Source organism: Stegodyphus dumicola, chromosome 4 (assembly GCF_044657685.1).
Source record: "Stegodyphus dumicola isolate Sdum_Otavi_A_Nest chromosome 4, ASM4465768v1".
In the NCBI taxonomy this organism is placed as follows: domain Eukaryota; kingdom Metazoa; phylum Arthropoda; class Arachnida; order Araneae; family Eresidae; genus Stegodyphus; species Stegodyphus dumicola.
In genome coordinates this window covers 36,734,218-36,997,114 of record NC_140771.1, presented here as the reverse complement: position 1 = coordinate 36,997,114, position 262,897 = coordinate 36,734,218, and the positions used below count along the sequence as shown (strand labels likewise).

Here is a 262,897-nt window from a genome sequence, read left to right as displayed (position 1 = left end):
TTTGTTTCATAATTATTACTTGTTTTATTATTGCTTTTGCATACGTATGTTTATTCCAAATCGTTGTAAGATAGCACTGGAATTCATTTATTGAACTCCTTTTGAATAACAAATGTATTATGGTAACGCCGTATTTATAAAGTTCTATAATTTTTCTGTGTATTCAGCTATTCATTTAAAATCTGTGTGATAAATAAGAAATGATATCATATTTTTAAAAAAGTCTTATTACTCATATATTATGCATTTTTTGTGACACTGATTAGTTTGTATAAATTCTGAAATAAGAGAATAAATAAATAACTTACTTTTTATATGAAATGTATAGTTATCTATCTTTAAATTGGGCTAAAATTACATTGATGTACACGCTTCATATAAATGTATCTTATAATGCTGAAAAAGAACTTAATTGCTTTGAAATAAATCTCGATTCTTATTTTCTAATTTATCTCAAAACATTCAAACAATTCAGGATAAAAATGACATATTTAATAAAGTATTTATCGAGGCATTAGTTGAAATTTCTAATTCAAAAGGCTTTAATAAAGAAGAAGCATGAAAAATAGACTATGGTTACCCATCATTATGGTATTTTCAGTTCGCAATTGAGTTAAATATTGAATACTCTGTTAAGTGATAATTGTAATGGAATTAGATCTCACTTTGCGCTGGCGCTTCTTTCCTACCCCCAGCTGTATTACATTTTTTTTTTTTTTTTTTTTTTTTGCTTATTACGTGTTCCGCCCTTAGGCTTTACATGGAAAGGGAGGAATGCCCCGGGGAGGTCTTTTTAAGGGAAACTGGCTCGTATCCACGTTACACAAGGGGAAAACAACGAAAATGCCCATGCAGCCAGTCCGTTCGCCGGGATGCGAACCCCGGACCGAACTACCAGTGTTCAGTGGCTTTTACAGCTGGTGGGAAGCTGTATTGCATTGTAAGTCATTCTGCTCAAAGCGAGTCCATTGTTGCATTATAAAAGAGATAAAGCTCCAAACAACCGAAAATATATTGTTTCTCATTAACTAAACTATGCCTAAATAAGATTTTAATGACTAAATTTAATACAAAAATTTATTTTTATATTAAATTAATACAAAAAAAAAATCTGAAATGTTTCAGATTTTAAATTACGTCCAAAGGGGCGTTTTTTAACATTTTGTGTGTTACCTTTCTTTATTAAATATCATGTTCCTCGCACTTAAACCATAAGATCCAGTGCAACAGCAATATCGCAAAATAGTTTTAAAACGAGCGTATCTTTAGAATTTCCGATACAGAGACTCACGCGCTGGAGATAAAAATGTTTTTTCTGCACAACGTTGCCATTGCTCGCTTTGAAATCCTTGAGTTTGTTAATCAAAAATTCGTCAAAGTTTTAAAAAATAGGAAATCGATCATAAAACAAATTTCAAATTTCAAATTTGGTCTTCCACATGCTCATATTCGTTGGAGGATTACGTTATTCAAAATTCGATGACTCTATGTACCGTTGTTTTATCACAATACGAGAAATATACATACATTTATGCAGATTTTTCATTATTTAATTTCTTCAAATATAATGCAGGACTCTAACATTTTGTGGCAACAGTTTGAAAAGTGAACCGACATTTATGAGTCCGACGCAAAATGCCAAAACGAAACTAATAGTCCTTCGGGATTCAAATCCCTTTGGACTAAAAATCTGTTAACTTTCAGATTTTATGTTACGCCCAAAAGAGAGTTTTTCCATTTCCATACACATATACGTTTCGAGAGCATTTGGGCTAATGTTCCTTTGCGCTAAAAATATTTAAAAGAGTCTATATTTAGAATTTCCGATAAATAGTCTCGTGTGCTAGAGATAAAAATGTATTTTTCTGTCCAGTGTTGCCATTCCTCGCTTTGAAATCGTTGAGTTTCTTAATAAAAAATTAGTTAAAATTAAAAAAAAAAAAAAAATATGAAACAGATAATAAAACAAATTCGAAAAACAAGGTTCAGACTTTCAGATGCCCATATCCGGGTGGAGGATTATGTTATTCAAAGTTTGATGGCTCTAGGTACCGAAGTTTCTTCACAATGCGATAAATATACATACATTCATGCACATTCCTCATTATTTAATTACTTTAATACAGGGCGATAATACCGACAATTTAAAAGTGATTCGCCGTTTATAGCAAAGCGTCACAAAATGATGTTTTGAGACTAATAGTCTTTATGGGCTACCGCTCCTTTGGGCTAATAATTAAATAGGACTAACTCAACTTATATAGAGCCACTACAAGATTCGCCTTTACTGGTTGCTAGATAGATGTAGCTGAAAATTATTCAGATGATGACTGGCCAGACCGAGTGGTATCTGTTGATGAATAGAAAGGCTGTTTATCACCTCTGCTTTCATAAAATGCAATGGGTCATACGAAGCTGCATAAAGATGTACCATTTTCCCTCAGAAAATCCTTCATGAAAGCATCCTTAGAAAGTTTTCATGCACTTTCCGTTTTCAATTAAACAAACAATAAAAAATAAGATATGTTCCACCTATTTTTCTTTGTTCTTCAGCGGAAAAATTACTGCTGCTTCAGTAATGTTAATTATCAAATTCATGATATCAGTTTAGTCACAGTTCTTCAATACACATTTTCTACCTAACTTAGAAAGCACTTCTTTGCTCTGTCAATCATCACATTAAAGAAAACTTCGCAGTCATAAGATTTTCTTCTCAAACTGTATTTAGATAGTTTATTAAAAAACTTTCCCTTACGCTGTATAAGTAATACGTTATACTCTGATACTTTAATTATTTTGGTTTCCAAAAAATAAGAAAAAATCCAAAAAAAAAAAAAAAATAGCGACAACTCATTCAAAAACAAGCCAATCCGTATAAAGTTTGAATATGTTGTTAAATAAGAATTGCTGAGTAAACTGCAGTTCGCAAATTAGTGGCGCTGCAATCGAAATACGTCATCTGCGAGAAGCTTAAAATAGCATGTTTTGGAGCAAGCCAGCAAATTTCGCTGTGGTACTGAGATAAGAAATCTGGGATAGCCAACTCCAGAACAATGACCTCCAGAAGAACTGTGATGGAGATCTGTTGGGAGACTAGAGGCAGGGCGAAGTCAGACAGAAGTGACCAGATGGCTAAATGTGAGTCCTTCTGTGGTTTATAGACTGGCAAAAATTTCTAACCATAGATGCGGCATCAAGGAGGTTCATCCAAGGACGGCCACCGCCACGACGAGCACTGATGACAGATAATGGTTGTATACGTACGAAGGAATAGAACCTCAACTCCGACTCAACTCAGATCCTCCCTTGCTGCAGCCACTGAAGATTGGTGTCAACATCAACCGCGCGTAGAAGGCTTCATGAATGAAGTATGCACGCGGGCGACCAGCCATCTGAGTGCCGCTTAGGTCATGCTATAGAAGGTGGGCACGTCAACATGTCCACTGGACAGCTGATCAATGGAGGCCTGTTCTCTTTACAGATGAGACCAGGTTTAGCCTCCAAAGATTTAAAATTCAATGTGCATACTATATATCCAACACGCATAAATTCGCATAAATTTCAATATCTGCGTATATTATTTGAAATAATTTACATAGAATCATTGAAAAAAAAACTGGAAGAAAAAACAAATTCAAAGTTTATATATGAAATAAAAGTACAGAAATAAAACCAACTATTACTTTTTCTATGAAAACATTTTTGTCGGTTATGCTGTTTAATTATGGAAAAGCATGCGAAGGCTGTCTGTCTAAGAGAAGGATGTCTTTGTGGAGAAAAATTCAAGGGGAACTTGTTCGTATTTACGTTGCGCATTATTCACCATGCAGGCCAATACGCCTTCAGTCCTGGATAATATTATCAATATTCAGTGGTCTTATTCACTTTGGTTGAGCATACTGTTTGCTATCACTGTGATATGTAATACAATCCATTTCATGGCTTTACTACAACGGCAATCAATGCTGAATCATATAAATCTTCATAACTGTATTGTTTGCTGAACATTTTTCCTTACGACGTTCATAAATATGTCTGGATATTTACTGAGAAATGCATTTTACAGTCAGAGAGAAAATTTCCAGAATACTTAATGTGTTATTTTACTGGACTATCACTACGGGAAGCAGACTTTCTTCTTCCCTAATATTCTATAACAGAGCATGAAACAAAATGAAATAAACGTATGCGCACATTATTCATCAGCAAGCTACCTGCAGTAGGTAAACTAAGGCCGAAAAAGAAATATCAGTCACTTACAACAACAAATACGCTTGTAACTTGTAATCATCATTCACAAGTGCACATCAGTATCGTCACTGAAGGAGGAGTTTCAAAAAATGGACCTGTTGCTCTTGTGACGCTGAAATCTTTGAAACTCTGCATATGAGCGCATGTTGTTGTTTGCATTTGCTTCGCAGTTATAAATGTATGTTGTATAAATGCTGCCTTTAGTAGAAAATCTCGTAGTGCTTTCATTTCATAAATTCATTTAATCGTCAGCATTTCGCTTTCGTGAAATTTATCGCACACTGATATTCGGATTAATGTTCCTGACATATTATCACTCTTTATATCGAGAAAATGACTCCTACAGTTAGCCTCGAATATTTATTAATATTTATGCATTTAACTAATACCAGTGGATTAAAAGAATTCAAGTGTATAATTTTTTATTGAGCTGAAAATAACTGGAAGTGTTACAATAAATCTTCTGTTTTCTTATTTCAATACTTGCATTCCTTTGATTTTAAAAGTGTAAGATTCAAAATATATATTGTAAATGATCTGATTATACATAATGTTAACATTAAAAGTTATATATAAATAAACTAAATATATTTGTTGTGAATAAGATAAATTCATTCTGTTTGAAGAGTATTTCTTGTGCAGGCAATACATTTATGAATGAACCGTTATTAATATGAAATTTAAGACACTAAATATGTAGGAACGCAAATAAGGAAAACTCACTTTGAACAAAACTGTGCATTGGCTGTTACTATAGAACATCTTTTTCATAGAGACTACAATAAAAAATGCTGATTTCTACTATTCACATATATAATTATGCTTATATTTGATTTAAGTTCGCACTGAAAATTTTCATAAGAAATCTCCCGATGCTTTAATTATTTTGCACAGGAAATTGCGTTGCAAAGAATTTTCAACCATCTTGCTTAAAGTGCGGCAAAGGTCATGTGAAATGACAGAAATATTAGTAGAGGCCCATTGGTTCATTTTAGGAGACACTCCTCTGTGGCAATATAGATGTGCACATAGGAAATATGCAACCCGTAATGCACACATTTCGGTTGCAAGTGAATTTTCCTCAACCCAGCGAACAAAGGCACAAAGTCATCATGTTATCAAAAATCCTCAGACAACTAGATTTCCACATCAAACTATCAACAAAGTTGAACAGACCACTGTTGATCAGAAGTGTGACTGACAACATAGAGTTAATTAATGTGTATTAGATACTATAATCTTACAATAAATTAATATTAAGGGGGGATATTACTGAAGAAATTACAAAAAAAAGTGCAATTGTTGTATTGTATTTTTTGATTCGTACTCTGTTAACAGTGCAGGATTTACGCATGAGCTACACAAGCTATAGCTTAGGGCCCCCGCTTTTTTTGGGGCCCCCAAAAAACCTTCTAGATATCCAAAAATCATATTTGGCACTAACATATAATATCTGGACTAATAAAGTATCTCAATTAGCTTAGGGTCTTATCTAGTCTAGCCCTGTCTGTTAACAAGGAGAATAATTTATTTATTAATATTTATGCTTGTTTATGCTTGTATTGTTATGGAACGCCGTACGTATTTATAATAGTAAAAGAAGAAACTGAATAGTTTTTAGAACACAGATATATCCAGCTTATAGTAGTAAATAATAATACAGTGAAACCACCTGTGATAGCTACTTCTCTTAGATGACTATCTCTGACAATTTTTACATATTTTTGAAAACATAAACAAATATTAGAGTTAAATATCACTACTTCAAAATGACCTCCTGCACAGAAAACAAAATTCTTCTGGAACCAAAGAGGGTTGTCTTAGAAGGAGTGCAGTTATTATTTTAGGCATTCTGCATATATCTAGTAGTTAAAGGCAAAGAATACTAATCAGACAAGAAAGCGTACTCGTAATTAATTAAAACCATTTTTAGATACTGAGCAGCTAAAATTATGTTAAATTCTCAGTTTGAAATTGCAGACTTGAATTGTCTGAAAAAGGCCCATGGTTTCAGATTATTGTTTGTGGTCATTGTTGAACGTATTCATCTTGTAGAAATTTAATACCGGAATACCGGTGTTTGTTTTTGTTCTTAAAAATAGTTGTCATTTTTAGAGGAAGTTGCTCGAAGAAGATTCATTATTCTATAATTTTGTTAGGGTTTGGCTTGTAATTTATGTGGAATAAAGACAAGTATTAAAAAAAATTCAGCCTGAAAAACAGAACCAGCTTTTGCCATCTCTTTAGTTTTGAGGAATTTGCTTTTTTTTTTTTCTTTCTTAAACATTTTATTTCATTTGTCTATTAATCTTTCTATTAATCTATTAATTTATTTAATTAATTAGTGAAATAAATTCGAAGGTAGTAATAACAGTTACAGGTAGTAAAAAATTTAATTTTCTAATCTAGAAATACAAATAAGTACCTTCGTTCGAACATAGATGGCACCACATGTGTACACTAGAAAAATTTGTAGGTAAATGGGATGTCCTTTGAATAACAGTATAGTTCTTTTTCGCGTAAAATACATACGGAAGAATAAAATTTTCATACATTTTTTAATAAACCTAGCATGCATACAAATAAAGAATATTCCTCCCTTTCTTTTTCATTAAGTATATCGTGTCCTGGCAAAATAAAATGTATTGACACTTAAGGGGGGGGGGGAAATATGTGCCTGAAAGATGTAGCGAAATAACTGTACATTTAACTCAGGAATAATTGAGTCTTTCTATTATTAAATAAAGGCGTAAGTCTTCTCGTAGCATTAATTTATTATAAATCAGAAATCTTATGTAGCAATTTTGCAGCTAATAATTTTGGCTTTCCCATTTTCAGCAATTACTTTTAATATAAGATTTTAATAGTTCCATAGTTTCAAAATCTGTCAACTAATTCTTAAATTATTAAGCCTATAGTAATTTAAAATTATTTCGGGTGTTAAAGCTGAAATCTGCATACTAAGATTAGACAGCGAATTTTTTTTAAGCTTACAATTTTTATTCTTTCTAAGCATTTAAAATTTTTTGGAGTGTTTAGTAGTTAAGTGTCTGAGTTAGTAGATTATAATCTGAAGTTTTCAGATAACAGTTTTATAATATTTTTATTATTTTCATGAACTCATACTTGATTTTGTAATTCCCATGCAAAATTTAATGATTATAATGATTGCATGCTATAATAATTTATTCTAATATCATATAATTTCGTCTGGATAATTTCCACAGCAAGAAGAACTAGTACTTTATTCTGTATGCATTTTAATGCAACACAACTTCCCATGAAATTTAATTGAAGTTGCAAATTAGGTTTGGTTTGTTTGAAAGGTATTCAACCTATGGGTCACGAAAATTTATAGTGAGAGTGCATAGTGGATAAAAATCCCAGAAAATCTGAATTAATAGTATATAACTAAGGGACGACTCTCGAAATTGTTTTGGAGGGTCGTTTGTGTTCTAAGGAGTCGCAGTGCTATAAAGCTTGAATACCACTGGTTTATTTGATTACAGCAATGCACGCGAGAACTATTTGCCCATGCGAAGTGACAGAGTTTCTAGAGGAAACTGACTCGTATCCAAAGTTGCACAAGGGAAAGACCACATAACACACATGTAGCTAGTCTCTTCCCTTATAATACAGCCCATGTCAAACTACTAGTATTCAGCTACTTTACCGCTCGGCTGCTGGTGGGCTGCAAATGTAAAAGACATGTCTCTTAGTTTTACTTTACTTTTTACTTCCTTCAGCACTGCAGTGCCGAAGGAAACTATTTTACTTCTTGAGCGAATGTATCTCTGAAGCTCTTTTATGAATTAACATCTCCAGAAAAATAACTTGTTTAAATAAATATTTCATACCATTTGACGTCCATATACCCATACAGTTTGCATTTAGGGATAGCTCAGTTCTTATTCCGAACTGATAACAACAACAATTTAGTTGACGGTTAAAATGAATAATTTGCACATCTATAATAAACTGTAAGATACTTCAAAGTTTTATACTAGTATACATTTTTCCTTTCACTCTGTTTGATGATATTCAACTAATGTATTTTAGCCGTTTCTTAGAAGGTAATTTTTCCATTGCGTCATAATTTCACTTTGGAAGCGATGGTGGTAGAATGCCAAAAAATTTTTAATCGGTGTAACATAAAACCATTTAAAAATTTAATCATCCTTTATCTTAAATATCAACATGTCAGGATAACATCTTTCCTGCAGATAATACATAATTTTTAAGCCTATTTACGCACTTATGGTAAATCCTGTTTTTCTAAAACGTTTAAGTAAAAGGGCGTAGGCCTTTTACCTATCACCTTATTGCCAGTTTCTGGAAACTTAGTGACTACACTTTTTCTTCTCATTCTTCTAAAAGTTATCAGTGCATTCCATTGCATGAGTAAACTGGATGTGTAAAACATTACTTTATATAGTTTTAAACGTTTTAACGCAAATATTAAATACCTGCTAACATTTTTATGAAATTTATTATCTTATTTTGTTCACTCTCCTATTCGCAGGTAACTCTTCTCTGGTTATTGCACTTTAAATCGTTCAGAAAATTTTATTCAGCAAGTATTTCTATAAATTATATCCAACTTCTTCATTTGAATTGTAACGATTTAAAACTGATAACAACATCTTGCAGACATACTTCAATAAAGAACATAGAATATTTTACTGTTAACTAGCAAAACATTTCTCAATCTTTTTTTTTTTAAATCTGAAATATCTTCATTACTTACTATGACTACTATTTATACATCAGCTATAAATTTATGCATCTTAGAAAAGCGTGATAATGCGTGAAAATTTAAATATTTTACGCTTTGCTGAACGATAACACACTTTAAAATATTTTAACTTGGGCAGTGGCAACAAATTTCTCTTAAATAGCCGATCTTGTTTAAATTCGAGACAAATTAATTTAATTATGTTTTCCCGAGTGGCAACACAATTTTTTTTTTTTTTTATATCGCCGAGTTTTTTGATTAAATGTGAAACGCTACCAAACATGGCGACGAAGCCTCACGGCCTGGAGGAAACAGCGTTCGCCAAAGTCCTCATCTCCTTTCTTCTTGCTTAAAAGCAAGATTGCTACAAGATAAATGTGAAACATAAGAGTAACAACGCAAAGCTTTTAAATCTCAGCGTTTTTAATCAAAAGTTCGTTAAATTAGCATAAAATATATGTATATAAAGTGCGCAGACGCCGTGGGCTGGTTTTTGTGAAATCTTATGTAGACAGTGATTTTCCTGTTGTTGTAAAGGTCGAGTGTGGCGAGTTTCACAAAGATCAGAATTAAACTGTAGATTTATATAAAAGACAAACAAACAAACATTCATTTTTATACAGAGAGATAGATTCAGTGCACTTGATCTTTTGATTTGGATCTTCCGGTTTATTGATCTTTTGGTTAAAATAACACTGGCCTGATTTATAATTTCTGAAGGCCTCATAGAGCTGTTTAACTATATGTTGGACATATCTGAGAAAGATCTTTTCCATGGTTATATCATGTATGAACACTACGGCAACTCAATTCATTGAAGGATCTTCATTTGCTGTAGCGATACAAGCAGATTCCAGGTAACGGTATCGATAATGAATGTTTCCGAAATATTAATATATTATCCGCACTTATTCTGCCGGTTCCATTTAGATAAATTTAGCGAAGGGGCGTCTTCATTTCGAGATTATTAATGAGGCAAACAATTACGTTAGTAATTTCCTTTTAAGGGTGTAGGGTTTATATTTATTTTAACTAACATTTATTTTAAGTTTAAACTATCTTTCCTGTCAAGCCTTACTTTCCCCTGGAACTGCCAATGCTAGAATATGTAAATTTGAGTAGAACGCGCAAGGATTCAAATTATCAGCGGAAGTATTCTGATTTAAATAGAAGGAAACGAGTTCGGAGAGATTCTCTTACTTAGCGAGCGCGGAGGTAGTTAGCGAGAATTGAAGAACCCCGCGTTGCGGCCTATGTGCTTGGCGGGAAGTAGTGGCAATTGTTCCAGTGAGCTTCAAGTCTGCTGAATTAGCAGCGGTATTGTAAAACGCGGTGAGTTAGTTATTTTAGAGAGCCTCGTAGTTAGAATCTTGTCTTTACTTTCTTTTCAGGTTATTATTTTTATTTTGACTGCCAAGTTGGCACAGTTTGTAAGCGTCAAGAGGACGCAATTGTAATTTATTACGTTGAATAAAAAGGGACTTAAACCCTTTACAAGACTCTGTCGTTTATACAAGCTTTCACAGTCACCCTTGGTTGCGTGCAAGTTGGAGGCGAGCAACGTTATATTGGCGCCCGAACACTTATCGAACTGAAATGGCCGAAAACTGGATGGAAGCCGCTGGACAACACCAAGAAATGACAACGCAGTTAGAAGGATTTGGATACCTGGTCCAGACTTTGAGAGCATCAATCAAGCCAAACGTCAATTTCGACGGAAAAAATTCGGTGTCCGTATTTTTAGAAGGTATAGAAAACCACTTTCAGCTGTACCCTGTGCCTGAAAGACAAAAAGTTGCCATCGCCACATCAGCACTAAGAGGACAGGCCGCGCTATGGTGGAAAAATATAGGCAAATTTCTTCTAGGTGAATTTGGAAGCCCGACGTATACATTTGAAAATTTCAAAAAATCGTTAGTAAAGGCCTTCCCCATAGTGAAAGATCGCGCACGGCTGGAAGCCGAACTATATAGTTTCTATCAACGGGATACAGCAGAATTGACGGACTTTATTTTACGAAAAATCAAACTAACGGATATGCTGTATGGGAATAAACCCGATGCGGAGATAATTGAAATAATATTACCAAGATTGTTACCCGCTGTCCAAGACTACTTTGAAATTAGAAACCCAAGAACATTGCAGGAACTTTTCGAATTGGCGGTGCAGTTTCAAAATCGCAGAATAGCGGAAAAAGCGAGAGGGGAAACATATTCTCAACATACCCGAAGGAAGGAGGAAACCAGAAATGGAAATCGCTCATATGGGGGAAAGAACTATCAAGCTAACGCATCGAAACTCGAAGGTCAAGGCCCAAAAAAGAAAATTTGAAAATAAACATCCGCGTACCCAGAAGACACAGATTGAAAGGAAAGCTTTAAACGACTAGAGGGGCCTGTGAAAGGGAGGGTCCAGACCCCGGAAGTTTTAGAAAAACCCTCAAATAGACATCTAAATACAGTCATCGTAAAAAACTCACAGCTACCAATTATACAAGTCCTGGTTGGCGATGTACCAGTAGAAGCCCTCATCGATACAGGAGCAGAAGGAAATTTCATGAGTGAAAAGTTCTTCAAAAAGAATTTTTATAGGATACGACTATTTAAAACCAGAAATACGGAAATTATAGCGGCGCAAGGAAAAACATGTCACTGCATCGGGAAACTATCATTAAACTTACAGGTAAAAGAGGAAAATCTCAAAGTATTAATTTTTGTGGTGAAACACCTGCAACAATCTCTTATTTTAGGTATGGACTTTTTAAGGGCCGCGAGGGCCAAATTAAATTTTCAAGATAGTTCCGTGGTATTGGAGATGGACCAGAGGGTGGTGGAACCTGTGGAGACACCTGAATTGGGCCTTAGCCATGTGAATGACCAGGAAAGTAAAGCACATTTGTTTTCAGAAAAACCAGGAAACTGTCAAATCGTGACTCACAAGATTCAATTAAATGCCGAAAAACCTTGTAGGACTAAACCGTATCGCTATGATAAACAAAAAGACTTAATCATCGAAGAACATATTCAGGAGATGTTAAAGAATAAAATAATAACGCCCATAAATAGTGAGTACGCGAGTCCAGTCGTACTATGTAGGAAAAAGAACGAGTTTCCTCCTTCGGATAAAAGGGCTTGGAGGTTTGCTATTGATTACAGAAAACTAAATAGTATCACTAAATTTCCAGTTTACCCTTTGCCGGTTATAGACGAGATCATTAGACAGATCAAATCGACAAGATATATGTCTACTTTGGACTTAACGTCTGGCTACTATCAAATAGCTATGAGACCCGAAGATATACACAAAACCGCGTTTATAACAAAATCGGGCACTTATGCATTTTTACGCATGCCCTTTGGGTTGTGTGGGGCCCCATCAACATTCCAGAGAGCTATGGACATTGTTCTAAAGCCTGTCCTAGGAAAATCAACTTTAATTTATCTGGATGATATAATTATAACGAGTAGTACGTTGGAACAACACATTAATGACCTCGAACAAGTTTTTAAATTATTAAAAGAGGCCGGTCTTACAATTAACGCCTCAAAATGCAAGTTCGCAACTAAAGAACTTAAATATCTCGGTTATAAAATTTCGCAAAAGGGTATAGAAACGCAAGATTCAAAAATAAAAGCTATTAAGAATTTCCCACCGCCCAACACCGCCAAGAAACTTTCATCTTTCCTTGGATTATGTTCTTACTATCGATCTTTCATAAAAGATTTCGCTAATATTGTTGAACCACTCTTAGTAATCAAAAGAAAAAAGAGTAAGTTTACGTGGACAGCGGAAGCTAACACAGCTTTTGAAAGATTAAAAGAAGCGCTTATTAATGCCCCTGTTTTAAAATTCCCTGAGGGGGACGAAAACCTGGAAATTGCGGCAGATGCGTCAGACTATGCGGTGGGGCGGTTCTTATGCAAAATAACCATCCGCTGGCATTTTTTAGTAAAACATTGAATCAGACACAAAGGAATTATACAGCTACAGAAAGAGAAACATTAGCCGTATTAATGGCTGTACACAAATTTCGAGTTTATTTCGGCAAATCGCCAGTAACAGTCTTTTCGGATCATGCGGCTGTTGGTAGACTTTACTCTGGAAAAAACCTAAAGCCCAGGTTAATAAGATGGGCTTTAAAACTCCAAGAATATAATATCACAATAAAATATAAACCGGGTAAGGAAAACAAGGTAGCTGACGCACTTTCTCGTATAAAACTGGACGACGAAGGAAATGAACTTAAATGCGCTGTGTTGACTTCAAAAATTTTAGATTCTAGAAATACGGTTATTACTGAACTGAAAGCTGATCCTGAATTTGGAAATATCTATGCTTATTTGAAAGACCCCCGAAAGCTTTGAGCACACAGATATCGATGCGATAAGGAATAGAGCAAAAAACTATGAAATAATAGATAATTTATTATTTTATACGAAAACAACAAACGAAAATCTTGAGTATAAGCCAGTCATCCCAGCCTCGCTTCGATTAAGTATTTTGAAGGAGTTGCACGAAAAAAAAACAGCGGGCCACCTCGGGGTCAGAAAGAATTTAAAAAGGGTACGCGAGGCTGTATATTTCCCGCAATTATACAAAATAGTAACGGCGTATGTCAGGTCCTGCAATCAATGTCAGTTAATAAATGATATTAATTACAGCCTGGCCGGGTACTTAAATAGCATTCGCGCTACATTTCCGAATGAAATTTTAGGTATAGATCTCCTTGGTCCCTTCCCCCAGAGCGAGTTAAATAAAAATCGTTTTCTTTTAGTAATAGTAGATCATTTTTCAAAATGGATAGAAATTGTTCCTCTTAAACGCGCGTCAGCCAAAACAGTCGCAGATGCATTCTTACACAGATACATTTTAAAATACGGTGCACCGATAAAAGTCATTAGCGATAACGGAAAACAATTCATTAGTCGAGTATTTGAAAACATATGCAATGGACTTGGCATACGCCATATCAAAATGGTTCCGTATAGACCACAGGCTAACATAGCAGAAAGAGTTAATAAAAACATAGTAAAAATAATTCGCAGTTACGTGAGCACACATCACAAGCGCTGGGATGGCTACATAAATGAATTAGCTTATGCTTTAAGAACGGCACATCATGATACTACGGGAAAAACTCCAGCAGAATTATTTTTAGGCAGAAAGTTAATTACGCCTTTAGATAAATTATTCTTTGTGCAACAAAGAGAGCAGGAGTTTAAACAACAAGATGTACAAAAGTTGATTGATCAGGCGCTTAAAACCTCGGATACGGCAAGAAATAGGCAGAAACTTTACTATGATAGAAAACGCCGTGAAGCAGATTTTAAAGTTGGGGATAAAGTATTGAAGCGGAAATTTTCCTTATCAAGTGCCCCAGACAATTTTATGGCAAAGCTAGCTCCAAAGTTTGAAGGCCCCTATGTAATTCAGGAAATCAAAGGGGTAGTATTATATCTTAAGAACGACAGAGGGGAAATCTGTAAAGCAAGTCCCGACCAGGTGAAAAAATACTATAATCCAAATGATTTTGAAATCCTTAAAAGTTTCTTGCAGGACTCAAGTCTAAACGAAATAGAAGGGCCAGAGACTACAACAACTATTCCACCACCCAAGAAACGGAGAAGTGAAGAGAGACCTAGCACTTCTACAACCCGGACGTCGGTATCAAAAAGAAAAAATGATTTTCAAACTCCGGCGTTTAAGAAAAACAAAAATACAGATGAACCGGGTAAAGAAACCGTGGTAAAGACGAAAACACCACCTACAAAGGATGGCAGGAGAAATTACACATCAAGGAGAACGCGCACACGGCCACAGAGTCAGGTGCCAGCAAGGCCGCCGTTCCGGAAACTGAAACGACAACAGGAGGCACAAAAATACGACGAACAGAAGAAATTCAAGAAGGACTCCAGACCGGAGGACGTCAAGACCAGCCGTCCCAGGCAGAAACGCAAAGGCCAACAACCAGACGATTACTCCGTCAAGAGGCCAGCATGTAGAGGACGCAAAAGAAAAAGCAACGGGGACGACACTCGGAGATCAATAAGGAGAAGATTGACATCCATGAAACCTCTAACTTGGGATCAATTCTGCCAAAAACGGATGACGGAATTTCAAGCATCGAAAACTCAAAGATAAGTTAAAACCTTCTATAATTTTTTTTCTCTTTTGTTCCGAAATGTTATGCATAAGTACGAAGTTCTATGTTTTGACGAAAGTCAATATGTCTCGGTTGAGACTTAGTTTTGTTTTACTTTATTTAGCTAAGGCAAAAGTATTATTTTCTTTAAGTGTAAAAGCTAAAAACAAGCATTTTCTGTTGGTCGAAAGACTAATTCTGTTATGTTAAAGCCAAAATTTGGCCGAAGACAAAAATAACTTCGTATTCTTGTATTAATAAGAATTTTACTTTCAGTGCCGCCAGCTTGGCGAAGAATGAGTAAAGTAAAAATTTATTTTCTCTTATTCATTTTATGGTAAATTGTAACAAGCATATGTATAAAATTTCGTAAATGTATGTAAATACTTGAAGGTTATGTAAAAGTAGAATTTAGTCTAGAAGCATAAAATTGTAGATGCTAAAAGTGAATGCTTAAAAGCAATGAAGTCAAAATTTAAGTAGTAAATTGTAGATAAAGTCATGCTTTAGAGCGAAAGCCTGCATGTTTAAAGATGAATGAGGGGGAAGTTAGAATGAATGTGTTTTGTAGGGTTCTCCACCTACATTTGAATTTTTAAGAATATTAAAGTAGCTCATGGAGTTGTAGAATATCGAGTAAGGTGTGTCAGTAGTATAAAAATGACAGTTCTGCGGCAGGAGGAGCTGAGGAGCTGAGGGCGTGGTCAATGACGTCACACAGAGGGCGGGGCCAAAGGCAACGTCATCACACTAGGAGGCGTGGTCACGAGTGGAGTTGAGGTGTTGGTAGATTGCTGATTGAGTTGTAGACCTCCTGCTTTTCATTTAAAGTTAGTTTTTTTTAAATTGGCAACGGTGTCATGGCGTCCTCTAGGGATGAAAAATGAAAATAATCAGCTTAGGAATTGCTCATGGCGTCCTCTACGGACGAAAAAAGAAAATAATTTATTTTAGAAATTTCTTTAAAAAAAATATTCTATTATTCAAAATATAGAATTGAACTCTCAAACAAAATATCTCACCAGCTTAGTAGTTTGAAGATTTTAGCCACTAAGCTGATGTGATACATTCAGATTCAGGTAAAAAAGCCTATTTAAGAAAATGGAATTTGAATCGACTCATCAGCTTAGTGGTTAAAATCTTCAAACTACTGAGCTGGTGAGATATTTTGTTTGAGAGTTCAATTCTATATTTTGAATAATAGAATATTTTTTAAAAGAAATTTCTAAAATAAATTATTTTCTTTTTTCGTCCGTAGAGGACGCCATGAGCAATTCCTAAACAGATTATTTTCATTTTTCATCCCTAGAGGACGCCATGACACCGTTGCCAATTTTAAAAAAACTAACTTTAAATGAAAAGCAGGAGGTCTACAGCTCAATCAGCAATCTACCAACACCTCAACTCCACTCGTGACCGCGCCTCCTAGTGTGATAACGTTGCCTTTGGCCCCGCCCTCTGTGTGACGTCATTGACCATGCCCTCAGCTCCTCAGCTCCTCCTGCCGCAGAACTGTCATTTTGTAGTAGTATAAAAATGTAGACCCTGTAGGGTATAAAAATGTAGACCCTGTAGACTTCACGTTATCATGATAACGTGCAGCGCTTATCAAAGGTCTTCCTTCACTTCTGTATGTATTGTCAAACTTGGAATAGCAACAACAACCTTAAGATAATACATTCTTTCGCGTATGATTATCAGAGTTTTAGAAATTTTCCATTACTCTATCATGATAAGTGGTTGATGCTTTTAAGATTCTCCTTATGCATATATGTAATATCGAGGTTCAGAATAACAACATTAGGTCACTATAACTCTTTCCCACTATCCTATCATGATTATTTTTACACATATGACGCCGGAAAGACTGGCTTCACAAACAAGACATGACAAGAATGTATTACGATAAGTGTTGATGAAATCATTTCGTTAATGTATGTTTTAGATAATTTTTGCTATTTAAGAATGCTACGTATTTCTATATCATTCAGAATTGTCGTTAGATTCAAAAGCGAATATGAGGAATATATGTGATACAGAGTTAAATGTGGAATTATACGAAGAATTTTATTCACGAAATGAAGCTGATATTTTGCTAGATGAACTATCAAATTATGATTTTAAAAATATTAGTTTTGAAATTAATGGGACTCAGTATGTTCCACGAAGAAAAGTACTCGGTTTTGGTGATGAAGGACTTAGTTACGAATTCTCTGGAACGAGCATTTGTGCAGAACCATGGACTCAAACTCTTCTAAATTTAAAAGATTATGTTGAAACGATAACTGGCAAAAAATATAATTTTGCTTTATTGAACTATTATCCTGACGGAGTGGCGAAAATTTCAACGCATAAAGACAATGAAACTTGTCTCGAACCTGAAAGTGATATACCTATCATCAGTTTAGGTGCAAAACGTCAAATGGTATTTATCAGGCGAAATTTCACATCTCGAAGGGTGGACTTAACTCATGGAACTCTCCTTGTAATGAAACCCCCAACGAATCAATTTTGGATGCACGGAATACCCTCTCAACCTAACGTTAAAGATCCTAGAATTAGTATCACATTCCGAAACATAAAAATTTCGAAAATTAAAAAACGACGCTTGGAAGATAATGAGGATGAACTTCCAGAGGATGACTGGTTTGCCCACTATGTGAAGTCTGTTCCTGAAAATATCTTCATGCCGAATAATCGAGAACAGAAAAAAGAAAGTTCGAAGTTGATTGCACAGTGGACTCTTGGTTGGGGATATTTTGTGTCCATAAATCAGTTTGAAAACAGAATGAACATTCATCTACGTGAATGTGTGGAACAAAATAAAATATTATACCCTACTACACGCGGTGTTGTTATAACTCCTGCAACATGGCAAGAATTTTCCTCAAAAATATATGAATTTAATCTTGTCTATACGAGTGCCAGCATCATTTGCAATAATGAGTTGGTAGTTTTCAACGAAGAAGGTGAGTGTATTTTTCAACAAGTTTTTAAACAAGATGAAAATTCTTTTAAACTAAAACCTACATACCTAAAAGTAAACTGTGATATTTTACAAAAATTGAAAGAAATTATTCCTGATGTATCTAATACTTTATATAAAAGTATTTTTGAAATTATTTTACCGTTGCAAATTAAATGTAAAAACAATTGTTCGGATATGGTAAGTGATGATGATGAACTTTTTAAAGAACTCATAAACTCTATCAAAACTGAATTAAATTCAGTGATAAAAAAGCTATATAAATGCGAAGGTTGCATTGTAAATCATCCTTCACAAACAAGACATGATTGCATTATAATAAGTGTTGAGGATAGAATTAAATATATTGGTGAAGATATATTTTTATGTATTAATTTTAAAAATATAAAAGATTCTTTAAGGCAGAAAAAAATGTTTCATTTATTTTGTAATAGGTTTTTTGAATCGAAATGTTATGAAGATTATAAAAATGCACTAATATAAGTACAGCTATTCTATTTAAATTTCTGTCTTTGGTTGATGTTATGAGTATTTTTTTTTCCTTATGTCTTTTTAATAGAAATATATTGAAATTTTAGTTTAATTTTAAAGCAAACATGTATATCAAATATCAGTAAATGGATATTGTTGTTAATTTGATATTAAAAGAAAATTCTAAGTATATTTTATGTATAATACAGAAATTTGTTCTTTGGAAATAAATAAATGTATTTAAATAGAAAAGCTTCTTGGTGAAATGAATGTATTTTTATTTTTTGTAACAATTTTTTTAAGTATTGTATGTTTACAGTGCAGTATATGCTTCAAGTGATTCACTCGTGTTGAAAATTTAAGAGTTTATGAAGCGATTATTCGCTGAACTTATGTGATATATTTGTAAGTTTTCTTGAATACGAGTAATCTGAAGAGATATTTGAAATCTCATGAAAGAAACATCAGATGTAGTATATGTCCTAAGAAATTTAAGTTTATAGTTTGAAAAGTCGCGAAGCTTCTCGTCTTAGAATTTTGTAGTGAATAATCACAAGTTCTTTTCATGTAAAAAGGATATGAAAACTTATAAAGTTACTTTTAAGAGTAAATCGTGATAAAAAATATTTAGTGAGCATAAGAATTTAAAACAATATGAATCTTTACATGGTATTGAATGTTCGGACATTTTTTCAAGTAAAACAGAATTTGAAGAAAATCTCACGAACCTTTTTTCTTTTTTTTTTTAATTTTGCTGGTGTCAAAAGAAACAGAAATATGATGATGTTTTGAAACAGCATGATACTTCTCTTCTTATAAATTGCATCCATTGTTTACAAGTGTTTAAAAGAAAAAGTGATCTCTTACACCACATTCGAATGCGACATGGTTTGATACGAATCTTACAAAAACGAAGAAACGTTGACATCGTTAATACATGCAAGTCTTCTAAAATCGCAAGTCTTAATAGTATGTTCGCAATTGAATCGATTTGCTAGAACATAGAAAATGATCATGTCTTAGATGTACTTCTTGAATATATAAAATTGTAGTTAGTAGGGAAAAAATGAGTTATGATGTAGTTTTACACTGAGTTATGATATCGGTGTTTGAAATGGTAATCAATAGTTACATTTAAAATGTGTCGTGAGTGTGAAAATGCAGAAATAAAAGAGCTTTGGCGAATTTAATAAACGTGGTTCAATGTGGTTGATGGAAAAATTTGTTCCATGTGAATTAAATAGTGTAAGATATGAACCTCTTTCTCTCAGTAGTTAATTATTCAATTGTAAGGCAATTAAACTTTAAATATATATGCATATAGTACATGTAATGATTAATGTAAATAACTGATGATATGTGTATTAACATAGTGAATGTTCGCTTTTATGAAGTTCTAAGCATTACTTTAAATACCATTCATAAAACTTTTATCTCATATATACAAACATGACAATATCTATTGAGTTTTCGTTTATTCTTTGGAATGTATGAAAGTTTAAATATTTTTTTTTTAATTTAATGTAGATTGGAGTAAAATATCTGTATCTTTCTTCATTTCAATCGGTAATATCTGTATGCTGGTAAAGGTACATATGTTCGTAAGAATTATACTGTGTCACATTTTTGACAATCTTCTTTCATTCATATTAGCTAATAAGAGCATTATTGAAGTTAGTAAAGTAATGAAAATCAACGTTATTGAAAGAAAACTCTAAAAGCATTTACATTTCCAGAAATATATCAAAGTTCCTTTTCTTAAAAACAGCAGGTGTATCGTAGTTTTTATTTCTATTTCATTAAAAGCTGAACTTCTAAAATAAAAATTTTCTATTAGTGTAAGGTAAACAAAAAGAAAATCAAGAGACAATCCGTATCATGAATGAAATTCAAGTCTTACATCGGATTTAAAAGAAATATTCTGAATCTAAATGTTTATGCCTATTTAGCACAAAATGCGTTTATTTGTGTTATAAATTTAACTAAAACCATTCTTATAACAGTATGTTGCCTTTAAACTGGGTAAAAGTGTTAAGTATATTTTCTGATGGTATTGATATACTTGTCAAAGAAGTTCTAGAAACCTCAAATGTCGAAAGAGCATATGATAAGAATCTCCTTTCCTATCGCTACGTCATTTACAGGTTAAGGGGTGGCTTGAATGGATAAAGGTAATGTTTGTGCAAAAATATAGTAGTTCTATTTTGAAATGAGAAATAATTCGCTTTTTGTCAATTAAGGAAACTTGTGGTATTATTAAACAGAATGTCAGTGAAAGACATTGCGTTTGCATAGTGTATTATGAAGGTACTGAAAGGTAGTAAAGAAGGTGAATGAAAGAATTAATTTGAACAAATAAGGTAAGGCTATCATTAAAAGAAAAAACTGTTTAAAAGATGTATGTTAGAATTAAAAGTAAGATGTTAAAATTTAAAAAGATGTAACAGAGTACAACCAAAGAATACTGGTAATTCCCATCTGGAAAACAGTAATTTGAGTACGATATTGAAAAAGTTGGTTTTAAGAATTTCTTTGTGCATGTGATGCAAAACAATTGCTAGTTTATCATGAGTGCTGACATAGATGCAATTAGTGCAGGAAAAATAGTAAAATTAGTATAGTTAGTGTCTCTAAAACATGAAAAAATAATAGTGTGAGCAGTGTAAATTCATTTGAAGTACTGAAATATGACATAGACTAAATATCAGAAAATGTAAGAAATATTTTGGTATGTGTGGATGAAACACTGAACGTGGTTGTAAAATTAGAAATGAAAATTATCAACACACTTAAAGGTAATCGGGATTTAAAACTAAACATGATGTTAGAAACTTTGAAGACCATAAAACTATGAGACCATAAAATTTCTGAGTAAAACCTGTAAATGATGTATTATGATCGAGGAATAAAACAAGTATTTTAAAAATTGCAAGGAAATATTTGAATATGGAGTAAATGAAAACAATCCATATCGTTAAAATGAATAAAAAGGGATAAAATGTTGGAATTACGAGTGATGAGACAGAAATAAAAACATTATAATAAATAAGTTAAGCTAGAATTAAGAAATATAAACACAGAAGGGAAATCATGAACGTAAGAAAAGCAATTAACAGTTATAGACTTAAGTTTTTTTAAAAAAAATATTCGGTAATGTAAGGAAGATATTGTTAAACACGTGAAAGAAAATAGAAATTCTGTAGAAAATTTAGTAAAAGAACTAAGATCATGAAAAATAAACGTTTCTTTTTGAATACAATTTCATACCACTAAGTTAAAGTGTGTATAGAATACTAGAATGGTTTAAAAAAAGTAACTGAAGTTAAAATTCAGAATATATTGAACATTATAACGTTAAATAAAGTGTGAAATTGCATCTAAATTAAGTAATGTAACAAATAAACAGCACGTGCGGGAACGTTTGTGAAATATAACGTATAAGTTAAAAATCAGGTATTCTGAAATTTATGAAAGGTATGAAAAAAAATAGTATGTGGTAATTAAATAAAATATTACAAATTAGAAACGTTAAGTATTAAAAAAATATGACAGTAAATGAATATGTTATAATGAAACAGAAAACCTGAGAAATAAGTTAAAGTTTCATGAAAAACTAGAAAGGATAAAATTATCAGAATAAATTGATGAGTCGATTCAAATTCCATTTTCTTAAATAGGCTTTTTTACCTGAATCTGAAGGTATCACATCAGCTTAGTGGTTAAAATCTTCAAACTACTGAGCTGGTGAGATATTTTGTTTGAGAGTTCAATTCTATATTTTGAATAATAGAATATTTTTTTTTAAAAGAAATTTCTAAAATAAATTATTTTCTTTTTTCGTCCGTAGAGGACGCCATGAGCAATTCCTAAACAGATTATTTTCATTTTTCATCCCTAGAGGACGCCATGACACCGTTGCCAATTTAAAAAAACTAACTTTAAATGAAAAGCAGGAGGTCTACAACTCAATCAGCAATCTACCAACACCTCAACTCCACTCGTGACCACGCCTCCTAGTGTGATGACGTTGCCTTTGGCCCCGCCCTCTGTGTGACGTCATTGACCACGCCCTCAGCTCCTCAGCTCCTCCTGCCGCAGAACTGTCATTTTTATACTACTTGTGTCTATTTGGTCGTTGAATTCTAACAAATCATGGTGGTTAGGGGAAGTGTTGTAAGACTAAAACACGAATATTCCCGTTTGACACCACACACGGTGGAGAGCCAGGGTAAAGTTAAATTAATGCTTGAAAAATTGAATGAATGTGAAGTAAGCAATAACTAAGAAAAACGAATCGTTAAAAACAAAAATTTATTGTGTCAAGAAAGTGTAAATTATAATGTATGTAGAAAGATACTGATACTTATTCCTTCCAGATGCTGGAAGGAAAGACCAAGATTGATTGATGAAGTCCAGGAAAAAGTTGCTGTAAGAAGAAAGCTTTGTAACGAGTAACAGAATTTTAATATATAATTGTTACATAAGATTTTTTTTTGTGTAAACGAGGTTCTCGCCAGTTAGTTCAGAATTAGATAAACTTACAACAGGTCGTTTGTAGGACCTGCTTCCAAGTTTTCCAAATTCTGGCAGCGGCAAATGTAGGGTTTATATTCATTTTAACTAACATTTATTTTAAGTTTAAACTATCTTTCCTGTCAAGCCTTACTTTCCCCTGGAACTGCCAATGCCAGAATATGTAAATTTGAGTAGAACGCGCAAGGATTCAAATTATCAGCGGAAGTATTCTGATTTAAATAGAAGGAAACGAGTTCGGAGAGATTCTCTTACTTAGCGAGCGCGGAGGTAGTTAGCGAGAATTGAAGAACCCCGCGTTGCGGCCTGTGTGCTTGGCGGGAAGTAGTGGCAATTGTTCCAGTGAGCTTCAAGTCTGCTGAATTAGCAGCGGTATTGTAAAACGCGGTGAGTTAGTTATTTTAGAGAGCCTCGTAGTTAGAATCTTGTCTTTACTTTCTTTTCAGGTTATTATTTTTATTTTGACTGCCAAGTTGGCACAGTTTGTAAGCGTCAAGAGGACGCAATTGTAATTTATTACGTTGAATAAAAAGGGACTTAAACCCTTTACAAGACTCTGTGGTTTATACAAGCTTTCACAGTCACCCTTGGTTGCGTGCAAGTTGGAGGCGCGCAACGTTATAAGGGATAAAAGAAGCGTTTCGGGTAGCTTAAGGATATATGGGTTACTCACATTTGATTGCAAATAAAAGCATGGAAGAAGATAGCCAACATGTATAGTTTTCAGTGATTCTGAGACATTCCTCAATTTACAAAACTAGTTATGTTATACAGGAATTTGACATCTTCAATAAACATTAATTTCTTGTTCCAGAGCAATCAGAGTACTCTTATTTTAGCTTATTTTAAGTTTTCTATCCCAGATTTCGAATTTGAGTATTAAACGGAGAGTTACTGTAAACAAAACTATGAGATCTAGCCGCCATTTTTCATTTAGGCTAAATCTGGCGACGCTTTTAAACATAAAACTCCAAATTGATTTATGTTTCTCGCTTCCTGCAACGGGCACGGCATCAAGCAGTGTTGTTTCCTGTCCCCACCTCGGTGATGAAGTAATAGGGGGTTCATTAAGGCCTTTTGGCCTCCTTGAGAGTCTTCACTTCTAATTGGAACCCCCTGGAGGAAATTTTTGTTAATCAGGGTCTCTTACTCACTTTCACGAGCGCCCACTTCCGATAACACCCGTACCTCTCCCTCTTCGAGGTGGTGAGAAAACTGTGGCTTCGCAGGCGCTTCCCATATTTGTAAATGCTGAATATTAATGATGGCCTCCAAGTGAGAACTCTCTCTCTCTCAGGCTGTGCGAGTGTCGACCAAGGTGTAGATTAATCCCAAAATTCGTGTTTTTCCGGGTTTTTCTTCAGTGTATAAATTGACTGATCATAAAAAGATGTTAGTAAAACTGAAATGTGATGATCTAATACAAAAATCTTTATTTATTTATTTTTTAACACTTCGAAGGAAATTTTATCATTAATGCCAAAAGCTTATTGAAAGATAGGCTCAGCCCTTTCTCTTCGCCTGGGATGAATTCTTGGACCTAAAATCAAATCAAGATTAATCACAACAAGAAAACTTTAAAAAATCTGATAGCTTTCAGGTTTTATATATTACGCTCAAGGGGGCTTTTTTTTTTTTTTGAAGTTTTGTGTCTGACTTTTATTTAATAAATATCATATTCTTCGCACTCAAACCACATAAAATTCCATTCAACAGCAGTATCACAAAATGTTTAAAAACAGCATATCTTTAGAATTTCTGTTACCCAGTCTCGCGCGTTGGAGACAATTTTTTTTTTCCTACGAACAGTGTTGCCATTACTCTCTTTGAAATCCTTGAGTTATTTAATCAAAAATTCGTTAAAATTTTATAAAATGTGAAATAAATAATAAAACAAATCCGAAATTCAAAATTCGAGCTTGTAAGAGCCCGGGTGGAGGATTACGTTATTCAAAATTTGATGGCTCTAGATACCGTCTTTTTTTTTCACAATGCGAGAAACATACATACATTCATGCAGGTTGTTCATTATTTTATTTCTTTAAATATAATACAAGGCGATGATAGTTGGTGGCAACAATTTAAAAAATGTTGCCACCAAATATAGTGTTGGCAACATTTTTAAATTGTTGCCACCGTTTATAGTGAACCGACGCAAAATGCCGTTTTGAGACTAAAAGTCTTTCTGGGCTAATGCTTCTTTTGGCTAGTAAAAATTGATAGCAATTCTTTTTCTATTTTCTCCCCCCCCCCTGCATTTGGTAGTTTTGCCATTTTGACCACCTCGTTTCCTATATCAGATTTTTACATTCCGCATCTTTAGTTTTTGGGTTAAATTTTAAAATTATTGTAATTTAGCTTTAAAATATATCAGATATTAAACTAAAATTTGCGTACCAAGATCAGCTAACAGTTTCATTTTAATCTTACGATTTTCTTTACTTGTTTAATGTTCAGTCAGTTTTTAAAATTTTTGTAATTTTCGGAATATTAATGGTAATTTGCTTAAAACTGGCACGCTATACTGAGAAAAAAACAACTCTAGTGTATTTTGTGAGAAGGAAACTTATATAGTCCTATTCTGCATTATTTATACAGACTTGATATTTTAAGCCTCTTTTTTGATTCATCAGTGAAGGGAAGAAAAAAATGTAGAAAAAAAAATTTACCCTTCTACTTCTTCTAAACTGGCTGAGAATAATTACTACTGAATATTTATTTTGGTAAAAAAAAAGTTTTAGATAACTGTCTATTATTTCCGACACATATTTTCTGACCTTAAAAAAAAAGTACTAAAAAACTATCTATTATTTCTGACACTTTAATAATCTATTTATTAAGACATCCTATTAAAATCATCCTTTTCAGTGTTTATTCCAATTTATTAACGGTGTGATATGTTCATTTTTATATGTTGGAACGATTTCGGGACTACAGTCAAAAGTCGTTAATTCGGACACCCATAATCCGGAATGATCTATAATCCGAACCTCAAAGCTAAAAACATTCTGCGCATGCGCCGCGTTGACACATGCGCATAGGCGTTTACGCGTGCGCGTAAGACCTTTACGCGCACGCTCATATGCGTGTGCGCAAGTGCAGAATACGTTTTCGCCTGCGCGTTTAATGTATAACGGACGGTGCAAGCTAAAATTATATAATTATCTATTTCAGTTAATGTTGATGATTGCGTTGTTTCTTAATCTTCGAATTGGATGCGGCTTATTATTTTTTGCAGACTGTAAGAGCAATTTTATGAAAGTAAACTTGAACTTTCGATTATGTCAATTTCCGATGCTGGAACTTCCAAAGGATCTACAAAACGAAAGTATGTTTCGATGTCCAACAAACAAAAAGTGGAATTGCTGCAAAAAATGGATAAAGACATGAAGAAGGTGACAGAGAGGTTAGTGAAAACGAAAAAATATCGATTGACAAGTTAGTCGGTATTCTCGGCACAGCAATTACGGGACTTGTAACTGAACAAGAAATCATGTCTGTTTATAGAATTAAAGAGAAAGTATTATCACATAAAACGAAACAACTTACATTGAAAGAAATGTTTAATAAAGTAAACAAATAAATATTAAGCTTCTTTTTTTGTAAATTTTGATACCCTTTAGATCATAATTGTTCTTTATTTTATAAATTACGGTTTCATATTTTTAATTTTAGAATTTGTGCATGCCATCTTACGAGATTTAAACTGATGATCTATAATCCGGAAAAATCGATAATCCGGAATCACCGAAGTCCCGACGAGTCCGGATTAACGACTTTTGACTGTATTTCTTTAACGTTTGAAATGTAAACAGTACTTTTTCAAATGCTCGATATTATAGCTCTTTTTTTTCTGCACTAGAAGTCTTCATAGTGGTTTCCATGGTTGAAGAACTTTTCGTAAAATTTCCAAGGGTATTGATTTCCATTCCTCTTCCACTACTTTCCAGAATCCATCAATCGTGGTGGGTTTGCGCTTGGAAAGAACTCTTTTCAAAACACCAGATGCACAATAATCCATAGGTGAAACGTCAAGGACTTTGCAGAAGTACGTTGAAAAAAGTTATATGGGCAATATCTATATCAGTATTCGTTTTTTCTAGGAATGCCAGTGAAGTTCCGGTCTTTGAAAGTTAGTGGGATAAAGAAATGGATTTTCCTCTGTTTTTCGTCCCATTACAAGAGAATCCTACTACAATCACAAACCACTTACTGAAACCTTTTTTTGGCAATGACAGAACCGGTTTGTAAATTTTTTCTCTTCATTTTCGATAATGAATAGACCTTTTTGTTGCAACCGTATAGATAAACCCATGCTTCATCAAGGGTCCAATGTTCTCGTATTTTCATTTTTCTCCTGCTAAATAATGTTCATATAGAGTTCTGTAAATTATTCCGGGTTGAGTCACACGCCTCAGCAAAAGCTGGTGAACATTTTGATTTTTAGTTTTTTTTTTTTTTTTTTTAGTTATAAATCTTGGTTTACTATTTTATTTATTGTTGGTACAGATATATTTAAAGACTTTGCAATCGATTTTTGCGTTGGCGGATTTCCTCTAGTTACCAATGATTTAACTTAGAAAAAAGAAAAAAGAAAAAAACATTAGAAAAGAGTATGTATCTTTTTCGGATCTTTGTTTTGGGATCTTCTTTCCGCATTGAAGTAGTGATTGACTCATTTTCACTTTCTGATTAAAAACTTTGCTTATTTGGACTTCAAAATTTTAATACCATGCATTCTCTTACGCTTTTGAGTTATGGAGTAGGAATATTTTTTTTCAGAAAAAGCAAAAACATATCCTTTAAACCACAGCCTGTTTACATGCGACATTTTGAAAAAAAAAAAAAAAAAAAAAGAATCTATTTAAAAGTAGCAGACGATCTTCCTCATTTCGAATAAGCTGCTGCAAGAAATTTTTATTCCAAAATATTTGATTTTCTTTGTTCTTTATCGAGATCGTTCTGAAGATGCCTAAACATCCTGTTCCAAACATTCCAAACAAATACCAAGGAATGATTGATCATTTTCAAAAATTTATTTATTCATTTATTTCATTTTCTCCCACAAAAATAAGTCTTTTATTCATGCTATTCATAATTTTCATTAATATTATTTAAATGTGTTTACAGATAATATACAGAAAAGGAAGAAATTTCAGCAATATATAACTAGCAAAGCAAGCTACCTCTACAGCTTTATTTCTCATAAACTTTTCTGTAAAGACTATGTTATGCTTCTCTATGGAGCGCTCAACTAACGTATAAACTAATCGGAGAGCTTGCATGCTATCTCCGGAAGCGACGCATTTTACTTTCGATCGTAGGATTTAATCTTACATTTCTCCAACTAGGTCTCCTACCCCTCCCCTCCGAAACTATGAAGGAACTGCAAAAATTGCACAGCAAAATACTTAAGGAAATTCCAAATGCTCTATTCTACATCAGAAACTACAACCTCCTCGGAGCTCTGAAGCCAAAATACATCAATCAGCTTCTTCATATTCTTGTGACACAGCAGTGAAACTTACAAATGAAAACGTTTAAGTCATCTTTAATTTTAAATTGTTAAGGAGCATTTCTACTTCATCAGTGATTAAACAAATGTGGATAAAAGCATCGTACTTTATTCTCCCTGAGAAAGTTAATTAGTACTTTTATTTGCTTATTTATGAGGTATATTTATATGACATGCATCATACGCTGCCTTTGCCAGTTTTCCTTAGAAAGTCCTCCACGAAGACATCCCTTCCTTTAGGCAGATAGTTCTCGATTGCTATACCATAATTAAATAAAACCAAACCATACTCCACCTTAGATGAACAAGGCATTCCTTATGTATTACGTCATATTCAAGAGTTTTCTTTAATACAGATTACTTATACGATTTCAATCCCTTTTTCAATTCAGTTCTCAAAAATTTAAAAGAGTTATCGAATTGATGAATAAGAAAATGAAATTAAACAATTTAGTGCTTTGATCCTTTATTTTAAAAAAGACAATTTGTTAGAAAAAAATTGTTTGTCTAAATCAACAATTTGTGTTTGGTTATTGAGTACGTTTAACTTAAAAAAGAAAATCAATTAAAACTCAGACATAAATTTATTTCACTGCTGCCTATTCCGCTCCTTTCGGTTCAGAGAACGAAACTAGAATATAGGTCCACCGAACGTTCCTAGATATTGCTAACTTTATACAAATTTCATAATTGATTTTATTTAGCTTTCACTTTTTTTTCTGATACTTTCTTTAGCATAGTCTTAAGTTTTCAAGTTTTAGTAATTTCATAACAAGGAGATTCTTTATGACTATAATTCTGGGTCATCTGTAGCAAGGAGATGCATTTCTATATATAGGGATGAAATTCTGAGCATCCGAATTTTAAGCCTAGGACACAAAACCTATAAGAAATAAAACAAATGCCAAACTACATATAATTCGAGCAAATAAATAAATAAATAATTCCAATGAATTCAGGGCCTCTTTTTGTAGCCAATAGATGTGTAAAACAGAAGCTTTTGAAGCGGGAATGAGGAACTCATAGAACTCTGTACGGGAATTCTGTGCGGAACTCTGTACGGGGCACAGAATCGACAAGGCAGCTCCAAGACTGGTTTCGGCTGTATGTTGGAGTCAGCTCTGTTCCAGTGTCTGTTCTATGGCGGTATCCATCCTATACAGATACCCAAAAAATACTCATTTAATCAAATTCTTTCTCTCTTGATTATATGGTGTTGCTAGTTATATTCTTTGGCTATATTCTGAAGATCTATTGCATGCCATTGTCTTTCTTACAGCTTTTCATGCTATGTCGATGTCAGACCAAAGCAGAGTCGATCGTGCAAAAACACAACATAATTACAGGCGAAAGGATGATGGGCGTTTACTTGGTTTTTCTCATGTGTAATGTGGATGCGAGCCAGTTTCCTTTAGAAAATTTCCATCAAAGAATCCCTTCCTTAGGCAGATAGCCCGGGCGTTCTTTGAAATAATCAAACAAACCAAACCTCTGATTAATATATCATTATCAGAGTTTCTTTTTATCGTGGCGATTGTATGCCGATAACTAATGTCGATTGTATGTGGGTGTTGATACCGCCCCGGTGTCAAATATAATTATGCTGTGTTAGTTCTACGCAGTGTTGATTCTAGGCAGTGCTGTTTTTACAGAGTACCGGTACTATAAATATAACCCTTTGTAACAGCTGTCAAGGTAGTACATGTGATGTCCTATGGATCATTGAATACCAGAGTGCCACAATACCTTTGTTGACCGCTGAAGAGCAATTGGCTTGTAATAATGCAATAAACTGATGTTTTATGTGAGCATAGGGATATCAAATTTCTCGTCAAAGATTCCAGTTGAGAGAACTATGTCGCACATGAACTGCCGGAACAGAAGCATAATTAAGGTGCCAACAGATGAATATCTTTCCTCTAGCGAAACCTACAAATCAAATTGGACTGCATTCACTGCGCAGCAGAAAGCGATAAGGGTGCTTAGGTGTGCAAGCCTATGTCCCGATTGGACAGTCATTCGCTTAATAAGGATTTTCCAAAAAAGCCATTACTCTGAATTTCTATGAGGTGAATGTTCCAACGAATTACAGATGGAAGAATACTAGAGACCTTTGTCTCGATGCAGTGATGACTTTGAGAGGTAATATTTCAAATATGCAAAGAGTTGTTTTTCTCAAACAGATCTAGTTTTATGGAGCCCAGACCTCGAATTATTGGGGGTGAAGCCGAGGTTAGATTGGAGAAGCCATAATGTTGGATGTACAAGTAGATTACGCACTATTAAAATTCTCTGATATTGATGGTATCTTGCTGCAAAGCAATTTTACATGCCATATGATTGAGATTTATCGTAAATAGTAACGAACGCAAGTGTAAATGCCTATTTTCAATTTGCCTAACTATTTTGGAATACGCAGTAACCATATAAAGTAGTCATATTTGAATTCCATAGAACATAGTATCATTTGAGTCTTAATGTATGGATTATTGACACAGAACTGTGCACAATTCGAAATAATGAGTTCTCTCCTACAGAGAGAAATCTAGCTTACTTACTTCAGAGTCTGCAACACCATGTAGGAACAAAAATGACTGTCTAAGAATCTATACTGGATATGAATATCTATTATTAGGTAGGTGTCTCATTATTCTAATAATATACTTAGGCTTTTGATCTATAATAAAAAATCAGAGCTTGGCATGAGTACATATGTGTCAAAATTTATTTCATAGCTAATTCTGTGCTTCTGTATGGATAATTTGTCTTATATCTCCAACCGAAAATCTTAATAGCTCAGTCTCTTCAGTCTGCTTTAGATTCGATCTCAGATTCCTTTATCTCATATACAGTAGAATTTTGATTATTTATATCTCTGTTATCAGAAACCTCGATTATCCGAGCTAAGCAAAGTAGGGAAAATTTTCTTTAACTACGAATTATTTCAAATGCTGTTTTGACACTAACTAAGCTTTTTGTGAAGATTTATCGAATTTGAGGGTTTAAAAACATGCTTCTGAGCAATTACAGCTGTTATATTATGCATTAGATTAAAGATTTCTCGAAGCTCTTGAGCGACATTTTTAAAAGGAAAGTAATACCTTCAAGTAGAATAATTTTTTTTGAAGTTTAAGAATTATGCATACATGCTCACCTAAGCTTAAGATGATATGGAACTAAATATTCTATGAAATGATTATAATAAAATATTAGCAAGGGCTTGTTTTATAAAGTCAGAAAAAATTGACCAATCACACTGCAGTCAGATAGTACCGGTCCAAATGGCTAAGCTTTCAATGTATGATGAAAATGACAGTACCAGTGAAATGAATGAAATCGACAATGATGATGAAAATGATTTCAAATGATTTTTCAATGATTTCAATGATTTCAAATGATTTTTCAATGAATTCAATTTTCAATAATTTCAAATGATTTTTCAATGAATTCAATTTTCAATAATTTCAATGATTTCAATGATTTCAAATGATTTTTCAATGAATTCAATTTTCAATAATTTCAATGATTTCAATGATTCAATTTCAAATGATGAAAATGACAGTATCATAAACTGAAGATGGAATTGTTAAAAGTATTATGACAAACCCTTACAAAGATGCCGGCTGCAATGAAGAAAGAATCCGACGACCATAACGCAATTAATTTCGTCTAATTCGGCGTCATATCATTCTGATGTTTGCAGTGTGTTTGAATTTAGTGGTGGGTAATTTAAGCTGAGAGTGATCCAAATAATTGTTTATTAAACAAATAGTCTATGATTTGGCATAATTCATTCAGCAAAATTCAAATAAAGAAATCTCTAAAACCACTTTAGTACTAACTGAACTCAAGCATTAAATTACCTACAATTATTTTTAATCATTTTTATAAAAGTTATATTTTCTCCCTCCCTTCTGCATGCCTTCGTTGGGTAACAGTTAGCACACTCGGCGAGTATTCGAGAGTCCCAGAAAAAGCATTGCTCATTTTTTGTCTCCTGCTTCAGCTTAACCTAATGACTTTACAACGGCGCCTGAACCAAAAGGTGGTAAATGATGATTCTTCACCACCAAGTCTTTTCTTTCTCCTTCCAGCATGCTTTCGTGGTGTAACGGTCAGCACATTTGGCGCATATTCGAGAGCTCTAGATTCGAGTCCCGGCAAGGGCACTGCTCTTTTTTCATCTTTCTTGCTTCAAAATAACCTAATGACTCTACAAAGTGATTAAAGAATGCGATTGGGTTCAAAATTTGTTTATTTTTAGGTTATAAAAGAAAAGCAAGTATTACCCCAATTAGTAAATGATTTATAAAATCGTTTATTGGAAACCTCAATTATTCTAAACAGCAGGAGTTTTAATTAGATCGAATAATTAAGTTTCTGCTGTAATTCGCATCTTCGCCCCCTAGAATTCAGTTTAAAACTAGTAATTTACTGAAGAACAAATTAAATTGTATTAAACCTAAACATTTAAAAAATTTGAAAGTTTTGATAATATCCTAAATAAAAGTGTAATTGTGATAATATCCTAAATTAATAAGACTAACATTTATATTACATTTTGCTTTGCATTTAAACTGATTTTTAGCCTCATAGTTTCTGTGGGAAGTAATAGAACGTAAAGGCTAATTAATTTGTTTTATTTTCTTTTTCCATTCATGTGGGCTATCTCTGAAACTTAATCTTCTGGTTTTTTGTCAAAGTAATAATCCTTCCAATCTTCTAACCAAAATCATAGAAGAGGACTGAAATTTCTTTGAAGTTCTATATGATTTTTCAAATTTGTATGTGCATAGTATTATAAGAATTTACTTTTATATCTCTTCGTCCTTTACCATTTGATACCCGATCATACTGAGGTTCAGTAATACTTGTTACTTCGAACCAATCTGCTTTTAAATTTTAATTTTATTTTCTAGACCCCTCCTGTGTTCGATCGATATATGGATTTGTTTGGAAGACGCAGTATGAAAATGAACACGACATAGATTGAACTTCTTGGCATTCTCCATCCCACATCATACCTGTCAGGGGTGAAAAAGGTGGAATCTTTGAACCTTATCTTCCCAACTAATCAGCCCAGCACTATTCAGCACTAATGATTTTCTATAACCCTTACTAATGCATGCTGCCTGTCACTTTTGCTAGTAAGGCTAAAACTTGACACCTAACCACGCCCCGGCACAAAAATGATAACTCTGACAGCCAATGAAATTTTATCTCATTTAAAGCAAAAACGTTGATCTTGATATCATAAGTTTTAATGCTGTCTACTTTATCATCTGAAATATACTGAAAACAAAACACAAATTGTTATAATTCAAGCCCCAGATCCTAAAGATAATTTCTCAAAATCTTGTGAAACATAAAAGCAAATGAACATAGATTAGTCAAACATAAATATGATACAAAATTTTCAAAACAAAGTAGCATTTTCTATTTTCACTTTATCTTCCTGTGCATTCTCGGGAATTGGATAAAGAATTATAATTAAATCTTTCTTAACAAAAGCAAATGTTATGCAAATTATGCATGAAAAAGAATTTTTTATATTAGACAGCTTTATATACAAGATAAACTACGTATACAATACTTAGTTTGATAAGAATGTTCTTCATGTAATATTTATTACAATAAATTATTTACTAAGTTCATGGTAAATAAATAATAGAATAAGACTTCGAACTTTATGCTAAGTCCCCTAAACCAGATTTTGTGACGTAGGACCAAAGAATATGTATTGTTAAGAAGGAAAGCTTCGCAGCAGCAGAAGTGGCTCCCTTCGAACGAAAAAGGGAAAAGCTGAGCATGCGTGAAATATCTGTCGCCAAAAAGCGCCAAAGCTCGAAGCTGATGTCGAAGTTCGAACAAGTTCGACGAACACGTTTATTAAGAGTTTAAAGCTGTGTGACTCCATTTTTTCCCTCCATATTGACGGATATAAAATCAGACATCAGACTGCGATGTGGATAATGCAAGTTCAACAGCCAGTGAAAGTGAAACTTCCACCTAATTTTCTTATTCATCTTAACCAGTGTTCCTCAATTTCCTGTACACGTCGCGGAGAAGGAAAATCTCGGCCAGGTCCGGTAATCACAGAGGGGGAAATTCTCGCCAACAGGTTCCGTCGCCAAATCCCTTGGCGAATTTTCCCTCTTCTTTCTAGCGGCGTAGAAGACAAACTGGTTTACATTACGTTTATGGAGCCTTTCCTTCTTTACATACACGTTCTTTGGTAGCACAGACTTTTTACCTGGCAACGCAGCTCGGCTTAAACCACTTATGCCCTTTAAACCACTTATGCCACTTATGCCGCTTTGTGTGAACGCAGGTTTAGTGGTGTACCCTTCCTTTGCATTTTAGGCATTGAATCGTGTTCCGCGGTCTTCCTCACAAATATTACAGAGAGGCGAACATGATGTGAAATAATATGGTAGACTATTGGGTAACTCGTTTGTTCAACTGGCGCAAGTGGCGTGATATTACGTCTAATATTTAAAAGGTACGACTTAAGCGGTGGTATGACTTGCGCAACCTTACCCTATTTAAAGATTAAATAGTATATTAGTAAAGGGGGTTTAAAATGAAAACTTTAACCTATGAGTAAAGAACGCTTTAAAATTTTAATTTATTTTCAATTCTGATTACATATATAGCTTATTATGTTTACTTATGCAAGCAGCATTGGTTCTGACTCTAAGATATTGAAAATTTTTTTCAACTTAAAAAAGCAAGTGTAAACATTAAGTGAAAGTCTTTAAGCTTTGTAATTTTATAAATGTAAAGTTATAGCTAATTTAACTTTCAAAGCCATTAAATTAACCAAATCTTTACAAATATAACTTTCAAGTTCACTTTCTCTTTTATTACTCAGTAGCCATGGCACAATTTAATTAAAATAATCTCATAAGTTTTGAAACCAAATATTTAAATTTTTTTTTATCTATTCTTATTTATAATCTCTGCCTGGATTTCAAAACTTACAACAGTGCTTACTGAAATTAACAATTTGCGGACACAAAAAGCGGCTTCTTGCAATTAATTACAGTATTCTCCTGGGCTTTATTAAACCCAAATGGATGTTCATTTTGGCTCATTAAAGATTCTAATTTCTGTGAAAACAACTTGCTTTTAAATCATATTGTCACTGCATGATTTAAAATCCCTTGCGAGTTCGTTGGTATCAAAATCCAACTACAGTCGGTATCAAATAAAAGACGTTTGCCCTTGTTTTAAGCTGATAGTTAACTCTCTGTTAGACCAATTAATTATTCTTTCATCTCTCCTTTGAAGCCTTATAATTCCCTTCTTTATTTAGATATTTCTGAAGTGAACGAGTGAAATCAGCAAAAGTAAGTAGAAAAATGAGAGAAATAAATTAATTTGTAAGGAAAATAATTAGCTAGTTGTTACAGCTTTTGTTTACATTCGCGCTTGAGTTACTCTTTTCAGGATATTCAGAAACTGATGCTAAGACTTGAAATTAAAAAGATTATTGGGGATAAAATTAAGAAGAAGTGGAAAATATGCCTAGTCTTAGTTGGAGAGGGATTTTTATATAGTACATATTAAAAAAACGAGTTTTATGTAAAACCAATAGAATGTATGGTTAGAATTTTATCTTGTTTTATTTCTAAAATTAAGAATATGTTTCTCTTCCATATATGTTACTCAGCTATTATTAAATCTCACAAAGTTTCCTGGATTTATGATGAAAACGCTGCACCAATAATCGATCGAGTGGTTTGTTGGTAGTTCGACCTGAATTTGAATCTAGGCGAACGGGCTGGCTACATGGTTGGTTTTCATAGTTTTTTGCATGTGTAATATGAGTACGAGCCAGTTTCCCTTAGAAAATTATTCATGAAGCCATCCTTCCTCTAAGTAGATAGACTTTGTGGGCTTTTCCATATTTATGTAATCGAACTTAAGATGAAAATTTTTATTCTGTTTTCTACTTCATTGTTGCTTTATTAGTTTAGATATGTTTTGTTTATGGACCTACTAATCATAATTATTACTTTTCCGCAATCATAAACATTTACAACTAAAATGAATTGCGCTTGTGCTACAAAATGTTGCATTACATCTTATTCAAAACTAACAGAAACTATTTGTACGAAACTAACAGAAATTATAAAATACCATATAATATTTAACTAACAGAAATTGTATAATTGAGTAATCTATACAGTCTTATGTTTAATTAAATGACTTTTTAATTTAATTCATGAATGCCCATTTTAGCTAATTTGGTCAATTGAATGCCTAAGTTATATTTTATTATAGTCCACGAACCATGTTCGCGTTTAATTTAGTACATGAATGATGCGCTGAGTAAATCTTCTCATCAAAAAATGAAACAATAGACAAAAAGTTAGCAACAATAATGTGAGAGAACAATCACAGAACATAAATTAGTACATTGCCAAATCTGCAAATAGCAGAAATCCTTCTGATGTTCACCACTGAAATAGCCTCACAAGTTCGTTTTTAGCAAGCTTTGAGCTATTTTAATTAATATTGCTATTCTATATCCGTTATTGCTTCAAAGCTCACTGTCTGTCAAAACAAAATATTCGATGCAATTCGCAAAGAACCCGTTTGCTTACTTAATATTGGCAATAAATCCGCTCCTTCTCCAGCTATATAAACACTTTCAGAGAAATCTCGCAATGTATACCAGGCACAAATCGCATTTCACGGAGACATCATAAAATCCGGTTCACAATAAGAAACCTACACAGTTTTTGTTGGAATTGCTTGGCTGGAGCATTTCCGATTGCCCCTTTCAGGGCATTCGGCAGATCAATTTGTTGGAAGTCTATAATATTGCCATCGCAGAGAAAACGGATAAACCATCAGAGCGTGAGCGTGGTGTAGCCTATTGTCGGACTGCATGCGGAGAGGTGTTGTTGTTCCATTGTTGATGTCAGAGGCGAGTGTTGGAGCCATTGAAATTGATAGAAAGGGATCTGGAGCAGAATGAATGCAAAAACATATGTTTCGCGACTTTGGTAGACAGATTGATATATATGCATACAGAAGTTTTTCCCCGACCTTTATTTTCACTGTAAATCTGAGTCATTTCTTTAAATATTAGGTTTAGGATCTCGGTTTTTGCAAAGGAATGTATGTTATGGCACTGTCGGTTACAAATCGAATTTTTTTTTCGTCTAATTTAGGGACTTGCAAATTACCAGAAAAGGATATTTTTGCTAAAAAAATACTTCATATTTTCGTAATGTGTTTATTGTAAAAACAGAAAATAAAAGTTTATATTAATAAAATTTTTTTTTATCATTTTATGCAATTTTTTCAATTAGATACTACTTATATATGTTACGGTGAAACACCGAAATCTGGAGAATGTCGACTTTAACCGGTGAATGTCAACATTCACATAGTCTCTTGGTGTATGTCCGAAATATTTTCCAAATACTCTTATTTCTGACTTACACCGGTCAATGTCGACATTCGCCATGTACTAATGGTGAATGTTGAACATATAACAATATTATATTTTCTTCTTCGTAATTCAGTCGCGAATATTAGGCACTTGAAACTTGAAATAAGAACTTGAGAACATGAGAACCTAAAACACACAATACATTCAAAATGAGAAAGGAAAATAATAAAACTTGAAACTTGAAATAAGAACTTGAGAACATGAGAACCTAAAACACACAATACATTCAAAATGAGAAAGGAAAATAATAAAACTTGAAACTTGAAATAAGAACTTGAGAACATGAGAACCTAAAACACACAATACATTCAAAATGAGAAAGGAAAATAATAGAAGTTAAAAACTTACTTAATTATACAGTATGTTCTAAATGAGAAAATAAAATAACAGTAATAAAAAACTTACTAAATTATGTGATTCAAATCTTATTTATTGCAACAACTTAAACTATTATGGCACTTTATGACGTCTCTTTTCGACTTACACCAGAGCATATCTGTGATTGTCGACATACACCGGTGAGGGTCCGAATATACAAAAATGTAGTGAAATATTCGGTCTTTCACCGACGTATTTGGTGAATGTTGATATTCTCCGGTGAAAGTCGACATTCTCCAATTTCGGTCTTTCACAGTAACATATACATCAGATACATTACACGGATATTATTCGCATTGAATTTGTCACTTTGAAAGCCTTTCATGAAGGTTTATTGAAGGCCTTCGTATAGTTCTCCTACCTATTGCAATATAATCAATTGCTTGTTTTCGTATTTTTATCAGATTTTGAATAAACTCATAGTTTCCTTTTTCGATTGGGCCTTTGCCAAATACTTAAATTTTCAGGACTATTAGTTAATAAAAGCTTATCTTCATTTACTCTACAGAATTTTTATACTGTGAAAATTATTAAAAATGATGGATGATATAATTTATTCTTTTCTCTAGTAGGTTGAGTTAAATAATGAGAGATTGACTGAAATTGTTACTTATATTGCTTAGTCTTGTTGTTGTTCTTCATTAACTAAGATTTAATTTCTAGCTGCTCAATCGGGATAGTGATTAGCGATGCTAAATGCTGTACCTAAGGGCCCGGGTTCCAATTCCGGAGAACGAATGGATGTTTGTGAATGTATAATGTATGTGCTGCATGGGGCACTCTAAATAAGGGGCAAACCGAAAGTCCTCTCGAGAGGTTGGGGGTAGGGGAAGAGGGGTGAGAGACCCTCCGATCCGTCTCCCCGGGCTGCTGTCCATCAAAACAAGCAAAGTCTGCAAAGTCATACTGCCACCTACATGGTGTTCAAGGCTCTTGCCAACGACGGTTGCAGTCTTGCGGTACTTGCCACGATGACTTTAGTGAGCTTGTTCCGATGCTGCTGTCAGACAAGTGAGATAAGTCCCGACAACAATAAGATAAATGAGATAAGTCTCCAATTTCTGACCAGTGATTATATTTACATTAGACTTTTGGAGGGGGGTTGAGAGTCTACCTGCTTTAAAGCAATAATTGACAATTAATTACTGTTTTATTATTATTAAAAAATAAATACTTGATTTTTATAATCAATCAATCTTTAGGAAAAGAAATTGAAATAGATAAAGGTATCTTCTTTCAAAACGCAATTTTCAATGTTTTTCCTCCATTTAAGAAAAAATAGCAAGTTTAGATTTTCTAATTTATTGAAATTTGTTGGTAATCTAACACTGAAACACTATTTAATATTTGGACTGTTACTAAAAATTTAGTTTATCTACTTTAAAGAGAGAAGATTGAGAAAATAAGAACAGTCCAAAATTTTAACCCTAAGATTTTGAATTTTCACGCTATCATTAAATAAATTTTAACACTATCATTGACAAGGACAGATTAGCCCATACTGGATTACTAAGAAATATGGTGACTATTTAAATAACCATTAGTGTCGTCTCAACTACGTAGACATCACTGAATTCTGCTAAATCTCAACAGGTCACCTTTTCCTTATAAACTGTGGTTGGGTTTGAAACTTTGAAACCAGAGCTACTGTGTTCAAAAATCCTTTGCTGGCTAAATGATATTAATTTTTCGTTTCATTTTTTGTGTTGTATTTAACGTAAGCTTTATATAAATCTTTGTGAGGCATTATTATTGATGTATGTAAGAACTCTTATCGCACAAACTGATTTTTTATTTTTTTACTTCCTTGAACGAAGTAAAGAATGTATTATAATTGAGGAAAACTTCGGGTATCGTATGTCAACGAGAATTTAACCGCTTTCGAATCCAATTAAATTAGGGATCTTTAATCTTTCACGCCCGAGAGCCACATCAATAAATTCACAAAGATCCGCGAGCCAAATCAAAAAACATACTGTCAAAAAACATAGCATTGTCAAAATATTTATATAAAAAAGGGAGGCTTGTTTTGCAAGACTACAATTGGTTCTGAGCGAAGAGGTAGTGTTACAGATTTGTATACACACACATATATATATATATTGGTTTCAAAAAGTCAACTGGAAATCGAATTAAATTGTTTTAAATCTTTTTTTAACTATGAAAAAAAGTATAAAGATGATTATACAGAACGATGTTATAAAATGCATTTGCAATTAAAAAAAAAAAAAAAAAAAAAAAAAAGAAAACTTACATTACTGGCAGGAGATGGTAGTTACTTTAGTTTTAATGTGAAATTTGACATTGTTTTTACTTGATAAAGCTTCAATATCCGGTTAAATCTGTATTGTTGCAATTCGTAAAGTTTCCTCTGTTTGTCTGTCAGCCGTGTTCTTGGTTTTGGTTTTAGGATTTTCATTTTACAAAAAAGCTGTTCGCATATGTAGGTACTGCCAAAGATAGAAGGCATGAAGAGTGCATGTTTACGAATTCCTGGATACGTGTCTTCGGTCACATACTTCGAATAAAAATCAATTAATGTAGAATTTTCATGAAACTTGCATTTTACTGCAGAGTCACACTGTAAATCTATAAATTCTAATTGGAGTTAGAACAATATTACATAAGAAAAAGTGAATTTTTTAAAAAATTCGTCATTTTCAGAAAATGTTATCTCAAATATCAGGCATGTCAATAAAATGTGTTAAATATCAAGAATAAGGGGAAAATTTATTTATTTTTTTTTACGGCAAAACGCTGACAAGGCAATTATTCTTAAAATCAAAATTTCTTTAAATTCTAATGTGGGGCTGCCAAAATACCTTCAGCGGGCCACGGGTTGAAAACTCCTAATTTAAATGATTTTTTGCGTGATATCTGACGTACGGACAGAATAAAGACTCTGTTTTCCAAAACGGATCGTAAAATAGATTTAAATTGGATTCAGAAAGTTTTTTTTTTTTTTTCTTTTGTGCGTGTGTGTGTGTGTGTATGTGTATTTATATATATATATATACAGGGTGTTTCAGTAAATCGGTTACAAACTTTCAGGAGAGATAGACTACACCTAGACGATGAAAAATCAAGTAGTCGCATAGTCTGAAACGCTTTGCTGGCGCGGCAGTGACGACACAAAACACAAGAAAAAAAGAACATGAGCAGGGTGAGAATAATGTTTATTATGCTTTAGTGAAGGGTAAACCAAGGAATAAGAACAAAAACAGACAATCGTCATCAAAGATGGTGTTTGAAATTACGACTCGGACCCATGATGTAGGAACCGTGCGTCATGGATCTTCCATGGGATATTCTATGCGCGGTGCAAATTTTCCATGCGACGAAGATATGAGGCCTGAGTTACGGTCCGTGTTCGTAATTTCGAACACCTTCTTTAATGACGATCGTTATTTGTTTTTGTTCTTATTTGTTGGTTTCTGCTGCACTAAACATAATTAAACATGTTTTGGCGCACTGTCCTTCCTTTTTTGTGTTTTTTATCTTCACCAGCGCTCTAAAAAAGCAATACCGACCATGTATAGCTATATGATTTTCCATCGTCTAGGTGTACTCTATCTCTCTTGAAAGTTTATAACCGATTTGCTGAAACACCCTGTATGTAAATACGACATGATATGAATGATTTGGAACTTGGTGGTGGCGTAATAGAAGCCTAGCGAAGAAGACGTTGACATAACTAAATTCGGGGAATCACCATCTTTATTTTTAGGCACATCAAAATAATTTTTTATAGGCAATATACTATTTGATCATAAGCAATAACAATAATTTCTAACATACACAGGTAAGATATATCAAAATACGATATACGTTTTAAGAAATGATTGGCGACCTCAAAATAACTACTCTAGATTTTATGTTCTCACCCCTAAAATAATCTGTTCTTTCGAATTCTAGATCTTCCCATGTTATACAACACTGCTTGAAAGTAAATAGCAACAGCAAATGTCAAAACAGTAAAACGAATGCAATCTGCCCTTGTATAGCCATGTAAATGCTCTTGTTAACATTCTAAAAAGCTCCCGAGGCGGCCTTTTGAGGCCTCAGGGAATTGTTCCTGGTTAGTGGAGGGCGCGAGACACATGTCTGTTTACCTCTGTTGGACATCAGGCGTCCCCGTCCTCCGTCACCAACCAACCAACCAACACTGCTTGAAAAAGGTAACTAAAACTAAAATTAACCAATTACAGCTTGGAGTACTTTCTGCGTATACTCGGTATAAATACAGCTCGCAAGTTATCTACGTCATCTTCCTTTCCTAGCTTCCGCCAGTGCCGAAATCCCCCCCTTCCCGCTGCTCTGCTCGATGTCGTCCTCTTTAACCTATGTATGTGAGAAATTATTGTAATTGTTTATGATCAAAAAATATATTGTCTACGAAGAATGATTCTAATGTGCCTAGATATAAAGATGGTAATTAGCTGAACTTGGATTGTGTTAACATCTTCTTCCTGCCTTTCCACACGACTATCGAAAGCTGTCAAAAGTTCCAGTGGCGTCTACGCACTTAAAACATTACATACGTATACATTACCAGCCTGTTACCCGACTCGATGAGCTTGTAAGAGCGTACCTTCTTAGCTAACATGTTAAAATGTTCTTACGAGAAACAAGTTAAAAGGATCTTACGAGACAACCTAGCGACTTCTCGCACAGGCGTAAAAGAACACCAGCACAGAAGAAACCTTTAATATTATTCGTCAAAATCTTAACGTAAAATGCACGCACTTTGTGTTTACAAAAACACCGACGACTTGCGGTGGAACTTGAGAAAAGTTCACAATAAATTCAAAGATAAACAGTAGTGCTGGACTAACAGTTTAGCTTAAGGCTAACGAGGTTGACTGATCACCCTACCCGGCGATGTACTTAAATGGCCAAAAAGACATGTCAGAGACTCAGCGTAACAGCAAAGACAAACCAGTAACGTACGCTAGCTAGCGAAATCACGCCCTGGACAAACTACAAGATTCGTCAGTTTAAATATTAACTTTAAATTTGCATCTTGGCGAGAAAATAAGAGGTTCAGGAAAGGTACGAAAACTTAAAATAATTTGTTATGGAAAATAAGGGAAACTCTCAGTATTTTTATTCTTATATGTTGGCAAATTGTGCATTTTTTTTTTTTTTTTTTTTTTTTTTTTGGCTTTAAAAGTGATTGGATTATGGTGTTATGTTTCGGTTAAGTTAATCTGCATAATAGCTGTAGAATTTTCAACATATTATAAGTTTCAGTGGTGCCAGATCTAATGAGACTGCCATTTGTTTACATTTAAACTCTTAGTAGAATAGTGAATTAAGTCAGTTTGTGCCTCAACTTTTGTGTCTTTTTGCTCAGTGGGCCCAAAAGTTAACTTTCACACCGAAAATTTGTCTTCCTATCCATTTGTCGAATTGCTTGTTTTTGCGTAGAAAGTAATTTTAATTATAATCTTTTTATCAGTTTTTAACTGTATTTGCTGATTTAGAATTTTTTTTAATGAAAATGTTTTGAGTTTTGATGTATTTTTGCCTTGCTGTGAAATGAGAACCGAATTGATTGAATGAGAAATATATCTCTTATGAAATTCGAGGAAATAAGTTTAAATGAAATGCAGCAAAAAATTTTGTATAATTTAATAGGCCGTACAAAGAAGTCATGAGATGCTCACATCAGATATTTTTAAAGAACTCATAAATAATTACGAATTTGTTCACAGAGGTATGCGGCTAATAAGCTTTAAGATCATAAGATTTTTAATAATATTTTAAGTTAATTTTCGCAATATTTTTAAGATTAATGTTTTTTGTATTACGACAAAACATTTTAGAACTGCCTTCCTTCAAAATGATATTTGCAACATTGCCTTCGTTATTCTTACGTGATTCTAAAACACTAGCATTGTTCAGTTAATGAATTCAACATTTTAAAGTAAACTATTAACAATTAGTTAATAGTTTACTTTAAAATACTATAAAGAATTAGTTAATTCCAGTTTTACTTCAACAGAAAAAATACTGTTAATAAGAAAAGTTTAAAAAAATCTTCATGTTATTTACAAATGCAATTTTAAAATCCAGAACTCTATTTCCAAAAATGTGTATTGTTAACATGATATCTATTATCTTGTACTTTTATTTAATATCGGGGAATATTTTGCAATTTTTAGGGATTATTTCCTGATAGATGCATGTAAAGAAATGAACTTATTTTTATTCCATTCTAAAGAATCTGTTTGCCTATTTGGGAGAATTCTTGCAAGTACTGCAATTACGATTCTTTTGTTGAAAGCAATGAGCAAAATGTCGTTGTTTCCTTATGAGTTGACAAGAAAAGACGTTTTCAAAACCAATTTTTAGAAAAACTAGTTATTATCTCTCCAATTCGGGTATAATGATGATAGATAAAGCCAGAAAAGTAAACAAACTGGTGATTGCTTTACTCTTACCGTGGCTTCTGCTGCAATTAAAATGTCCGAAACAGAACACGTTTATTCAACGCCTACCTTATTACTTGAATTAACGATGCCAAATATGCCATTAAAATCCACTTATAAAAGAATTTCTTTTTTTACCTCCAAGAGCAGAACAAAAGTTAAAAGAACATGTAAAATATTTATTGAGAAAACAAAGAAACAAGAAAGAAACAACACACACGATTTGTTTCTTTTGCTACAGATCCAAGGCAAACATTACCAAGCAATAAAACTCCATCGATAGTAAGAACAACGCTTTTCAGGCAATTATAAACCTGTCTCGGTGTGTTTGAACATTCGAAACGTGCTATTTGAATGGCGAATATCGAATTGTTCCTTGTCAGAAAGGTAAAACAAAAAGCTTTGAGTGAAACAACCTCTCGAATGAACGTGTTTTAGAAGTCACTGGTGTCAAATGCCTGCAATCATCTCGGCTTTCAGCACAGCTGGAAAAGCAAAATAAATGAATCCCTAGTCCAAATGTGATGTTCACCCTTGATAACAGAGTCTTTTTTACTTTATCTGCTTTTAATCATTCAAAGTAGAATGTTATTAAGGAAGGAAATTCTTAAAACACGCCCTACGTTTCATTTCTAACACACCATTTTTTAATTTCATTTTCTTTCGCTCTGTTCCTGTGGTGCTGTGTTTTATTTTGTGCTTCTTTCTTCTTTTTCTTTTGCAATGAATCGTTTTAAAGTTTTATCAGCCTTTCTTCATCAATTCGTCTCTTTTATTAATCATTTTTCTTCGCTTCCTTCATTTGTATAATTCGTTTAGAGATTATATTTTGTTTATTTCTGTAGTTCATCTTTACTATTACTTTATTAGTGTTAATATGTGTTTGATTTATTTTTCATTTTTGAGCCGTTTTACTTATTGTTATTTTATAAAAATTTTATCTTATTCTTTTCCTGTTTTCAAGTTTTATCTACTTCCGATTACCGTATATTTCCACTTTCAAAATGATAATTTTTAGAAAACTGTACACATCTGAAGCTTCAGAATCGGTTTACATTTAAGCACAAAGAGAAAATGATATTGCCCATTAAATAACGGAAAAAATTTTATTTTAATTTTATTTGATCTTAATATACATTTATACGATTTTTTAATATCGATGGGTGCGTAATCGGAATTTTCTAAAAATTTTCGGAGGTCTCTTTCTACTACAGAAGTAATTCCAAATGAATGCCATCGGCCTTCATTTGACAATTAACATCATCAACACACGTCTTGTCGAAAACCTCATCTTCAGTTCCAAATATAGCATTACTCAGTAAAAATGAAGTTTAAAACTAGCAGAACATGCATTCGTTTTTTGATCGGGTAGCTTTCATTAGATAGCAGAAATGTAGCAGCTTATATTACTGATAAAAGCAAAAGCTCATGTAAGGAGATGGGAAATTGTGACTACTTGACAATGGTTATATCACAAATGGCAATCAAAATAAAATTCACTAGGATACTCTCAAAGTGGGAAATGTTTCGCATGTTTTAGATTTGAGAGACTTGGGAAAGAGAAATTATTGGCACCTTAAAGGCGTGGTATTGTTCTTCAATGCTGTCATCTGTATTTTTCGAATGGCAGTTAGAAATGAACTAGCCCTCATCTTCAGCTTGTCTTATAGGTTTACCAAAGCTAAACAAACAATTATTTGCACTTTTGCTTTGGATGTAGCTGGATTTAGTGCACGAATTTAAATTCGGCTGGCACACGGTGTTTCAATTTTTGCTGCAAAATTTTATCTTTCTGCTTATACACATACCAGCTAATATTCAGAAATACATGGTTTTCTAAAATACTGGGGAAGAAAGGGGAAACATAATTTCTCTCTCTCTCTCTCTGAGTTTATTCGTTTACTTAGTTCATGTTCATATCATCATTTTCATATTATTTCTTCTTTATTTCATAGGCACTCAAAACAGCATAACCCATTTTCACATTTAACACATAACTTCGTAATTATCATAACTATAATTGTATGTAACTCGTGACGTCATAGCATCTTTACGTGTTTAACTCCTAACATCATAACTAAGTTTCATGTTCATAGACATTGATAACTCATTTTCATAATCTTTCTTTATTTCTCCAGCACACATGACATCATTCTTTTACTTTCATACTTATTTTTTATCGGTGGTTTACACGAAAAATATATGGTTGGAGTCATAGTAACTGCGCTAATGATTTTTAAACATTTTCTTCATCGAAAAATATAATATTCTCCACACAGGGCAATAAATTACTGTTTTTGAGCAGCATCAACTGATAACACTCATATAAGAAAATCAGTTTTCTTTTAAAATATATAAATTTGGTACAGACTGCACATAAGAGTAATTTCTACTCTGAATCACAATTTTAGGAGGCAGGACAAACAAATGAATAATGATAATAAAAATAACACGGAAAAGTCTGCGACGTATGCAAGTCCATAATACGCCAGTTTGTGAAACGTTGATCGTTACCTAGGCTACATTACCTACGCTGTTCATGCCTGCACTAGATTTTCGTGATATCATTTTTCAGCTTCTTGGCGAATAATAATGAATATAAGTTTCCGCAAAAATTAGAATGTTTCAAAATATATTGTTGCGGAAAATTACCTACGAGGTATTTAAAATCTATTTTATTTTGGAGTTTAGATAAAAAAATCTTTTAAAATATCAGACTATTTCCATAAATGAACCTTTCTACTAAACTCGAATTACTTCTTGAGTTAAAACTAATCTTTATAAGGATGTGGACACTTTTATGCTACGGCACCCTCGTGAAAGTTCCTATGTTTGTGAACAGTGTCCGTCTTACAGCTTTATTATGGAGAAATTTTGTAAAGGCTTTCTGAAGAGAAAATGGGCAATATTAAGAAAACTTCAGTATTTTTAAAAATAAACTCAAGCATTTGTTTAATTTTTCTGGAAGCATGCCAATCAACATTGCATGCATGTTGGTTCAAGTTAGATGTAAATAACATTATTTACCATGAAGCTGAAAAAAGACATCATGAAAATCTAGTACAGGCAGGGACAACGTAGGAAACGTAGACGTGGTGAAGATCTATGTTCGACGAACTGGCGTATTGAGGGCTTGCATACAGCATTTCTGCGTCGTATAGTTAACGTGGAAAAGCAAGCAATTCCTGCGCAAAGTTGGTTAATAATGTTTGAAACTGACTGTTTCCTCTAAAATGAAAGCTCCTGTGTAGAAAGTGGAAAACTGCAGCAAGAGTGCCACTGTTGAACACTAGCTGAGGACTTAACCAAAGTCCAACCCTTGAAATTAAAGACTGTTATCATGGTTCTTCTCTCTTGCAGTTATGGAATATTGTTAGCTGGATGGTATAAAGCCATAAACTTTCCTGTCTTATTTTTTATTATTCGTTGTTTTGTCCTGCATGTTAAAAGTGTGCCAAAATTTAAATATTTTAAAGAAAAATTTTATTTTCTTATACAAGTGTTGTCAGTTGATGTTGCTCAAAAATCTTAATTTTTTATATGTGTGGATGTTTAAAATAAACAACGCCGTTACTAAAACTGCAACAGTAGATATTTCGTGAAAACCACCGATAAAAGTAAGTATGAAAGTAAGAATATGATGTCATGAGTGCCGAGGAAATAAAGAAGGATTAGAGCGTTATAACGTTACATATGTATGCGTATAGCGTTCGTTTTTCATTTCAATAAAATTTAAATAATCAAATCATAAATATCCCTATGCAATTTTGGAACCAGGACGACGGCTTTGTAGTTGCAGTAAAATTCACTGATTCTAATAACCCACTTTTCCAACTTATGCTATTTCTTAAGCATTTTTAAATGGAAACGTGTCAAGAACATTTTGATTTGGTTTATTTAATTACGGCTAAGCACACGAGGGCTATTTGCCTACAAGAACATTCTAGTTTGTTATTAGCATTCATTCATTCATATCAATAAATTTGAAATTACTGAAGGTGATTTTATTCTAATAACCGATTTCAAAATATCTTAAATATGAAAATTTTCGGAAGAGTTTAAACTATTTGATACATTTGTAAGAAATAAACAAAATCTAAATAAGCCACAAATTAAAATTTCATAAAAAGTGGATATGAAGACCTTGTGTATATTATCAGTTATCCGATAATATTGGCTGCAGCAGAGGGAGATACTGATTTTGCTTTAGCATGTTTAGTTGAACGCGAATACTGTTCAATCCTAAATTTCTTTTGAAAAAAAAAGTGAAATAATCTAAATAAAAATCAGAACAGAAGTGAAACAAATTAGCAAAGCAACAATCTTGCGTCTAATGTAGATTTAGCCAAGAATTTAATCTATTTCGAAGGCAAACAGGTACAGGTCCTTCTTCATCAGGTTGGTCCTGATGAAGCGGGAACCTTTCTTGACTAAATATACTCCAGACACAAGTTGTTGCTTTGCAGATTTTGATCTAAATAGTTACGCGTGAAGATTAAAGCGTGATGCGGAAGAAATAAAGGCAAATGTAGACAAACTGCTAGCCTGAAACTTACATTAAAGCAAATAAAGTGGAATTTATTCCTGAATTTTAATAAACACTTCTAAAATTTTGAGTAATAGTTATTTTATTTTCATTATTTCCAATCTAAATTTAAAAGATTTAAATTCCAATCTAAAGATCTTCAATCTAAATTTGAAAGATTTAAATTCCAATCTAAAGATCTTCAATCTAAATTTGAAAGATTTAAATTATCCAATCTGAATTTAAAGGATTTAAATTTAGATTGGAGATTAAATTTTATTTTTTACATTTTATAATTTCTGTAAGACAGCGAATTTTCTCGAAACGACCCTGGGAAGAGGCAGAGAAAGAACTTAAAGGGGGACTGGGAGACAAAATGATCTTTCACTACGGATTTTAAATTTCTGTATTTATTCAAAATTTAAAATCTAGAATATTGAATCCATTGGATTCAATTTTTTATAAGTCCCCTAAAATGAAGATTTTTCATCATTCCAGGGGTGTCAAACTGGAGGTCTGCGGGCCGCATGGGGCACCCGAAGCAGTTCTATGCATGGAGACATTTCAGTTATGGTGTTGCAAAGATTTCAGGACTTAAATGGATTATTTGAAACCTCAGTGGGAATGTATTTATATGCAAACAGCTTTTTTTTCACAGCTGAAAATTAATAAGAAGAGAATGCGATTGACAGATGAGCATCCACAATCCGTGAAGATAATTTCCAGCAGTTTCTCTCCAAGGCAAATTTTTTCAGAATCGAAACGTTACTAAGTGTTAAGTCATAGTAAGAAATAAAGTATTCCATAATTATTTACATACATATTACATTATTTACGTATGTATTTTCATTTATGCTTCGAGGAAAAATTTAATAAGTGTCTGTGATGTTATTATTTTTTCTTAAGTTTTTCCCGCTTGGTAAATTTTCTGTGGAAGCAACTGAAACTCTTCTGAACTCTATGAAATTTTTCCAAATTTGCTCATTTTTACTTTAAAGTAAAGTAAGTTATTTAATGATTAATTAAACAAGTAAGAATTACATGAAAGAAATGTTTATCTAAGAATATAATATTTAGTTGTCAGTGTAATGAAATTGTCTTATGGGTACCAAACTTTAGCTTTCAGATAGAAAATAAATATAAATTCGAATTTTTCCTTGGCGATACTATTATTACCACTGTATGATAAATATTTTATAAGTTAAATTTAAGATTTATTTAAAAAAATTTTATATTTTGTGAATAAAATTTTTCACTTTGTTTTAAAAGAGAAAAGAAAAAGGAAAAGTTCCAGCCCGTGAACTATTTTCATCATCGTCCATTCGTCCCCATGTAGTTTGGGTTTTGCGTTACTGCTTTAGACGAAAGCAGTTTGAAAATAAAGATTATATTTTTAACACGATCCGTTAAAATCGACATATCCAAGTTATGGCGAAAGGAGTTTGATTTACATAATTTTGACAATTTTACTCATTCCGGGAACAGATTACCCCTCTCCCCCCAAAAAAAGGATTTGTAGTAAGATTTAAAAAATAACATATTAATTAGTTTTTTTTTGGGGGGGGTAGAGGTTCGTAGGGAAAATTTTAATGTATATTTACTACTTGCACATAAAAAATTATTAATTAATCAGTAAAACGGTTTTCCTTAAACTTTTAACTTCTTCTTGCCTGAAAAAACGATTGTAAAGATTCGTAGCTTTCACATTGGATCTGATGATATATTGCGAAATACTGAATATCATTATACTGCTTCTTTTCATTAAATGAATATAAAAAGCTCGCATATCATTGTTCATCACCACAGTCAAAATAGGCATTTGCCGAATTTTCCCCGTGCAGAGCCTAAAAATGTTACCACCACTGAACTCAATCGAAAGGTATTTTCCATAAAAAGAAAACGGCGAAAATTCCCCGTGAAGTCCCTTCTTTCCTCGAATCAGATGAGAGTTCGATGAAAGGGAGGGAAACACTGCATCCTTTTTAACACTGCGGCAATTAATCACAACTGCAGGAAAAAAAACAAAAACAAACAAACAAAGAAAAAAAATAACGCGATAGAAACAAAATGGTTATCGCGGACCTTCATACACCATTGGCAGCCAAGAAAAATGAAACAAACAAAAAAAAGACAGGTGATAAAAGTTACCACATCACGTGACCATTCCCATACCGCGGTGTGATAAATTGATGGTCTATATATAATAAGAGTAATAACAATAATGATAATATAATAAATATTCGAAGGGAAAAAATCTTCTTCGGATGGAAGGTTCGTGGGGGCCATTTCATTCGTAATGATTGCGAAATCGGGGCCCGGGCCCTATTCATCACTGTCATCGCCGTTTATATAAGGGTGGGCACATGCCCTGAAGCCACTTTTATGTGTGTTTAATCAAATCTTAAATGGCTACTTGATTCTCACGCCGCTTGGGCTTTAGATGAATTTAATTTTGGGGGTCATATATTAATCAAGGCTGTGCAAGAACTAAAACAGAATGAAGGTTTCGCAACTGACTTCAGTTATTCATTAAAATTGACAGAAGAATGGAGAGCAAGAATAGGTGGATGTGGGTTAATTAATTTTATCGGTTTTTCAATAATTAGGACCCAACCTCTATCTTTAATTCAAGGTCGTTCAATAGTTACCAGAATTTATGCCCAGATAGTTAAAAATTCATGCACGACTATAAGAAGTTTGTTACATTTATGAAATTTATTTTCTGATTATCAGCTAGAAAACTTCAAATAGTTTACTAACAGAATGGAATGTGACTATTGGAGTTATGAAGAAATTTTTGGACACTTAATTCATGCTTTTTAACATTAACACAGAGCTTAAATTGCGCCGGAGCCCACCGGAGCCGGGTTCCGATACTTCTTAGTTTATAGGATAAATTATAATTCTAGCCTGAGCGCACCGGAGCCTTAAATAAGAAGGCTCCGGTACTTCTTTTATGGAACTGAACAACAATTTCAGTAGAAATTTGATCTCGAAAATTTTATTTTTAGCAATAATATTATGTTAAAAATTACTTATTAGATTTATTAAAATTAGAGATAAATTAAAAAAAAAAAAAAAAAAAAAGGACAAAAAAGAAAATCTGAAAGGTTTCAGATTTTAAATTACGTCCAAAAGGGCGTTTTATTAACATTTTGTGTGTTACCTTTACTTATTTAATATCTTGTTCTTTGCACTTAAACCATAAAATGCAGTTCAAGATAAATATCGCAAAATAATTTTAAATTCAACATATCTTTAGTATTTCCGATACACAGTCTCACGCGCTGGAGATAAAAATGTTTTTTCCGTACAACATTGCCATCGCTCGCTTTGAAATCCCTGAGTTCGTTAATCAAAAATTCGTTAAAGTTTTACAAAATAGGAAATCGATAATGAAAAAAATTTCAAATTTGAGCTTTTAGATGCGTATATTCGCAGTAGGATTACGTCATTCAAAATTGGATGGCTCCAGGTACTGTTGTTTTATCACAATGCGAAAAACATACATACATTTATGCAGATTCTTCATTATTTAAATTCTTCAAATGTAATACAGGGCAATAATATTTGGTGGCAACAGTCTGAAAAGTGAAACGGACATTTAGAGTTATTCGGCGCAAAATCGCAAAACGAAAACAATAGTCCCTCAGAGACAAAGTCTCTTTAGGCTAATAATCTAATATATAATATATTTAATCTAATAAAAGAAATATTAGATTAAATTATATTTAAAATCACTAAAGAAATAAATTTTAATATATTTCTTTAATTATTAATCACTTTAATAATTAATTATTTTAATGATTAATGATTTCATTTATTTATTTATTCTTGTTCCTCTTTCCTGAGGGTCTACGGTACGGCTCCGACTCTTCTAATTTTAGAAATTAAGCCCTGCATTAACAATAAATTCATGCGAGATTTTGGATTGAGCTGCTGGTGACAGCAGTTTTATCCACTTGGTCCCTGGTGGACAAGTACATATAAAATTTAAGGGCTTAAAAAGTTATTCCTTATATTACTTAAGTAACATTTACAGGATTCATGAACTTTTAGAATAAAAGCTTTTATAAAGCTCCGTTCTTTTCAAAAATGTAAATAACACTTCAGTAATGTAAACCTTTGTTATTGACAGTCTGTATACTGTTTAAATGATTCAAGTTAAGAAATTGCCGATTTTGAAACTAATAACATTAAAAGAAATTATTTTGTTTAGTTAATGACTTTCATTCTAACCTAGTTCTTCGTAACCCTTTTAAAATACTATTCTATTAACTTTTTAATTTTCGCTACTATTTCTGCTGACAGATGGCGCTCCCTTCTTGTTCGCTTTACTCCTTTTGGGAATAAATACAACCGTGGCTTTTCTTTTGCTGAAGATTTCTTTGCTTCTGATGAAAACGGACTTGCATCCGGTTGCCTTCCAAATCCATAGAGCCTTGACTAAAATCTATGCCAAATACAAGTTTTTTGCTTTGATAATTTTTTAATTAAAGCATATTCCCTTATGTGCTTATATTTGTTTTTAGTAAGCCTTTTTTTAGATGTTAGCTTTTAGTCCAAAAGGGCAATTTGCCCAGAAGGACTATTTATTTCGTTTTGACATTTTGCGTCGATTCACGATAAGCGTGTTGTTTCACTTTTCAAACTGTTACCACCAAATATTATCGCCTTCTACTATATTTAAAGAAATTAAATAATTAAGAATCTGCATGAATGTATGTATGTTTCTCGCATTGTGATAAAACAACGGTACCTAGAGCCATCAAAATTTGAATAACGTTATCTTCCATAGAATATGCGCATGTGGAAGCCCTAATTTAAATTTGGAATTTGTTTTATTATCAATTTCATATTTTGTAATATTTCAACGAATTTTTTATTAACAAACTGAACAATTTTAAAGCGAGCGATGGCAACACTGTACCGGGGGGGGGACGTTTTTATCTCCAGCGCGAGAAACTCTGTTTCGGAAATTCTAAGGATATGCTCATTTTAAAATTATTTTGCGATATTGCTCTGGAATTAAATTTTATGGTTTAAGTGCGAAGAACATAATATTTAATAAATAAAAGTAATACACAAAATCTTAAAAAAACCGTCCCTTTGGACGTAATTTAAAATCTGAAACCTTTCAGATTTTATTTAATTTGATATTCTATTCCATTTTAATTTAACACTTTTTATTTACACTGATTAACCTAAATGTAAACCTGAAACTATTAAATTTGATACTAAAATATCTAGACAGAGATGTATTCACGTGTATCTTTCTGATCTTAGCTCTTATTGGTTTTCGAGACCTAAACTAGCATAATGAAATAAAATTTTGCGTTCACGGCTAAAACATTAAATAACAAAACGTTTAAGACATGATGTACAAATTTCAGAGTAAAGGGACTTATGATTGTTGCTGGTTTTTCATGTAAAGGCAAATTAAAAAATAAAGAGATTGGAGAAAAATGTTAAGATCAGCTTCACATATTATCAAGAACACATTTTATACCCAATATTCAAATATAAAATATCTTCTCCTGACGCACAGTACCATCGATCACCAGAACTGCATCAAGACAAAGTAAGCAGCCTCACCTCAAAACCCACTGGTAATATCCTGGAGGAAATGGAACAAGAAACAAGTATAAAAACCATGCCCTTTACTCATATCCCTACTAAATATCCTATACATCTCCCATGGATATCCTATATATCTCCCATATTGGGCTTTTGGACTTTAGAAAAGTAGATTGTCCAAACGTCGGACTACATACCTCCTTGGACTTTGGAAAGCTGTTCAAGAGGAATGGGATAAAATACCGAAACTAAAAATGGCTTGATTATCTTGGAAATAACGCTGCAGGGAAGAATTATCAAGTAGAACATTTAAAACATTAGTGAGTTATCAAGTAGATGGAATACGATAAAAACACGATGGAAACAAAATGGCCATCGCGGACCTTCATACACCATTACCAGCCAAGAAAAATGAAACAAACAAAAAAAGACAGGTGATAAAAGTTACCGCATCAACGTGACCATTCCTATATCGCGGTGTGATAAATTGATGGTCTATATACAATAAGCGTAATAACAATAATGATAATATAATAAATATTCGAAAGGGAAAAAATCTTCTAATTACTCACAATTATATCAAGTAGTTATCAAGTAGAACATTTAAAACTCAAAACTTTCGGGTAATATATGCTATATATACAATGAAAATCGTCTAAAAAATGTGAGAACAGCCTGTATACTGAGCAAATACTGGTACAAATAATGTATAAATAGTTTACTAAAATAAATAATTTATATGTTTTAACAGATTTCACAAACAAGCTTAATTTTATTAGGAAAAAGGCAGGTGCTTAAAACGCAGAGTGAAAAAGCAAAATAAAATCCACAGTTTAATATTGTTTATTTGGCATGGAAAATAGTTTACACTTAAACAATAAACATGAAATTAAGTGCGTCTACATCGCTAACTTTTATCATCACTTAAGTTTCACACAACTTTTTGTCCTGAAATTGAAACGCATATCTCAGTTTCCTTTTATAAGTCCTTTAAAAAAACAATAATCCTTAGCTATATAACATTTACAAAATTCGCGCACCAAAGACAAATTTTGCTTATTTCTGGACACTGATAAAATGATTCATATCGTCCATATTCATCATTTATAATCCTATAATTGTCCATCCTAATGTCCAGAAATTAAATTGCTATAAGGAAGAAATCATCGATATTAGTTCTGAGATAAAAGTATATTTGCAGTGATAAAAGTTAATGCATTTTAAAATTTGTATTCTGTTTCATTTGGCAGAGATAATTCTTATGGTAAGAATTTTATTTGGCAGTTATCTGCAATGTGTTTAAAAAATTCATAAACATTGTCTATTAGTTTTGAGGCAGAAAATTTCAAACAGGTTTGGAATACTGTCAAATAATTTAAGCTTATTTATGTTCAATTTATCATATTATTAATAATATATATTTGCTCAATAAATTGTTTGTAGTTCTTACTTTTAATCATAAGTTTTCTTGCCTTAGATGCAATACAATGTAATAAGCAACAACACGTATGAACTTAAAACGAGTTGTTTTGTTTCAGCCCATGATTTTTTTCAAGAATTGTCTAAAAAAAATCTTATGCAATTGAAAGTACTGTGGAAAAGGCTTTTAACCTATCCATATTGAACAAAATGTGTGTTTAAAGGTACTCGTTAAAATATGGGAAAGGAATTAATTTATTCATCAGCATTCTCTTTCAGACAGTTAATATTCTAATTCCGTAAAACCTAGAAATATCTAAAAAATTTGGCTACTTTTTTTTAATTAAACAAACAAATAAAGAAAGAGATATCTGTCTATATAACCCATTCTTGAGATATTCTGTACTTAACGTTAAATAATGATTAATGGAAAAAAATGTAGGATGTATGTCTAATATTGAAAAGTCCTTACTAAGGACTAAGTTTCCTGACTGCTAATTACTGTTGCTTATAAAACTGAATGCAATATTAAAAAAACAGGAATGAAGAATGCAACATATGGGAATATGAATTGTAGAATGCTATGTTGCATGGGAGTATGCATATGAAAATATGAATCGTGGAAGATAGCCAGAAAACTTTTTTATAAATTGTCGACATATTTGCCTTTTTATACATTTTAAGAAAATATTGAAGTAGTTTCCAGTTAATGTCCCTTATGGAATTAATACTTTTTATTTTATTTACTAATAAAAAGTGTTCGTCTGGAAAGTAGCCAATGTTTTATTTAAAATAAGACTTCGGACTTGAATAAAGAAACTGGAAGTAAAAAAATATAAATTGTGACATTGTTTCAGTAAGATTCATTAATAATTAACGTTACTGATTATACCCATGATGTCTTTTTCTTCAACCCTGTTTAAGTGTGTTTTCAAGCAGAAGTTTTTAAAGAAGTCGTCTGTGTGACCAAAGAATTTCTTAACTGAAAATAATTTCCATGGAAGAGAAATCTTGCAAACAGATGAATTCTTAAACAAGTAATCCTCTCCATACAGAAGAAATTCTCAGACTCTTTCCTTTAAAGTAAGAAACTAACTGAAAGTCATTTTCTGGCAGATAGGTGGAAGCCAGTTATTTCTAAGGAGAATTCGACGGTGCATTACTTCCAGACAGAAAGTTTCTTATAACCGGGAACCAACTCGAGCCATACAGACTCAACACTGGAAAAAAAAAAAAAAAATCAATGAACAGAGGTAGCAGTGAAATTTTGTTCTTCGTATTGCTTAATAATGTTGCTATGCTGCCTGGTAGTTTTTTCTTCGAGTTCTCCACTTATTCTTTCCCATAAATATCCCCTATCAATTCGAAATATCTGTATCAATGCAGCACAATGTAATTCATTTTGTCCAAATTTAAAACAGTCTCTAAGAATTGTCAAAATGTCCTTGTTTTTATATTAGTCTTTACAAAGTTATGAAACTGCAGGGATTATGAGAAATGTTTATTTAAATATGGCGGCGTTTCACGTCGATAGTGGCGCCATCTCGGGAGATTCCGGAGCACTTTCTATTTCCACCATAGATCCGTCATCCGAGATAGGTGAAGAGGGCGCATCTTCCCCGTTCTGCCAGTTATGCTTATTGGCATATTCGTGGCTTCCTGCAGAGTGCGAGTGATGGTGTTTTGATTCGCCTGATGATGCGGATGATGATGATTTCTCCGTCTGTCTGCTAGTCTGCTCCTCCTCTTGTTTCTGGCGCTTGTGCTTCGTACGTCGATTCTGGAACCAAACTTTCACCTAAAATGAAAAGGGAAATATGCTGTTGAAAAATACCAGTTTGAGTACCACATAAAAATTTCACATAAAACTGTATTACAAAATAATGACAGTCACGGTCACAGAGTACAGTAGTTACAGTAAAGTAATTTGTAATATAAAAATTTCTTAGCTAATTTTCAATTCCGATTTTGATAACATTTACCATATTTTTGTAAAGTGACAAGCATGAAAGTCATTTCCCCCCCCCCAGAGACCAAGCGTTAACACAGAAGGGCTATAAATTTCAAAACAGCATTTTGCGCCGATTCACTTTTCAAACTGTTGCCACCAAATATTATCGCCATCTATTATATTTAAAGAAACTAAATAATGAAGAATCTGCATCAATGCATGAATTTTTCTCGTATTATGAAAAAACAACGGTTCCTAAAGCCATCAAATTTTGAATGACATAATCCTTCAACTGAAAATGGGCACTTGGAAACCCGAAATTTTGAATTTCGATTTTGTTTTATCTATTTAAAAGTTTGTAAAAACGAATTTTTGATTAACAACCTCAACGATTTCAAAACGAGAAATGGCAACACTGTACGGAAAAGAAAAATTATCTCCAGCGCGCGAGACTGTATATCGGGAATGCTAAAGATATGCTATTTTTAAATATTTCGTGATATGGCTGTTGAATTGAGTTTTATGGTTTCAGTGCGAAAAACATGGCATTTAATAAATAAAGGTAATACACAAAACGTTTAAAAACTGCCCCTCTAGAAGTAATATGAAATATGAAAGTTTTAGTTTTTTTCCTTCTTAAAGGATACACGTCGAGAATTCATAGACCTTTCATGAAATATTTCTTTGAAATGTGCTTTTTTCGAGTTTGTTGTTAAACATCAACGAACCATGTCTTTCGTACATAAATTTTTAATTTAATGAAAATATCCTTATTTTAGGGAAATCTTGTTGAGCGGAGATGTGTTCAGATCTTTCAATTAAACAGCTGACGTCTTCTAAACATATTCTTTCAAAAATGCCTGTTCTGCCAAAAATGCCTTTGAGATAAATTTTGAAATGGATGCTTAAAGAATAGTTTTGAATGAGAATTGATTAAGATGTTGCATTTAAGCGTTGAACCATTTCTCGATATACCCAGAATTTAGCAGATTATGAAAAGCATTTCTAAAAGTGGATAAAAGGCAAGATGATTTCATTTTCTTCGAAGTTGGCAATCGAAAATTCCATACAATATAAAATTAGCTAATGATTATTTTAGCTAATTAACAACGGTATTGTCACATTACAGACTACAATCATCTAAGTTGATTTCTTGAGGTCTTTAATAGGCTACCATCATATCGACATAATTACAGAAATCATTCTACAATTTAATGGAAACCCAAATGAGTAATTATAACAGTTTCTGCGAATGAGTTGCTTCGTTTTACCGAGTGTGAGATAGATAATAAATACAATTTCCACTTAATATCTGAATTGATCCGATCTCGATGCATTCCTTTCCTTGCGGGCTGCAAAACTTGATACATTAGTTTGGTTTGTTTTGGGTTTCAGGGCCCAAAGTCCCATTTAGCATATCTTGCGCCGAATACAAGACAATATGTGAAAGCCCATACTTCATAATATCAATACTTCTGTGAATTAATTAGAATGCCGGTAATATATTTAGGAGGGAACAGCGTTTTCATCAGATTTAGCGTGATAATAAGCTGATTCTACTACATGTTTTGCAACAGCTATAATTTAGTGATTGAAACGATCACAAGTGTATACATTTATGAAAACGTCACTTTGGTGCAAGCTATAAATCTTAATGCCCTTGTACATTAAGATGTGCCCTTAAATGTGCGCAATTAAACTGAAAGTGTTTACAATCTGTTAGACGGCCAACCAACCGGGACAGTGGTTAGCGAAGTTGACTGCCGTACCTAAGGACCAGGGTTTGAATCCCGGAAAAGTCATGGATGTTTGTAAATGTATAGTATCTGTGTGACATGGGGGGCACTCTCGGGCCCGTCCCCCCGAATGTTCTCCATCAGAATTAGGGGCAGAACTGAGCAATGTCGTGCTATCACCTGTATGGTGCTCGAGGCTCTTGCCAATGGCAGGCGCAGTTTTTCACTCCTTACCATGATGAATTTCATGGGTTTATTCTGATGTTACTGTCAGACAAGTGATATCCTTGCCATGAGGAATTTCATGGGTTTATTCTGATGTTACTGTCAGAAAAGTGATATCTTTGCCATTAGGAATTTCATGGATTTATTCTGATGTTACTGTCAGACAAGTGATATCCTTGCCATGATGAATTTCATGGGTTTATTCTGATGTTACTGTCAGACAAGTGATATCCTTGCCATGAGGAATTTCATGGGTTTATTCTGATGTTACTGTCCGACAAGTGATATCTTTGCCATTAGGAATTTCATGGATTTATTCTGATGTTACTGTCAGACAAGTGATATCCTTGCCATGATGAATTTCATGGGTTTATTCTGATGTCACTGTCAGACAAGTGATATCCTGCCATGAGGAATTTCATGGGTTTATTCTGATGTTACTGTCCGACAAGTGATATCTTTGCCATTAGGAATTTCATGGATTGATTCTGATGTTACTGTCAGACAAGTGATATCCTGCCATGAGGAATTTCATGGGTTTATTCTGATGTTACTGTCCGACAAGTGATATCTTTGCCATTAGGAATTTCATGGATTTATTCTGATGTTACTGTCAGACAAGTGATATCCTTGCCATGATGAATTTCATGGGTTTATTCTGATGTTACTGTCAGACAAGTCATATTAGTCAGAACAACAACAACACAACATAATCTGTTAGGCAAAGGACTCGGCAAATTAAGCCAGAATGCTGCCATTCTCGTGTAAACTCAAACGGATTTTTTGCTGGTGATGACGAAAGAAGCAGAAATAATCCTAATCGGCAATAAAACGAAATGCCGTTTGTAGATGGATTGCAACAATAAAATTAAAGAGGTGATAACTGTGTCTTTTCCTTTTCGTACTGTTTTGTAGTTATTACTAAACTTTTCTGCTATGAAAGGACTACTTTTCATGAATTTCCTATTTCATACCTTTATTACTTACGCAAATAGCATGGGTGAGAAAAGCAATAAATGGCATAAAATAGTAATATTAAAGAGAAAATGCATCTGTTTGCAATGTGGAATGATATACTATACACGAAAAGATTTTCTGAAACTAGAAAAATTCAGATAATAAGGAAAAAATGGAAGGGGAATAGAAGAAGAACGAACTGCATTTGGAAAAATTCAGATTACAAATTTTAAAAAATTTAGCATTAAAATTTTGAAAATTTCCCCAAAAATGTTTAAAAAATCAAAAAGTATATAAAAAAAAATGGCTCAGCAGCGGCCGAGCGGTAAAATCGCTGAACGCTGGTTATTCTAATCTGGGTTCGAATCCAGGAGAACGGGCTGGCTGCATGGGCGTTTTCGTGGTTCTCCCCACGTGCGACGTTACACAAGCCAGTTTCCCTTAGAAAGTTCTCCATAAATGCATCCCTTCCCTCAGGCAGATATATTAAAAAGAAATTGCATCTTAATTTTGGCAGGCATCAGTTTAACACTTGAAGTAGTTATAAACTATGTCACTTTGATGGGTCTGATAGTTTAAGAATTCGCTGTCAGCTTAATTTTTCAATTAGTTGAACATATAAAATGGTAATCGTTTACTTAAAATGTGCTATTCAAACCAGCAAAGCTAAATGGTATGAAAATAATATGTTATGATATTATTTCATTATAAATTAACACCATGTGGAGACTTGTACATGTATTTAATAAAGAAGAGACTTCGTTCTTCAAGACGTAGCTTCGCATTGATTAACTGGATCCTTAGTGCATGAAGTTTGCAACAAAAATTTCTTTCAAATGGAAATATATATATATATATATATACATATTTTTCCAAAAAGCGAAATCCATAAACGCCTCGAAGAAGTGTTTAAAAATACTAACAATCGGTGCATAGTATCTTAACGTAACTTTTCCTTTGAAATGAATAGGACAAGAGGTGTAAAAAGTTCTCAAGTCATAGGCTATAAAAACGTTTTTAAAAACTTTAACTGATTTTCTCGCAATTAATAATCTTAGAATTCAGCTAATAAGACTTTTATTGTCAAAAAACCAATCTTTTTCATCTGTAACCTAAGAAAAAAATTCACAGAAATTTCAGAGATTCAAGAAGATTGTCTACATTAAATTTCATTTTATTTTTAATGTTAAAGGTTTGGCCTTGAATTTCATTTACTGGTTAAAAAACTGCGTTGTCAAAAACCTCATTTACAGTTGTTAATTATGCCTGTGTACGATATTATGCTCCTAAGGAGAATTTTTCGTGCTCAGTAATGTTCATATTTACTGCCAATATCTCACTGATTAGCAGAAATTTGGAAGGCAGCCATCAAAGTAACCATATCTGTTTGGAACTACATGGTCCTAAGAAGCAGCCGGACAATTCAATTCCATTCTATTCCGTTCCGTCCAAGCTCAATGACCCTTGAAACCACACCAGTACCGGTCGAAACCGGAACTGCATTAAGGAACTGGCCATAATGGCCAAGACGTCCCACTTTCAGGACTGCGTTTCCTGGAGTCCAAGACGAGGGGCAGAGAGTACATTTAAGAGGCTTCGGAAGTGGACAGCCGCGAAAGTATGGGGAAGGTTTAAGTTACGTTATCCAGTTACAACTTCATTACGAAAGGATGTGGGATGTTATGGTAACTGTAGATTTTAAGGGTTACTTTTTTTTCGACGGGCAGCAATTTTTCACAAACCTTTTTTTCTCCCCCCCCCGGTATGTGTATCTATGGCATCATTATTTGTTTCTTCGATGCAAGAGAGCTATTAAATTGATTTATTTGCCAGCTTGAAACGTCTTTTGGATGTGTTCCAACGAAAAGAACGACAAATACTGAATAAATGCATTTATATAGCACATAAGTAAAGCTTTTACGTAGAGATATAGCTCGTTTATTTAGGGGAAGGGCAGCAGCTTTTGCGTGTGATGTAATAACAAGTGAATGCTTAATAAATTGCTAATTTAATCCTCAATCGATTTATATATAAAACACCACTTTCGTAATGTGTAAATAAATGTCCTCCAAAGCAAAGCTTTATGATATCCTAAAAGCTGCTTGAATTTTTTTTTTACATAATTCTAATATTTACAAAGCTATTAAGTAATTATTACAAAGAAATTAATGTAATAATGCTTGTAATATTAATTAAAGCTATTAATTAATATTACAAAGAAATTAATTAATAAAGATGAAAAAATGCCCAGTTGGCTGAATTTGGGATTCAGCATTTAATTGCGTACACGTGAAGCTGTAAATTTTACATTATTTAAATTAATTAATTTACATTATTAATTTTACATTGTAACTGTACTGTAAATTACATTATTATTTTCGCTGTAAATTTGATATTATTTAAAAAATAATAAAATATTTAAAAAATTAAAAACTTTCTTGTAAGAATTAACTTTTAAACTTCTAAACTATCAAGCGGATAAGTCTACTGAGTACGGGGGTTTAAATCCCGGTGAATGGACTGCCTCGGTTTTGTTGATTTCCTAATGTTTTACATCTACAAGAGTTAGTTTTGTTGAAAAATCTCAGAGGAAAGTATCCTGAGGCAGATAGTCGTCTCGCGATCTTTTTTTTTTTTTTTTTATGGGATAACACAAGACAAAAAATTTCTTCAAAAATACAAATGCGGCAAAGTTGCCTGAATTAAATTAAACATATTATTATCTTGTAATACTATTCGTAGTTCAAAATAAGTATTGTAAATAAAAGATTTTTGAAACGTACCATTCGGTTTCATCCTTTGCTTATAGAAATAGACAAACCTGAGAGATATATTTCTTACGTTTAGAAAAATTTTACCACAGTCGCAATGAGTTGGGGGTCCAATAATGCTTTTTCGTTGGAAGTACCAAATCGACGCATGCTGCTCTCTAATGGAACACCCCCACCCCCCAATTGATCGAGCATACAAGTAAAAGAATTAATCCTTAGCTAATCACTTAACCTTTTAAATACTAGTAACTATATGAACTTTGGAAATTTCCTTACCATTGCCAATGAATTCATGCACATTTTTGTGCGTTATCATTTAGCATGTCGATGAACTGATGTTCAGTATTGAGGTTTGAATATAGACCATGCTTACATGCCTACACTTGGCAGAAAAGTAAAGGTTTTTTAGAAATCAAGGAAATGAAATCCAGATTCCATTCTCATGCACAGGTTTTACAAATTGCTTTAATTTCGAAAATATTTAAACAAGTAAAACTTTTTCGACGATTGTTAATCTAGTACAATTAATTTATCAGTGGAAAGTTCCAGCGGTTGAACAAAACGAACGGGCTGGCTACAGCTTGTTTTTCATGGTTTTCTCCGTGTTAAAGGGAATCAAAGTCTGTAAAAAAACCCTCCAGGAAGCATCCCCTCTATGAGACAAGATAGCTATTAAGTACTGTACTACGTTCGAATAATCTAACCTAACCGTTAGTGTCTCAAGGATTCAAATCCGTATGGAAAGAGTCTTTTTTTTTTAGTCCAAAGAAACAATTTGCCCAGAAGAACTATTAATTTCGTTTTGCCATTTCTGCGTTAGTTCACTATAAATGTCGGTTCACTTTTCAAATTGTTGCCACCAAATATTATCGCCTTCTATTAATTTAAAGAAATTAAATAATTAAGAATCTGTATGAATGTATGTATGTTTCTCGCATTGTGATAAAACAACGGTACCTAGAGCCATCAAAATTTGAATAACGTTATCTTCTATAGAATATGCACATGTGGAAGCCCTAATTTGAATTTGAAATTTGTTTTATTATCGATTTCCTATTTTATAACACTTTAACGGATTTTTTATTAACAAGCTAAACGATTTTAAAGCGAGCAATGGCAACATTTTACGGAAAGAAAAAAAAATTATCTCCAGCTCGCGACTGTGTATGCCAACTTAAATAAATATAAAAGTTAACTTCGACTCGCTGCTAGTTTCAAATGAAAAGATTCGTGTTTTTTAAACCAAAATTATGCCTTCATTTTTCTCATCGTTTACTATATCGAAATGAATCCAGCCTTTTCTTTTGATATCTATACCAATAAAAGACTATATTTTATTGGTAATTAAATTTAAGACTGAGTTGACAGGAATAAAAATTTGTGGGATTATGTTAGATTTGATTTAAGAAAGCTAAATAAAATGTGATCTGTACAAAGAAAAAGAAAGAATTGATGTACAACAACGACGACAAAAATAATAATAGTAAGAGGGAAATAATAATAATAGTTAGAGATCTTAAGCACACCCTTAGAGATAAACTAAATTACAGAAGTAATTATCGAAAAGATATCAATATTAGGCTAATTTTAATTGAGAAAGCATGACTCACGATTTTGGATTTATATTGACTATATATATATATAGAGAGAGAGAGAGAGAGAGCCAATACAAATCCAATAATATATATTATTTATATAACAATATAGCAAGCGTCGAATTTTGCTTAGGCTTACATTTGAAATCGATGTGACTTTTTTTATGTAGCATTTATTAAATTTCTCTTGTATGGCATAATACTACGAATTTTGTTGTTTAATAGGTTGGTAAACGATAATTTGTTGTAAATTTTAATGCTTTTTTGACTCGCGAAATCAGAATACAAGTTTATGTTCCTCCAATAAGAAATTTTTGTTCGGATTTGGAGAGTGACATGAAAGAAAAATCATTTGAAGCCAATGAATTAAATTGTATTTTACAGGACAAAGTCTATCAGCTAACCTTTAACTGTTATCTGCAAGTATACATTACAGATACGGTTATATCATAGATGTGCGCTGATGTGAATGCTACTAAGAATAGGAGATAGAATAAGGATCTTTATCCTGATGTAGTGACGACTCTGAGACGCAGTTCCAGGGATAATATTTCAAATATGCAAACATAAAACTATCGAAATAATAGGATGACAGAAGGGTAAACTGCCACACTAGTGAAAAACGAAATCAAGAAATTAAATCAAACTATGTACAACATGATTATGAAAAATCAAACTATAGAATTCTATACAGAGTTCTAAATTCTAAAAATTAAGAAACAGAGTTATGGTCAGCTAATGGATGAGTAGCGAATGGTCTAATAAACTTACCGTCTTCCAGTACTGCATAATTGACTAATGAGGACTAGAGCCTTAGCAAAGCAGTTTTCGTTCGTATTTCTAATTTAATATGATTAATTTAAAGGAAATAACTAAAAAAGTACATATGCAAAATAAAAATATATTTCAATGTTTTTGGTTATTGAATCAGAATATGCAAAATAAAAATACATTTCTATGTTTTTGATAATTAAATCAGAATGATCTAGTACCTACATGTATAATACTTCGTACAAAATTCTTCAGTGATCATTTTTCTTTAGCTATTGTCACGTTTATACTCTTTATATGTTTCTTTAATTTAGTTCTGATTATTATAATGAAAACTACCCATTGAAATATTTATGATTCACAAGAACATGTAGTCATTAGAGATAATGCGAAGCACCTTTTTAGGGGGGTATAATTTGCAGTTTATATCTTTCGGGGTAGCTGCTGCCCAGGCTGGGAAGGTATAGCATAGGATAGGCCTGATATTTATTAGATATAAAGCATAGAATGGGCCTGATATTTATAGATATAAAGTTCTTTTGCTCCTAAGGTCCAGATTTGATCTGAACCCAAGTAAGAATACGCACTATAGTCTTTTACCTCCTCTTTTGTGATATGGCTTCGCAAACTTCAAGGCTAGCAAGCAAATTTTTTCACCGAAAGAGCCAGCTTGGCACCATTCAGCGAACCTTCAGTGTCAAACAAGCAACCTAAAGTGTCGATAAGCTCCACCGTATAAACATCTTCAATAGCATCAATTTATTTTTCATCAAATCGCGTTAGGGACCCACCGCGCAACAGCCGTGCAAATCAATATAAAAATTATCCTAGGAAAAGGAGGGGGGAGATTATCCCTGCAACCAATAGCAGATCGAGATAATATTTAGAGAAGGATATGAAAGAACTGCCTCCTGATCCTGTGATCCCGAACCTCATTTCAATAAGCCATATGGTGTAGTGGTTCTGCCGCCTTTTTGTCTGAAACGATGTAAAAGTGGTGCGATGTAAATCTCGAAGGTGGTGGTGTTCATTGTCATCCCCTAGACCCCCCGAAAACATTCGACGTCGAACATCCTGATTCGAGGCCATGAATAGAAATTGAAGAGGGTGGCAACAATGAGTTTTTTCATTACTGTTATTTTTTTCGGGTTCCTTTGAAGGATACGATGTTTGAAAGAGATTTAGAAACACAGAAGGTTTCAATATTTGTATCGAGTTTCAATAACACGATTGGTAGTTACAGGAAAGGTTGCATATTGTGAAACATAATTAGAACTAACGGAATTTAGGCATTTAATACAATCTAGTTGTAAATTCTCCTCACCTGGTTAAGTATTTTAGCTTTGGAACATTTACTGATAAGCTCTTCTTTTCAGACAGTAGAAAAATATTGTACTACTAAGATAAAATAATTATTTTAAAAATCTGATCATAGGTCTTTGTTTTGGAGATTCTGTAAAATTACTTAATTAATTATGCTGAATTACTCCTATCGAAAATCGAAATCGTGTATGATTAATTTATCTCCGATCAAGAAAATGTGAAATTTTTCGAGCTTAAGTTATAAACTAAATTACAGAAGTAATTATCGTATTTACTTGTGTAGTTTAGATTATAATCTGTAATTTAGTAATTTATAATCTGTAATTCTGTAATCTGTAATTTAGTTTAATTATGTTAATTAAAAAAGTTTATCTTCAGAAATTTTTTTTAACCTTTATCTTTTTTCCCCCCCTAACAGTTTTATTTTTACGAATATTTTACTGAACATTTGTGGCAACAGTTAAACAAATAAAAAGCAAGCCTGACACCACGATCGCAGCCTCATATCAGACAACAGACTAGTTCTTCACAAATAAACAACATCACTGAAAAATCCTGAAAATGTATGCTATGCAATAAAAATATGAATACAGCTTTCCTTTATTTCTGTGTATGTGCGTATGTTTCATCTGATTCTCGTTAATTATCGAGTCACCTCTTACTATTTGAATTAAGCAAGGGTAGGCAAACGAAACAATGCGTATAACGAAAATACAGGGTAAAAATTAATATGCGAGTAAATAATCTCATTCTATTAAAAAGTAATTAAATAATCAATAATACATATTCCATGTAAGTAAATTGACAGAATAAAAAGTCGGAATTCAACACAGAAAAAAAATTAATGTTTTTACCTTCGTTATAAATGTAGAAAACATAAAATTTATAATTAACGGTGATGCAATGGTAAAACATTATTCTATTAAAGTAATTCATCTTAAATTAACTTAACAGTTGATATTTGCACTCATATTTGCAAAACATTATCGAATGTAGTTTCAGAGTTCCGTGTTGTCGGTTTGTGCGTTAGCATTCATCAAACAACTGATTATTAATTTTATGATAATCGGTTTATATAATTATTAAAAACAACATGAATAGCCTTTCAAAATAAGAACACTATAAGCATTTCGAAGGTTACCACCTTCGGTATAACCTCTTTTCGATAATAAAAATGCATCCTATATATACTAGGTGTAAAAGGGCAAATACCTGGGACTGACAGGTATGGTAATTAAAGATAATCATCGGGAAATTTAAAAAAAAAATCTGAAAGGTTTCAGATTTTAATTACGTCTAAAGGAGCGTTTATTTAACATTTTGTGTGTTACTTTTATTTATTAAATATCATATTCTTCGCCCTTAAACCATAAAATTCAGTTCAACAGCAATATAGCAAAATAATTTTAAAATGAGTATATCTTTAGAATTCCCGATACACAGTCTCGCGCGCTGGAGATAAAAAATGCTTTTCTGTACAACGTTGCCACTGCTCGCGTTGAAATCCTTCAGTTTGTTAATCAAAAATTCGTCAAAGTTTTATAAAATATGAAAGCGATAATGAAACAACTTCCAAATTTCAAATTTGGCTTCTCGAAGCAAATATTCGCAGGAGGTTTACGTTATTCACAATTTGATGATTCTAAGTACCGTTGTTTTATCATAATGAGACAAACATACGTACATTTATGCAGATTCTTAATTATTTAGTTTCTTTAAATATAATACAGGGCGATAATATTTGGTGGCAACAATTTGAAAAGTAAAACAACGCTTGTAGTGAATCAACGCAAAATGCCAAAACGCAATTAATAGTCCTTTTAGGCAAACTGCCTCTTTCGACTAAAAACAGACGATAAATATGAACCACGTAAAACGAAAGTTACAATCAAAAGTTTTGAAAGTTCCTTCCAAATCTTCTTGGGTGTACTTTTTTTTTTTTTTTTTTTTTTTTTTTTTTTGTGACGTTGATGTTCAGCAAAATATAGATTACTTACCCAGAATAGCCGAAATTCGTCCGTGAATGATATTTACCTAAATTCAGAAGATGGGATTTAAAAATGACTGACTGATATGATTTAAGATGCAAAAACTTTGATTGCAATATTTATTAAAATGTTAACCCTTGCTATTAATGGTCAAGTATGCAGTCATAAAAAAGATAAACGAAATAATAATCAGAGGATGTAAATATCAGAAAATAAATTTCACGCAGAAAATTGGTTAAGAGAACCAATAATTCGGTGGAAAAATTTTGCTTCATAAGGACCTCATGCATCTATTTATACAGGTTTTTAATTTATTTACTAAAACTGTATTAACAGAAAATGTTTCTGTAAAATAAATACAAATGTTATTATGACCATAATGAGATATATAATTAATTAATATAATAATTTAATTATTATATAATTAGAATATAATAGGATTGATTAGAATATACTTAACTAACCCAAATAAAAGAATGAAATAAGTAATTCAAATAAAGGCATCAATTATTTAAGCTTTCAGTGCTCAAAATTTATTTATTTTGGATTCTGCAGTTGAAGGATTGAAAGAACGTTGCGATGCTGACTCAGCAGACGATAAAAAGGCTCTAATATAGAGACCACCCCCGGTCTCTTTCACAGCAACATAATTTCTTCCCCCCCCCAACCCCCAAATCCGGTGCACATGGCTTGACTCCCAAACGTTCGTACGAATCGTTCAATCACGGGGACTAATAAGAAGCTAACGAAGCGCTAACGGTGCGGAACCACCGCCGACAAATCACCGTCGACCCCCGGGATTAGGGCCGACGCGAACGCTGGGTAGGATATGCGGTAATTGCGTCGTACGGCTTGGGAAAGAGGCCAAGTGAAAAATAGTACACATTGCTAACGAGAGATGGCGCTGCATGTTCCCAGAAAAAATTTTTTTCCTTGGAGTTTTTGTTCGCAAATGTAGTAAACGTAATTAAGAAAGCTCATTTAAAACAGATTATCTTTCCGCCCATTCCAGTCCCTCAAAAGGTAGCATTATATTTTATTACGCAGTTCTTTTAAAAACGATTGTTGATGCTGTAATAGCAAAAATATAATAAATTCAGAAAATTCAATGAGATTCAGAAAAAAGAAGCATTCTCTCAATTTCCATATCATATTAACTAATCTAAACAAGGTGTTCATATACCTCTTAGTAAACACTCTTACATGCTGAAAATATATATATTTTTTTAATTAAAAGAAAAATGTGTAAAAAAGAAATTCATGGTAGTCTTTGATTTGTATGAGAATAATAATACAATTGTATAATTTCTTTTTAACTCATGCTTAAAGGAATGCTGCATAGTAAGTTTAAAAAGTCGAAGTGTTTTGTCTCGTAACATAGATTAAAAGATGCAACTTCTTCACGCAAATTTGATTTTCGTCCTTTATTGATGAATGTCACCTTCGTTGGAGCGTTTTGTTTCTGGTTGTTATAATGCATCCTATTTTGGTACTTACGTATTATCGCAACCAGGTTGGCGCGATTTGTGAGTTTGAGTAAAAAAGTATGAATAGAAAGAAAATGTACATTTATTAATTACAGATAATTTTTAATACAGTTTTTTATATTATTTTGTTTACTCTACTTACGACAACCTTATGTTAATTTATTAAAGCGAGGTGTGCGTAATTCGTAGATTCGTTCATTGCCTACATTGTGCCATTCGTAGATGTTTTTTTAAGTTAAAACATGTCGCTGTGTACATGGATTCTTGTCAAATATTTTTGGTTAGAAACTTTACGTTTTTGTTATCTAAATTTTTTGTTTTTGTTTCGGATTTTTAGCTTAAACCGTGTGTTCAAAACGTAGTTTTTGCATGTGCGAAAACCGCGTTTTTGGAGACATTTTAGGCTTAAAGTTCGAAATTTAGGTGACATGTTTTAACTTAAAAAAAAATCTACGAATGGCACAATGTAGGCTACGAACTACGCACACCTCGCTTTAATAAATTAACATAAGGTTGCCGTAAGTATGGTCGCCAAATTTGGCGATTTATGCGAATTTTGGCCTGGTTGTGTTAATACGTAAGTACCCATATTTTATATATTTTTTACGAATCAGTGCTTTACAAATTTAAGAATTAAAAAATATAATTTGTTTGTTATTGAAATTTTAGAAATATCTTGTAAGTTACAAGTTTCTACAAACTTCAGCAAATACATTAAATTTTATATCAAGTACGATAGTAAAAAATGTTATCCAAATATGACTGAAAATGAGGAGACCATGACATAGTCAAGAATAATTAATTTGCATGCAAGTGGTTGGTTCTTCCTACACTCTAGTGCGGCTTTCCTAGTACTGAAATAATACTATATCTTGCTATGGATATAATTTGGTACTTACACGTATTATTGCAACCACCTTAGTAGAAGTCGCCAAATATGACTGAAAATGAGGAGACCATGACATAGTCAAGAATAATTAATTTGCATGCAAGTGGTTGGTTCTTCCTACACTCTAGTCCGGCTTTCCTAGTACTGAAATAATACTATATCTTGCTATGGATATAATTTGGTACTTACACGTATTATTGCAACCACCTTAGTAGAAGTCGCCAAGTTTCACCTTAGTAGAAGTCACCAGACTCTAGCAACCATGCGCCCCCCAGCGGCCGAGCGGTAAAGACGCTGAACACTGTTAGTTCGGTCCGAGGTTCGAATCCCGCGAACAGTCTGGCTGTATGGGCGTTTTCGTGGTTTTCCCCGTGCGTATATGAACCAGTTTCCCTTAGAAAGTCCTCCACGAAGGCATCCCTCCCTTTAGACAGATAATCCAATCCAAAGTATAAGGTGTGAAAATGTTTTGTGTACACATTTTTATTACGTAGTATATAGATTTAACTGACGTAATTATCAATTAATTATGAATAATTAAGTGAATTCTTTATTATTGCTTAACTATTACATTGTTTTTCTGCAGTAATTTCCTTTTTTGCTCTCTTCTTTATTTTATTTATTTATTTATTTATTTTTTCACTCTCTTTTCGGCCTATCAGCGGCAGACCAGTAAAGTCGCTGAATGCTGGTACTTCGGTCCAGGGCTCGAATCTCGGCGAACAAGTTGCATGGAAGGTTTCATGATTTTCCCCACGTGTAAAGTAGACACGAGTCAGTTTCCTTTACAGAGTCCTTCATGAAGGCATCCTTCTCCTTTGGCAGAGCCCTCAAGCGCTTTGCCATAATTAAGTAAAACCTATCTGTCTGTAGTAAGCTATATGCCCCAACTTGATACTGTGATGGTAGTCATATTTTATTTGATTCTTACTAATCTAAATTTATGTGGAAATGTTAGTATAAAGACAAAAACCCATTTGAGCAAATATTAGACGACATAATTGCCTAGTAGTGATCCTTAGATAAAATGTGTTATTTTTGCCTCTTATAACAGTATTCTTATTTTCAGAGTTAATAAAAGACTTATATCTCTTATAACAGTACGTCTGTTATTAAAAGTATTCAATACAAAAATTTTAGAACATGTCGTTCTATTTTAGTTCTTAGTTTATTGAAGTAAGAACTTAAGAGACACGTTTCTTATGTTCGCCAACATTTTACCACAATGTTGTACTACAACAGTCATGGGTTATTATTATTATTATTTTGTCAGACCGCAATGCCTTAAAATATGAAATTTAACTAGGACAGAATTGAATGTGTTTTCAAATAAAAGAAACTGAGGATTTAGATCTCCTTATTACATTAACTATATAAGGTATTTCTCCCGCCTTCTTAGCATACCTTCGTGGTGTTAATGGTCAGCACACTTGACGCGTATTCGAGAGGTCCGTGGTTCGAGCCCCGGCGAGGGCATTGCTCATTTTTCATCTTTCCTGCTTCGAAACAACCTAATATCTCTACAACTGTCAAACAAGTTGGCAAAAGCACATCATAAGATTAAAGATAAAGTACTATAATTTATAATTACCTATTTATATTAATTTTGTGAGAAAGTATTCACAAATGTTAGTGATTTTCATTCCGCATTGTGTTGCCAAAATGCTGGATCAAAATCCCGTCTCCGAAAACAGACTTAAAACGCAAAGCAAATTCCTAAAGAAACACCGTATCGTTAATCCCAGTTTAAGACCGTGATGCATGGATACTTCTCAGCTCCCCGTTACAAGGGGAGGAAGCTGATTTAATTTGAATCTCTCAAATGGCGTAAATTTAAGCATCTCGTTAACAAGAGTGGAGCGCAGCGTCTGTAAATCCTTCTCGAAACGAGGCTGTCTAATTCAGTCGTATCATGGGGGACAATTGCTAGGAAAATGTAGAGCTGGCACAATAGCCCTTCAACCCCCCCTGCCTACTCTCTCTGGATGAAGTTTGACAGGCGGGGAAAAGGCATGTCCGACCCTATTCAGGGAAATAGAATAACGATCAAGTGGAGAGAGAACTCTGACTTGACCTTTTCGGATGGGAATAATGTCAGAATCCTAGATTTCTGCAGTTATCACCAATTTGGCGACTTTTATCGTTACATAAATGACAAAGAAGAAAATGCTCACAGACACGATTTGAGTTATTAAGGATTTGTTTCAACTCTCCGCAATCAAGGTAAATAACAGGACCTGATTAATAGAAATTCTTTCAGGGGTATCCAACAATACCTTCTCTTATATCCGTGAGCAAAAAATAGTAATATAAGGGACTTAGAAAATAATATAAAGGACTTATAGGATAGCAATAGGATGGCAATCAGGCTGTGGAGAAACTCACACAAATTTTTTCATTTTATAAGTGCATACGAATATTGGGTTTGCACTATTCTGTTTTGTAGGATGAGGTCATCTGCTGTGACTTTTTTATTACTTATGTTTATAATGGAGTAGCAGTTTTAATTTCGAGGATTTTGCTTTGACATTTCGGATAACTGATGCAATACGCTTAATTTTTAGGCTGTCTTTGCGTCCGAGAGGTTTTTTTTCTCCTCTCCTCCTAAACTTATTACTTTTTTTTTTTCTTTCTTTTTCCTTTTGTACATGTGCAGATAAAATTATTATTAATACTAATTTCAATATAATATAAGCTAAAAATAATAGTCTATTTACTACATGCATAAAATTTATAGGAATACTGTAATAAAATGAAAAAAAAATATCAATAGGCAAAATAAAATAATTATCTTCTCGAGATTTAAGTAAAGCAGTGGTTGTTAAATACTTAGAAGCTATTGCGCAAGAGTTCGATTTCTTTCTAGAGTATGGTTTAGAAATTTCTATCTAGAGTTTGGTCTATAGGTAGGTTACTGAAATATGGAAAAGCGGGTTATTGGAGTATGGTGAGAGCTAATTTCCTAAGGAAAAGGAAGGGCTTTCTAAGGGAAATTGGCTTGTATTGACGTTACACAATACATATTACAGATCAGTGATACTTATCATCGGGGAAACTGCGAGAATTAACAGCGCAGCTGATCCATTCGCCTAGGTTCGAACCTAGCGAACTACCAATATGAAGCTGTCTTAGCCACTCCGGCCACTTTTTGATGTATGATACAAAGATGCAAATTGAACAAATGAATACCAATAATTACAAAATGACATAGATTAGTGCCTCGATACGAGACTGCCACATAGGATACGGGACTTTCGATTTGTAAAAAGAAGTAAACTCTTACGAAACATGATAAAAGAAAAGCGCTATAAAGCGAAGCATACCTACATAAAAGTTGTTTAAACAAAAAAAGAACAATTGCAGTATATGAAGCGAGAACAGTTATATGAAATATCAAACAGACCAACAAAATAAAAATTCTTATAATTCTTTCAGCAGCCGTTTTACTAAATATACCCCCTTCCCAGGAAAGTTAATATAGTTGAAAATCGTTCCAAAAATATTTGAGAGAATTGTGAGATTTTGAAGTTAGTAATTTCAACACATATTTCCTAAGAGTTCGGAACTTTGATCTGGAGACCCTGTCTCCTGAGGGAGTCTAACACTGAACTCCGTGGAGATGACAGAAAAATTATTTAAAGAAGTGCAGACAGAGTTTGTTATTGAAAATAATGTAATGGTCAGTAATGCTATTATAAGCAAGATAGAACTGCAGTGGATAAGTTTACAAAGATTAGTGTGGCTCTAAAGCAGAAAATATTTAATGCACAAGAGTTGCTTTTTTGATAAATTTATTAGAAGCATTGGAAAATAGTTTATTGACGGGCAAATTAGAAGATCGAAAGGAAGTTTCAAAGTTTTAGCATAAAATTATACTTGCATTTGCTGATATTGACAAAGAACAAAGAAATATAGAGAAAAAGACTGTTAAAATGTGGTACAAGATGGGGGGGGGAGAGAAGAAGAATATGTCTTGTTAATTTATCCGACGAAGAGTTCTAATCTTCTGAGATTTTCAGAAATCGCATAGTTTGAGATAAAATCTCAGATGGTGGAAGTTGTAGATCCTATTAAATTAAAAACTGGAATTCAAAATATACGGGAGTTGGTGGTCTTTTTGTGGAATGTTCAAATAAGAATGATATCCATAGTCTTGATGAAGAAATAAAGGTGAACCCGTTATTGAAAGATGATTTGCAGACTATATTTCCTGTAAAGTAGAAATTAAAGATAATATTGTTTGATATCAAAAGTGAAATCATATCAGATCAGATCACAAAGGCCTTACTTTAGGAAAATGAGATCTTTAAAGATGGGGACTGATTTGTTATACCCAATAAAAGGTGAAAACTGCCCATTGCATTGGGTGGCTCAAGTTCAACCAGAAAAGTTCAATTCTCTAGTTGCTTCCGGAAAGGTCAGTTTAAGATGGCTTCGAGTAATAGTAGAAGAATACCTAAATGTACCTAGATGTTTTAAATGTCAAGATTTGGAACAATTTTAATCAAGACATGAAAAGAAACAAACGTGCGCTCGTTGTTCATGATCGGGTCACTATCGTAAGAGTTATTCTAAAGATCCTGAATGTATTAATTGTAAACATGCAAATTTTAAGTTGAAATTTGTGAGGTAGAAGTGAATCATTCTATTATTTAGATTCTAAATGTGTATGTTCAAAGAGACAAGTGAACTGTTAATTCGTAGAACTGATTATAATTCGTAAATACGATTGTCTGAAATTCGTAAATACAATATTTGATGAAATTCAAGTGAAATCAATGTTGTATTCGTAAATAAAATATTTGATGAAATTGATTGTGAATCTAGGCAGACTCTAGATGTGAAATTTAATTTAAGTTGTTAGCATATTTAGTGGGTTAAGTAAACAAATTTGACATACAAGTTATATGAAAATGGCAAAATAAAAATAAATATGTGTGGAAGGAAATATATGATTATGTTTCAAGGACCATGATTGCGGGAACGAGATGTTCACAAGAAGATGATGATCACTAAACAAGATGTTCACATGTTATATTATGTACAATTAATATTGTGAAATTATACTGTATGTTAAATGATGTTCATTGCTTTCTATAGCAATTTAATATAAGTTGTTTGTATTTCAAATTGTACATTTCGTTTAATTAATTATAACAGTTCCAATAAGCTTTGCATATATTTCATCGGCCAGGCAGGTTGAAATACCAGTTTTAATAACCATACTTTTTCGGCTGTACCAATTTGAATAATATTTAATTAGTAAATGCTATTAATGTCGCGCCAAATTTTACGAAGTTAATTAAATAAGAATGGATTTGCTTACTTACTGGCTATTTTCTTTCTTAAATCTAACTGTAATTTAATTTTTGAAAATTTAAGTTGCCGTTTACTTTTTACTACTTTTTTTTTTTTTTTTTTTTTTTTTAATTTCCATTTTTATTAAAGCTTAGACAATTTTGCTTTATTTAATTTTTTTTTCTAATTGTCTTATTCTTAGTACTTGACACTTGAATAGTTCTATTTGAGTACTTTAAGTTGTTACTTTTTAAAATTAAGAATACTCCTTCTTCTTGCTTTAAAATTTTGATTTATTGTCTTTCTTTTATTACTATTTTTAAGATATATTATGCACATATTTTTATTCGAGTCTCTTCGGTGCGGATTATAACTTCGTGATTGCTTTCTTAACATTTCTTTAACATGTTTCTTAATTTTTAATTTTTTTGTATCAAATATATTCTTATTTAATTGTTTTCATTTTAAATTTAAAAGATAATTAATTTTACTGCTTTTCTTTCCAGATCCTCCAGATATAATTCGGATAACTTTTTCGGCAGCTGTTTGACAAAGACCAACGAATGACCAACTGTTATTTATTATTTAATATTTAATGACTATTGTTTTATTTTTGTATTAATTTAATTTAAATTTTCAAGTTTTTAGGTCAAATTGTTTTTAATTTTTCTTTTCTATTATATAGTTTACAACTCTTGGTTGATTTTATTTCTATACGTTTTTTCTTTCTCGTTACACAGTGGAAAAGAAAGAAAGAACGATAAATAAGTGGAATTAGAATAGAATAAATCATTTGGAATTGTAGACTGTTGACTTAGAGAAGGTTCACTGTATTAAAACTATGCAATGTTTTGCTAAATGATTTTCATACAGAGAGCAGTGGTTGAAATCTTCTCCTAATTACTAAAATTAATAATATTTTCTTAATCTTATTTAGCATTAGCAAAATTAATTAATGGAAAGAAAGCCAATAAAATATAATTAAATATCTAAGCTCAATATATGTAAGTATTTAGGTATTCGAATTAAGCATTTCTGTGCATTAGTAATTTCTGTTCTCATAAATTAAATGCACAAACTCTATCAATTTGAAATTTAAATTCATGGATATTTAATCATCAAAGAGCTGTTTGTCCTAGGCTGTAAACATAGGCTTAAAACTAACTTGAAATGCAGCCTTTTAGAAAGGAAAAAAAGGTCTTTCTTTCTTTTTCTTCTTTTAAATCTTCTTTTTCTCTCCCTCCTTCCGTTTAAAAAGTATATCTTTTTATGGGTGGGGGCGGAAAAAAAGCAGAAATTTTTCAAAAAATAGAAGGAGGGAGGAATTATTTCAGTACTGATATTTATACTATATGTCCTCAGAAATTCTGGTCACTTTCAGAAGTGGTCGTCTTACGGAAATGTTCGCTTCTAGAACTTTACCTTTTTACTCATTTCAAGTGTGTTTTTTAAAGCGTACCTGCCCAGCTGGTTGTATTTGTCTATTCAATTTCTTTCTCTCAGTTTCTCCCAAAGTCTACGTTATCGACTGATCATTCAATTGGTTGGTTTAGTCTTGAATTTCTGTTTTTTTACTTTGTTTTTAAGCATTATATTACTTAAATTTATAGATGGAATGTCTCACAGGCAAACGAAACTGCTTTTAAATATATCGAATTCTCCTTCTTCAACCATTGGTATAGAAATATTTCTTTTTATTCCTTATTATTTGAAGCTATAGTCAATGCCTAAAGGCTTGTTTGACTTATATTTCAAAACTAGTATGTCTTGAGAAGTTATTTTTGCGCAAGAAAATCTGTGTTATATACATACTGGAACTCTCAAACCATTAAGAGCCATAAGAGGGCTGCTCAAACTTAATGTCAGTAAGAGCCACATCTTGAGAAGTTATTTTATGTCTTGAGAAGTTATTTTTGCGCAAGAAAATCTGTGTTATATACATACTGGAACTCTCAAACCATTAAGAGCCATAAGAGGGCTGCTCAAACTTAATGTCAGTAAGAGCTACATCTTTGAATTCAGAAAAGTTCGAGAGCCGCAACTAGATATTCCAAATGCCACAGGTAGATACTCCAAATCATTTTAAAAGTAGTGAAATAGGTTTGAAATGGCTCAAATTCTAAACATCATACAATGACAGCTTGCCTTCATGTGAAGATGCGTCAAACATAAAGTGAAATTTTGTGGCGTCTTTGTTTTCTTTAATTACAGCTTGATGCAATAAAAAGTACTCTTTTCCAGTTTTTAATTACTCCGAATTTTTCCGCTATACATTCTTAAAAGTGTTGATCAATCATAGCTTTATAATGCTAGTGAAACTTCAGATTCTTCTTAATTCTGCGCTACAGCAACTCAAATCGTTTTTCTGCTGCCTCAAAATTATCCCGTAATTTCCCTACATGTTCGTTCTAGGACACGTAAGCCGTTATCCTCAAATTTAACGGATTCTTGAAATTTTCTATAAGTAACATCATCTTCTAAGCTGTGGCTGTTATCAGATTCATTAGAAATTCCCAAAGCTTCTAATTGCCGTTAATTCCTCATCAATTAGAACGTCGTGTCAAATTCTAAATTATTTTTTAACTTGTATCAAATTCTGTATGATATTAAATGTTTCTGATGCATTATGTACGCTTTCTGCTCTGCTCACAGACCACCTCAGTTTAGATTCTACTGACACTGATTTCTACCGCCATCTTCTATTGATTTAGAAATTCAGCAGACCTTTCCTGTGAAGCGTCTCCAAGAAGGATCGTTCCTGCCGGGTGTGCAGCGCGTAAAAGTACGCTGGCGGAGAAATTTAGAGGCGGCCGAACAATTGCGATACCATGCCTAAATATTTTAAATTCATTGTAAGTACTTGTCATATGTAAGTACTTTTTATACAATTTGTCTTATGTAGTACTTAGTGAGTATGAAATATAAATTTTATTATTCATTGAGCACTTTTTTTTTTAAATTTGGGGGCGGAAATGTTAGGAAAGTACACTGGCAGCCAATGGCCTAGGAACGGCTTTGTCTACAAGCATCCATTCATCCATGCGTAAAACATCCACAAGCAAATCTAACTTTTAAAGGTTTTCTTTGCAAAAAAATTCTTTAATCAGTACAATTTCTTTTATGTTTTTCAATAATGTTATAAAGTTTGTTCTATAATAAGAAATGAAATAAAATAATTATATTCGGTGATTAATTAATTTAAGTTTAATAATAGAAATGAAATAAGTTAATTACTTTCTTTTGGACATGGAGTAGTTTACCATTTTGCATGCATATAGTTAATTTGCATAAGAGCGGCACCACTCTCTTGCTGAAGTCGCATGCGGCTGACAAGCCACGCTATGGCCACCCCTGAGTTATAGAATTCTCTATTTTACCCAGATTTTCCCCCCTTTATTGTAAAAAGAAGAGAATATTCATTCATGTTATGCTATGTAACCAGTTGGTGGCGATGTAGTGAATATTTTCATTAAACAGGTCACTAAAACAATTTATATAATTTCCCTTTCATAGAAGGTATTGAAATTTATAATTTCTCTGCAAATATTCATTAATTGTCAGTTCGTACTTTCCTTCTTAAGATGATTATCATGATTCCTTTTTATCATTCATCTTACATGAAAGTAAAAAATGCTTTTAGTCATTAAACGTGCACGTGGAGTGTTTCATTGTATGATTTTCGTAAATGCGTACAATATAAAATAGTTTCGATCATCACCAAAGAATGCGTGATGCTATTCTAATCTTATCGCTTTTGAACAATGGTAGTTAGACTGAATTCTGTTTGCATGTGCTGCTTTATTTGCTTTATTTAATTGCCTTTTTACTCATTCCTCAAACTTACTTCAAGTTACAAGAACCATATTTTAAATTACTAAAAAAGTCTTAAAATAGCATTTTGCAATTGTATCACACCGTGACATACAGGTAAACAATTAGACACTTTTTTGTGAACTGCATTTTTTTTTAATCGCTACCATTATAGTTCATGGAAACTGGTTCTTTTTCCGAGTCCTGAATTTCATTTAAAGCAAATTCAACTCATTTTTCTTTTGATTCGAAATGAAAAAAATTAATGTTAAAACGATATTGTACAATCATTCAGAGGAAAATGAATAGAAAATGTACACGATGATTTAAAAGTCAGTAAATATTTTAAAAGAATGTTTTCAGTGAACGTACAAAAAATAATAGCTCAATTAGTAGAGAAGTCATAAAATTACAGTTTTTTTAAAGGAAATTATATGCAAAGTTTCAGCTATAATCATATTTAGTAATTGGCGAATTATACTTTAGAACGTTGAATTGCCATCCCCTTTCCCGATTCACAAGTAATATGTTCTAAGATTTACAACGTATAAATGCTAATTTAAATACGATATTCGTATAACATACGTAAGTATTGTAAAATTCAATCGATGAATTTATGTACATTAAAGTATTGTTAACAGTAATCTAAAGTAATAGTAAAGAAAACTATATATACATTACGTAGTATCACACTTTAGAATACTAAATAAAATAGTGCAAAATAATATCGAACCTGACAATAAAGTAACTTTTATCAGTCTTCCACACCTATAAAAGTAAATGATCCTGACTTTAAGGGTAATTTTTCAAAGAACAACTGAGAACTAAAGAAATACAGGTTCTGAAATTTTTTTTAAAGAATGCTCGAAATAAGGATAATTGATTTTTCTACCTCTAATAGTATACTTGTAGCTCAAATACAGGTAATACCATTAATCTTGAGAACATTATTGAGATGAATAGGAATTTTTAGAGCACGATTGGCAAAGAGTTACTGAGGATAGGAAGAAGAGTAAGAACAGAGAGATCGGCCATTTCAAAAGAGATAAGTGTGAATACAGAAAAAGTATGTAAATGCACAACGACATTAATCTGCGAACCCACATTAATCTTAACCTAGAAGAAAGATTTTAATCTTAAGATGAAGATTCTAGATTTTGTGAAATGCATGCAAGTTGGAATATCAGTGACCATTTTCATTCTCCCAATCTAATTCTGTTTGTCCGAAACAAGCATATAAGTGCGCGAGAAGATAGAATTGAGGATTGCTTGAGTTGTTGTTTTCCTATATTGGCCCGTTGTTGCTGGAGTGTATTTCGAAGCCTGAGGTTCATGTATTTTTTTTCTTCCCCTCCTTACACTGTTAAATCATGGGTACCAAATTCTAGGTGCTAGATAAAGGGAGATGACTGCTCATGAATCTGCTTCTGAACTGGCGGTGTGACAGATCATTGTGTTGACCTATTAGGAACCAACATTTATCTTAAACTGTTGTAATTTGTGACATTTAATTCAAGATGGAATATAATCCTTTATTCTCTCTCTCTCTTGATCTCAACTTGTAATGCAAAAATGGAAATGTATTATTAATAAGTTATTAAATCAGAAGCCCCAAATCATCTTTCGACTTCTGAATATACATTTTGCAATGCCGCTTTGTTGGCATGATGGTAGAGAAACCGAGAACCGTAGCTTTGGTTTTCGAATCTCGAAAAAGGCATGGATGTCTGTAAGTGAATCGTGTCTTTGAAGTATGGCACACTTAAATATTGTCGAGCAGAAAGGCTTCTCGAAAAGTTGGTAATAAGGAAAGAGGAGTAAGGATCCTCGGTTCTGTCAAACCTCAGTTCACACTTTATCAAAATTTGGATGGATTTAAGTAAGGATGCTCAAGGGCTAAGTCAACGATTGGTACAAACTTTTGTCTCTTGACAAGCTAAAATTCATGAGGCTGATCTAGCTTAGGTTCAGAGTAAGAACAGTAAGAGACATATTTTTAGTAACAGCAATTGTATTAATTCAAAATTTTTACTGACACGGAAAGTATAGTTTATGGAAAGGGACTGCTAAGGATTATACAAGTGAAAAACGGCTAAAAAGTAGCTATACCTTGAACAATAATATATTAGAGAAGGTAAACCAATCCACAAAAGGAAAAAAAAAATCTGCTAAAATAGCATTGCCACTGATTGCTGAGCTTTACTGTTTACTGATTAGGATAGTTAATCAATAACTGCAGGTATAGGTTGTAGAGCCATTAGGACTTTTTAAGTAGGAAACACGAAAAATGAGCAATGCCCTCTCCGGGAGTCGAACCTGGACCTCTCGAATACGCGCCGAGTGTGCTACCTTTACAACAAGAAGGCATGCAGAAAGGAGGGAGAAAGTACCCTATAAAGATTCTTATGTATGGATTTCATGTTCTCTGAAAAATTTTTCAAGGATTTCTGCAGAATAAAATGTACAGAAAAAGCTTGATTGCGACACGTAAAGCCTTCACTCATTTTTATTGATAAGACCTTTCAAATTCATGAGATAATTAGTTTCATAACTTCATCATAGGTTTGAAATTTCAACCTCAGGTTTCCGTGAAATGTGAGAAATTCAATTCCAATTTATTTCCATTAAAAGATCAACTGTTTCTCCAACTTTCGCCGCGCCGACTTGGCAACCCTGGAACCTAAGCCTGAGCAATGCTAATCTACCGCGACATCACAGACTGTATTCACACGCACAAGCCTTTTCTCATCTCGCTAAATCCTCCATCACCAAACCAAATAAGAAATAATAAAACCCACTACCATGCTTTCGAAAGGATCACGCGCATTGCCCCTGTGACGCGCACAAAGATTTCGAAAACATGTCCACAACAGGGGCGTGAACAGCCTAACGCGCCGACACGGGCTTCGACAAGCTCTCTGAATAGATATGCCATACATATCCTCCTCCCCAGTATGTCGACCCCCTTCTCTTTACCGTGGAGGATTAAGTACCCGCAAAAGCCGCTGTCGATTTATACAAACATGGGCTTCAGTTACTGAAGTGGTTTTCTGTACTGATAACCCCCGTATTCTGTACCATGACTGGGATAGGGGGGTAGTCTGATCTTCCCCCAATTCTCTACTTCAGATTCGTTTCCCTTCGCAAGCGATGTACGTATTCTCCATCCCTTCAGCCCCTTTTCGACGGTTTTTCTATAGAACTCGTCGAATGCTGTCAGTTGTGTCTATAAGAGAAGCCGTGGAAAGATATGGATACGTCTTTCTATAGGCGATTTGGGGGACCCTTGACTCTGGCGGAAGTGGTTTATTGCAGATGGCTGCGATAAATATGTATCGATGAATGAATGAAAAAGTTATTTCGGACCCTCCCTCATCCCCCTACATTTCATATCTGAGAAATGGAGTGATTTGAAAAGCAAAGTGGCCTTTTTCATATTGTCACATGTGAATGTTGCATTTGAATGGAGAGAACTGAATCTTTCGCCTGAAAGTGTAGCTTTCTGTAAACAACCTTAGGCAGAGAATCCTACCTACGTTTATACACGTATAAAGAAAACTCATCTTAAGCTGTTTTCATTGGCTAATTAATTTATAATTGTCTTTGAAGTACCATTGTAATGAAGCTTGCCGAAGTTTTTGAATTTGAATGAATTCAATGTCTTGGATGATTAGATTTTTTTTTTGGGGGGGAAAGGATTATTTGTGTATAATGCAATGAATCTTAACCAATGAAAGGAACAGTTTTCAGAAATTTATAAGGATGACATTACAGTTTCTGTATGATGAACATTTTTTTCAAGTGAAAAAACGTTGTCCCGAAAGTTGATGACCTGTATCAGAGAACGAAGAAGACGGAAGAAACTCTAATGGAAGTTCTTAGTGGCCCTAACATACAAGTCAATCCTCAGATCTGGATCTAAGGGCGAGAGATAGTTGAATTTGAATTTCTACTCCAGCTTTTTCAGTGCAAAATAATAAAAAAAAAAAAAAAAAAAATATTCAGTTGGAAAATTACAAATGCTCTTACATTTTTACTTCACAATTGAATAATTTATTTTCTAAATTTCCAAGATTATTATCAGGTGGTCAAACAAAATCAGCTGTCTGGTATCTCTTTACTAAAATTATTCATTAATAATAACAGATCATGTAATAAGAAAAACACATAATGAAATTCTTAGAGTTTTAGTGAATGCAAATTACATAGAATAAGGAATTACTTAGAAGAAAAATGAATACAAAGTAAATAGAGGAAAAATTAACACAAATTAAGAAATACTTCTTCAAGGCGCTAAAAGCTTTTTGCAAATACGGAATGTTTTAGAACTGTCGTTAAAAGCGGATCAAGATAAATGTAAAAATTAAGTTTTTTCACACTTGGAAAATTTAAGGCTGCGATATAACATAAAAGAAAAAATTATAGGTATAATTTAAATAAAATTGCTGGTTAAAAAGAAGTTATACGGAGTAAACGACATTTTGAAAACTTCTCTAACTCAAATTTCCTTCCCCTTGCCTTCAAATTTGTCTCCTTTTGCATTTGCTTTGAAGTAGCTGTGCGAATAAAACCGCAGTGCTCGAGCAGTTACAGCTGGATTTGAATCCCGGCAAAGGTACTGTTTGCATAAATGTTTTTGTGGTTTGCATAAATGTCTATCTCGAAATTTGAATACAAGTCAGTTTGTCTTAGGAAGTCCTCTACGAAGGTAACTCCATTACCTTTTATGCAGATAGCTTTCGCGTCTTTGACAAACAAACGAAGAGATAAAACTTCTTCGAGTATATTTATGCACAACTCTTACATTTTAATTGTAATGCTCCTTAAGAGTTTTTAAATTAAATGTCTCTCATCCTCTACGATTTCTCCTGAACGTTCTGTAAATCTGAAAAGAAACTTTTCATTATGGATTTCCGCTTGCGAAACAGAAACTCTCAAAACGCATATCTAGAAAATACGAGATAAGAACTCGCTTTCTGAAGACCCTATAACCATTTGAATGGATATGGTTAATAAAATAAGGTCCTAATAGATGACCACTTTTGCGACAAATGTCTCCAATCAGGAAGGTCGCATGTCATCGGTCTAACATGAAGGTTTTAGTTAACATAATTATTACAGCTACAAGGCATAAAAGTCTTTAGCTTCCCTCGTGGAACACCATGCTAACATGTGCAGCTAACATGGTGAAATCATCTACCTAATATGAGTTCGCATTTGTTTTGATGAGATTGGTCGATTCTTATGCCATCTTGGTATAAAGATGAAAAGTCAGAGCCTGCAGATGATATCGCTATGTCAAATTCTGTGATGTAACAGGGTCTGAATATAAAGCAACGAAGTTCGTCTTATGCCAACTGTAAAGTCCTCATGTCAGTGTTCTATCAGTCACATCAGAACATTATATTAGAAACTTATTGGCTTTATGAGGTGGAATGACGAATTCTCAGTGCACAGTCATTTCCATGTTCAGAAGATATGGCATTAAACATTTTGCTTTGTTTTGATTAGTCTGCGATGAACTTATTAGTTCCGCCTAGTCTGCCTCTTTTGTCTTCGGAATCTTGAATATTCCATTTTGAGAACTGTTGCATCATCTGCAAATTTGTTAAGAAGGTAATCCGTTGTTGCGATAGGCAGTGACTCTGTAGAAGACATCAAGCTGAAACGCGAAATATACTGAAAGCACGTCAACTGAAAATTTTCACAATGCATTCCTGTCATTCTGCAAACTCTGACGCAAATGAAAAAAAAAAAAGTGTAAAGGAGGACTCTTTTGGTTGCAATGAAGATATAAAGTTTAATTTAGATAAGTTTTCAAAAATTAGTAATCCTTGCCTGATCCTTTTTTGGTCAATGTAGTATGTAATGAAAAACTCAAGACCTAAAATACTGATTACAATTATATTAGATTACTCTTTAACTGGATTTTTTTTAAAACCAAATATCACTCTGCCTTAGCATGTTACGACTGAGGTCCTGAAATTCTTTGTTATGACAAAGTGTCTGTATTTTAAATTACAACATCAAACAATGATATTTTTACATTGGAATTAATTAAAAGATCTTCCTTTTAGCGTTAGCAGAATTTTTTTTTCAGTTACGTTAATATACCAAGATTAAACATTGTACTGAATTCTATTTCTTTTCGTGAAAGCTGATCAGTCATCAGTTGTGACTTATTGGTTTAGGAGATAAAATTCTGTGAATTCATCTCTAGTTTAGCATTTTAGATGCATTTTAGAAACAAACAAAAAAGAGCTCCAAGAATATGATTAATATTTGGAGAATATGTATTATTGTGTTGTCTTTTTTTCTGTAGAACAAATACATATTTACTGTAGTTATAGAGATGAAGGAATTTGAGTATTTACTGTATTCTAATACATTCTACAATTTTCTTTGGTATTGATATAGTATGTGATCTGTTGCTTTTAATTAGTTATTTCTTAGATGGCGCAACTGAACCTTATTTTTAAATATGAATATAAATATAAATAATTTACTACATAAGTGAAAACAATTTCATTAATTATTTTAATTATCTATTAAATTTTTAATTCCATTAAATTTAAATTCCTTCCAATTTTGCTAAATAAAAGCTTGACTGACCAGGCGAGAGTCTTTCAGCGATATACATTACGAATATCGCACGTATGGCTAAAAAAATAGTAGTCGCTTTACTTACGGGATCTCCACTATGTTATTTTGAGATTACGTGGAAGCATTTGCAGTGCGATTGCTACACATGTGTAAAATCTTTAGTTTCAAAATCGCCCAGAATGATTCATTTTTTTAGTAGTAATATTGTTTGCCTCATTTAAAAAAAATCTTAATCTAAAATATCGTTAATCACCTAAAAAAACCGAGTATTCGTACATCATTTTTAAATATAAACAACTAACTTAAAGCTATAGATCGAATTCTACATTATTACCATTTTCTTTCCCTCTCTTGTCGTAATTAATTTCAAAGATTATATTCTTAATAAAGGAAAATATTTTTATTTTCATAAAACAAAATGAAAAACTTTTCTTTTTTTTTTTTTTGGTAAAAATTTTTAAAAAATAATATATTTATTATTTCTTTAAACATACTCTATTTTCTTTCGAACTGAAATAAATCAATAAATTATTTTTTATTCATAACGGAATTAAACCAAATCACAAATTTTTCAACTAAAATTCGAATATTTGGTGACATTTTTTTGCCTAAACATAAAACTATTTCTTTCCAACAACTAAGCTATATCAACAACTTTGGTAACACATTTTTGCCATTTTGTTTGAAATTTTTTGTTCATTTATTGGTGTGGTCATGTAGCCCTTTGGATTAACATGTTTTTGCTTGAGGTTATTTTTTCCTATTTGAGATTATTTTTTCATCATTGTTTAAAATCATCATTGATTTGTTCTACACCTACCTAAATATGAATGCATTTCCTTCTGAGTAAAACCAAAAAATTTAATTAATTTTTAATGTGCTTTTAAACAAATCAGAAATTATTCAACTAAAATAATATTTTTATTGAAATTAAAATAATAAAATGAACGTTAATGGTTTTTTTTTTTTTTTTTTTTTTTTTCACTAGCAGAGAGTAATAATGAATTTGGTGGGTTAAAAAATGGAAAAAGTTTCTCATGTTTTCTTCACTGAAAGTAAAAAGAATGTAAGAAAACTTTTTAGAAAGCCCGTCACTCAAAAGTAAACCTTTGAACATGATTGTATACAGGAGAAACGAAATTTATCAATCATTAAAATTTGGGTAACACTTTTTTTTTTCTTTGGTAACACTTGTTCGCGCTTACATCCATTTCCTTTCCAACTAACACAAATCAACGAAATTATTTCTTAATGGGTCCTAAAATAAAACGCGAATTGTTTAAATAAAATCAAACCAAGATAATCTTTTTATTCCAAGTAAAATAATAAAACTAACTTTAAAACAAATGCTGCTAAATTTTGCATTTACAAATTGTAATAAATTTACAAATCTAATTTTAAAAAATCGGAAAGGCCACTTGTTTTGCTCATCTAAACTAAAATGAAGTCAAGAAATCTTTTTAGGAAATCCGTAACTTAAGTGCGAACACTCAGGTAGGATTATACAAAGTTCAAGAGAAATTTATAAAAAACTGGAAGTATGCTAACCCCCCCCCCATGATTTTTCGGAATTCACTAATCTTTTTAAAAAACTGAAGTAAGAGTTTAAAAATTTATTCACTAATTGGTTTAAAAAATCATTTTTCAATGAAAGCACTTTTTCCCCAATCTTCTTTCATAAAGCTGGCTGCATAGGCGTTTTCGTGGTTTTCCCCGTGTGTAACGTGTATACGAGCCAGTTTCCCTTAGAAAGTCCTCCACAACCGCATCCCTCCCCTTAGGCAGATAGCCCTAGTGCGCTTTGCCAATTAAATAAACCAAACCAAAACCAAACTTTTATAAAGCAAATAGACGAGGCAAGAATAAAATGCTGAAATTCGTGGTGGAGCGAGCAGAATTTCTTGTTTTAAAGAAAAGGGGTGATTTTTGACAAGCTTCCTCACTGATTTTATTTAAAGAAAAACTGGATATTCAATAAACTTCTATTATTTCACATTTTTTCAGAAGGAAGTTGATGGACCAAGAGCAAAGTACCAAACTACGCATAAATAAATAAATAAGCACACACACATATATGTATAATATAAATGTAAATTAACTATAATACTTCAAAAAGTATTAGATGACGCATGGATTTTTTTCCCTTACCTTAATATACAACAAGTTTTTTTTAGCAATACCTATCATTTTTGTGCATAATTTTCGCGTCATCAGCTTGATTCATGCGCAGAAATTACGAACTAAACAAACGACGTACAAATAAGAAGCAAAGAAAACATGCCAAATGAATCACCTTTTCCTTAATAATCCCCTCTTCAACATATGCCTGAAAAATTCTTCCTCCACATAAACACGTACACATTCCTCTTTAACTCATGCACCAAATAATATATGCTCTCAACATTTACTTTACGAAGTGACATATATACGCTTCATTTAACAAGAAGCTGGAGGTTTAACAGGGTCGGCAATAATTTTCCATAGTTCTGACAGCCATCCTGTTTTTTTTTTCCCTTAGAGACCGATAGGGCTAGAAGAGCGAAATTTTAACGACCGACCACCCTCGTGCGAAACGTTATACGAATGGAGTGACAGACATGTAGGGAAAAAAAAAATAAAGGAACGGGCTGTTGCAAAGGCAATTAGGCGTAAAGTGGAATGCCATCCAACTTGAGACAGTACAGTTTATGGAATAATATTTTAGCTTTAGGATTCATTCATATGTTGTTACTGCATTAGCATCGAATGATGAGAGAAGAGCTATTAAGTTTTTTTTATGAATTTTGAAGGTGTGTATAAAAGACCCTAAATGTCCAATTAAAGCTATGTAGTATAATAGTAACTTTCAATACTACACTTACAATACTTATTCATCTTAGGTGTATTTTAACTAAAATTTTTTTAAACTTTTTAAAGGAGTTTATTTCTTCTGTGAGCCATGACTGCATGCAAGTAGGATTGAATTTAAACAAAGGGTGTACTTATTATTCAACGAAAAACCACCTGTTTACCGATTTGGTTTCTGGTGACTGGTTTTGAATTTATTAGCGCATAGTGCATTAGAGATCTGGAACTGAGTTGGTTAGATATTGAACCTGTTTGCTGAGTTGTGCATATTTAAATATTTCTATTTCTGAGACTTCGAAAGCAGCAGTAAATAATTTTTGTTAAATTTTAATATTACCTGCAAGACGTAGTTGTGATAAAGCATGGTGAGTAGCTTGGACATTGTTAGCGCATAACGTTAGAAGTTGCAAGTAGTTGCAATCGGGTTGATTAAGACACTGAAATCATTTGCTGTTTTGCACATATTCCGTCATCTGCATTTCTAAGTCTTCTTCCTCCCATGTAGCGATGGATAATTTCTATAGAATTTCAGTTATATGTATGTGCGAGGAGTACTTGAGATAAACCTTGGTGAGTGGTTTTGAATTTAGCGCATAAAGTTAAAATTTGTAGCAGCTATATTCTCAAGCGTACATTGATAATGGAACTAAAGAAAGGGTTTTTGAACAAATTAGCAGTTTTTCGATACTATTTTCTGTTACGTGAGCTATCTAGCACTTTAAGTAAGATCACAGAATATTTTGCTGCCCAACTTCTTATACAAAACGATTAAACCGTCGTGTATTAGAAATTTCCTTAAAGATAGATGTTCGTTGTAGATGTGCGAATAACTTCCACAGCTAATGGCAATTTTAGTTCCCTTTCCGAAGTAAATAACGGCAATAATCCACACATCCTATTCCCAACCTAAACTGTGGGGGATACAAATCACGATGGATGAAATGCGTACGATTAAATAAACTTGAAGTGAAACTATTATTGAAAGACTTCACTTAAAAATCAGCAGCATTTCTGAGTAAGGTTTTGAAGTAACAATGAAGTAAGTACCCGTGAAAATAAATCATGTGTAAATAATAGTTTTACAAGAAGACCGCCCGTTGTTTTAAGATTAAAGAACAAATCCAAGAGTAAGGTCTGAGTGGTCTGTTTCTTTCGTTGCGATTTCAATGTGTATTTCAGAAATATGGAAATGTGTAGAGTCTAATCTAAATCGTAAAATGTTAGCAAAGTCCATAAATCTAAGTTACAAATAAAAGGTCTGAGTGGCATTTTAAACTATTAAAATGCATTATAATTCTATTGCCGATCCCTCGTTGCAAAACGTACACTCTTTCCGAACAAAAGACCCGAGTACGTGTAATACCCGTATTATTTTCATCTCAGATGAAGCGATACTGACACCGAGAGGTGATGAAAACGGCCGCGTGGTGATGCTGCGTGCAGATTATGACGTCACGAATTTGGTCCATGTTATTAGAAGCGACAAATCGTAAACACCTCCGTTTTCCCGAGGGCTGTAATTAGAGATAGAAGAGTTGAGGAGATTATGGCACGTAGAGATACATGTAACCACAATCGTTAACAAGTGGTATGGCAGAATTGGCAACAAAGTGTTATATTTGGCTTCATGTAAAGAATTTTATATGCTTTCCTCATTTCTGTGAGAAAAAGGAAATCTCATGTTGCTTCGGTTGTAATAAATGAAAAGATATTCGCTATTAGAAATAAACAGCCCATAAGGTACAATGTAATAAATTAAAATCTATATGTGAAACAAGAAAGAATTTTAAGATTTATAAAGTATTAGTAGAATAATGACTATGATTCATTAATGAAAAATTATTTTAAAAATTTAGCATTTTCCTAATCTATTTGCAAAGAAATCTTTAAATAGCTAGCTTACATGGTATATACACTGAAAGTAATATATACTTATCAAGTAGGTTTATATATGACAACAATTTTATGCAACGAAATAGAAGCATCAGAAACTTTTATGCATTTATTTGTATGGTACTGATAATTTTTAGTTTAATTATATTTTTCGTTAATTACATATTTACAAGAGCTAATACGATATCGTTTAGTTTTTAACAATGTTTTCTTATTTTAGTAAAATGTTTTTATCCCGTATAGAAATAAATCTGCATTACTTCTTTACTGGATCCGATAGAGAAATAATTCTGGATTCTATTTTAAAATTACAAATTCACAAATAAATAAATAAAACATAAAATAAATAAATGAGACGTGAATTACATGAAGAAGTCATATTTTCGAAACTAAAAGCAAATTAAAAAAGAACCTACTTGATAAATATATTACTTTCAGTGTATATGTTACCATGAAAGACCGAAATCCGAAGAATGTTAACATTCATATAGCCGCTTGGTTATATCCGAAATATTTGATAAATATCCTTATTTCTCATTTACACCTGCAAAAGTCGACATTCACCAGGCACGGATGGTAAATGCTAAATAATATAAATTATGTTTTTAAAATCATACTTTATCATTAAAGCATGCTATGATATGTGTCAAAATAGGAGAAAACTTAAGTAACGAGACATGTAAATAAAATGTTGAACTTAAAACGAACCGTACATTCTAAATGAGGAAAAAAAATGACTCCAATAATAAACTTATTTCTTGATTGTGTGATTGACGTTACACAACCGTATTTATTGCAACAATTTAAACTGTCATAACACTTTGAATTGCATAGCAGTTCCTTGATTTTCTGTCTGTCTTCTCGACTTCTCATTTCGATCTCCACCAGAACATATGTATGCTTGTCGCAGACACGGGTGATGGTCCGAATGTATAAGAATATAATCAAACATTCGTTCTTTCACCGACGTAGTTAGTATATATCGACATTCACCGAAGAATGTCGACATTCTCCAATTTCGGTTTTTATGGTAACATATATACATATCATCTTTAATAATAACATTTTTAAGGCTATGATTTTTCAATTAAATTACAAATCAATCACAAAAACCAATATTTTTTGAAAGAAATTTTTGAGAATGGCAGTAGTAGCAAAATACATTTTCCCATACAGTCATTAAAAATATTAAACTGCGCGAGTATATTAAATGACTCTCATAAGAAAATTTTTGACTATAGGCATGAATCGTTGATTATCTGTACACATTTAATTTTTAATTAGTGTTATCTGATAAGTGTATAAATATAATTTCAGATAAAGCTATACGTCAAGGATTAATAAAAGCTTTGGTAATCAAATACACGCAAGTTAAATTCTGATATATTAATTAATGCTATGAATTATAATTAAGCTTTGATGCTATTCAGATATAATTTAATCTGCATATTTTAAAATTATAAGAATTTAGAAAATGCATAGTTTAAAATAAATGTCTACAGCGTATATATTGAATATTTCAGAATGTTATATAAAATTTAGTAATTGTAAATTTCGAGAAATGTATAAAATAATTCACCTATTATTCCATTTTTTCAAAAAATTAATATCGAATGTACGTAATTAATATTCCATTTATAGCTGTACCTTGCTGCCATTAAGAAAACATTTTAAAATTGTTCTGTGAACTCTGTTACTCAGGGCTGTAATATCTCTTGCTTTTTAATAAAAATATTGTTTTCGTTCTCCATCCATGATATCAAATTTTAAAATCTTTTAATCGTGCTTATGCTAATATAGCACGAAATGGCTCTCTTTATTGCTTTATTTCTGCGTCTATGAGCATTTGATAAAATATTTAAGTGCCATATAAAAATCTAATGAAATTTTAGTTCAGTTTATTTAAAGTAAATATCATGATATGTGAAATTACGTGCCTTGACGTTGTCAAAATCATTATAAAAATTTTTAAATGTACGATATTGAACGAATACTTTGTTTTTGGCTAATCTAAACTCTATGTTATGCTTCAGTATAGCCGTTTAGAAACATGCTGATATCTATATATCCACTTAATACTTCCCGAAGAGAACAGTGCCGTTATTTTATTAAAAAATATTTTTAGCTATTTTTCATTATGAAAATTATTCATTATTTCATTATTAGCCTTAATCAATGTCTAAAAAACAAGCTATGGAATACGTATGGGCTGTATCAAAGAACATTAACTGATTATACCTTATTAACATATTTTGTACACTATTTTTACAAGTGATTAAGATCAGCTTTTGCTAAAATTTTCTAGTTTTTTTTTTTCTTTTTTTTCTTTGTTTTGTTTGTTTGTTTTTCCCCAGCATTCCGAATTAATGGTTAATAACATTTTATGAAAAATGTCTTTTTGCTCGTATTAAATTTTGAAGGAAGGTGGACAAACGTAGATTTTGAGATAAATTTTAAAGACGAAATTTAATTAAAGCATAATATTATCGAACTTTATTAAAAAAAAAAAAGTCCGAGGCTGAACTTTTTTAGAATCTTTTTGAATCATGGAACAGCTTTTTATAAACTAGATCACAGATCATTTACATAATTCCGCAATGTTCCAGTTATAACTAGTACAGAATAGTGTATAAAGATTCTATGGAAATATGTGTAGATATTCCATAAGAGATTTGTGTAGAGATTCTACAAAAATTTGTATAGTTTCGAGAAGTCTCATTTATAGAATCTTATATTATATATGCAGAATCATCTCACAGAGTTCTACTAAAAAACATCAGATCCAGTTCATAAAAAAGATTAGGCCATAATTCTAAAGAATTCTAAACAAATTTTCGTGCCTTAATTTTCTTTCAGGTATCCTATAAAAGCTTTTGCGTATATAAAAGCGTTTTAAAAATCCACAGAATCTTCTTTTGGGACTAAAAAGAAAGAATAAAATTTTCATTTTTGAATAGAATTTTTTAATCTAAATTTTGAAAGGATCTGTAAAAGCGAGGGGGTGAATAAAATCTTTCCGAACAGATGTTATTTTTTCCTAATAAAAATTTCAGTATCGTTTTGATTTCAAAAAATATTTTAAAAAATAAATAAATTTTAAATAATATTTGATTCAAATTAAAAATTCAATTCTTTTGTCAAGAGTACGTATAATACAATATAATTAAAACCATTAATCTCAGGAATTAAAATTTATAATTAAAGCATAAATTTGACTTTATAATTAAAGCATAAACTTATTTTATGTTTAAATTGATTTTACGCGTTTACAATATTTAATTTTAATGTTATATAAGCAACAGTGTACAGAAAGTTTTTCAAAATGTTACGCAAATTTAGAAGATAAAAAATACTAAGCCAAAGGGCTGAGGCGAAAACTTTCATTAAAAATGATCGGCTTTTTTTTTTTTTTTTTTTTTTTTTTTTTTTTTTTTTTTGTCTTTCTATATCATATAGGAGTAAAATTAGTTTAATTAGAGTTTGGAAACTTTGTAGATTTCTATAAAATATAGCATTTTGGTTATGTTTTTAAATCATATGATTTAAAACATCTATAAGGTTTTAGAAAATTCCTTCATGATTTTGAAAAGCAACATTACAATAGAATTTTGTTTTTTGAAAGCTTTACAAAATTGCTTTAAAATTTGATACAGAAGTATATCTACAGATGATTGATACGTTTTCGTAAGAGAAGTTATACTTTGATGAATCAAGATTTGATGCCGATTACAAGTTTATTATATTGTTCTGAAGCCGCCAAATATCCAGAAATTTGGCGTTGAATGCCATCAACTCTGCGCCATCACAATCAGCAACAATAAAATCTGATCGAATCCGGTAACCCTGTAATTGTAAGCATTTAGTTACAAGTGTGGTCGTGTGTAATGTGCGTAAAACACGCACATTTTGTCGACGCGATCTACTACTCGGTATCTCTTTGCTATAGCTCTGTTCCCGAATTGCCTCCCCCTCTTAAAAGGCATCGCTATAGATACGAAGCCCCGATAGAATCCTACCCGAATACAAATTAGTAGCTTGGTGAACGGGAATTAGGGCGCACAAATCACCACCTACGTGTGTAATAGGGCTCATTTTTGCACTCTCCCTCCCACCCTTTTTCATACTTTTATGGTCTGAAGATTTATCTAACTTGTAACGTGATGGGACGGATGCTTTTACTAACAGGTGTCAAAGATTTGCATAAGGGAAAATCCATAAATTTAGTGATGACAGATGGGCATTTCCTGAAGAATTTTTTGAAGAAAAGATTTTTCACGAAATTTCGAAATCAAATGAAACTATCCTCTGGTCTTCAGTAAATCAATTTGCTTCTAATTTCTGTCGAGACCCAATCAAAACTACATAAGGAATTCGAAACTCCTCTTCTTATTTTTAAAATCTAGAACATTTTTATGTGAATTGTGATATAGAGGGATTATGCTTGTTAATATCTTTAACTTTGTCACAAAATGTTTACTAAAATGACTTAGTCTAAGTGTTCAGATTATAAGATATTTTCTCCCTCCTCTCCATATGCCTTCATAGTGTAATTGAATGTATACTCGACGCGTATTCGAGAGGTCCAGGGTTCAAGTCCCGGCGAGGGAGGGCACTGATCATTTTTCAGGTGTCCTGCTTAAAAAAAATAAATAAATAAATAAAATAAAAATAATAAAACATACTATTTAGCGATTGAGTCTTCTAATCCCCTGTCACCCTTTAAAAGGGAGAGTATATAAGGTATTTTCTCCCTTCTTTCCGCATGCCTTCGTGGTGAAATTAGAACCATACTCGACGACTCGACGAGTATTCGAGAGGTCCAGGCGAAAGAGCATTGCATATTTTTCATGTCTACTGCCTCAACCAAACAAAAAAAAATTACTCTAAAAGATAATTAAAATTAAATTGTTGCTTTCTTAACGGAATATGATAAAAAAAAACCCTGAGTTTTTCCTATTAAAGAGAGGAATATCTTCCCTGGTGACTTTTCAGTATACTAAAGCATGCAAGTTATTATTTATGCCTAAGAGAAATGATGTCTTCGTGGAGCTCTTTTTATGGTACACGGCTAGTATTCTGGCTATATATGTATATTGTTGCGTTTTTCTTCTCTTCTGACACCAGTTGTCACGTTATTTTCTTCCTTCACGTTCGTACGAGGTTTGTAGATTTGGAGTGAATAACGACGACACTTGAAGAAGTATCGAAACACACGTTTATTTAGCCAATATAAATCGGGACAGCTCTAATAACACTTTTTACAGTCGTCGAAAATATACTATAAACACGCTGGAGCAATCAGCGACACAGCCTTCACACTGTCAGGCAATAACGGTGGAGATAGCTTCACTGCAAAGCACCAGAGTACAGCTTCCGACTCTGTTTGGTCGTTCTCGGAACTCCACGTACTCTCGAGACCTTCGACGCGATGCACACGACGATACACAATAGCTCTCGACTCAGCACAGTCTAAGACAAAAATCGACGATGCACTAAAAGACTCTCTGGATGCACTCGACGACCAACTCGGCGCTAGACTTCGAGACACTCGCTCAATGACTGACTATCAGCTCACTAGACGAAGCACATACACTAACTGACTGCGGACCAGCAGGGTTTATATAGCTTTCGGCTTGTGTGTGAGAACATTCTGGGCTAAACCGGTAAGAATTCGTTCCAGAAGGTTCTCCATCCGTCCATGGTTTATCGCCAATTTTGTCGCCAAACGGGAAATTTCTCGCCAAATATGGCAACCCTGCCTTTGATGTTTTTATGGCAACCCTAAAACTGCTTTGCGGGGAAGCTATCTCACCGCGCCTGTACATTTCGTAACAATATGTTGAAAAAATAAAAAAATTCCTGTTCAGCAAACACGTTCGTCGAGATTTGAACCAGAATCGAAAAAAAAAAAAAAACCCACTCTTCTACAATTTTACTTCTAGGCTTTTGATTGGCCGTATTTTGAAGGAAAACTGGTTCTATTCGTATTACACATGTGAATAACCACGAAAATAATTTGTGCCGTCTTACGCGTTCACTGAGATTCGATCCTGGTTCAAATTACCAGCGGTCAGCAGTCTTATTTATAGTGCCACTGTCTGCAAAGCTTAGTTTTTGACGATTAATTAGAAACTCAGTTAATTGGAAATATTAAAAAAATAAGCTATTCTCAAGCATAAAGGAAAGCATTTCAAAATTAGTAGAAAATAAAAATTTCTCTTGAGTTACAATTTCTGCAAATTTAAAATAATAATCCTACATTTTTATAAACGTAAATAAGCATAATATTTTACAAATAATATGATTGTTTCATGCAGGAAATTAGTTATTTCTTTATAAAAATAAAATAAGTTAGAATAAATTGTCAGAGACCAATATGAACATTTAAAGCATTCTTGACATTTTCCACAAAACGAGTTAACTTAATTAATAATCTGTGTGAGCTTCTATACTATTACAAAATATTCGTAGAATACTTCAGTAATTTTCATAAGCAACTGGCTTTGCAAGTATGTCTTTAAAATTTTGCTTTGAGTTGCGACATAACTCCAGTTACAGATTCGCTGAAGTGATAGCGAGTTCTAAAAATTATTAAGTCGATGTCAGTTACTTTCTCCCTATTTTCGTACTCAGAACAAGATGTAAGACTTTCTCCCTGATGCAATAACACATAATGCAGTACTTTTAAAATATAGTTGAAGAAACACGTTTTTAAGTCTTTATTACAGGCAAACTAATCTTGAATTCATATTGCTCCTCTATTACATTAATGTTTAATGTTAAAATTTAGACCGAGTCGTTACACAAGTAGTTGTCAAATAACTCATGGTAAAGTGGAAGTTATATATCAAATAACAAGTGTAATTAAAAAGAAAGGACAGAGAGAGCAAAATCAAGATAATCAAGATAAGATTCAGCATAAAAGGTGTGTGCTGAAACTACTATATACGATATGATAAAACGTACTGCGCTTTTCACAATGTAAGCTTTGAGACATAACTGACATTTATTAAATTGAAAACAACTTTAACTAAACGGTGCTTGGCAAAAAAAAAAAAAAAAAAAAAAAAAAAAAAAAAACATGCGTCTTTTGCTCACAACTATTACACTTCAAAATGCGTGTATATAATTCGTTGACAGCCGAAGAGCATAGCCAATCTAAGTTCCCCCACTTTTTCTCTTTTATAGAAGTGAGTTATGTCTTTTCTGATCTCAAAGATTAATTTTATTCTTAGTTTGAAATGTTCTGTAGCCTAAACCAAATAAATGTACGAGGCATGTTATTGAATAAGTACCGCTTTGATATTGCATAAGCAAAAAGTCAATTTTAGTTTTGCCTAAAAAAAGGTGGGGCTTAATTTTCCTTTTAATATAATTTCCAACTGCGTTACGTCACTTATCAAACCATAAGACCAGCTTATGAATTCCAGCTTCAAAAATTTACCGCATGACTTGATAACCATTTCTTGTAACCAGAGTAAACACAATTTCCAATAATTTAAGTTATCTATCTCAATTTCATACAGGACATTCGTTTAAGCTTGAGGAAACTTTGTTAGATAGTGATGAAATCGTAAAGCGTCTGTTTTCACAATGTTGTTCATCAATTTACTGCATTATGCCATCATTAAGGGCGGTTGATCGCCCATTTGTCCCTCATGATAGCACTTTACGATTTCATCATTATCTACGAAGTTTCCTCAAATTTCAAGTAGTGCTCTGTATGAAATTGTGGCAGAACGTTTAGATTATCGGAAGCTGTGCTCACGTTGGGAAGCAAAAGTTGTTATCAAATGAGGCGGCTGAATTTCTGTAAACATGGAATTCAGAAGCCGGTTGTATACGATACGATAAGTGCTTTAATGTAGGCGGAAATTATGTTGAAAAAGTAAATTAAGGACCATATTTCTTTGTAAAAAATTATTATTATAATTATCCTTTTATTTATGCAGTATCGAAATGGTACTTGCTTAAAACACATGCCTCGTACTTTATAGATGCATATACACTGCATGTGCTGTAAGAAACAAAAGCCTCAGTTTGACCCAAGTACTGAAATTGTAGAGCGTAGTAGATTGAATGTAATCAAAACGTATTCTCAAAACCTGAAAGTTTTCAGAATTTTCAATTACGTCTAAAGGAGCTTTTTTTTTAACGTTTTGTGTGTTACCTTTATTTATTAAATATCATAATTCTTTGCACTTAAACCATAAAATTCAATGCAATAGCAATGTCGCAAAATAATTTTAAAATGAGTATACCTTTAGAATTTCCGATACACAGTTCCGCACATTGAAAATAATTTTTTTTTCCTGTAGATTGCTGCCATTGCTCGCTTTTAAATCGTTGAGTTTGTTACTCAAAATTCGTTAAAGTTTTGAAAAATATGAAATCGATCATAAAAGAAATTCCAAATTTGAAATTTGGTCTTCCACATACCCATATTCGTAGGAGGATTACGTCATTCAAAATTCAATGGCTCTATGTACCTTTGTTTCATCACAATGCGAGAAATATACCGACATTTATGCAGATTTTTCATTATTTAATTTTTTCAAATATAACATTTGGTGGCAACAGTTTGAAAAGTGAAACGGACATTTATAGTGATTCAACGCAAAATCGCAAAACGAAAACAACAGTCCTTCAGGAACAAAGCCCCTTTGGACTAATTATAATCAATATTTATACTGTAGAAGGCATGGGAATATTCCGACACGAGACAAGTGTATTGAATGAAGAGGTTAATAAAAGCCAATTTGAGCATCTGAGTGGAAAAATTAAGGTAACGTCACAATTATAAGAGAACCACTCTCCACTTAATAACACGATACGCAACATTAATTTTCATATAGCAGACATCGTAAAAGCTTTCATTACTTATCAGGTATCATAGGAACAAGCATTAAAATGTGGTTAGTTAGAAAATTCAACAGATGTATTTCAGACCGCTGAAGTACATCGATTTGAGCAACTGAAGACAGCAAAGTGTGTTCATCTGATATTTAGAAACTTCCAACCGGGAGGAAGAAATCAATATTGCAAGATCGGAGAATCACTATTACTACCAATGATGATGCTTGTATATCATACTGACATAGAACGATATGCAACGAGAGACTGCAGTGGTGCTTTATCGTGATTTGTTGGAAAGTAACAATTTAATGAGCTAATGAGAAATTGAATTCAAGTCGTTATTTCCCTGAATGATGGGTTCTACTAAATACTAGACAGGTTGTCTTCCGAATGAGCACTCAATACATACACTATCGAAGCTGTTATAACAAGCAAATATATAATTAATATAGTATGGCTGCAATACTTAAAAATTTATAATGACCTCAAGTTGGCCGTACTGCAGTGTAGATTTAGTTCACCAATCACATCAGGAGAAAATTTTGTTGGTTTTCAATTTTCGTATTAACAGCTGAGTTTGACTGAATGTACCTGATGCAGATACAGATAAAGAAAATGAGGGAAAGCTATTCTTAACTCTGAAATGAAATTCTTCTTGTCAGTTTAATTTAAATGCCTGTACTAATTTAGAAATCAAACAACAAAAATCAGAGCTATATTTTCAAATTTTCACAGGACTAGTTTCGATGGTTTTACCGAACCATCATCCTCAGCTGCCAAAGCGAAAATGAACAAGACAAGATAAAGTAATATTATCAACTCTGATCAAACAACAAAAATCACTATATCTTGTCTCGTTCATTTGCGCTTTGGCAGCTGAGGATGACGGTTCGGTGAAACCATCGAAACTAGTTCTGTGAAAATTTGAAAATATAGCTCTGATTTTTGTTGTTTGACTACTAAATTAATACTTCTTCGGCGTGTTATTGTATCTTAATTAAATGCCTGTCTTGATCTATGTAGGTTCTAAGGCTAATTGTCAGCAGAATAAAGGACTCAACTAAAAAGTTACTTGCAATTGTTGTCTAAAATAATATCCAGTAAAAAATTTCGTGTCGCAAATTTGCAAACGAATATACAGTTTTCAGTCTAAAGCTGTCAGCAGTTTATAACTCTATCTATCAACTCAAAAGCATAATAGAAATTATTCTAGGTATTTAATCTGAACTTGCTGTTTCCCCAAAAAATTAATCTCAGAGTCATAGTCAATTAGCAGTGGAAGAGTGTAAGTTTCAGTTAAAGAAAGGCAGTAACTTAACTTACTGTTGCATAACAGATTTGCTTAAAACTTTGGAATTGGAAAAACTGTTGTGATCGAAGCCAAAAAGAATATATATATATATAAACTTGAAATATAAAAAATTTGAAAAATTAATATAATAGGCTCAAATTTTATTTCTTTTTAGGAAAGGCGTACCATTTTTGCGGATGTTAATAATTTAGTACACTGGTGCAGTTAACCTTTCCTAAGAAAATTACAAAAAATTGTGTAAACATTACCTTACTGTTGTTACCGATAAACATGAAATTCTAATACAAAATAATTTTTAATGCTATCAAATAAAGTATCAGGCATTCGATTGCCTCGCATTTATAGACATATTAAGCCTTTACAATGAACCGGAATTCAGATCTCTTGCAGCAGAAACTACACTCAAGAAAAAAAGATCTCTTTGAATTATCCTATCATTCCAAATGCCCAATGCGAGAAGCATAGCAAGACAAATACGAGTCACGAAGCAAAGATTTTTATCTCTGAATCGCCAATAAAAATCCACTCGTTACGAAGCAAATCGGTGATTTTGAATCGAGATAAACAAACATTCGCCCGATTTTTTTCTGAGAACGTTTACTTCCTCGTGCAAGGGAGGATTGTTGATAAGGGATCGTATGATCCACAAGAGGAAGGTGGCTGCTTTCGGCGACTCCAAACCGAGTTTCACATGTTAAATCATGATCTAAACGGAATTTGGTAGCCTATAAAGGCGTCGATAGGATCGCGTAATTGGTTTTGCGAAATTTAAGATCTTGATTTGCTTTTGCGGATTTACAAATAACCTCCTACAGGCGTTAAAATTTGTTCTTGAAGAAACATTTGCGCTTGCACAACTAGAAAGCGTGCTTTGGTGATAGCAAAATAATTGAGGGATTAGACAGCGAGTAAAGTTCATAAGCACAAGTGAATAAGAAAAAATAAGATAGTTTTAGATAGCTATTTCTTTTTAATTGCACTTTAATAAATGTCAGTCTGCTTGTTGAAAAATTCGAAGAAGAAAAAGCCGTTAAAAAGAAACTCTGCGTAATTTATTTTGAAGTCTGGCAAGTTTATGTCATAAAATTTTATACTAAACATAAAAAAAAAAAAAAAAAAAAAAAAAAATCGGAAAAGATTCAGATTTTAAATTACGTCCGAAGGGGCGTTTTGTTAACAATTTGTGTGTTACCTTTATTTGTTAAATATCATGTTCTTCCCACTTAAACTATAAAATTCAGTTCAAAAGCAATATTGCAAAACAATTTTAAAATGAGCGTATCTTTAGAATTTCCGATAGAGTCTCGCGCGCTGGACATATCCCCCCCCGTAGTGTTGCCACTGCTCGCTTTGAAATCGTTTAGTTTGTTAATCAAAAATTCATCGAACTGTTACAAAATATGAAATCGATAATAAAACAAATTTCAAATTCAAATTAGGGCTTTCACATGCCCATATTATATGGAAGATTACGTTATTCAAATTTTGATGGCTCTAGGTACCGTTGTTTTATCACAATGCGAGAAACATACATACATGCGTGCAGATTCATCATTATTTAATTTCTATAAATGTAATACAGGACGATAATATTTGGTGACAAAAATGAAAAATGAAACAACGCTTATCGTGAATTGACGCAAAATGCCAAAACGAAATTAATAGTCCTTCAGGGCAAATTGCCCCTTTGGATTAAAAAAAGAAGAAGAAGAAAAGGAAATAGAAATATATGAGACAGATTTAAAAATGAACTTAATTTTTATGTTTTGCATAAAATTCAGTTTAATGTTGTAATTACTTTATAACAACAGTATTTAGAGCAGGCATGATTCAGTTATAATATCAAAATTTCAACCACTCTAAGTGTTGAATATCTATATGTAAACGTAGCTTTTATTACAATTTATTTCAAAATATAAATAAGTATTTTATATTTAATAACTATTGATATAATTAAGAATCATTATCTAAAATTAAGAATATAAAGTAAGATTTATTAACTAAAAATAATCAGCCAAATATTATTTAAAACATTATATTTTAGTATTGAGATAATTTATTTGGCTTAGGGATTATTTTTAATGAATAAATGTTACGTTACAGTTTTCGTTTTAATTTTAGATAATGATTCTTAATTACTTAAATAATAATTAAAATAATTAAGAATTAATTTAATCACATATTAAATTGTTAAGATAATTATATAAATGTATCTAAAGGAAATTCAGCTCTTTAATAAATACATGAAAAGTCTAGAAAGAATATAAGGATTTAAGCCTTTTTTACATCAAATCATCTAATTGTATATTTAATCTAATTACTAATGAACTGAATGACGGTATAAAGCAGCATTAAAAAAAATATTAAGCTAGTGAGTAAGAAAACTAATTATGAGCAAACTGCAGAATTCTAATTAATTCATTAAATTTGGCTTAATTTATATGATTTGATTGTTTATTTGCTTTGATTTTGTACAACAGATTATTTAACTAAATATTTATATATTATAAAACGTTCTTAAGCATTTTAAAAAAGGCATGGCATCTTTGGGGTTTATCAGAATTGAACTGTTAGATATTTCTGCTACTATATCATAAATCGTTTCAGTTAATACCATTTTAAAAAGCTATATTTATACCGACAAACCTAATATCAAATTTCAGTTTTTTATTATAGATTATTTACAGTGAAATTTCCCTAAGACAACCACACAAGGTTTAAGACGTTTTTATCTTTGGTGGAAATGGTCCCGTTAGAGAATTTGATTATCGATGATGGGTACCAGGGGCGTAGCTAGAGGGGGGCAAGGGGGACATCTGTTCCCGGGCGCAGAATCCAAGAGGCGCCAAACTGAAGTTACGACATTTTAGAATTAAATGTTTTCCATCCTTGGCAAGCAGTAGGGGGCGCGAAATCTTCAGCTGCCCCTGGGCACTGAAAACCTTAGCTACGACTCTGATGGGTACTATGGATTTGACTATCGATGTTTGGTACCTTTACTTATTTATGTTCTTAGAAATACTGGTGATCTTTTTAGGGAATTTATTGATATGAGGAGTTAGTTCCACTATATTTAATTTTAAAAAAACACTGATAAATGATGAGAAAATATTCAACAACGTGAAACAGCATACTAATGTATACTTATATGAAAAAAAGAATCATAATTGGCAAAATTTGAGCATTTTGCCCCACCAGAGGCGCAAATTGGTCACCAATCCTCTTTTAATAGCTTAGGCGTATCCTCAAAAATATATATACAGTAGATTAATCCCTTTTAGGGCCAAGAATGTATTAGTGTGGTGGGTGTCCCCATTTAAGTGCAATGAAATGTCCAACCCAAAGCACCAGTAGCCCACGAGGCTGATTCTACGACTATTATCTCGAAATTGGATATCTTAAGCTGTCTATTATTAAGTAAATTTACCAGAGAATTGGAAGAAATCACATTCGCCCTTCTGTGAGAAGCTAGTTTTCGTAATGTGAGATTCAAAGCGGGCAGTTAAAATTGAATAAGGGAAGCACATTATGTGTCCACTCCCAGTTCAGGTTATATAGCGCTTCTGTATGTTCCGAGAAAGTTTTTTTCGGGGATTTTGTAATAAATAAATATTGGGTTGAAAGTAAATAAGAATAAAATCCATTCTGTATCACTTACAACGGCAAATTTCCTATATTCTAAGCATATATTCTTCCAACATTTTCTACCTTCTTCTAAATTTTGAAACTAGGAAATTTCAAAATTTTTGCCATTAGTGTCATTTGTATTTAAACGGAAGTGATTACAAAATATACTCAGAATGACAGTTTGACATCTATAAACTATTCCTTTCTAACTTTGGTTTCTCAGAAGAGCATTCATTAATTTATTATTATTTGGAAAGTTTAGAAATACATTCAAATTATTTTTGAAGAAAAATGTGGTCTTACGTGCTTCTTACTTTCATTTTCTTTCCAAGAAATATAAAGTGTTACATGTGAATTTCCAATAAAGTGAATAATAATGATTTCCAATAATAATGTGAATAATAATAATTTCCAAACATTGTTTCTAGTTTCATGTAGAGTTGCTTAAAAAGTAACATACGAAATTATAGCATTTTTTATTGCTTAGCTTGTAGATCCATTAATTGATTAAAAAATCAAATATTTAACAAATATTTAAATAGCGAATTCATATTTTGAGATCAACTTAATATTATACACTAAATATCAGATAAATGTATTCTGATGTGCCTTCATACCTATCAGGTAAAAATAGCTGGCCTCATCAGTAGGTGAAGGGATAAGATTGCTGAATGTTGGGAGTTCGACCCGATTTCGAGCTCAACGGACGTGATGGCTGCATGGTTGACTTCATGGTTTTCCCCATGTGTAACGTGAACAGGAGCAGTTTCTCTTAGAAAATCTTCTATTGAGTTTCATGATTGCCGTTTATATTTTTACAGCCTTGACTTTCCTCTTATAGGTCCACCGCCTCATTAGCGACCATGAGTCGCGCAATGAGAACACGCAATCGCCATTCGGACCGAATTATTATCAAAATAGGGTGGGAAGGATGGGGACTTCCTTTCCCTCCAGCATAGCTCTTTCCGGAGAAGAGAAGATCTTTCACGTAGTAGCAAGTAATACCGTCCCTTTTGGACGAGTTTATGTGTTTTGGCAGAATGCCAACCAGGGTTGCGCTTGAGACGGTCGAACTATACTACTTAATTCTTTTGCCATCAACGAACGATTTAGATTCTCAGTCTGCTTTCGACCATGAATTATTTGCAGTGTGTATACTACATAAGCATTTCATGGCTTTGTAAAATATCATACCAATAAACGATCGGCCTTACCAGTGTAAGAATATGATTTGCCAGGCATTTGTGCTTTTAATTACCAAATATGTATTCTCGAACAGCAGAGAAATCTTTACCCTATTAATATACATTCAACAAAAGCAATGAAATCTTTCTGTCTAGTGATGTTTGATGCCTTCCACAACACCTTTTTATTTCCGAAAATCTAGGAAGCTTTGTATTTCATTTCCTGGTTCTAAGAAAGGCTTAAAAGATAAATATTCCCATCTTTACAATTTCATAAAATAAAAAAGAAGAGAAAAAAGTGAATTATAAATTTTAAACAAATAAATTGTAAATTTTCTCAACCAAACTAAGAATTGACTAATAATTTCGCTACATCATTTCGAATGGACAATTTAAAATTGACAATTACTTCCAATTCTTTATTTGACATTCTTAAAATTAATTAATACATTTATAAACTAATTATTTATATCAAATAGATTCATTTTTCCGGACTTCTAACAAGGCCAAAATTTGAAGTCTCTCGAATCACAGACATTTTCTGACTGATTTATCAATTTTGGCTCAAATCAGATTCTCAGATCTTGATCTCAATGTAAAAATTATTGAAAATGAAGAATTCAAATTATTAAAAAGAAAATTTATGGAAAAATTTAGCCCCGCAGTTTCTGATGGTTAATAGAGAGGAATCTGCACACTCGGCTGTCAGAATCTGGCTCCGTCACACATAACCTTTTTTGATTGTTCACATCAATAAATATTAAGAAAATTATACGCTTGCTCGTCGCTGGACGAAAAGAGGTCTAAGCAATGCAAATCTGCGAATAAAAAGTCTGACCTAAAATCTCGAGTGCTTTTAATTTCTACGCCGCCCTCAGTTTGTTTATAGGGCAGGTTTAAAGGCAGTAATACTCTAAGCTTCTTATTATTCATTGAAAAAGGAGGGGGGAAGCGCCTTAATTATGAGGTATAGGGGGCACTACAATAAGGAAGCAAGTAGATGAGGTCAAGAGGTTAAATACAACGTTGGTACTACAACAGCTTCTGGCTTATAAAATCAGAAAGCGTGTGTTGCCCTGTTTGAAGAGAAAAATTAATTTCTGTATTCCATTACATGTCTGTACGGTGAACGCTGTCGAATTTCTGATAAATAAAGGCTATTATTTTAAACCAGGGAATAAAGTTATTACGGGAAAATTGATATTCAGGTTTGTATTTCGCTTCATGCGGATATAACCTGAGAAGGGTATGCTATATTTGCTTTTGCTTTTCGTAAGAAAATTTACAAATGTTTCTCTGACTAAAAGCAGATTAGTAAGTTTAAAATTACTTTTAAAACAACAATCATCTGCAAACATTCTGCTCAACTGCTACTTTAAAACAAAGGAAAATATTAAGGAAGTTGACTTATTAACATGTGAACATTGTTCTTTCCCTACTAATAACCTAACGAAGCGGCATATAAGCAACTCAAAAAACTTTAAAAAGAAAATACGTGCTGCATCGTAGGTTAGAAATAAACAACTTTATGTTAAAATTAGTAAAGAAAAAAATCTTGTATTTGGCATAGATTTAGACAAAATTCTCAATCGATTTCGACTGTGAACAGGTCCCTCTTCATCAGCAGCAAAGAAATTTGCAACGCTGGAAAGCAGCCGGCGTAACGGTCCTATTTATACCCTACTGCAGTAAAGCTAATAGGAAGGTAGCGCCATCTTTCGGCAAAATTAGTAATGAAAATAGAAAAATTAAGTTAATAGAATTTTAAAAGCGTTAGAAAGGAATGGATTAGACCTTAAAGTCATTAATTAAACAAGCTAAATCTCTGTTAATGTGAAAAGCTTCAAGAAAATTTAATTCATAAATGAAAGAAATTTTTTAAATAATTTTTGCAGATTCCTAGCTATCGAAGATCTGTTAATTTCACCTTTTCGGACAGGATTCATGTTCCTTGATAGGAAATTTCAACGCTCTTTTAATTTGGCCGATATATCTTAAGACACACTGACACAATATTCTATAAATTCCTCAAGAATTAAAGTTAGAAATGGAATCTTTACGAAACAAACCATGCTACTTTCCAGTCTTGCAAATTTCTTTGCTCTTAATGAACAGAAAATTCTTTGCCCTCAAAATCGATTGAGTTTTTTACCTAAATCCCCGCCAAGTACGAAGTTGTTACTTTACTAATTTTAAATTTGAGTTTGACGTGTTTCTCTTCTGATTTGAACCTTATCTGACATCTCCGATTAAGCGAAAAAAACCTATGTTATGCCATGGGTTAGAATACACTGATTCACGCTATCCGTACATTAGTAATCTCATATTTCTCCAATTCTAAGAAAACATTACTAAGAAGATACTCTTTGAAATAGAACCCTTTACATACACAGAGGAACCCTCTCAAATAAGACTTCTCGTGCCATCCATGCAAATACTGATCTTCCGTTTTACTTCCTGAAATCATTCTGATCTTTTCTTTTCTCCTAAAAATTGAAATGAACGGAGTAGTCTCAGTAAAACTAGCTACAAATTTTTGCAAAATGATTGAGTTTTCCGCTCTTGAGCAGATTCACCGTCGGAATAAGCATATCGTGCATAGAGAGTGCCTCATGTCGTGCATATCGTGCTATATCAGTTTCATTCAGAATATATACTCATACATAAAACATACGACAATATAAGCCTTAGTTTTCTTACTTTACATTGCCATGTGGCTAGTTTTGAACAAGTGAGAGAAGGCTAGCTGTCAAAGGATGAAATGCTTTCGTGAAAGACTTTCTAAAGCAAATTGGTTTATATTCATATTATATACAGCGAAGGTCAGGTCACAGAAGTGGCTTAACTACGGGAAGCCATTCGTTATAAAATTCGAAATCGAGTCGCACTGTCTCAAAAGCAACGATCGTATCCACTCAACATCAATTGTATTGAGCCTATTGGCTATGTATCTTTTAAATGCCTCAACAAAAAAGAACTTTGAGAAATGAATCTAATAAAATAAAATAAAACCGTAAAATATGCCTAACAAAATAGTGTTATTTAAATAGAATTCAGTCACTTAACAGTAGTAACAGTAATTATAATACCTATTCTTCTGTTTAATTTACATAGCACTTATCTATTCCACACAGGGATAAGTAAATTCAATTTATTAATAGTTAACACCTGTTTATCTGTAGTCTCAAATCAGATGGAAGCTATTCATCATTTCCTTCACAGTCCATATCAGTAACTCATTCTGCTGAGCTATGCATAGCCACATCTTAATTAGTAACAAAGCCTATTTTCTATTCAGAAATTGATTTTGGGGGAAAGGGGGGATTTTTTTCAATTCCCTATAATATATAATAAATCGAATATAGTTTTTAAATGCAGGTTGAGCTTTTCTTTCTGTAATTACCTTTTAAATTGTTAATACTCATTGTACTAGTTTGTGCTTTTTCATTCTTATCGGAATTATTAAAAGAAAACTTTCAACCAACAACTGGAAATTATAGCTCTTTCTCAAATAAATCTTTAAATGTCTCGTTGACTCAAACAATGGGTAGCAGAGATTGATTATTTTATGCCATCAGGAGTCACAAATAAGTCACCACGCTTTTAACAACTTTATATTCTACATTATCAGATACTAAAAGCGTGTTTCAAGAAACCAGAAAGGGTAACATTTGAAACCGAATCTCTTGTTTCTATTCAATGTCGGATCTCAGGACAATTTATGGGCAAATTTCTACGAAATGCATCAAAAACCATTGTCTGTTACTTTAAAATAGGTCATTCGAGGCCGTTGCCAGCGCCTTTCTTCTAATTTGCGATCATAACTAGTGTCGTCACCACAGCACAGCATTTACTTTCTCCACCTCATATGATTCATAGTTCAAGTCAGTCGTCCTTCGGGTGCATTTTATGAAACGAAACACGCTAAACGGAAATAAAGTGGGAGAAAAAATTAAGTTAGTCCACTTTTTTCCCGCAGCTGTTGTTTCCATAGTTGCGAGTCAAAGTGGCGGCATAAAATAATCTCGAAGTTCCTATTTTAAAGTAATGAACTATAGGCGGATTATGAACTTAAGGAACTTATATTCTGTGAACTAATTAACTAGTTTTCGTAAGTTAAAACTGCAGCGAATTTAACCCACTATCGATTATATGATGATTTTAGATAAATTTATATGAAAATGAAAATGCACCATAGACTCAAAAGAATAGAGTAAACAAATTTTGTTACTCTTGTCTGAGGAATAAATAAATCCATATTAATCATGCATTAAACTTAAACCTGTTTTTGTTGTTGTTGTTGTGACTGATGTCACTTGTCTTCCCACATCGGACAAGCCCACGAAATTCATCCTGGCAAGGAGTACCAGATTATGCCCGTCGTTGCCAAAAGCCTTGGTCAACACTAGCGACACTAGGTGACAACACTAGCGACGATTTTGTCCAGTTTCTCTTTTGCCAAAAGCCTTGGTCACCATATAGGTGACAACACTAGCGACGATTTTTTCTAGTTCCACCATATAGGTCACAACACTAGCGTCCATTTTGTCTTTTGCCAAAAGCCTTGGTCACCATATAGGTGACAACACTAGCGACGATTTTGTCCAGTTCCACCATATAGGTGACAACACTAGCGACGATTTTTTCTAGTTCCACCATATAGGTCACAACACTAGCGTCCATTTTGTCTTTTGCCAAAAGCCTTGGTCACCATATAGGTGACAACACTAGCGACGATTTTGTCCAGTTCCACCATATAGGTGACAACACTAGCGACGATTTTGTCCAGTTTCACCCCAATTTTAAGGGAGAGCATCGCAGGGTGCGTGGTTTAGAGAGTATTCCAACCGTTTTCCCCTATCACCAAATCACACGACAGAACTTTTGACTCGCCATATATTTACTGTACCCCATGCAGCAAAGACACTATACAAACATCCATGCCTTCTCCGAGATTCGATCCTAGAGATCCTTCGGTACGATATTCAGAATCATTAACTACTATACCGCTAGGACGGCACACGCTATTGGTAAAAATAAACTCCTACAGGATATTTATATTTCTCTAATGGTTATAAGTTTAATTGGCAACTAATTAGCCATTTATCATATCAAATAGAGAAAGTTCTCTGATAGCGGGCTAAACAGACGGATTTAAAGACTCAAATATTAAACTAAAATTTAAGGATCTGTAGTTTGATTTCAGAAACTAAAAAGCTATAATTTTCAGATTAATAGCATTCACTTCAGTCTTCAGTGAGGTAGTATTTATGATGCCTAATATATTGCTGGTACCGACAAAGGCGAGGCTTTCCCTAGAGGGTTGCGAAAGAGTTTAACCTTTAAAAACCAGTCTTAGAGTGAATTCCTAAATTCAGGAGGAAAAATTTTGCTCAACTAGAGTCTAACATGTAATCCAGAAACCCTTAACAGAATTCTAGCTGTAGAACATCCTCCAAAGAGGAATTAAAAAAATCTTGTTGTAGTTATATATTGTAATAAATATATAAAAAATGTGTCGTCACATATATTTTTGAATTACTCGAAAACTAGCTCCTCATTTACATGACTCTACTTTTCCCGGAGGAATAAGTGGAAAACTGTAAGGTAAACAGAATAATTTGACTAAAAAAAAGATAAGCTGTTTAATCTGAATGCCATAACCTGACAAACGAACCATTGTCATGCTAATTCGCAACCATTTCTAAGCCTGTTTACATACAAAATGAAAAAAAATTATAAATTAATGTTGCAGTAGATATATCTTTCCATTTTCATTACATGTATATGCAAGAAAAAAACGTTTAATGTGAAATGATCATATCGCAACAAATCCGTCTCTTGAGGGAAACGGGCAACTGGTTGAAAGTTCTTTCTTTGTATTGTTCTAATCGAAAACATACACATGTTTATAATATTATAAAAGGTAGAGTGACGATTGTCCATACTTGTAAAATTAAAAAATATCAATAAAAGAAAGTAAATTAAAATCATTTTCATTAATATTATAGAAACTGTTGTTACTGTTATTATTTGATTTAAAAGCAAGAGTTTATAAGGAATTATTGCGTAAACGGTCAGTACGTTCAGCTGACAAATGGAAGGTCCTGGGTTCGAATTCCCTCGAGGACACCTGCCATTACTTATAATATTGTATGCCGTATTAATTTTTTGTATTTCAGAGAACAAATTATCCCTGTACGCACGTCCTTCCCTGATATAATCTGACTAAGTTTGAATTTACCTTTATAATTTCCATCTTAAAATTTTTAATATAACAGCTGATATATAAGAATTAAAGGTACAGGAATAAATATTGAATGTTAGCAGAAACAAATATTTAGTTTTAGAATTAATATGTTCAAGAAAAAATTATTCGTTAAAATAATTCTTCTGTGTCATTTTTTCAAGTATTGTGAGATCCGACTCGCTTTCAGAAAACTTTGATTTAGTGTTTCCCTAGTTGTTAAAAAGTGTCGACGGGAGTTTTCTTAGTTCCATAAAGTGTTTTCAACCATATTCATTGCTAGTCTAAAGGGGCAATTTGCTCAGGACTATTAATTTTGTTTTGGCATTTTGCGTCGATTCACGTTAAGCATTGTTTCACTTTTCATATTGTTGCCATCAAATATTATCGCCCTGTACTATATTTAAATAAGTTATGTAATGAAGAGACTGCATCAATGTACGTATGTTTCTCGCATTGTGATAAAACAACGGTACCTAGAGCCATCAAAATTTGAATAACGTAATCTTCGATAGATTATGGGCATGTGGAAGCCCTAATTCGAATTAGAAATTTCTTTTATTATCGATTTCATATTTTGTAACATTTCAACGATTTTTTTTATTAACAAACTAAACGATTTAAAAGCGAGAAATGGCAACATTGTTCGGGAAAAAAAAAAAAAAAAAAAAAATTTTTATCTCCAGCGCGCGAGATCCTGTATCGGAAATTCTAAAGATATTCTCATTTGAAAATTATTTTGCGATATTGCTGTTGAACTGAATTTTGTGGTTTTAGTGCGAAGAACATGATGTTACATGATAAATAAAGGTAACACACAAAATGTTAAAAAAAGTCGCTTTAAACGTAACTTAAAATGCGAAACCTTTCATTTCCCCCCATCATTATCTAGAAAATCGTGACTAGTATTAAAACACTAACTCATGCAAATGTCTATAAATGCAAGATTTCATCAATGAGTTATGGCTTTGAGAATTTGTATGATAAAGGTAACAATAATTTAAAATTAAAAAACCTTCTTCCAACCTTCTTCGGTAATTTTTATGAGGAGAATTTCTTTCACTATCTCCCTTCTTTTCAAACAGTAAATCCGTTTCTCCTTGATGATGAGAGGGAAAAAAAATCCCTTTCTTTTCATGAAAATATCCTTCTAATTAAGAGCAGGAAAGAAGCTGATGTACTTACTATTTGCCATAATACCGTCTCATTAACACGGGACGCTTTCAACTTCCAGACTAATCAACGGACAAGGCAAAATGTTGAGCAACTTTTTAAGTTCTCTCAATGCCAAAACGAAAATAAAAAATGACAGAAAAATGAATGGTTCATATTTTGATTGGTATCGATTTCTATGGCGATGGCTAAGTAAATTGTTGCTAATTATTTTCTTTTAGTAGGCCTTTAGTGAAATCATTAGGAAAACGTCCTGCGTATGCGGTTTTTTATTATTCTCTTCTTAGAAAGAGAGGTCAATGCAGAAAAGTAATCATCGGGATATGAATAGATGAATTACTATTGTGTTTTTAAAAATCTTATTATCTTGAGATTTTTACTTGCCTTGCGCAAACTTTAAATGGCATGTATACGTAGAAGTACTGCAGATTGGTTGTACTATGTAAAAAATAAAATTTTTATTATTTTATATTTGCATCATAAACACGCTTAAAGATAATTATTTTTGACTCTTGAAGAAAGCCAAAAACGTAAGTTACTTTGTTAGTAAAAAAGTTATTTATTACTGCTGCTTCGAAATAATTCTTTTCTGCTACTTGATAATTGAAATGTATTATTACTTCTATTGCTAGTACATTTACAAAATTACGTGATTGATGAAAGTTTCTCAAATTACTCTTGACATATATATATATATGTAATAATAAAATTCCATAGTCAAGAATACACTTAAAATTCTAACTGTATGTTCTTTTCATTTTTAATGTCGACGTTCTCTTATTTGAAAGTATGTGGAATTAAATCCACAGCCCCGTAGTCAAGTTATTTCTCCTTTTTCTACACGTACAGTTATAGAATGTTCTGATAATATTTAAAGCGAACTGGATTGGCTAACGAGGCTGACGTCATTTCTTTAAAGCTCCGCTTTTCCTGAGGCTATAAAAGCACTCGCAAAAGAATATCGGAAGCTTTTTCTTAAATGTCACGATACAATAAACTTCATACAAAATGTTATTAGTAATTCTTTTTTATTTACTCCGGATATCTGATTTTGTAACTGCTATTTGACCAATAATAAATGGATCCTGTTTTTTAAACTTATCGTCTGATAATTTAAGTTACGACTACATTTATGATTCTTCAACAATCTATTTATTCCTGACAAAAGCTGGTACATCATATATATATAATATAACAAGCAAGGTAGTTAGTACAATACTGTATGACCAATTTGGTCTAGAAAACATTTTGCGCAATATGCTGCAAAATAAGTAAATTAGAAATAGTAGTAATAATAGTAGTAAAATAAGTAAATTAGAAATAGTATTAATAGTAAAATAAGTAAATTAGAAATAATTTAGCTATATATATAGATATATATATATATACCGTGTTTCAAAAAGAATATACGTATTACAAAGTGTTATTTTGTCCAAACTATCGATCACTGCGCCTCGGCTCGGCTATTGGCGAAACGAATACGTAGTCTAGTTTATATTAATAGCCGCTAGATGTCAGCCGTCTTCTGTTTTGCGTGGTAACCGTCACATGTTCAAAATGGCTACTCCGAAGCAGAAATCATTTTGTGTTTTCGAGTTTGACACCCTGTGACTTCTTCCTATGGGGTTTTTAAAGACAACGTTTATGTACCAGCACTCCTACAGAACCTGGAAGAGGTGAAGAACCGGATACGTACTGTCATAACATCAGTGACGACGGACATGCTTTGCCCGAGTATGGGAGGAATTTGAGTATAGATGTGATATTGTTCGTGTCGCTGATGGAGGACATATTGAACATCTGTAACATCTGCAATCTGAACTTGAGAGGTTCGTACATATGTGTGTAAAGTTTCATATTCGTATGTCATACTGTTTAATAACTATATGCATTCGAAATACGTATATTTTTTTTTGAAACACGCTGATATAAACTTAAAGCATCTAGAGTTAGTATTAAATTGGAATCAAAGCAAGGCAATTCCTCAGCAATATTAATAATTGCAACCTTGTTTAAGATGTTTAACATAATATCTAAGCAAATCGAAATTAAAATAAAAAACAAAACAAAAAAAAAAGATAAAAATCTGAAAGGTTTCAGATTTTAAATTACGTTCAAAGGGGCCGTTTTTTTAAACATTTTTTCTGTTACCTTTATTTATTAAATATCACGTTTTTCGCACTTAAACCATAAAATTCAGTTCAAGAGCAATATCGCAAAATAGTTTTAAATTGAGCCTATCTTTACAATTTCCGATACAGAGTCTCGCGCGTTGGAGATAAAAATGTTTTTTTCTGTACAACGTTGCCATTGCTCGCTTTGAAATCCTTGAGTTTGTTAATCAAAAATTCGTTGAAGTTTTACAAAATATAAAGTCGATCCAAATTTCAAATTTGGTCTTCCACATGCCCATATTTGCAGTAGGATTACGTCATTCAAAATTCGATGGCTCTATGTACCGTTGTTTTATCAAACACGCGAGAAATATGCATACAATTATACAGATTTTTCATTATTCAAATTCTTCAAATATAATGCTGGACTCTAATTTGATGGCAACAGTTTAAAAAGTGAAACGGACATTTAAAGTGTACCAACGCAAAATCGCAAAACGAAAACAAGTCCCTTTGGACTAATAGGAATTCATAGTAGAATAAACTCGAAAAATAAAAATGCTTATTACTTTGAAATTACTTTGAGAATGAAATGCATTATTACGTAAATTAGCAAAGTCCTTAATTTTCCCTCTCTATTTTAAAAATCGCAATAACTTTTGTGGACTGAGTCATTTCTAGATCAGGCCATCTTGCATGTCCTGCATAACGCTCATGACGTAGCTCATTCGGAACCTGAATTCAAAATTTCGAGAACTGAGTGAAACCTTTCTAATCTAAACCCAAACCTTCTTTTCGTCAGCCTCCATATTGGACAACTGGGCACTTTAGCTTCAGCTCTCTTGTAGTGAAGATGCTATTTAGCTCCCTTTACTTCGAACAATAAAAATTATATTCAATTTGGCCACGTCTGCCTACAAGTCTCTCCTTCGAGTGTCATCCTTCTAACAACGCAGTAAAGTCTCGCCAGGATTTATGACGCAAAGAAGCATCGTCAGTCGGTTTGCAGCTTATTCCAAGTCATCTTATTACACACATCCGAAATTGGAGAATGCCGACTTTCACCGGAGAATGTCAACATTCACCAAATACGTCGGTGAAAGATCGAATATTGCACTACATTCTTGTATATCTCACCGGTATTCTTATATATCTCACCGGTGTATGTCGACAATCACAGATATGCTCTGGTGAAAGTCGAAAAGAGAGGTTATAAAGTGCCATAATAGTTTAAGTTGTTGCAATAAATAAGATTTGAATCACATAATTTAGTAAGTTTTTTATTACTGTTATTTTATTTTCTCATTTAGAACGTACTGTATAATTAAGTAAGTTTTTAACTTCTATTATTTTCCTTTCTCATTTTGAATGTATTGTATGTTTTAGGTTCTCATGTTCTTAAGTTCTTATTTCAAGTCTCAAGTGCGTTTATTCGCGACTGAATGACGGAGAAGAAAATATAATATTGTTATATGTTCAACATTCACCATTAGTAAATGGTGAATGTCGACACTGACCGGTGTAAGTCAGAAATAAGAGTATTTGGAAAGTATTTCGGACATACACCAAGAGACCATGTGAATGTTGACATTCACCGGTGAAAGTCGACGTTCTCCAGATTTCGGTGTTTCACCGCAACATATGTTTATATATCAAAAACTGAAGTATATATATGAATTAATCGTAATAAATTGCCTAGTACTTGCGCAAAGCTGCAAAGTAATAAAATAATAATTTATTTACTAATGGATTATTGAGTATATTATCTCCTTTGAGAAAAGTGCTAGAATTTTAGTTGAATGAAGTAACTTTACCACTAAAGCTCGAAAGCCGTTAGTGTGCACATTACCTAGCTAATCTGCAGATTAACTGATTTGCTCCGTTATTCTCCGCATTTTGCCTAGGTAATGTGCACATTAACGGCTTCCGAATCGTTTAAAGTTCAAAAGTTTGTTTTTTAGAAGATTGGTGATTGATTCTGTCAACTAATCTGTTGATTGTCTGAATGTATTAACTTGATTCTCAGATATCGAAAAATAAGTAAATAACATTGTGTTAATTTAAGCGTACAGAAACGTTGCGCTGCTGTTGTTCCAACTAAGAGCTTATTTTCACTGTAGATAATGTGCAGATTATCTAGGTAGTTTGAAAATTACAGGTAATTCAGTAATGAAACAATTTTCGGCACTTTAACGGATTGCTCTAGTTAATCTGCACATTACTTAGATCATCTGCAGAATAACTAATTTCTGCATTTTAACGGTAACATAATCTCTCTCTTATATATATAGATAGATATACTATGGTAGGTTAAATCTAAGAGAAGAAAGAATTTTTAGAGAAAAGATTTTTGATGAAAATATGTATTCGTAACTAATAAAACTAAGTCTTTTTTAACACTAATTTTGCAGGAACATGCGAATTGTTTCAAGTGATAAAAGCAGCTGTGTTTTTTTTTAATTCAACGAGGTAGATTAGGCGATTTGCATAAAATCATAGAGGAAAATCAGAAAATGTCCTGTAGAAAACAGTTTCTTACCATCTAGAGAAGGCCGAATGAATAATATTCCTGAATACTGATGAAGTTCGGACCGCTTTCAAATTTCAGCAATGGGTTGGCCTTATATAGGTGTTCTAAAAGTATCCGCAGTGTATAACATGAACAAGAACGAAGTTTCCTTAGAAAGTCATCCACAAAATTATCTTTCCTGTTAGGTAGGTAGTTCTCACGTGCTTTGTCTCATTTGAATAAACAAACACGAAAATTCTTTTTTATAAATCTTACTTAATGTCACTCTATTTAATCGGTAGTGCCTAATCTTATTGCATTTCATAAATAAAAGCATAAAACATAAGAAAAATATATTTTAATATAATTAAAACATGTGGGTGAACGAAAATCAGCTAATCAAGAGTGAACTATATTTTGACTGGTGCCAGCTCAAAATTTCTGTAATTTTCAGTATATTTGGGAAAACCAAAAAAGATCATGATTTTAGTGAAAGCCATAGAAACGAGTAAAAAAGGTGTTAGAAAATTCAATTCAATATTTATAAATTCTGGATTAGTGATTAGAAAATGTTAACTTTTGATTCGAATTTCCTTTTAATAGATCTATCAAAATGTCGATGCTAAACTATTAATTACCTATTTAATGCAACTACTAAAAATATACGTATCTTATTGCATTACTGCGTTTCTCAGATATACAGGTTTTCAACGAATAGAAGGTTGGAGGCAGACCTGCCTCAAGTTAGTCAATGTGTGTTCATTTTACCAATTGAACTTCTACATTCGTCGTTCGATATATCAAGTTTAGATAATTGAAATATAGTAGAAAACAATAAAGCAATGAAATTGGTGTTTACTTTAAATTAAGAAAAAGTACTTTCTTAATTGCTCTGCGTTGATTTTTAAAGGTCATTCAGTGAAAATGCAGAGAAGCACAATTGTTTCAATTAACCCAACCGCCAGTTTCGTTACTTTCTTGGAAGTAGCATGAAAATGACAGTTCTGCATCAGGAGGAGCTGAGGAGCTGAGGGCGTGGTCAATGACATCACAGAGGGCGGGGCCAAAGGCAACGTCATCACACTAGGAGGCGTGGTTTCGAGTGGAGTTGAGTTGTTCGTAGACTGCTGGTTGAGTTGTAGACCTCCTGCTTTTCATTTAAAGTTAGTTTTTTTTAATTTGGCAACGGAGTCATGGCGTCCTCTAGGGATGAAAAAAGAAAATAATGTATTTAGGAATTGCTTCTAGGGACGAAAAAAGAAAATAATCTATTTTAGAAGTTTCTTTTTTTTAAATGTTCTATGATTCAAAATATAGGATTGAACCCTGAAACAAAATATCTCACCAGCTGAGAAGTTTGAAGATTTTAACCACTAAGCTGACCGGATACATTCAGATTTAGGTAAAAAAGCCTATATAAGAAAATGGAATTTGAATCAGCTCATCAATTGCAATTATGCCTGCTCCAGGAGAAGCCACCGTTGCGGTGTGTTTATACACTGTTTTATGTGTTATTTTATCATCCATCTATATTTTTACAGAATTTCATAAAATTCCTATTGATTTTACGCTACGTCTTAACGACAGTGGGAACTTATCATTATCCATATAAAGAATAATTCAATAGGTTATGAATATGAATTTATCGTATCAGGATCCGGCTCATGTTGCAAGTTTTGGTGGTGTTGAAGCTTTACATCGTGCTGCAGGAGGTAAAGTTTCCAGGAAAGAGATTCAAACATGGTTAGAGGGAATAGATGCGTACACGCTTCACAAGCCAATTCGCCGAAAATTTCCAACGAATAGAGTAATCGTGTATTCTATAGATCAACAATGGCAAGCTGATTTAGTGGATGTTTCACATTTACGTGATCATAATGATGGTTATCGATATATATTAACCTGTATTGACATATTATCCAAATATGCATGGGCTATTCCTCTGAAACAAAAGCGGGGAGAAGATATTGTGAAAGCGTTTCAAAAAATAATGAGTCAACGTAAACCAAAATTCCTTCAAACGGATCAGGGCACCGAATTTAAAAATAAAGTGTTTATAAAATTTTTAAAAAGAAATCAAGTTAAACTTTTCAGTACATTCAATACTACTAAAGCATCCGTGGTGGAAAGGTTTAATCGCACTTTGAAAACAAAAATGTGGAAATACTTTACGACTCGAAATACATATAAATATGTAGATATCTTGGACAAATTAATAGAAAGTTATAATGCTACTTTTCATTCAAGTATAATGCGAGCTCCCATAGAAGTCAATTCAGAAAATGAGAGTGACGTATGGTTTACCTTGTATAAAGATCATCCTTCTAACGTTTCTAAATGTATATTCGCTGTAGGAGATGTGGTACGTGTTTCCAAACTAAAGCTTACTTTCGAAAAAGGCTATGAAACCAATTGGACGGAAGAACTATTTGTGGTGACAGAGTGTGTTAAAAGACATCCAGCTGTGTATAGAATTAAAGATTTACTTGGAGACTCAGTAAAAGGAACGTTTTATGCACAAGAGTTGCAGAAAGTGAGACTGAAAGAGGAATATCGCATTGAAAAAATTTTAAAGAAACGTATACATAAAAATCAGACAGAATACTTTGTAAAATATCGCGGTTATCCTGACAAATTCAATCAATGGATTCCAGCTTCTAATTTACTGTCGATATAAAGTGTGAGAAAATACTGTATCCGAATCATTTGTGAAAATGAGTTTTTACGTAACACTTCCGAGCGATAGCTCTATGAATTATTTCCCCGAAAATAAAATTTCACATTTTATAACACGTTTACCTGTTCCCATTGAATTAAAAGGTATGTGGGAAGTTGGTTTGGTTGAATTGCTATATCCGCACACATCGCACAATGTGAATGCAGACAATAACTTAATTGGATTTGTTTTAGAGAAAGATGGTGAAATGTTAGGTCGTAGATTACCTCCAGGATGTTATGAAACAGTACCTGATATTTTAAAAGCTATTTATATTAAAGAACATCAAAACAAAGTAATATTTAATTATAATCCAGTAACAAAACGAGTGAAAATCAAAGTGAAAAATAACGCTAAAGTGATTTTACATGATGGGTTAGCACAAATGTTAGGTTTTGAACCTATGGAAATTACATCTACAGATGATAGTTCCGAAACTGTTGTAGAAAGTCCTTTTGCAGCCGACCCCTGTGCACATTATCGTGTATTAATGATATATACGGATATTGTAGAACCTCAAATCGTAGGAGATGTTTTAGCTCCTCTTCTTCGAATTGTAAGAGTAACTGGTAGCGATGGAGAAGTGGTGAGTGCACTATTTGATAGACCTCATTATTTACCTGTGAATCGGAAAATGATAGACACTTTGGAAATCGATATAAGAACGCATATGGGAGCATTTACGCCATTTGAACGAGGAAGGTCATACGTGAAACTTCATTTCCGTCAAAAATACTTGTCATAATGTATGTACCTTATCAGTGTTGTCAAAAATCTTTTGAAGATTATTATGTACAACAAACAGGACATGGATTGAATTATTATCAAGGTAATCTTTATCAGAGAGGATACGGATTAGGGGGTCTATTCAGATCCTTCTTTCGCGCTGCCGTACCTCTTATTAAATCAGGAGCCAAAGCAATTGGAAAACAAGTATGGCATAGTGGACTGAATTTGTTAAATGATGTATCACAAGGACAAGATGTAAAAGAGGCTGCTAAGCGTCGACTGAAAGAAGCCGGAAATATATTAACAGATAAAGCTGCTACTAAAGTGAAGAGCATGATTGGTTCTGGACGAGTTAATAAAAAGCAGAAACGTAGGAAAAAGCTTACCATTTCTCACCGATCAAAGAAGGTGAAAGCACAGGATATTTTCTCTTAAAAAAAAAGTATGACTTCGTATATTCATCGAGACTCTCCCGTTTGCGTTAAATTTGAATTAGATTTATTTACCATTTCTCCTACGCAAACAGCTATAGAAAAAGGACAGTTTGTGGAATATCACCCTCTCGCAAATATACGAGATGGAGGACCTATCGAATTTAATATTTCTGGCAGTGGTGAAGACTATATTGATCTAGCTGCTTCTTATATACACGTGAAAGTTAAAGTAGTTAAGGCAGACGGATCCAATCTAACAGACAAAGAACCGGTTGCCCCTGTAAATTAATTTTTACATTCTCTCTTTTCGCAAGTAGATGTAAGTTTAAATGAAAGAAACATTTCATCAGCGACAAATACCTATCCTTATAGAGCCTTCATCGAAACATTATTGAATTATGGGGAAGATGCAAAGAAAAGTTTACTCACCTGCGAAGGATTTTTCCAAGACACTTCACCTAATAAAATAGATGTCTTAGCTCAAGATGCGGATGCTGGACTAAAAGCTCGCGGTGAACTTATAAAAAACAGTCAAAGTGTGGATTTGATAGGACAATTACATTGTGACATTTTTCAACAAAATCGACTCATGTTAAATTTAGTTGATGTGAAAATTAAAATGGTGCGTAGTAAATCTGCTTTCTGTCTAGTTTCTACTGAGAAAGATGCCGATTATAAAGTGATCTTGGATCATGCTTCTTTGTTTATCAGAAAAGTAAAAGTAAACCCTGGAGTCTCTCTCGGACATGTAAAAGCGTTGGAAAAAAGTTCTGCTAAATACCCTATAGATCGAGTATTATGCAAAACATATTCAGTATCTAAGGGAAGTTGGTCTTTTATGCAAGATAATGTATTTTTAGGATTGATGCCCAAGCGAGTCATTATTACTTGTGTAGAAAATGCTGCAATGAATGGACAATATTCAATGAATCCTTTTCTGTTTGCCCATCATCATGTCAACTTTATATCGATTTATGTAGATGGACAACCCGTTCCATGTAAACCAATGGACCTTGATTTCGAATCTAATCATTATGTGCGTGCTTACCACAGTTTATTTTCTGGATTTAATCGCGACAAAGGCATCTATTTATCTCGAGAAGAATTTGTGAAAGGGCATGTGTTATATGCTTTCGATTTAACTCCAGATATGTGTGATGTATCTCATTTTAACTTACAGCATCAAGGCAATTTGCGAGTAGAAATTAAATTTGCTAAAGCTCTCTCTGTGACTCTCTCGGTGCTAGTCTATGCAGAATTTCAAAACGTGATTGAAATAACAAAATCTCGTCATGTACTTACTATGCGATTTTGCTAATTAAGCAATGGACAGCCTTGAAATAAACAGAGCACTCTCTCAGAATGCAAAGACACGAAAAGCATTTCTGGGAGTTTTTGCAAGTGATCGACTCCCTATCGAGATCAAGAAATATCCAAGTTGCTAATGTAGATCGTGCATCTGAATCCGGTAGTCACTGGTTAGCCTTTCACATTTCATCCCCACAGCATTTAGAAATTTTCGATTCCTATGGACATGACCCATCCTATTTTCCTGGACCGATAACCAAGTATGCAGAACGATTTCCACAGATGGACTTTAATTCGATGACTCTCCAAACTAATGTAACGGCAGTATGTGGTCAATATTGCATATACTATTTACATTGTAAATGTCGTGGACAATCTCTCAATGATATATTGTTATCTTTCATACCTCAACATATATCTAATGATATTAAAGTATATAATTTTGTAATCAAGAAATTTCACGTAAGATCTTCTTTCTATCAATAAATACATTTAAACTTTATACATTATGTGTCTTGTCTCATTTAATATGGAATTTCCAAAGCTACAACATCCTTTCACAATGGTGATTTCGGGACCCACTGGATGTGGGAAAACCTATTTTGTACGAGAACTGTTAAAGTATAAAGAGGAAATGTTTTCAACGATTCCCAATAAAGTAGTATGGTGTTATGGAATTTACCAACCTCTGTATAATGATATACCGAATGTTACTTTTGTCGAAGGTTTACCAATTAAATATCAAGAATATTTAGGTTCCAACACATTATTCATCATAGACGGTTTGATGAGCGAGTGTGGGAATGATAAACGTCTGACTAACTTATTTACGAAAGGAAGTCATCATTTAAATTTAAGCGTTATTTTTATCACACAAAACTTTTTTCACAAGGGAAAAGAAATGCGTGAAGTGACTTTAAATGCACACTATTTGATTTTGTGTAAAAACAGAAGAGATGTCAGTCAAATCGTACATTTAGGAAAACAGCTCTTTCCGCGTCATTTAAAGTTTTTTCAAGAAGTATATGAAGATGCAACCAAGAAACCTTTTTCTTATTTATTCATTGATCTGCGCAGTGAAACTCCGGAAGAATTACGTTTACGCACCCAAATTTTACCTAACCAAGTACAGTATGTTTATCAAATGAAACATTACTAAAAAATAATAAAAACAACAGCTTTATAAAATGCATCATCATTTTATAAAATGAGGCTGGTCAAGAAACAGCTAAGACAGTTACAGCTGTTAAACATTTGTCCGTTAAAGTTACGGAAACAGCTATTAAAGAAAATTAATATCAATTGCATAAAAGCTATATGCGAATGTAGTTTAAACATACTCAAAGGAAACGTTCCATTGTCGGAGCAACAAAAGAAGTCTCTCTGTAAGCATAAAACAACTTTACGAAAATTAGGAAATCGTAAGATTTCTCTTGTGAAGAAACGAAAATTAATTTTACAAAAAGGAGGTTTTCTAAACGTTTTGATTCCTGCTGCTCTCAGTGTTCTTACAGGACTAATCAATGGAGTTCACTAAGAAATATGTGTTAGTTCCAGAAGAGATGATGACAAAGCATACCATTTCTGATAAACAGTTAAGTGAATTGGATAAAGCCATGATGCATATTTTAAACAGTTCAGATGACGATCGTGAGAAATTAGTGCGTTATTATGAACTTTTACAAAAGAAATTGAACTTAAAGGAATACAATTCAGCCTTTAAACCTCCTAAAGACGACTCACAAAATTCTTTAGACAATTCAGCTGAGATGAAGAAAGTGAAAGAGGAAGAAGAAGCCCCTTCATCTGTGACGGACGGCGACAAACAGATGACTGTAACTGATTATTCTACTGTTATCTTAGACAGTGTACCTTTACGAATGAGAAGAAAAGCACAAAATGCATTAGCTATTTTAAAGCGACATCCTGATATTCTTAAGTGGAATGATAAAGGCGAGGTACTTTATCATAAGGAAAAAATTAAGCATTCAAATATTATAGACTTATTCAATATTCTTTTTACAACCAAAAAGAAAAAGATTAATATTCCTGCTAAAAACGAATTTTTAAAAGCCTTGACTGAAATCAATATGCCAATGGACTATATCAAAAATGAAAATTTACAGAATCATGATGTTAATATGAAAAAAAAAGTATTGCATGTTAAATCTGTAAAACATATACGTTCTCCATGAAAATGGGAACCTTATTAAATGAATAAAATTATTATTTTTACATATAGACTCTTTCTTCTCTCTACAATCAATATTTGTTTTACATCGTTTTTAAATGTTATGAAAAACATTCATTTCACCAAGAAGCTTTTACCTTTCAATACATTTATTTTCAAAGAATAAATTTCTGTATTATACATAAAATATACTTGGAATTTTCTTTCCTTAGTTAATATCAAATTAACAGCAATATCCATTTACTAACATTTGATATACACGTTTGCTTTAAAATTAAAACTAAAATTTCAATATATTTCTATTAAAAACATAAGGAAAAAAAATAATCATAACATCAACCAAACATAGAAATTTAAATAGAATAGCTGTACTTATATTAATGCATTTTTATAATCTTCATAACATTTCGATTCAAAAAACCTATCACAAAATAAATGAACAATTTTTTTTTCTGCCTTAAAGAATCTCTTATATTTTTAAAATTAATACATAAAAATATATCTTCACCAATATAATTCATCAACACTTACCGTAATACATTCTTGTCTTGTCTTGTTTGGGAAGGACAGTCTATAAGGCGTCATTATATTATTGCGTTATCATGGTAAGATAGGTTAATGGTCTCTGATAATCACTGAAAACTTATTTGAAAGAGTTGTTATTCTTAAGTTTGACATTACTTATACATATATGCATAAGGGTAATCTTAAAAGCATCATCCACTTATCATGATAGAGTAATGGAAAATTTCTAAAACTCTTATAATCATATGTGAAAGAATGTATTATCTTAAGGTTGTTGTTGCTATTCCAAGTTTGACAATACATACAGAAGTGAAGGAAGATCCTTGATAAGCGTTGTAGACTTCACGTTATGATAAGGGTTAATGGAAGTTGAAATCGTATTCGAAAGAAAGGGTTATCATAATGTTGTTGTTGTCCTGGTTCAGATTATACAAATCTGAAATGTTTCGAGAACATTCTTTAATCCCTATAAAAGGTGTTTCAGAAATGGAAAAAGTCAGTTCTCTTCTCAACCTTGAAAAGAGCAAGTCTTCCTGATTTGATTCACAGAACTTAATATTTTTTTGCGATGGCTTTTGAACAAGATCACCAATCTGTTTCTTCCAATGTAAGTATTAGAACTGTTATATATTATTTTAATTATTATTTTTTTTTCAGACTAGATGAACTTTTTAAAATGAATTATAATCAATCTATTTTTTTAATACATGATTTATATGTTTGCTTCAAGTATGATTTGAATTAAATAGCCTGCTTTTTACATAGTTTAGAGCTCAAAAAAAAATTTTTTTAAAGCATTTATATGAGTCTGAAGGAAATCAGTCGAGTTTGTATATCGTTGCATGATATTTTTAATGCATGAATGAACTATTTTTTATGAGAGAAGATGCTTTTATTTTGAATCTTTATTTTAAAAGTATATTTATTATAAGATAATGAATGAAGTATCAAATACTTTTAAACAGCAGTCATCATTTTTGAATATTCTAAAAAAATATTTTTTATTAACACAGTTTTTTCTCTTTTTTTTTCTTAGTTTATCGACTTTGGAATTCAGGAGGAGGAATTCAACTCTCTAACTTCTGAAAGAATGGAACCTCAACCAAGTACAAGAGAGGTAACATTTTTTTTTTCTTTTTAATAGTGACTTGCAGGTATAGTTATTTATTCAATGGTTCTCTTTCCCTTCAGTCGTTGTTGTACAATGTGTGATTATTAGGAAAAAAAGTAGTGAGAGAGAGATTTTTAAACTAAATTAAAATTCTTTAAACGTAAAGAGTTAATACTAAACGATTTCTAAAATGATTTATGTAATTAACTTTTTTTTAGTGAGGGATAATTAAAAATGCGTAATTTTATAATGAGGAAAGCATGCATATTGAAAGCCGCTTTTCTATCTTTCACAGGTTTGCGACATATGTGGTCAAAGTTTTAGTAAAAAGAGTAATTTAGTTCGTCATTCGAAAACACATGAGGGAAAAATCTTTCACTGTGAAGAATGTCAGGCTCAGTTTACGAGAGCAGATAGTTTACGAAGACACATACAAAATATTCATGTTAAAAAAAAATACCTTTTCATGTGAAAAATGCAACGACGTGTTTAGCAGAAAACATGATCTAATGAAACATAACCGTACTCAACATGGTACTGTTCAAAGTATTAAAAGGAAAAGTAATAACCCCCCATCCATTAAACAAGCGAATGAAGCATGCAGCGTCGGCCTTCAGTTCTTTTACAATTATCGCCACCAAAGAAATTAATCAAGATCTAGAAATATTTTTAAATAATATCAAATTAAATATTATGCCGAAACTCGAGGAAGAAATCAATGAGAAAAAGGCTTTAAAATGGTACATTATAGTAACAGCGTCGGCCTTAAATGTCTTCAGTTCTTTTACAATTATCGCCACCAAAGAAATTAATCAAGATCTAGAAATATTTTTAAATAATATCAAATTAAATATTATGTCGAAACTCGAGGAAGAAATCAATGAGAAAAAGGCTTTAAAATGGTACATTATAGTAACAGCACAGTTCTCTAGAATAGGACATGATGGGGACGAAGAGGTTATTAAACCACATTTTAGATCTACCTGCCTCACAAGTTTAACAATAGAGAATGTTGAAGAACAATTGAATGAGGCCTATAACAAGATAAAAAAATCGTTTGAAGAATTTTTACAAAATGGCTCGGGATGGACATTAGATAAAATTGAAAAATTAGAACTCTGCACAGCTCGATATCATCCCTTAGCCGCTAGTAGTTATATACCTCTTCCCAAAGAACTTGCCATGAAAAAAGCCATTTTAAACATTCAAAATGAGGATCAAAAATGTTTAGTGTGGTGCTTACTTGCACACAAATATGATCTTTCTAGAGAAAATAATGCAAACCGAGTAAATCATTATAAACCCTATGAACATGAAATAAAATTGGGAAATATTGAATGCCCTGTTCCTATTACAAAAATACCATCTATTGAAAAACTAAATAATCTTAGAATAAATGTATTTGGATATGAAGAAAAAGAAGTCTTTCCCCTCTACATTTCAAACAGAAAAGAAACTGATTGTATTAATTTACTTTTAATCAGTGATGACAGTAAACAACATTATTGCTTAATAAGAAATATGTCTCGGTTATTAGATAATCTCACAAAACATGATGGAAATATGTTCTATTGCATGAGATGCTTGCATAGATTCACCCGTGAAAACCTGTTAGAAGAACATGCAAAATACTGTCAACATCAAAACATACAGAGAATTAAAATGCCCTCAGAAGAAGAAAAAATATTAGAATATACTAATTATCAATATGAAGAGTCTATTCCGTACATTATTTATGCTGATTTTGAAGCTTTAATTGAAAACATAGACACTTGTACACCTGATGTAGCTACTGCGTCTTTTACAGAAAAAATACATCATCATAAAGCTTGCGGATATGCTTACATAATTGTAGGACCTGATGGGAAAAGCGTTAAACCTGTAACAGTATACAGAGGTCCTAATGCAGTAGACCATTTTATACAAAATATTTTACGTGAAGAAGAGGAAATAGCCGAAAAATTATATAGTATTGTACCTCTTTCCATGATATCTCAAGATGAACAAAATTTTAAAAATGCAACTCATTGCTACTTATGCAAAAAACATTTGAATAATGATCGTGTAAAAGATCACGATCATCTTACGGGAAAGTATAGAGGAGCTCTGCACAATAAGTGCAATTTGAAATTTAAACTTCAAAAGAAAATTCCTGTCGTATTTCATAATTTAAAACACTATGATGCACATTTAATCATGCAAGGCATCGGCAAAATTCAAAACAGGGAGTTTCATGTTATACCTAATAATATGGAAAAATATATTTCTTTCAGTATTAAAAGAAAATGGAATAATCTAAGAATATCTTTAATTTTTATTGATAGTTTACAGTTTATGAACGCGTCTTTGGAAAAACTTGTATCTAACTTGCCTGAAGAAAAATTTAAGATTTTAAAAGAAAATTTTCCCAATGATCAAAACATAAAATTATTATTACGGAAGGGAATATATCCATATGAATATATCAACTCTTTTGATAAATTTAAAGATACTCAGTTACCATCCATAGAGAACTTTCGAAGTACTTTAACTGGTGAAAGTATATCTTCGGATGATTACATTCATGCTCAAACTGTTTGGCAAGCTTTTCATATTCAAAATTTAGGTGAATATCATGATTTATACGTAAAAAGTGATGTTTTACAATTAGCAGATGTGTTTGAAAATTTTAGACAGCTTTGTAAAACTTACTATAGTTTAGATTGTGCGCATTTGATGACTGCACCTGGATTAGCTTGGCAAGCCTGCTTAAAAATGACTGATCAAGCTTTGGAATTATTAACGGATGTTAATATGCATTTATTTATAGAGCAGGGCATTCGTGGAGGTGTGTCCATGATTACCCAGCGTAAGTCTGTAGCAAATAATAAATATCTGAAAAATTTTGATTAAACTAAAGAAAGTAAATATATCTTATACCTTGATGCAAACAATCTCTACGGGTGGGCTATGAGTCAACCCTTACCCTACGGAAGTTTTGAGTGGGTTGAACCTCATAAGAATGTCATAGAAAAGATTTTGACTTTATCAGAAGACAGTTTGGATGGATACATCTTGGAAGTAGACCTGGAATATCCCAAAGAACTTCATAATGCTCATAACGATTATCCCTTAGCTCCAGAAAAAATGAAAATAATAGCTAATCATCTTTCACCTTATGCAGTCAGTGTACTGAAAAATAATAAATTTATCTCGAATACCAAATTAGTTCCTAATTTAAATCCTAAATTTAATTATGTCATCTATCATAAAAATTTACAGTTATATCTCTCTTTAGGTATGAAATTAATGCATGTTCACAAAATTATAAAATTTAAACAAAAAGCTTGGTTACAACCTTATATACAGTTTAATACAGATCAACGTAAAAATGCACAGACAGGATATGAGAAAGACTTTTTTAAACTAATGAACAATAGTGTGTACGGTAAAACTATGGAAAACGTGAGGAAACATGTTGATGTCCAATTAGTCAATACAGAAAAAAGAGCGAAAAAATTGGTAGCTGCACCAACCTTTCATAATTTCAGAATTTTTGATAACGATTTGGTTGGAGTACAAAGGTTGAAAAACTGTGTTAATTTAAACAAGCCCATTTATGTAGGATTTGTCATACTAGAACTTAGTAAATATCATATGTACAATTTTCATTACAACCATATCAAAAAACAATATGGAGAAAGAGCCAAGCTACTTTTTACTGACACAGACTCTCTCACGTACGAAATTTTAACAGAAGATGTATATCGAGATATGAGTTTTCATACGCATCTGTACGATATGTCAGATTATCCGAAGACTCATGCTTTGTACAATATCAATAATAAAAAGAAAATTGGATGTTTCAAAGATGAAATGAATTCCGAACCAATACTGGAGTTTATAGGACTGAGGGCGAAAATGTACTCTCTACTGTTGGATGAAAGTGAGAAGAAAACCGCGAAAGGAGTTAAACAAAGTGTTATTAAAAGGAAACTTAAACATAAAAATTATAGAGATTGTTTAGAGAAATCTATCTTCACCAGAGAATTACAATATAATATTCAGAGTAAGAACCATCATCTTTTTACCATGGCTATAAATAAAATCGCACTTTCAGCTTTTGATGATAAAAGATATATTTTAAAAGATGGAGTACACTCCTTAGCCTATGGGCATATCAATATAAATAATGTTTAATGGAAAACAAAATGGATTATTTTTAATGTGGTCAATGACTTCACAGTGGAGTTATGGGAAGGGGCTGGCACCTGGGTATTCAAAAAAACCCCATGACTGTGAAACTGTGAAGAGAGACCCTCAGGTGTCAGAAAGCTGAGGCTTTCGATAAAAGCCCATGTGTGTGTGTGTGTGTGTGTGTGTGTGAAATTTTAATGAGTATTATGTTATTCTTTCCAATATTTTAACAGTTATTTCTTTCCAGAAAAGCAGATATTTTGTTTCAGGGTTCGATCCTATATTTTGAATCATAGAACATTTAAAAAAAAAAAAAGAAACTTCTAAAATAGATTATTTTCTTTTTTCGTCCCTAGAGGACGCCATAAGCAATTCCTAAATAGATTATTTTCTTTTTTCATCCCTAGAGGACGCCATAAGCAATTCCTAAATAGATTATTTTCTTTTTTCATCCCTAGAGGACGCCATGACTCCGTTGCCAAATTAAAAAAAACTAACTTTTAATGAAAAGCAGGAGGTCTACAACTCAATCAGTAGTCTACCAACAACTCAACTCAACTCGAAACCACGCCTCCTAGTGTTATGACGTTGCCTTTGGCCCCGCCCTCTGTGATGTCATTGACCACGCCCTCAGCTCCTCAGCTCCTCCTGATGCAGAACTGTCATTTTCATGCTACTCTTGGATTCTAGAGATTTTACTTGGTGTGTTACGAATTAGTTTACTAATTCTTACGATGTTTCGAATTATTTGTATCAATTTATCATTATTATACTAAAATTATAATATAATAACCACCTTTAAGATCTTTATAGATTCAGCGTTTAAAACTGTGGTCATTACTGAGTCATTAAAATGCCCCCTTTTTTTTGTCTTTAAAGGGGTCTATATCATGAATTACTCATAAAAGAGATCACAGTATTATATATTTAATACATACTTCTGACCATGTTTCAGACGTTTGCACAAATTCTTTTATGCGGAAGTAAGATGTATTGATACTCGCATATTGCTTCTAATTGAAAAGAAGTGTAACAGAGCTCTAAATTGTTGTTGCTGTTTTAAACAACCAGACACTAGACACTTGCAATTTAATGCATTCGTCAGGAATGGCCAATAACCATCGGTTATTCAGCCATCTCATCTCCGAGAACGCTGCTGAAGTTGACGTGTTTACTGAAAAACAAATATACGAGTTTTAAATGTCCTAATTTTTCAGCTATCTTTCTGGCAAAGCCCATGGGAAATAAGATCTCGGGCAGATCCTTGCTAAGATGGATTGATTTTGACGAAAAATATCTTAATATTTTAAAGGTTAAAAACTGGAAAACAGTTGCCAAAGGTAGAGATGCTTGGAGAAGACTTCTTGAGAAAGCCAGGGCCAACCCAGGGCTGTCCAGCCATTGAAGAAGAAGAAGAATTTTTAAGCTAACACAGTAGACACAAACTTGTTGATTCCGAGTACGATAAATCATGGTAATGATTCTTATTCATGCTGTTTCTAGGAATCCAGTAAGGCAGCGGAAGAAACATAGTTTCGTTTTAGATCTTTTAATAATCCATATAATTTACAAAACGAAGCAAGTAGTATATACAATTCAAAATTGGTATGCTACTTATTAAAAATCATAATAAAGTAACATAGAACAGCATGATTTAAATTAAGATCCAGTTAGTTAATTAACTAAGGGTTTGCTGCAAACAAGCAACTGTTCTTACATAACTGCAGTCTAAAATTCAATGACACTGTTATTCATATGATAGAGTCTTCCATACTGACGTAAAACAGTAAGTAAAGTACTGTTTGAACAATTGAATAATTACTCTGCCTTTTAACATGTCCTGGTTAAATAATGTATTTAGACTTAAAATCTCAGGAGATTTCGAGAAAATATTGCCATATAAATATTTTTAAGGTAATATGAGATGCCATATACTAAGTATTTTTCTATACATTACATCTTACGTAATTGCATATTTAATGCAGCTAGAATTATCTACATTTTGCATTCCTTTACATCAGCTTTCTAAAAGTATCTGGACTAAAAACAATCTATTCTAAAGAGATATCCACCCATTAAAGAGCCCGACAGAGGGGAGAGGAAAGCCAACAAAGCATATGGAATCGCGCAATTATTTTTATTGTCGCATTCCGTCCTTTCCACCAACTGCGACGCTTCGATGTCGGCCGTTATTTTTAATCGGCATCCGTTGCGGAGGAAATGATTTGGCGTCATCCGCCATTATGTTTCCAAGTCCCAGAACAAAAAAACTTCTAATTGGCGCCGATTTAGAAGAGTTCGCCCACCATTAACGTGGAATGATGAAGCCTAATAATTGCCTGGATTCTATTCAGTTTCGAAAATACAAAAGAGGACCAATTAGCGAGCGCCACGACGATGCGCATGCGTAACAACGAAGCACAATTGAGGCTTAGAAAGAAAAATGGCGGCTACTGTTAATGGCGACTGCTAGTGAACGTTATAAATAGGCACGTTTCTAATTAATTTTTGGAAGCGCTTCGGTTAACTTCTTATTATAATAATTTCTGGGGTATGTGTGTGTGAAATAAGCCTTTAGAAGCAATGTTCCGTGTTGACAGCACTGATAAGCGATGATAAAAATGACGCCAATGGATGCCCAAATCATTTAGTGGAACGTAATTCTTTGTGTGCCAGTGCTGCTTTGTGTGATGGAATTAAGAGACCGCAGAAACGCTTAAAATTTTTTGATGATGCCTTTTGCTATATAAATACGTCGAATAACTGATCAGTTTTAAGAATACTAATGAGAATAATGCCTTAATTAATTCTAAATCAGGACGATGACATTGTTTGATGCGTTTTAGAAATAATTGGTAATGGCCATGCTTTTACATTCAAATTTAAATGAAATTTTCAATATGTTAAGATGTGCTAAGAAAATAATACAATTAACATGAAATTTGCAAATCAAATACCCATTTTTATGTACACAATGAAAAATAAATTTATCTTATAAAATATAATTAAATATTTTAATAGATTTTTAATACAAACACCTATTTTCTTGCCTTTGAATAACAATATACCAAGCCGGAGCATACATAAAGGTAATTTTGTACTCTGCGCTTTGAAATATTTTAAAGACGGAGGTAAAATATGTATTATTGTTTCTGAGAAATCTGCCATGCTCCATCAATTTCTATTTCCGAAAGAAAGATTTTATAAAATTTTGTAATCCTAATAAAATTAAAGTGCTATATTGCTTAATCTTTATTCATTTCTATTAACTAAAGGTTGCTATTTTTAGAATATAGATGAGAAATATTCAAATTAAAATTAAACACTAAGGCGCTATGGCTAATTTAAATTACAATTTAGATGTTTTTTATCTTTTTTACATTTATACATGAGAATAGCACGTGTTTATTAAGCGATTTTTTTATGCTGTCTAAGAATTCCAGCACGTAAAATGAGTCTTAATTGTGATTTTGGAGATAGTGGCGAGAAGTCTTACTTTTCACATATGATTATTTCAAGAATGTACCTCTCTATCCTGATTTAGTACAGTGGTTGGCGCTGCCATAACTTCATCATCCGGGACAGCTTCAGATCCCGTAAAAGGCAGGGATATATAGTGTAGCTTTGCGGCAGGAGTGTTAAGAATTGTGTTTTTGTGGCAGGAGTTAATGTGTTTAAGAACTTCAGCCAGCGACAGACGCAAGTCTCTGCCTCTTGACCTCGATGAATTCGTGAGCCTGATCTGCATTACGTAAATATCAGAAGAATTAATTATAACAGCAAGAATGTACCATGATCGCAAGAATTCTATCGAAACTTTGAACTTCAGACAATAGACAACATGGCCATAAATAAAGTTTGAATGAACATGACCAATTCATTCAGAGTTTCTTCTTCACATCTTCCTTTCAAGGATAATTTCATGCCTGGTTAAGATCATATAGTGCTGGGGTCTCAATGAATTTCTGCGGGAAAATTTTGAAACGTTCTTTGCAGTATACGGTCTTCATTACATTCAGACCGGTATCCAACCTGGAAAACCCGATAAATGCATGTACAAGAGCTGTGCAACTTGCTGAGGATAGACGTTTCAGACACTGGATATGTGGTGAGCGTAAAAGAGCACTCTGGCCTAACCAATTACATTTCCAACTATTTCGTTAAATCAGTATGAAAAATCCGAGAAAATCCGTCTATCTATGGTGAGTGACAGAATGGTCTAGCTATGCTTTATGATAATAATATGCAGTTAGTTGGCATTCGGGAAGGAGACTCCTCTACGAGAGCGTCATTTCCAGTGATTGCATCATTTAAGTTTTGCTTTTATTCTGATGGGTTTGGCATCCACAGCAAGAAATTAGTGGACACGAACCGACATCGAAAAATGCAAGTTATGAAAATTAAATTTTCTTTCTGAAACAATCAAATTTATATGAGTTATTTTAATTTTAGTAAGCCTTTTCTATTCCTCATATTTCCTTCCATTTGGACTGTGGCTGGGGAGGAATCGATATTAGGAAGCAATGAGGACTTTTTTAAGTCTTTGTACACCACATTGTAAATAACATGCATACATACAAGTTAAAAGTAATATGTGCTCAGTGTATTCCGTGATTAATAATATGCATGTGATTTACCTCTAATATGGTGTATCAAAACCAATTGGCAAAAGATATTAAAGTATTCAATTTTAGATGAAGATTTTACTGTTAGTTCTAAACGCACTTTGACGTATTTGCATTATTCAGAGTATAACGAAATTTCAATGGAACATAGAATAATATATGTAATTCTATATGGAATTTAATATTATTTTTGAAATTTCAGTTGACGAAGTGTGCAAATTACTGATACATTTGAAATTAATGTGACTAATAAGTTCATATTAGAAGATAATGAAAGCATATTTCACAAAATTTTGTCTTTACGTAATTAAACAGTAAATTAGGAAATGAAATGAGCAGGCTTTTAATAATTAGAAATAATGAAATTGTGGTCATTATAAAGAACCATTATAAGTGTCCATTGTTGATTATTAGAACAAAATCTGTGGTTTGAAAAGTGGGTAAATAAAAGTTATTCCTATGTAATAATATTTGAAATGAACCAATATACTCGCATACCGGAAGCTCAATAGAATTTCCCCTACTTCCGCTTGGCTGATTTAGTTTTAATCATGGGTATTTTCAGTGGAATGCTATTCAGCTGAAGTCGATGTTTAATAATGCCACATACTGGTACATTTCCTTGATGCAGTCATTAAAAATAACCTCAACTTTTATTTTTTCCTCTCTCACTTCCGAACAGAGGAGAATAATCAATTCTGTACACAAATATTAAGCATATGATGACGAGGATCATCAAATCTTATTCTTTTGTATTTGAAGAAGGGGTAGTTCTTTCAGAGAGGATATGAAGTAATTATCTGATTTGAAAAACATTAGCATCAAAATGATTTACGGAAAACATAGAAAGAATTTTATAATAAGTAGTACTTCAAAAATAATAAGAGGTTATATGAGCATAAGGATCTTTTGCTATTTTTTTCTCATAATGAACTAATTAGTTTAGCAAAAAGATATTTAATACTTTGCATTAAAAATAATATTATATAGACATCTGAAGATATTTTCTAATGCTGTCTTATAAATATGTTGGTATTATGCATTATTATGAAGTTTCATAATCCGATAAAAGTTAGAATCACAGGTATTTACTATCATTTATAAATACTCAGAGGAAAAATTCCAAATATCTTGCAATCTATTTTAATTTTGCAATTTTGTCGAGAAATTGCAGTAGCTTTGGGCACCAGTTCGAATTACTTTCGGTGCGAGTGTAATAAAAGTACTAATATTTTTGGTTTTTGTTTACGACCCATCAACCAAGTATACACTCATCTGATCAATTTAAGTAGTTCTCATTGGATAAAAAAATAAATAAAATAAAATAAAAGCAAAAAAATCTGAAGGGTTTCAGATTTTAAATTACGTAGGGGCGTTTTTTAACGTTTTGTGTGTTACCTTTATTTATTAAATATCATGTTCTTTGCACTTAAACTATAAATCAACATCAATGCCGCTAAATAATTTTTAAATGAGCCTATCTTTAGAATTTCCGATACACAGTTCCGCGCAGCTGGAGATAAAAAGGTTTCCCCCCCCGTTAAACTGTTGCCATTGCTCGCTTTCAAATTCTTGAGTTTATTACTCAAAAATTCTTTAAAATTTTACAAAATATGAAATCGATAATAAAGCAAATTTCAAATTTTGGCTTTCAGATGCCCATATTCGCAGTAGGATTACGTCATTCAAAATTGGACGGCTTTAGGTACCATTGTTTTATCACAATGATACCTAGAGTTAAATAAACTTTTTTTTTTTAGTTTGAAAATTATAAGCATCCATGTAACTGATGCATTTATCATATCGGGAGGTAAGTTTTCGTATATCCTCATTCTGCCCTCAAGAAATGTAGTTATCCTCAACTGTAACTCTTCATTTTCAGTAAATCATGGCACATACAATAATCACGGTACATATAATCACAGTTAAAAACGGTAATAGCTAAAAAATGGAAAAAAAAAAACGAAACTAATAATTGAAAGTGGTAAAATTAAAAAATGAAACTTGCCCAAAAAAGTAAGAATAATTGTTCGCCAAAAATTCTTTTCACCTTCCCAGATAACATCAAGCAGTGTATCGCGGTATCCATACGATATCAGCTTCAGAACATACAGTGGGAAGTTTAGGAATACGGCGGCATGCAATCCTGATCTTGTCATCTAGCGATTATTATCCTTTTTGTAAAACTAAAGTAGCTTTTACAAGATACTCATCGAATCCAATCTCCAATCAAATGGCCGTTTAACACAAGGTTTTCAAGAAATTTGACAGTTATTAAATAATTATCTTGCCTACCTAATTAATAACTTTGAAATTAATTACCTTTATCGTTAAACAATCCAATAGCGCAACCGAAAAATATTGAAAAATATTTTCGCTACAGTTATACAAAATACTTACGCTATTGAAATAAATTCTGAATCTCGCAGTAAAATATCATGCGTTATATTTTTATCATGCAAACCTCATTTACCTTGTCGAAATTCGTATTCTTATATAATTAATAGCAACAGTTCGAGTAAGTGTGAAGGGTGTTAAAAATAATGCACTCTTTTCTTCATTTTTATTACGCTGCTAGAACATTTGTCACGCTAACCGTAATTCCATCCTCTGAGCTTGGCAAGGAATGTTATTCATCCCTTTTTTAACAAGGGACGAGACAGCGTTTCGACATTTATGACCCGCAAAGCGACGACTCCTACTATTTTGTTGGGGGCTGGTTAGAGGAAAAAGAGGAGGGAGAGTTTAAAGGTGAAACATTTCGGACGTGTGGGCTAAACAGGCAGATGTAATTTCGTTAGTCACACTCTGCTTACCCCCAAAATCCTGCCCTCGGACGATCTCCCAGAAGCGGTAAATCTCTCCACGAGAAGTCATGCATTTAGAATAACAGTTCCAGTTCTGAGTTTTCTTCACTGACATTTTTGCATTTAGGGCGATCTTTCATACAATTGTACTTTTTTTCTTTGTTTGTTTATGAAGAGTTTAAAAATATTATTCACTTAAATGAAGATAAGATTTAGTCAATACCTTACAAAAGCAGGAGTCAATACCTTAGGAAACTCAGGAGTTACTTTACTATAGGTGTTTTATACTAGAGTTATGATGGAATAATTTGTTCAAAATTTGTGTGGAGTGTTTTTCTTTTAATTCTAGATTAAGCGCGAAGGTGACAAGTGTCCTTTGGAGTCGCGACTTTCAGTAGCTGAACACTAACTGCTGGTGTTTGTTGTGGCGGCAGTAGCACAAAAATGATCTTTCTTATTCTAGATACAATTTAATAGGTGGAAGACAATTGTCCCCCACGCTTCTAATGCAGAGTGAAGAAATTAACATCTTTATTTATGATGAATTAAAAATATCACTTCCTTCTTTCTTTAACTTCTCATACTTGCTTCTCATTTGCTTATTTTCTTTAAAGCATTATCGTTTTTTAAAGCGAGGTGTGTAAAATTTTAAGTAAGTTGAATCTGATAACGGTTTTTAAAATCATACGAAAAAAATTGTAATAGCACACTTACCTGATTCGATTTTATATTTTATAATTTAAAACATGGCTTAAGTTAAAATGCAAATTGCTTTGGTTTTGTCCTAATAATTGTTATTCTTTTTTTATTAATCAGTTCCTATTTTTTCTCCCTCTCTACCCCCAACAAAAAATTGCAAAATCGATAAAAAAAATCTGAAAGAGTTCAGATTTTAATGATCGCCCAAAAGGGCTCTTTTAAAGTTAATATGGATTATCAGTAGTGTTTATGGATAGACATGGCCCAGGTGGAATAGCGAAACATTTTATAGGAATAGCGACACATTTTTTAGATGAATACACAAGACTAACATGGGAACATTAATTTATCTTCTGTTTCTTTAAAAAGTAAAAAATCTTCTGTTTCTTTAAAAATTAAAAAAATCTTCTGTTTATTTAAAAAGTGAAAAACTATTTAATGTAATTCTATAAAAATATTTAATGTTTTTAATTAAATTCACTTTTATTTAAATCAAGCAAATTAAAAATTTTAAAAAATAATATTCTTAAGAACTGCATCTATTGCTTTTAAATATTTTAATTTGTCAAATTAATAACAGATAGACTAAATACCAAAGTATAGCACTTTATGTTTTTCCTAATGGCTAACTCGAATGAAAAATGAAATAACACATTAAAGTAAAACAATTTGGAAATTAAGAATCTTCTTGGGCTAATAAGACCTCTAAAGGGGGATTCCGGTTATTTAAAATAACTTCACAGACCGAATAATCCTTAATATATATTAACTAATTAATTATTTTAGTTTTGTTATTAACTATAAAAATGCTAAGTATACGATATCTTTTTGGCATGATTTTCTTTAAAACTAATTGCTTAATGATTTATTCCGCCTTTTTCTTTTCTATTATATTTCATTCAGAAAGAATTCAGATAATTAAGGCTTTCTCTGATCTTCATTTCACAATAACTTTAAATCACGCCGCATAAAATTCAATTCAACAGCAATAAAACAAAATATTTAAAAACAGCATATCTTTAGAATTTCCGATGGTCAAACTCGCGCGCCCGAGATAAAGATATTTTTTTCCGTACAGAGTTGCCATGGCTCGCTTTGAAATAGTCGAGTTTGTTAATCAAAAATTCTTTAAAGTTTTACAAAATATGAAATAAATAATAAAACAAATCCGAAATTCAACATTCGGATTTCCAGTGCCCATGTTCAAGTGGGAAATGAAGATTTTCAAAATTTGATGGCTCTAGGTACCGTCGTTTTTTCACAACGCAAAAAACATACATACATTAATGCAGATTCTACATTATTTAATTTATATAATAATATAATAATATTTGGTGCCAACAATTTAAAAAGATATTTGCCGTTGACAGTGGAACTCTACAAAATGACATTTTGTGACCAATAGCCCCTGTATGCTAAATAAATTATAATGAAGGTAAACAACTGATTTTTATAATCTTAAAACTCTACAGTGTTCTTAGAAAACAATCAACTTTCATTTTGAATATTAGGGTTCGTACTAAATGTTTAAAAATTCAAATAGCTGAACTAAATTTGTTACAACGTTAAAAAAATAAATAAATAAATAAATAAATAAATAAATAAATAAATAAACCGGGGAAATCTCTTCCCCCATTTTCCTAACAAACACTAGACACTTTTTTTCTTAAAAAAAAAGTGTTTTGTTTCTTTACACATTGATTAATTTGCTGATGTGATAATCAGTAAGCTAATTAATGATTAGTTATATATTCGTTAACTTAATGACTTATTAAACACCGATTACGAAGCAAATTAATGAAGGTATAATTAGTTAATAAATATAACTGAAATTATTTAAGACCTAATATATGTAACAGAAACACGCTTGAATTCTAAATTAGGTGAAATTAAATTTTGTTCGTATTAGTATCAAAAACGTTTATACTTTTTTATTTCAAGATATGCATAGTAAACTGTCTCTTGAAATGCATAACCTTTTTCTCAAAATTCACTAAATTTAAACAGCTGAAAACTTCGACTGAGATTCCCGAATTAACGTTATCGTGTTTAAAGTTTCTAATGCCGCCTAACCGGGATTGTGGTTAGTGACTCTGACTGCCGAACCGAAGCGCCTGGGTTCGAATCTTAAGAGTTTGGATGTTTTTAAGTTTCTAGTGTCTGCGCAGCATGGGTCACTCAAAATAAGAGGCGAGCTGAAAGTCCTCCTGAGAGGCTGCTAGTAGGGGAAGAGATATGAAAAATCTCAGACCTGTCCCCCCCTCCGCGGGGGATATCCTTCAAAATTGAGGGTGGAACTGAGCAGAGTTGTAATATCCCCTACATGGTTCTTAAAGCTCGACTGGCCAACGACTGGTGCAGTATTGCCTCCTTGCCACAATGAATTTTCTCAGCTTGTTCTAATTTCAAACAAGCGAGATTAGTCACAACAATAAATTTTCCAACATTTCCGAAAAGTATAGTAAACGAAACATTACTATAAAAATTATCATTGCTATTTTTTGAAGCTTTTTCTTACTGTTTAATGCATTTGAAATAATGTTTTAGCACATTGCGGCATTCATCCTATACGTATCCTTGTGGACAGTGTGGAAAATCCCGATTCCATTTTCGACCAGGATAATTCCAGTTGATTTTCCGTTTCCCGCTTTAAAACTCTAAAAATGCCCGCAATCTTAGAAAAGAATTTTTTTAAACTTAAGTTTCGGTTTTATGGTACGCATTTTTAAGGGCTGGGTATATGTGCAAATATTTTCATGTGTATTTAATAACTAAATATTTAATTTATATATTAAATATTATCTTAAATAATAATGTATTTAATAACTTTACCTACCTCTATTCTCTACCCTTAGAAATGTTTTTAATCAAATAATTCAATATTTCTATATTTTGGCAAATGCATTTTAATTTACTGATTATTATTTAACTATAAACAAAATTGTGAATAAGAAACTTATGTATTGTTACTTAATTGGTGAATTAATTATTTATAGACATCTTTACAAATTTTATGTAGCTAATAAGACAGTTCCTTATAAACAACTGCACACATTTCGAGGACCGTGTTTTTGTCAATTTCCGCTTGTTTGTTAGACTTAATATGAGTATATGTATGAACAAGCACGTACACAAATGTATAAATACAGAGAGGTAAAAGTCACTCTATCAGTATTCTAGAAATTAAAAGAAATTTCCATGAAAATAAGTTAATTGCGATAAACTCATCCCTATTTCCGCAACTGAATGTTCTGTTCCATGCGCAAACAGGACTCCACAAACAAAAGAGCTACAGATGAAACTGCTCTCTTAATTGGATGACATCTCTTTGCGATTACGCATCTCTCTAATTAAAGGTGTCCAAAATCCGTTATTTCATATTCAAATTATAATCGCCCATCGTTGTATGTGGGGGATTATGAGCGACTCTTCATTATCTCTATCAGGAGTTTTGATCCATCCAGCTGGTATTTATGCGTCCGCGATCCCTCGTTAGCCGTTTCCTGCCTGGTGTTGTCATCAACAGTGTCCCCATAATTGGCCCAAAAAGGTCAGCGATGGCCAAGCAGGTGATTTTTAGAAGGCTGGACACAGCGAGAGTGAGCAGCTCGTGCTTGTTGATTTATTAAATTTGTTTTTTAAGTGCCGGAGGTGTCCGAAAACGTCCGGCTACAGGTGCTTTTTCTCGAAGATTTCGATCAAGGAATTACTCACATGCCTAGGCTAGGCAGGTGAATTTTTCAGGTTGAAAACAACAACCGGAGGCTATGTCGCATCTCTCTGATGCATCTTCTGCAAACCATTTCCTAGGATAAAATTTTTAGTTTTATCTACTTGTTTATTGTAAGCATCATAAGAAATATCCCATTTTGAAATTTCACTGACAAGTCGCTTTTCGAAAAAATCTTCAGTTCAATTCTGCTACATCTATGAATGTTACATACAGTTACATTTTACCTAAAAGCAATTAATTTAGAATATAGAATCAGAGTAAAGGGAAATTTACCTCAAATTATCATGCCTCCAAATTAACAACACATTATAGGAACTTAGACTTTATAAAAAGAACAATAAAAGTGACTTATAATTTTAGTAGTATTCATAGACATTGTGCAAATGCCTTAATATGAGTGCCAATGATATCGTCTTGCATTTTTGATACAGCTATGTTCGGAGATGTTTTTTGGCTTTTAGAATTAAAAAAATGTTAAATCTCGGAGTAACTGGATTTCCCATTTAATCCTTTTCATCAACATCATCAAATAAATTTGAAAAGGTACTACTTCTAGTAGATCTCTCTCTCTATATATATATAATTCTGAATGCGTCCAAAAGATACTATCATAATTATAGTTTTGTTTTTAAAATTTCAAGACTAACTACGACATAATTTTATTTTCAAGAATGGTACCAATAAAAGTAGCTTGAAATAAAATGCAAATTTTTATGACAGTTTTCGTTTCTTAAAGTCCCAGTAACAACGCTAAATTCCTTCATTGTCTATTACTTTAGAACAGGCACATCAAAGCCATATCTTCCCACCAAACCTGTCTCATAACTATGGCGAAGACAGCTGTGGTAAAAAGTGTGAATTCACTAATTTGCTAAAATTCCCTAATTACCTATGTGAGGTGATGACAACATACGTTACGATAGCATGGGAGTATCGCTATGACCTTCAAGTGCCTTTCTCAGTAATAACTTATTCAAGTAACTTGACTTTTAACCCTCTCAGCGTTACGGCCGGAAAATTCCGCATAAAAGGCTGCCTTCTATATTCATTATACATGAAAATTTCTGCTAGTTTTTAATGTATCTGATTTCTGTTTGGACGTATATTGGAAGAAAAGGAGTCAAGGTACAAAATGAGAGAGCCACTTTTTAATTAAAATAAAAAAAATACCACTTATTCATGACATTTTGAGGAACTTTGAAATTTCAGGGCTAAACCCGTAACGCTCGGAGGAAGTAATTTGAAGCAAATTATAGATTTTTACGACACTTTAATTTGTTTAAGTTTGAAAAACAATATCGAGTTCTTAAACATCGTTAGTGTATTTACACTTCCCCGATTACATTTCCGTATAAATCTTATATAAAAAAACAACAATTTGTAGGAAGAGAGACACATACAAGTTTTCTAAACATATATTTTGAAATGCTGCCTTAAAAAACATGCAATGTTAATTAAAATATTGCCGTAAATTGCATTTAGGGATAAAAAAAACCATTGAAGTGCTTTTAATAGTAAACAGAAAACTTATTATTACATTATTATATTAAACAACTGCTGTTTTATTATTACTATTTTTTACAGCCTTATAACAAACTCATCATTTTTAAGAACTGCTAGTTCGTAAGATTTAAACGAACTAACTTTTCCTCTTAAACCTAAAAATCACAACTATTAAATTACGAAGATTTATAATAATCTTCCTATTTCAGATAACCGGGTATTTGATTGCAAAGCTCTTTTTCTAACTCATTACAGAACCTAAATTTAACTATGACACAACCATTAGAATTCACATGGTTCAAAAGTGTTCCCAAAATGAATTACAGGTAGATTCATCAAGTTAACAGGTTTATCGTTATTATTCATCTTAATTACTATAAAATTCTTTCACTTTGATAAGAATCGTCATACGATTAGATCATCGGGCTGGACAGTCTGAACTTTGCCCTCAACCATCTGAAGTTAGGGGTAACTTGAAACGAACTTTTGTTGAAACCTCAATTAAAACTTCGCTGTCTCGGTGCTGTAACACCCAGCAGAAGGAAACAAAAACATTCAACTTCCTACTCCTTAATTAGTCCAATCTACCTTCTTCAACTCCCAAAATTACCAACTCGAATGCATTAGCATTTCAAAGAAGTCGATTGCACCATCTGCGGGACTCTTCGCTTCAGCAGCAGAAAAAGCCGAGAACACCATCTCCTCCCAATCATTAAACAAACCAGATAACCATCAGTTTTTCTTTTGTTACAGCCAAGTAGTGTAATAATCGAGGCTTAAAAACCAAGGTTCAGCTTTGGTGCGCGATTTTAATGACCAGTCTGCAAGCGTGGGTCATTTGCAACGTCTGCCTCCCACTTGCCCCACAAAGCAGGTGCTGCATCTTCATTGAAATCTAATCAATTGATATTGCTATTACTGCCTATTTTATTTATTATGTTTTTCATCCTACCGTTTATCGGTCATGGAGATTATTATGCTGGACGCTTTTTTTCTGCTTCTTTTTATATTTTAATTCCTTTTTGCTACCTATTTTCGGAATTAACGGCTTTTAAGCCTTAGTTTGTTGTACGCTTGGTGAAGATTGAATCTAACAGGCCTGGAGTACTCGTTCACTTTAGAAAAGGATGGACGGAGGCGCATGCGCAAATTGGCTGGTGCTGCTAATAATGATTGCTAACAACAGCTGCTATTATTATATTGAATGAATACCTTTTTCCCCGCTTATGGTGGAAGTTCTCTGCGGTAATCTAGAAATGAATAGGTACTTTTTTTCCCCTGAAACTAGTGCCACGTGCCACAATTTCTTTCGAATTTTTTTTTTAATATTTTTTATGAGCAGAATTAATATGCTCTCTCATTTTTCGAAAGAACAGAAATTTTAAGTAAAAAACTTGTTCTCGAAAGAAGTTTAGGGCATAAAATTAGGGTGCCGCTTCAATTCAAAAAGGCTGTTCTAACATCTTATATCGGAAGAAATTCTCGATAAAATAGGTAACTTATTATAGCTATATTAGAGCTTATTTAAGTGAATAAAAATGTTTCTTATTTTTCAACACCTGTTATAAAATAATTTCTATTTTCTATTATTTTTTAAATTTTAAAATCTTGCTGGGCTTAAACTTTATGGCAGCTATTTTCTAATATTTTCCGATTTTAAAAACTCTACTTCAAACTAAATTAAGGAATACCATTGGCAGCTTGGCGATAACCATCTGTCTTAATGTTAAATAGATCTGCCCTTCTAATCTTATTTTTCCGGCAGAGCTTCACCCTCTTAGACCTTTCATGTTGCATTATACCAAAGATATTACACATTCACATATAATTTAACTAAAAGTATTTGTATATATACAAAATTCGTTACAAAAATCTCGTTCCAATGCGCGACGCCTGACATGGAGAAAATGAAAAGAACCAGTCTCGTTTTGCGTAATTCAAAGCATCGAAATGAAATTAAAATAATAGAGTTAATTACTCCTGTTTTAATGGATTATATAGTCATTCTTCTAGAAATTAAACCGGTAACTTTATTTAAAATTCAGGGAGTAAAATTTTTCGATGAAGGGGGACAAGGAAATAAAACACCGAAATTATCTTTGCTAATAGGAGCAGATTTTTAATGGAAAATAATTACTGGCAAGGTTTACAGACTGTCTAATTCTTTAGTAGCAGTCGAAGGAAAATTAGGTTGGGGAGCTAGTAGAATAGAAAGGGATTATGGAATTTCCACCAACTAGTGTGAATGCTGTGAAAGTCGTAGTTCGTAATAATGATGGTAACGAATCAACATCTAATTTGCTTAAGAATCTCTGGAATCTCCAATTCATGGGGATAAATTACGATTATCATATGATAATTTAATTTTTGAGAATTTCAAAACATTTGCGAAATTTTAAAACAATAATTACATTGTTCTCCTTCCATGGAATCATAATTCAAAAGAACTTGGAGATAATTTTGAGAATGCTAAAATTAGATTTGAGAGACATTAGGCTAATCAACAATTCTGTGACAACTAGACTAATCAAAAATTCTGTGACAATTAGACTAATCAACAATTATGTGACAATTAGACTAATCAACAATTTTTCTCGTAGATATTAGACTAATCAACAATTCTGTGACAGATATCGCGAAGTAATTGATGAACATTTAAAAAAAAGGAATTGTCAAAGAGACCAACCTTGAAATAACACCATAAATGTATTTTAGGATATATTAAACCGTTGTAAGAGAAAATAAGGAAAAAACTTTGCGTGGATTTCGACGCTTCGTCGCATGCGGAGAATCATTTGTCAATAAATTACTATTTGCATTCCGGCCAAAAGATGTGCCCAGACATGCTGGAATTGTTCCTTAAAGTTCGTCCAAATCTAATTGCGTTTACAGCTGACTACTGACTTCCAGCAAGCATTCTTGCTGATTTTTCTTGCAGATGAAGATAGAAACGCAATAACATTTCTGTGGAATGATGGTGAATTAAATGAAACCGAAATAAATATACTCTTCGTATGGCAAGAGTAACCTTTGAAGCAACTCCTAGTCCGTTTCTTCTTAAAGCAACTCTTAGTGAATTTGCTGAGAAATACAAATCACAGTACCCGAACGTATTTTCCAGGTTAACTGAACATATACATTTATGTATGTTTCGTTCACATTAAAACGTGTTTTATGCAAAAGATATATAATTTGGATTAATTTTCTGTAATCCACTTACCTGTGTTTCTGTGAGACTGAGACTTTGTGCCAGTTGTTTTCTCTCAGCCCCGACCACGTAATGATTCTTTTCAAAGGCATGCTCCAGTTTGAGGAGTTGCGAAGGAGAGAACGCTGTTCGAATCCTCTTGGGTTTTCGGAAGGGATGCAACAGGAATCCAGCCCCATCTGGACCTTAAAAAAAATTTAAAAAGATTTAAAAAATTAATTTAGTTTAATATTATTATAATAAAAATAAACAGTCAAAAAATAAATTTGCCTTTGTAGAAAAGTTATTATCCATTTTAAGTCGAAACATCCGAAACCTGTTTGGAAATTTCACGTAAACTGTATTTATAAGATTGTAGAGACATTAGGATTATTTTACGAAGCCAGAGAGAGGAAAAATTAGCAACGCCTTCGCCGAGAATTGAACCACGGACCTCTGGAATACCGGCCCCAGTGTGCAGGACAACTACACCCCGAAGGCACGCTAGGAAAGCGGGAGAAATACTTTATATCCGAAAAGATAAAATGACGGATTGCAAGAAATGACGGGACGGCGCAACAGATGAACTTCACCATTTTCAACAGCGTAAATCTTGAAATGATTATCTGATAATTACTTCTTTTTTGAGTTATGAAATAGTAAATACAGTCTTGTAATACTCCTTGATCATCTCTAAAATTTTATTTATTACAGTAGCTTTTTAGGTAAAAGCTCAACATTATAATGAAGCACAGAGTTTATGATATATTTATTATTTCTCAAGTAAGTCTCAATGTTTTTTAGGTAAAATTTTAAGTCTTGAAAAATTTCCCACATTTCATTAAAATTTTTGAAAAACAAAAATGATTTACTTTAAATATTGATAATATGCCTTTAAATATTGATAAATAATACCAATATGAAGTAATATGAAAAACGTAGCTAGAAATATGATTAAAGTGTTCATATATTACATTTAAAAAATACACCGAACGTATTCAGCTACCTTAAGGAAAAGAAAATCAGTTTAAAAGTGTGTAGCATGTCGGATTGAATGGTTTTCAAAATAATTCTAAAATTCTCTTCCAAAACAATTCATCTCTTCTTATATATTCTATAACGTCTTTTAAATTTTTTGAAGAATGATAATGACAATTGTACTCTAAAAAAAAAAAAAAAAAAAAAAAAACAGTCGCTACCACTTTGGAATTACCAATTTTAAAACATCAAACTTCGAACAAAAATGTGAACACAATCTCATTTAACATACATCACTCAATTTCACTCCGTGTTATCTTACAGAAGATTCAGTTCATGTTCGCTTTATTATATTAAAGATAGTTCAAGAGGGTTTGATATTTACAAACAAAACCCCGAAGGCACACTAGGAAAAGCGGGGGAATAACCTTATACACTCCCCTTTTTAAAGAGCGACTGGGGTTTTCAGGGGACCCAATTTAGTTGATTATCTGTAGTTAGTCTAAACTACAGATAATCAACTCGTCTCTGTGTAAGGCTTGTTGGTTATATACAGGTTTCTACACTTTTTTGCGGACGAAATATCGCCAAATCCTGGTTGTAGAGGAACCTTATTCCTCACTCTTTTAGCTCGGACGCTACTGTAGAGACATTAGGATTATTTTTTGAAGCCAGAGAGATGAAAAATTAGCAACGCCTTCGCCGGGAATCGAACCACGGACCTCTGGAATACCGGCCCAGTGTGCAAAACCACTACACCACGAAGGCACGCTAGGAAAGCGGGGGAATAGCCTTATAAGATCTTCATTTTAATGCAGCAACCAAAGCACTATCTTAGTAATTTCTTAATTTAATAGCTTCAATTTTCTTCTGAGACGATATTAATAGGTCTAGAGGTTAGCAGAAACCGATTCTTAAGTCTAAACTACAGATAATCAACTCGTCTCTGTGTAAGGCTTGTTGGTTATATACAGCTTTCTACACTTTTTTGCGGACGAAATATCGATTTATCCCCAATATTTCACTCTTGGAACGATCTCCGTGATAAGACAGCTAAAAGATGGTGGGTTGGGCCATCTGATGAATTACTTCTTAGCAAGTGTCTGGAAAAATACCGTTCTATTCCCTAGAAGTATACTCTCAGCAATGTTCTACGCGATGAGATAGCTGAAAAACTGCTGGGTTCGGGCATTCCCAACGAATTCTTATTCGCAGGTATCGGCAATTAAATAAAAAAAAAATACTTCATTTTGTCAAACTAAGTTTCCATGATCATGACTGTTAATTTTAAAATATTAGGCTTCCAAATATAAATTAAAAAATTTCTACTTTACCTTCTCCCCCCAAATATTCAAAACAAATTTAGCTTTTCCCCTTTTTTTAAGCATATTTATCTGTTCCTACTTTTTACGTGCTACTTTTGCCGTATGAAAATATTAAAAAATATAGCCACAGTAGAATATTTTTCTCAAACATTCAATGCAAACATTTTATAAATGATAAGTAATTTACTCATTAATCGAATTCCAAAGAAGTAACAGTCTTTTTTTTAATGTTTATATATTAAGCTGTTTCTAAAAATTTCACTTAGGACAGAGGAATATTTTATAGTTTAATTATAGTTTTGTAAGCCAAGGATCTGCTAAAGGAGGCTTTTAAAATACAAGTCAGATACCGAGTTTTTTTCCCATTACACATAGGACATGATTTTTCTGTAACATGCATATTAAAGAAGCGTTTTTTTTTAATATTTTTTTCCTAAGAAAGTCTAAGAAATATGAAAATCATTACTATAGTATTTCATAGAGCATGGTTAAAAAAGAAGTGCTGAATTTTTATTTTATTTTTCTTAAACAATTCTAGTTTAGGGTTGATGTTAATGCAAAGCTCAGTGAGTTTCAAGAGACATTATGACTTGTCTATACCCATCAGAAGAGAATGCCTCCGGTGAAGGAAAATGAGCAACTAATTGTGATCTGAAAAGATTAAGTCTTTTATTTTGAAATCAGCTCGAGTTTTGGAATTCATCTTCTATTTTGAATCAAATAAATTATTTTTTTATTTTCTAACAGTTCATGCTGCTTTTGCGTAAGTTTAGCTAAATTTGATATTTAGTAAGTAAAAAAAAAATAACTGTCAGTAGACTCTTAAATCAAGAATATATTTCAGTGTATCCATTTAGTCTGCAATATAGTACGAATAGAAGCTAATCCCTAAAATCCGTGTAATGCCAAAGCAAAAAAAGAGGAATAAAAGTTGGGAGGGTATCTGTCCCATAAAAATATTTAATTCCAATGCAATTCAATAGCGCAAGTAGAAGAAAATTTCAATTTGTACTTTCTTGTTTCCTCTTTGAATTTCATTTCATAGAAAAATTTGCAACAAAAGGAAAAAGAACTTATAAAATTCTTTCCCCTGTTTATCAAAAATTTCAAAAAAAAAAAATTAATCGAGAAACCTAATAAGCTACTTTAATTTTTAAATTTATTTGGGTTAATGCGGTCTTCAATTCTTTTACAGGAACCTCTATGGAATATATTTTCAGCGATATTCTCGGAACGTTTAGAAACCTCTCCAGAGTTTTTTTGGAGTTAAAATTAAGAAACCTCGAACTTAGGTTAACCTGTAGGATTTTAAGTCAATTAACCAGTTATATTATTATTTTATCTTTAATTTCATTTCTGCTTTTGTCAGCTCCCACCAAGACGCAAATCAGTTACTGTCATTCGGTGTAGAATTTCTAAAGTAGAGAGTCTTTGGCAACCATCGCTGATCAGCCACTCTGCCCGTGACTGAATCGCATACTCGACTTTCACTTCACTTCGAATTTCAATTTTGATTCCTAACTGCTTCGTGAAAATATTGAAGCCTTAGCCAAAACTTACTTAGGTGCGTGTTACTTTGTACTTAATATTTTAGTTTGATTGGAACGTTTGTTCTATGTTTTCTCGCAGGTAGAGGAGATTTGATTCAATTTTGTCATCAAGTTGACACATCAATAAAAAGGTTCATTTTAAGTTTTTATATGAGTTAGGGTTATTCTGCCATAAAGGAAAGACATGATGCTAAGCCATCTATCTGTCTTTACGGTTCTAGGAGTTGATAGTTAAAGTCGTGCGGAATCGTACAAGTCTAATCCATCATGGTTAACCCAGGATTTCTTAACTACAGTACCTTATTAATTAAATGCGTTCAATTACTAACCTAGTAATTAACAGTTTACATTCATAAGATCGATATTGCGCAGGGCACTGCGGGAAAAAGATATACAGTCGACACTGGCACATTATCTGCAGCGACATATGATCAACACGATAAAAGTGGAATTTTGATTGGAATATAATATTAAGTAGCAGGATTAATGGAAATGGCACAGGAATGACAATGCTCTCCTGTCGTTACAGGTTGGACAAGGCAGCTAAAAGCCGGTTTCGACTATATGGGATGTTCATTCTACAGGTACGCTAAAGAAATAACGGCTTAATCAAATTCTTCCCCTCTTTATTATGTGATATTGCTAATTATAAGCCTTGGCTACATTATGCAATGTCTGTTCCATGTCGTTCCTATTCCCGTGTTGACATATCCCGTGAGATCGTATTCCTCTGACAGCTCTGTGAAGGTGACAAACGGGAATTAAATAGCATACTCATTATTATATCATTAACAAAAATTCTATTTTATCTTGTTGATCATACCCCGGTAACTGGTATCAGTCGGTGTCGATCCTATGGCAGTGTCCGTTTTTCTCCCAGTCGATCTCATATGCATGGTCGGTTCTATGAATTGCGCCCAACTTAAAATACAAAACTAAAAAAAAAAAAAAAAAAAAAAAAAAAAAAAAAAAAAAAAAAAAAAACTTCAAATGGTCACTTTTCCTAGTGTCGATCCTAGGCAGTTTCGGTTCTACTTAGTGTTGACGCTATGAGTTTATTCCCACAGGATCGCCACCAGCACAGAATCGACCGGGAATCGGGTCAAAACCGATTTTTGGGTTGCCTTTATCGAACTTGTGCCTGTAGAAAGGCCAACGATCTTATACTTTATTCTCTTCTATACTCCTTATTTTAAAAGTAGGGTCTGAATTACATTTCTTGAACAGCTGGTGCAAGATAAAGTGGGAAAAAATACTTGTACAATTGTAAGAAGAGAAAATTACAGTCGGCAGTGCAAAGCTGTTGTTTAAAAAATTATCAATTATCAACCAGGCAGATCAACAGGCGCCTGTGAGTTTCATATTCCCCCATGAAACTCCCCGCAGATTATTATCTTATATCTTTTCTTCAACTCTATTAATGTGTCAACAGGCAGTAAAGCTACTGAAAACATATTCGTTGATAGACTGTCACTGATAGATCCTGAATTCGCTAGCTAATCAAAAAACTGTAAAAATTAGCAACAAGCATAAATACTAAGTAAACGCAATTTGATATCGAATTCTTTACTTAAAAGTTGAGTAAGCTTACAGTAGTTTTTATCAGAAAGTCGTAAATCTATCATGGAGACAGTTTTCACCGGTTTGTTAACAACACGCTTAAAATACATTTGTGAAGAATGCTATTGGATAAATTGTCAAGAAAAATTTCTGCATTAGATTTCAAGTAAACAGCCGTTTGATTTATTGAGGATATAATCAATACTTTGATAATCGAGAAGGTCCGCGATGACTGGTCAACTGAGTCAACAAAACAGCACGAGTATCATTAGTTGGTTGACCTTCTGAATAAATCAAAGTAGATGAAAAGAGAGCAAATGACTGATGAAGAGATATACATAACTTATAAATCACTATTTCTAGATTCACTCTGAATTTTTTTTGTTTTGTTAAATACAGGCGTAAAGAGTTAAAATCTTAATGAAATTAACAACGCACCAAAGGCTTATTTGTATTTAAGATTAGTAATACATTTAAGGCCGCTTCAAGATGTCTAAATATGTTATTCTAGAAAATGTTGAAACATGAATTAAATAGCCTGTTTTTAGACTTTATTTCGAGGTTATAAAGTTCTCGGTGGAATCTTTCAAAATTTTTGCTCGTTACTCTACATTTTGTTCTTTATCCTACGTTTTGTTCTACGGAATTTTTCCAAATTTTTGTTCGTTACTTTATGCTACCATGAACATACTACATCGCCTTTGCCTCTGATTCCTTCTGGGTGAATAGGGTACTTCTCTTCCACGCGTCTCGCAATAATAAGTTCTTAGAGCATTGCTATTTGGAAAAAGTAAGACATGTTCATGTTTCGGTGCCCTAATTTCTGAACAATCTGAACGATTTAAAAACAGCAAATGCATTCTTAATAGTTATATCTTTATTTTATTAGTCCAAAGTGACAATTTGCTCAGAAGGACTATTAATTTCGTTCTGGCATTTTGCGTCGATTCACGATAAGCGTTGTTTTACTTTTCAAATTGTTTCCACCAAATATTATCGCCATATTTAAAAAAATTAAATATTGAAGAATCTGCATGAATGTATGTATGTTTCTCGTATTGTGATAAAACAACGGTACCTAGAGTCATCAAAATTTGAATAACGTAATCTTCCATGAAGTATGGGCATGACCAATCCCTAATTTTAATTTGAAATTTGTTTTATTATCGATTTCATATTTCGTAACATTTCAATGAATTTTTGATTAACAAACTAAACGATTTCAAAGCGAGCAATGACAGCACTGTACGGGGAAAAAAAAAATATCTCCAGCGCGCAAAACTTTGTATCGGAAGTTCTAAAGATATGCTCATTTTAAAATTATTTTGCGATATTGCTGTTGAACTGAATTTTATGGTCTAAACGCGAAGAATATGATGCTTAATAAATAAAGGTAACACAAAAAACGTTAAAAAAAACAAATGCCCCTTTTGGACGTAATTTAAAATCTGAAAACTTTCAGACTTTTTCAATATATTTAATTACTGTAAATAAAAATAAGTTAAAATACATAACTGTAATCAATAAACGATATTTCGTATGCTTTATATCATGTACCTGCGACGTAATTGTTTATTTATCTTTCCTTGTTATAAAAGGTTTTTCAAAACCTTTATAACAAGGAAAAGTGAAACTTTCAAAAGTAAAAATTCGTTTTCTGTTCTAAAGAAAAAGCAGGCAGCAATCAATTTTCTACGTGAATATGATACAGATACTCTTCGGTAGTCAATCTTTATACGCTGTATCAAATTAACTAACAAATCAACTGCAGAGAAAAAGAATTAAGATATTCACAGAAATACTACATCATTTATTAGAATTTTCATTAAAATTCGAAATGCATGAGGTATTAAAGATACTGGAAATCATTGTCAAACAAGCGAGACTGGTAACAACAATAGATATTGGAAATGGATTAGAATAAAACTTGCATTAATTTCACTAACAGTTTTTACTATGAAAATGGATAAGTGATTGGTATCAAAGATCAAGTTACGTAGGAGAGGAAAGTCATTTAGTTTTTTACTTCATTTTACGAAGCAAAGGAAGTATTGAAATCGCAAAAAAATTCTGATATCATATTTAAACTAAAATATCCAATTTAACAGTATATATATAAAGAGAGAAAAAAGTAAGAAATTACAAAAGAAAATAAGAAAGAACAAAGACATTGTGGGGTTCCCCCTTTTATCTAACAACTAAGTGTAGAACAACTTCGTGACCAGCTAAGCGAATAATCGCTTTAGTTCAGGAACAGAGATGTAAACTCGAGAAGTGCTAATTACCCTTTATTGCTTAAAATAAGAGTTAAGAGATGGCCCCTTTCTCACGGCGTATAGCAAAGCCTCCACTTGGGCTTGAACTCAAAATAATAAGAAATAAGACTTAACTAACGCTTAACTAAAGAGATATAGCCGAAGCTATCAAAATTCTGAGTAATTGGCTCCTAAATAACAAATAAGGTAGCAAAGCTATCAAGAGCCTGTAATATGCCCGGGCGTAGTAACAGCTTAGCGAGACGCAACCAAAAGGCGAACGCGCGCTAGTCAGAAACTCTGAGGCTCTCTCTCGAAGTCAGTGTAACTTCGACTTAAATACTATTCTTACTCATTTGCATTTACCACGATTCTAAAAACACATTCTGGTAGGAAATTGTAAGCTGAAATTAGGATGGACAGAAAAGTAGCTTAACTAAAGGTAACTGTTAAAAATTTAGGATAAACTTTACAAAATGAAGAAATAAATTCAAATACAGTAAAGCCCCAAAATTTCCAAAAAAAAAAAAAAAAAAAAAAAAAAAAACATCAAATTGTTTTCAAACTAGAATAATTTCCAAAAACAATATAAAAATATAAAAATGCAAAAAGAAAGAAATTTAAAAAACAATAAAAATAAAATAAATTAAAAAAATAGGAACAGGAGTTGAAAAACATATTTCGTGATATTATATATATATATGTGTGTGTGTGTGTGTGTGTACATACATGCATAGCGCCTTACCCGGCTTAAAGTCCTTACCTGGCGTTTATTTTCGCAATTCGAGCGTGCTACCGTTACACCACGAAGGCATGCGGAAAGGAGGAACTTTTAAGGCAAAAATACCTTATAAGGTAATGTAATTAACAGAATGTTGGATCTGACAAAAGAGCTCAAATTTTATTATTATTATTATTAATTTGAAGCATATGATGAATCGTGGTTTTCCCCCGTATAATAACATGGATACGAAATAAGTTTCCCTTAAAAAGTCCTCTACGAAGGGATACCTCTCTATAAGTAGATAAACCTTGAGTTGCTTTGCCTTAATCAAGTAAAGTAACCTAAGATAAGATAGATTTCATTTTTAACTGAAAACTGAGGATTGGATTTTGTACCTCTTTTACTTGATTGACAATTTTCAACTGCTTCAAATGGAAGACAGAAAGGAAATGTCATAAAATTTTTTGGTTTTTTGAAAAGATTGCAGAGCTAGCTGGAAAAATGAAATGTTAGAGAAATTTCATCAGTTATGGATTCCGTTGGGGAAGAATGTGCACTTTCATAGTTTCCAAAGAATGTAATTTTACTGCATTTTATAGCTTTGGAGATAGAATTGAGCCAGTACTTTCCTGAATATAGGATGATGGTACGATTTAATGTTGAGAATGTTACTAATATTCTCAATATCAGGATGGATCTGAAGCTGAAGACTGATTCAAGATCAAAGGATGCATTCGTTTATTTGATTAGGTACAAGGTAAAAAAGGGCCATCCGCCAAGAAGAGGGATGCTTTAGCGATGACTTCTAAGGGAACTGATTAAAGAATATATTCAATTGAAAATTAGTGATATGTTTGATCTTTAATATACGAATAATATTCAAACTTTAGAAGAGGAAGGGCTGTGCATACATTATTTCCTTTCGTATTGACATATATCTGCGAGTTAGATACTGATTTTAGCGAAACAGATTGGAGGAATTACCTGTGTTGTGGCCCTTAATATAGTCTGGTGGAAAAAAAGTAACCACTAGTTTTTTTACTGAAAGGAAAGCGAAGTTATTCGTATAAAGTGAGTTTTAAAATACAGTACAAATCCAATTATCCGAGCTTTGACTATCCAATCGCTGATTATCCGAATCGCTTTCAGAATTTAAGAAAAAAATTAAAACGGAAACACAGTGTTGGACAATCAACTGTTTGAGACATTAAAAGGAGCAAACCTACACTTTTAAACTTCGTTTTACCGCTTGAAAATGAAGGTGAAAGTTCTTCAAGAAAATCAAAGCAGCAACAAACAAAAATTTAGAAGTTGTCGTTTCCATGTGGTTTTTGTAGCAACATTCTATGGGAAACACAATTTCGGGTCCGATTCTTTGTGAAAAAGCAAACATCTCAGCTCAGAAGCTCAGAAGCTTGGTTCTTCATCCTTTAAAACAAGTAACAGCTCGCTAAGAAACTTTAAGTGCAGGCATAGTGTCTGTCAGACAGCTTACTTTGACCGAGATGTTCAGCAAGCAATGACTTTCAGCACTTGTAAATACTGTACAGTACACTATGTAACATGTACGTAAAAGTGTTGCCTTTTCATTTTAATTAATTACAAACTTCCTTTTTCTTTAAAAATAGTTCTTCTGCCATGTTCAACATACAGTACATACAATAATTAATTAAAGTGTACGTAGACCCTTTCTTCGGAAAAAATCCAATTATCCGAAATGGGGTCCGATACCAATTGGAGTTTTACTTTGTTAATTTAATTGAATAAATAATTTATTTAAAATTTAGTTAAAAAAATTATTTTTTTAGCAAATTTTACAGAAGTTTAATCTAATTGAAGTAAATATTTTTGTAACATTATACAAAATATTTAAAAATTTACATATTATTTTAAATGCACTTTGGAGTCACAAATTTTTAAAACAGAGAAATAATATTCTGGCATTTGTGAAAGGGGAAAATACATGAAAAGAGCTGAAAAACAATGTACTGGACTCTCTCTCCTTCCTTCTTTTCGGCTCTTCCTTCTTTACTTTTAGGCTGAGCCCGAAGCTACGCAGGAAAGCGACGGTTTTGAGACGACTTTCTCAAGCCCTAATTAACGGAGACATCGCGTGACTAAAACAAGTGTTCTTCATCGCGTGTGGTGCAGGTGATTCAGCAGGGGCGCCTAACACTAACCCTGCAAACAGGTGACAGCGGTATATCATGCTAGCAGTTCGTTCGACTTCGTCGCAGAAAACAGGTGAAGCGGTAGTTTCTGGAGCAAAATTCGGAACCGTTGTCTTGTCACCTCTATAATGAGGTTGCGGATGTAGTGGAACTTCAGTTTCCCCTTCTTTCCATCCCTCTCCTTTTAAGCCTCAGGGATGCTACTTTTTTGGTAGTACTCGTTCTATACAACTAGCTCTGGAAGAGGCAGTCATTTTTTTAAAGACGTAATCTGTTATTTGCTAGTAGTTGTACTTTCCGTTTTGCTTTATGGATGCCAAGTTAATATTTGGAAAAACAATATCAAGGAAAAGGAACAAATTAGTTGTTGGAGACCAGAGTAGTATATTTATCTGCCGTCACTGATATGTATTATATACGATGTAGTTGTTAAATCGATAATAGTTAAGAGCATTTAAAAATGGTTCATTTTTCTTCAGCATGTCATTTCGATCCACTGTTATTCCCATTTGATGAAATCGTTTCATATCTGGATTAATAATTCTTGAAAACTTATCTTTGGGGTTTTACTCGTAAGTATTAAAATTACGAAATCAACTAGGCTTCAGCAAACTGTCAGCTTTAAAGTCGCTTTCAGTATTGAAGTATTAAAAAAGGCTTAAAATTTTCAGTATTGTAACAAACGGAAATGAAAATGATTGAACATTGTTTTAAACTTTTTATGACATAATGTTATTGATTCCGTATGATATTGACAGCACCAACATAATTTCGCGTTTTTTTCTGTTTTTCAATTAAATTCAATTTTTAGGTTGTTTTTGATTCCTTACACTGCTATTTGCCAAATATTTTATGTCCTTGACTAGGATGGATATATCTGCCCTCGCGCTGTGCAAAACAGATAGAATAGACTTAAAGAAAATAAATGTAATTCGTAATAAATAAATATATATAATTAAAAATAGTAAAAAATTAATTAAAAATCTGAAAGCCTTCAGATTTTATATTATGCCCAAAGGGGAGTTTTTTTCGTTTACACACATATACACGTTCCGAGAGCATTTGGGTAATATCCCTTTGGGCTAAAAATATGTTTAAAACAGCATAATTTTAGAATTTCCGATGCTCTAGAGAAAATCGTTCCCCCCCCCCCGTACAGTGTTGGCATTGCTCACTTTGAAATCTTTGAATTTTTTTAATCGAATATTCGTTAAAGTTTTAGAAAATATTAAACAGATAACAAAACAAATTCGAAATTCAAAATTCGTACTTCCAGGTGCCCATGTTCGGATTGGGGGAGTTAAGTTTTAGTTATAGTTTGTTAAGGTTATAGTTTGATGACTCTAGGTATCGTCGTTTTTTCACAGGGCTAGAAACATACATACATTCATGCAGATTCTTCATTATTTAATTTCCTTAAATATAATAAAAGGAGATAATATTTGGTAGCACCAATTTAAAAAGTGATTCGCCGTTTATAGTAAAACGCCAAAAAATACCGTTTTGAGACTAATAACCCTTCTGGGTTATCGCCCCTTTGGACTAAAATGAAATATTAGATCGGCTATGGTACTTTCTCCAAGGTTTCCGTGGTTAAGTATCTCAACCATTTTTTCCAATTTATTACATATTGTTGCGTGCGTACGGGTTCGTTATGAAATGAATGCACAAGTCCAATGAAAAATGAACAAAAATTTATTATTATCACAACAAAAATGCTTAAATTTTCTCAAATTATCATGCAGTATTACAATATCTCACAGTAGTTATCTTTTAACTACTCAAATATCCAATAGAACGTAATTCAAAACAGCTAAAGAACGCTAATCCGCGAATTCGCTACAATCAACAAGAGCAGTTTTCTAAACAACAGCAAACTAAGCAACTACTACAAACTGAGATGTTTTCCTCCTTTTATAAGATTTTAAAATCACGCGCTAGAATTTTCCAGCACTTTCTCGAAATCAAAAAGAGATATTTATTTATTTAACGCACGCGCTCTTGTATTTTTAATTTTTCCGGCTTAGCTTTCTTTTAATATTCGTCACGCGCTGCACTGCGCGAGAAATAAAATCATTTAATTTATAATTAAACTAACATTAGCTTTTTAAATACCAAATTTGTAACAATATTTATATTGAAAAGAAGTCATTTGAATATTTATATTAAATTTCATACGTAAATTTTTATGTTATATATTGAAAATACATGTTGCTTTAAATCTACGTGCTAAATTTTGCGAATATTTTACAACTTCTGTTTTAAATTTCATAAAATAAAAAAGAAAGAATAATAATAATAATAAAAAAAAAATCTGAAAAGTTTCAGATTTTAAATTACGTCCAAAGGAGCATTTTTTAACGTTTTGCGTGTTATCTTTATTTATTAAATATCATAATTCTTTGCACTTAAACCATAAAATTCAACGCAATAGCAATGTCGCAAAATAATTTAAAAATGAGTATACCTTTAGAATTTCCGATACACAGTTCCGCACGTTGGAAATAATAAGTTTTTTTTTTTCCTGTAGATTGCTGCCATTGCTCGCTTTTAAATCGTTGAGTTTGTAACTCAAAAATTCGTTAAAGTTTGACAAAATATGAAATCGATCATAAAACAAATTCCAAATTTCAAATTTGGTCTTCCATATGCCCATATTCGTAGGAGGATTACGTCTTTCAAAATTCGATGGCTCTATGTACCGTTGTTTTTACCACAATGCGAGAAATATACGTACATTTATGCAGATTTTTCATTATTTAATTTCTTCAAATATAATGTAGTGCTCTAACATTTGGTGGTAACATTTTGAAAAGTGAAACGGACATTTATAATGGTTCAACGCAAAATCGCAAAACGAAAACAATAGTCCTTCAGGAATAAAGTCTCTTTGGACTAATAATAATAATAATAAAACTCTCAACACGCTGAAGATAATATAATTATATGCAGTTCATACGGAAATGAAATGATTTTTAACTTCCTTCTCCGCTTCAAATTACTTCATTTGATTCACTCATAAGCATAAAAATTCAAATGCAGCCATAAATGGCAGAGATAACTTCTAAAACATTCATCATCGCAAAATCCGCCTTCGTCCATTAAACCGCACTTAGTTTGGAAGCAATTCGCCAGCGAAAGGAACAAATCTTCCCTCAGCCTGAAGCGAACGGTGCAAAAACCAACAACGGATATAAGCAGATTATTGCTCGCCTTCTCAGACATACACTTCCGCAAAATATTGATATTAACCCAACTCCGTTACGGATAATATCGGCCTTATCCGCAAAGAGCAATATCGTGTCTTCCCGGCCTCAAAGCAAACATTTGCCGTTCCTAAAACACGGCAGGATCGTAAAAATTCCTCCTCCTCTGGAGTCTTCCGCAAACACGCCGCTCGCAGCCGGTAGTTGATTTTTAATATGCCTCCATTACGACATAATTGGAAGATGTTTACTTTTATTAATGGGATATAATGATTAACTTCGTATGACTTGATTAATAGGCTGCGAAAAGGGATGGAGTGGAAATTTTTGTTAATTAATCGCTTCATTAATGAAATTTTGCCGCTTCACAAGTGGTTGCAGATCTCTTTTAAGAGAAAGGGTGAAGGTAATCGAGTTTTCCGACGTGGCTTTACAAACATTTTGAAGCTTTAACGAGGGGGCAATGAAAGGGTTTATCTGTCTGATGAGTAATATTGATAATTGGTAAACATAGAGACAATTTAGAAAGGACGAATTTATGCATGACACATGAAAATTGCTGTATACAGTATGAAACCCAAATGATGAAAATTACAGACAACGGCACAATGTACTTGCAGATCTTATAAAGGAGAAATGCACATATTCATAAAACAACATGCACATTACGAAACAGAAATATACGCTTATCCTTTACCGAGTAGGTAAGTTAGGAGGATTTCACACGTCGAAAGAAAATAGATTAACATTCGAGATTCATGTAGACTTGGTGAAAGAATCTTAATTAGAATAATCCAGTAATTCGTAGTAATCGGACATCATAAATGATTTTTCAAACGGGAAATATGATCAAAAGTTAAAATACTTAAGCCTCATATAAATTTGTAACTTATATAAGTATACATTTCTTAGTAGAAATATAATGTTCAGTTAAAGCAGCTAAAGTACTTAAGGCTCACATAAATTTGTAACATATATTTTGTATATATTTCTTAGTAGAAATATAATGTTCAGTTAAAGCAGCTAAAGTACTTAAGGCTCACATAAATTTGTAACATATATTTTGTATATATTTCTTAGTAGAAATATAATGTTCAGTTAAAGCAGCTAAAGTACTTAAGGCTCACATAAATTTGTAACATATATTTTGTATATATTTCTTAGTAGAAATATAATGTTCAGTTAAAGCAGCTAAAGTACTTAAGGCTCACATAAATTTGTAACATATATTTTGTATATATTTCTTAGTAGAAATATAATGTTCAGTTAAAGCAGTTAATAACGATAATGATTTTATAGGGACCTATGAGTGACTGAACGGTAAAGTCGGTGAATGCTGGTAATTTTATATGAGTTAGATTCAAGGCGAACGGGCTGACTTTATGGGTTTTTTTCGTGGTTGTCCTCGTGTGTGAAGTGGATATCAACCAGATTTCCTTAGAAAGTCCTCCAAGAAGCCATCCATTCCCTTAGGCAGATAGCCCTAGTGAGCTTTTTATTAATTTCAAAAATTAAAAAATATGTTTGAAAATAGTTAATGCTAAGCTGATGTTATGAATAAGTTGAACAATAGTATTAATAAAGATAATTATTGACTATAAGAGAAACAAGATGTACTATCGGGAATAAAATCACCTGATATGATCCAAGATGACGTATTTATTATCAGTAACTAATACAGTAAATTTATGTATTGGTTGGTTTGAGACTACTTTTGTTACATTTATGGTTATTTCCATTTAACATTTCGCTGAGTTTTGCGTGGGTTAAATACGAATTAAAGATAAATGACCGATTCCCTGAAATAAAGGCTTATGCTTCTGGAATACATTAATAAATTTAAAGGGTCGTATTTTCTAAATATTTGATGAAAAGTATTTTGTATTTAGTCCAATTGGATTTTTTTAATAAAATCGCAAGGTGGATCTAATAGTATAAAAAATGATTTTTAAAGTTCATTTTATTTTAGTATTCTGCATGCAATAACAGATTCAAGCGAGATTTGTGTAACAAGCTATGTGGATAGAATGCGGAAGAAATTTTTGCATTGAGAGATGATTAAATATAAACACTTTAACATAACTTACAAGGAAAATAAAGAAGAAGCGAGTTAAATTTCAGTTTATGTTTGCTAACATAGCCAAATGCACAATATTATATTAGGCTCCTTAAATTTAAAATATGAAATTTTTAAACAATTTTTGGGTATGAAAAACAGCAGTAGCTATGAATTATTGGCTTGCTATAAAATTGGTTTTACATTTTATATTTTGAAATAATATAAGTTAACTGACTTTTTTAATTAATACTGTATTAATGAGTAATATTTGTTTTATATTAATTATATATGGCAATAAATAATTAAAAATTAACTGATATGAATTCTAAATCGAAAATGAAGAATCGTCACCTAGAAAATTCTATTGCGTTTCTGTATTTCCATCATTTTCGTACTACAAATTAATTATTATACAACGCACTGCAATTATAAATGAAAGCTGCAAAGATGTTCTGTACTTTTGAGCAACTTTCTAAAATTTAACATTCATCGAAGAATATTTGAAAAATGTGATGTTGATTACATTTTCGTCAGTCTTAATTATTATACTAAAAATCTCAATTAAGAGTCATAATTATAAGATGACATTCTCATTTCAGCTAAACCAAACTTTACTAGACTGTCGGACTAGATTTAAAACTTAACTAAAACTAAACCTTACGAGAAATAATTCTCCCTTTTTAACTTATTCGCTATTTAAACTCATTTCGTTTACATTTTTTAGTAGAATAGATGTCGTAGTAGAAGTTCAGGAAATATTTAACATAATTAAAGTGATATTTAAACTTTACGTAGTAAACTTAGTTTCTAAACTAAGTTGCGAAATAACGACAAAAATAGTTCCTTAAAATTTCTAAGAAGCTTCTTAAAAGGTAGAACTTAATTCAATCCAAAATTTTCGATAAATTTGCTGTATTACAGACCCAACTCATTTTACTGCGTCACATATTTGTTGCGCTTTCACGAACACTGCCCTTTAATACAAATTTAAGATACGTGCTCCTTCCGCCAATAAATCGATTGATCTCATTTTTCCAGTGACAGTTGCTTGCTTCGTATCTTTGCGGGACAATCTGACGTTTGTCACTACATTGCGACTAATACTGAATTTATTATTCAAATCTTAAATAGGCAGTTTTTTTTTTAAAGAATTTTGTCTAATATTGAAATAGTTTATTTCACGAGCGTCTCTTCCCTCTTCCCCAGAATATTTCGTAAAGAAGCAGGTGTTATTCTGAGAATCCCTTAGGTAAGTCTTTAAATCTCATACACTGATTGTAAAGATTATTAAATTTCACAATTACTGAAAATTTTATTTACTTTATTTTGCAGTTATGGTTAATAATAATCAAACCCTCTGTTCAAAGTGAAAGGAAGAGCTGACACCTTCTTCTAAAATAAGAGACTTAAATGATTAATTTTAGAAAAGAAGATATGCAGGCTGAAACCGGCAGACTATAAACTGAATGATGAACAGGGAGGAAATTTATCAGAAGAAATGATTGATTTGGTTACTCGCATATGGCAAAGCCCACGAAAGCAGGGATGGGACGCATTCGGGGGGGACTTTCTGATTTAAATTGGGTTTTATTTACCTTATACATGGGGAAAAAGAATGGAAACCAACCTTGCAGCCAACCCGTTTACCAGGTTCGAACCCAGGACGAACTACCAGTCTTTAATGGCTCGGCCACTGGTTGAGGGCCCGAAATAAAAAGAAACATTGTACGCACAAATGACAAGAAAGCGGAAAAGAATTTGTTACTAATTGACTCCAGTGCGTAAAGTGAAAACGTGACTTTCACACGTATGAAGGAAATTAAACGATAATTTTAATGGGATTTATTTTATTGTACCTTGATTGCGGTGAACTGGAATAGAAACCGTGGTATTGTGAGATTCGCCGTACTTTTTTTCATTAATTTTAATTTATTTAATTGGTAATTAAAAAGTAATTTTATTTCTTTTAATTAGCAATTTTATTTCTTTGAGTTCGAGAGAGTGTTGCCATTTTATAAGAGAAAAATTTATTTGAAAAGAAAAAGGCTGATTGCGATTAATTAGCACCTTTCACTCCTTAATTTTAAATTCATAAAAAGTGTTTATCTTCGAATATTTTAATTATCTTTTGAAGAAAGCTGAAATAGGATCTTATACCTTGTGCATCATTTTTTATAAGAAAGAATGGTTTACATTCATACATTTCTAAATTTTAGTTATTAGGTATTTTCTCCCTCTTTTCCGCCCGTCTTCGTGGTGTAACTAGAAGTACGCTCGATGAGTACTCAAAAGGTACGGAGCTCGAATCCCAGCTAGGGCAAAACAGATGTTTTCAATATCCTTGCTTTGAAACGTTCTAACAGGACTCTCGAAGTAGCACCCGAACAAAACGTTGGTGGACGATAATTGATCACCACCCTCATCCTCAGACGCTTTCCGAAAAGGCGGAGTATATAAGTTTAAAAGGGGAAGTGTTTTTCTTCTTTTATGACATTCATTTTATCGTGTTTATTTCTGGGCTAACGCCCCTTTGGAATAAAAAAAGAAAGCACAAATTTGTCCTGTTACCTCAGTGACACTAGTGTACAACATAATAAAATACAGCGCTTAGATACTTCCTGTGTTATCTTTTTAAATAAACATGCAGCTACATGCTCAATTCGAGAGTGAAATTTCATTCTAGGCCTATCACTAGCCAGGTTGTACCACTGAGTTGTTATAGGACCACTAAGCACTGGCAGTTCAACCTGAGTTCGTATTCCGGCGAAAGAACTGTATGTGATTCGGTTTTCACTCGATTTTATTTAATTATGGCAAAGCCCTCGAGGGCTATTTGCTTAAGGGGAGATATGCCTTCTTGGAGGACACTCTAAGAGAAACTGACTCGTCTACACGTTACACAAGCTGAAAACCAAGCCGATGCAGTCAACTCATTCTACCAGTGTTCAGCGACTTTACTTCTCGGCCGCTGGTGGTAACTGTATGTGCATTTTCGTGACTTTTCTCATATTTACGTGAATACGAGCCAGTTGCTCTTAGAATGCCTTCCACGAAAGCATCCTTCTTATTAAGACAGTTCTCGAATGCTTTGTCATGATTGATTAAATAAGCAAAAATACATTTAAGTCTACTCTGCTTCTAGCATTCATTCTTCTTATTTTGTTAGTGCAGTGTTATCACAGCTCTTTCGCTAAAATTATTTACCATTTTTATTTACTATAACAATGGACCGAAAGTGTAAGAATAGTAATGCTACTAAAACTTGGAAATTGGTACTATTAATGCTGGAAAAATGAATGATTTTTATTTCTTTTATCCGAAGTAAATTATACATTCAAATACAAAAAATACATTTCTTTAGTTTATACTCGCATTTTATGATCAAATTGCTTAAAATTCTTTACTTCTATAGATGTATGAGAGAGAGAGGGAGAATTTAGCATACGATATATCTTATAATATATTACGTAATGTAGCATAATGTATAATATACTTAAATATTGGCAATACCTTTTAGTGCATAATTTCAAATAAGCTTCATTATATTTATGCATGTTGCATGAATACCTGTTTCATAAAGCGCACGTTATTATCAGCGATTACACGTATTCGCGCAGGTCTCGTAATACTATACCTGCAAGAAAAGTCAAGCAGTGCCAGATCTCAAACTCTCCCTAGAAAAAAAAAAAAAAAATGTAATGATCTGCTGCAACTGTCGTTACTATGGTTCCAAGGCGAGAGGGCTGGGAAAAAAGTAACAGACTGCAGATACTAAAGTTTGTTTGAGAATTTGTCTGAAGGAAACGCATTTACTAGTTTTGCTTTTAAGTTATGATATTTAAAAGCAAAACTAGTAAATGCGTTTCCTTCAGACCATTTAAACGCTTTCATTATACTGAGTTCTGAAATTAGCTTGTGAGTCTGTTTTAGCATAAACCTCCCCCCCCCTTATATAAAACACATATAAAAATAATCTCAAGTAGTGCTATAATAACCTAGTCAATATGGTGCATAACATACTTATATATCTCATAATGAATGTATATGTATATAAAATGCATGTATGTATATAGAATCTTAAATTGTGTAAAACAAATTCAAAAAAGCACCTATGTCGTATAATAAACTAAGGAAATGATATCAGTTAGATAGAATATACAGGTATGATGCATTAAGTTGCAACTAAAACGAATAAGCAGGTGATCCCAGCTCCCGGTAGCAATACAATACGACCGGAGGCAGTAACAGATAAAAATCAAAACAAATAAAAAACAGAAATTAGCCGTCAAAAATTAAAAAAAGCAGCGCGCCCTCGCTAGATGAACGAGAACGATAGAGCAGGTTGTCTGCAGCAGGTGAAATTTTGCATCTGACTCGGCAGTCTCTTGAGTCCAAATTATTCCAGCTCAAAAAATACTGAAGTAGCCCGTTTCTATACAGGGATTTCGAGAAGGCTGCAGACTACGCATTTCATATTTTGTCATTAATTACTAAATATTATATAAATGGAACTCAGCTTTTTTACGAGTTTTGCCGTTATAGTTCACATCTGCGTGGAATTTTGTAATTAATATTAGTGGTAGAATGCTGCAATTGAGAATTTTTTTCTTCTTCCTTTTAAAAGGAAGAAGAGTAGAAGCATAATTGAAAGTTTAATAATAGTATAGAACAAAGCTATATCTGGAATAATTTCGACCATAGGCATCCGGACAACTGAAGATTCCGGAATATTAGGCTTTCTTTTTTATGCAACCCAAGTAAGCATTTATCGTTGTATAGGAATTTTATTTTTTCGCTTAACGTACTTTTATCAATTAAATTTGTAGCAGTTTTAAATAAAATGAGGTATTCTTTTTTTTCCCGTAAAATAAATACAAATTAATTTTTATTACCAAATTAAGCAATGAAATTGCATTTTAGTTGATTAGTGAGACACTTTTGAGAGCAGAACATATTTCTATTTCAATTAAAATTAAAATTAAATTTTTTTCTATTTGCGTAAAGCAAATACAAGTAACTGAGACGCAATCTCTTATTGACATAAAAAAGAAATGATAAAATTAATGATACAATACATACCATCAATTTATGTTTGCTGCTTGCAATGAATTTTATTTAAATAAAAAACATAATAAAAGATTTAAAACGCAACGAAAACAAATAAATAAATTAACAATATGGCTTAATTTTACTTGGCAAACAAAGAATACAAGCTATGTGGATAACTGGAGTTCTCTTGAAATAACAATCCATAATTTTAGGACAGCAAAATCAGAAAATAGAATTTTAATATTAAAACTGTAATAGCTTGGGGGGAAATATGACGGTTCAATTATACTTGAAAGGATTAAGATAGATATAGACTTGTTATGCTAATGTTTCTTATTGCAATTATCCTCTCCCCCCCGCCTTATCAAACACAAATTTGAATAACTGCTGGTCTTGGAAGACATTTGGATTATGTTTTCTTCAATTACGCCTCGTCCTTTTTTTTTTTTTTTTTTTTTTTTTCTAAAAACTTTACTGGAAATTTTGTAATAAGTCTTATTGTAATTTCCAATAGCCATGGAATGTTTTATACGAATTTAGAAAATTGACCACGCCTGCATATATACTATTTAAAAGTTAGACAATTCATAAGGAAAAATATTAAAATAATTATTTATCTTCTTCAAATTAAATAAGTTTGTTTGCGGTAGAGAAGAATATTAAAATTATTCTTAAAAACAATCTTCTTATTAATTTAGAAGTCAAACAACAAAAATCAGCGGTATATTTGCAAATTTTCACAAGACTAGTGGACACAGGACTTTGGCCATCATCCTCAGCTTCCAAAATGAAAATGAACAAGATAAGATGTAGTGAAAAGATAAGAGAAGATAAGAATGGCTGGGCAGGAGTTAAGCTACTGGTGCCATCTATTGATGAAACAAGAAAACTAAAACATAATTTCCTTAAAGGCTAAAGATGGATTGATGATAAATAATGGATTGATGATAAGGTAAAGATGGATTGGAATTAGGGTCGTTAACTCACCAGTGGAAGATGTTTTTTGAATAATTTTGTCTGCAGAAAAATGGAAAGTGTGGTTTTCGAACCAACAGTGCTGGGCAACAGAGGACTTCTGTGTTTCCTTTTTCCTAACATATGCCTCATGTTCTTTAACGCGAAATGTTAAGGATCTCTTAGTTTGGCCAATGTAAATTAAACAACACTGTCAAGGAATCCTGTAAATACCCCAGGAATTTGGGGTCCTTAAGTATGGAGTTCGGAAATTTATTGATAGGAGAATAAACGACCCGAAAGTTAAATTTTTGTAAAATACATGCAATTTTATAGGCAACTGATGGAAAGAAATGAATGACAACAGAATTCTTGTAATCTCCTAAAACAAGAGTGTACCTTTTGGTGTGTTGAGATGAGAATTCTTTTTAACTTCTTGGTTAATAATGTTGGGTGAAAAGCCTCTGTCAGTAGCTACTGCTTTTAAATAATTTAGTTCTTGGTCAAGAACCAATTTGGAGGAGAAAACTTGAAGTGCACGGAAAACAAAGGAATAAAATGAAACTAACTTTTGTTTAGTCGGATGATATGATTTGAAGTGTGGTGGAAGGCGAGCCGATAAAGGTTTATGGTAAAGAGTAGTTCTGAAGTTGGATGTGTTACGAGTGACCAGAATGTCGAGGAACGAAAGAGAATTGCAAGTCTGTTCAAAAGTGAACTGAATAGCAGGATCAATGGAATTCATTGTTGAAAGAACTTTATTTAAATCATCTTTATTACCTTCAAACAGGGTAAAAGTATCGTCTACGTACCGGAAAATTTCAAGTACCGTATCCATACCAGAAAATTTAAAGTTTCAAATAATTTTAAATCATAATAATGCATGTATATAACAGCTAGGATGGGACTAAGATGGATTTCCATGGCTAATCCCTTAGTTTGATTGTAATACTTATTTTGGAAAACAAAATGTGTTTGTTTCAAACAGAGTAAAGGAAATTAGTTCATCAACTTCGATGCAGGAAAAATGAAATTCACGAAGTCTGGTTTCTAGACATCTTAATGCACTATCCATTGAAACACTGGTGAACAATGATTTTACGTTATAAGAAACCACTAGTAAATTTTTTAGGAGAAATGCTTTTAACTTTTTTAACAAACTGTATTGAATTTCATCAACTTCGATGCAGGAAAAATGAAATTCACGAAGTCTGGTTTCTAGACATCTTAATGCACTATCCATTGAAACACTGGTGAACAATGATTTTACGTTATAAGAAACCACTAGTAAATTTTTCAGGAGAAATGCTTTTAACTTTTTTAACAAACTGTATTGAATTTTTACGGTGTAAATGTTATTATCTAATAGAGTTGAAAATCTAGAAAGTAAATATTTAGCTAATGGGTACGAGACAGTACCTAAATTTGATACAATAGGGCGGAAAGGAATACCACTTTTATGAAATTTGGGAAGAGCATATAATCTGGCACAATTCGCAATAGATGGGATAAGCAACTATTTTAAGTTGATCGAAAAGATTTGTAAAGATGTGATCACAGTTATAATTTTCAAGCGTTCCGAAGGTGAAGGGTCTTACTGGATCAGTTTATATGATCCTTCTTTAATTGACCTTCTTTAATTAATGACACCATTGATGTAAGTCTTCTTAAGTTTTCTTGAGCATGACGACTATCTGACGTTCATGACGACGATAAAATGCCTAATCACTTCTTTCTGTGCATCTGACACTATACTGAATCTGAAAGCTTTTTTAATAAAAGCCAAAATCTTTGGAGTCTAGGGTTTTGAGGTTTGTTCTTTCTTATTCGAAACTGGCATTCGAATATTTTGGTTTTTTAATTTAAAACTTCTAATTCGAAGTAGTCAAACAGAAGGGAAAGACTTTTTCGGAAAGCGGGAATACTTTAAAATATGCTAAAATTTCAGAAGCGATAGTGGAAAGGAAATCACACTTATGTGTAAATTTTTCATTTATATGATTAACTGATTCGAAAATTCTTGACATCTGATATATAACATGAAAATAATGAACAGAAAAAACTTCGAATATATGCCTGGAAACGACTTCTTATTTCAAAAATCATTATGTAGGGTATATACATTGAAGACGAATAACTTCTCAGTTTTTCATAAAGAATATATGGTTAGATATTTATGAAGCATTTTTGCAAAAATTAAAACTGACCTGAAAGAATAGACTTTAGAATACATTAATAAGGGAAACAATTGCAAATACTTATATATTAAACACGCAAAGAATATCATAAGTTATGTTGTTGACGAAGTAAATTACGTATTTATGTTTTAATCTATAAAATTTAAAGTTCTTTTATTTGTAATAATCAAAATTCATATTAGAAAAAAGTCTGGAGCAAGGGTTTTGTTGGTTTACCGGCTCATCCTCTAGATTGGGGACGAGGGAATTTCATAGTTTCACCGGGGCGGGGAGGAATTGGTCAGCTTTTTATTTATCTGCTAAGTAATTAGTTTTAGTTTATGGATATAAAAAACTGCTTTTATTCACGTTTTGATATTTATCAACATCTTCTACTTAATTTGTAAAATACGTTGAAAAATCATCTAAATCTAGGGAGGAATGAATTAAGATCAAGCAATTTTAACTGCATGATTTTCCTTTGTATCTTATCCGCTAAAGACAAGTTTCGAAAGAGTTTTTTTTTTTTTTTTTTTTTTTTTTTTCTTTCTGTGCAATGGGAAATTATTAAAAATAAAATTTTGGTAGCATAAATTATAACAAAGAATGGAATTGGTGTTTCTTCTTTGGTTAACTTTTTAATGCATAGCGTCTATAGCTCTTTTAGATTAAGCGGATATGTGTATATCACTCCTTTCGATTAAGTTGTAATTAAAGGAGCGATAGACGTATTTCCATGAAGGATCATATAAGAAGAGGTTTTAAAGAAAGCTTTCTTGCGAATAAACATTACTAATCCATCAATTCATTTCTTACTAACCAAATTCTATTTTTAATCTGACATAAACAGACAAATCGATAGCATTTTGTACTTCTTTTTTTTAGTTACAGGTATGTGAAACTGCAAAACTAATCACTACTTTCATATTAATGTTTATATGTAAAATAAAAACAAATTTCTAACAAAAATAACAACGTTTTTCTTTTATATTTGGACAGGAGTCAATAAGAAACAGAAGCTTAATGTTATACGATTAAACTTCTTTTTATAATTTAACAATTTATTTCTAACAAATAACAACGTTTATATATTACGGATTAGGTACAGTTAAATTGCGTGTTATTGTACTTAAAGACGATTCCTAAATGCTGTGACATTAACCGTAAACACTGTTGTATCACGGGAATTTGCTTCTCTTGTTTGCATTTTCAGTAGAATTTTGCTTTATTCTGAGAACCTATGATAATAATTTTTTATCGTTTGGTAATAAATAAACTTAACACTTTTTTCAGGCAAGGTCGGGTTAATCCCCAACTACTGCATTTAGACCGATAATTAATCCTCAGCTATTGCAGATTTTAGTTTGCGAAATCTGAAAAGAATAAAATGAAATTTCTATGCCAAATTTCTCAAATTTTTTCTCTAGAAAACCGTTTTGATAAGATTAATTTTTTTGAGAATACTTAAATCTCTTTTCACGACGTTTCCAACTGATCAAAAATTTGTTTAAGCTATTTTAAGTAGTAAGTTAACGCGATATACTAAATTAAGTAGAAAGAGTTATTTCAAAAAATTAATATACATGTTAAATTAAAAATTAGTGAACAGCTTTTAATATGCAAGTAAAGTAACTTTTAATATGCAAGCACCAAAACATATACACTATATTACTAACATAAATAAAATACTAATTATCCATTTATTCATAAAAAATAGAATTTTTAAATGTCTCCCTTACCCTCAGTAATGTTTTACACGATCCCTGTTTTAAAAATATAATGTGAGCGTTTAAATAAAATTCCTTTTAACTATTTCTCTAAGAATTCCGAGAGCATATCGACATAGATAAGTAGACAGAAATACTAGCGTAAATTTAACGTATAATGTATAGTAGTGACATAACTACAGCAAAGATAAAAGTATGATAAGATAAAATACACGGGTGCATTTATACTGGAAAACAATATATGGATAGAAAAATACATAAGATGATGTTAAACTACATAAATATTTCATTTCTTTGCATGGATTTTAGGTGCTAGCAATTGTAGCCTGCTGAATAGCTGAATTCTTTCTTACAAGATTGAACACGCACTGTATTGAAAATCATAGACATAAATGCAAAAATAAAATGTATAAAGACTTGAGTTTGTTTTTCGTTTTCTTGTAGGTACAGAAAATGAAATAAGATGTAGAATTCTTAGATTAGTTCATTCAGTGTCCATCCTTGCTCCTATTTTCCTCAGTTTAGAAAATATTTCGAGACATTCTTTTATTCTGAAAAAAATATTAAAAAAATTCTAGCGAGCCATTTTCTTCCCCAAGTGCAGCAATATGCATCGAAATCGACGCTCAAAACAGTCATAAGAAAAGAATATGGAAAACAGAGTTTTCCCGCATGCCAGTGAATTTTCAAAATTCTATGAACTTCGACAGATTCAGTATACAAATATATCTTTATATATATATGTTATTTTATGTATTTTATGTATAAAAATCATGCAGTCTTCGTATCTGTATTTCGTATCTGGAATAAAATGCTTTTCTAAAACCAACAGTAGAACTGGAGAAAATGTATATCTTATTTAATCTTCAAAACAATATTTTAGGCGCTTTTGTTTGTTTGTTTGTTTGTTTCTTATATACTTTATGTGCGCATAAATTTAAAAATAAATACTTTATGTGCATAAAAGAATTTTATAACTCAGCCTGAAAAATTCTACTTTCATATTAATAACAAAAAAATTGAAATTTTAAACTAATGCATCTCTTTGCTTTGCATTACATCTTTGACATATCAATTTTATAATAAAAGTTTTATTTGAAACATGTAAAAGTTAATTTACATATTTCATTGAACCTATAAGAACTACATTGAAAACAAAAGAACAAGTGTATGTAATCAAAATGTATGGATTTAAATCTTGTATTTATTATGTGGCCATTTGGTAAAAATAAGTTTTTTAGAGAAAATAACATGAACAAAGAACATTGATTTTGTATTAAAAAAAACTCTTTATTCTTCGCTACATGAAAGAAACTTAATCACACATGCATGCACAAAATACAGGAATCGGGAATTTTATTTAATTATAGTCCTAACATATTTTCCGAAATCACGAAAAACCCAAAATAATTATTTAAAATTGATTATTACATCTTATATATATGTTGCTTAAGTGTTTGCCGCCGATAGTTTATTAGTTGCTTGCGTAACTATAAATTGTTGTATTCCCCGTGCAGTACGGCGCGTGGCGAATATTATGAGGAAGCTAAGCCGGAAAAATTAAAAATACAAGAGCGCGTTCATTTAACATTTAATAAATAAATTTAACATTTATATATAATAGAATTCGGAAATATGCAACCGGCAAAAACCGGCAACGATGAAAAAACAAATAAAATGAAATAAATAAATATATTTATTATATGCGGCTTAAGTGTCTGTTTGTCGCCGATAGTTTATGGGTTGCTTGCGTAACTGTACTAGCCAATGGGATGAAGTTGCCACGGCACAGGGTTGCCGTTTCAATTGAGACGTAGACAATTTTCTGTAAAACTTGCCTTTGCTATGACCATCCATAAGTCTCAGGGCCAAACGCTTAAGAGTGTTGGCATTTTTTTACCCGAGCCTGCATTTGGACACGGTCAAATTTATGTTGCCTGTTCAAGAGTTCGTGAAAGAACGGACGTAAAATTAAAAATAATGGATGGTCCTTTGCAAGGCGAGCTTAAAAATGATGGAAAGATCTACAAAGGGATCTTTGACATGCGAATTAACATGTTATTATTTAAATCACCTTTATTTTTTGAGCTAGCGCTGACTCTTAAGAAATGTACCGCCAGTGGTTTCCTTCATTCACTCTACTTTAAGCAATTAAGCAAGTAGAAGGGGAGAAACCCCGTGGGGCAGTAAGCAAAGGGGCGTCCTCGCCGCCTGCCCTGGGTTTGAATTAGCAGAACCTTTGCACAAATAATTTTAATTACAATTTAAAGAAAATTCCTTCTTAAATTTCTCATAAAATTGCTTATCTGTACTGAATTCAGACTAAATTATATCCCAGTTTCTGATACATATTATATAAAATTTCGTCTATATCTAAAGTAAACACATTCATTTCTTTCATCGTCCATGCATTTCAATATGCTTCATTTAAGTAATGAGACTGAAATTGGTGTTGAAACATCGTAGATTGTGCAAGCGTTTGAAGATTTTCCATGGAAAGTTATCTCAAAACGTATGTCCAAAAGCAGGCCATGTGATCGTATTGTAAACAATTCGGACGAAATATGCTTACACAGATTAGAAAATTAATCATATCTGGTTTCCGGTTACGGCCAAATTTCTCGAAATGAATCATCGCGGCTCGGATCTAGTGACGGATGGGATTTTATTCTATTTCACAGTAACGGCATTCAGCCAAAAAATACAAACGAGAAAAAAAATAATATGATAAGTAATGAGAATTAAATTTTCGAAATAACTAGCAATCTGATTTCTGAGATTTACAGATCATAATATTTTCCTCACTTTTCTCTACTCGTCCTTATGTCTATTATTATTATTATTATTATTATTATTATTATTATTATTATTATTATTATTATTATTATTAGCCCATAGGGGCAATTTTCCCAGAATGGGCTACTAATTTTCGCTTTGGAATTTTGCGTTGGTTTACTAAATGGGATTTCACTTTTCAAATTGTTACCACCAAATATTAGAGCCCTGCCTTATATTCAAAGAAATTAAATAATGAAGAATCTGCATGAATTATGTATGTTTCTCGCATTGTGGCGAAACAACTGTACCTAGAGACATCATATTTTGAATAACGAAGTCCTCCACTCGAATATGGGCATCTAGAAGCCCAAATGTGGAATTTGTTTTATTATCTGTTTCATATTTTGTAAAACTTTAACGAATTTTTGATTAACAAACTCAGCTATTTCAAAGCGAGCAATGGCAACACTGTACGGAAAAAAAAAAAAAAAAAAATTATCTCCACAACGCGAGAGTGTATACCGGAAATTCTAAAGATATGCTCTTTTTAAATACTTTATGATATTGCTGTTGAATTAAATTTTATGGTTTAAGTGCAAAGAATATAATATTTAATAAATAAAGGCAGCACACAAAACTTTAAAAGAACTTCCCTTTGAAATCCGGCATTCTACAGAATGCCTAGGCATTGTATATAATGCCTAAAACTAGCCGACAGTTTATAAAACGATTCATATTTGACACATTTCCTAGGCATTCTATACAATGGCAACCGATAAACCGCCAAAGTATGAAATACATTTCCGATTCGTTTCGAAGAACCGAAACTACTTACCAGAAGTTAAAAAGAAGCCAAAATGACTATTAAGAAGGAACCACGCGACTACTGGATACTGAATCGCTAAGATGTGATGTTTGTATTAAATAAAATTACATTCATTTACCCTGTTAAAGAAAGGGTCAATACTATACAGTATTACGTCACGGACGCTGAGTTATTTCCCGTTCTTCATGAAAACTCATTCGAGTATACTGGACACGGACGACGTGACAGAATGTTGAAGCACATTCAGCCAAGTACAAAAACATTACACGTAATGATATTGAACTGTACAACCTATTTGTGAGCCCTGTCAGACATAGGTAAAAAAATATCTAATATGATCTAAATATGATCTGCTGCTTGATATTTCTGTACCCTTCCTGCTCCATCATATTGCTTACAACTAAATGATTTGATGAAAAAAGAAACTAAAGTTACTATTAACAAGTTCTAACGGGACACGAAATTACTCTAAACTTCTGTAACACATTTTTTTAAATAAAGATAGATATTTAGATTAAAATAACACGCCGAATCAATGTAATATTTGCGAATTTTGCAGGACTAGTTTCGATGATTTAACTACAGAAAATCGAAACTAGTCATAGAAAATTTACAAATATTACGCTGATTCTTGATATTTGACTTCTCTAATTATAGATAGGTATACTAAAAAATTAAGTTACATCATGTGTAACATAGATTTAAATAAAATTGTATACAGAAGCATTTTATGTGTAGTTCAAAGAATTTAACACGAAGAATTAGCTGAAATGCAAACGCGAAGACACAGGGAATTTTTTATTGGAAAAATATAGAATTGTTTTTACCATAACTTTAGTTCCACAGCAAATTTTTACATACGGCTAGCTTTTAAATGTTTGAAAAAAATCAAATTTTAATGTTAAAACTTTATTTTTTAAAATTATGTAAAGATATTAATGCTTTGAGTGTCAATATTTTCTATTTTTCTAGAACAAAACGTTTGCGAACTGCAATGAATAAATACTGTGGCTCCCAAGAGTGTTCTTACACTTACGAGTTTCGGTGAAATATTGCTTTTTTCATTAATAAAAATTAATATTTGAGAATGTGAATTTTTTAAAATAATATCTATAAATTTCTCACAGCAAAAGTACATTAATTATTTTATGAACATAGCAAAAGTTTCTTTTTTCAGAAAATCAATCATCAAAAAGTAACAGAAATGTTACCTCACAAAAGTCTTCGCACACAAAAGTCTTCATACAAAAGTCTTTCGTACCTTCGATTTTGCGAAGAAACCTCCACATTTTAGTAAATATTGTAATCTTTCTGTCAGTATTTTGTAGGGTATCCTTTAGCATTTACGACAGCTTTCAAACGTCTGGGTAATGTTCCTCCATTCTTTCATCATTACTGTTTTTAGTTCGGTTTTCGTTTTAACGTTGTGTCTCCGTATCTAACCTCTAGTTCAATCCAAATGTGCTCTGTCGGGTTTAAATCTGGTGAATGAGGTGGTGTTTTCAGAACTTGCGGACAATAATAGGCAGGTGACAGGTGAGAGCGGATTCGCACACCCGGGGTGACTTACTAGGACTATTCGGGTATCGTCCGGAATCCGTAACTGTACAACGCAATAATTCGTTGGTGCCCCAGAAGCTCGGCGTCAGGTGCTTAATAGAAACTTTTATAGATGATTATAGACATACCAAAGGCGAACGTCTAGGGCAAATGAGTTTAGGATCGTTATCCTGATCAAAAAATAAAGTTGTTTCCAATACCCAAATTTTGGGCGGATAACGTTAAATTATCTTTTAAAATATTTAAATAAAAGGCATGGTTCATGATGCCATCAATAAATACTACAGTACCTAATCCTGATACTGACATACACTCCCACACAAGAACACCTCCACCGCCATAATTTACTGTTCCAACCAAGGTTTTGCGATTAAGTTCCTCATTTTTTCTTCTCCATGTACCGATCGGAACCAAAAATGTTAAATTTGCTTTCGTCTGAAAATAAGATATGATTCCAGTACGCTCCGGGCTTATTTACCATTGATTTTTCGAAGGAAAGCCTAAGCTTTTTTTTTTTTTTTTTTTTTTTACTTTCATAAAATTTTCTTCGAACAGAGCACCCATGTAATCCAGCTGATCTGCGTACTCGTCGAACAGTTTCAGATTGAAACTGAAGTAGAAAATTTTTCAGTAAATTTTGTAGAAATCTTTACAACACGAATATAAATGCGAATTTTTTACAAGTGTTCTAACTGTAAATTTCTCATCACGTCGAGTTAACTTAGCCGGACGATATCTTCTTACGATCCGATTTTATTTTTAAAGCGTTTTATCACATACTGCAACGTAAAAGAGGATAAATTTACTAATTTAGCAATATCCCGGATCGATTTTCCATCCTTATGATGAAAAATGATGATAAATTTATAAATGCTATTCGTTGTTTCCTCACGACTACGAGCCGTTTTTAAATATTAAATGAAGTATAACGAAGTATGCAAGCAAAGAATAAAACCAAACAACTTTTTAAACATCACCAAAATGCAAAAATAAAAAAATCTTGCAGATGATAATTTTATTCGTGAAACTGTACGAAAATGTTTCGGTGTACTATCACTTTTGTGGCGTATTTTATCTACGTCTCCTTTCATTTTCAAATTTATAAAAAGAAAATACAGTGTCTCACAAAAGTGATGGGACACTTGTGCTTTACAAAAGGAAACTGTAATAATATAAATTAGAAAAACATGTAAAAATTTTTTGTGGGTATGTTTCATACTTAAATTTAGTAACAATTATTACATAACATACATTTTCTTAAAATATTAAAATATTAATTTAATAAAAATACAATTGTTTAGAACGGAACAAAAAATGGCTCACATAAGTGATGGGACACCATTAGATACTACTACGTACTACAATAAAAATATTTTAGGGGTTTTTTATTTTTACTCAAAAGCAATTGGCAATAATTTATAAAATCTTCTGCAGTATTTCTCTCCAGTTTGTTTTGGAATTTTTGTGTTTTTAGCTCTGTGCAGCCATGAATGCTAAACGAAAAGAAACTTTGCCTGAAATTCGAAAATTAGTTATTAATTTGCATATTGAACGTGGAAAATCTATTAGAGAAACTGCTGAAACAGTTAACTTGAGTCATTTAACAGTTTTAAATATCATTAAACGATATAAAAATAATCATATGATTCAGGATAAAAAACCTGGCCGACCATCAAAAGCTATCCAATGGAATAAAGCGAATTATCGTTCAAAATATTAAAACAAAATCCAAGAATGAGTGCTCCTAAAGTTGCTGCTGATTTACAAGCATTATATGGAGTAATTGTTAATCCTGAGACTGTTAGAAGAGTAATTCGATCTGCTGTATATCACGGTAGAGAAGCCAGGAAAAAATTCTTCGTAAGTGAAAAGAATAGAAAACTCAGACTGGCTTTCGCAAAATCCGACATAAATAAGAATTCTGATTACTGAAATGAAGTTATATTTGCTGATGAGAGTAAATTTAATATATTTGGTTCTGAAGGTAGAATCTTGGTGTGGAGAAACCACAGGGAAGAATTTCGCAAACAGAACTTGGTGCCAACAGTAAAACATGGTGGAGGAGGAGTTATGGTATGGGGGTGTATGTCGTCCTCAGGAGTTGGTAATTTTGTTTTTATTGACAGTATAATGGATCAGTACAAGTATATTGACATTTAAAATCCAAATTTGAACCTTCATAACGATTTTAAATTCTAAATTATAAAAACCAGGACAATGACCCCAAGCACACTGCTTTGAACGTTAGACTTTGGCTGCTGTATAAGTATCCTGAAATATTAAAAACACCACCACAATCTCCAGACTTAAATCCCATAGAGAATATTTGGTAAGAATTGGAATCAAGAATTCGCAAACACACCATTTCTTCAAAACAACAATTAAAATCGGTGCTTCGAGAAGAATGGGGTAAAATTACTCCAGAAATCACAAAACAATTAGTACCAAAACCATCCTAAGAAGATTAAATCATGTTTTAAAAGTAAAAGGAAATACAACAAAATATTGAAACCTTTTAAAAAGTAAAATTTTTGGATAAATATTTGATAGAAAACTAAGTGTCCCATCACTTATGTGAGCCATTTTTTGCTCCGTTCTAAACAATTGTATTTTTATTAAATTAATATTTTAATATTTTGAGAAAATGTGTGTTATGTAATAATTGTTACTAAATTTAAGTATGAAACACACTCACAAAACATTTTTACATGCTTTTTTTAATTTATTTTACTACAGTTTCCTTTTGTAAAGCACAAGTGTCACATCACTTTTGTGAGACACTGTATGTCAAACAAATTTAGTTTTATTCAAAATCACATAAAGATGATATGAAAAAAATATTGGGCTTTATATCCGAATTCAGCGGGGCTACAGCGCGTTTTCTACAAATTCGTAAAGTGTACGAACACTTCTGGGAAACAGCTGTACTTCGCAGCTTTTTCCTTCGAGATTTTAAAATAAATCTTCCAATACAATAGCAGTAAACTACAAATATCATTCATCTATGGTCAGGTAAATATAATAGCATAATAATATTCCCTATTTAATTTCAAAATGCGCATCGAAATGATATCAAGTCACGCATAAAGTAAACATTTATTTATTTTTACATATCAGCTTTAGCCGTAAATGTCTTATTTGCTAGCAAGTGAACTGTTTCAGCTCTAGCTAAGCAGTTTCCATCGAAACCGAACTCCAGTATGATGCTGAATAAACATTTAACGGAATTATTTATACTTTAAAGCGAAATTTCTCTTTAAATGGAGCTTAACGAGAGCAGAGCATTAAAAATAATTTAGAAGAACAAAGCGCAATTAAAATTACTTTAGAACAGAAGCGAAATCGAAATATTTCCCATTCGTTTTAAAGATTGCTTTTACCATTATAAATTATCATTCGGTAGAAAGACTAAAAAAATAAACAAATACATACATATGCATTTTTTCCCCTTATTTGCTCAAGGATCTTTATCGTCTGAAATAAAATAAGATAAAATGGCGCAAAGAAGGAAATCAAAAGCAAAAGAATTTAATATCTTAGTTTACGAAGCACAAATTGGTCGACATACGAAATGAAACAATGATAAATAAATAGGAATTTATTAAAATAGTCATTTGAACGGCGTTTTAAAATGGAAATACCTGTTTCTTTAGATTAAAGGATTTAAATTAAATAAGTAGAAAATTGCAGATATTCTGTTCAAATTGCAGCAAAACTGCTCATTTAAATTTTTTTAGTAGTTTTCAGATGTTTTCGCTAACACATTCAGTTTCTAACGAAAGAATTTTTAATCTTTTAAATGCAAAATAAGATTTAATCGGATTGAACTAATAACATTTAAAAAGCAAAATGCTGGAGAACTGGAATTATATTTTTTCCTCTGTTGTCTTTTCTAGAATTGATATATACCATCACACCGAATTTCGAATTTTGTTAGCGATAAATAAAGACGCATTATCGAAAATAATTCAAAGCGTTTAAAATATGATTTCAATTAATTGCTTTTTATTTTTTCCAGTTTCAGGAAATTTTGTGATATATTTGCAGAACGAATTTAAAGTAATACAAGAGCAATATTTTTTTTATAAAAAATACATATTTCTTATATTCAAATAAATTGGAGAAAAAAATGTAAAATTAAAAATTTAGATTGATTCTGATTCTTTAGATAGAAGCTTGCCTTGAAATTCTTTTGCTTTATTTGTCTCATGTATTTTGGGTAAAATTTCCGTATACTGACAGTTCTCTGTTTAATAATGGTTTCATCAATAATTTGTGGTGTTATTATGATTCAGAGGGATAGATTCGTTATTAATAGCTCTCAGGATTTAGAATTTGGATCTCCTTTTTCTAAGTAAGAACGTGCTCTAAATAAAAAATAAGGGACATATACAAGAGAGCTGATGGACACATAAATATATATTTATTTACAGGAAGTATATTTTTACTTTTTGTAAATAAATACATATCAGAAACTAGACACAAATTTTTCAGTCAGACTGTTTTTGAACAGTGTTAATCTTCTAAATATAGTTTATATCATAGTCTTCATGGTTTATTACATAATGAACATGGTCTTCATGGTTTATTACACGATAAACATGGTGTTCCTAATTTATCACTCTTCTAAATCATTAGTAGTGTTGAGCCCCTAATGTCTTCTATGAAATATCTCGAACCTGTGCTTGAAACTATCTATTACATTTTCGACTCTGTATGAAATACTTTCTGTTAAACTATATCTGCAATTACGGGCTAACAAAAGTCTTCTGAGCTCATTTAAGGTAGGTTAGGTTCATTTACTATGCTTATTAAGTTCAATATTTTCGACTTTCAGTACTTCCGATTCTAGATGAGCTTATCGTAATATAATTTCATCTTGACAGAAAAACTACCAGCAGTAATCAGTGGTAACAGCATGCACACACTTTCATGAGCACTTTCTGTATTTAATTTTATTTTTGTTTTTAACATTCATAAAATTCTGCTTTGAATTTCTATATTTTGCCTACTTAACCCAAGAGTTTTCTCTCTAATGTAATACTTATTTAAAAAATAATTCAACTTGCCTTTAAGACAAAGATTTACAGGGTCTGAAAAATGAATGCTCACTCATTTATATATAATCTTGTAGTATATTACTAATTTTAGTATTTATGAAATAATACTCTAAAATTTTTCAAAATTTTTTTTTTTTTTTTTTTTTTTTTTTTTTTTGAATTTCAAATAAAAATTTACACAGATCCCAAGAAAAGAAAACAATTGTCTACAAAATAATAAATTTTAATTCAACCATACTGTAACATTTCTTATAGAACGTAAGAAGAAAAAAATGATTTGGGTTTGTTGAGTTACATACTTTGTTTAAATAAAAGTACTAAAATGAATTCATCGAATAATAGGTAAATTTGTAAACGTACGCAGGTCTTTAGGGAGATAAAAAGCAAAATAAAATCAGTAACATCATGAGTTAAAATTGATGCAGGAATTTCTTCTACAGGACAAGCAGTTTTATTTTCGTGTTTTGAAGCAGAAAAAAATCTTAGATTATATTCTGCATGTTTAAAGCTAACAGAAAGGCCGTAGGATAATTTTCTTAAATTATCTTTTACTTTCATTTATAATAAATGTCTATTAATAACGAGTCTTAAATAGCAGGTGAATGGGCCACTTTTAAAACTTTTATTTCTTCAAAAAAGAAGCAGGTGTCAAAAACTTTCACATGGCTACTCATATTAGAGACATCTTTAACTTGTGTCACTTCCTTAGGTATTATTAGTGGCCTAGTTTAAGAAGTTGAAAGGAGTTGTTTAGATTTCACTTCAAACAGCTGCAAAACAAACAGCTGAAGTATATATCGTCTGAACTATGTCAAAATTACGAATCTGGAAAAAAGTTACTTCGAAAAAAAAATTTTTTTATAAGCTGGGCATCACGCATTTATTTTTAAGAATCATCGAGGTTTGACTTCTAAGCACAATAAAAAGGCCTAAATTCTTAAAGCTACATGATAAAGAAGTGGCGATTTTAGATTTTGAAAAATGTTCGGAATATTAACTTATGCCTTTCTCGATTAGCTGAAAAATTACTGTAGAGTTTCAATTCGCAGAAAATGTTAATAATTTAAGAAACACGCAGAGTGCAGAAACTGCATCAGTGCTTTAATGTAAAGCATTGCCAGCTATGCAAATTTAAGCAAATTTCAGCAACTGCAATAAAATGCAGAAATACGCATAATGGATAACCAAGGAATATAATGATTATAATTAAGTACGTGTGTATGAAACTATGCGATAAAAATGTATTCTTGAAATGCTTATACAGGAAAATACAAGACGTAAACAATAACTAAAGATCTCTTCTGTGGGGATTCATCCGAAGAAACATTGAGACATTTCTGCTGAAAATCAAAACATATAGCTGCCATGAAATTCAGCAAAGCTTTAAAAGATTATTAGGTATACTTGATATTACTGATATTCATCCTTGTGCTTGCACTCTTAGAAGATTTCCAGAGTTGAATAAAGAATTAATTTTTCAAGTTTGATAGCTATACAATGTCTGAAGTAGTCATTCGTTGCCAAGAGAAAAATAGATTTATTAAAATAGAAAGGGTAAAAACATGTCAATAAGAAGAGCAGAGATTAACTTCTTAGTGCCCCGAGTTTTAGGAAAGTATATTCTTTCGGTATAAAGACAATAATTTAAACATAAAACAACTTTTTAATTCCAAACCTTTTTTTTATTCATCATTTACTTATTTAAAAATAAAGAATAGCTCAAAATATTATTACCTCATTTTTATGAAACTTTGCGTGTTTAATCTTTACTATGTTTTCTAGAGAAAACGCATTGAGAGAAATTCCATTGTATGAACACTGTCTAGCCCAAAGGAGCGTTAGCCCAGAAGGACTATTATTCTCAAAACGGGATTTTGTGTCGCTTCAGTATAAATGTATATTTCACTTTTCAAATTGCTGCCACAAAATATTGTTGCCCTGTATTATTTTAAAGAAATTAAATAATGAAGAATCTGCATTATATAGTTTCTCGCATTGTGAAAAAAAACAAGGGTACCCAGAGCTATTAAATTTTTAATAACGTAATCCTCCACCCTAATATGAGAGGCTGAAAACCCAAATTTTGAATATGGAATTTATTTTATTGTCTATTTAATATTTCCTAAAACTTAAACGAATTTTTTGACTAACAAACTCAATGATTTCAATGCGAGCAATGGCAAAAATGTACGGAAAAAAAATTACCTCCAAAGTGTGAAACTACCAATCAGAAATTCTAAAGATATGCTGTTTATAAGTATTTTTAAACCAAAGGGACATTAGACAAATGCCCTCGAAACGTGTATGTATGTATAAATGAAAAAAAAAAAAAAAAAGCCTCTTTGTGTGTAATATAAAATCTAAAAGTTTTCCAGTTACTCTATTTTTTTTTTTTTTTTTAAAGCCCAAAGGGCGTTACACAAAAGGGCTGTTAATTTCGCTTTGGAATTTTGCTTTGGTTCAGTATAAATGTCGGTTCACTTTTTAACTTGTTGCCAGCAAATATTAGAGCCCTGTGTTGTATTTAATGAAATAAAAGAATGAAGAATCTGCATAAATGTATATATGTTTCTCGTATTATGATGAAAAAACGGTAGCTAGAGCCATCAAATTTTGAATAACGTATTCTTCCACCGAATATGGGCATCTGGAAGCCCTAATTTGAAATTTCTTTTCGTTGTCGATTTCATACTTTGTAACACTTTAACGAATTTTGGATTAACAAACTCAACGATTTCAAAGCGAGCAATGACAACACTGTATGGAAAAAAAAAAAAAAAAAAAATTATCTCCAGCGTGTGAGACTATGTATCGGAAATTCTAAACATACACTCATTTTAAAATTATTTTGCGATATTACTGTTGAACTGAATTTCATGGTTTGAGTACGTAGAACATGATATTTAATAAATAAAGGTAACACACAAAACGTTAAAAAGTCCCTTTGGAGTAATGTAAAATCTGAAAGCTTTCAGATTTTATTATTATTATTATTAATATTTTGTCGAAATCAGTGTAGAGTCATTAGGTTAATTGGAAAAGTCGGAGAAATGAAAAATGAACAAACGCCGGGAATCGAACCACGGACCTCTGGAATACCCACCCAGCGTGCAGACCACTACACCCCGAAGGCACGCTAGGAAAGCGGGAGAAATACCTTATATCAGCAATGATAAAATAACGGATTGCAAGCAATGACAGAACTGCGCAACAGATGAACTTCACCCTTTTCGACAGTGTAAATCTTGAAATGATTATCTGATAATTACTTCTTTTTTGAGTTATGAAATAGTAAATACAGTCAAAATCTTGTAATATTCTTTGATCATCTCTAAAATTTTATTTATTACAATAGCTTTTTAGGTAAAAGCCCAACATTATAATGAAGCACAAAGTTTATTACAGTGCTATTATTTCTCAAATAAGTCTCAATGTTTTTTAGGTAAAATTTTAAAAGTCTTGAAGAATTTCCCTAATTTTCTGCATTTCATTAAAATTTTTGTAAAAAAAAAATGATTTACTTTAAATATTGATAAATAATACCAATATGAAATACTATGAAAAACATAGCCAGAAATATGATTAAAAGTGTTCATATATTACGTTTAAAAAATGCACCGAACGTATTCAGCTATCTTAAGGAAAAGAAAATCAGTTTAAAAGTGTGTAGCATGTCGGATAGAATGGTTTTCAAAATAATTCTGAAAATTCTCTTCCAAAAATATTCATCTCATCTTATATATTCTGTAACGTCTTTTAAATTTTTTGAAGAGTGATAATGACAGCTGTGGTTAAAAAACAGTCGCTACCACTTTGGAATTACCAATTTTAAAACATTCATTGACCTCGAACAAAAATGTTTCTCAATCAACAATCTCATTAAACATACATGACTCAATTTCAGTCCGTGTTATCTTACAGAAGATTCAGTTCATGTTCGCTTTATTATATCAAAGGATAGTTCAAAAAGGTTTGATATTTATTATTTTTCGTTACTTTCGATTTTGATTACGTTGAATTATTTTTAGCAGAGAAACGTATTTAAATTAGTTACAATAAAAGCGTATAAGACATGAGTAGTTGAAAAGAGAAGGGATTGCCATAGTCCAATAAACTCTAAGAGGCATTTCAGTTTCTATCAAGTCTAGTTTAATATAGACGAAAAATATCTGATAGTTTGTCAGTTTATTGACTGAAACTAAATGGAATGATGATCCTATTTTATTTTGACTTACAGGGTAGCTAGACATTAAAAGTTTATATCTTTGGCACTTTTTACTCTTTTTTTTTTAATTGGATGCTTTATAATTAGTTTTTGAAGCTCAACATAATCTTCTATTCACTGCAAATCTCAGTTGATACTACTATACTTTACTTTCATAATGATATCAGCCCATTTCTCAGCAATTCTTGGAGATTTTCATTTGGAACATTATTATATAAGTTAGTCATATCGATTTTCGGAAGAGGAAAACTAATCGAGACTTCTTGGATTGGAACTGAATCCTATTCGTGTTACGAAAGGGGCACTAGCTCACATTTACGTCACGCATGCGTGAATGCAAAAACACATACCCTATGTTACGCATTGGCAAACCAGATATGGCAGCCAACATAATCTTCGAAATGTGTCTCCAGGACGAACTACCAGTGTTTAGCCATCTTATCCACTCGGTCATTGTGAGGAAAAGAATCATGAGATGCTGAATTGTGAAATGAAACTGAACTTATAAGAGAATTGTCATTACAAAGCGGTCAAAGAAATTTCAAATAGACTTCAGCAGCTTCACTTTCTTCCTATGGGTCTTGTTTACTCCATCGAAAGTTTTGAATGAAAATTACGATTGACAGTTAAATTATAATTTTAATGACACAAATATTAGTTTTATTTATGTTACTGCTTGTAAAACGAAACCGAAAGACGAAAGGACAGTAGCTTTGAACTTTTACAATTTATTCTAAATTAAAGTCTCCAAAACTAAATTTCAAATATTGCAATTCTATTTTGAATTTTCCTCACATTGGCTGTAAGTGCGTTATAACTTGTTGTGACCCGAATTTTTCTAGATAAAAATCGATTAAGAAGAACCTAAGATATAAAAAAAAATCAGTATTTTGTATTTAATAAATACTGTAATATAGAAAAGCAACTGGAAAAATGAAGTAAATTTCTAGAATATCATCGATCAAATTTGCTAACATATAAGCAAAACAGCGCTTTAAAATATTGGAATTCAAGTATTAACTCAAAAATTAACATAGAGCTATAATTTAGTTTTCTGGTATGAGAGGGGCAGCAAATAAACTACTCCGGGTGGGGGCAAAAACTCTAGCTACGCCTTTGATTTTACAATGACTTCCTTACAGTCACACCATTTCAATAAAATTTCATTGTTGCTTTATGCAAAAATTTACTTTTCGCTTATATTTTATATTCTTATTAAAATCTTATTAAATCTTATATTTTATATAAGATTAAATTATATCTTATTTGGTCCAAAGGGGCTTTATCCCTGAGGCACTGTTGCTTTCGTTTTGCGATTTTGCATCGAATCCCTCTGAATGTCCATTTCCCTTTTCAAACTGTTGCCACCAAATATTATCGCCCTGTTTCATATTTAAAGAAATTTAAAAATGAAGAATCTGCATAAATGTATGTTTGTTTCTCGCATTGTGATAAAACAACGGTACCTAGAGACATTCAATTTTGAATGACGTAATCCTACTGCAAATATGGGCATGTGGAAGCCCAAATTTGAAATTTGGAATTTGTTTTATCATCGATTTTATACTTTCTAAAACTTTAAAGAATTTTTCATTCACAAACTCAAAGATTTCAAAACGAGCAATGGCAACGTTGTACAGAAAAAACATTTTTATTTCCAGCGCGTGATACTGTGTATCGAAAATTCTAAAGCTATGCTCAATTTAAAATTATTTTTCGATATTGCTCTTGAACTGAATTTTATGGTTTAAGTGCGAAGAACGTGATATTTAATAAATAAAGGTAACACACAAAATGTTAAAAAAAACTTCCCTTTGGACGCAATTTAAAATCTGAAACCTTACAGATTTTCTTTTCAAATTTTATACTTTATATTCTTATTAAAAAAGGCTATGCGATTATTTAATAAACAGCATGTTTTAATTTAATTATTACCCAAAGGAAACATCCAAAAATTATATCCGAAATGGAATAAAAACTCGAAGACTTTGGAAGTGCCTTTCTTTCCTCAGTGATGTAAATGATAGTTGCCATGAAAATCATCTGCATCCACCCAGAACCGTTTGAACTGAAACTAAATCAAACTGCAAGCATTCAGTTATATCATCCACCCAGCCACTTGTAGCTTTCATAATCGTTGCTTAATAACAATAATTACAATGATGTAATTATACTATAGTATACTGGGAACGATATATAGTATGAAAGTTTTTAATGCTTACCATTTAGGGCGCTTCCAATTATAGGCATTAAATTGTTAGGTATATCTTCAAGACATCGAAAATGACATCGAAATTGGAAGTATTTGAACTTTTACTGATTCAGTGAATTCGGAAAGATCTAAAACCATTCTCCTGTCAAAAGCCTTGGATTCATAAAGGAAGGATGCTCCGCATATTAATGAAAGGATTAATTGCATTTGCTCTTTGAACTTTCTACGAAATTTATCACGGAAGCGATAAGAATGATCCCGATTCTCCGAATGAAAAGGCAGATAATTTCATATGTGATAGAGTGCAAACGAATGACGAAGCTCAGAGCTCTTGGAATTACATGTGAATCACTTCAAATTAATCAGAAGGATGGTTATAAATGCTTTCCGAATATATAAGAGGAACCTGAAGTCCAAAGCATCTGTTACAGAATCTCTTTCACCAGAAAGTCTATGCAAAAAATACCTAATTAATGTACGATTTCCGTTCAAGTTACCAGATATCCGCCTGCGCTACTAAGAATGGCAAGTGTACAGGTATATTTGTGTAACTAATATACCTGTGCACTTGCCATTAAGCATAATTAAGCTTAAATAAGCATTGTAAGCATAATTAAGCTTAAATAAGCATTTATAAAGCTTTACGCTTTATTTACTATCCTGTGATAAATTCATAATTTATGTTCATCTGTGTGACAGCAATATATTAAGTATTTCATTTAAAATTTGGAATGAGGTACGAATTTGAGACTGTGACACAAATAAATGAAAGTAATATTTTTAAAATGACCAATGACTACTAAAAAAAATTGTTTAAAATGTAAAATCTGAAAACTTTTAGATTTTGTATTACGCCCGAAGGGGCGTTTCTTTCATTTACAGACACATACACACGTTTCGAGAGCATTTGGGCTAATGTTCTTTAGGGCTAAAAATATTTAAAAACAGCAAATCTTCAGAATTTCCGATAGACAGTCTCGCGCGCTGGATAATGTTGTTTTTTTTAACATTTTTTCCATTGAGTGTTGCCATTGCTCGCTCTAAAATAGTTTATTCAATCATTTGTTAAAGTTTTACAGAATATAAAACAGACAATAAAACAAATTCCAGATTCAAAATTCGGTTTCCAAATACTCATATTTGGGTGGAGGACTAGGTTATACAAAATTTGATGGCTCTAGGTACCGTTGATTTTCCCAATTCGGAAAACATACATACAGTCATGCAGGTTTTTCATTTTTTAATTCTTTGAATATAATATAAAGCGATAACATTTGTTGGCAACAATTTGAAAAGTGATACAATGCTTTCGGTTGATTCGACGCAAAATGCCGTTTCGAGACTAATAGCTCTTCTGGGCTAACGCCCCTTTGGGCTAAAAAGGTGTTTCCCTCTCTCTCTCTTTTAAATCTTTTAGTGCAAGAGTGGCCGAACTTCATGCCATTAAATGCCGTATATTGAAATTCAGGCAGGTTCGAGAGCCGCAACGCGATTTCCCAAAAGCCATATAAGTACGTATTAACATCATTTTAAAAGTTGGTAAACATGTTTCAAAGGGAAATAACCATTTAAAAAATTTGCAAATAGAAACAAAATAAATTAATTACTCTCTTTTGAACATTGAGTAGCTTTAGTTTACGGTATTTATGGTTTACGGTATTTATTATTTTACGGTAAATATATTTCATTTGCACAAGAGCTGCATTACTCGCTTGCGAGAGCCGTAGACGTCACACGAGCCGCACTATAATCACCCTTGTTCTAGTACTCAAGATCCTTGTTCTACTACTCAAGGAGAGTTCTAGTACTCTCCATGATATGGAAAGGAATAAGTTCCTGCTTTTCACTCCTAATTCTTTATCCTAAATGCTTTTCCCGGAATCCTCAGCCTGAAGATTTCTTAATAAAATCGCTTTTTACTTATAATGAACATAAAAATGTGATTCTTCATTGATAAATAACAAGTACAGGTAGAAGCTAGGACAGCACCTCTGTAATACTGCAGGTGATTGAGGTACTGTTGAACTTAAACAGTCTTCATTAATATGGTAGTAATCTTTTTCAATCTAACAATAATCTTTACTAATAAGCTATGTCCAATAATTATCATTGTTGCATAACAAAACTAGCGCATTTTTAAATAAACGAAGTATGTGTCAATTAAAACACAATTAAATGTTTAAAGATCAATAAAGGTCGGTGGAATAAAGTCATGTTTTAACACAATTTTGTAATAGTTTTGTTACTTAAATAAATATAAGAATTCGTCAGATAAATTAAATGGAAAAATTTAAGTAATAAGCTTTCTTAAAATAATTAGAAAATATGACATCTTTACAAGTGCAAGGGATTCAAATGGTTTAGTTTTCGTAAGACAGCTTCACTGAAATTAAAGAACAGATAATTTATTTGAAGGCAGAAGATAAAATAATTTATTATTAAAACGAAAGGATTTATCGAAATATTACTAGCATTGTTACGATTTTCTTCCAGTGAAACTGAAGGAATGATCCTTTGTGCTAGAGAACTACATTCGTAATATTTTTAAATATCTTTTACGATTCGTAATATCTAATAAGACATTTAAGTAGGAATGTAGAAATTTGAATTGACTTAGGACAAGGGCATTTCGTAAGAACTAAATGGGAAATACAAGTGAAAATTAATTTACGGAATACAGTATAATTTAAATGCCATTAAAACTTCTGGAAAATGTTTATTGAGAGATCCGTATCAAATTATGCCCTCTGGGATCTTTCTGAAAAGGTTCGTAATACTTTTATGTATGTAAGATGGATTTAAAGAGATCAGATAGCGGGAGTGACCCTTTTGAGTGTTTAAACGAGTCTCGCTTCTATAAAATCAATATCTTACTCCCTAGTTATATAACCACATAATTCCTATTTTTGATGCCTGAATCGGTTTTGAATTTATACGGCAAAAGGATGATAAGAGGGATAACTTGAAAACCACACGTCAAAATTCTAATAAATAAATAAATAAATAAATAAAAAATTAAAAAAGAAAAGAAAAGAAAAGAAAGCTCGTCCCTTATTCTTCCGAACTTTTTCAACAACAAGAACTTGAAAATAAAACTTTTAATATTCCTGTCTTCGTTAATAACAGGTTGCTGTTAAAATCGTATTTTTTAATGGTAGATGGTCATACTTTAAACAAAAGAAAAATTTTCATTTGTATGAAATTTATGTATAATTAAATAGTGCTTAGCTTATAATAGGAAAAATGTCAAGAAAATCTCAAACACAGCCTTAAAATAGCCAAACGTTAACGAAATAGCCCATGAAATCGTACCAAATAATAATTATTAAGATGCCCAAAATTAACCTTTTGCCTGATATTTATTAATTTAAAATGTGATTTTCGCTCTCTTTTTTTGTGATTGCTGTCGTTTTACCATCATCTAATATTTACCACTTAAGAAAAGATCAGAGATGTGATGTAGAAGAAGCTTGCTCATGTATGAGTTCGATGCGGAGATGAGATCGCTTAGGAACTTAATGTGTGTTATGTTAGGAACTTAATACCTAAAGCGAAACAAGAGCAATCACAAGAAGACCGCGAAGAGGTAAGAGAGACTGTAATCCAGAAGGGTAACAAGTACTAAATGCAATTGACAACGATTATGTCTAATTTTGTTTAGACATAATCTTTATTAATTTCAACCAGTCGGAGGAGAGTAAAACTTCTTTTGTTTCACTGTCATGAACGAATGTAATTTGAATGTTTCAAGTTTTTTGTACATTCACAAAACAGCATTTAAAACTGATATCACTGCATATTAAAATTTTACATACTTAAGTAATGTATTAAAGGTGCACTAATGATAGCAGTGTCTAAATAAATGTAAGTTTGAAGCTTAAACATGAAAATTTTCCGAAAGAAAATTTAAGTTAAAAAAAAAAAAAATTTAGAATTTAATTGTTTCGAAATGAATTTCAACGCAAAATACATAAATACAGCTGCCTTAGTTAATACTATATTTTTGTAAACGTCTTCAAGTTCTAAGCCTTTTAGATATAAAATTTAGAAAACATAATATATTGTGTTTCCTAAAAATATGTTTTTAAGATTTAGAAAGTAAAAGTTTTGGAATTTTGATTTCGTCATAACTTCAAATTTACATATGAATTAGTTTTACAGTAGAGCTATTTTGACATGTAATTAATTAATTAAAATTTCTGTCGCCTTCAACCATGTATCTCAGAGATTGTTCAAGAAATGATAGCCATCGTATACAATTTTGCTTATATTGTTACAGATAAGTGAGGAATGAACAAATTATTTTAATTATATGTAAAAATGTAACAAGTTATGCCTTTTCGATCCATAATTTGAAAAAGTATGATTACAAAATTTTAATTAGTCAACTGAAGTACATGATAAGACCATGATTAATAGTGCATTCATTTAATAATGAAAGTCCCGTAATAATTTAGCGGGTATTTGAAAAGAAACTGAGAAATAATCTGAAAAGAAGGTCTATGAAAAAAAAAAACTGGTTATAGACATGGCGCGTTTAAATACGTCTATGATGATTCTCGTAAGAATCTTCATAGGCCTAATTATACTCACCAGTTTATTTTAGCTTCAATTTTTTTCAAATTCTTACAGTTTTCTGAACGATAGACGCATTTAGTTATAATTTTGTTTAAGAAGTGATGATATTTAATTACAAACAATATAAAAATTATTATTAAAATAAAATAATTTACGAAAATGAAGTCGATAAATGCTCGTTGGATATAATTATAAAACTTTAATGTACATTTCATCTAACGGATCATATTATATCATATTTAATAACTAAATGATATTATATATTTCACTTTTATCACATAAAAAAAATCAAGTTTCAAGCAGTATTTGTATTTCCAAGTGTTCTAAAAGAAAATTCCAACAAATTCTAAAGTATAACTTCTTTTTCCAAATTGGAATTTTGACTCAAAGCAGTGAATCGCTAAGCAAGTGTACAACAGAGATTCTCTAAAGTATTAGACACTCGTGAGCAGAACTGTAGGGACCAAACGTTTCCTTCCCTCTTCCCCCCCCTGCGATATTAAACCAGATTGTTATTAATTGTCACATTACCTTCAAACAAAATTAGAGAACACACTGCCATTAACACTCTCTTTTTTTTAAACCAATGACGTTTAATTAAAATGTTTAACTTTGAGGTCATTTCCGTTATTTTCACTCCTTCGGTGACTCAACATAGAAGTAATCTTCTATGCTATTAAGAAGAAATAACATGTTAAATGCAATGAGCTGAGAACGGTATACTTGCATGTTGCAAATATACTAGCTAAACTCTTGATTGCATTAAAATGAGCATATTCTCTATTATTTACCATTATATCTACTTCCAAGACGAGGCATTTAGGTAAGGATATCTCACCTCGGAAATTTAGCTATAGAACTTTCTTGATTTAAGCAATTCAAGGATAAAGCAATCTTCCATTTTAAATAAAACGCTATCCGTTTCGATGACTATTTAACATAACTTTCTTAGCAAGAAAATATATAAATTAATTTTAAAGGGCAACAACAAATTTAGAGAAATCAATAGGCGCAGAAATTTCTTCAAAATATACAATTTTGTGTCTGATGTTAAGTTTGCGATTTATATTTTAAATTCCAAATTTAATCGTGATTGCCATTATTTGATTTTATAATATAATACGTTAGAGAAATTAAGTTTATAGCTAATCAGTTTTCCATTCTAAATTCTAGAAGAAAGGAAACATAATTAAAGACAATTTCTCTAGACTTTCAGTTTTGTTTCAAAAACTCTTTAAATACGTATGTACTTAGCTTTATGTTTAAAATTCCACCTACTTTATAAATTTCCGTTAAGCTTGACAGCAATCAGCTTGTTAAGAAGCTTCCCGTTTAAAGAAAGATGTACCAGATGGTGGTCAATATGAGTACTTAATTTACACATAAATAAAAAAAAATCATAAATAAAATTTTAAAGATTTTTTCTGAATTTAACCGTGAATCCACAGCAATTATATTCTAGTTTTCTTACGCCTTTCGTTTCGTTCTTCTCTCAATTTTTTTTTACAAGGAAAGTGATATGATGGTGCAAAAAATTTCTTAATTCATATCAGTTATCCGAGTCCTAAGTTGTTTGAATGCAGTAATGAGAAGAACATTTATTTGACAGGTTCAGATTATCCCACATTGCACAGAAACGCTGATAGATTTTGATATGAATTCTTTTCGTTCCCATAGCTAAGTAAGAATATCTTCCTTTTCTAGTCTAAGTTGTGAAATAAGGGTTTAAGAGGTCGCCTTTCTAGGTTCCTCAAAGTCTCATTTCCAGGTGCATTAAACAAATACAATTTTTATTCTTTGAGTTAAAAGTTCCTTACTTCGTACATTTCAAGAATACTCCACATTTCATATTTAAAATATAGCGGGAAAAGAATGACACATTAAACTGCAAATTAAACCTGCAATTCCGAGATCTAACCTAAAATTGCTTTTATGCTATGAAATTTTTACATGTCCACTCTGATCCAAAACCCAAATAAGACAGAGACAGCTCTAAACATAATATTCTTCTGGGAAACTCAGTACCCCATTCCTTACTTTTATATTTCGAAAATAAGTTTAATAAGAATTGCAAGTCGTGGCACCAGCGGGAAATCTGGTACCTGTAGATTAGTGAAACCTCATCGAAATCTGGGACTGTAAATCGAAATCTGGACTATATAAACCTGGGTTGTAATCAAGCCCGTTTAAAGTATATTTCGTAAAAGTGCAAAGTACTTAGACTTCCGAAACTCGAAATACCACATCTAAAAATAATGATAATATGAAAATCTTTAATGGATCCCTTAAATTTCTGCATGTTTTTAAGTAATAATTATAATTTTCAAATTCTCTTTTACGAAGACTTCTGAAAGTAAACTGATAATATTACATAAGCTTTGAATATTTACCTGTTCAATTATATTGAGGTGTATTTATTAATCGCGTCAATTTTAAAGTTCTATTTCGAAATAAAAGCATATGTTGAACTTGAAGTTTCTAAATAGAAACTATAAAATACATTTTGAACAGATAGCTTCTGAACAAAACGTATAAAACATATTTTGAACGTACAATTTCTGAACAGAAACTGGATAGCAAATTTTGAGCACCCAACTTCTGAATATAAATTAAAAGTTCCGCCTTCGAAATGAAGATGCAAAAATCGTTCTTTTTCTTCTAGTTTATCTCTTCATCTATCTTCAGTTCTTGCTCCGAAAACAGCTCATGGAGCACACGTTAGAACTTAAATTTAAATATGTGATTTAGAAATTATTTGCATAAATCTATTGTAGGTATATTTATGCCGCCTCGCAGGGGAAAAAATCTCTTTTGGACTTTTTTATCCCATAAGCTCTGATGCGTGGAATTGCAGTTTGTTTTTCTGCACATTTTGACAAAATTTCTTACTTATCATTCAGTTTCAGCTGCATTCCAGCCATTCAGCAAATGATGTATACCCATAAAAGTAAATAAATGAATAAAAAGCTTTCCCCCTTTTTTTTTCAGGGAATCGGCAATTTGAGGAATAAACCATAATTTTATAGTACTAGATATACGATTTTGATTTTTAAATTTCAAATGAAGTCAAATTAGTCTTCTAAAACGCAAATGCTAGAATTGTAAGTTTTATGTACGAACAATAGAAAACAAATTATAAATTTGGAAGACAGATTTATTAGTTTATAATTTGTTTGAAATAATTGAAGATTTCTTAAAAAATGGAAATCTATTTACAAAATTTGGAATCTTATGTAGCTTAAGACAATTATAAATTTAAAAAAAAATCAACGTATTTGCTTGAACATTTTTAATAGTTTTCGAGCACTTATAATTTTAACCATTTTTTATAGAGATAAAAAGTAATATTCTATTTTTCAAACTAAAATGATTAAATACTTTTTTAAAATATATGTTTAAAAGATTTTTGTTGGAAGATAAATACTTTTATACAGATAGAAATTGCATGAATTTCATTCAGATTTCGACAGTGGCAGAAGAATAAATGTTGTGCAAATAAAAATTTATTGATATGCGATATATAAAGACTTTCAAACACAAGAATAAAATAACAAACACCCTCAGTTTCAAACTAATAATGGGTGATTTTTTTGACTTGACAAAACCATTCCTTTAATAAATCAATTAAATTTGTATTTCGTTTTTAGATAATTTTCATTATTTACCCGATCAGAAAAATTTTAAATTATTGCTTTTATTTCCAATCCATAATAATAATGATAAATGTCCATTAAGTTCAAAATTTTGAAACTCAAATATTTCAAAACTCAAAGGCTACTGTTCTGCTACCGAGACCGGACTCAGAAATCTATGAATGTATAAGCGTGTGTACGTATGTATGTGCATATAGGTGTGTATGTATACACACGCATACATTCGTGTTTACATATCTACATGAATTTCTGGATCCGGTCCTGATGGCAGAACAGTACCACTCAAAATTTTGGAAACCTAAATTTTATACGAAAGCTTTATATTTGTAAATGACTAACACCTTAATCACTAAATTTACTACTATATAAAATGCTATTTAAAATTATTTTCACTCACATCAGATTTTTTTTAAGCAGTACCGCTTCAGTAGTTTGAAAAGGTTAAGTAGGCTGTTGAAATAAATTTAAATACGTTGATACTTTGCATTTCCTTCCATTGTGGCCTTTGACATTACAGCATAAAGAAAAGAAACTAGCGATTTTGTCTATAAAACTTGGAATATCACTTATTAAAGATTTTAAAGATTTACTCTTTCGGTTTGGTTTATTTGATTATGGCAAAGCACACTAGGGCTATCTGCCTAAGGGAAGGGATGCCTTCGCGGAGGACTTTCTAAGGGAACTGACTCGTATACACGTTACACATGGGGAAAACCACGAAAACGCCGATGCAGCCAGCCCGTTCGCGAGATTCGAACCTCGGATCGAACTACCAGTGTTCAGCGACTTTACCGCTCGGCCGCTGGTGGGCTACATTACTCTTTCAAAAATCAAGTTATTATTCTAACTCTTCTACTTTTCATGCCGCCTCTCCTCTAGAATGAATCCTGTGCAGAGAAAATACCTAATAGTGGTATCTAATGATTTTCTATCATAAGAAATTGACTTAATTTTTCTTTACTTGCAATTAGGTGTTATAGTGATAACTATTATTATTTCTTTTAAAAGGTAATTCCAGTTTTTGTTGGTAGCTTGAATCACTACAAAGGGGATTGAATGCTAACAATCAGTTTGATCAATATGTAATAATAATCCATGTATATCAATACATGGAAGCGTGTCGAATATGAAAATTTACATTATGTAAATGGGAACAGATAAAAGTTTCTTGAACTCTGCCTTTTCTTTCCTTGTGTGAGAAATAACAGAGCTGCTCCCTGAAATTAAATCTCTTATATTCTTTTAAACCTTTGGGATTTTTATAATTAATTAAACTTTCAGTTTATTACTTATTATTTATTTATTCCTTTCTTAATTACAAGTGAACATAAGTGAATGATTTTTATCTGAAGTATTAAACTTTTACACATTTGTACTGATGCACCTCAAATTTTATATCCTAACTTTGAGAGATTTGAAATTTTGCAACTTAACATTTGCATTAACTAGAAATCATTTAGCCTAAACAGTTGTACATTCAGAACATTATTCTGTGATGTGGTATATTGTAAACAATTTTCTGCCTCTTTCAGAACCAGATTTTCTAACATTTCAAGAAAACTCTAATTTCATTTAAATAAAAAAGTATAATTTACTCACCAGGTAACCGGTGTGCAAGGAACCTCGGATGCCTCGCTAGCAGCCACGGGTACAAGGGGTAAGTTTCTCTTCCCAAGAAAAAGGGCGACACGTGGGGGGAGCAAGAGCCCGGCATTCCCGTGTACCCCCCAGCGTGTTCGTGCTGGTGGTGGTGCGGCGGGTAAAGCACACTAGCCGTCCGGCTTCCGCATATGGAGTCCAAAAAGGCGGCATTCGCCGCCGCCGCCGCGAGGTTGCCGCTTCCGCTCAAGCTAGAAGGCACGCCGCCGTTCGGGAAAGTTGGCACGGGGGCAACTGGAGGGTCAGCCCGCTGTCTAGGACTGGTGCTAAAAGTCCGACCATTACTGAGGTCCTCTCCTGGACTCGAGCCGGACCTTGGTGGTGGTGGAGATCGACCACTGTGATGATGATCACGTTCTTTGCCCACCAGTGCTTCAATGCTGAAGCCCATCTTTGGTTTAGAAGGAACAGGTACCACAGGTAGTGGTGCCAAAGGCATCATGCTGTGGAGATGAAAGTCTTAATAGGCCTTATTGTTTAATTCACTAAGAAGTTTTATCAACAGATATCCTGGATAGCTCGATATGTCTGTTGTATCATCACACGCCAAACTATTACTTCCTGGCGATCGAAACAACCTTATGGTTCGTTACCTGATAAAATAAAATCCAAAACAAACTGAGTTGAAAAATCACTCAATTAATATTTATGTCTTCCACCGAAACAATCATTTTATATGTGATATGGCACACGATAAGGAGCATTTCAAAGACATTCAGAATTCAAAATTTCACATTTTCAACTCTCTTTCCTTGCTGTGATAAGCAACTGCAAAGCAAACAAGTAGTTTTGAAAAATTCTACCTAATTCTTTTGTCCCTATGAATTGCATTTCTTTATAGAACACATAGTTCTTCAGTCTCTGATTTCACGTAAAATACCCAGATTTGAGAGATTCTAAATTTTGAAATTATGAATATATTTTTCAAATCCGCCTTTCTTTCTTCTGTTGAGAAATTAACAACTGTTGAAGGAATATCAAAAAAGGCCTGTTGTTTATGAAGTGGAAAATAAATAAAAACAAAAGCAATGATGATGGTGATCGAGTTCCACGCACGTGAGTGAGGAACGACTAGTGCAGACGACAGCAGACCACCCCAATTACGGGCGCCAAGGAGAAGCTTCTTTTATCGCAGTAAGGCTGTTACGTATTTTTTATGTTTTTTACGAGCTCAATTACCAAAAGCGTTCGCCCGATCCGCGACTGCGAGATGTTCTGCGCCAAATTTGGCGCAATGGTGGGCCGGCATTTTGATAAGCTAATTACAGAGGCTAAGAATGTTATTGGAAACGGTAATACGAGACTTCTATTGGCTAGTCAGTCGCGAGATCCATTTGTTCACAGTGAGAGATCTCATCGGTGTTTGATTGGATGATACAGCTGAGAGGCGGAGTCTATCAACCAACTGAATAGTGGCGCTACCTAGCGGATTTCATTCCGTTGTGGTAGTTTATACAGGATGAAAAGAAAAAAATAAATGTCATTACAGCGCAGTTCGTTTAGCGGCGAGAACGTTGGCTTCATAGCAATAAATCTTTCGATATCACTGAATGTGTCTCGAGCGTATTTAATTAATCAAATCATGAACAGACTTTGAGTCTTTTACTTTTGATTCATAAAGTCATACATATTTTGATAAATAATTTATTTTTTAAAGATGATTAGCAAGTAAATAGCGCCAAACGATTTTCAAATAAAAATTAGAAAAACAAGTTTCCTTTTAATAAATCTGGCTGAGATTAGAAGTATAATGACTACGTAAATTAAAGAATAATATAGCATTTATACCACAGTTTTTTAAAAGAAAGCAAAAGAAAAAATACCCTTTGTGAAATGTGATGAAATTATGTAATACATCAACTATTATTATATTTAATAAATATAGATAAGTAATAAAAAAGAAGTAAATAAGAAATAGTTCAATAAATAAAAAAGAAGTAATTTTAATAAATAAGAAAATATTCCTGTTTGTTTTTGCAGTACTTCGGCATTTAACTTTTTCACGTTTAAGTTTACTTTTTTTCAATTGTTTGTTTTCACTTGGCTTTCAGTGGTTGTTATTATTATTATTAAATAAAAATTATTTTGATTATTAAAGAGAAATTATTTAAAAATCTGCATTTCATAGTCAAAAATTATCAGTTAGTGACTTTTTATTACAAGCAGTTACTCAGAATTTATCATGGATTTCAAAAGATTAATTTTTATCATAAAACTGAATTTCGTGATGTGTTATTTATTGAAACGACAAATTGTTAAAAAACGTGTCATGTAGAAATGAAACCTAAGATCTATGACATATTCTATCTACAATTCTTTCCTCTAAAAAGGTTGCTATTTCTTTTTTTTTTTTTTTTTTTTTTTTCTCGCTTCGCACTCATTCCCAGTTTTTTTCCTCCCCGTAATAATGATATGATGAATATAATACTGTTATTACAGGAGCTATGTTATAAAGCAATAAACTCTATAACATGACTTATTAATATTTTAATTTATAACAAAAATAAAAGATTGATTTATTATAATTTAAAGCAAAAACAGACTGACTAATTACGAGTACAATCTTCTTCCTCCTTCTCTCCGGCAAGTACGACTACATTTGAATCTAAAAAGACATTTACTTACGTATATAAATATCAGTAAGAATCAAGGTTGTTTACTTATTATATAATCTTTATCCGATGCTTTGATAACTGCCAAAAGAAACGGAGTATAAATATTCAAGACACTCAAGGCCAGAAAACTGCTGGAGTTTTCTTTTAAGAGAGAGGAAAATTCCTTTTCTAGATTTTAATTTAAGGTATTATTAACTATTAGTTAGGTTTCAGTTAATTATTTAACATAACTTTGTCTGTGATAAATTTTAATTATGTAACAATATTTTACTATTAACTAAAATTAACCTTTGAAGTTTATTAGTCCAAAAGGGTAATTTGCCCAGAAGGACTATTAATTTCATTTTGGCATTTTGGGTTGATTCACTTTCTGCGTTGCTTCACTTTTCACATTGTTGCCACCATATAGTATCGCCCTGTATTATATTTAAAGAATTTAAATAATGAAGAATCTACATAAATGTATGTATGTTTCTCGCATTGTGATAAAAACAACGCTACCTAGACCCCTCAAATTTTGAATAACGTAATCTTTCACCGAATATGAGCATCTGGTAGCTCTAATTTGGAATTTGTTTTATTATCGATTTCATATTTTTTAAAACTTAAACGAATTTTTGATTAACAAACTCAACGATTTCCAAGCGACCAAATGGCAACGTTTTACAGAAGAAAACATTTTTATCTTCAGCGCGAGAAACTGTGTATCGGAAATTCTAAAGATATTCTCATTTTAAAATTATTTTGCCACATTGCTGTTGAACTGAATTTTATTTTTTAAGTGGAAAGTACATGATATTTAATAAATAAAGGTAACACATAAAGCGTTAAGAAAGCGCCCCTTTGGATGTAATTTAAAATCTGAAACCTTTCAGATTTTAAATTTTTTTTAAAATAATTCTTTATTCACTTATTTTTGTAAAGTGTGTAGATATAAATATGTTTTCTTTTGGAAAAGTTTTCTTTTTCCTTAAGGAAAGGAAGTGGAAAAAAAAGTACAAGGCTCTTTTACTGAAAGGGGGATCTAAAACACTATGAGGTGCAACCTGTGTGTTCGTCCTTTTGCAGACTATGACGATTGATAGACACACCACTAGGAACTGCACAAGATGCAAAAGCACTTGAAATTTTGCAATAAAGGCTTTTTTAATATTCTATTATTAATTTTATTTGTTCCATTTTCATTTAAATATTACCACCAGTTTTCCAGTTAAATTACTTGCACCAGTTTTTCCTTAAATATTATATATATACTAATTACAGTTAAAATTTATTTCGCTGGCACTATCCTTTCAAATTTATTTTATATTTACAAATCGCAGGTGGCAGGTAAGGTAACTCTTTTTTCATACTTTCGAGATCTTGGACTCAAATTAGATCTAGTTCCCTCATTTCCTGTTAAATATCGAATTTTTTTTTTTTTTTTTTCAGGATCTGCTTTTTGTCTTAACAATTCTCACAAAACCTGTTTTGTGCAATCATATAAAGTGTCACATGGACTATTCATATTTCGGCGATATTTAAGAATTAAATTAGTTCTATGGTGCCCAGGTTTTCTTGCAAGACAACTCAGTAAGGTTTTCTCCTGCAGATCTAACTTCAGAAGGAATTTTAGTTCTAAAAAGGCCTTTGAATCCCGTGGGAGATCATCGATTTAATTTATTTTTTATTTATTACTCGCTTCATATGCAAGCGAGCTTATCGATTATGTATGGATACGATTAAACATTTGATACGTTGTCTAGATATTCTATGGAATCTCGAATGACAAACCAGCAAACGAAGTACCTCTCAGATTCGTTTCCAATAACCGAACACTACTTACCAGAAATTAATAAATGCCAAAATGACCATTGAGAAGGAACCACGAGACTATTGATTGCTGAATCGCTATGATGTGATATTTGTCGTAAACAAAATTAAACTCAGTTATCCTGTTAAAGCAAGTCCTCATTTGTCCTGTTAGATCAGTGCTATATAGTATTACGTCAAGGACACTGAGTTATTTCACGTACTTCTTAAAACTCATTTGGAGGACTAGCAGAATGCTGAAAGAGCTTTCAGCCAAATACAAAAACGCGACACGTAATAATATTGAACTGTACATCCACCTCTGTGAGTCGTGTCAGAAAGATCAAAAATGTTTCAAAAAGGGTCTGTTGTGAAACCTGTGATTTTTTCTGAATTTATTTTCCGTTACCGGTTAGATCTTATTGATTTCTAGTGTTAGCCGGATAGAGCAAGGGTTCTCAACGGGCGGTACGTAAGATAAAAATAGGTGGTAAGCAAAGAAGCAAAGTACTTTTAATTATTAAATTCAAAAATTAAAACCCCAGCATCCTGATTGAGTTTGTTCTCTAAATAGTCGTAAATTTATGCTATTTGAGCTTTGTTCAAGAGTGGTGGTGGTAGTAGAACTTTGTAGTGGTGGTACTAAAAGGTTTTCAGTTCTTGTTAAGATGGTACGCGTTAGTCAAAAGGTTGAGAACCGCTGGGATATATAAAAGAAGTTTATTATAGTGTACCAAGACTTACATATTTTTAATAAAAGTGTTTTAATGGCAATGTTTCTTTACGTTTTCAAAGCAACATTTGTATTTTTGAGGAATGAACATCTTTTAAATAATAGCCTGATCATAACCTTTTTTCATACTTTGCCTAAAGCGAATTTTCATTCTATAGAATACCTAGGTATTATATACAATGCCTAGATAAAGTTTATAATAATTCACAATGCCTAGATAAAGTTTATATTAATTCACAAGGCCTAGATAAAGTTTATAATAATTCACAATGCCTAGATAAAGTTTGTAATAATTCACAATGTCTAGATAAAGTTTGTAATAATTCACAATGCCTAGATAAAGTTTATAATAATTCACAATGCCTAGATAAAATTTATAATAATTCACAATGCGTAGATAAAATTTATAATAATTCACAGTGCGTAGATAAAGTTTATAATAATTCACAATGCCTAAATAAAGTTTACAATAATTCACAATGCCTAGATAAAATTCATAAAAATTCACAATGCGTAGATAAAGTTTATAATAATTCACAATGCCTAGATAAAGCATGTAATAATTCTCATACTTTCCCTAAAAACACCAGACATTCTATAAAATGCTTAATTATTCTGTAGAATGCATGCGTTTCATACATTGCTGGTAACAGATATTTTGATGGATGTTTTGATGTTTTTTTAAAAACAGTGATTTGCAGAGTTTCTGTTAATTTTATCATAGCGTCAACACATTATCAAGTGTGTTAAAATATAATTAACTGTTGTAACTTTATTGTTAATATAACTGTATTGTAATTGTAACTGTATCCATGTAGTTATTCTAATGATATCTGCTTTGTCTGTGTCATGGCTGGGAGGGAAAAAAAAAAGAGGATCTAAAATGTATTATTATTTAATGATTAAGCATTGTGACAGTGTAACAAAAACAACAATCTATTTAACACACATCGGTGGTCTGATTATATAACCACCTCAATTAATTATTGTTTTTGTTATTCTGCAAAGAATTTATGACACCTAATGCCATTTATGCCTCTATGATTCCTTAAGGCGACTGGGAGCACCGCTTGAGAGCTACTAATATAGATAATAGTGTAGAGATAGGCAAGTTAACAAGTAGTTTTTTAGTAGATATGCATTATGTATGAGTATGGAATTTAAAACTGCAGAAATTTGCACTATTTTGGGTAAATATCACACAAATGGAAAGCTAGTTCTCCATTTCCGAAATTTTTACTACATCCAAACGGAGGAATCATTCATCAGATAAATCATTAGATAGTTTCTGCGTATTAAAACGCTATAAAACCGATGTCAACACAATTGAAGAGATTTTTCGATAGCCAAGCACGGAACTCCTTTATCAGGTAAGTTATTAGATAGTTTGTATGTACTAGATCACTGTAAAACAGGACAGATAATTTTCCATTCTGAAATTTATATTATATCCAAAACAGGAATATTTATCAGATAAATCATTAGATTGTCGTGTTTGTGTACTTTGAACGCTATTTAGAAGGAGGAAAAGAAAAAAAAAAAAAAAAAAAGCTCCCAGTAACTGTGAAACTAAAACTACTATTCTTTCAGTATACTTGAAAAAACTCCTTAAAATTATTAAACCGATAGCATAAATATGGTTTATGCTCCCCATAGCTTATATCTTTTATAAAAGGTATACATTAGCAGGTTCGTTTCAGGAAAGTGCTTGACGCACAAAAGCTGTTTAAACGGAAAATGAGTCATAAGAAAATGATTGCTTTGTATGCGCATAAATTTTATGTCAAGACAGTTTACGTCAGAACAAATAGCAGGGATCGAAAACTGATTTTTCGATAACATAATGAAACAAAGTTTTTTTCTTATATCCACGTTTAATTTTCTTGAAGTCTGTCATTTTATAATTTGTATTCGTGGGTGTATCAATATTAATGTCATGAAACCGTTATGGAATATCAGCATACGAAATACAGCCATACATAATGCATATACTTCCTCATTTGTGTGGCTGTGCGAAAACTATGCTAGTGTTAAAGCGCAGTCTAAAAATATATCAAAGTAATTTATTACTAATTCTTTAACTTTTCCTTTACATGAAATATATTTATTTACTTACTTAGCAACGAACTTTAGCAAGGTATACTATTAAAATCTGGGTTTCCTTGTTTGCGGTATCATCTCCTTCGGAACGGCGGGGAGTTGAGTTTCGAGAAAGGTACCTTCGCATTCTAAAAATTCGTATAAAGCCATTACGACGATTCCCATCTTCGTAAGACTTTAATCAGCCGAGATATTAATTGAAAACTCTGAAAACAGTAATTTTTGTGTTCATTTTTGTCGAGTGGCAACAGTCTCGCTCGCTGGTTGGTTTCGTTTGGTTTGGTTTATTTAATTACGGCAAAGCCTCGAGGGCTACCTGCCTAAGGGAAGGGATGGCTTCGTGGAGAACTTTCTAAGGGAAAGTGTCTCGTATACACGTTACGCATGAAGAAAATCACAAAAAACGCCCACGCCTAGCCCGTTCGCGGGATTCGAACCTCCGACAGAATTCGTGCGCTGGAAATAAAAATCTGCTTAATTTCACGAACTGTTGCCACTGCTTGCTTTCAAATCACAAAGTTCGTTAATAAAAAATGTGTAAGTTTTGCAAAATATGAAATAAAAATAGTATTACCAAACATTAAACGTATTATTATTTTATGAGGTCATATTCTGACGCTGAAGAAAGCACGCGACTGCTTGTGACGTCATTTTATGTCGAAAATGTTTCGTTATTGTCAGCATTTTAAATAAATAGCTGCTGTTGGCAACGTTTTTGTTTCAGGTATATATATATATATATGACACAATATGTTATTGCCATCTTAATATTTTTATTGATATTGAGAAAAAGTTGTTATATTACTTTAAATTTAAATCATAACATCATAACCTGAAATCATATCCTGAAAAGTCAAAAGTTTTTGTTTCGTGATTTAAGCAACAAAAACTTATTTACGAATTGGTTGTTGCTTGGAAAGAATGAACGTAAATTTCATTCATATTTTAATGTTTTTATACATTTTTCAGGAGTACATAGAACTTAAAATTTCACTCAGGCTGCAGCCCGCTAGTTTAGTTATATTTTTTTTTTTCAGAATACCTTCAACATTTAAACAGGCTCTTTAAATGCCACATTTAAAGAGCCAGTATGGTAATTTCGTCTGAATTAGCTAATATAAAACGTCAAAGACACAAAATTCTAGTATAATATACATATTCAACCAATTCATGTCCATATCAGTATAAGTAATTTTAATTCAAAATTTAAAATACAACAGTACCCACTGCAGGTTAATTGTACTAATAAATAGTAATACAAATTTTTCTCATATTTATAATTTTTGTACTTGTTCTTGATACTTTGTACTTATACTTGTATTTTTGTACTTGACTTTAAGTGTGTTAAAATTTAGTTCCTTTTTTTTATTTTTATTTTTTTATTTTATATATATATATATATAATGGTGTTTATAATACTCATTTGTGAGTTTTCTTAATTTGATTTCTTAATTTATTAAAGAGATTAGCGTTTTCGAAACTTTTGTATACAGTTTTAGAAATTATGTAAATTCTGTTTTTATATCTTTTTGCCTTTCAGTTTAGTTTGATTAGGCATCGGGCTAGCTCTTGTCATTATGAGATTTTGAGAAATTTAAATTTGCATTTATGTACAATTAATTACCAGCGGTTTGAATCACATAATGGCAGGAAGAACGAAACGTGTGTTCGGAATCATCAGAGTTTAATGTTTTGAATACAAACTCATTGAAAAGTTCTATTTGAAGCATTAAACAGAAGGAGATTATAATAGTTTTTATTTGTTTCTCCCATCAATATATTTTTTTAAACTTTAATATCCTGAAAGTCATTATGATATGTGATGCAAGAGATGTAAAAAAAGGAGCAATATCCTCGACTGGACTCGAAATTGCACCTCTCGAGAACGCGCTAAGTGTGCTACCGTTACACAACAAAGGCAAGCAGAAAGGATGGAGAAAACATCTTGTAACCCTTTTTAGAAAAGAATTTTCTCCAGATTTTGCATTTCACTATCAATTCACGATAGACAAAATTAATACCCTAAACAATTTTTCCTAGGATAGAATAATCTTTTTAATACAAAATTTCTTTCTGTATATTGTTCTGTCTGTTCTTTTTTTAAAATATCCTATTGTTAAATACATTCTAATTTCCTGTTTTAGTTAATATGCAAATTTGAGATAAATGTAAAGGGGTTTGATTATATAATTAATTTGCCTATTTAAGAAGTTACTGAAATAGCTTCCTTTCACAAATAGAAATTTCTTGATTAAAAAAGGAATTTAAAACTGCAGATATGTATTTGATACATAAATGGTGCATTTCGAATTGTAAATGTGAATTTGGTAATAATCTTTATAAAACCACTATATTTTTAGCCAAAAAAAATATCCTAGGGAATGTAATATATGGTTTTACGGATTTTAAAAATAAAACAAATTTTTGCAAACTTAAGAACATCTCTGGATAATTTCTTCCAAATATATTAATTTAATTTAAAAAATAATTATAAAATCTAATATGTAAATGTGAGAAAAGGTTCCCTTGATATATTAGTGGAATTCAAATTAAAAAAAAGGCTCATTCTAAATTAGTTTTGCAGCATTCTTAAAATTAGTTTTTTCTTAATATTCTAAAATCTTAATCAACATTTTTTAATTAAATTAGAGTAAAAACTCTTTTTAGGCAAACACATTTTTTTCCTTCTTTATCAATTTGAATAAAAGTCATACAGTCAATTTTTATTAATCCTTTTAAAAGTAACTTTTTTTATAATCGTCTAAATGAATGTGGTATGGTGCACTTGCTTAATTAAAATTAACTTTTTAAGCGCAAGCCTTAAAAAATGAACATTTTTTTAGCTTCCTTTATTAACGTAAGGGTTAAAAGATTATAAACTATACACATATATGGTGTTACCAATTTCGTGAGATGAGCTAAAAATGCAGGATAAATATCTAATTAAAAAACACGCGAAATTCATTTTTTGCTGAAACACTTAATGAGAATCTGAGCCCTAGGTAAGCGAGAATATACAATAGTGAAAAAATATCTTCTCTTTTTTAATCTTTTTTAAGCCCCAAGAAAAACAAACACGATATGGGTCTTTAATAATATTTTTATTATATTCTGGTTCAATGTTTAATTTTAAAATGCACCGCCACCGTAAATGGGAAAATTTACCTTCCTTGCAACATTAAAAAGAAAAATCTCTGCTACTCCGCTCGCCTTAAGCAGATTAGACTTCAGTAATGAGACCTTATTTGAACTAAAGGTATTTTTATACATATGCATATATATATATATTGTTTTTACCTTACGACGTATCTTTTTATCCCAGACTGAACCGAAGTAAAAAATATTAAGTGAAATGAGATCTTCAAATTTTACACGAATAAATTAAAAACTTTTTTTAACAGAATAACTGTAATTTGTTATTTGTAACTCATACCTGATAAATTAAAAGAAATATTAATATAACTAATTATGCAAAAGATTATAATTTAATTAAATTAATTGCTGTCGCCAGCTAAAATATGATTTTAAATCTGTTACAAGTTTATGAAGGAGAACTTGGTAGATATAGGTATTGTTATGCTAAAATTTCCCTAAAACTGAAGCATAAATTTTCCCTAAATGTGTAGCAAACATGCTGAGATGAGCGCATGAACTGAGCTCAATGCAGTCTTACCTTTAACAAATATCATCATATAACAAAAATTACATTCCTAATATATGAGCAATATCAAATCCCATATGTTTATCTACTTACATGAAAATGCAAAAATTGCAGTTCATCTCCAAAATATCAACTCTGTTTACGTTAACCGATATTGTAATGAGTATACTCAACAGTTCGCGGGGAAAATTAGGGAAAATTACACCTAATTTTGCGTTATAATCTTATGTTTAAATGTAATAACTCCGACGTGTAACTCATGTGTTACTTAAGAAAAAAAGCATACAGTCAATTCCAGTTTTTCATTCTTCTAGCTGGTTAGTAAATTGAGGCAATACCTGTTCGATTCTGTAGCGAGGTCTCTGGTGCCCAATAAAAAAATAAGCAAAGCATATTCATCTTATATGATAGACATTAATTATTACAATAAAATTCCTATATTATTTACATATGGTGAATTGTATCCATATCTAATCAACTTTAATTGCTTCATAAGTTTAACGAAAACAAAACAAAAAAATTCTTAATTGTATGAGTTTCATCTTTTCTGCGAGTTAATCCAAGATAAGCCTAAGGGGGAGGGATGCCTTTGTGAAGGTCTTTCTAAGGGAAATTGGCTCGCATACACCTTACACATGGGAAAAATCGCGAAAACACAAATAATGCAGCCAGCCCGTTCGCCAGGATTTGAACCCCGGACCGAACTACCAGTGTTCTGTGATTTCACCATTCGGCCCCTGTTAGGTCAGATCCAACTAGTGTTATTATTTTTTTTTTATTTCTACTATTAGTTCACACTCCCTATATCTTGCTCAAATTTTCAATCGTTAATAAAATACATTTTATTCATCCATTCAAGTTCAAATACTTTTTTTGAAACTTGTAGTGGATGACACATGATACGAATACAGTTTTTTCGCATATTGAAGTCAATTCCTACTTATTTATTCCTGTTTATCGGAACTAAAACTATGCTGATTTTTTTAATATATTACTTAACACTTACAATTAATGATTGTTTATTAGGAATTCTCACAAGCTGTAAAAATTAATTTTATAACAACTTATAACTAATAGTACATGACTGTGATAAATGGGATTGTAATATTTATCAAAAATAAGTGGCAACAGTAAGACAGAGTTCTAAAGATTTTTAAAGTATATGGAATTAAGGTATTGCAGTTTTATAGAGTTGGATGAAGCGGATGTAATGTCCCATCATGTAGCGAAAACTCGCCCCATATTTCTATGCTAACGTGATAATAATACGTATATGTTTAAAATATAATTCTTTAAAATGGGTTACTTGCAAAAGGAAAACGCTTCGCAGCAGGTCAAGCATATGTCGCCTTGAGTCGTGTGAAATCATTAGATGGAATATTAATAGAAGAACTGAACTGCTCGAAAATAACTGGAAACGTTCCTTGCAATAATGAAGCATTACAAGAGATGGATAGAATGAGAAATTATAGACCACCATCAGCTTCATAAATTAAATACGAAAAATTGTTAATAATGTTACTAAAAATTAACTAATTTTTTTTTTCTTTGTTAACCTAAGAATTGGCTTAAATTTTTTTTTTTATTCTACTTGTTTTAAAATAACACTGGTTTCATTACTTTAAACCAAATGTATCTTTTTTTATTTAACTAATTTAATCAATTATTTCTGCCCACCTAGTCTAGACTTCAGATCCAGTAGAAAATTTGCAATGAAGTGTATAGTAGTTATTACAATTTAACGTATTTTCTTTAATATGAAAACTATTTTTAATAATGCTGCGAAAAGGACCAGAATGACTGAAAACGTTTCAAAGCATTTTATTTTCCAGTGAATAAAAGCATCTTGCTGTTTAACAATCAAATACCGAGAATGAAATATATAGATGAGCTAATTTCTTTTCTTCACAACTTCTTAATTATGTTTGTATTATTTGTGATGTGTTATTCTATTCTTCAGTATAAACTAGCAATACGAGGATCACTCTGAAATTTTTGAGATGCACGTAGGTTTTTTTTTTTTTTTCTGAAGTATACTTCGGAAATTTTAGGAGTGTTCAAAGTAGTCTCCTCCAGCACCAATGCTTTTCTGTAGGTGAATTTTTCGGAGATTAAATGCCTCAAGCCATTTATTTCTCGGAATCGATGAAAAAATGTATTTATAGCCTCATCAGTCTCATGTTTGGAATGAAAACGACTTCCACGTTAAGTCCTTTTCATATTAAAAATAGCCAAAAGTCACACGTAGCTAGATCGGGTGAATAGGGTGGATGTTTTATCACTTTAATATGTTTTTGTTCAAAAAATTCAACTGTCAATCTTGCTGAATTAGAAGATGTATAGTCATGGTGGGGCATGAGTCCTCTAACATGCACTTCTTGACGAATTTCTGGAAGACACTTTGTGGTGCACCATTCATATGTGACTGTCTTCTGTCCTTCCAGCTTGATGACTTTGCCCAGTCTTGTGCTTCTGAAGAAAACGGCATACATTTCTCTTTTCATGGCACTTTAGTGTTTTCACCATCGTGGGCTTGGAATCATCTTCAAAAAGCATAATTTAGTTTCTTGATGTGTTGGAACATCAGAAAATGGTATGTATATTTCATCACCAGTTATGATTTTAGAAATAATACGGTGGCCACCATCTTTAAGTAATTTAAGGGTTTCTTTACTGATTCTGACACGCTTCTCTTTTTGGTATTCATGGGGAACCCAACGGTAAACTACTTTTTTCATGAATAATTTTATGTATGCCCGCGGATCCAATGTTAAGTTCCTTCTGCATCATTTAGTAGGTTCAACGATTATCATCGATTTACATTTTCCCTATGGCAGACACATTATCCTGGATTATTGCTGACAACGGCCTTCCCGAGTTCTTCATCCTGAGAGTTGCGACCTCTGTGAAATTCTGTAAACCATCTGATACTGTAGCAAATGCAAACTGTAGACGTTGAACATATTCTTCTTGATTTAATCCCATCTAAGTCATAGAAAAAAATAGCGCGGTAATGTTGTCGCGTCAGCTCCATTTTTTCTTCTGTCTAATATTTATTCTACGCTAAACTACTCGGAATCGGCAATAAAAAATCGCCTGCTGGGCTAAAATATAGTTCATATTTTCACATCTAACTGTTAGTCCCCCCCCCACTTAATCCCATCTGCGCGTATCTCAAAAATTTCAGAGTGGACCTTCGTATTAATTTATCAAATTTATCTTAAATAATAATGATAAATTATATTAATTTATCAAATATCGATTTTATTTTTTAATTAATATTTAATTTTATTGAAGAGTTTGGGACAGAACAGTCGGTCTGTAGTAAATCTGCATATTGTTTCTGAAGTAAAACTAATTCCTGCCCCCAATCTCAAAGAAATTGAAAAAGATTGAGAAGAGCTAGGGTATAATTAAGCTATAGGATAGACGCATTAAACATGATGAATACTGAAAAATTTTTCAATATGAATTATTATCACCGGTACATCTAGGAGAGGCCAAATGCATCTGAAGTCTCCACATTACACACCATATAGCGTTAGAAATAGCTTTTGTTGGTTAAAAAAAAATCTGATGTGGCCACCATGACTTCCTTGTCCGGCAATTTAAACTTATTTCCTCCTCTAACTTAATTAATTGATTCCTCATGGTACCTTGAAAATGACATAAAAATTGCAAATTTTGAAATTAAATATTACGTTAAAATTTTATATTTTCATGAAAAGCGTAAAATTTTCCCAAGTATAAGTATAGGAACCGAGAGATAGCATTATAAGTTCGATTTCGTTTTTTTGTCGAAAATTAACTTTTTTAATTTGAAGTTGCCGAAACATGAATATTTTCGCCCTTTGAAACGTCTTTTTTCCTTACTTCTATTGTAATTCCCAGTATTCATCGCCAGGTAAGGGGATCATCATGCATGCCATCCATGCATATATATATATATATGCATGCCCATCATGCATGCCATTCATGCATGCCAAAAATAAATACGAAGGAATAATTAAGAAATAAATACTTTGAGTTCTATTTCATAATGACAATTTCCAATGTTTAATTTTTACAAATAGTTTTGAATTAAAATGCATTAAACATGAGGGTGTCGGGGACAATTACTCGACTAATTTATCAATTTTACTGCAGAAATTGCTATTCACTCAAAATTGAATTAGCGAAAATGCTTAATCGGAACGAGTTCTTTGGTGCTCTGCATTGGTTCTTGATCTCTTCAATTCACGGAAATATTTGGCCTAACTTAAATTGCCGGTTTGGCATTGCCTTATTACTGGAGTAAAGGACGAAACACCTTCGTATTTATTTCTTGATTATTGATCATTCAATGAGTTGGTTTTTTCCCCTTGAAAAGTCAACTAATTTCCGATCAGTGACGATGAGTACTTGCTTTTAATTTAATTACTTGCTTTTAATTCATTTCTTTTCACAATTGAAATTTTGTTATTCGTGATTTAATTCAAGTCCCCGTTAAACATTTTTAACAATTTACATTCAAGTTACTTTAAAACAATTTTCGGAATTGAACTTACTAACTATGGATCCACTCTTTTAAGATAATTCTACTAAAATTAATCTTAGGAGATAATATAATCAATATTTCCAAAAAATAGTGTAAATGTATTCCAAAACGGACAAAATAGATATTTCCACTGAAATATGATACCCAAAATTTTTCGCAATTACAGTACTTCCTTTACTTCGCACAAGGAAGTAAAAATGCAAATGTTTATAAAAAGCATTACTTAGATACATCAAGAATTAAATGCATTTTTATTTAAATATGTCAAACATGTTATTAAAAAGTAAAATATAATATTGAAGAACACATTGGTGCATGGAAGATAAAAATAGTTTATTTCGAGCAGAGCCAACATACTTCTTTTAAACCATCCATTTTGTTAATCAAGAAATCACTAATTCCGCTCAAAGCATTAAATAAATAAACTTTAAAAATTCGGAAAATCAAATTCGGGCTTACAGTTACTCATGTCCGGGTGCAGGACTATGTTTAAAATTTGGTGGCTGTAAGTGCCATTGTCTTTCCACAATCCAACGAACACATATAAATTCTTTATGTTTTTGGAGAAAACATATTTAGTTTGTGTTTTATATGAAATAATTAATTAATTAATAGAAACAGCTCATCTAATAGTAGTTCATAAAAAACTGAATTTATATTGATAAATAATAACAGATGAAAAGAAATTCGTTATCTCATAATGTGCTCTAAGTCGTCTTAATTACTAAATAAATCTGTTTTTACAAAAAAAATCTTCGTGCCTCTGAATTGTAATAAAGTTTATCAACGCAATTAAAAGAAATATGACACCTAGATGTCTTCGCTTCGCATTGATTCCATTTTGCATAATCACATTCTTCAGAATCCAAAGAAAGTAAAAAGTCCAAAAATAACAATTCCTCCGAACTACAAAGAAAATCCAAAAAACAGTAAAATTTAATAACCACCTAATTCCGAACTCTTTTATTTGATTGGATAGCAGAACGCCAGTTGTTCGCTTCTCCCCTTTTCCCTGTAACCCTCCCCAGACCGCGTTTGTCGTCACTTTCGTCTGCGAAAAAGCAATTTTCCCGCGTCGCTTCTTAATTAAACCTTAAGCGTAGAGGCTTTACCAGTTAATGATAGCTCCAAGCGGTGGCGCTATGCCGGCGTTGCCAACTGGCTGTAATTAAAGTTGAGCTAATTAAACAACCTCCGCGCGAGCTCTTTTAACTTAAGCTAAACATCTGAGAGCGGAGGTGTGTTTTCCCTCGCTTTGTGCTGTTTGCTCAGTAATGGGCCAGGATTACAGGCAATTACAGACATAATTACTCCCCACCTTAGGGTGGCGATTAGGCGCGCATAAAGCATTTTATCTTGCTCTCTGCGGATGCTATTTAAAAATTTCTCGTGCACATATTTTGTTTCGTGATTATTTTCATACTGAAAGCGAAAGATATTTTTTCACCAAACTAATATTTTTTAAACATATGCAACCACATAATAGCATTTTAAATATAAGTCATTTAGAGAAAAAAAGCAAAATGGGTACTGGTTGTGACACCGCCCCCCCTTTTTTTTTTCACCTAATCAAGTTTTCAAAAATCTGATTAAAAAAGAATGTTTGCTCTCAAAGTAATTATATTTGTATTAAATAATTAATTTGAATATTTTAACTCAAGTTAAGAAGTTGCAAATTACTAGAAAAGAAATCTTATCTTTAAAATGGGTTATAATTAATATAAGATATAAAACGATGAGTGGAAAAATAGAAGGAGGCTTTTCTTAAATAACTTGTACTTACAAAATCACAAATCGTTTTTTCAAAATGTTTAAAATATAATATAATTTTATTTAGATTTAATTAACCTAGCGGCAGCTAATAAGCAGTTTAGGGAAAAAATGTTTAAAGGAATTTAACTCTTAGCTGCGCACGCGCGTGACCAAGAATTGATTTATGTGAAGTTACCCTTCTTCTTTATTATTATAACTATTATTATAACGGTACAGCATACGGTGGCCTTGTGCTTTTCCGACTACAAAATATTCAGCACAAAAAAATTGAGAAAGCTGAAAATAATATACAGCACATAACACACAGTTATTAAAAATATTATGCGGAATACAGCAGTTAAGCTAACAAATATTTAAAAATAATAATTTTAAACACCCATAAAATGTCAAACTTAAATAAAATCAAATAACAGTATTTCTTAGAAAAAAAAAATTAATGGCTGTTGATTTTTCTGCAGGAAAGAATTCGATTATAAAGTCAAAAATTCCATCAAACTCCAGGTTTTTATTTCTTTTTAATTACGAGGCGTATTCGGAAACTAAGTACCGTTTTGGAAAAAAAAAAAAAAAAAAAAAAAGTAAAACAATTTTTTCGAATCCAATTTTATTTTTACATGAAAATACACGTCTTAAACTATTTTTCAACATAGTTTCAGCTAATGATCAAACACTTGTCATAGCGTGTGACCAGTTTTTGTATACCATCGTCAAAGAAACTTCCCGCAAGTTTCGATCACCACGACTCCACAGCATTTTTGTGTCATCGTCAGATCCAAAGCACTTACCACCAAGCTCGCGCTTCATGTGCAGGAACAAGTGATAGTCGGACGGCGCCAAGTCCGGGCTGTACGGTGGGTGATCGAACTGCTCCCAATAAAACTGTCGAATTAACGATTGAGTGACACCAGCAGTATGGGGCCGAGCATTGTCATGGAGCAACACAATTCCTTTACTGAGCATTCCTCTTTGTTTGTTTTGAATGGCACGCCTTAGTTTTGTTAAAGTCTCACAATATCGTGCCGCATTAATGGTTTCACCTCTGGGAAGAAATTCAGTAAGCAAAACGCCTTTCCTATCCCAGAAGACAGTGCACATGATTTTTTGTGATAACATTGTCACTTTGAACTTTTGTTTTTTCGGAGAATGAGTGTGTCTCCACTCCATCGATTGTTGTTTCGATTCTGGTGGGAAATGACACACCCAAGTTTCATCACCTGTCACAATTTGGTTTAAAAAGTTTTCTCCCTCATCACTGTACTGCCTGAGAAATGTCAGGGCACTACCAAGTCACTTTGTTTTGTGAACATCAGTGAGCATTTTTGGAACCCATCGGGAACACAGTTTGCGATAATTCAAGCCGTCAGACACAATTTCGAACAAAACAGTACGTGAAATTTTTGGAAATGCCTCTGAAAGAGTTGTCATTGTGAAGCGTCTGTTCTCATGAATTGCTTCAGCAACTTTCCTTACCAAATCATCGGTGACAACAGAAGGCCGACCACTCGGAGCCTCGGCGTGGACATTTGTTCTACCTGCATTAAACATTCTTACCCACTTTCTCACCATTCCATCACTTATCGCGTATTCACCGTAAACTTCTGTCACTTGACGATAAATTTCGGCCGGTTTAACATTCCTCGCGTTCAAAAATTTAATCACGGCACGAATCTCACAGTCAGCGGGAGAACTAATTGTCTTAAACATTTTGAATGTGCACAGCAAACTGAAAACACAACATAGAGCAACCAAAATGGCCACAATTGAAAGTCAGTGAACAAGAAAGACTAGTGCGCATGCGCGGGACGCCTACCACAGCGCTGCGACAGCGCTAGAATGAAACGGTACTTAGTTTCCGAATACGCTACGTAAATAACAAATCTTATCTAAGCTGTTATTTCATGTAAAAGATGCTTAATATAAATACAATCCAATTTACTTTAGAAAGTTCTTCACGAAGACATCCTTCTCCTAGTATGGATATCTCTAGTGTGGTTCGCCATAATCAAATTATCTAATCTAAAATGTTCAGTTTCTATCTTCTTTAAGTCTGACAAGCTCCAGTCATTTTGACTGAAAAAAGATATTACTAGCCATCTTAATTTTTGAAAAACCCAAGGAGAGATACTGGCCTTGAGATTAAATGGATAGAAACTGGCTTAATTTGTGCAACTTTTATCAGAAGCAGTAAGAGTTTGAACATTTGTTTACCTCACCCCCCCGAAAAAAAAAGGGTGTGCTTGTTATCACGGTGAGGAAAATTTCCTATCTGAGATTTTCTGATGCCAACAGAATTCTGAAGAACTGAGGTTGTTCATAAACTCCTTGGAAACAAGTTTCTAAACAGTCCTATTTCAGAACGAAAAAGATGATCCTTCAGTGTCACTTTTTGAACAATCGCGTGAAAATCATCAAATATATTGAAGAATGGTACGAAAATGTCAAGTTTTTGCTAAGCAATATATTAGAAAACCTCGTGGCATGGCTGTAGAGATCTGAAAATCATGCCTGTTTTCCACGGACTAGAATTTAACAACAAAAATTACTGTTATTTTATGTTTTAGTTGGGTTAGTGATAGAATAGTGACAAAAATAAAATATGCATTAAAAATTCTGGGCTAAAAAAGGTCCTCAACTGGTGTACTTGCAACTTCTTCACAGCAAGATAAAATAGATGAAATCTATATGAAGATGTTAAATGCAGAAGTAAAATCTCATTTACTTTTCTTTAAATTTAGTGTAGCCTAAATTAAGGAAGACATTATTATACTTTTGTTTGAAAAACCTATTAAAACACCTTATGTTTGAAAGCACATTGAATGAGGTTCATTCTGAGACGTGGAAGATCTTTAAAAAATGTGGTGGCAAGTTTTTTATGTAATTAAAAAGCACAAAATTATTTTATTATTATTATTATTATTAAATTAAAACACAGTATTAATTAGTGAGCTTCTGAAAAACTATAAAGTGCTGGTATGTACCGTGTTGCTGTTTATTTTGTGATACGAGTATAAATATGTTGTTTTTTATATATATTACCATCTTGATTCTTTTCCACAGAACTTAATAACAGCTAGTGACAATAATGAAGAGGCCCACCAGCGGCCGAGCGGTAAAGTCGCTGAACACTGGTAGTTCGGTCCGAAGTTCGAGTCACGCGAACGGGCATGGCTGCATGGGCGTTTCGTGTTTTTCCCCATGTGTAACGTATATACGAGCCTAGTTTTCCTTAGAAAGTCCTCCACGAAGGCATCCCTCCCCTTAGGCAGATAGCCCTAGTGTTCGTTGCCGTAATTAAATAAACCAAACCAATAATGAAGAATTTTTCCGTCAGGTTATTTATAAAATAGAATTACAATATTAAGGGAAAGGAGAATTAAAACCAGAAGAATTTCGTAATAGAGAATGACAATCATAGAGAACATTTACGTCAGATTAAATGTACGATGCACTTGAAAGGAAAATGAATGCCCTAAAATTATAACCGATTACTATTAGCTTATAAGAATTTAAACATCAACAGAAATCGGTAGGAGCCACATATTAAGCCAGGTTTCATTAATTACAATAGTGAATACATAAAAAAATTTCAGTAAAATATGTATATATATATAGATTATTCTGCCCAATAGAAAAATTTCTAGCTAGATTTCAAATCACCGAATAAATTATTAAATATTTCAGTATTTGAAAGCTTTGTAACAGAAAATATATTAAGTTGTAGAGACATTAGGCATTTTTTGGAAGCAGGAAAGATGAACATGACAAACCATAACATGACAAATCCATAATTCTTTCCAAAATGTTTTCCTAAAATTCTTTATTTCAAAATACCAAAAATTAAATTGTTTATTTAAAAATTCCCAAAATTAGCACGCAATGCGCTATTTTAATAGTTTTACAAACTTTTCCATTATTATATACAATTTGTTTTCTTCACTTAAACAATAAGATTTTATTTACAAGATTACCCTATAAGATTTTATTTTGTGACAAAAATATTCATGAACAGTAGAGTTGTAGAGACATAAGGATTTTTTTGGAAGCAGGCAAGATGAAAAAATAGCAAACACTTTTGCCGGGAATCGAACCACAGACCTCTGGATACCGGCCCAGCGTGCAGAACCACTACACCCCGAAGGCACGCTTGGAAAGTGGGAGAAATACTTTATATACCCCCCTTTTTAAAGGGCGACTGCGGCTTTCAGGGGACCCAATCGTCAAATCCTGGGTGTGGAGAAACCTCATCCAACACCCTTTTAGTTCGAGCGCCACTGTAGAGACATTAGGTATTTTTTGGAAGCAGGAAAGATGAAAAATGAGCAAACGCCTTGGCCGGGAATCGAACCACGGACCTCCGGAATACCGGCCCAGCGTGCAGAACCACTACACCACGAAGGCACGCTAAGAAAGGAGGAAAGGGGGAGAAATACCTTATAAAGTTTTATTTGTCAGTGTAATTAATACTAAAAGCATATGAAAATTTAACTAAATAAGCTTAATTAAAATTAAAGGCAAAAATGGGAAATTTTTAATTCTGCTTAGAAGAGCCATTGATTTGCAGAAATATAGCAAAAGTTGTTATGTACAGTTATGATAAAGAATGTCTAGTGCATGGATCAAAGAAGAATTTTTTATGCTTCGTAAGAAATATCTTACCTCTAATGAATAGCGCCCTAATGCCCTTTACTTGAAATACCTATTTTTAATCATATGTGTATATATAAGATATTTAAGGGCTATTTCAAAGACTGTAATCTAATAATTTTGGAACACCTTATAAATTCCTTCTATAAACAAGGCTTTTCGATGTACTTTCTGAAAATGCAGAAATGTACTCATCATGTAATTTTTTTTTTTTTTTTTTTTTTTTTTTTTTGGACGCGGGAATGAAGAACGAAATTTCAAATCTATCAACAAAACTAGCCCCTATATTATGAAGCCAAGGGGAGGAAGAAAAAAAAAATTCGTCTGATATACGATTATTTCTGAGATTTCTTATCAGTTGGAAAAGTTAGATCACATCATTCGAACCATCTTAAGAAGTGTAAGACATTATCTTTACGATAGAAGCCATTGCAATAAGAAGCACAAATCTGATTCTGTGATTACTAAAAGTTTCTTCGCAGATAATCACCAAGTAGTCTTTCAACATCCTCATCACCCTCTCATTTACTGACTCCCCACACTGGAAGGGCACACGCACTAACATCTCTCGTAAATTCGGTACGTGCGGCCGATGAATGAAGTCCTAAATATGCCAACAACGGAATGGAACCACAAACTATCTTGGACGGGGTCAAATACTTTACCTAAAACGCATAAATTCTTCACGCCGTCCGTAAACACTCCCACGGAAGATCGTGTTACTTTTCCACCGACGACCCCTTGCTCAAGGCAATTACGACAGATGTCGATGGGGGTGGTTGGAATGCTCGGACGAGCCATTTAAACAGACAGATGCCGGGGGTGTCAGAATCGCCAGAGGTCTCGCGGCTTTACCAAAGAGATGAATGAGTAAATTTCTTGGAGACACTTGTTACAATCGACGGCAGATCCTCCAAAGGATTATTCAATCATGAAAAGTACAAAAAGTATCCTCTCTGATCAAAGCTTCACATTAATATTCACAAAAAAAAAAAAAAAAAAAAAAAAAAAAAAAAAAACATATTGTACCTAGATCTTGACAGATTACTACAGACAGCAGATATTGTACGAAGACTTCTTAAGCAACTGCATCACAACTTTTCCCCCTTCCCAAAAACTTTTGAAATTTTGTCTTCCACAATTTTTTGTATTTCCTTTTAAATCTGCATTTATTTTTTCATTTTTTTAAAAATTTGAATTGCATTTATATACCCACCCTTTACTCGGCTTAAAAGTCCTTATACCTGTCGTTTACTTTCGGAATGGTTGGTCGTAGTCGCAATGGTTGGTCCTGTTACAGAAGTGTTTTAAATGACAAAAATATTCTTGTTTTGGCAATGTCAAATTAAAAAGAAATAATTATAATAATTTTCGGCAAATAATGGAATCTAACTTTGAGGAATCTCTCTCTAACTCTTTTTAACTTAATGAAATCTAACTTTTGAGAATGTTTTATACTCGTTATGAAAAAGTAAAATTAGAAGTTTATCCAATGTGACAAAAACTGACCAGGATATTTAACTTCAAAATTTGCAATTTCTGATGTCATTTTCAACTTGCCTTGAGATATCGGTTAATTAAGTTAGAATAATTTGAGGAAATAAGTTTAAACGACATACAGCACGAAAAAAAAAAAGTGTATAATAGGCCGTACAAGTAATTCATGTGGTATCCGCATAGATTTTTTTCTATTATCATTAACCTTTATTTATCATCAGTAACAATGTTCCTTCGATTATTTGTAATCTAACAGAGAGCTGAAGACTTAGATCTTTTTGTGTTAGCAGAAAGTACATGTATGTTAAGTTACATTCTGAACGTTTCATTTTCTGCAGTTTCTGAGTATATTTAGGAGTTCATTTACCCAGCTCACAAATTTAAAGTCCGAACAGCTAAATATAGGGAGCAACAATGCAATCAGCAAATAATCCGAAATTGTATTTGTCTAAATTGCTTCCTTTCATCTGGTTATATATCTCTGCAGACTGGCCATTACTTTTCAATTTACCGGACATTTGAAACTTCGTATTTTATTCCGAGTTTTTTGGCATAAAAATCGAACTGGTTAAATTTCAGAGATGATAATTCTTCGTCAAAATTTACATAAAATTAATTTGGAAAATTTTCCGAAGATTAATTTAAATTAATCATATCTAAATCCCAAATTTCAATATCCTTCCTCTTTGATACATCACTTGAAACCACATTTTCAAGTAATTTAAAAAAAGATACGTAGGAAAAATATCAAAGAGGAACCCGAGGTCCAAAATTCTCAGATTACATGGACAAGATTAAGCCTGATAAACTTTAGAATTTGAAATTTGGTAAATAATTTGCTAATCCAAACATAGATATATGGGATTCTTAAATTTTAGTTTGGGTTTTTAAGAGAATGTGCAACTATACATCGATACCTATTGCCCGACTAGTTTTTGACCATGGTTCGTTATTAAGAATGAGCGAAATAAAAAAAGCTCTCAGATCGCATATAGCTTCGGTCATATGACTCGAAATTAAAACTTTTATATTGAATCTGCATAAAGACAATTCTGTTTTGAATTTTAACTGGTCTTACTAAAATTTTACTTTACTTTCAGGAAGAGACCGATCAGTAGTACATACCATGAAAAATATCGCAAAAATTATAAACCGATAAACCACATTTACTCTCTAGAAAAGTATCGATTTTATGAAACAAAGCTTTGGATTTCAGGAATTTTTTGCCTAAAAACTTGACTGCTTCTGTGCTTGACTATAAAGTTCTTTTCAGAAATTAGTATTAAAAAAAAAAAAAAACTTAGTTACGTTAGTTTATTTTGAACATTTGTATACGATCCATAAAATTTTTAATTAAAGATAACTCGTGTAACACTGAGAATATAAAAATGGAACTTTTTTGTTTGACATAGAAGGAATATAACCTTCGTTGGTATTTTTCTTACGGGTCTCATGTAAAATTAAGTTTCGTATACTTTTAGGATACTTATTCTTTGACATGTAAACTAAGATATTGAATGTACTTAACAAAATACACAACTGTGTTGATTTTTTTTTTAACAGGAATCACAATTAAGGTGCATTAATTTTTTTTTTCCCATATTCTCAAAAAATTCTAAGCTTATACCAACATACGCCATGATCTCTTGATAATATTATAAAACGGAGTCTTAATTTTTAATGAATAATTTTAAAAACCTATTAACAGTACAGCTCTTTTAAACCACTTTGATATTTTATTAAGGCTTACGAAAAAGAAAAATCTGTGTAACTAATGTGCACTTAATTTACAAAGGAAACGCACATCTTTTGTTTTATTTTCGTTGGTGTCTTTAAGTGCTTTGTACTTGCATAGACAAATAATCACACTGGATTGTCTCATAAAAATTCCATAAAATGCTAGCGTAATATTCTAAAAGGCAATTGAAATTCTTCGATATAATTTAAAATTATTACAGACTAATTTTGAATCCTTCTAAGACACGTTTTTCGTCTTCTTCCCTACTACCCCCAAAATCAGGTTATTCCAGCCCTAATAAATGAAAAATAAAAGTACAACAATTCAAAAGTTTATTGTTACTCCTCCAGAAAAATTAACAAAAAAAAAAAAAAAAAAAAAAAAAAAAAAAAAAAAATTGCTTTCTTTTTAGCTGGTACTTTCGAAACGGAATAATCCTTCAGAACCCCACTAACTATAAACGTTGACAGCAGAAAGTGTCAGGAAAGGGGTAGTTCAACCCCTGAAATTCGAACCCGAGGGTTCGCCGGACAACACCTCATTAAATACGTTCCTAGCTCATCATTATAGCAAGAGTTCAAGAGGTCATCCAAGAAGACGGTTTGCAGATGGGTAGGGGTGTTGAGCCCACCCGCAATTATTTTTGATCCCCCTTCTCGTCTGTTTAGCTGTCTTGCTCCTGTTTTCGGATGTGATAATGATACTCACTCGCACAATATAGACAACTTGAGAAAATATTTATTTTACAACTGCTTATAAACATCTTTAGTAATTTTGTTAGAAAAACTTCTTAGAAGTTTCTCAGTATTTGTAACATTAAATCTGACAGAAATTTCCATTCAGTGCAGAACAAATTTTGATTTTTATCGAAAAATATCCACTTACATCCATCTACATATTTGGTTAGAAACAATACTATTAATAAATAGGATGCGTAAAGGTGAGGTTGAAAATGACCGCAGAATTACAGGTTTTTTTTTTTTTTTTCTTTGTTTGGAGAGACTTCTCCTATGGAATAATAAAACTTTCGATAATAAGAAAATTTTTTCTATCTTATTTTTCAAAAAGGCCTTTTTCCTGAAGCAAATTTTATGTTAAAATACACTTCCAGCGTAATTACTCAATAAATTCATTCTGATCTGGTTCATGAATTTATCGATATTTATTTTAACATTATAAGTTTTTTTACTGTGAAACGAAACAGCTGCAATCGAATATTTTTATTTAGTTACATTTAAAAAGGTGTTTGCCTTTTTGAAATATGAAGGCCTGAAATGAGAATTTAAAAAGCACTGCAGCCTAAAGACAGTTAATATTTTAAAGTGAATATCATATAAATGTGAAATATTATTTTAAAATTGTTACTTGAAAAACTGATATTATAATACAATTAATATTCCTGAAATAAACAAGCAGACATTTCAGTTTTATTGCTTTTCTCATAAACGGTAACTGTACGTAGAAGCAAACATTTCCAAACAAAAAATTTTAGGCAAGATTTTCAAATAATAGTTTGTTGTTTTGGGGGAAATAATTAATATTTACTGATATTTAACATTAGGATTGCAACAGAAAAAATTCATCTGAATATGTTACCCCTCGTTTCTTGCTAGTAAATTAAATTTACATTTTTTTATTTACATAAATTTGATTTTAAAATGAAAGGAAAAAGTACCCAAAATGTGATGTGATGAAAAGTCTTCAATAAAAGTATATTAGATTATCATTAACTAGTATTATTATATATTTTTGATATAATTATTTAATAAATTTATTCATAAACATTTACTTATTCATGCACTATATTAAATCATTTTTACTTTATTCGTCCAAAAGACTGTTAGCCCAGAGGGGTTATTACTCTCGAAACGGTATTTTACGTCGAATCACTAAAAGCGATGAATTGCGTTTCAAACTGTTGCCACCAAATATTATCACCCTGTATTATATTAAAGAAATTAAATAATGAAGAATCTGCTTGTATGTATGTATGTATGTATGTATGTATGTATGCTTCTCGCATTGTGAAAAAACAACGGGAGTTAGAGATATCAGATTTTGAATAAAGTAGTCTTCCACCCGAATTATTTATTTTTTTATTTTTGTTTTATTGCGTATTTCTTATTTTATAAATCTTTAAAGAATTTTTGATTAAAAAAATTCAACGATTTCAAAAAGAGCAGTGGCATTACTGTACGGAATAAAATATTTTTATCTCCAGCACGCGAGACTGTCAGAAATTCTAAAGATTTTTAACCCAAAAGGGCGTTAGCCCAAATTCTCTGGAAAAGTGTATGTGTGTGTAAATAAAAAAAAAAAAAAAAAAAAAAAAAAAAAAAAAAGCCTTTTTGGGTGTACCATAAAATCTGAAGGCTTTCAGATTTTTTAAAGATTATTATTATATATCTTCGATATAATAGTTTAATAACTACATGTTTATTCAAAAAAATTCACTTAATTCATGCAGAATGGATAATGTTGCTCCATGGAAAGGTTCGTTTTATCGTTCTATTCATTTCTACTTCCTTGTACGAAGTAAAAAAGAAGTATTGTAATCGCGAAAAGCTTCAGGCAGCATACTTCAACGAAAATATCCATTTTGACCGCTATCGAATGCAATTTAACGATGTTTTTGCGTGATATCTGTACGTAAGGACAGAATAAAAAACTCTTTTCCTTCAAAAAAAATTATAAAACTGCTTTAAAATTAATTCTGAAGAGAATTTTTCGTGGCGTCTGTACGAACGTATGTACGTACGTGCGTACGTACGTATCTCGCATAACTCACAAACGAGTAGCCTCAGAACGTTGAAATTTTGTGTATAGGACTGCTATGACATGTAGATGTGCACCTCGTATTTTGGTTGCACGGCCGCACCAAACGTATGTAAATATATTTATATATATATCCACTCTGTTACCCGGCTCAGTGATCTCAGTTTCTTTACTCTTATATGTTTGTAAATTGTACATTTTTTGCTTTAAAAATGATTGAATTATGTTGTTTTTATCTTCCGGTTAAGGATTTTATGCCTTTAGTAAATCTGTGTGCTATATTTTTAGAATTATCAGCAATTTTAAAGTTGCTTAATTGCCGCTAAGCCTTTTTTAATGGCGGGCATTGATGTTTACATTTGAAACAGGAGACCAGTGGATTTGTTGCCAATCTAGAGAAACTTAGCTTCGCAACAACAAAGATAACGATTCATTTATTATTGCCAATTAAATCATGCTTAATTCTTTCTGGAATTTTTTCGAGGAAATAAGTGTTTGAAATTTACTTCGTAATTTTTAATATAGATATTTTGAGTTTTTATGTATTTTTGCCTTGTCGCGAAGTGAGAACTGAAATCATTAAATGAGAAATACTCAATCGTCTGTGAAAAACTGTTTCTTTTTTGTTTTGTTTGATTAATTTCTTTTATACATCGTTCTAGCTTTATTATAGTATTTGAATAGAACATATGGCAACGATTAGATAATTCTATTCTTTAAATGATATAAATTTTGTGCATTATGAGTTATAATATGAACAAAATATAATACTGAAGGGGAGTCATCACTTTTTCGCAACACAAAAAGTGAGAATTTTAGCTGATTTTCGAGTTTTAATAAGTCAAATTGTTTTTGTCGTACATATATGAAATTTTCATCTTTTTACATAGATGATTATCTTTCTTGATTTATTTTACTTAATAGTGTATAAGAATTTGTTTTATAAAGAAAAAACTAACTGTATTTTCTGAAAATTTAAAATTTGTACTGAAGCACTGCGCGCAAACTGACAGTAATACAAATTTAGTTACAGTAATAATTTTTAAGTGAATCTAGCGCCAGAGTGTCGCTATGATAAACAAATACTAGAGTGAATTTTAAAGAATGCATTTATTGTGTTTATGCGCTGTCGGCGAAGTAGATTTAATTCAATCCAATAAGTTTAAATGAAATGCAAGAAAAAGGCGTATAATTTAATATTCCGTACAAGGACGTCATGTGGTGTACACATCAGATTTTTTTCTTTACATATGATGCATGATGATTTACATATGATGATTACATATGATTGCAAATTTAGCGTTTTTATTTATTTATTTATTTATTTATTTGGGGGGAAATTAACTTCCTGCTAGCTTACGAGTTCAGATAAAACACTTAAAAGTAGAACGTTTCTAATTCAATCAAAGCACTTAAAAATAGAATAACGTCTGTCCGATGCAGACCTTACGGATAAAGCACAGTAAATTTCGTATTGTACTATGAAACTGAATCTGAAGGTTTCATTTCCTTATGATATTTACGGACTACCCCATTAACTTTAATTTAGCTTAACATAAAACATCCAATCGGAATATAACCGAGTGGCGATTTTATGCCAATTTTGACATATTTAAATTAGGCAATGAAACAGATCTGCAGCAACTTTTTATGTTAGTTTCCGTAAAAAACGCAAGCATATATTATTGTGAATAATTACTTTATTAATTATCATGACTGATTTACATTCGTCTTCAATTTTTTTTATTTTTAAATCACTTAAAACTGTATTGTTTCAATATACATATATTGTATTTTTCTTATTATGTCATATTACACATTAAATTTTATTACTATCCGAATTCTTACCAGGAATTTCTAATTGTCGCAAAAGTGACTTCAAGTCGCCTAATTTAGGGCAAATTTCGACCTCCAAAATAATTTCTGAGTGCCGTATTGGCTTATGCTGAGTGATATCTGTCATTTTAAAGATGCAAGAATCAAAAGAATACATAAAATGGCTAAGCCAGGCAAATAACATTTAAAAATGAAAAGGAAATGGATGAAAAGCATTATTTTAAAACTGGTCTCTAAAAAGCAATATTGAATAAGCATTTTAAAATGATCCCGAGGATGGAGGAAATTAGAAAAGCTTAAAAGGAGGAATTTAATTTTTTTTTTAGGGATTACCATGGCAGGAAACTAGGCTAAATCATGATTGTTCAAAAACATTTTTCCTATTCAAAAATTCATTTTGATTTATTTATTTAGTTTTGCGAAATAATTACCAGAATAAAGTTGTCAGATTTAAAGATGTATGAAACCAGCTTTGCACACTTTTATCTCCTCAAGTAATCCTGCCATAGACATCAATTCTTAGAATCCTTCAACTCTGCTCAGTTTATATCTTCCCAACAACCACGCCGAAACTGACAAAACCAATCACGAGCTCCCACAGACAAATCGCGCTCTGATGCTGGCAGCTACAATCAAGGTGGGATTTTGGACATCTCCGTCGTGTGAGGGGTGGGGTAGAAGATGTCCACTATTTGTTTACCGAGCATTCCGACGGTTGGTGATGAATGATAGTCAAGATGCCCCCAAGACGAAGCTGTTTATCGTATATTCCAGATCTCTGGTTGCATAAGGAAGTCGAGAAACAAGAGCTAGTGGAGGCCATTGCGTTGGTGGTATTCCCATGATGCCTGTTTATTACGTGCTACGGTAGCGTTGCAAAAAGTTTGAACTTTTGGGCGCTTTTGTTACAGCTTTCTTTTTTCCTTTTGTTATCGACAGCTATCTGAGCCGCACGTGTGTTTCAGAAAAGATATCCCATTGCCTCAGTTAAAAAGCTGCATACGACTTCCACGTGTTACTGGCTTTGTAAAGTCACTTGAAAACTATAATAGTTTTAAATCTTAATATCTTTATGAATAATAGAAAATTCTCTTTTAAAGAGTGAGCCTTATGAACACTATCATTAACTCCTTTGTGAGTTGTATTGCATTCTAGGGCTCCGTTCAAACAGTAGTATAATGTCATATGTAGTATATGTCATAGAAGTATATGTCATGTAGTATATGTCATAGAAGCCTAAGGCATAAATGCGGGAGCTCCGTTTACGCCTGTGAGACAGGGTCTAAGACTTAGCCAATTAGAGAAGCTAAATTTGTGCATGCGTGGATGTGTTTGCAGCTTGCCCTCTCAATAGGTTTCACGCGTTCGCTTCGATTGATAGACTCTTATACCAAGTCGGCATAAGGTTGTACATTTTGAAATTTATGCCAAAACCCCTAAACTAGTTTCTGTAACGTAGCAAGATTTGTTTACCTAGAAACGAAGCTTGGCTTAAACCAGTTATGACTTTTATACCATCGTCTGAGCGAAGCCTATACATCATATGTGCCTCTGCGTTGAAATATAACAGATGAAATAGTACTTCGTTTGTTACGGAGAAGAGTTATTGCTTTCCAACTACGTGTATAATCTAACATTACATAATTAATTAGAACTTCTTCTAACTTTATTACGTTATTGAGATTCATTTATAAAGCATAGAAATTAGGACCCCCCCGATTATGGAAAATTATAAAACCCGATTATAAAGAACTGCATTGTCCAATTTATTCTTTTTGAACAGCCATATGGTTCAATTCATGTGGGGAAGATATTTTGGGAACCTCATTAGTAACTTGTGTAGCGTAAATATAACTTAAATTGAGTATTTAGCACAACGCTAATCACAGAATCATTTTTATTGTTGGTGAGTTAACAACCTTAACAATCATTTTCAATTATCAATGCCAACAAAAAACAAATTAAAATTACATAAGGATTTATTTATCCATTCCTAATGGTTAAAACTAAAAAGATAACGCAAACTAACAAAACAGATTTATAATAATAAGAGGAAGTGCCTTACCCTGGCCTCTAAAATACAATTAATTAAAAGATTCTAAATTTGAAATTACACATTTAATCGATTAAATTCGTGAAGTCTCTGAATTTATAAAACGCCACACACAAGCTCCACAATACAATTTCAACAGCCTTCCGCTAAGATTATCTTATATTTTTAAAATTTTCATAATTGTCTACTTTGGGTGAATAATGTGACACGATCCAAGTGGGACAGCATAAAGTTTAATTTAAATTAACTGCTAATAAATTTTAAGAATAATTACTATGTGCTTTTGTTAATTGTTTGCGTGCATGTAAGCAGCACTATCTCTTCAGCCTCCTAGACGGTATGCTGTTTAGGAGAGGTAAACCGCTGAGTTGGCTTCCGACCCAGGTATAAATATATCCATGTAGAATTGGTTACCAACTCGGCGGGAGTCAACCACTAGCTAACAGGCCGCAGCCCTGCTGTGCAGCCCCGGCTGAGCAGACGACATTTATAAAATGCAAAGAAGAAATATACATGTGCATACAAGGCACTTGAAGAAGAGTACAATAATTTACAAAGAAATATATCTCGTACATGTGCATACAAGGCACTTGAAGAAGATAATAATCAAAATATATGTATATACATATAAATACCAACTCAGATCCAGATATATACACACTTACATACATACATATTCCGAAACAAATAAGTGCACATACTCTCACTCATATTCATATATACATCTATGCATATACCTTATCATGATAGTTAAAGTTTACATGAAACATGCCATTGAGGTACGCGTGATCCTGAGTATAAATTAGGTACCATAAATAAAATATATAAACATGTACAGATACAGTACGAACTTCGTGTATGAAAAAATGGCACGGCATAAATACAAAATTACATATTGAACATACATATCACATACTCTGTTACTGACATATTGAACTAACTTATATAGATTTTATGGCAGCGTCAGAAGAGTAATTGCTAGTACAATAGTCAATTATTGTTTTCAGTTTCCGCTGGGCAACTCTGTTGCTTTGTGAATTCTGGAACCAATTTGGCCAGAATCTCGCTCCTGGTTGCTTGAGACTGTTAAGTGCTGTGTGTGGGCAGGAGAACACAAAATGGTCTGGATGACCCTCCTCCCCCCCCCCCCCACCATTCACAGTTACCATTCTCTCTCAAGCCAAAGCGGCAGAGGTATGAAGGGAAAGGCCCATGTCCAGTGAGGAAATACGTCATGTAATTGCTATTAGTTTAGATTGTTGTCTTGACCTTGGGAATGAGATTGTAAACACATCTCCCTGTAGAGCCTTGATCCCAACGTTTTATTTAGGGGAGCCTATTTAGGATTATGCTATTTAGGGGAGCCTACTGCGGTACCGAAGGGCCCCGGGTTCGAATCCCAGAGAAGGCATAGATGTTTGTAAATGTATAGTGTCACAGCAGCGTAGGGGAACTCTCTATGTATGGCGAGCCGAAAGTCCTCTCGAGAGGTAGATGGTAGAGAAAGAGTGGTGAGCGCCCGGGGTAGGACGAACCCGTCCTTCCCCCCGGGCGCTGGTTATCAAAATTGGGGGTGAGGGAACTGAGCGAAGTCGTATTTAATAACGAATCTGTATGATTTTCAATCAAGATTCTTGATAACGAATCTGACGAATCTGTGATACTACTATCAGCCAAGTGAAAGAAATCGGAAAAAAAAAATCTCTCCCTCCCGGCACGCATGAATTGTTCACAAGTATTTTTACTTTATACCCAAACTCACAATTGTTTGCATAGCATAAAGCAAAAACTTTCATGACGATAAAAAATTTCCGTGCATTTATTAGAAAAAGCAAAACTGAGTATGTAAGTTTAGAAAACGAGATTTCAGTAACTTTAAAAATTAAGTTTTCTGTTTCAAATTAATTTACATAAAAATGAATAAATTTTGTAGCATTTAAATGCGATTGCCACTAAACCGACTGCCATTTTATGTTTAGGACACATATTTGGATAGTTGTCCGTTAATTTCGCAATTTATTTCATGTGCAAAGGAACCTTAATATTTGGCATTCACAAATCATTTAAAGTTGATTTACTGTATTTTCACCATTTTTTAGGTTCCATTAAATATGTTTATGGTATTGATGATTATTAAAACAATCAGTGACTAGTAATTTAACAGTATATAATATGCTAGCAAGTGTCATAGTTAGACAAAATTATATCATTATATATATTTATCATCTGTATAAATGAAATAATGGGAAAAAATGTACCGGGAATTCATTCGCTTTGTGACAGAAATCATTTATAAAGGCACTGACAAAGCAATTTCAAAGCATAAAGGCCGAATCAAGTCCATTGTTGAATTTGAAGGTAAGCAGAGGTTTCAGTCCACATCTTTTGAGCAAAAACCGCAACCTTCACAACCTGTGCACGGTCTTTTACAGACATTTCAGTTGTGCAAAGTCGATCAGAAAGCACAGCGCTGTAAACTGCTGTGTATCATATTACCCTCCAATGAAGAGTTAAATGCTCTATCAAGCGCTCTCCTGTCTACCTTTTCTGGTAGTCAAGTAAAGATAGGATCTCTACCAATCCATCTTGGCACGCGTCTCTTAAAGACAGTAAAAAGACAGTGAGTTCTTCCTCTCTCTCTCTCTTTTTCTTTTTTTCTTTTCTTTTCTTTCTTTCTTTCTTTCTTTTCTTTTCTTTTTTTTCGTTTGGTGCTGTTTGTTACTTCGACTTCTAGCGAGTCATAGATGGTACTGATATCCCATATGGTCAGAAAATCCATGCTGCAGGGGTGAAAAGGTGGCCATGATGAAGGGTCATTCTGTCACCTAAGAATAGCGGGAAAGTGAATTATTTCTCTCAAAACAGGAACACTTCCAAGCTGAGATAAGATTTGTATTTCGTTTCTGGAAACAATCCATTTAACGGAAGAAGTGAACTTATGTGGAGTTCGTGGTCTATAACAGCTGACTCGGGCAGTTTGTTCAGTTGTAAAAGCTGTCTGTTCACTTTCATATTGTGAGCAATATCCAGAATATTTTCATTTTTCGGCATTTTTTCGACTTTTTTGTAAGAAAGTCGTTTATACCAAAGCTCTTTTCAGTCAGGTTTTATTATTAAATCTTCACAGAAATTTAAATTTAGAGTTGTAAATGCTTCGTTGTTTGCTTAAGACAAGAGATAGTGTCTAAAGAAACTATGAGGAATAGTCTTTTAAATTCTGTGAACTGTTCATGCTAGCTATTTTGAGCAATTCGTATGGTACAATGTTGAACAGTTCTGTTCATGGAGTGTAATAATTATTTAATATTTCAGTAAAATTAATCTAAATGAGAAAAATAATTTTATATATTTTCGCACAAAGTTTAATTATTCACGATTGCTATTTATTTTAACATACTAATAAAATGTTTGTACAATACTGTCACTTTATTGTCTTGCCAATTGTCGACACTTGCCGTGATATTTAATTAACTCTTTTCTCTTGGTCCCAAATTCACAAGGAATAAAAAGATCATGTTCTATCATACGAAAATACCTGTCATTCCTACTTATAACCTTCTTTCGTTTACGACAAAATGAATAAACCTGGCATATAGATGCAAGGACACAGTACAAAACATGAAATATTATTCCAAATACTAAATCAAAGAATTTTCACAAAACTGATGTCCTCATGGCTTTCAGTACAAAATTTAAATTATTGTACTTCTTCTGCATTCAAAGTTTAAAATATCAGCTTTCTTACAACCCAAAAGAACGAATTAAAACGGAATACTTGAAATGCACCATAAGCGTCTGTTAATAAATCTCTACTTTCTTCTTTTCATTTTTGTCGATAGAATAGATCGTTTCTTCTTTACGTGTACCTAAATAAATAATTAAAAGAAAAAAGCTCTTAGTTATTCAGAGAAATTAGTTCTTAGACTTGTCAAGGAAATTTTACCATATATGCGAAATTTCTATGTAGTTCATCACTCTGATTTCAAATTTATACACGATATCAATATCGCAAGATAAAAAGTAATGCCTTAATTTGCTTGTGTTGGAATTTCCTTGTGCCTTGATGTTGGAAACATCATACTTGAACGAATCAAAGCAGTTTATTCAATGTAAATAATAATATCTAAACTGGACAACTGATTATTGCACCTTATAAATTAATGGCTGAAGTATGTCGCAAAGGACTGATTGTAAATAAGCTGTGATAAATGTATGACGTATGTATTAGAAGAAAAAATTATAAATCCAGACTATGTATTGAAACTTCTGTTGCACACTGGCCTTGTTTGCCCATGTATTTCTTTGTTTTAAGACTCAGTAATTGCTGTCTGACCTACCACCCACCCCGGTTGTGGTGGAGCGGGTAGTAGATAACTTCCGGAGGCAGAGGCTTTAATCCGTATAAGCCAGTCTGCTAGACTGCAAGGCAACGGAACCCCTGTTCTCTGGTGTATAATAATAATAATAATAATAATACTATAAATGCAAAATAAATTTCCACAAGAAAATCTATCTCCTTTTTAGCAGATAGATGGATGTTCCTCATAATCAGTGAAACAGACATGTATGAGGTCATTGGATAATGCTTAAAATGTTGCTTTTTGTCGGTTTGCTTGTGTGTGTTGATTCATAAAATCTGCAGTTTTATTCCGATATTGATAAAATTTTGTACACTTAATCCTCAAAAGATGAAGACCACTGTCGCATAAGTTTTCAAAAACCTCTCCATGGTGTCCACACTCAGAGCGTTTACATTTGAACGCTGCGTTCACACAACGATCTTGCACACAAGTCACGTCACGTTAGGTTCACGTCGCAACTGTTGTGCTTCTGCTCTCAGTGGAAGTCGTGCATGCTAAGTAAAAAAATTCATAATTGTTTCGTTATAAAAAGTAAATATTGGCTTTTCTACATAATTTCAATTTTGAAATCACGTCACCCACCTTAGCTTCATGTCGCCATTGTTACATTCTCGCTATCAGTTCTTGCTGAAACCGTAAGATGGCGCCATGTTCGTTTACTCGTTAGCGCAGTGTCGAACCTTCAAAGCAGAATTTAAGTGGATCTCAGTTAGTCTTTTGGGAATATCTTAAAAACAGTGAAGAAATCTGCCAAAAGGGGTGGTAATTGTTGGAGAGCTCGTTTTCAGTACCGATAACAAATCATGTATCAGTTCCTACTAAAACCGTTAGATGGCGCTATGCTAGTTACAACTTTTGAACAATGTAAAACTTTTCAGAACAATGTAAAAACTTTAAAGTAGAATTTAAGTGTGCTCTCTGTCAATTTTTTGCGAATATTTGGGAAACGGAATTTCGAAAAAAACTACCCAGTCCCCTAAATGAAGCCTCTTCACTCTGCGCAAAGCTCGGGCAGTGCATCAAATAATAACAAATATAATAATAATTATAATGTTTAATAATGTAACAGTCAATAACTGTTAATAGAGTATCTTATTTTATTCTCCTATAATTATGATTTGCAAAACACAGCAACATATACGAAACATTTGCAAAATATAATCTTATCCCAGCAATAGCTGACGATAATATCTAATTTAACAGTAAATCCACTTTTACGCTCTCTTAAAAAAAAATGCAATGACATTCCAACAACCGCATCGCCTGGGGAGACATTGGGCTATTAAATGCAAAAACCCCACCGCTGTTGCCCAACCGTCATTACGTGTAATTCATCATTACAAGCGATAAACTATAAACGCAGTGGCGGTCATCAATGAATATAGTACGTAAATTGAGTTTGGGACGGAATCTCCATTAACGAGCTTCCAACATTGATGGGCTTTGCACCGGTCGCTTCCTAATGCGGAATGTATATATTGGTTCAGGGTTACATGACCGGAAGGGCGCCAAGAAACGAAGCCAATTCCATTGCCAAATGCTGGGTCCAAGTAATAATGAAAAACCGCTCTTATTTATCTCCCGGGAACTTAATTTTCTTAAATTAATCATGAAATGTTTCTCACTATCCTAATATATAGGTATATTTCGAGCTATTGAGGATATAGAAATAAGGTTCTTCATTTATTTATAACTGTGGGTTCGCTGAAATGGTACTTTGTTTTTTTTGAAGAACTCATTTGTTTTCATTTTTACTTCCTTGTACGAAGTAAAAAGGAAGTATTGTAATGGCGAAAACTTTCAGGCAGCATATTTCAACGAAAATATCCATTTTGACCGCTATCGAATGCAATTTAACGATGTTTTTGCGTGGTATCTGTACGTAAGAACAGAATAAAAGACTCATTTCCTCCAAATAAATTATAAAAATGCTTTAAAATTAATTCTGAAGAGAATTTTTCGTGGCGTTGTACGAACGTGCGTACGTATCTCGCATAACTCAAAAGCGAGTAGCCTCAGAACGTTGAAATTTTGTATATAGGACTGCTATAACATGTAGATGTGCACCTCGTATTTTGGTTGCAATCGACAGCACCAAACGTATATAAATATATTTATATATATATCCACTCTATTACCCGACTCAGTGATCTCAGTTTCTTTACTCTTATATGTTTGTAAATTGTACATTTTTTGCTTTAAAAATGATTGAATTATGTTGTTTTTATCTTCCGGTTACGGATTTTATGCCGTTAGTAAATCTGTGTGCAATAATTTTAGAATTATCAGCAATTTTAAAGTTGTTTAATTGCCGCTAAGCCTGTTTTAATGGCGACCATTGATGTTCACATTTGAAACAGGAGACTAGTGGATTTGTTGCCAATCTAGAGAAACTTAGCTTCGCAACAATAAAGATAACGCCTTCATTTATTATTGCCAATTAAATCATGCTTAATTCTTTCTGGAATTTTTTCGAGGAAATAAGTGTTTAAGATTTACTTCGTAATTTTTAATATAGTTATTTTGAGTTTTTATGTATTTTTGCCTTGTCGCGAAGTGAGAACTGAATTAATTATATGAGAAATACTCAATCGTCTGTGAAAAACTGTTTCTTTTTTGTTTTGTTTGCTTAATTTCTTTTATACATCGTTCTAGCTTCATTATAGTATTTGAATAGAACATGTGGCAACGATTAGATAATTCTTTAAATGATATACATTTTGTGCATTATGAGTTATAATATGAACGAAATATAATACTGTTAAGTGAATCTAGCGCCAGAGTGTCGCTATGGTAAACAAATACTAGAGTGAATTTTAAATAATGCATTTATTCTATTGTGGTTTATGCGCTGTCGGCGTAGTAGATTTAATTCAATCCAATAAGTTTAAATGAAATGCAAGAAAAAATGCGTATAATTTAATATTCCGTACAAGGAAGTCATGTGGTGTACAGATCAGATTTTTATTTTTGTAAAAGCTGCTTTTTAATTAGGCGAATGAAATCCGAAATTAGGATTGAATATTTTAAGAGGTCCCAAATTTTGTAGGAAAATTCTGCATAAAGCTATTATTTTTTTCGCATGCTATTTCAATAGGTTCAGGCTTATATAATTGCTAATTATTGCAAGAGTTCTGAGAGTTCAGTTTTCTTACAGTCCTATAAGTTTTTCTTTCAAATATCACTCATTTCTCATTTTTGAATAGAAATTAGATGGAAGGTTTTAGGAAAGTAAATGTAGGTTGCATTAGTTATTCATAAATCTATAGTAATTAGTAGGAAAGTGAGAAGGTTTGTGAAATTTAATTGCAGAATTTAAATTGCAAGAAATTTACAGAAATACCGTTAACACGTTTATGAAAATGTTACAGTATTTCTGTAAATTCTGATTTAATATATAAGCATTTTTTACGTTAGCCTGGTTAATAAAAACTTAAATATTAAATAATACATGACTAGTGCTTGAATATTTAGAGGTCATTTTGAGGTTATTGCTTTAATTCTAATTTAGTACTACTCAATTCTAATACTGTACAGTTCATTTGAATGAATGGGGATACATGATCTTTACCAATGGTTAACAGGTATTGTTACGAAACACTTTCGTATTTATTTATTAATTATTGTTCATTGAACGGGAGTTGGTTTGTTCCCCTTGAAAAGTCAACTAATTTGCGATCAATGACAATGATTACATGCATTTAATTTAATTCTTGCCTTTAATTTATTCCTTTTACAATTGAAATTTTGTTATTCATGATTTAATTCCAGTCCCCGTTAAAACATTCTTAACAATTAACTTTCAAGTTACTTCAAAACATCTTTCAAAATATAACTTACTAGTATGTATTCACTCTTTTAAGATAATCCTACTATAATTCAACTTAGGAGATAATATAATCAATTAATCAATATTATTTAGTAAATAAATTATTATTAACTTAAATAATAACTTGCAGCAATTGCGCAAGTAGTAGTAACTTGTTTTCGCACTAAATGAATTTAAGATCATAAATCATTAACTAGATTTATTTTTATTTTAAATTGTAACAACCAAATTAATTACATCTTTAAAATTACAATACGTTATTTAAAAGTATAAATTTGGAAACATATTTACATGTAGGAGGAATAAAAACCTAAAAATAAAATGCAATTGCATTAAATGTAAACGTCTACAATTCCAAGCATAACGACTACAATTCATGAAGTCCATAAGTTCGATCAAGCATACATAAAAATCGATCATTCAAATAGTTACAATATCTTTAACCTAACTACGCCTTTACACCTTATGCTCACAAAATAAAATTACTGCATGTGGGCTGATTTACCGCCTGATGCTAAAGCTAAACTCTATCTAACTTTTATATGAGCATATCCTTGAAGATATTTATTAATGAGCAGAACATTTCTGGTTTGCCTTACTCGGGGGGGGGGTTGTTAAATGGAGGAATGGGTTCGCCAGCTTGATCCTGTAGTCGTCAAATGTTTATAGTCTGTTACTGCTATATCAACTATAGCATCAACTATAGCTTTTCCAGTTTCATTTGAGAGGGATCAGACTGAAATGTTTCAATTAAAATCTTTGAGGAATGAGTTTTAGGATACATATTCTGAGCGATCACCGAAATTAGTAATTTACATTAAATTTGACTTGATTGAACAAATCACCGAAAAAAATGGAGATCACCAACTGACCACAACTCTAAATATTCACTGACAGTGATACGCAGATTTAAAAATAGATAAAAGAAGAAAAAACAATAAAATAAAGCAAAACTATTGAAAAATACTAATAAATATCCAAATGAAGACAATTTCGACAGCATATTAAGTAAATAAACGATTTAATAGTGACTTATTTCAAATTCTGCTTTGCTTAAGTCTCGGGTCACAAAAAAATGCGACTCTGATAGCAAGTATTGTTTCAATAGAAAGCACATATTAAGTGATAAAAAAAATCTCATTGATAAATGAAATCAAATACGCAAAAGGAGCCCAGAATAATATGGATCAGAATATGATAAAGCAGGGTTTTAAAGGAAGTAGCTTGAAACTTGCAAGTGGCCTGGAACTAAAAATACAAATGTGATTGTAAGCGGACTGAAAATAAAAATACAAGTGAAGCTTTTGTATATAGAGCTATGAAGTCGTAAATTTGGGTGAATACTCAAATGCTGCATCACGAACTTCTGGCGATGAACAACTTCTAGTTCTAGAGGAGTACAAATGGGAGATAGATTTAAAAATGAATGCGTCTATAACTTCGATTCCCCAAGGTCAAGTGGACAAGACCTCTGGACGTTGGTAATTTGCACAGGGTTCGATTTCCAGCCAGCTGGATGGTTTCATAACATTTTCTCCATGCGTAAAGCGAATTTATGCCTCCCCCCCCGCAATCCTTCCTAAGAAAGACAGCCTTTCTGTGATATGGCATTATCAGTTTACCCATGAACTTTTGCTCTCACAGAAAAGGAAGGATTAAATTTTATAAATTATGAAAGAAGCGAATGCTAGGCTATCTGCTTAAGAAAAGGGATACTTCCGTGGAGAATTTTCTAAGGGAAACTAGCTCGTATTCATATTACGCTTAGGAAAAAAAAATTTCTGGAATTTGAGCCCAAGGCGAACTAGTTGTTCAGCGATGTTATTCGTTGGGCTTCTGATGGGCAGCCGGAAGAAATTTTGCAATACGAAACAAAGAAATTGAGAATTTTTCTTTAAAAGAAACTTAAGAAACTTTAAATTCAAATTTCCATTCCCTCGCTTTGTACACATTACTTTCCACATTTGATAATACCATTATCAACGTGCAGTACTTCAGAATATTAATGATAAGACATTTTTTTAAAGTTTTGATTTGCTGCTACATTTTTTGTCATTTATTTGTAGTTTTGTTAATAGCCCCAAAAGCAGTTGAATGGTAAAATCCCTGAACAAATGGCAGTTCGACCTGTACTCGAATCTTGGCGAACGAAATGGTTGCATGAGAGTTTTGGAGTTTTCCACAAGTGTAACTTGCTTAAATAGATATCCATTAAAAGTCCTCCACGAAGGCATCCCTCATAGGCAGATAACCCTCGACTTCTTTGCCTGAATTAAATAACCTAATCTAACCTTCACGAACAAGCCATTATGTAAATGTATTATCTCTAGTATCGATATTCATGTTTTCAAGGATACCCTAACAGAAAACCAAAATCGCTTGAAATTAGAAATCTAAGATTAAGATTTTAGAAGAATTTTTACTGAGTTTGTTTAATTTTAAAGTATTGAAATATAAAAAAGTGTTCATTTAAAAGAATGGGAAATGATTAATTTTTTGAACCAGTTATTCGATATTCATTCTTTCCACTATTTCCGTTAAAAATTGCGAAATTTTATGTACAATTTTAACCTGAATATTCTAAAAAGCATTCAGGCTACAATTTTACGCAACACTAAAATTTCGATATTGACCTATTGCTCCTTGTGACTTCCTCACTAAAATTTAAGCAATGCTTTCTGAACCGAAAAGTTGAAAGTGCAAGATTGCATCTGAACTATTTCGTACTAAAATTTAAGCAATGCTTTTTGAAACGAAGAGCTGAAGGTGCAAGATCGCTTTGGAGTAGTATCGCGCGTTCTTCATTTATTATTTTTTAACGGAAAATTTTGCTTTTAGGACTCCCGTATTCATTTTAGACCACAAGATGAGCGAGACTTCGCCAAATGGGGTTACTCGCACTCCATCCACACTCTTCTCCATCCTCCTGCATCCCAGCGGACGCATCGGATCGAAACTCGCTCCATTCAACTCCCTCCCTAACATCCGACCCTACCGTCCAATCACGAAGTGATCTTGTTTCTATTCTCTTCCAACTTGGCCAATCATAGCTTCCTGTGGTCGGAAACAGGGTGCAAGAACTGAAAGAAAAAAAATGTAAAAAAGGATATAATAGTAATAATAATAATAATAATAGTAAAAGGAAACAAAACGACGAGGGGTATGCTTTCCCTTCTTTCTCCCCTCGGAAATGATATCATCAAATAAGAAGAGAAGGGAGCCAAGATAAAATAGCCCATTAACTGGAAGCCGGACATGAGAGTAAAGACAGCAGTTACTCCATTCTTATATTAAAGTTTTCCGGAGTTTAAATGCGGATAATAAATAGATGGGATATCTTTTATCAGAGAATCTACGTTCCTGTTTACGTTTTTGCTGCTATTCTCTCTTCCGTTTCAACTTTCTTTCATTCGTCTGATGGATTATTTTATTATCCGTCGATCGAGAACGAAACGGTTTAATAAAATGACATAGATAGGACAACTATTTAAATCAAGTTCAATAAAACTCTAAATATCCGAACTAAATGGGACCACCACCTATCCGGATATGTGAAAAATGCGGAAAATTGGCTGTATGTATATTGTAGTATATGTGGAGTGGCCAGATTTTTTTTGTTTTTAAACCCTTGGTCAATAGGAGTAGCATACTAGAATTCGGGGAAACTGATAAAACAGAATTAGATATTTATATCATTCTTAAAGCAATCAAAGAAGCTATGAGTAAAGAAATGTTTCAAATAATTAAAATATCTGATTTGAACACCACATGACTTCCTTGTACGGCCTTTTAAATTGCCTTTCATTTAATCTTATTTCCTCGAATTTCGTTAGAGATATATTTCTCATTCAATTAATTCATTTCTCCCTTTGCGGTAAGGCAAACGTACATAAAAACTCAAAGCATCTTATTAACAATATTGAAATACAGACAAACATAGAACACCAAATGCAGTTAAAAACGGCTAAACTAACCATTTTTACAGTTAAAATTAGAGTTTTTATGCAAAAACAAGCAATTCGTCCAGACGGCAGGAAGAAATAATGTTCGATGCACAAAATTGAAAGTTTACTTTTGTAACCACTTGGGAAAACGACACTGAAGTTGGTGCACAAATTGACTTAATTCACTATTTTACTAAAAGTATCAAATGTAAACAAAAGGCGGCCCCGTTAGGCTTAACCCTACTTAAAGTTTTAATTTGATGATAATTCTACAACTATTGTATGCAGAATAACTAAAGGCATAAAATCCTTAACCAGAAGGTAAGAACAACATAATTCAATAATTTTTAAAGCAAAAAAGGGACAATTTACCAACATATAAGAATAAAAAGACTGAGCTCACCGAGACAGGTAACAGAGTATATTTACAACCAAAAACAGAGGTGCTCAGCTACATGTTATTGTTATTTTATACACTATATACAAAATTTCAACTTTGTAAGGCTACTCCTTTATGAGTTATGCGAGATGCATAATATGTATGTACAGGCGTCGCGAAGAAAAATCTCTTCTTAATCCATTTTAAATCATTTAATAGCCCGTTTTGGATTGTGTTGGTTGCCGGATGTACTTTCCAGTTACACCACAAATACAGGCAACAAGGAGGGAGAAAATCCTTACATACTTACACATGTATGTTAGAATTAAACTTTATCTGATAGTTAGTTAGTTAGTTCTAGGTACTGGTCCGCAGCCCACCTAGCAGGCGAGGTGTCCGCCGATAACATCGCGGCAAAAACATCGCGGACGAGAACGTCGCGGAGAAAACAACGCAAGGTGAAAACGTCGTGCTACAAAACATCGTGGGAGAAAACATCGCAAAGAGAAAACATCGCAGTTCTAAAACATCGTGGTACAAAACATCGTCGTCGAAAATAAAGCGGTCCAAAAACTTCGCAGTTTAAAAACATCGTCGTCGAAAATATCGCGTTGTTTTCTCCGCGACATTTTCGTCCGCGATGTTTTTGCTGCGATGTTTTCGGCTGTAACCAGCAGGCGAAGCCTGCCATATGGTTATGAGGGGACAAGCCAATCCAACAACAAACGAACGATACTTTATTTGATAGTATATTACTCTGCTTTATTTGGATAAATTGTAGATGACAGATATTATTTTAAGATAATATAATATGATGATATGAAAGCAACAAGAGCGATTAAAATAATATCTAACTTTATGGTTTAGAAAGTTTTTGTTGTTTTCAAAAGTTATTGTTGAAAAAGGAATTCCCCAAAACATTTACCTAATACATTAAAAATAAGTAAATAAATTAATTAAATTAAAAAAATAATCTGCAATCTTTCAGATTTTATATAAATGCCCAAATGACCAAAGAAGCTTTTTTTTTTCATTCACATAGATATATGCATGTTTCGAAAGCATTTCAGCTAATGCCCCTTGGGGCTAAAAATATTTAAAAACAGAATATCTTTAGAATTTCTGGTACACAATCTTGCGCGCTGGAGACAAAAATGTTTTATTCCGTTCAGTATTGTCATTGTTCGCTTTAAATCGTTGAGTTTGTTAATTAAAAGTTCGTTAAAGTTTTACAAAATATTAAATAGACAATAAAACAAATTCCAAATTCGGTCTTCCAGGTGCCCACATTCGGGTGGAGGAATACGTTATTCAAAATTAGATGGCTCCAGGTAACGTTGTTTTTACACAATGCCAGAAACATACATACATGCATTCATGCAGCTTTTTCATTATCTTATTTTTTAAAATATAATGCGGCGAAAATATTTGGTGGCAATAATTTGAAAAGTGATTCAACTCTTTTAGTGATTTGACGCAAAATGCAGTTTCAAGACTTATGGCCCTTCTGGGCTAACGTCTTTGGGCTAGTAAAAAGTAAAAATAAATTAAATCTGAAAATTTCAAACAGCAATCTAACACTTCAAAAAATTTGCCTTTAAAATTTTAAAAGCTTAGTAAATAAATGTATGTTTTAAATGTTAAAATGTATAAAAATATTGAGATAGGTAAGAATACCGATATGATCTTATGATCTTAGCTTGCAGATTTTAGTTTAACATCTGAAACAATATTAAGCTATGTAGTTAAGCTATGCCTACTAGTTCAAGAATAATTCGCCCAGAAAATAAAGATATAAAACATAAGACACTATATTTAAAATAAGCTGGTCAAAAAGGCCAAGTCAAAGGATAAAGGGAAAAACACGGTATTATTTGATCGTAAATTATCGTCATTTGGAGACTTGTGCCCTTATTGAAAAGTTAAGGCATATTATGACTAAATATTTAAGACATAGTTGTGTATTTATCTCACTTTATCTTTTGCGTAAAAGGCTTGTAACAACCATATCTATTAATTGGCAGTATTTTATACCAAATCTAGGAGACGGAAACAATAAACATCACGAAGTTTTCTTCCAAACACTCGAAAAATTCACACTTTAAAATTAAATGAATCTATGGGAAATCTTGTAAATCTTATAATGCTTACTTTCATACTGGATTTAAGGGACTTTTCAAATGACTCGAACAGCCACAAACTAAACTTAAAGGTGTACAAATAGCAAGCCACCTCTGGAAAAACTCAGGCGTAGAGGAAACACTACCCCATATAACTTTACTTTTGATTGACAGATAAACAGATAAGAGGGATACTTCTTCTGTGCGAATTCAAAAACTTTTGCCAAAAATCAACATCGCCTTTTCATACAAGGGGGAAACGCGCCAGCCTACAATGGAACATAACGTTGTCGAATGTGTCAAGGTCTGTCACATACGAAATGCTCATAAAAGGTCCCATTCTCAATTTTGACCGCAAAATTCGCACTTTCTCAACAAACCTCGGAAATACTGAAGCCACAGAAGGTATCAATGAAGGCCCAGCAGCAAATACAGACATTTACTCGGGATAAAAAAAAGAGAGGTTAGTTGACTTTGTGGCGTACAAAAGAAGACAAGTTAGTGTCAGTAGCATTGTAGAACTTTCTATTCAGAATCGTGAATGGAGAATAAAGACGTCTGATGCGCTTTTCATGAAGAAAGTATTTATTCTTGTCTCGCGAGTTGTCGTGCGAAAGTTTAGTAAAATCGAAGAACAAAGACGATTTTTATTTACTTTAATAAAATGCTTTATGTCAGGTTATTCTGCATTTTATTACTCAATATAGCTATGACATGTCATAGCTTTTCGAAGATAATTGTCGTCTTCGTTTTCTGTTACAGCTGTTAGAAAATTAATAAATTAAGAATAGTATAACGAAAAATAAGGATTTTTTTCGGTTGCCTTAACAAATGCAAATTAAATTAAATTTTTAAAGGTTTCGTAATGCTTTAATCTACAAGTATTATTTAGTTATCAAAAAGGTAGATTAGATTTTATTAAGCTAAAGAATTTAGATTTTACTAAGCTAAAGAATTTAGATTTTACTAAGCTAAAGAATTTAGATTTTACTAAGCTAAAGAATTTAGATTTTACTAAGCTAAAGAATTTAAATTTTAGTCTCCAGGAAATTTTTGTTTAACAAAGATAAATAAAATATGCATTAAATATAACATGATGGGTACGTAATATATATAAAATATATTTATATATCTATATCTATATCTATACATTAAACTAAAGAAATTAAATTTATATTATCCAGGAAAACTTTGTTTAAAATAAAAATCAGCAAAAATGCGTATTAAATATTGTTACGAATTTGATATTTAAATAGCTTAGTAGAATTATAATTAAATTTGTTTTATTTCCAATGCAACGCGTGATAAATTTTAAGAGAAAGCTACGCCGGAAAAGTAAAAATACAAAAGCAAGTGCATTTAACATTGAATAAAAGTTCAACACCGTAAATGATACTTAATTCGAAAAAAGGTAATTGACTACTATGTTAGCTGTAACCGTAGTTCTACTCTTTTTACTTTCCAGAAATTGCTGGAACTATCTGGCGCTGCCGCTTTAAAAAGCTTTAAAAAGCCGAAGAGAAACGTCTCAGCTCAGTTGCTTAGTAGCCGTTTAGTGAGCTGTTTTTGATTGCAGCGAATTCGCTGTGAGATCGAATTAGCTTTCTCTCTGCTTTGGATTGCGTTCTATTTAACGTTTTAGTAGTTTAAATATAACTACTGCGTGATATTGTGTGATATTGTCATAATGTACGAATATCTTTAAGGAAAAAATCCAGCGTTTTGTTATATTGCTTGTGATAAGAAAAAATTTTATTAACTTTTTACTGGACTGGTGCATTCAATATATTACGAACCCGTTCGCAAACAACAATATAATATGATGACTATGTAATACATATAAAACATGCATATCTATATCTATAGAAAAAACTAAAGAAAGTGTATTTATACTTTCCAGAAACTTTTTACTTAATAAACAAACATCAGCAAAAATGTATTAAATAAAGTGGCTATCTAATCCAGTGACTATATAATGTACATATATTAAACTAAATAATTTAAATTAATACTTTCCAGGAAATCTTTGTTTAAAGAATGTGATATTAATTTGCAAAGAATGTGAGATTGTTAAAAGTAGTCAAAAGCATATGGCCACGTTATTGATGCTGAGAAATGGGAAAGGGTTAATACCATCTTAACTATTTTTAAATTTATACGTACTTCAAAGTGTCCTTTGAAGTTCTGTTAATGTCGAAAAATAATTCATGTATGGGAACCTCTGATCATATTTTTAATGCATTCAACTGAAACTGTTAAAGTTAAAAATGTCTTTCATGCATTTTATTACATATTGTTAGCCTTCAGAATACGGAAAAATAATGAAAATTAGCTGCTTCTGAATCTAGGAAAGTTAATCTTTCTAATGTGTTATATTAATTTAATATTCACTTTATTAAATTTCTATTTGTTTTAAAAATTTAGTTTCATTATCTGTTAAAATAAGCCGGCTGCTACAAATAAATGCTTAAATATTTTGATTTAAAATTCCATCATTGTTAGTAGCTATGGACAGTTAAAAATTGAAAGATTTTTAAAAACCGATGACATCTAGAAAATTACATTAATACAGAATTACATAAATAAATTCTGGAAAAATTGCATCCAGAAAATTATATTTCTATCTCGTCGCATCTCAAAATCTGCCACTTAAAATATTAGGCAGAAAAAATTTTAAAAAAATCTATATAAAAAATGTGCAAGTCATGAATTATAGGAGTTAGAATCACTACAGTGGCACACAATCTACGTAGATTTTGCTGAAAAATAATTATTTCTGTGAATTTGAATCACCACTTACTTTGTATAAAATATTCGCAGTTATAAATTTTGAACTATAGATTTCTTTAAAAGTTTTATATGTTTTGTCGAGACATTAAGTTATTTCGAAGCAGGAAACATGAAAAATGAGCAATGCCCTCGCCGGGGCTCGAACCACGGACCTCGAATACGCGTCGAGCGTGCTGACCACTACACCACGACGGCATGCTAAGAGGGCGGGAGAAATACCTTATAATTTATTTATTTTTAAATTCTGAGCGTCACTACGGCATTGTTCTATTTTTCAGACTTTGAATTTTAAAAATGGACCTGGTAAAATTATACAAGATGAAAATTAAAACTTGGTTTTACTAACTTTTAAACATAAAAGACGCTAGTAAACTTTTGTTACGTATGCTCGATTAGGTCACGCTCCTGTTAACAATTTTCTTCATAATTTTCAGCGTGAAGACTCTCTGAAGAAAATTGTTTCTGATTTACGTTTTGCTTACTCTGAAACCGTAAAAATCCATGCAACATGCATTTTCAGCCATCCGACATCAGATTCGGCAATGAATTACCCCAATGTTTGGTTTCTGAAGGAGATCACAACCAGCACTAGACCAATTGCGTAGTATATCAATTGTGTAACAATTAAAAGCTATCTAATGAGAAATATTTGAAAAGCTGTTTCTTATGGAAAGATACAAGAGGAAACTGGTTCTTATCATGCAGTTTTTATATTGACTAAACTTCAGTTTCTGTATTAGAATATAAGAATGAATTAGTATTTTAATAATTTAGAAAAGAGTGCGAATGGCATTCATTATATATGAAGGCGCTCTTTATGTAATAAGAAATGCACATTAAACACTCCAGAATCTTTTCTAAATTGTTAGATTACAATGCTAACCAATTTACAGACGGCGTAAAAAAGAGTGTGAGCTGGAGGTTCCGATCAAAGAACCTCCTCTGATCACGCGGAACTTCAGCCCAACAACTGCGTTAAGGAGGATTAAAGTGAACGCTCACACACTACGGTCCAGTAGGTTTAAATTTGTTTCGCAGCATGACTCTAAAGTATGAGGGTACAAAGTATACTCCTAAAATAGAGGCGAATACGACCACACAACAGGCAAAGAAAGCTTCGCTATATCAGTAACATATCAGTGTCATGTCATCAAACTTTCTTCTGAGTACTTTTAAATCTTTGCTCACTCTAAAGGCGAAAAATTATTTCCAAAAAGCAAGAAAATAAGTAATGAAAACAAGATAAAGATATTGTCATTATTATGTATTATTTCTAAGTATAGCTGCTATACTATGCCTTTAGAAATACCACTTTAGCAGTTACATAGAGTGGAAGGCAATGGAAGATGTGTTGACAACAACTAAACAAGTGAAGTATAATAATGATGTCTACAGTTGAGTTTTAGAAATTCTAACTTATAAAAAGCATTTCTTAATATGTTAGCATAATACTAACTTTAATGCTGAAAAATAAGACATTTAGAAAATTTAAAAGAATTACGATAAAACTAAACTGCCAATGAAATATTTCGTAGCACAGGTAAATAACTTATGCCATCAGAAAAATCCATCATTAAATACACTGATAGTGTAGTATTAATATAATATTAAGAAGTCTTATATTATTTTTAAGTTTGTTAATTTGTTATAAAAAGCTTACTTTTACTGCTTGAAAGGAAAATTATAAATAGCGTAGCACACAGAAAGGCAACAGCGTTTAGAATTGGCAGTTTACCAGGTTGTATAGAAGGTTAAAGGAATGGGTAGAGGTGACATGCACGTGAGTTATAAAATAAAAAAAATAAAAAAACTAAGTAACAGACGTTACTAAGGTCGTTGAAACGATTAGATACTAAGCAAAAAACATTATTAACGCCATCGACACGATTATGTTTGTCAAAAATGAATAAATAAATAATTTTATTTTCCTCAAAATTTTAACAAACACGCTGTTAGATGAGAGAAAATGATTATCGTGCAACCAAATACTTACTACATATGTTATAAACGTCTTTTATGTAAATGGTATAATTGGTTGAAAAAATTACTATCAGTTTAGATATGCTAAAAAATTCATGAAATGCCTTTGTTATCAAAAAGAGAAGAAGACAAGCTATGAAACCCACGAAGTTCCATCTCAAGCATTTTCGTCGCCTTAGGCGATGAGTACAATTGGCGCTCTAATCTGTAATAACTCAAAACAAAATGTAGCTTTATCTAGTTGTCGCTTGTATGAATAGTTTAACTGGCAGATTCCCGAAATCTTGTTGTAAGTATTGCCTAGGTCGCACGGGCTTGGACATGACATTGAAGTGTATTATTTTTAAGCCTCTCAGTTTGTTGCGCAAATATATATAGTTACGTATAATTTTTAAAATGTTTACCTAATATGAAAACTAAACATCTCTCTGAAACCTGATAGCAGCATCTACCAATCCGAGTATTTGATTGATACAGTGGCGTAGCTAGGGTGGGGCAAGGGGGGACATCTGTCCCCGGGCGCAGCATCCAAGGGGCGCCAAATTGATGCTACGAATTTTTTAATGAAATGTTTTCCTTTCTTGGCACACGGAAAGGGGCGCAAATTCATCAGTTGGTCCCGGGCGCTGGAAACTCTAGCTACGCCCCTGGATTGATACAGGGGTAGAGTAACTTAAGGCTCCGTTCAGATGGTGGTATAAATGTCATAACTGGTTTAAGTCGAGCTTCGTTACTGGGTAACCAGGCCTTGCTACGTCACAAAAACTGGTTTAGAGGTTTTTAGCACAAAGTTCAAAGTTTTCGTTATTATGTCGACTTGGCATAAGAGTCGACCAATCAGAGCGAACGCGCGAAATCTAATGAGCGCGAAAACAGAGTGGGAAAGCTGTAGACATACTCACGCATGCGCAAATTTAACTTCTCTAATTGGTTAAGGCTTAAACCTTGTCTCGCAGATGAGAACGGAACTCTCGCATTTTATGCCTAATGACTATGGCTCTGTGACATTTATACCACCGTCTGAACGGAGCCTAACGTAACGAAAGAAATGACTGAAAATAATTCCCCAAAAAAACTTTATTTTGTATAGGAAGCGTTATAATTAGAAAAGCATTTTAGACTTGTAAGACTTTTGAATCGAATATTATCTGTATACATAATTTATATGCGCATATTTAAATCTAAATTCCACACAGAAACCTCATTAACTGGAAAAACAGGAATTTATGATCATTTTTCGACTTGCCCTAATGCTGAATTTCAACTATAACTTGAAGTCATTTTGGAGACTGTTATAAACTCTGAACACTGACTTTCATTCCGCAGTACATCCCCCATGCTCTCTTTGAGGGGCGAAGACGTTCGAAGAAGAGGAGGAAAGAAAGCCATGCCCGAGATATTCAATCATGAAAAATGGCTTCCTAAAATGAGTTGAATAGACTCACACAATAAGACCCGAAGCGAATTTTTTCGTTTTTATTTTTGACACATGGGTTTTCGTTTCCGGAACAAGCAGAGACAAATATACCACACCCATACCCAATCTATTGATACGTTTCAGTCGCATTTTTGTATGTTGAGGTTTCTTTTTTTTTTTTTTTAGCTGAAGAAACATTTTTCCATTTAATCTGGCAACAAATACGTGTTATACAGAACAGAATCAAAAGCATTTATATCTGACTGTCCGTTGTCGGGGGGGGGGAGAAGAAGGAAAACGCAATGGAACCTAGAAAAATTGGTTGCTCATTTTTGCTTTGTATTTGTTGTGGCTAAGATTCAAGTTTTTTTTTTTTTTTTTTTTTTTTAAATTTCACGAATGCTGTGTATATTTTGGTAATATGCCAGATATTAATCTAAGGATTAGTTTATAAAAATTAGATCGGATTAATAATAATAAAAGAAAAGATGTGCGAAATTTATCATTAAAAAGAATTTTAAGTTAAAATGAATTACAATTGAAATTTTTAATTAAAACTAATTAATTAAAAAATAAAATTTAAATTATCATTAAAAACATTTTTCATTGGAGACAGATGTATTTATCAAGGAACGTAAGAAAAAATGTCAAAAATACATTTCCCCTTTTGTACGTTTAAATTTTATAAAATCTTGAATCCGTATTAGTTGTAAAAATTTAAATAAACGTATTATTTCGTTCTGACAGAACAAAACTACCAAAAGGAAATATTTAACAAAGTAAGCGATTTTCTGATAAGCCAGGTTCCTAAAATTATTAGCATTAACTGCGGAGCATTCCTCATTTCTTTTACTAAACAGTGAAGAATCTGTATGTGTGCATGTTCCTCGCACTGTGTAGCACCTACAACTTCTAAACTTTGAACACTCTCTAACGAGTGCACCTCGAAGCCCGAGCTCAGGTAATAGAATTTTGAATTTCGAGTTTGTGGTTTTAGTTCTAAAGAGTTTTTAGTTTCGAAATAATAATTTTGCATCTATTCGCTTTAATTATTTTTCACCGTAAATGCGTTGTTTCACTTTTCATTCGAATCGGTTGCCATTCGGCAAAATATAAGATTTGCGTCTTTCAAATTTAATCTGTCTGTAATTGAATAACAAACTAAGCTATTTAAAAGCAACAGATGCGTTTCTTAAGAATACTATTTCTATAAATTTTTAATCTGACTGATTTAAATAAAAAAGGCATTTAAGTCATGATATATCTAATCAAAAACATTAAATCTTTTCATACGTTACGTTTCATATTTTTTCACTTTTTACATATACGAAAGATGCCTAAAGTTCCCATGTTTCTTTAAATGTATAGTCATTTAGTATCCTATAAAATGTTTTGCTATTCGCAGTCCGCCATCTTTGTTTATGATCTCTACTGATAAATCATATTTATGTTGCAATTCAGCAAAGCGAAATATATTTGCCCTTCAAATTTGATCAATAAACTCAGCAATTTAAAAGCTTGTTGTCCCTGCAATAAATAAAATATTTTTATACTGAAAGTTCTGGTATGTTGCCAATCGGCAAAGTGTAAAATATTTTATATTTCTTCCAAATTTGATCTACATGTTATTGATTAACAAATAAGCGATTTAAAAAGAATAAATGTTAGTTATTCATTTCTATAATTATTGATTACTAGTTGGATTCGTTAAAATCATCATCATATTTTTACTCCTTTCCAAAAATTAATTTCGAAAACTAGGCGCTGGCCACTCAAGCAAAATAAATATAAATTCGTCCTTGTGCACGTACGAACAGTAACAAGTTAATTAATATATGGCATTAGAGACATCTTTCGTTAATTAAAATAGCGGTGAGGATATTCCTAAAAATTACTGACTAGATTTACTGTACATTGGGAATAAATAAATCGATATGTATATAAAGAAGTGTCCGTTTGCTTGTTTGTTACTCATAAAAATCTATAATTTAATTTCGATCTTGAAGAAATTTTGCATATCTTACCTTTAAAAAAAATTACATCTTATATTGCAATTTACTATGTGTTTATACTTATTTGCATAGGTACAAAGTATCACTTTACACGTAGGCTATAGCTTGAACAATTACTTTTTAATTTTATTTTCAAATTTTGCAGCTCCATGCGCAAAATTCTTGACCTCACAGGTCTTTTTGTTTAGTTCATAAGCTTTTCTTACATTATATATATATATATAGATATAATTTATTTCCTAAACAGTATTGATTAATTGATTATATTATCTCCTATATATACACAATTTAATGAATTGCATTCCTGATGTATATTTTTAAACTTCTAACTTATGCTTTGTATGAAGTGCAATAATAATCATTAAAATTCCATTTAAAAGAAATAAATAAAATTGCCGTTGCAAATCTTTCTGAAAAATTAATTTTCATGTCAATGTCATACTGTAGATATTTTATACATTTAGCATTCGTGATGAATATTTATTATTTTTTGAAGAAATTGAAATTCTCTAAATAGATTTATACCTGTATGAAGCTAATTAAATAATAATAATGTGATTTTTCATTTTGTGTATGATAGATAGAATTTGTTTTTATTGATTATATATATTTGTTTACACATTAAAGATACACACAAAGGCAAATATATAATTATTCTATATATTTAAATATAAATATAAAAATTGAATAAAATATTTTTTAATTAAACAAAAAAAAAATATTTATAAAATGTCGGACAGAATTAACCTGGTGCAAGTTTTCCCGAATGGATTTCGACCTCTGCTACCTCAAACTTCCAGTGAATCACCGGTGTGCGATTTAACGGCATTTAATTCATTTCCGGTGTGTGATTTAACGGCATATTTTAAAAGTGCTTTGAAATCATCGAGTATCTGTAAGTTCAAAAATGAAAAGTATTTCGAATCAAGGTCAGTGTCGCCAACGTAGTGAAATATGGTTAATCTTCCTTGCTCGCTTCGAATATTCACAATGTTTATGCATCTCCGATCATCGTGTAGAAAGAAAATTAAACATCCAAAGTGCTTTGAAGGTCATCAGCCTCATCAGTGAAATATGAAATGCTAAATGGGATTTTGTGCTCTCTTGCATGTTCAGCGCTTTATTCATCTAATTCTTCCTATTCAAAAAAATGCAATACTATCAAAAGTCATGAAATGTGATCGTGAAATGATATTAATTTCCAAATTGAGTATATTACGTTTAAAAAAATTGCATTTCTAAGTTAATTGTATTATGATTTATTGATGGTAATATTTTGCTTTAATCATTTTAAGATCAATGTTAATAATTCAAAAATATTATGATTTATTTAAAATGTAGATTTGTATTTCTGAATTGGGAAAAAGAAATTATTGAATTTGGTAAAAATTAGGAATGTTTTACTTAGGGAAGGTTTCTAATGCGAATAATATTTTTGTACTATTGTTTAAAATATTTTTTTCAGAATTTTTACTGTATTTTAAAAATGAAATTATTGTTTTGAAAATTTTAAACTCTAGGAATTTCTTTAATGTTTTTATGATAAACGTTGAAGGCTCTCACCTTATGGAAGAATGCATTTTTTTAATATCAGTATTTTTATTTTTTCATAAAATGGAGTGTGTTTTAATATTCATATTGAATGACAGCAGTTCGAAAAAGGCAAGTTGCCTCTACAGAAGGAACGGAGGCCTTTTCTACAGTAACTGCTAATTTGGCAAATCTTTTGGCCACTGGTGAAGAATATTAAACACTAGTTTGCTCAACTGATAAACCAATATGATGGAAATGCTAGTATTTAGATAAAGTTGTGGAGTCTTCAAGTTTTGTAAAGAATAAGTAAATTTTAAATGTCTTAATAATAGTGAAAAATTTGAAATTGTTTTTATGAATGATGTTTTACAACATTTTTATATTTTAAAATGCCTTCTTTGAGAAACATTAATTAATATGAAAATTGGCATCTTAATTTGTAGTATAATAAAAATATTTTCATCAACAAAATTTTGAAAGAATTTTATTTGAACATTTATTTTGTGAAAAAATTTGAACTTTTACCATGTGGACCTATCAAGAACTTTACAAAATTTCATTGGACGTTCTTATCTCAGAACACTAAAATGTGCAATTGTTTTAAAAGAGTACAGCGTCTAAAATTATTTTTGAATTCTAAATTTTATGACATTCAGTGAAATGTCAAAATTCATTCAAAATATTGGTCAAAATTTTATGACAATAATTTTTTGTTTAAAAGTTAATATGTTTGTATTTTCAAAATTATATCTTTCACATTTTGCTGCTCTAATGCTTGTTCTTCCACCCTGGTCACCCAACTATTCTTTTGAAGGGGGGGTTATGTAAGATATAACAAATTATGATAGCTGTTTCAAAAAAACAACTGACGACCTCAAAATTAACATTCTAAATTTGGTAATCTTCCCCTAAATTCATCTCTTCTCACAGGTTCCAGACTTTTCTATCTTATGCAACGTTTTAATGCAGATGCCTCTCGTCCAATCAAATTAACTCTAAACCAAAACTGTGAACTGAAACTTCAGTCTTCTTGCTATGAAAGTACTATAACCTTGCCCTTTTTACCGCATACCTTTTCTGCTGGCAAGACGCTCTTAAACCATGTTGCTGCTTAGTTGCTTAAGATGACGTCGTACTTCAAAATGGGAGTTATTCTATTCAAATATAATTAGGAAATATCTTGTCTGAAAAAGGATGATTTGATATGCATGGAAAAAATAAAGATTGTGATTTTTCAAGATATGTTGTGCTAAATTGCGTCATCATGCTTTCCACTCTGCCACCTTCAAGCCACTGCAATCTTCTCGGTCATCTACGCAGTATCGTAAGCTGTTGGGAGATCCACTGCTTTCATCTACGCATTCTGAAATTATTACATATATATAATAACATCATGATGTTATTTTGAATGCACGTCATCCATCCTATGCTCATATCGCCGTTGTTGCGTTTCTATTATTGGTAGAAATCATACATGCTAAACGAAGAATTTATAATTGTACTTTTACAAAAGTTAAATACTACTATTTCTAAATAATACCAATTTTGAAATCATGTGACTCATCTTAATTCACATCGCTGTTGCCGTTTTCCAACTGTTAGTTCTTACTACAACCAATAGATGGCGCATTGTTCATTTACTTTTCATAACAGTCTAGAGCTTTCTAGAACAGTGTAAAAAGTAGAATTTAAGTGTGTTTTTTAATAAAAGTTTTTAGCGAACATTTCGAAAACGGTGAAGAAATAGTCCAAAGTGAATGGTGATTTTCGAAAAGCTCAATTTGCGAGAAAAGGCATAACCGATAACAAAGCAAGTATCAGTTCTTACTAAAACTGTTACATGGCGTCATATTAGTTCTGCGCTATTCTACAGGTTTATTCGAGCTTGGTAAAATTTTCGCAATTCACGTTGAACCAAAATAAATGGAAAATCTATGTTTGAGATTTCGAAAAAACTCGTATCATCCGTCTACAGCATGGATAGTTGATCTGGTCCCTTCTGCCCACTAGTGGGCGATTTAAGCTCAGACATTAGAGATTTTTATCCGATCGTGAAGATCAAAAAAGATCGAAACACACTCAGACATACATGGTTGTATACATATATATGCACACGTAGAAGCTTAGTTCTCTACTTGAAGGTGTATGACTGGGTGGAAAATCCTGTTACTGCAAATAGTGCTGTGGTTGATATTACCTGCGAAGAAGAACAATTAGAACTCTATGATGAAGAGAGTTTATATAATCCTGTTAGTGTTGGATAAGGAAAACCTTTGGCTAAATAAGAAAAAAAAAAAAAAAAAAAAAAAAAATCTTATCTCACATCCGGATATGTGGAAAAATTATATATATTTTAATTGTACCTTTCCCTACCTCATATCTTCTAGAATCAACCTTTAGTGCTGCTTATCATATTATAAGCAAAGACAGAAATCGTCTGCATATCTGGTCTTTCATAAGAATGAATATGGTCGACTTAAATTCATAAGAAAAAGGAGACCTTCGTGTCTTCTTTACGAAAATAGAAACTAGACACGAAATCTTTAGTTTTGAAGCACACCACCAAAGCTTCCATTAAAAACTAATTAAAAATTTTGCATTTGGTTTTCATTTTCTTCAATTTAAACAACTTGTTGTTATTTTGTAATAAATTTTCTGTCTCTTATAAATATACTCAAAGTAAAATGAATGGATAAATTGAATCTAATTGGTTCTTTTTACTAAACCTCTGTTTAAAAAATTGCTTTGCATTTTCGTTAAACTGAACTGCCTCAAATCCGATGGAAAGTAAGGAAATTTTATTGCCTACAGAGCATGCGGTAGATATAAAAGTAATGGCTACTTCTTGCTCTAAATGAAGCCTCTTGACTCTGCGAAAAGCCGGGCAACGCCGGAGACTTCAACTAATGTATTATAAATTACATTGAAAAGGAATATTATATATTAAAAATGGGTGTACTCCAACTGTGCTAATGAAAATCCCCCCCGGGTCGAACTATAGTCCAACTGCGCCAATCAAAATTTCTTCCCCCTGCTGCCTACAAGGTTACAATTTAACTTTTCGAAGCCAATTGTAGCCAAGAGGAAAATAAAAATAAAGAAATAGAATTACATATCACAAGAACAAGTAAAAAATATCTAACAAGCAGGCTAATTACTTAAATAACAGTAATAAATGCGAGAGCTAACAAAGAAAATAAAAGGTATTGGTTAACATACATATTAGCATTACAAACATCTTTCATTTATTATAATAATATCATAAATTAAATAATTATAAAGCATTCCATATCAAAGTGTGTTAAAGTGTGCTAAAAATATATATATATATATTTTTTTTTTTTTGTTAATTAAAGTAATCATGTAAATGTTTGCAGAAATTAAATTTAGTTAAATTTAAAAAAAGCTTAGCATGAAATCTATTATAACAACATTACTATGCACTTGGAACACTGACGTATAAATTGTAAATAAATTAAAATTATTATGCTAAGAAGTTTTTTCTAAAATTTATCTAGAAGAAAGGAATTAGATAAACAATACTGCAAATTAATATAATCAATCAGGCCTCTCAATAAATAAAAGTTTATTTTTTAAACAAAAATTAAAAATTGGGATGCAAAAGTTTGCGTAATGTACTTGGAAATACCTGAACATATAATTAATTAAAAAAGTATAATTAAATTAATAACAAGCTAATTAACAGTAACATTAAGCTTAATTTCATTCGATCTAAAACAAGCAATCGATCAGAAGCTCCGCATAACTGAAATTTTAATGCTATTTTACGTAGATTTGAGTATAAAATAAAAGTTGCACTTGTGAAACAAGTGAATAATATACTGATAGTCATGACTATCAGTATTCCCGTTCAGACTATTCCTGTTGCAACAGGAATTAAAATACACTCTAAATCTCGCAGAGTGGGATTTGGAGGGTGACCGAAGTTTTCGCTTCGTTTCGTGTCAAAAAACGCAAATTTACTGTCTTGGTAGCAGAACATGTTTCCCACTTGCAATAATAACCTTGAGGAAGGGAGTGAATTGAAGGAGCAGGACGACCCCCTGTCTTGCCATTGTCCATCCCGACTGACCAAACAAATTTGCTAAGCCAAAGAACGTTCTTTTTCTAAGCGCCATTTCAAGCGAGGACAGTCGTAATAATGGATACAGCTCCTTTGCCAAAAGTAAGTTCGCTTTTAAAATATATATACAATTATTTCTTAATATAAATATCTTAATTATTATAAATTATAGTTAGATTTATGTGTCAAAATTTAAGTATGTAATAAAAAGTAGTTTTAGTTTGCTCTTTTTTTTAGGTGTCTGTAAATTTGCTTTAAGAGTAGCTTCATTTAAATTTGCTTTAAGAGTAGCTGTAACGTAGTTTTATTTATTATGTATTGCTAACACAATGAAAGCTGTACGTATGGATGGTACTTTTTGTAAATAATTCTTAACATTATTTTTATTTTTGAACAATTTACGCAAAGCTATCGAATTTAATTATTTAAATTTAGTTTTGCATGCATTCCTATTTCAAATAGGAAGAACAGCGGTGGAAAAAAAAAATGCATACTAAAGTTTTGATTTTTTTTATAACACAAGTGTGTAAATTATTTGGTAGTATTGGACGAAATAAAAACCGTATACTTTACTGAATTTCCTATTGAAGTCATATCGTTTTCAACTTCTAGTAGTTTTTAATAGATTTTTAACTTTCATTTTTTATAAATTCTGCTTATAGTTTGTGACAATAAAATTCACTTACTGTTAAAAAGCTGAATTTTTCCAAAATATAAATACTAGCACTACCTGGGTCATATCAGCATTCTAAAACTTATATTTTTGCAAATATGTTGTTATTCTCGAGAGTGTAGGTGTAGCTAAGGCCTATTGAACATTCAAAAGTCCGGGAGGCCAATAAAGCTGATAAGACGGCTTTCCGTTTACGATTTAAAAAAAATCTTGCATTCTTTAAAAAAGACTGAAAGCTTCAGATTTTAAATTACGTCCAAAGGGGCGTTTTTTTAACATTTTGTGTGTTACCTTTATTTATTAAATATCATGTTCTTCGCACTTAAATAAAAACATTAATTAAACCATAAAAACATTCAAAATTAAATCATAAAAACATTCAACAGCAATA

The 262,897-nt window shown here is 32.2% G+C and overlaps 1 protein-coding gene and 1 long non-coding RNA gene across 2 annotated transcripts in view; one reads left to right on the top strand and one right to left on the bottom strand.

Annotated features, from left to right (window-relative positions):
• Positions 1-55,843: 55,843 nt before the first annotated feature.
• On the bottom strand, positions 55,844-202,888 carry LOC118183108 (homeobox protein EMX1-like). Its single transcript, XM_035352537.2, has 3 exons — positions 201,572-202,888; positions 149,379-149,551; positions 55,844-58,233 (listed from the first exon to the last, which is right to left on the bottom strand). The coding sequence occupies exons 1-3, from the start codon at positions 202,071-202,073 to the stop codon at positions 57,958-57,960; spliced, it is 951 nt and encodes a 316-aa protein (XP_035208428.1). The 5' UTR covers positions 202,074-202,888; the 3' UTR covers positions 55,844-57,957.
• Positions 202,889-261,868: 58,980 nt separating this feature from the next.
• Positions 261,869-262,897, top strand: part of LOC118183107 (uncharacterized) — a 5,929-nt gene continuing 4,900 nt past the window's right edge. Inside the window, exon 1 of the long non-coding RNA XR_004757175.2 lies at positions 261,869-261,935. This is a non-coding gene — a long non-coding RNA (uncharacterized LOC118183107). The remainder of the gene's footprint in view (positions 261,936-262,897) is intronic.

Bases quoted from the DNA above. Each gene is read 5' to 3' on its own strand.
- LOC118183108 (XM_035352537.2), bottom strand. From the start codon at position 202,073: ATGATGCCTTTGGCACCACTACCTGTGGTACCTGTTCCTTCTAAACCA. The intron at 149,552-201,571 runs GTGAGTAAATTA...ATTTTTTTTAAG, and splicing joins CCTTGCACACCGGTTACCTG to GTCCAGATGGGGCTGGATTC. The intron at 58,234-149,378 runs GTAAGTGGATTA...TTTTCATTTTAG, and splicing joins TCAGTCTCACAGAAACACAG to GTGAAAGTTTGGTTCCAGAA.